We start from the raw sequence: 288,358 nt of genomic DNA, 5'->3' as shown, positions 1-288,358 counted from the left end.
CGTTTCGCTCTCAACATTTTGTGTGCTGGCGTGCAGCCAGGCTGGAGGAATCTCTGTAATCATAGGAGATGAAAATTAAAAACCCATCAGATCCCCAGCCCAACAATAAAGCCTTCCTGCAGGAGGCAGAGGGCAGTGTTTGCACACACATAGCCATTAGCAGCACGAGCGGGTCAAGTTCATCCCTGGTGTCCTCCCCAGGATTGTCTTTGGGGTGAGGGTGGTGGGGCTCTCTTTGGGGTGATGGAGTTCTATTTAGGGTGAGGGTGGTGGGGCTCTCTTTAGGGTGATGGTGGTGGGGCTGTCTTTGGGGTGAGGGTAGTGAGGTTCTCTTTAGGGTGATGGGGTTCTCTTTGGGGTGATGGTGGTGAGGTTCTTTTTAGGGTGAGGGTAGTGGGGTTCTCTTTAGGGTGATGGTGATGGGGTTCTCTTTGGGGTGATGGTGGTGGGGTTCTCTTTAGGGTGAGGGTAGTGGGGTTCTCTTTGGGATGAGGGTAGTGAGGTTCTCTTTAGGATGATGGTGATGGGGTTCTCTTTGGGGTGATGCTGGTGGAGTTCTCTTTGGGGTGATGGTGATGAGGTTCTCTTTAGGGTCAGGGTGGTGAGGTTCTCTTTAGGGCCAGAGTGGTGGGGTTCTCTTTGGGGTAATGGTGGTGGTGCACTGTGGATTCAGTGAGATAAAGGTCAGCTAGGATGTGTCTGGGGAATGTTGTGGGGGTGGCTGTAGTCTTCACCTGGTCTGAAAAACTGCCACAAGTTCCCATGGAGCCCCTTGGGACTGATGGGCACAGCTCTTCCCGTGGGACACCTGCATCAGAGAGCCCCAGTGGGATTTTTCCCCAGCTGGGGGAATTGCCCTGTGCTGAGCAGTCAGAAGCTGAGTCACAAATGTTTCAGGCTTCACAGGAGGCAACTGCTCACAGGTTCAGCCCTTTGGTGCTGTCCCTGGGGCACTCCTGGAGAGGGGAAAAACGCCACTTCGTTCTCCCACTGGTTGCATTTAGTGAGGCTGTCTTATTGTGAGCCCAATGCAGGCAGCTGATCCTGGAGAGGCAGGAGGGGGGGCAATGTGCCTGTGTACATGCCTAGGAGGATAATTTGATCTCCTCCCTGCCTCCCCCCTGCCCGCCACCTCAAAACAAACCTACAGCGTGGCAATGTGCCTCGCGGATTAGCGAGGGGAGCCCACGGCACGGCCTCGCTTCTGGGAAATGACAGCAGCTCGTGGCATGACAGGGCACTCACAGCCTCCCTTTGGCAGGAGTCTGCAAGTCTGAAATCAATACCCCGTGCTTCCTGTGCCCCCTGCTCCTGCTCGTCCCCTCCTGAGCCCGGCTTTGCCAGGGTCACGGCTCAGATCCGCCTCATCCGGATGCTCCCTGTGACAAAACGCTCCCCAAGGCTAAACGTGCTGCCAAGTGCAAGGAGAGCTTTTCCCAAGGTAAAACTTGGTTTGTGTTTACAAACAGGGCTGCTTTAGGAAAGCAATGAACGTCACACTTTCCTGCTGGTAGCCTCAGGGGAAAGATATCACAGCTCTGAAGCACTGTTCCTCAAGAGGAGTTGGTGTGTGCCTGCAGAGGCCACTGCAGTTTGTACCCATCTGAACAGGGAGTGCATAAATCTTTCCCAGGCACCTCTTTGGAGTTACCTGCAAGAGGCAGCTTCCCCTCTCCAGCACCATTTCACATTATGGCAAGGACAGCAAAGGGAGACCCTTCTGCCACTCCATACTAACCATCCTGTGATTAAATCCATCCCTGCTTTAGCTTCACTGTGCCACTGGAGCTGAGTCAAGGTTTAATTTATCCCAGATAGTTTAGGAAGTCCTCCTGAGCTTTCAGCAGAGGAGAAATGCACTCCCTGCCCGTGGTGTGCTCAAAGAGCTGATTGAACATCCCTGAGCTGAGCAGGATCTGGGAGGAGAACCCTGCAGCTGGTGGTGTGTAAAGGGATGTGTGACACAGCCACAGGCCTGAGAAATGCAAAATTATCTCTGAGACAGCCTTCCCTACCCATCAGGGTCACAGCACTGCTCTCATTGCAAGATGGGAATTACTGTTCCCCAGTTTGAGTCAAGAAGTTACTGAATGCTGAGGAGTCCATAGGCTGCTTCCAGGTGGGATGCACATGTTTGGTGCCTCAGTGCTTCAGGAACCAAACAAGATCACATGTCTCCTCTTCCAGGTTCTCTCCTCCATTCAGTGCCTCAACCTTTCTCTGTAATTTTTCCTAATTTGTTCTAAACACTTTTAACAATAAATAAACAAACAAAAAAATAAAATATTACAACACATACTTGCATATTATATACCAATATGCAAGTCTAATTAACCATATATTATAATTATTATAGATTATCATTTATATGTAATTATATATAACATACAATAAATAATAAATTTAATAATAATTCTTTCCTCCCCCAGTTTTTCCTAAACACACAGCACTCTTCCAGCACCAGTGCACAGGTTTCTGCTCTGGATCCAGTCCTAAAGCCAGATTCTTCTTGCATGGTATCATTCTCCTCACCCTCGCATGTTCCTCTGATCAGTCTTGCATTGTAAAAAGCTTATTTTCCACCTCCATCTCTCCTGAATAAAGGATGACCATCCCACCTTCATGGAGCACAGCTGGGACCAGGTCCCAAACCTCTTAAATACCCAGGTGTCTCCACAGAGGGAGAACAATGCACTCTTAGGTTTACCCCACATGAATGGGATGTGTTTTGTTAGAGATTGAAGGAGTTACAGGAAAGCAATTATTTTTATAGAGCATTTCTCTTGGGACATTTTGCAACACAGGCTGATTTTGGTCCTATCCAAAACTCATCAGCCACTCCTTGTCCCTGCACATGTCCACTGCTGCCCTAGTGCTGGATGATGGATTGCTGGAGCTCCAGCCTTCTTGTTCAAGAGGAACCTTGCCCTTGTATGGAAAATCCCACTTTGAAAAGCCAGTGTTCACAAAGGAGACAGAGGAGTCCTGCTGCTTTATTTGAATAAAGGGAGAAATTATCCATGGGGTTTTCTTTCTCAGGTTTCAGCGGGTTCAGCCTCCTTTCATCTCAAACTCCCAGCCATGTGTCCCTCTTCCTTTCCCCATTGCTGAGGCACCAGCAAGGTACAGCCTACCACACATTCTCCCCTTTAAACATGTCCTTTTCCCCCACAGTTCAGTAACTTGGGCTTGTACTGACCCTTTGTCAAACTGTCAGGGTTCTGGAACAACCCTGTGGCTTGAAGTTGGTAGAGACCAAAGATTAAGACCCATTTCAAAGCCAACACCCATCCCCTCATCCATGGAATTGTTTGTAAAGCACACTTTTCCCATCACCATCACATCCACCCCAGCCTTTGCCATCCAAATTACCTTCCTAGATTTGGTGGTTTCCACTGTGAAATCCTGTCCAAAACCTTGCCCCCTTCAAGCCTCTTTGGGTTTTTTTATAGGGAAAACTTCAAAGGCAGATGTGAGCACGGTAGCCTCCTGCACAGAAATTAACTTTTCAGTGAATCCATCTCAGGATTTCTAGTTTGCCTTCCTTCAGCGTTGTGGAAGTAAAAGGAGTCTCAGGTTTTAAGCATTTCACAATTTGAACTCATTCCCTCTAGAAAATGAACTAAACCCTTTTGCCTACAGAGTTATTTTAGCAAAACTTATATCTTTCAAAGTCCCTGGAGCAGTCAGCATGAATTCAGGGAGTGATGATGCTTAGGAGAGACTTGTGGGTCTTGGCTGCAGGGTGGGGAGGGGGTCAGTGGTACTTTCATGGGGCAAATTGTTTTCCCTTCCCTGGGGAAAACACAGGGACAGTGGGAATATGGAAGCCAGTGGGAAGTGAGGATGGTGAACAACTGCACAAGCAGGACCCAAGCAAAAAACAAGTCCCAGACTCCTCTGACAAGCCCAGGGACAAACCCACTTCCTAGTGAAGTGCTTACTTTAATTAGGTCAACATTTGTGGTCAGCCAAGCTTCCACTTCAGGTGTTCTTCAAAAACTTTTATGAGTTGGTGAAAAAAAAAAAAAAGAAAATATCTCCACTGGAGTGACTTTACCCAATGTGATATTCAGAGCTGGAGATAAGCCCAGGGGAGTGGTGGGCCCCATGGCTGAGGATGTGTGGGAGCTCACAAGAGCTGCCTGCTCTGCAATGCCTCAGCAGCACTTTGGGCACCAGCCTGGCAAGAGAGATGCTTCACTGTCACCATGATATTTTCTGAAAAATCTTCTTTGCCCAGGATTTTCTCCTGGGAAGCTGAGAAGCCTCAGAGAGGAATGAAAACAATAATTATCTGATTGCTGCTCCTCTGTTTGCTGCTTTGGAATGTGGCCTGGGCAGTGTTTACCAAGCATTCAAGGTGAATGCTTGATTGGTTCCATGTGAAATGTTTTTTCTTAATGGCCAATCATGGTCAGCGGTGTCAGATTCTCTGAGTCAGTCAGGAGTTTTTATTATTCATTCTTGTTAAACCCTCTGATGTATCCTTTCTCTTTCTTTAGTATAGCTTTAGTGTAGCATTTTTAAATATAATATAATATCATAAAATAATAAATCAGCCTTCTGAGAACATGGAGTCAAATTCTCATCTCTCGCCTCGTCCTGGGGACCTCACAAACACCACACTTCACCAATGTGTGGGTTTCAGAAAAGCTGGATCCCCTTTAGTTCAAGGAGGAGAACATCCTCAGAGCTCCCAAATCCACTCTTTTAAAATTGATTTTTCTTTTTCTTTTCCCCCCAAGAGAGGCTCCTGCCCTGCTGTCAGCAGTCCGACGTTAGCTCGGCGTGGCTCTCCTTCATGGGACACTGGGCAGGGAGGGCTCTGCAGCACTGAGATGTGACAGCCTGCTGGCAGAGCCTGGGGACAGGACCAGGCTAAACTTCCTACGTGGCAGGAGACACCTCTGCCTACGTGCTCTGGGACTCCAGGCAGGGTGCTGCCCTCAGGCACCGAGCAGCAGGAGCAGCATGTGTGGTTATGGCATGTTGCTGCTGTGGAGATTGAAGTTTACACTGCATTTATCTCCTCACAGCAAAGGCCTCTTTTAGTGCACACTCAGAGCTGGCATACGAAGGTTTGTTTCTTAGGAAAAAAAAAAAACAAACCAAAAAACCAAAAAACAACTGGTAAGAATCTGTTTGTTGCCAAAAGTCCCAAAGGGGAACCCTTGTTTGTTTAGGAGGGGTCCCTGTGTCTAAGAGCACTCTCCAGCCAGCAAGAGTGCTGCAGGAGTTATCACAAAAAAGCTTTGTGGGAAGTCAGATCTGGGAAGAACAAGAATCCCCTACTCTTGCCCAAGTTCTCAACATCTGTCTCAGTGTTCAAACCAGGCCACATCCCTTTTGAATTGCTCTGTCTCCAAAGATGGTGTTGGAGTTCCCTGGCATGCCTGACCCCTGAGCCTCCAGGGATGCTCCACGCCAACATATGCATTGCAGAGATTGGGATATTCTCAGCCAAGACAATGGATTTAATCCTTGGTGACAGCGTGTAAATAAAACAGATTTTAACATCTGGTCTTCTGTTTCTAAAACACAATGGCACTTCGTAAATAATACAGCATTGTAACTCCCAGAAGGCTCTAACAAGTCCTTTATTAGGTGTCACGTCAGTGCCCCTTTTGCAGCAACTGCCCAGGACTAGATGTGCTATAATTCAGTTACACTCTAAGTAGCTACTAATGAGGCACATTATTATAAAGAGCCAATGCCGTGCAGCTAGACCACAGTAAATCTGGAGTAATTCCAGTGAAATCAGTGCTAAAGCATGAATATGCCCTTATGACATGAAGAACAAAGGCTTGCTAAAAAAAAAAAAAAAAAAAAAAGAAGAGGAAAGTTCTGAAGAACTGTGACATTTTTGAGGAGGGGTTTGTGGAAAGCTCCTAATTCTTATTTTTTTGCCCTTCCCTCTTTTCCGCTCAGTTCTCATCTGTCACTCATGCATTGAGTATCCTGACAAGTCTGCCTGATGATTAATGCTCCTGTTTTGTGGGTTTGCATAGTGCCTCCTGAGTACTTAGCAGGTCTTAGAGAGTTCAGTTCACTAAGCTCTCAGCTTGTCTGGCAGTCCCAGTGGCTTAATAATGCAAAATCATAAACCAGTCTGCAGCTGATTCCACTTTTCCTGTCTATTCTTTTATCAGGAGCTGCTATGTGGGATCTGGAAGACAGCAGCATAATTAGATGTGTTCTGACTGGGATTTCCCTCCAGCAAGCACAATTCTGACCTCCAGCTCCATATATAAGCAGGGATTTTGGGGAGGTGGATTTTCTGGGGATAATAATGCCTTCTCTGCTGTAGGATGGAGAAGTTCATAAAGCAGCTGTCTGGGCATAGAGAGATTTCTGTCCTCTTTCCTGAGATTGCTCACTCAAATATGGTCTTAGAGCAGAGCTGAAATTGCTATATGCTCTCATAGTATATCAAATGGGATGCAACACAACTGCATGATGTAACTCAAAAATTACCTCACCCTCCTTAAAACCAGTCTTATTCATCCAGTTTCCAGCTGACAGATTTATTTTCAGCCCTGAATGGCATTACCTCCCAAAGCAGACTAAGAGGCTCGTTTCTGATCTCTGCCTAATTAGCAGGGAGTGTGTTTGCAGAGCCCAGCCCTGGAGTGTGTGTGAGGACAGGCCCCTCCGTGTGCGTGTGCTGGCTGACAGCACACCCATCACACCCATCCTGCCAGGGGGTCACAATCCAATTTGCTGCTTCCTTTCGATCCCAACAACGTCATTACCTCCTGCTAATGTGGTTAGGAGGGAGCAGGAGATGCTCTGGGATGCTGGCTGGAGGTGGTGAAGCAGCACCAGAGCACGTGTGCAGACCCTGGGCTTTTGCAGTGGGGCAGTTGCAGCTTGCAGGGCACAGGGGTGCTGACCATAAAATCAGGGATCCTCACCAGAAAATTGGAGCTGGGACACTGAAGCACGTCCCGTGATGAGATTGCTCTGAGCAGTGTTAGGCAGCAGCATGAGACCTGTGTGAAATGACTTTTCTGTAGTGATTTCTGCTGTTTAAGATAAATCAACTCTGATTCAGCAGAAAATAAACCTGTGTGAAGCTTGGGCTGGGCTTTCCTAGGACTGTCCATGAGCTCCTGATGGGCAGATGCTCCACAGACCCTCCAGAGACAGGAGAGGTAAACATCCATTGGTCTTGCAATGCTTCTTCTCTCCCATGCTGGGACACCAAACTCATAGCAAAGCTGGACAAAACAAAACTTTTTCCTTATTAAGCAACAAGATATTAAGTGGAACTGGAAGTCTGCTACCCTTCCTCCTAGTGGAGCACCCTAATCATAAAGCTACAGGATCACACTTCTCCTTTCCTGCCAGCCCAGCCCAGTTATAATGTAATTATTTCAAAGACCAACATTGCATCAACACCAGGGAACGAAGCACACATCATCCCTTCAGCATCCTCTATGATTCTGTGGCCACAGAGCCCAGGAAATTGGTTCTTATTTAATGGTTTGGGTTAGAAAGGGCCTTAAAGATCATTTGGTTCTGACCCCTTTCACCATGGGAGGTTCCCCTCCTATTGTTGGAGGCAGAACCAGATTTAGTTAGTCTTCCCTAAAATAATCAGCTTCCTTGCTGTGGACCTTCAGGAGGAGCATGAGGAACTGTTGAATTTTAGAGAGGGCAAAGCATGATTTTGCAAGCATATTTGAAGCACATCTGCAGCCCAAACTGCACCTGGTAGCTCCTAAATTTGCTGTATGATCAGCTGGAGGAATGAGCAAGGTTTAATAAACCTTTTTAAATGTTCAAAGTGAGCAGTTGTTTCTCCCAGTGCTGGGATATTTGGCTCTCCCAAGATGGGTGCATTGGGAAGCGTTATTGTCAGACCCTGAAGTAGCTGGAAATGTTAATTTAAAAAGACATTAGCAGCTCTGAGCTTGAGAGCCTCCTGAGCCCTGCCTCTGCAGAACAGGGGTTTGCACCTTGCAGCCCCAAGCAGCTGTGGAGACCACGGGGACCTCAGGGCACTTTTCTCTGCAAAGGGGGTGGGACCAGGTGAAAAACTCTGTGAGTGTGAAGGACTTGGCTCTTTTGACAGTAGGAGCAACCAAATAATGCAGATAAGCAGAAATACAAAAAGTGTTTGTGCTGTGCTCCAGCCACAGGGTGGGAATGAGAAACCAGATCTCTGCTGTCCCAGTGCCTGAGTCTGGGTGTAAAATCAGACTCCTCTCCTTTTGGTGCAAAGTGGACTCAATTTTCAGTAGTTCTACATAAGGGTTTGCTACACTTGTGTTTTAAAAGCCCCACCATGTTTTCTCATGTATCTTTGTTACATAGCTGATTTTTACTCTTTTTTTTTTTTTTACAGCTTTTTTTTTTCTCAGCTATCTCATGCAAGATCTATTTTTTACCCGTTTCCTCTGGCTTGGCACAGTGAATCACTGTTCACACAATACTGAATGAAGCCACTAATTAAATATGTGATTTTTATTAGGTTGTAGACAGGCTATACTTAAAAGATGGTGAGGTAAATGACTTGTTTGTACTATTCTTTAACTTATCTCCTGCCCCTACCCAACTGCTTTGAGTGCAAACATGTCTACACTCACAAGGTATGATGGCAAACTCCCTCTGGATTCATGCTTTGGTACACAGATCCACATTCTTAAGTAAGGAAGCCTGGAAAAGTAATTACATGGCTGCTTGTGACTCATTTGGTTACCCTGAAGTAGCTCTGAGCCTTGAAAGGGCTCCCCGTGCTCATGCTGAGCTGTTTGCTGACTTTGCAAGGAGTTCATTGAAGGGAATTCCTGCTCTGGCACTCACATGGGTCAGTCAGAAAACATTCAGGGTGGAAACGTGTCCAGGGGCACAGTCTTATGCAGGTCTGAATCACAGAATCAGAGACTGGTTTGGGTTGGAAAGGGCTTTAAAGATTTTCTGATTCCAACTCCCCTTCCACTATCCCAGGTTGCTTCAAGCCCCCTTCCAGCCTGGCCTTGGACACTTCCAGGGATGGGGCAGCCACAGCTTCCCTGATAACCTGTTCCAGTGCCTCACCACCCTCACTATAAAGAATTTCTTCCTAATTTTTCATCTAAATGTCCCCTCTTTCCATTTAAAGCTATTTCCCCTGTCCCATCACTCCATGCCCCTGTCCAAAGTCCCTCTCCAGCTCTCTCGGAGTTCCTTTAGGCTTTGGAAAAGACTCTAAGAAAGGACTCCCTGGAGCCTCCTCTTCTCCAGGATGAACAACTCCTGCTCTCTCAAGCCTTTTCTCACAGGAGAGTGCCCCAGTCCCCTGACCTCCTCCATGCCCCTCCTCTGGACCACACAGATGAGGTTCTCAGCATCACTTCTTTTGCTTTAGCAGGAGCAAGGTGGCAGATTTCTGGCAAAGCTGTGGTTAATAATAAATCACATTCCTCTGCTGGCCCTGCTCCCATCTGAGACAGCCCAGCCACCTCTCCTTTGTGCTCTGCTCTGCCAATGTCTCACCTCAGACATGGAGCTGGGCAGTAGCTTGGGGCACCCAGTGTTTTATCTACTGTAGTAAAAACTCATTTATCATGACACCTCAAGGGGTCTGTGCAGCAGGTGAAAAATGGGGGAAGTAGGCAAAGAAATACATCATTTTACAGTCAATCTTTCTGTGATGGAACAGATTAAAAGCAACTATGCAAGAAAATAGCATGCCAAATCCCAGCAAAAATTAAAAAATAGAGCCTTTAAAAGATAAGAAATATGATGTTTAGGGGGAAAAAAGAAGCTTGCCTTCTGTTTCTTAGACAAACAGTCTTTTGTAGTGAGGATGTGTGCTATTTTCTTATGGCTTTTAAATTGGTTTCTTGATTTGTTTCTTTATCTGCTCCCTGAGACTTTCCTGATTAGTTGAGATTTCTGCACTCACTAGTTGATTAAATAATGAATACATTTGTTTGATTTGCAGTTGCTTACTTAATTAAAATTTCTTTTCAGTGCCCCAATTTCCATTATGATTTCAATTTTGCATTTAATCACTCTGTTGTTCTTTGCTGCCACCTCTCTTAATAGAGGTCTACTCTCCTCTCAGCCTCATTGCAAAGCCTGTCTCAGCTGCTCATGGGCAGAGAGAAAACTCCATTGCTGCAGTTGATTTAGACAGGAACTTGAAGCCTGGAGGGAGAGGGGGGAGGTTGAATTTGCAGGAATTTCCAAAGAGTATAGATGTGGTTTAGTCTAGGAAATTAATGAAAACTATTTCTATCATTGCCTGGTCAAGGAGCATCACATTTGCCTGTGGAAAAAGATCAGATTTTACATTTTACATCCTGTAGGCCAAGGCTAAAGGAAGGTTTCTCCATCTCATAATGCAGAGTGATCACCACTGTTGGCCAGTGGTTTGTAGCAGTGGAAAAATGTGTTCTTCACCAAAAAATGTGTGGTGAGGCATGAACTCAAGGTTTTTGTGTCAATCCATTTTGAGGGTACTACATTTTCTTGCCTTATTTATTCTCCTTTCTCTTTATTCTCACTTCCCCCCTCACCTGGATCTGTTCTTTCTTCTATATTTGCCTTCTTGCAGCAGACACAAAATTTCTGCCCTGAACTTGTTTCTCAGTCTGAACCTTTTTCTATTCACTGTGGGGACCACCCATGAAGTGGTTAATGCTGTGCCATCACCAAAGTTTAATGCCAATATCACAACCTGATTATTAAGAGGGGAATCCCACTTTTGATGGTGGTGGGGGCAGCAGACATGGGCACATTCCTCTGCATCAGTTCCCAGTCAAAGGGGACCCTGAGTCAGGAATATGATATTGGTATTTCAGAAGAAAAGGCATCTGTCATCCCATGTTCAGCAAGCTCAGCATTTTTTTTTACAGCCAGGCAAGGCAGAAACACTGCATGACAAAACCTTCCCCAGGCACATGATAATGCTCTTATGATGGGGCTCCTGGAGAATAAAATATTTATTCTATATTTTGCCATCTGCACAAGTATTGCAGTAAGAGTCATCGAAATGTGTAGCTGGAAAAACTGATCAGAGGTGAAGAGGGTCCAACACAGAGGAGTTCAAGGAGAAAGGCACTGAGGACAACTGATTCTTTGGGATTCTAGGAGGAGGGAATGACCAGGGTTAATGGCTTAAATCCTTATCCACCCAGGAAATCCCTTTAACTCCACTGAAGTGAATATATGTCAGCTTAGAAATCACAAGAACATCTGGTTTATGTATTTGCAGAAGTAGGATTGGTTAAGGACTCAAGTTTTTCTGTGCTTCCACATCTGCAGCTATTAATTCAGCAAGAAATACAAACCTACCCTTTAAAGCTGCCCACAAATAACTGACTCTTCTGGAGTTAGGAATTATTTTTGCCAGCACGAAAAGCAGTAGGAACAGATCTTGTAATCTTGACAACTGTGTGTGATAAGTCTATGACAAATGTGCCTTTTCACAGAAAGTGGAAGTCAGCTATTCATAAAAAAAAAAAAAACAAAACCAAACCAACCAAACAAAAAAACCCCAGAGCTGAAAGAAACCTTGAAAATTTTTCTTTCCTGAGCATAAGACTTCTGGGAGCCAGAATCAGAGCAAAAGCCTTCTTTCTCCTAAAAGCTGTCTTGGTTTTAGAGGAACAGACCCAGAAAAAATGAGTGAAAGAAAGGATCTCATCCATCACCTGTTTGAGGAGGGACTAAAGTGTACTGAGGGAAGCAACACCATGAAGATGCTTTCAGAAGGGATGTGGTGGACCTTAAAAATAAATATGTGGCATTAAGTGCCTTAATCTAATTCAAACACTTATCCTGGACATTTCAGCAGCTGTCTTGCTCAAGGAGCAGCCACCCAAACCTTTCCTGCTCTGGTCTGTGATTTGGATCCATCCCAGTCCCCAGTGGTAATGAAAGTGGGTCACTTGTGATTAAACATCTGACACTGCTGGAAACACCCATTTATGAATTATTTATCTGCTTTTCTTATAGACAATGGAGCTTGGGAGTTAGAAGAGTCCCTGAGTTTGAAAGCACAATCCAGCTTGTCCTCTAAAGCTGGTCAGATGAATCATGTCCACAAAGTGAATGTCCCTCTGCACTGAGTGCAACAAGAGCTAAGCCTGATGACATGCAGGAGCCTGGATGGCAAGTGCCTGAAGTTGAAGGGAATTTTGCATGTTGTGTGCCCCTGTGGCTTTTCTGTTCTCTGCATTGATGGACCAGACATTGTACACCCAGGTGTTATCACTGGGAGGAAAATACACAGGTGTGCAGCAGAGAAAACAGGAGCAAGGGCTGGTCACACAGACTGGACAAGAGGTTGTCTCCTGTCTCAGTTGGCCATTCCAAGCAGTGTTTCCTTTAATATAATTTCTCTCAAGGTTGGGTATGAAAAGGTCCATTTGAAGTCTCTGATGAGACACAGGTGCCTCACAAAGGACAATTATGCCCCTCTTAAATTAGATATCTCAGGTAAGTGAGATGAATCGGACTCTGGAGGAATTTATCTCTCTCCACCAACTATTTATTAGGTTTGATTAACAATGTAGAATTTGGCATTTGCTGAGCAGTAGCAATAGCAGCAAACTTGCTCTTGCCATTTAAATCTTCAAGTTAAGTTGCATGCAGGTGCCTGGTTAAAGCTGCCTCCATAAATTTGAGAGCTAAAATATAAAGAAAGAAAATCAGCCTGATGCAGGATATTATTGTTTTTCTAAATTCCCTCACAGTTCAACAACTTTCCCATTGTAACATTTTGCAGCTCATACTGGTTTAACTTGTGGACTAACCTCCTCTAAAAAGATAAATCCCATTTTGCCAATGAAAGGCTTGTCCCACTATAAAACATGCCTGTGGAGCTGTTGAACATCTCTCGATGCCAACATCCCTGGGGAAGGCTTTTGACTTGGCATTAATCACAGTCTGAAGCACCATCAGCCTTAACATTTCAAATTCAATTAGCTCTTCCTCACGCAGTTCATAATTCAGGTGGTTTTGTTGTAAATCAACCACAACATAATAACCTGAGTCACTTTTAAGCACTCAGTGGACAAGTGTGTGTTCAGTTCTTCAATAAGTATTGATAGCAGGTTCAAGTCACAGAACAAAGATTCAATTATACCCAGGACTAGCCACGTCTCGAGTATTTCTGATCAAGGAATTCATTACAGAGCGAGCACTGGAGAAGTTCATAATTGAATCATTTAAATGAAAAGGGGATGTTGTCATCCTCTAGGCTGATGAGTGAAAATAAAACAGGGATTTTGGCATGGCAGCAGCCCTGTATCATATGGAAGGACCATTGCCCAAACCTCCCTGAAGACACAACCCATTCACACAACTGTTTGAGTCCACCTGGAATTAGGGGAAATACTGGGGAATGTGGTGATGTTGCTTAACAAATGCCTGACTGATGTAATTTGGACCCTTGATTGTACAGACTGTCTTGAAACTGTTGGGAAAATTAATCCACAGACACCAGAGGTTTATGTCCAAAAAGGAGACAGAGGAGTCCTTTTACTTTATTCAAATAAAGGGAGAAGCCATGGGGCATTCCCCTGGGATCTCTCCAATTTTTGGAGGATGCAGCCTCATTTTTATCCCAATTTCCCAGCCACACTTTCCTCTCTCTTTCCCCATTGGCTGAGGTACTTGAGAGGTTCAGACTTCCCAAAATGCCTGAGACCAGAGATTCCCCTCTAATGTATAACCCTCCCTTTTCATTTTTAATTCTTATGGAATTTAGGGTTTTACTTCCCCATTGTTTCTTTAATCTTTCAATGTCTAATTTCATTTATCAGCAAACTTAAAGTTTATATGCAAAAGCAAATGTCTTTTTCCATTCATCAGTCAGTGGAATCCTCCCCATTGTTTCTTTTATCTCCCAGTGCTGGTTTTACCTACCACAGCTTGTTTGTAAAGACAAATCCACTATTCCTCTCAAAACCATCTTGTTTCAGCCTGTTCCTTGCTGTGGAGAGCAGCTCTGGGAGGAAGCTGATGGCTTCTGGTGGTGTGAGGTGGTTTTGTGAGGGGGTGCACTGAGAAAATGAAGTATTTTCAGAGAGGCTGTGACGGAGTTCCACAGGCTGAGATGTGGAGCGATATGGAGGGAAAGCCCAAGTGCTGTGAAGGAGAGAAAAAACAGCTCCTGGCAAGAACAGACATCTAGGAAGTGCTTGAAAATTACGTGTGGCTGAGCATTAAAATCCTTTAAATGAACATTTGGGCTGGTGTTTACCCACGAAGGTTAACAATATAGGAAACAGAGACAAGCACTCTAATGAGCTCTCCTTCCCTGAGGCACGTGTTGCCTTGTTTTCAGGTAACAGCACCCTTTCCCCTCTCCAGTGCTAATGATTTTCTTCTGTGTTGCAAGGCAGATTTTCTTTTGCCATTTGCCCTCCACCAATTCACGACAGATGGTGTGATGTGCAGTTTTGGGAGCTAGTCTAGGGTGCATGAACTGATATGCATTAGGCTCACAAATTCAATTGTGTCTTACCTGTCTGACCGAGGAATCCATCTACTAGAATAAGTAAAGAGCCAGAGAAAGGCAGCAGCTTATGTTTGTTTATTGTGATTTTTTAGGGAAAAAAAAAAAAAAAAAAGAAGTAGTTTTGCCTTTCTGCCAGAACTTTAAATCACATTTCAACAGAATATGTCAGGGGCTTAAGGTCATCCTCTTATGAAAGCACAGGCAGAGGGTCTGGGATGTTTCAAGCTGAAATAGAGGTTTCTGGTCTAGATAAATTCAAGGCATGCAGCAAGATGCTCTGCTGTCATGGATTTAGGCCCAAAGCCTGCAAACTCTGAACTACTTAACTCACATGAATAGATCAGTTGAAGCCTTTGTATCCATTTCCGGGAGACAGGATAAGCATGTGCATAAATAGCAATAAATCAGGTAAAAATCAATGTTTTCCACCCTCTTAGGAGGGCTGTGCCTGCTCATTCAGTCATGATAATGATAATTCTAGTTGGTGCTCGTCCTCCCCAGCTTTACCTCTCTTGTAGGAGGCATGGGTGAGGCTCAATTTGTGTTCACTCACACATGACCCACAACTGACCTAGAGACTGATTAAAGCAGCGTTGTGGGGCTCAGTACAGCGTGGTCATTAAAAGAAGAGGATTTGCCACATGCAAAAGTTTTTTTCCCCCAGATCATACAGGTCTGTATTGACAAGAAGTTCACACTGGACAGAGCTGTGCTACAGACCTGTGCTCCTGGGGGATTATTCCTTTCCTCTTGCTGGACTGGAGGAAGACTGTGTAGGAACAGTGAGATGAGGTGGGTTCCTAAAGACCAAACTGTAACAACTTGAGCCATCACCCAGGTTTGGTACAGGGCTAAGCCAGAGCATTTTGCCAAAGCAGGGAGCCAGGTGAGGACAGTCTGACCTCTTAGGCCAGCAAATATTGCACAATTATTTGCACTGGGTTAAGAGAAATTGCATTATTGCTGTTTACACCCTCAATAATACTGCCATAAATTTATGGGGGGTCAGACCTAGAGCATCTGTTGATCAGCTCACAAATTTCCTTTCAGGACAGATTTCCTCTGTAAGCAAAAGATTTAAAAACATCTCTGGCACAGCAGCTTGGGTGAAGGAAGGCTCATAAATTGATGTATACTCAACATTAGTGACTATTTTCAATGAGATCTGGCAAGGAAAAACAGGTCAGCAGTGTTGTTATATTTATTTATCTATTTAAACTATATCTTTATATATATGTTATATTTATTTATCTATTTAAACTATAAACTTAAGTGTTTTTTTTTACCCCATTCACCTCTTCCTAGCTGTCCAAATTTGTGGTCTGTGTTAAGACTTAAGCTCTAACTCAGATACTCACATGTTGCCTCCTTCCTTCTTTGTTCACAGAATATGCTGGGTGGGAAGGGATCCATCAACATCGTGGGGTCCAACTCCTAGCCCTGCACATGACACCCCAAAAATCCCACCATGTCCCTGAGAGTGTTGTCCAAATGTTTCTTGAACTCTGTCAGGCTTGGTGCTGTGACCACTGCCCTGGGTTCCAGCTCCCAGTCATAATCAAGAAAAACATTTTCCTGATATTTAACCTAAACCTCCCCAGCTCTGCTTTGTGCCATTTCCTCGAGCCCTGTCACTGGTCACAAGACTGAGAAATTCATCTGGATCTTTGCAGTGTGTCACCTGCATCAGCTTTGGCAGATCTTGGTCAGTGTTTGACATCTGCAAGTGCTGGGTCCAAAGTGTGCATGGAAGGTTCACCTGCAGAAGGAAGTGTTAAGTGGGAATGCAATTGAAGCATAAAAGGTAAAAAGCCTTTAACTGAGCCTTTGCAATCTCAAGTTGCACTGTTTATAAGGTCTCCTTTACACTTTGACTCAGTGTGGAGGTCAGGATTACAGTCTGGGATGTTCTTTTCTGCAGTGAAAAATACAGAGAAAAAAAAAAAATAGTCACCTTGTTCCTCCTGCTACCTCTCCCGTCTACCTTGCAACAAGTTTCTCAACATGTTCTACCCAGAGACTCCTTCCCCTATGAGTGATGAGACAATGAAGGAAAAGTTCTAATAAACATTTTCTCAAGGAAAAAATGGCAAGAGTTGTTAAAATAGCATAATTTTGGATGGAATTTTCAAATTAAGCTGACTGGCTAATTTTTCTTGATAGTAAAATAAGAAAGATTTCTCTTTCTCCTAATCTCCCTCACCTCAGGGAAGCACAGGCTCCATTCCAAAGGCACCATTTTTTCCTAGTTTTCAAAATTATGATGCCAGCTTAAAAAAAAAAAAAAAAAAAGAAAAAAGAAAAAAAAAAAGTCAGCTGAATAAAAATTTCTTATGGAGAGTTTAGGCCAAAAGCCAGAGGGGAATTACCATGGTTCATCATTCAAATGGTTCTGTGCCAGACCAATCAGCATAAGGGATGTGGACCAAGTCCTGGTTTTTGAGGACATAAAACAATTTGAAGATATTGAAGTGTGACTTTGTTTAAAGCTCTCTACTGGGGCACCATTTTCCCTGGTGATTGATGGTGTTCCTGTGACTCAAACCTTTGATGATGCCAAGACCTGCCCATGTCCATCCCAGTTACCAGAAATGTAATGCAAAAGGAGGGTTAAGCCCAGAATTTCATGGAAAAGGGCTGAGTACAAAGTTTAATATATTAATCACAACAGTGTAAAGGATTGAGGTTGTGTGGAACAGAAATTTGTCTTATGAAAGGAGCACCACAGTGATGTCCAGATGATTTCTCTCTCCTTGACCTTTTGAGGGAGCCTCATGCCCTCCTCCAGAGAGCAGAGCACACATATTAATACTTTGCTGATCATCAACACTTGCATTGGGGTCATTCTGCATACAGCATTTCTGCAATTTCCTTCTCAAATCTGTGTCAAAACAAATGGAAAGATTTGGTACCCCTTGAAGGTGTCCCTTTGAATGTGACTGAGCTTGCACTTGGCCTTCCTCAGTGCTAGTGCAGGAGTCAGCATTCCCCCAAATCCCAATCCTTTTATCTTATCACAGTGAAGAGGGTGGCACTACCAAGAGTTCACCAGAGGAAATGCACTGTTGAAATAATAAATATTCTGACCTTTTCTGCCTTACTTGATCTGATATGACAGCAGAGGTCTAAGATGGACAACTTTTTCCATTTTCCCCCATCCTTCAGTATTTTGATATTCTTACTCTTTTTCTTTGGGAACGTGAAGTTTTTTACTTGCTTTCATCCACAGAGAAAACCACATTGGAATTAGGTGCTGGAATTTGGGCTAGGGAGGTAAAACTTGGCCTTTTAACAGAGGTGTCTCCACAGTGCAGGATGATGGGAACCAGGCACTGGATGGAGGTGCAGCCCTTTTCATCCCCTTTGCATGGAGTGGTGCTGGAGACACCCTGGCTCACAGGGAGAGGGGTGAGCACAAGAAAACCAGGCCAATGCCAATTCTGGGAAAGTGGATTCTCTACAACATCTACTTTTCCTTGTTGCACATCTTAACCCATTTACTGATCACATAGTCTTGTGGGAACAGGCCTGTAATTCAAGCCATATTTGTTTTAATTGCCTCTGGCTTTCCTTGCCACTTGGCACATGTACAAAATGAGGAAAGAAAAGATTTCATGGGATAAAATTCTATAAAGAATCACTCATATCCAAAACAGACCACATACTCATGGAGGGGATGTGAAAGTTGCTTTCACCATGGGTTGTTTTGTGCCATTAACTTTTTATTATGCATCCCAGGAATGGGTGGAAAATCTTTTTGCTTCACAAAGTCTCTCATTTGCTGTTTTACATCAATCTTACCTAAAGCTACTGCATCTTAGTCCTTACAAAGGAGATTAAACAGTGCATTTGCCACAAATAAAATGAATTGTGGCATCAAAACTGACCACACATTCCTGGATGTTGACTTCTCCCAGGGATGCCATGCTCCAGAGCTGATTTCCTACCATGCACCAGCATTTGGGCATCACCTACCCAGCACTGAAGACCATAATCTAACCAAACTACCCAATTTCTGAAGAGCTTTCACAGGGAAGGTCTGGAGGGTGGCAAATCACAGGCAGAGCAAGCTCCCATCCCATGCCAACTGCTCCAGCCCTGTCAGCATGGGGGGGTTTGGGGCTGGAGCCAAGCCCTTGCAGGCACACAGTCCTTTCACCACTCCAAGGCACGAGCAGATGGAGGAGCACAGCCCTTTCCCAGCCCCTTATATGGAACAGATTTCAGTAAAGGAGATTATCCAGCCCGAAGGGGTTATACAGATAATACCCACCAGGCATGGTGGAGACACGCTCTGGGAAATCCCTTATATGGCCGAGCTGGAAGGGCTCAGATCTCCCAAATATCTGGTGCATAAGGCAGCCCTGTAAGGGGTCAGACAGCAGGCAGAAAGCCCCAGTGCAGAGACAGAGCTCATCTTCCACCCACTCCCTTTAAAAGCTGATCCCTGAGCAGTGCAGCCTCTCTGCCTGCTGTAACCACCTTGGGAGGGGATTAATCTCATTTCAAGTCAGGTGTCTACCATGCAGACACCTGCAGAAATGCTGCAAACTCCCACTGAGGTCACTATAGAGACAGGAGCACTTCTAGCACTGTTTTTCTGCCCTGGTTGGAGCCACACCACGGAGATCATGAAGTGTTTTACCCCTCTCTGGCTGTACCAGTTGGTGCCCCCACCAGACCAGACCTTGTCACTTAGACAAACAAACCCATCAGTTGCATGTGAAACCTGGCTCATCTTTAGATACCTTTTTTTCCCACCCCCCACTTCAAAAATAATTACCCAGCCTTATTTTTCTGTTTGTTTTAATAAATATGTTCTTTCATCTTCAAATAGATGAAAAGCACTTCATGTAAGTACTCCAGAACAAAATGACATGTTGTTAAGGCAGTTCATGATTGTTGTTTGCATCCAGAAAACTAAGCTTCTTGAAAGATTTTTTAATAAATATGAACCATTCTTTCTAAGTCAAGAACTTTTAAATTTGTGACAAAATTCCAGCCTTGTCAGACTCAACTCAAAACAACTATTTTGCATTTGAAAGCAAAAAAAAACCCAACAAAATGACTGGTTGCTACATTTTCTGACATACATCTCCTTTTGAACTTTATGGTAGTTACTGTGCAGCTGAAGAGCAGCTCTGGATATATCCAGCTTCATAAAGCCCATGGTGCTCCACCAAAGGATGCAGGCTCAGTGTGAATTTCCCAGTGGGAAAATTCTCCTCTTCCCAGGAGAGGAATGCACCTTTCTCCATGATCCCTGCTCCTTCATGACTATAACCTCTACCTTGTTGCTCATGCACCAACATGAAATATGGCAGAAGGTGCTGTAGAAGGATATCTAAGCAACTGGTAATTTTTGGAGTGGAATCAAGATTTATATGGTCAGTTTTGCAAAAAACAGGTGTCAGAATATCAGGCTGGGCTATTGACAACCAAAGTTCCTTCTGACAGTGGAGACAGTGTCCTCTTGAGCCTCTGGAAAGATTATGCCAGTGTGAAATATTTTACATTTTTTCCCCTGTTTAATTGATAATTAAAAGTATGATGCTCTTTGTAAAATGAAAAACCTGAACTGCTCTGAATTTCTGAAATTCCCAGGCAGAATTTTTCTCCTGGAGAGTGTCCTCTAATAGAAAAGGAGCCAGTCCCTTGTGTCTCTGCTCCATAGGGGAGAGTAGGAGGGAACCTGGGTACTGACTTCTTCCTGCCTGAAATTTCTGAAAGGGAAAAAAATGCTGAAAAGTTTCAGAGCAGCTTCATAAGCAGTTTGCCTTACTTCTCTCCTAATTGCATAATTTCCTGCTCACAAAATGTGTGGTTTGCACATGCTTGCAGGGGTAGGGTCTACCCTGCTGCAGCTCGTGTTCCTTGAGCTGTTTATTTGTCCTTGCTTGCTGCTCTGCCATGGCTGCCTAGCAACTCCGTGGGATGAACCAGCTCCCTTTCATTTAGGTGTTAAATAATCTGAAGTGCAGTGGTTGTTTTCCTTGCACAAACATCAGAGGACTTAATAACAACAGCAACCAAACACAGCACTGGAGTAATGATGATGATGTCCTAATAGAATGGAACAAACTGATACCTGGTGGTTTTGAAACTCCTGTCTGAGAGGTTTCTTAAAAAGCATGTACACACAAAAATGAGCAAATTATTTTGTGAGCTTTGCACTGGTAAAAGTGGGTGGGTAAAGTATTGATCTGTTCACTGCACACAATCCAGGTGTGTTCATCTACGGCTTCATGAACTACCCAAATGAATTTAAATGTTTAAGTTTGGCAGACCTGAAGTTTCTCCTTACTGTTGTTGTCCCATTTCTATGTGGAAGGGAAGACCCAAGAATGGCAGATGTTTGTTGTTGAAAAAGAATGGCAAAAGCCAAAATGGTCCCAAAACAAAGCTCACAGAGTTTTATCAGCAAACTGCAAACTCAGCATGGAAAGTGGTAAGTTTTGCCCCTACCCTCTAATAGTAGGAGGAATAAAGTATAAGAAAAAAAGAGGGAAGAAAGAGACAGTGAAAGGAGATCAGGTAGGAGAGGAAAGGAGATTACAAGTCCTGGTTCCAGCACTGATCCAACCAACAGGGTGCACGGGGTCCTGTGAGCACTGCCCAGGTTTCATGGGGGTAGGTACCTTTTCACAGATAAGGTTTCCCTGCTCTGGGATTAGGTGTCTCACTTCTCATGCAAATGAAAATGCAAATGAAAATGTCAATGAAAATGCAAATGCAGTCCATTCCCCTGGATCCTTCTGAAAATGGGTCAGAGGGTTTTGAGGGTCTTGGATGGCCTTAATGCCCCTCTACTTGTCTTTCCCACTCCTCAGTCCCATTCCTGTGCTTGTGCAGTTCTGTGCTGGGTGGTCTCCATGGACAGCAAGTGGAAGTTGGTCCCAAGGGAAATGCTGTCCTATCTCCTCACAGGCCCCTTCTCCAGCTCCCAGAGTTTGAGATATGGCACTGCATTCTCTCCTTGTTCCCCAGGTTTCTACACTTAAACCAGAAATTCTTGCTGCAAAGTATTTGGCTTTGACTTGTTAAAATTTGATTTGAGATTGTTAATTTTAATTTGCTGTCTGAATAAAAATAGACTTTAGGTGAGAAAAAATAAAGAAAATATCCAACAGTGTTCTTGCAGGGGAGGTGTTTGTGCTGCAGAGTCCTACCTGGGATGGACAGAGTCTGTCAGGTAGAGATGAGGGGCAGGAATGAATGAAAATGGAATAGAAAGACCAAATCCACTGCAGTGCATGAGCATTTCATAGTCCTGAATAGTGCAGTAATGCTGATGGTTCAGATGGTGCAGGGAAAGAGTCAAGACTGAACTTTTCTGTAATATATTGTGATGAAGATAGGGAACTCTCATCTTGTGAGGCTCGTGGGTGGCTGCTTCTGATCACACTGAGAAGAGCAACAATTTGCTTAAAGGTCATGGCTGTGCCAGGCAGTGGGAATGCAGGCTGAGGTGGATACTATCCTGGGACCTAATCAGCTCAATTCAGCTTGAAATTAATGAAGTTGCTACAGCAACCTGAGATGGAGACTGTGTTCAGGTGGATTGTAATGGGCAAGTTATTTCAGAGGTGTGGAGAACCAGGAGTGCTGTGGGAGAAGTGACAGTTCCCAGAGTCTCAGCTCAACCCCAGTGGGCAGCTCAGCCCCACACAATTCATCCTTCATCCAGTGTTTGCTTACAGATGTAGTGCATCCAAGTGACTCCTCCTCAAGAAATGCACAACTATTAACAGAGCTGTCCACTTTTCCAATGAATTTGCAGTGGACTAACACTGATGAGGTAACAGAACTAAAAGCACATCATGGCTTTGAGTTAGAAGAAGCATGAAAAATAGTTTTTATTTAATATTCTGCTTCCCCCTCTAAGTTTTCTCCTTTGTCAACACAGAACAAAACCAATTAGTCATATATAGACCTGTTAGAAATCAACAGTAAAGTCAAGCACATCTGTATAATTTCATAATAAGGCATTTAAACAGTCCTTCCAGAGGCAGAATCTACCTCAGAGCAGCAGTGCAGATCTCAGACTCTGCTCATCATGGAAAGCAAAAAGCAAACATTTTACAGGTCAGCATCTGTGTGAGAGATGGATTTTTCCACAGTAGTTTTAGACTACTCACATAAATGTTTTTTTTCTCAAAGACCAGGTCCTCCTGAAAAACTGCTTTGGAGATGGAGGTCATTGTGCCAAACTCCTTGTTAATCCTTTTTCCTTGTAAATATGTTGGCAGAGAATGCAAGTCCATTAAGACTCAATTTAATATTTACAAATCTTTATTTATCTACAAATGCCCTTCCATCTCTTTATCCATTGTTCTGTCATTGCCTGCTTTTCTGCCCCTTGCATAACATGTCATGGTGGAATATGGTTTGGTTTGAGAGAACCTGCTGCTCTGGCTTTTTGCAGAGCCTCTACAGCAGTTTTTACTACTTTAAAAGTGTTAAAATGGTGTGTTGTCTCACTTTAGCTTCTGCTTTTCCAAAGGAAATCCATTTATATTTAACATATTTCCTGCCAAATGGAAACCCAAATTGTGCAGCCTGGACAAGCCTCCTTTGGGGATAGTCCTTGCCTTTCCTTTCCACTTGCTACTGAAACGACAGCAAAATCTGCTGGCCAGCCCCCTCTGCCTTTTATCAGAGGCAAAATTAACTTATCCCTCATGTGTTTTGGAATCCAGTCTAAATCTGGACACGGGGAGTTTTGCAGTTGATGCTGACCTTGAAACAGGACACGTGGGTGTCTCTGAGCACACCTGGGCCCGAGCAGCTGGAAGGCCTCCAGGAGCAGAAGGGTTAACTACAGCCACCCCCAGCCTGCTTTACTTCCATTTGTCCCACCCAGCAGGTCCCTGCTCCTTTTGGCTGAGAGCTCTTTCTGTTCTGGTTTGTACCCCAATAAAATCCAAATCAGAGGTTTCTGTTTTGGGGGGAATTCAGTTCAAGGGGACTTCACGTTGATTTCAGCCCTGGGCTCCTCTTGTAGGTACAGATCCTCCACTGAGCATTTTGCAGGCTGCATTTAGAAGGGTGCCCTCCTACAAGGGCACCCTGCTGTTGGGTAGGCAGGAGAGTGGTTGCCACCCAGGTGATGTTTTTTAAAATAATATTGCTTACAAGTGGTGAGACAGGCAGCCAAATCCAGCCAGGGAACAAGGGAGAGGTGGGGACCACGTCTGTGTGCAGCCATGAATTCTGCTTGGCAATGTCTGTCCTGCCTGCCTCCCACCAGAACCTTTTTTCCCCTTCCTTTTACCTCTTTTTCTGTCTTCTCTAACAGCCCATAAATTTTCTGTTAAAAAAAAAAAAAGGCTTTTTTTTTCCTGCAGTGCCTTGTCTCCTCCTCAAATTCCTGCCACATGTTGGGACTCTTACCCTTTCTGCAGTGAGAGCTGGTGATATCAGAGGCAGAGGACTGTGACCTTTAAGTGTGAAAAAGTCAGAGGAGGAGATAAGTTATAAGAAGGTTCCTGCATGAAATAATTCAGTGACAAGGTGTTTTGAGGGACAAAATAACTACTAATGTAATGCACAGGCTGTAATTCCACAGCTGAGGGGAAACCCTAAGTGATCTCCAAATAAAATGCTAAACTAAAGAAAATGGCTCTAAGACTCAAAGATTTCTTTTGCTATCTGAGCCCTGTGCTCTCCCAGTGTACACAGGGATGTAAGGGCCTGGAACAATCCTGAATTAGAAGCAGTGATGGTACTGCAATATTTGAAAGGCCTGTTCCATGGAGAAGTGAAAATACAGCCAGTGAAGGAGAGAGGATTGATGGTATACAGCAATAAAAGATTGTAAATGAGACTGAAATCATTTGTTGAGTTGTTGCATTTTGCCTAGGCTAAAAGCAGTGCATTCTATCTCTCCAAATTTCACTAACACTGAAGAAACACGTGGACCTGCACATGACCAGGTCTCCAGCGAGCCAGAAGACAAAGACAATCCTGTGGATAACTTTGGGGTTGGAATTCTATCAGCTCTTCTGGCTACATCCTCTGTCCAGACTTCAGAGCCAGATTCTTCACGCTGGCAACCTGGATCAAAGGCAGAGGGAATGTTTCAAATTTACATGGGCTTAGGTGGGAGGAAGATCAGAGCAGACTCGTGACATGGCCAGTGATAGGATGTGAGGGAATGGAATGAAGCTGTGCCAGGATGAGTTCAGTTTGGACATTAGGAAAAGGTTCCTCACTGAGAACATGCTCAGGGAAGAGGTCACAGCACCAAACCTGCCAGAATTCACAGAATGGTGCTCTTGTCATGGGGTTAATTTTAGGTGGTCCTGCAAGGAGCAGGGAGTTGGGATTAGTGATTCTCATGGATCCCTTCCAGCTTGAGGTGTTCCATGATTCTACATTTTAGAAGTCCATCAAAATGGGAACTGTAGCTGAACAAGGAGAGAAGGTAGTGCTGTCTGATCACCACCAAGGGCAATGGTGTCCTCTGGTGTCACAGACATATTTCTGACAAATCCTTTCCATAGGATTTTTCTCCTGAGAAATTGAGAGGCCTCAGAAACAAAATGTAAACAATAATTATCTGATTGCTTGGAATGGGGTCTGGAGGTTGCTTACCAACAGGTGCATCTTGGATTGGTCTCATGTGGATTGTTTTTACTTGATGACCAATCACAGTCCAGCTGTGTCAGGACTCTGCTCAGTCACAAGTTTTTTATTATCATTCTTTTCTAGCCTTCTGATGTCTCCTTTCTCTTTATTCTTTTAATATAGTTTTAGTATATAATTTTCTCTTAATATAATATATATCATAAAATAATAAATCAGCCTTCTGAAACATGGAGTCAAGGTTCTCATCTCTTCCCTTGTTGGGGTTGCCTGCAAATTCCACACTCTGGTTTTGGGGGTTATTTTAGAAGGTGCAGAGTCAGAAAGCACACCAGTAAGGATTTTGTAATGTCCTCATAATGATGAAGGATGAGCTTTGATGTAATCACAGAATCAAAAGGAGGAAGAAGCTTTTGTGTTTAGGAGGAAATAGGAAGGAAAAAATCAGTGTTGAGCTCCTGTATTTGCTCAGGTTTTGTAGCTAAACCTCTTTTCAGAAACCCTAGAGGAGAAAATATGGAAATTACATTGGCTGGTCATTTGCTGGAGGGCCCTGACATGTCTGGGTGAGAACCACCACAGAGAAGGTTTCCAGAACAGGCAGATCTCACCCTGAATGCTGTGTCTTGGGCTCAGTCCTGCTGTGTTAAAACAGAGCTGTTGTCTGCAGAGGCTAACAGCAAACTGCCCATTTTGACAAATTATTGTCACATAACAGAAGCACAAAAATACATGTGCTATGCCAAGCCAGAGCTCAGTGTCCCACTGTCACTGTGAGCAAGGGCAGGGTGGGCACACAGGAGCAGTGCCCTGTGACATCCCAGCAAACTCTCTGTGCTTGGCAATCCCTGGAGGATCTTTCCTTCATTGCTTTGCACTGTCACATTTTGAAACCACCAAAAACCCCCAGAATATCTAGAGCATCCCCTGGTCCAAGCTCCAAAGCTGCAGTGCACAGACAGTGCAGAATATCTCATTTATTTCTACCCCACATGCCATTTGCTGGTTTATTTGACACCTCCCTAGTCCTTGGATCAGAGGAGCCAGAGTCTTCTTCTCCATTCATTTTTTTCCAGGCCAGTCATGATTTTATAACCCTCTATCACATCCTCCTTCACTTTATCTGCCCTCTATTAAATCCATCTCCACACAAGAGCTGTTCCATACCTTTGATCCTGCCTGTCACCCTACTCTGCACCAACTCAGCAGCATCTTTTGGGTAAGGAGGAGATGGAAACCTGGTGAAGACTCACCCCACATTTATGGAGCAGCATGTTGGTATCCCTCCCAGCACTGCCTCAAAGTTGTTTTGCTGCTCAAGACCACCCATACAGCTGTCATTTTCTTAGAATACCTGTTTCACCTCCCAGATTTCTTTGTTATATTGGAGCTATTTCTCCAAAATAGAGGGGTTTTGCTCACCTCTGTCTGGAATTAGCTGTTTGGTGGTGGCACAAGCCAGATTCTCAGCTCAGCTGGGGAGAAGATTAGAGACTTCAAAACTTCAAGTCACACAAACAAAGCAGTGCATGTGGGGGGAAATCAATGTCTCTGTGTTTGCTCTGGATACAAAAAGCACATAAATCACTGATTAAAACCATTGCTGCTAGCAGACATCAGGGGTGTGGATGAGAAGAAAGTAAATAATTCCATGTAGACCTTTACTCCAGAGCTGTGTAGGTGGGACCTCAGCATGATGGGCCCTGGTTGCTGCCCCCCTGCCAAAAAACTTGGGACATTTATTGTTATTTTTAGCTTGTTTGATGAGGAGGACTTCCAGAAATAGTGCCTGACTCCAGAATCTTCCCAGGGTTTCTCTGGTGCAACTACTGCCTGGAACTCAAACTGTAGGGGGAAGCCCCAGTGCCAAACATGTTTCACTGCCCTGCAGACTGTGCAGGATTGAAAAAACCCAACTTCTCAGAGAAAATGCTGTCCCTTCCCACAGGACACAGGTTACCAGAAACCTCCAGGACTGTCAGCAGTTGGTAGCTGAAGCAGCTGAAGTCTTCTCTGAGCTTTTTGCAAGCTCTGTAAGAATTATAAAATTCTTGAGTTTTGTAAATAAATCTCTTCCCTATATGTTGCTTGAACTTAATTGGGTGATGAAAATATTGTAAGTTTGTGCTTCTACAGCACCTTTTGTGCAAAGATATCAGAAGTGCTTCATGAACATTCCCTAATTAAGCCATTAAACCATGCAACACCCCACTGAGTTTGGAAGGATTTATAGGGAGGTGTACAGTAAGAAGATTAAGTTTTACTCCTAGTAGTTTGGGAGGAGTTTTGGCTGAAAAATGGAAAAATAAATCCAGAAACTATTTTTCTATAGAAATGACTTAAACATCTAATATATTGGGATAGCATCAGCAAATCAGAGACAGGCAGGTTGTGGGTGGGTAGTCTTGGGACCACATCAGTGAGCACCACACTGAGAGTATTCCCTACATTTTCCCTACCCTGCACATCGAAGGAAAGTAGGCACAGCTTGATGTCAATTCCCTCAAGTTTAAAACAGCCCCTGCCCACTGGCACTGCAAAGAAGAAAAACACAGGTGCCCACACACAGGGCCTCTGGCAGCTTTCCCACATCCATCATATAAAAAATATCTGTGCTGGAGAAATATATATATATTTAAGTATTTATGTGTGCTCATAAATAGGGGTGATGCATATATTCACCCCTAAGTTGGATCTGACAGCCTGGATGGCAGCAGAAGGGAGGATGGGGCTGTCACCTCCTGACTAGCAGCTCCTGGAGGATGAGGAGTGTGCCGGCTCTGGGGAGGGGACAGATCCCACATCCCACACTTTCCCACAGGATGCCACAAGAGCAGCAGTGCTGGGTATCAGCAGCCACCACGGTGTCAGCAGACCCCACTCAACAGCTCAGGCTGAGCTTTTGGGTTCTCAGCCACTTCTGTATCACCCCGTGGCACGAAAGCTGTTGGGTATCGCCTCTGCCTGTCATCTGCTCTGAGCCAGGGTGTCGGGGCTGATGGCTGGGGGACTTTGGAAAGTTTTTCAGCTCACAGATAAACAGCAGCAAATGTTCTCAGGACAACACATTCTGGAGCCCCAATCTTATCAGGGCACTTAGGACGCAGCCTGTACACACGTTTGGGGCCAGACAGTCAGAGCTCACAAACAGCCACGAGGAGCACGTCGCAGGCTGCAGGATTTTCTTGCTGCTCCTTTCTTTGTCTTGCCATCCTGCTCTACCAGGCAATGCTCTGCAGGGCTGTCAGAAGAGTGCTGAATAAAGCTTTGCAGAGATTGATGCCAAACCTCGTAGCGCTGAGTGCTTTTACAGCAAAAAAGCTCAGCCAGTTGTCTCACGGGGGTGGTGGCAGAGAAAAGCAGCTCAGGTCATCCACTCGACTTGTGAGGGGGGAATGTGAGACAGCTTTGAGTCCTGTGCTTCCTGCACACAGCTTAAAGGGTGCATGGCGTGGCATTTGGGGAACTTTGAGTTTGTTGTCCTGCTGGTGTGCAGCCTCCATTCACTTTGCATTGCCCAGAAGAGGCTAAACCAGGCTGGCAGTGCAAGCGTGGGCTTGGGGCTTCTCTTATGGTTTGACCCAGCTTTGTCAATGCAAGCTCAAACTTGCTTGCAATGAATATTACAAACTTAGCCTCAGTCCTTGCTGTACATTCATGAGTGCTTGCGTAGTTTGTAAAAAATCATCCCACTGCTGTGGCTTGGAGAGCTCAAAAACACCAGAGACAGAAATAAACTCTTATATTTCAACAAGTCTCTTACAGCTTTTGTTTGAGTACAGTCAGGGAGCTCAAACTGAAATACAGGCATTGCAATTTGGGCTTGAGAGAATCAATATGTTTCACACCTACGTGTATGGTGTTACCTAAAACTCCTCCTCCTCCTCCTTCCTGTCTCTGCCTGGAGTCTTTGCTGCTGCTCAGTTCCTGCTGGCAGATCCCTGTGATCTTCCTCCACCAAAACAATCTCCCCTGCTGAAATCCTCCCAGCCAGGGGATGTGATGGATGTGAGCCCACGCTCCAGCTCCACGGTGAAGTCAGATGTGAACTTCAGGTGAACTCCCACATATGGTGAGAGATGCTGCCTGACTGTCAGAACCCAGGACATTCCTCTGGCTGCCCTGGATGGCTCAAGACCCTGTCAGGGGCTCAGAGGCCTTGGCACAGAGTCAAAGACCCCTGTGCCTTCTATTTTAGCCCATGGAAACAATCACCAACTTTGTGTGAGGATTTACAAGCCACAAGGGTTTGAATAGAATTATAGTGAATTTATCACAGGGTGAAAAAGTAGAATTTTGGGGATTTAGAATGGGGGGTTCAAGAGGCAAGATGGAGGAATCTGGGTGTGTCATGTCCTTCTCCTCCATCTTCTGCTGTGATGGTGGCACTTCTGGATTGGTTTAGAGTAGAGACAGACTGTCTAACATGGGTGATAGGTATTGGAAAATTATTGTAAATAAAGTACACACAGTTCTTGGTATAAAAAGCCAACAGCACCCCAAGGGCAGGGACTGTGCCACAACCCAACCTGCTGGACAGACCTCAGCAGGTCAGAGAAGGAATGCATTAGATAAGAGAAAATAAACAGCCTTGAAAAGCAGAGCTGAGGAATCTCTACTTCTTCTTTGGTCACAGGGCTGGGAAAAAAGGCTCTTTATTACCTGGGGAGCCATTTCAACAACACAAAACCCGAGACCTGACATCACATTCCTGTTTTCTACACTCTCTTCTGCAGCTTGGACACGTCAGGTCTGTTCAATTATGCCCCCTCTTCCTCTGCTGGGTCAAGACAGAGCTGTGGTCAAGATCAGACTGAGCAAGGAATATTGTTGGCCTTTGACAGCAACCAACCTTGAAAATAGAGACTAAGAATACTTGTTTGCAAGCAGAAGGGACAGGATTGTGAGGAGTAAAGGGTTCATCTTCCCATTGCTTCTTAAACCTTCTCAGCATTGTTTCCCCTAAAGGCAGATGTAATTTTTGGTGAATGTTTGTAACTTTGGTGCTGCAAACACTTTTCCCTGAGCATGCTTTGCTGCTGCTTGCAAGCAAGCTCTTCTTGGGGCACCTGTGTGATATGGTACAAGACACAGTGGCTGAATGAAAGCTGAAAAATAAATGGTCTGAAGAGTCATCAGAGCTACAATATTGCACTTTGGGCTGATTTTTGTGTTATTCTGCTTGATTTGGAGTTGGACATGATGGCACAGTCCTCCAGCAGTGCTGTGATGTTCCTGGGTATCAAAGGTGTTGGGGATGTGTGTCTGTTACCAGAAAACCAAGCATAAAACAACATTGATTTTGTCATCAGTTTAGTTTAGCTATGATTTTCTCTTTTCTTCCTTTCATCACTTATATTATGGTATTTTAAAATTTCCAGGTCCTCTTATCCTAACTGAAGCAATCTCCATTCCTACCAGTACAAGCTAAGAATGAGATTCTGATCTGTTCCTCAGTACCTAACATGAGGTTAGATATGGGTACAGAAGAACTCAGCATAACTCACTTTTCCTTACACTTGCCTCTTCACAGCACACCTGTATGAACCTATATTGTCATCTTACATAAATCAGTTTAATTCTGGTGTATTTTTAGCCCTTCTGTCTCCTACTTTTTCATACTTCCCTGTCCATCATCTACCCTCTCTCCTGCCTATTGAATGTGTGCAGAAATCCATACAAGCCAGGGAGTCCCTAGAGCCACAAGGGCTCTCTTTTGCTATGGCCAAGGACACTTCTGGGGCTCTTGTGGTCCACAGTCTCCTCTGACTGGGGGTGGGACATAATCTGAGGCTCATCTGGGCTCAGATTATGTTCACAGACAGAAAGAGAAGAATACAGGGATTTAAAACTTTTCCTTCTGTTAAAAATCTGTTTAAACAAGCAGTTGCTGAGGGAGATGGGGTTACTTGGCCTGGGGAAAAGGGGCTCAGGGGGGACCTTATTATGCCCTAAACCTCCCTGAAAGGAGTTACAGTGAGATGTTTGTGTCTCTCTTCCCTCACCCAGTTAATGAGTGACAGGATGAGAGGAAATGGGCTCAAGTTGCACCAGGGGAGGTTTAGATTAGGCATTAGGAAATTTTTTCACAGGAAGAATTGTAAAGCATTGGTACAGATTCCCCAGGGGAATGCTGGAGTCACCATCCCTGGAAGTGTTCAAAAATGTGTAGATACAGCATTTGAGGACGTGGTTTAATGGTGAACTTGATGGTTGGACTTGATGGCCTTAAAGGTAATTTCCAGCATTAACAATCCTAATGTTCTATGGTTTTAAGAGGTCACAATTTCCTTTCATCACCAGAGAGATGGATATGGTCTTGCAGTGGGTTTTTCACATCATTTTGTACTGCTTATTTTTGATTTTTATCTTATCAAAGATCTTGCACCAGGATCAGAGAGCTGAACACCCACACTGAGGCTTTTTTTGTAAGGTCACTTGACATCTTCATTCCAAGCCTCTGGTATTATCTTGTATGAGAATGCACTTAGGATAAACATCTGTCTGAGGCTTATCTGGGCTCAGATTATGTTCACAGACAGCAAGAGAAGAATAGAGGGATTTAAAACTTTTCCTTCTGTTCAAAATTTGTTTAAACTTTACATAATCTGAAAAAACAGAATGACAAACTTAGTTCAACATCCAATGAAGTTGTTTAAAAAATTTCTTCCTGGGGTATGAGGTGACCTTTTCCCAAATAACAGAATGCCAGTGGCTTCTGTCACAGGCCCTCTTGAAAATGCCAGGTAGGTGTTTTTGTGCCATCTCTCCCCACAACTCCCATAGGAGCTGGTTCTCTCAAGGCCTGACTGTGCTTGTCCTGGCAAAAGCCCTGAAGGGAGCAGATATTAAATCATTCCTGCTTTACCTGCTGGGAGCTGAGACCTGGAGGAGTAAATCTGGAATTTTGAAACAATTTAGCTGGGCAGATAAACTTTGGGCACGAAGCACACAGGTGTAGACTCTGCTGTGTTTGGACATGACCATGTGGACAGGCTGTCCTGGTGGTGGCTGTGCTGAATTGTCACTTGGAGGGCAAGGAGCAGACATTGAGTCTGTGACTGCCTGTGGTTTCTCTAAGAGCACAACAGGGTGGACAGAGCCAGGGTGAGACTCTGCTGCCAAGGGACCTCATCTGAACTATTGCTCCAGCTGTCTTTAAGTTAATGGAGAGAAATAGGTGTCTCAGGAGAGTGATCCATCTTCCCCTGCTGTGGCTGTCTATGGGGAATTGCTCCCTGAAATTGCCTGTTTCTATTGACTTCCAGTGGAGCTGAGAGCTTCTGTCTCTGAGTGAAACCTCATTTTAGGTGACAAAGTCAGAGAGAGGATCTGGCCTGGATTCTGCCAGTGCCAACCACACCCTGGAGCAACCTTTCCCATGGCTTTGCAATACCCAGGGCACATCACCCCATACCTCAAAGCAGCTGGTAAAAATTGAGTATTCTACAAAGCAACTCTATGGCTAAACCAAATTGTATTCCACAAGGGAGACTCTGAGCAGATCTACAAAAGGTTTACCTGCCTTCCAGAGGGTTTCCTCCTACCATTACTCCTTGTTGCCTAGCAAACTGGCAGAGTTAGAGATAAAACTGTCCCATATCAAATATTCTGGGTTTACATTCACATGAATCTCATTCACAAATAAACCACCAAAGGAGAAGAGTCTACATTGCAGTGACATAACCCATGAGCTGTGAGCACCCCTGAAGGCAAGCACTGAGCTCTTCAGCCTTAAAAAGAGCTGTAAAAAGAAACAAGATCCATGTGTGAATTCTCTAATTCCTTTAACATTTTCCACAACTTCATTTCATGAAGGCAGTTAAGGGCTTTCCAGCAGGCGTTGTAACAAGAGGGTAAAAAAATTCCAGATTACAAATGCTGGCACAAAGTTTAACAGTAGGATTAAATTTAAAAAAATGTCCCATACTTCATGAGCACAGCTGCACTCCCTGTTCTGCATCCAGGAACCAGCATTACATTGGCAGAACTTATTTCACCCTGTACCTGTTCAGCAGCCCTGTACATCACAAACACAACCAAAGCAAGAGCTGGCCTCACCCAGTGTGGCTTCACTTGCATAGTTGACCCTTCCCTCAGGAAATCCCAGCTGGAGAAGGGACAGCTGTGTGCAGCTGCTGCAGGGAGCACCAGCTCTTGTCTGGCTGCATCTGCCAGAGAGATGTCCCAGGGGCCACTGCAGATGAGCTGCTGGGTCAGCCTGTGCCACCCAGTGCCTGCTGAGAGCAGGCTGTCCTGGCACCAAGAGCACCTCTGGGCTGGAAAGGCTCATTCTCCCTGGCTCAGGGGTGAGAGGGGCTGTGCCCCTGGGAGCTGGGAGCACATCCCTGGGGCTGGGGAAGGGAGGATGGGAAGAGCTGGCAACCCACGCAGGAATGAACCCTGCCTTGGCAGCTGTCATCTAGCCAGGCTCCTCCACACCAAATGGCACTCAGAGATACCATGCTCCTTCTCCTCAGCAGGCAGTGAGTGTTTGTAATATTTGCTCATGCTAATTCAGATCTATATCACTGTTCCCATAATTATGGGCTCTGCAAGAGGTAATCCTCATGTCTTGTGAGGTGGTCCTAATTCCAGACACCCTATTTTATCCACAAGAATTTAAATGGTTCTCTGAAGACCGGATATGGAGAGGGCCCCCAAGAGATTTTTGCCTGTTTCTACTTTTCTGTTACCAACATGGAAAAGATATAAAGAGCAATATATAAAACAATATATATATATTGTTATATTAGTCCCAAATAGCAGCTCTCTTGAGTACACATTACTGTCCAAGTAATATTACCCTGTAGTACCTTTTTCTTGTGCTATCACCTCTGTTCTCTTAATTATTCTTAGCTGTAAAAGTAGACATGCATTGGAAATGAGCCAGCCAGAACACCCAGTCTGTGTGTCAGCCCAAATACTAGAACAAGCAGCCAGTGGTCGTGGGAGATGACATGAATGGGATGGGAAATCTTTCACCTCTTTTGATTGAAAAGATATATATATGGCAATATATATACATTGTTATAATAGTCCCAAATAGCAGCTCTTTTGAGTACACATAACTGTCCAAGTAATATTACCCTGTAGCATCTTTTTCTTGTGCTATCACCTCTGTTCTCTTAATAATTCTTAGCTGTAAAATAGATATTCATTTGCAGTGAGCCAGCTAGAACACCCTGTCTGTGTGACAGCCCAAAAACTAGAACAAGCAGCCAGTGGTCGTGAGAGATGACATGAATGGGATGGGAAATCCTTCACCTTTTTTGATTGGAGTACAAGGAAGGTTTCCAGATGGAGAAAGCCTGCCTTGCACCTTGCAGCCATGCAGTGAGATTTTTCCCAGAGTGGCTAACAGCTTCCTCATGTCTGCTGGGCAGGACACCTTCCTTAACCCCACGACCTTTCTTTCTGCCAAACACAACAAATATGGGTCAACGGCTTTTGGAGAGGGAAAAACTCCAGAGCAATCCTCTCCTGACACTGAAATAATTCTAGTGCTTGAAAAGTGAGAGCAGCTGTGGCTGCTTCCACATCCACAAGCAATGCAGCTTGCTCATTGCCAGCAATCCTTAATCCTCTTTGAACTCCTGACTTTACATATCGGATGGTTGCTCCATGGAGTAATATCTGTGTATTACTGCCCATTCACTGTAAGCATTTTACAGGGTGATACAGAGAGGAGAAATGTATTCTCAGGAGGCTCAGGCACAAAGGTTACTGGATGCAAATCATATTTGTGTCGGCCCTGGCACATGTTTGCAAAACCAGGAGCAGGGTATCGAGTGTTAAAATGGGAAAAATTCCCTCTGCATCCTGTGAAAATGCTGGCAGCCCAAGGGCAGAGAGTGCCTGCGGGTGTGGTCATGCTGTACTGGCACTGCATGCTAAAAGTAATTATTTCAGACACCAAATAAAGGGATAAACTCTTTCAGTGAGCAAAAAGAGGTCTGTCCTAGTTTGGGGAGAGGTGATAAAAACCTTTAGGTCTGTGGGAGAGCCACAGATGAAGGAGCACACTCTATTAGGGCTTGCTCTTAAATTTACTTATTTTGCTGTAACCTGTGTTTTCCCGAAAGTCCTGGCTTTGGGAATGTAGTGACAAGCTGTTTAAAGCAATTTCCTCTGGAAGGATTTTGAAAAAGCAGGTATTTTGTCTTACAGGGGAGAAAATACTGTTCATGTTGTAGCCTGAATAAGGGACCTGCAGATGCTGAAATGTCAGAAATAATAGAAAAAAAAGAAACAGAGAATTTGAACTTTCTCTCTGGGTTTGTTTTTTTTTTTCCCATTTAATACTGTTTCCTTCTCCCACCCTGCTATTGGGGAAAGGAGGGGAGAAAAAAGGGGGAATCAGTCATGATTTAGGAACATTTGTATTTGTAATTCCAGCAGCCAGGGAGAATGGGATCCCATGGAGATGGATGCTCCCCCGGACTGGAGTCACTCATGGCTGGGCAGAAGGGTATTCCTAAACATATGGATTACACACAAGTTAACAATAATTTTGATTTTCCCCAAAAAGATATTTACTGATTTGGGTTTTTTTTTCCTTTTCAAAAAGTTGGTCTGATTTGGTTTGATTTTTGGTGTTTGTTTTACTTTGTTTTTCTTGGTTTTGTTTTATAATAAAATGATTTGGTGTATAATAACAAAGTGATTTGGTTTCCTTACAAGACTGAAACTTGTTAATCACAAGCAAGCACTTCTCAGAACAGATGGCTTCACTGCAGAGTCAATTTGTCAGTGAAAGAGGATTTTGATGGACAGACAGTGCTTAAAAGAAAAGTGTTTCCTTTTCCCCAAACTCTCCCTTTTGTACAGGGGCACTGGCATGAGAGTTACATGGTCAGAAATGTTTCAGCTGTGTGAGCTGCATCCCAAGGCAAACCAGCCTTGGAGGGGACACTAGGCTTGGGTGCAAGCTGATTTTAGTCCTTTGAATAAATCTGTAGCAAAATTCATGCTCATGCTTTAGGCTGCCAGTGCTTTCAGGGGTGCTCTGCTGTAGGGTCTCCACCAGGACCCAAATCCAGCCCTTGCCAGGTCTCCATGAGCCTTTCCATGATTGTGGAACAGGGGGTTCCTTTCTGTCCTTGTAAGAGCTCGTGCATGTCTTACCACAGGACAGTGGCAGGAAAAAGCATTGATAATAACATCCATGGAGAAGGGACTCGTTTAGCAGACATAGAAACACCTGCCTGCAGGGCTCTGCAGCTTTGGCTGCAGAAGGAAGGTCATTGAGCAACAGCTTTTTGTGGAAAGACATTTACCCAGTTTATTAATATTTCACAGAATCATCACAGACTCACAGAATGGTTTGGGTTTGGAAGGGACCCCCCAAAGATCATCTATTTCCAATGCCCACCTTCCACTAGACCAGGTTGCTCCAAGCCTCATGCAAACTACCCTTGAGCACTTCCAGGAATGGGGAATGCACAGCTTCCTTCTCTTTGTTTGGGTCAGCCTGAAGAGAAACATCAGGGTTGAGTCTTCCAGCCCTATCCTGTCAAGCCTGTCCTTGGGAAAAGACTGGAAAGAAAGAAGAAAGTCTGTGTCACTGTCATATTTTCTGAAAAATCCCCTTGCCAGGATTTCTTCTCCTGGGAAGTTGTGAAGCCTCAGAGAAAAATGAAAACAATAATTATCTGATTGCTTCTCCTGTGTTTTGCTGCTTTGGAATGTGGTTTGGACATTGTTTAGCAACTGGTCATTGTTTGATTGGTTTCATGTGAATTGTTTTTACTTAATGACCAACCACGGTGTTTAGGCTCTGAGGAAACACGAGTTTTTTTTATTATTCATTCTTGTTAAACCTTCTCTCTGTATCCTTCTCTTTCTTTAGTACAGATTTAGTATAGCATTTCTTTTAATATAATATGATATCATAAAATAATAAATCAGCCTTCTGAGAATGTGGAGTCAGATTCTCAATTCCTCCTTCGTCCTGGGGACCCTCACAAACTCAACAAGTCTGTTCCTGCCCAAATCTGCTGCAGAAAGCAAAACTGAAACAAGAGTGAAGAAGGGTCAGGAGATCTGAGACCCTGTCCTGCCAGGTGAGCAATTTGTCACTGTCAAAATCTTCCCACAGCCCTGCTGCCAATGGCTCTTGAATGAGGTTCATGCACCAGTAGCACCCAAAAATCTTCTCTGGGCTGAGCCCATTCTTGGGAGGCCTGGCCATAGATCAGACCAGGGAGCAGCTCCACATCCCCATCTCACAGAGGGATTGGCTTCAACAAGCCCAGAGGGGCATGTGGGGACAGGACTGTGTCCTGCAGCCCTCCCACTGCAGCTGGGTTTGACTGGAGCAGAGATGACCCCAGGACCAAGAGGCAGAACAAGCTTTGCCCTCAGCTGCATGTGTAAAAATCCAAAAGTAGGACATTCTCCTGAGCTTCTGCCCACAAATCTGAGTCCTTTACATAAAATACTGGCAGTGCTGTGGAACAGGCAACCTGAAGGACTTGGACAAATTTTAGTGATGGATGACAAATGACAGGGATTTCACTAGCTAGGTACCAAGAATATGCCAGAAGAACACAGTCCTTGTACTGCAACACAGATTTAGAAATACTATTTTGCTCTGAACTTCTCTCCCTCACATTTTTTCCTGAATAATATGAAAATATGAGGTTTACAAAGGAATAAGGCAGATTTCCAGAATACATCAGCTCCTGTCCTCATTTTCTGTGCAGCTGTGGTGTCAGTCATGGAACATAATCTGGAGGCAGGTGTGATCACAACAGCAAGAAAAATTATAATTTCTTTTTTCAAAGTCCATTTCTGAAGCTTACAATCCATACTGAGGCAAGAAGCAAATTAAAATGTGAATTCACTATTCAGATCCAGGGATGTTCCTCCAACTCAACACAAGTTAAATATTGAGGGGGGTGCAATAAAGGGATCCAAAGCCAGAAGCAGTGGAACTGTAACTCATTAACATCATTATTCACTAACAGCTTATCTGATATCCTTGCAGAGTAGGTCACACACACAGTAGAAGGATTTCTTTGATTAATGAAACATGCAAAAAAGTGAAAAGATGCTGGAACTGCCAGGGCAAAGGTAACTTGAGGCTGCCTCATGCTGTGATACACCCCAGTGATACTCATGATTGTGAAAGAGGGGGTTCCTTTCTGTCCTTGTAAGAGCTTGTGCATGTCTTACCACAGGACAGTGGCAGGAAAAAGCATTAATAATAACATCCATGGAGAAGGGACTCACTTGGAAGACACAGAAACACAGAATCATCAATGGTTTGGGTTGGAAAGGACTTCAAAAATCATCTTATTCCAACCCCTCTGCCATAGGCTGGTTCACCTTTCCCCAGGTCAGGATGCTCAGCACCCCATCCAGCCTGGCCTTGATCACTTCCAGGGGTGGGGCAGCACAGCTGCTCTGGGCACCCTGTGCCAGTGCCCTGCTTCCCTCAAAGGTAAAAAAAGGAAAATATTCTTCCTCATATCTAACCCAAACCATGGGCTTCAGGCTAAAGGAGAAATAATGGGTTTGGGCAGTTCCTTCTATGTGGCTTCTCTGACAGGGCTGATAGTTGATTATGGCCTGTGCTGTGAGGTAGCTCTTCCCAGTCATTCCTAATGTGCTGGGCTGGAAGGGTAGGGAGAGGCTGTCAGTGGTGGTGTGCAGCAGCACAGCCCAGATCCCTGGCTGCCAGCCAGTGTGGATAATAGGCATTCACTCAGGGTGTTCCTTTGACAGACCCCAGAGAACCTTCCCAGAGCCTTTCTGGGCCTGGAGTTTGCACCTCTTGCACTGTATACAGAAGCTTCCAACCTCTCTTGCAACAGCCTGCTGCCACCTCACTCTGGAGGACAAAATTCCAGGTGTCTCACAGAGTGAAGTTCTCCTCTCCTCCAGCATCCACTCACATGACCCTTGTTTGAAGATGTGGACTCCAGCCAGAGCACAGATGAGTTTTCCTAGAACTGTGGATTTACTGCTTGAACTCTTTGTATGCCAATCCCTGTTCCTGCTGTAGTTCAGAGACATTGTGCAGAAGGACTAAAATTTGTCTTTTTGGTGAGCTTCATCTGGAAAATCTAGCAGGTAGGAGGGTATAGCACATCTTGTCTGCAGGGTTTGCTCCTGCAGAGGGGAAAATCCCTTTTGCACAGCATCCCTAGGGAGCACCAAATCACACCAAGCTCTCAGTCCTTATCTCCAAGACACCAGCAGGTACCTCCTCCCCTCAGAAGTCCAAAAGCTGATATTGTATTTGTGGGGTGCCCCGTGGCAGGAAGGAAAGATGAATCTGACTCCATGTTCTCAGAAGGCTAATCTATTGTTTTATGGTACTATAATATATTAAAGAATGTTATACTAAACTATACTAGAGAATACAGAAAAGATACTTACAGAAGGCTAAAAAGATAATAATGAAAACTCCTGACTCTTTCCAGAGTCCTGATACAGCTTGGCCCTGATTTGCCAGAGAGTGAAAACAACTCCCAGCAGAATCCAATGGAACAATCACCTGTGGGTAAACAATCTCCACACATTTCCCCATGAGCACAACACAGGAGAAGCAAATGAGATAAGGACTGTTTTCTTTTTCTTTGAGGCTTCTCAGGAGAAAAATCCAGGGCGAAGGGATTTTTTCAGAGAATGTGAATGCCACAGGCTGGATGTTGACAGCTGTGCTCTGGAGGCATTGCAGAGCTGTCTGAGATAAGCGTGATGCTCACAAGAGCATGAGGAAAGGCTGCAGCAGAGGCCAAGCCCAAGTTCATGAGGGATATAACCCAGGAGCTGATCAAACCTCAAATCTCAATGCCTCCTGCTCAGAGCAGGGCATGCTTCCTTCTGCTTGCTTACCCACAGCAGCAGGTGCCCAAACCCACATTTGGTGTCCTCAAAACACAGCTGAGAAAACCCAGTGTTGTTGTGGGGCTGCTGTGCTGATAAGGGATCATGAGTTTGCAGAGCACCCTCAGCGTGGCAGCAGCACGTGCAGCCCATCCCAGGGACACTCCCCAGCCACCAGAGTTGGCAGAATTGTTAATCCTGAGCCATGAGTGATCTGAGAAGGAAACTGGAGGAGACACAGGTTGCTGCTTGGACAGAATTGTGGGGGGAGTCTCCCATTCCGACCCTCAACATAAAACTCTAAAAGAGGAGCCACGGAGGCTCTATGTGCAGCAAACTTGGGTGGAGTGGCTACAAACACTGTACTGGCTGATCAGGCAGATCTAAGAAGGTTCCATGAAGCAAAGGACTGGTCCAGGGAGGTGGGATTGATGCCTCAGGTTTTAGCTTTTATATTTTTCAGATTCTGTGCTACTTTAGTGTGTAGTTCTGAGCTTCATATTAGGGAATGGTGAGCTCTGTGCACAGAGTAGGAAGACAAAACAATACTTTCTCCAGCTGGGGACCAAGGACAAATGATCCAAACCTCAGGCCCAAGAGCATAAACAATGTGGGCTGAAGAGAGAAAAACAAGAAAGACGTGACTGCATGGGCTAAAGCTGGAACTGGACAATGAACTGCAAGGTGCAAATAGACCAGAACTTATCAAAGTGAGAGACCCCGTGACCAGTTCTCCATTTTGGGACCATTTTGGGTTGTGCTGCCCAAGGTGGATCCATTGAAGCCTCTTAATAAATCCCTACTTTATCCTTTAGCTCCATCTAGTCTGTGTTCTAGGTCAGCCTTCACAAGGCATCTGGATGTCCAGGGAATGCCCAGACATGCCCAGACCCAAAGGTTAGCGAAGGCAGATTTGGATGTTGATCATGTTTTGCATCTTGACCACAGGTCTTGATACCTTCTGCTGCTCCCAGCCACTGCCTGCAGTTCCAAGAGCAGCTGAAATGCCAGCATCAAAATGCCCAACCTCTCCTCCAACATCCACAGCTCTGCTTCTGCATGTTGGTGACTGCACTACACACCACCAACAAGTTTTGAATTCTTCTTCAACACTTTCCTTTCATGGAGCTCTCACATGTGGAGATGTCAGGTGTCTGTTCCCATAGGTCATTCCCCTGAAACATTGCTGAAACAGCCTCATCCTGAGCCACTCCAGCATGTGCCATGTTGGGTAATGTCATGTTCCAGAGCTGAGACAGGTGAGGGCCAGGCCAGCACATAATATTCAAATTAATGGATTTGATCCTCAAAACAACCTTAATAGGCCATGGTGCAAAGCTCTGTGATGCTGTAGCCTTTGCTGCAATCCAAAATATTCCTAGGGATACTCCTGAGGTAAAGCCTAACACTTTAGGGGATGCCTGCATGGTGTGGCTCTACCACAGCTTTCACTTTCCCCAGGTGTGACATCTATTTGACAATTTATTTTCTGAAAAGCCTCAATCATTTTGAAATAACTAGGCTTTTTATTTCTCTTTTTCTTTTCTATGGATAATTAAACTTTGCTCTATTGAAAGGCTTTCAAAGAACAGCTGGCAGAAAATAAACCCTCAAACTCCAAGAAAAGAAGGAAGGGTTGCTTTTACAGAGTAATCTAAATTACCCACACTTCAAAAGCAGAGCACAAAGGAGGTATTTAAATAAGGGCCCTTTGTTCTGTAGTTGCTGTTACTGGACAGTGCTGCAAAGCCCTCTTTAAACTCAATATAAACAGCCTTTTAAATTCCAAAGAAGTTTTTAAAAGGCCATCAGATTAGGTTTTGTGAAAAATTTTTGCCAGATTACATTGAAAGTTACTCTACAAGCCAGGGGGAATGTTTCATGGGTTTGAGTCTGTTTGCTTTTATGATCTCACTCTTCATTTCTGGCTTGCAGTCAGTCACAGAGGGTTTGCTGTTCCTTCCAGGCTTCTTCTGCAAAGAAACAAATGGGAAGATCTTCCCCTCCAGCACGGTGCCTTGGGGATACCTTGCCATCCTGCTGTGTAAAAGGCAGCACTACCATTTTCAGCCTATTCCTATATATTTTTTAAAACCCTGGTTTGGTTCACATCAAGCTGGAGGAACAGGAGGAAGATTATACACAAACTTTTGTTTGTAGAAAGGATCCCCCAACCTCTGACCCTTTCAATAGGTGTGTCCCCCACGTGACTCATTGCAGCAGGTAAGGAGCAGGGAATACATGTACAGCCACACAGCCCAGCTTGATTTAATTAGAGAGGCTTTTAATTAAATTTTATCATTGAAGCTGTAGCAGGAGCATGCCTAGATAAAAAATATAATGAAGATTTCCTTGGCATCAAAGAAGAAAGGTGTGACTTCAGCTTAATTACTTAGACCAGCAGAGGTAAAACTTGGTTGTATCTGAGAATTGGCACCAAATTAAGGCTGCAAACAGAGGCATTTGCTGTACATCCTGTGACTGTCCTGCAGCCTTTACTGGCATGGTGCCTGTGCAGTTTCCTGACAGCTGAGATACAGCCCTTGTTTAGGTGGAACAATTGATTAGACCCACAATTACACTGTGATAATTGCTAAGGAAAGAGGCCTCTGCTGTAGGCAGGCAGGTAATAAATAGGATGTACTTTAGTATTAGGTTCCCTTGAAATTCTCAGACCAAGAGGCAGGTTTAGGAGATCCCTGAATCTTGCTCAAATGGAGCTGGGAAATTTGAATCTCATGGATCCTGGATGGCTGAAGTCCTTCATCTCTATTGGAGGACACTGTTGCAGGAAAGGAGATGTCGATGAATTTTCCCCTTCCTGGTTTTCCTTCCAGAAAGAGGACACTTCTCTGATTTGTGAGTCATTGACTGCTTGGAAGAAATGTCTAATTTGCCTCCTCATTGCCAGATACATCCCAAGCTCATCATCTTCTACCAGGAGGCAGAGAGAATGGCCATTAAACCCAGCAGTGAAAGAAGAAAATCACATGCACAATTTTCTGCCTGTGCCCCTCCCCTGACACTCCAGGGTTTTAATGCAATTTGGTGTATCCCAGCCAGTGGTGCTTGGCTGCTTTTAATTAAAAAAAAATTAAAGGATTTATGTTGGGATTAAATGGGATAATTATTGATTGATCTCTGCCTTCTAAATTGAAAAGCATTTGGATTAATCAGCTTTTAAATAGGAAATCACTCGGCTCTGGACAGGAAGCCAACCTCAGGCCCTGCACTCTTGCAGGGCTTTATTTTTCCCTCTTCCTTCAAACCTGCTGGGAAATATTTTCCTTTCTTTTCTTCTTGCTTCATACCCAGAAGAAAACTGCTTTCACTGAGACAGGCTCTGGGTCACAAGTGTTAAGATCACCCTGCCTTGCACTACCAACAGAGAACACCTGCCAGGCTCTGCAGCATCCTGATGGAGCTGACCAGGAGTTCTGACTCCTTCTGAGAGCCTCGTGCTGGCAGCTGGGCCAGCCACATCCCTGATAGGTCCAGTCAGGAATGAGATATTCCATGGAGGAGGGAGCAGCTTTGTACCAGCAGAGATGTGGGTGGCTCCATCTTGCAGGCCAAGCAAAGATTGCAGACACCCAAAGATCCAGCTCAGCAGTCAGGAGAGGCTGATAAATAAAACAGTGTAAAGCTGGCTCTTGCTCACTTCTGGGACTGTGTGTATCACCCCATCTGTAAAGACACTTGGAAATCAGATTAAGCTGGTGAGGAAGGTAGTAAGGCAGTGGGAACTAAAAATAATAATGGCACGCTCAAAATAAAAACATCCTCCATCCCCAGCTGCAGAAGTAGGCTGCTGACCTAAGCACTGTGAGTTCAGCTTTCTACATTCATCCTGGGGCAGAGATTATGTACCTCTGTGACACTCATCTATACTTGGAGTATTCCACCTGCATGGAAACAAAAGTCTTCTCAACTCGCATGAAAACCCAAATGGAGAATTTGGAAGAGAAAATTTGCTATTTTAGGGACTTCCAACAGGATTTTTCAGCCTCTGAATTAAAGGGTTAGGGTTAAAATTAAATACAATTTTCAGTCCCAATTAGTCCTACTTCCAAAGTTAGAACTTTAAAGCAGGTTTTAACTTCACCTTTTGTGAATGAGGAGAGCAATGTGAAAGCAATGTCCACATCACAATCTTGGTCTTTTCCCAAAATTTCCCCATTTTGTTTTAAAAATTTCTCCCTTCAAAACACTTTTTTGAGGATTCCCCACATGGAGAGAGCAGGATACCCATCCAGAGAGCCTGCATTTTTCTGGGAAGCTTTTCTGCTGAAGTACTTCAGTCAGTGGGATGCTGGTCCAGCAGTGACTCACGCAGACCTCCCCCACAGTTTCACCCACCAGAGGGAGGTGACCTGGCAGCAGACTACACCTCTCTGCAGATGGAAGGTAATTCACACTTGAAAGGTTGATTTGAGTTTTTCATCTCCTTAATAATTGGAACAAATGACTTTTCTTCCACAGACAGCCAAACTTGGAGAGAAAAACACCCACTTTTGGTCAGTCCCACTCTCCCTGAAATTCTCACCACCCTGGCCACAACCCCTGAATGATCCCTCCTGTAAATCTTCCTTAGGAAGAGCATACCCAGAGCTCAGCCTCACTCACAAGTGTGTCAAGAACTGCTGATGTGGTTATGGGAGACTTTCTTACTCCCTACAACTCCCTGAAATGAGGTGGTAGCCAGGTGGGGGTTAGTCTCTTTTTCCAGGTAAAAAGGGATAGGGCAAGAAGAAAAAGTATAATGTTGTACCAGGGGAGGTTTGAATTGGATATAGAAAAAATTTCTTCTTGAAAATGTTGTCAAGCACTGGAAAACGCTTCCCAGTGGAGTGGTGGAGTCACCATCTCTGGAGGAATTTCAAAGCTCTATAGATGTGGTCCTGAGGGATGTGGGTCAGTGATGGACTTGGCAGTGTTGGGTTAATGACTGGAGTCTGTGTTCTCACAGATCCAACACAAATGATTCTGTGGTTAGGTAATGATGATATAAAAATGGATGAAGCATTATTTGAACTGCAAAGTCACTTTTCTCATCTCAGGGTGACCAGCTGGTGCATTTTCTAGAGTGGCCTGGTCCTCAGCCTGACTTCACATGCCTTGGGTAGAGGAGTTCTAATGGACATTAGGAAAAGAATGAGTTCCACCAAATGTTGGCCAACCCAGTTGAGCCATTCAAGCTTTCCTGCATCACAGTCTGGGTTTGCTTTTGGACATGAGCACAAGGAAGAGCATTTTTTTCCTACCTGTGCATGCAAACATATATGTACAAGCTATTTTCAGTATTTTCTGCTTACTCCAGGCCTACAAGATGGTGGAAAACAAATGGAGCTTTGTCGTCCTTTTAAGGAGAGACTCAGCAAAAAAATCGAGGGACAATAAAATGAATCAATTAGAGAAGATAACAGACAGTGCTTTTATGCCTAAGATCCATTACATTCAACATATCTAAGAGCCAGTGATATAAAAACCCAAAGGGTAGACATCCTGCTTTGAATGCAAGCAGGGAAGAGTAAAATTCACTCCTGTTTCTCCCTTTTCCAAATTAAACAAGCTGAGCTAGGCTAAAGAAAGGGAATTTTTCAGAGTACAGAACCAACATCACCATCTTCTTAAGCTTAATCTTGCCAAGACCTTTTCAGCAAACTGCACTGTGCCATTGCCCATGGTCAGCTAAACCCACCTCAGGTCTGTCAGTCAAAACCAGCAGTCCTGAGCATCTGATAACACCACACTGCTGTTTTCACCTGCCTGTTGTGGGATTAATGAGAATATAGGGCCATATTTTTTCCCAAGGATCACAGCAAAACATGAAGGGGCAATGACCCAATTTGTGGCAAAATTACAATATAAAAAGAGAAAAAAATCCCCAGAAGAGTGATGCAGCCTGGAACAGGGTCCCAGGGAGCCTGTGCCATCCCTGTCCTTGCTGAAGTTTGAAACTGACTAGATAGGACTCTGACCCACCTGATTTAACATCAAATGCTTGGGGTGAACCTTGCTTGAGCAGGGCATTGGACCTCCCAAGGTCCTGAATGGCTTTATGATTTCATGGCACTTTATTGAGTTACCCAGCAGTGATCAAAGTTATAAACCACCAATTTTACTTTTGCCACAGGCAATTTTTTGGTCCATTCTTTACATGCTTTGCAAGGTTGGGACTAAGGACTGTGAATTTGATCTGATAGTCCCTGGGCAGCACAGGAGTCCTAATGTCTGTGCAGGAGCTGGGGAGAGCCTCAGCTCACTGCTGTCAGTGTTTTCCCATGCCAGGCATATTGCACTGTGCTGCCTGAAAGGTTACAAGAAGCATTAACAAAAAACCAGCTTCTCAAATATCCTTTTCAGCAGAAAAGGATATTTGGGCAGGAGAGACTAGACGAACTAAATTTCTGGGTGATGCTCATGCCTTTAGCAGGTGTTGAGGTGTTGCTCATGGTAGGACATTGCCTCATGCTTGAGGAACCTCTAAGGCAAAAACAGATTTGTCCCTCCAAGAGGCTCTAGCATTGAAAACCTCTTACCAGCTCTTTGCAAGCAGAAACTGGGGCAGGCAGCAGCTACTAACAGTTCTCCTGCCCACATCACAGTGACCTGCTTAAGCAGCTACCTCTGCATTCTAGGGCAGCCTTGGTACAGGATGACTACACAAAGGTAACCTTCACCCATCTCCTGCGAGCCTCAGCATGCAGCTCTTTCTTCTCCTACCCTATCACTTTTCTATGACCTCAAACTCCCCCAGCAGACTGTCAGAGTTTCAAATGATTTATTCCAATAGCAAAATTGGAATAATAATGGCAAAAGCCCTGCAGAGTCCTACCTCTTCTCCTCAGTAGCTTCTGCTGTCTGGGACAGCTCAGGTCACCAGAGGGTGCTGCTGGTGCCCTCCAAGAGCCAACGTGGCAGCTGGAAGCCAAAGATGCTCTTCTCCCCTGGGTCCTTTTTCCTGAGCAGTGACCTGAGTGTTTTCAGGCAGATTGGCCTTTCCTCCTGTGCACTCCCCCTTCCTGTGATGGTAGGCTGTGTAAAACCACCTTTCTTTGCAGTCTCAGGCTTGAAGCATCCTGGAGAGAGATGGGGTGTGAAATGCTGAGATTTTGGTCACACTCCTTCACAAAGTCACGTGGCAGCCCTGGGTGCAGGAGCAGGAGGTGGGTAAGGCTGAGTGGTTGACCATGGTTACACATTGAGAGGGTTTTCCACCACCCCATGGAGGAAAGGAGAGGTTGTGTGCATATCTGTGCACGTGTGCTGTGCACAGGCACACAGAGAACATTTAAAACCAGTGCATCAGCTCCACAGGACAGCAGAAAAGTCCATCTGGACCTTTTGGCTTCTCATGCCTGAAGCTGTTGTTGTGATGGATTATCCCCACAGTTTCTGAGGCATCCTTGAATTTAGTCTTGCATGTTTCTATGTTATGTTTGCTTTCAGCCAAGTTAATCTTGGCTGTCACTTGAGTACAGTTAATGATGTTCTACTCAGAGATTTGCAGTTGTGCATAATGGGGCTGGAGATCCTCCCTGGGCTCTTCACACTGCTTTCAGAGACCTTCTTTTGGGTGCACAGGAGTCACTGAGCATTTTGTAAAGGAGTGCCTGAAAATGAATGCTGCAGTCCTAAATGAGCTGCTGCATAATCCCTCTATCTGCCTCAGAGTGTCTCAGATTAATTCTATTTGCCAGTCACTTTCCCCTCTCTCTAAAAAGAGACATATTTTTAGCTTCTCAACAAATCTGACGCAGCGGAGTTTCCCTCGTGTGTGTTCTCACTGCCACTGTTTCTAAGTGTTTTTTTAAAAACTCTTCTTAATTTCTTGTAGCCCAGGACTGGGAATTTAAGATTTATAATACTTGCAAGAGACACAGCCCCCAAATTCCACCAGGATAAAAAACCACCAGTGTGAGTTTGTAGCGTCACAGAAATGCTCTTACTAAAGACAAGCTCTGCGGTGGAGCCAGTGGCTCCCTCTTGCCCGTGGCTTTAACATGCCCTGGACAGGCCAGTTGTGGTTATATAATACTGGCTCTGGAGCAGATGCTGCTGTGTTCAGGCTGGGAGATTACAGCTGGCATGCAGGACTAATGGGAGCTTTCTGACAAATGCAGCCGCCTCTGTCGGGCGGGGATTGCAGCGAGGCAGCTCCGGGTGTCCCTTCCCTGCCATCCCGTGCAGCTGGGATGGACACAGGGACTGGAGGCTGTGGCAGGACCAAATAGCCTTGAAAACAACAACAACAACAACAACAACAACAACAAAAAAAAACACCCCAGCAAATTCAGCAAATCTTGCTAAACCCACATGTGGCTGGAGGAGCACTGCGAGTTGTCAGACACGGGAGTCTCATTTGGGGAAGATGATCCCCCGGCGTGGTTGAGGTGTTCCTGTGGCTGTGTCTGACTGAGCATTTCTTCATGCCCTGCTGTGATTCACCACATGTTTGGCCTGTGGAGTGTCTCATCACCTTTTCCAGGGCTGTGACTCAGTGCTGTGGCATGTGCAGCAGGATGCCACTGCGGGGATGGGACAGCGGGCCCTTATCATTGTGCTGGGGACAGCACTGAGAGAGGCTCCCACACCTCACTATCAAAAGGCTACCTTAACAACCCCAACCTGCTCCGACTCCCATCCAGGAAATCTCATGAGCCATCTCTGGGTGAGCTTTTTTCAGGCAGGTGGACAGGAGGGAAGCAGGAGAATCTCCAGCTGCTGCCCACAACAGCGCAGCTCCCCGTCCCCACCCTCGAGAGCCTTTCTATGTCTGACTGACCAATGCCAGTCCCTGCCATCCCCAGGGGGCTGCAAACACATCCTCCACAGCGTCCTGCAGTTTGACAGACACAGCCATTGCTGTCTGCTGACTCCCAGCACATCCCTCTAAAATCCTGGGCTGCTACATCACATTAAAGTGATGGATGAGGAAGAGCTGTACCCAGCAGATTCAAACCTCTCCTTGTTAGTGCTTAAAGGTTGCTTCACATCTGGATCCCATTAACAAAAACCTATCCAGTTTGGTTGCTAAATTAAATTCATCCAGGTGTAAGACTAAATGAACAAACATTTCTACTAACACTGGTGTTTGTCTGGTTTATGTGCCACCAGTGGTAACCTTATGCTACCTTTACAGAAAAGGCTAAGCCACACTAGGGATAGGATCCAACTGGATCCCTTTCCTCATTAAGTAAAATAATCATCAGACCACCTCCTACTCATCCCCATTTGGCCATTTCCAGCTTCACACCTTCTTTTTTTTCCTGATATCTGGCAAAACCAGCCTTTTGCTATTTCTACCTGCACTTGGGACAGGCAGGGAGATGACAGGGGGAGCTGCATTCTCATGGCTTACTCCTGGGACATCCCATCTCTCTGTGTGGAGCTGTGGGAGAATTCCCAATTTACCTCATTCATTTCTTAAACCCACGCTGAGAAGGGGCATTTCTGAGAGAGGAGCTAAAAGGAGATCTGAAAGCTGTTCAAGTGCCTTAGACTTCATAGAATCATAGATACACAGAGTCCTTCAGGTTGGAAGGGACCCTAAAGACCATCTCACTCCTACTCCCCTGCCATGGGCAGAGAACCCTCCACTCTACCAGGCTGATCAAAGCCCCACCTAAACCACCTTGAACACTTCCAGAGGTAAAGTTCTCTGGGAAACATTTGCCTTATAATGTCCCTTGGGAAGGTCTACCCAGGACATTCTTTCTACATTCCAGTCTCATCTGAGTAACAACCTCTCCTCTCACAGTCCTGAACAGTGACAGGTCGGATGAAGCATCAACCAAGGGAGGATTGGATCTTGCTGGGCTGCAAACCTGTGTCACCTTCTAATTAACACTGTAATTATTCCTTTTTTTGCCCTTCCACCTCATCTATGTACACACACTCCATCCATTCACCCACATCACAAAGGGCAGAGGATACTGACAGGTTCCTCAAGGGTCTATTCTGCATTGTCACCCTTTGGTTGCATTTGGGGCTGGGTACAAGCAATACCTGAGCTCATTTTAAACCTGTTGACTTCCAGCAATCAGGTTAGAGCAGCATGGGGGTCAGCATGGGCTGAAACATGTCCCCAAGGCAGCAGATGAATCAGTGCTCAGAGGGCTCTGCCTCATGCCTGTGGTCACACTGCCATCAGTACCTGAGCTGTGCAATACCCATTTCCAAAGGCATGTCTACACAGTGCTGCAGCTCCTAGCAGGGGCGTCACCAGAATAAAATCTTGGGCTCCAGCCACTGTCCAAACCACAAAGCCTCCCTTCTCCTGGTAAACAGCAGCTGCTTTGCTTCCCAGAAGTGACCACACTTCAGCGATGGCTGTCGCAATGTAAATATTTTCTAACCCACCAGAGACACATGGGCAGGCTGTCCTTAGGGGTTTGTGTCCTTAAAGTGAGAGATGCAAGTGTGGAGCTGGATGGTCACACGGGGTTTGTTCCTTCATGCAGAGTGCAAGAGCAGGTGATCATGTATTTGCTGTTTAAGAGCAGCTGCCAGCTGAATCCCACCACAAATGGTTCAGTAGTTCTCAGGGGTCTCTGTGGTCAGGATGCCTCCAAGATGTGTTTGAGAGTCTCTTTTTCCCAGCCTGGCAACCAAAGAAGGAGTCAGGATTCTTCTGTTCTGGTTCTCAGGGTTGTTTATTTGTTGTTATCTATTACATTCTTTCCCTGGCCTGCCGAGGTCTGTCTGGCAGGTCGGGTTGAGGCACACTGCCCACCTCAGGGCGGTGTTGTGTTTTTATTCTAAAAACTACGTGTACATTATTTACCATAACTTCCCAACATCTATCACCTATGTTACACAGTGTGCTCCTACCCTAAACCAATCCAAAAGTGCCACCATCACCCAGAAGATGGAGGCTAGAAAGAAAAAAGAAGGATAGGGCACACCCAGATTCCTCCATCTTGGGACCCTGAGCCCCCATTCTAAAAACCTCAAAATTCTACTTTTTACCCTGTGACAAACTATCATTCTGCTTAAACTCTCGTGGCTTGTAATTCCTCATATAAAGTTGGTAATTTTTTCCATAGGTCAAAATCAAAGGCACAGGGGTCTTGGGCTCTGTGCCAAGGTCTCTGAGCCCCCTAGGAGAGGCTGGACCCATCCAGGGCAGCCAGAGGGACGTCCTGGATTCCTACAAGTAGTCACCTAATCAAGGATATTCGAGATACTGAACCACAGGAGGAAGAACAGTGACCTTTCAATGAGCCTGATTGTAGCAGAAGAGTGGCAGCTCCATGGTGCCATGGCATTGCTGGCACAGGGCAGTCCATGCCATGTGTGTTCAGCCCAGCTCCTGTGGGAAAGCAACAAAAGATGGGATTGCAAGTCATCATGACTCCACAGGCTGAGTCCCACAGGCCCAGCAGTACCCAGAGAGGCAATATTTCACTGTGTGGCTGAAAGGACACTGTGCAAGTTATTACAGAGATTATTGACATCACCACTGCCACCAAAATCCTCTAGGACAGTGGTCATTTTCTTGGGCTGTTCTGGGCAAAGCTAACATGACAGAGGAGCCAGAAAAATGTTACAGCAGGTCAAGCAGGCTTCAGGTAACAGCTTTTAGTTGCTGATGCACAGCAGGATACTTCTCAACCCCGTTTTCAAATATGCATGAGGCTGGACATTGTTCAGTTGCCAATAGCATATTAAGGATATATACCTTGAAGAGATATTAGGTGACCTTGGTTCTTTGCAGCATCAGCCACCTGAGACAAAGGCTGGTTTTGCTCAAGGCCAGGGTTGGGCTTGACATGGATTTTTAGGGAAGCAGGCTGGATCTGGGCAGAGCTGGGGCAGCTTTCCTGCCTCTGCAGTCACAGTGCTGTGCTGCAGCAGCTCCCAGCTCTGCTCACTGCTGCATTAACCATGGAGAGGCACTTCCAGGTGCTGCAAAAACCCCAGTGGGAAATGGGGACTCCCACCTCCAGGACATGGTACAGCTACTAGAGAGGAATTAAATTCTGCCAGCAGTGCCAGAGACATCTGGTGTGAGCTGGGTGCTCAAGGTTGACCAAAGCTTGAAATTGCAGCCTGAATCTTAATGAAACAAAAGGCAGATAAAGCAGCAGCACATTCAGAGAGAAAACTGAGGAGTCCAAATGCTTGAGCACAATATTTCAATGTAGTGTCTTCAGCCAAAACTGCCCTTAATGAATATAAACATAGTTTTGGTTCAGTCAAAATGTTTAACATAAAGTTGCCCAAACGCTCTGAATTTGGGACTTTGTTCAGCTATTGAAAGTAAACCATCTGTTGGCTGCACTACTCTCACTGAAAGTTAGGAAAAATCCTGGCCAAGAATTAACCAGTGAGGAGCTGCAGACCTCCATGCCTGGGGGAGGGAAAGGGGTGAGGAGCTGTGGTGTTTCTGGAGAGTACCTTGGCATGGCTGATACTCCCATGAGGCACCCATGGCCCTCTGAGCTTCAAACACAGCCATGGGCAACAGGACAGCCTGAGTCTTCCCCATGGCTGGAGGACATCCACTACCTCTGCTCTTCAGAAAGCATCTTGAGAGCAAAAGGGGAATCCTCCACTTGTTTTCCCCTCTCAGAGGTCTGAGCATGCAAACTTTATAGAGATTCCAAGTGTCAGCAGAAAGCTCTCTCCTGGAACTTGCCCACTGCTTCTCTGTGGCAGAAACTACATTTGCTCTACATAAAATCCTCTGCTTGCTCACAGCTGAGTGATCAGCAGCTTTTAATGTGCTGTGACAAGGACGGCTGGGTGTTGAACCTCTTGGCTCTGCTGCAAGATCACTTTTAGCCTGCAGTGCAGTTTGAGCCTTCCTGCTGAGCGTGGCAGGAGACATACCAAGATTTCTTAGATGCCTTTTTGCTCTGCACAGAGGGACAGCTGCTGTTGGGAGAGCTGCCCAGAGCACCCTTTGTGGCCCAGCAGCACTCATGGAGAGAGCAGGAGAGTGGATTTACTGCTGAGTCAGGTGCATTTGTCACACTCTGGCCTCGGGTCCTGGGGTGATGTTGCTGTCACACAGCAAAGTGAGCTGTCTCTAGCACAAGGAATATCACTGATAAACATAAAGTAAAGAGATTTAACAAGCAGGAATTAACAGCAACACCAAACTACACTCACATCTTGGTTCATTGTCTGGCCAGCAGGTTTTCTCCCCAGGAGTGGTGACAGCAGTAGCCAGCTCGTGCTTTGCATTCTCTGTGGTCATCTCCCTGCAAGCCAGCAGATTTTTGAACCCCACCACCATTAGATTTTGTGGTTACTTTGTAATGCAAGTGTAATTGAGCTCTCCTGTGGCTTTGGTTTCATTAACGTTGTGCTCATTTTTAGAGTATGAAATAGCCTGCCTTTTCCATCCTCAGAAAATGCAGAACAGGTTTTGGCCCAGCAAAATGTCCTCAAAAGCCCTGGATGGAGATGAGGAGTCCTCTCCAGGTGACTTGCTTTCAGCAATTCCTCCTGAAACCACATATTCCCATGTATGCACACACATGAATGCAGAGCTCTGCTTTTCTGGTTTTATTTTTAAAATATTATGAAATTGGTTAGATTTAGGGGGGAAAAAAAGCAGCAGACATCCTTTCCCCAAAGCCCCCAGTTTCTAGGAGCCTACCAAACTGAACTCTCAAACCAGCATCTATCACACTTTTTGGTGGCTTGAGAAGCCAGCCAGGTTTCTCACTGGGACTGAACAGACGGAGAAGCAGCCTGTCCTAGGGAACTTCCCAGGCTTCTCCCTGGCTGGAAGAGCCCTTTGTCAAAGTGATTATTCCTATGCCACTGAACAAGACACAGCCAGACACAGATTTCAGTGCTGCCACACCACCATCCAGACTACAAAGTTGCTCTGAGCACTGCAGCACTTGCTCTCTGTGTGCTTCCTGGTCGTGCTAACAGCTTGGTGCTGTCCCCAGGTCATCCCATGCCACCCATATTTCATCCCTCTGCACCCTCATACCCTTCCCAGTTTCTGATTGTCTCCCATCTCCTGTTCTACCAACATTGCTGTTTCCAGCAGCCATTTCCCCTCCAGGAAGGTTTGGAGGTTTTGGGAGGCACTGGTCTAGCAGCATGCACTGGCAGGTGAACAGGGAAAGATCCCTGGGACAGCTCTGATTTAGATCAGTCTCCCAGACATGATTTTCAGGGTTCAGACTGACTAAGGACTGCTTCAGCTAAGCAGGTTGGAAGGTGAGACTCCACTCAGAAGGACTGAGTTTAGTCCTGCCATCCTATTAAGCCTCTGGGCAAGAAAATCAACTGTGGCATTCACATTCTCTGGAAAAATCCCTTCACCCAGGATTTTTCTCCTGGGAAGCTGAGGAGCCTCAGAGAAAAGGAAAACAATTCTTATCTCATTTGCTTCTCCTGTGCTGTGCTCTGTGGAATGTGTTTGGAGATTGTTTACCCACAGGTGATTGTTCCATTGCATTCTGCTGGGAGTTGTTTTGACTCTTTGCCCAATCAGGGCCAAGCTGTGTCAGGACTCTGGAAAGAGTCAGGAGTTTTCATTAACATCTTTTAGCCTTCTGTAAGTATCCTTTCTGTATTCTTTAGTATAGTTTAGTATAGTATTCTTTAATAAAATATAGTATTATAAAGTAATAAATTAGCCTTATGAGAACATGGAGTCAGATCCATCATTCCTGCCTTCCTACTCTGGGGGTAACCCAAATACAATAATCAACCTGTGATTGATTTTGGTATTTATTCATATAAGTAACTTATATGAGCTGGAAACACAGCCCAAGATGTGGTCCATGCAGATTAACAAGCCTGACTGTCTCACTGCCCCAAAACTAGTAATGACTGCCTTAACAGAGGGCAGGCTTTTATTTGGCTCACCTAAAAGCTAAAGACAAGGTAAAAAAACCCCAAAGTCAATAGTTGGAAGTTAATGTATATCCTTACAAAGAGGAAAATTAGCAGAAAACTGGTGTTTGGAGCCAGCATAGGGCATCTCAAGCAGTTTGGAGGTGGGAGGGAATGCAGCATGTCTCATGCTGGATGTGAGGTGTGCCTTGTGCCCAGGTTTTCAGACAGAGCTGTAAGCCAGGGAATATTTTATTCACATTGAAGGGACCACCTTCTCTTTGCTTTTGTCAGTGACATGGTGCCCTTAAGGAAATCTGAGCCTTGGAGACAGACCTGTCTGACCCCATTAGCCTGGGAGGGAGATGAGTGTTTGGAGTGGAAACTCTCACCCTGGATCTTTCATAGACCAATGAGACAGAGCACCAAGGTGCAAACATGGGAGAGTCACAGCAAGCTGAGGTGAAGTAGAGATGATATCAAAGCATTAATAACAGCATCTTCACAGCATTAGGAAAACCAGCTTTGGTGATGCCAAGACAGGGGAGAAAACAGACTTACAGGGTAAAGAAGCTGTTCATGGGCCTGATGGAGAGCAGGAATTCTCCCTCCTTCAATAAAGGGATTTATTTGCTGAGTAGGTGATAACATCAAGCTGACACCCCTGGAGGGAGAGCATCCCAATTTAGGATAGCATCACAAGTATGTTGTGCCAGTCACTATGAAGGTATTTACATGCATTTAATCCACACAGTCAGCTGGTGTGAGAGTCAAAGCTCTCAAATTAGAGCTGGGTAAGGACCTTAAGCTTCAGGCTTCAGGGATTTGGACACAGCTCTGAGACTAGAACTGTGATACTTGCAAGCATCAACTGCCTACACCAAGAATGGAGAGGATTAAAAAAAGCTCAGATTGATAATTGCAAACATCATCAGATAAAAAGATTGCTACAGGGTCATGTTTCGTCTCATTCTTTACTCTGGGAAGGTTCTTTTAACTCTATTTGGAGTTTACTTCAGGACAGAATGCTGAGGATGACATGTCCTGCTTGCCTCCATGGAGGTGACAATATAATTTTACAGAAAATCCCCCCACCCCCCCACCAGTTCTGAACTAAATTCCTTTCAGAGGGAACTAAGGAGGGGAGTCCAGCATGAGCACAAAGGAGTGTGCTTTGTCCACCCTTCTCAATAAAAGAGGCAACACTGAACTGACTTGAGAGGGGTGAAGCAGCAAGCCATCCCTCCCTGTGTCTGTGCATCCTTATCAAGCAACAGCCTTACCAGCCCTGTTAGATTTGGACTGGGGCCATGGCTACCACCTTCTGGGGCCTGGGTAGTTCTCCACCTTCCCCCTGTCAGTGTCCAGGAGTGTTTCTATGCCAAACACTCCAAGAATGTGAAGGCTGACTAATCTTCAGCCTGATCTTCCCATCCTTCCCAGGGAGGCTGAGGTGAGAGGGGATCACAGCTGCTGGGTAGCAGGCTCACACTCTGGCTCCTGGAGCTGTTAAATCCTCAAGATCCTACTCAAAAGTGAGCTTTGCAGCCTTTGTGGGTGTAAGGCACCTGCTATATGCATACCATATGTGAAAGGTAAGATTTTCTTATGCAATAGGTTAGGACAAGAGTGGGGTGAAAAACTGGGGCTTTATCCTGGGTGGTCACACCTGACCTGTGCACCCCTGACCTCAAGGGGGACAAGGTATCTTTGGCTGCACTAAGGCAGTCCAATGTTAGGTTCAGAATAGGGCCAGAAGCATGATTTCAGCTGAGCATTTCCCTTTCTGGAAGGGAAGATATCCTCCCCGAAGCCTAGAAAGCCTCTGTGAGTGAGAAGTTAGGTGCTTTCTGGCCTGTGCTGTTTTCTCAATAGACAGTAGGATACTTCACTCAGCCCAGCTTTACTGCAAATGCCATTGCAAGGAGCTGATTTATTCCCAGGCAGCCACTCTTGACAAAAAAAATTTCACCATGGCTTGACTGGCAAAAATCTTTGGCCTTAAACCAGGGCATCTTAGTTGTGTTTTGGGGGTTTTTTTTGTTTGTTTATTTGGGTTTTTTGTATCCTATACTAAGATCCAGCTCTGCAGTGTGCCCTCCTGTAAGGAAAGGAGAGAAACAGCTTGGCTAAGAATTGCTCATAGGAGTAGCATCACTGGGGTTGAACATTACAGGGCTCCAGAGGGGCTTTCCTCTGACAGAGAGGAGAAAGAGGACTTGAGTCCAAGTTCCCAACACAGCCATGAGTTCAAAAAAACCAAATAACGAAATCTTATTTCCAATGGATGTATTTTCTATTTTCTATTGACTTACTGTATCACAGTGCTTTGTGATGAACTTTCTGGGAGGTGAATCCAACCACTGGAGCCCCACTGACAGGAGCACACGGAGACTGCTGCCCTCTGCACCTTCTCACTGCCTGCAGAGGAGAGTGCAGCGAAACCCTGGGGCTGCAGAGCTTGCCCAGCTCAGCCCTGCAGCATTTCTGTGGAGATAAATGATCCCTGGAGCAGCAGGCCTGCAGATAAGCAGTTATCAGTGCTGTGCACACACAGAGGTGTCTGCCGTGCCACTGCTCACAAGCTGCATCACTGCTGATGCTACCCAGGTGACTGTCACCAGCTGGGAGAGATTTATGCCAGTGTCATCAGCACGGAGCTTACCCCCTTCACCTGCCCACCACACTATTCAGCAGCTGCTCCCACTGAAGCAAATCAAGGTACTTGCATGTTTCTAGTCCCCACCTTGTCACTGTCATATTTTCTGAAAAGTCCCTCCGCCAGGATTTTCTCCTGGAAAGCTGAGCAGCCTCAGAGAAAAAGGAAAACAATTTCTTATCTCATTTGCTTCTCCTGTGTTTTGCTGCTTTGGAATGTGTTTGGAGATTGTTTGCCAACAGGTGATTGTTTCATTGGTTTCATGTGAATTGTTTTTACTTATTGGTCAATTATGGCCAAGCTGTGTCAAGGCTCTGGAGAAAGGCACGAGTTTTCCATAAGAATCTTTGTAGCCTTCTTTCTGTTTCCTTTCTGTATTCCTTAGTATTCTTTAATATAATATAGATCATAAAATCATAAATTAGCCTTCTAAGAACATGGAGTCAGATTCATCATTTCCTTCCTTTGTCTGGGAACCTTGCACAAGACCACCTTGCTTTTTCCATTTTTTTGTCCAACTTTTTCTGAGAAGCACTTCACACCTGTACAGCTGTGGAGAGAGGTACAGGGAGGATCTTACCTCTAAGGTGCATAGCTGTCCTCCCAGCTCCTCCTGGAAAACAAAAAGTAAAATACCTTCCATCCCAAGTACCTTCCCATTGGATAATGGAGGCAATCCAAACAAAGCTCAGGGCACCAGAACTAAAACCATCTGGTTTTTTGTGTTTTGTGCCGTGGAATTGCTGGTTCTTAGTGGCAAAGCAAATGCAAGTTAATTGTTCCCCCTACAATATGAGGCATTTATATGACCTGCCTGTGTGAGGCATATAAATGGCCTACCTGTGCCTCTGTGTGAAAATGTTTTATCTTTCCTTAGGACTTGACCTGTTTTATAACCTTTCTTGTTTGCCAGATTTTCACATCCACCTCAGTTGATTATTTTTGAAAAACTCATAGGAATTCATTTATCTCTGAGACTTCCATCCCTCAACCACACCAGACTGAAACAGGCCAAGGGAGAGACACAGGCAGAGGTGTATGGACCCTGTGACTATTATTGTTATAGCAGTAGCCAGGCAGGTGCTGAGAGGCACCTGCTCTCCTTTGAGGACTGGTACCTTCCCTGCCAGGGTAAGAAGCTCCCTCTCCTACTGCACAGAAGAAACAGCTCTCTTTACCCCATTTAAATTACCTTTACCCCATTTCAACTCTCTTTTCCCCATTTCATTTATCTTTACCCCACTGCAACCACAGGCTGTAGAGAAGACCCTGCACGTGTGCAGCACAGTGCTGCTGAAGCTCTTGGCACAGCTACAAAGCTCCTCCTGCAACATCCAGAGCAACCCACCTCAAACCACAGCATCCCACTTCCTCACAAGGAGGACCTTCTCTTCTACCTTCCTCAAAGGTTTTCCAGCAAATCCAGACTCCAACAGACCCAGCCAAGCCCCAGAGCACCCCTTCAGTCCCCACTCCTGTAATAAGAGAAAGGAATTTGATTGAAGCTCCCTCTGGCTCTTTCTCTGCCTTGTCTGGCCTGTGGGGTAAGGCAAGGACAGGGGGAGGTGATGTCCTCTCCTATTTAAGGTTTAGCAGGGCTGTGGCTGCAAGTGATGGCTTTTTTGATGTCTTAAAGGGAACCTGTAAGGAAGATGGGGATAAATGTTTTAGGGGAGTTCTGTTGTGACAGGACAAGGAGCAATGGTTCTAAACTAAAAGATAGGAGATTCAGACTAGTATAGGGAATAAATTTTTTACAGTGAGGGTGCTGAGGCACTGGAACAAGAGGAGCTGTGGCTGCCCTATCCTTGAAATGCTCAAGGCCAGATTGAAAGGGGCTCTGGGCAACCAGGTCTGGTGGAAGGTGTCCCTGCTCACTGCAGGGCAGTGGGATTGGATGGCTTTTAAAGTTCCTTTCAAACCCAAACTCCTCCAAGATTCAATGAGTCTATGTCACCAAGACTGCCACCAAGAGCTGAACTGTCCCATATTGCATTGAGCTCTGTCACTCCAGGTTTGTATCCTCCATAGCAATTCTTATAATGAACACAGCTTGTCCCTGAGCTAAAAATGAAATTTATTCCATTTTTGCTGGGTCTGCAAGTTTTGAAAGAGAATTAAGACAAACTTCTGCAACTGAGACTATCTATCTAGATGAAAAAAAAGTGTTAAAAACCTGGTTTCCCTATGGGAATTGCTAAACTCCCTTTAGCTTTAGAGAAACTGAGATTCCACAGAGGTTCTAAAGTTGAGCTACATCATTCAAGTCACCTTTAAACTCCTTTTAGAACTATGCATGGTTTTATCATAATTGTCCGCGTCCTTTGTTTCTTTTCCTCTTGAAGTCCCATTTTTTGGATTAACATAAAAACCAAAAAGCTTGAAAATATGACCAGATCATATAAACTTAAATTTGGGGTTATTAAAAATAAAGTAATGGTAGTAGCAATAATAATAATGAGAAGAAGAAAATGAGACAATTCTTTCAAATTAAAATCTCATTATTTAAGCCACTCTGCTGATGTTTGAACACTGCTTAGAGGTTTCTAGGACTGCTGTTATTTTCTAGGGAAAAAACACCTCTAATGCCCTGACCCGTCTGGGACAACCCAACACAAAGCAATGAAATTCCAGGGAAAAAACAACTGCAGCAGCAGTCTCAGAAACTTTGCCATGGCAAAGGCACGTGGGCCAGGAGCTGCTCAAAGCCCTGTTTGTCAGCTGGCTAAAATAGCTCAGGCGGAGGTGCTGACAAACCCATGCCTGTGCTGCAGCCCAACACCTCCAGCCCTTGCGGGGTTATCGGTGACGTTTGACTGCGAAGCATTTTTTTGCTAGCTGCCAATAGCTATTCCCCCAGGACTATTTGCTTTCACATGCTTTCCCTTTGACACGGCTGCTATTTCTTTGCAATATGTAAACACTCAGAAGGATTTCCATGTTTGTTCTTCACCCAGCCTGGACGGTGTTTCGCGGCTCGAAGGGAGAAGTGACGCGAAGGAGCGGCCGCTCCGCGGGCGCCCGGAGCTTTCTCTCCCTGTGCCCTGCTCCTGGCTGTTTTCAGTTCTAAACCCAGCTCTGCTCCAGTCTCCACACCCCTGGCACACAGCAGGAAAGTGCATTCCTGGAGCCAGAAACACAACACTGCCATCCTACATGGGCGTCCTTTAGAGCCCGGCGGAGGCTTTGCACTGCAGAGCATTTATTCTCTATTTCTCCCCTTCCTACAGCAATGTTTTCTGACTTTAAAAATGCCTCTTTCAATCTCAAGCAAATCACTAATATGTGACTTTTCCTAAGAAAACTTACTGGGTTTCCTGTGCTGCTGTTAGCTCTCTCTCTTGATGCTGACTTTTTCCCAAAGGGATCTTGATATATAATAAGAAAATTTGCACCAAAAGTAAAAAGGAACAGAAACCACTAAAGAAAAAAAAAAATCTCAAAATTAATCTAGAAATTGCAGGCCCTGACTCCAACCTCATGGATTGCACCTAGGCTTGATTTAATAGATCTGCTGCTTTGTGAAATCAACTTTATTTTACCTATTAATGTAGTTAAGCTGCAAGAGGGTAGCTACAAGAGATTTAAATTGGATATTAGGAAGAAATTATTCATTGTGAAGGCGGTGAGACACTGGAACAGGTTTGGAACAGGTTTTACAGAGAAGTTACTGCTGCCCTATCCTGGAAGAGTTCAAGACCAGGTTGCACCAGGCTTGGGGTAACCTGGTCCAGTGGAAGGTGTCCCTGCCCATGGCAGGGGGGATTTGGAACTAGGTGATCTTTTAGGCTCATTCCAACCCAAATAATTCCATGTTTAAAAAAAACAAGTATAAAAGTCCACATTTTCAGAGGAGACAGTCCTCCAAGTTCCTTGCTAGGGCTGGAAAACAAGAAACCCGACTTGCAAATGTTGGGTTTTCAAAAATTTCATCCTGAAAATTAAAAAAAATCTGAAATCCTTCAGAAACTTTCCCAAGATCTGCATGAAAATAAGGAGAGTTCTGTAACCTAAAGCAGCCCCTAGCACAGTGATGGGAATACATCTATAGAAGTTAGGAAGTTACAGTAAAAATCTAGATGAGAAAATCTTCCTAGTAGGGATCATGACACTGGATTTCCTCTACATGGGAATTTTGACCACAAATTCTAACCAGGAATTTCCTTAACTAACCCGACATGTCTCCATGGAGAATTCTAATTTCAACAAACAGCTCCTTCCAAACCAAAAATATCTTCCTGAATTTCAGACAGATTCATTCCATACAGGTTGGCTCAGAAGTCAAATTATTGCATGACATATTTTAGCAAATGCTTATTAAAAAAACCCTTTTCTCCACAAGTCAGACTGCCCCAGGTTAATTTAAAACATAATTATAAACTGATTTTTTTAAAACTAATTCAAAGATCTGACTGAATTTTTTCATTGCAGTTCAAACTAGTTTTCCTCCTCCAGCTAATTCTACTGGGCAGGATGGGTTGAAATAGCAATGTTGAGTTCAACCTCTAAATGATTCTGTTTGAAGAGAGACTTTTGAATCTGCTTTGAATTCATCTGATGTAGCCAGAAAGTCTCCACTGATTTCAAGAAGCCTTTAATTCTCTGTAGGTTTCCTTCCAATGTAAGGTGAACTGGAGGGGTTTTCATCAACAAGCCTCCTAGCAAAAGTCATTATGCATTCCCCAAACAAATATGTAGAAAAGAGTCAGAGGAATAATAACATAAATGTTGACAACATAACAAAAAAAAAAAAAAAAAGCAGAGGAAATATTTGTTATCCTTATTTATTTAATAAAGAAACATAATAAACTTGAATTTTTCCAGGTACAAACAGCTTAGTATGTCCTATGATATTGGCTGATATTTTCCTTGCTCGTTTTGTAGCTTGAGTGATTCATGTGGTAACCTTTATTGAACAAATCAACAGAAAAAAAAATGGTAGCACTCACCATGCTTATAGACAGTGTGGGCCAACTATTGAGTTTGTGTCTTAAACTAAATCACTGCACTGGGAGGTTGTATCATGGCTCGATTCAGATCAGCATCTCCAGTAACAAAGATCTACAAGTGAGGTGACTTGACATTTTTGAGGGGAGTTCTGCATACCATACAAAGATACCATTCCCTCTTCATCCCTAAAGAAACACACCACAGGACAATAGAAAACCCAATAGAAAACCGACCTTCCAGTTACAAAGGTTTTTGAAAGCAATTTACAATTCAGTTTTAGAAAGTTTCACTGTAAACATCTAGAGTTAAGACCCTCTTTCAGATTTTTTTTGCATTACTTTTTTTTTTAATAGAGGTTTTGGGTAAAAGAACCATTTGTAATTGCATCAGTACTATAGGGTCTCACAGCAATGACACTCAAATGTTCAACTCAAAGGTGAAATGACCAAAGAAAGGGCTCTTCTCTAATAAAATCAGTGACCAGCTAATTGTCTCTTTACATTCCATTCATTACTGGGCCTGACTCTTAATAAGAACAGCGGTTGAATATTTTCTAATATAAGTTGCAAATAATTAAAATATTGTTAAAGCAGCATAACCAACAACTCACTTCTGAGTGCAGGCTGGCGTTTTCCTTGGGTTTCAGACAGTACATTAAAAGAAATCACATGAGAGATGCTCCTTTTTCCTTAGCATTTTTCCCTCTTCTTTTTTTCTTATTCTAAAGCTTTGAAAGGAAAATAATTTTGCTACTTGTCAGCCAATAAATGCTTGTTCAGCAAGTAATGAATGTTCTATTTTCTAATTAAACAGTTTCATTATAGGCAGCAGCTTGTTGCTAATGATCAATAAATCCCATTGAGGAGAAACCATTTTAATCAGTAAGTCGTGTCCTCCGAGTGTCAGCCACTCTATAAACTCACAAGATACATATATATGTATAGATATACGTATGTGTGTGTGTGTATATATATATATGCATATAAATATAAAAATCGCATACTCTTTCTGGGTGATATGTACAGTCAGAATAACATTACAGCATAAATACACAGGGAATATAAAGTTTCTCTAATTTGAGAAGCCTTGAGCAATTCTGAGTTTTTGGGGGAGGTGAGGAGTGGGGAGGGGGGAAGGAATAAAGAATGTTTTTACTTCAAGGAACGACGAGTAGTCCCCTTAAGTTAGAATCTAATTACATACAAGATTTAAAGGCAACAAAATGCCCAGAGGAACAGCCCTATGTTATACACCATAGACATGGGGTTAAAAGGGCAAGAGAGCATGATTATAATAATACTTATATAGTATGGTTCATTCCCTTATAGCACTTTGCAATCAGAAAGTCTTACAACACCCCTGTGAGGTAGGTAAGTATTATTATTCCCATTTTACAGATGGGTAAACTGAGGCACAGATAGGTTAAATTATTTGCCTAAAAATCATGTAGTAAGAATCAGGAATAGACCCCAGGAATCCTGATGGCAAATCCTCTGAATTAACCGATAGACCACTCTCAAGTGAATGCCTGAGACACCTCTCAATGAATGGAGAGAAAATATTAGCCCATATTTACACAGATACATTGTCATCCTTTTGACATGTTGCATGTTGTTGTACATATTCTGACTTCTTTAGAGGACAGATAACAATGGCCATAGATAAACTTGACTGTAACGTGTTGCTTTAATTCTTGTTGCCAACCCCATGTGTTTTTTTTGACTCCTTCACAACCTGGGATGTAACTAAATGTTAATGACAATACACCTTAAATACATTCTTGATATCTTTGCTTCTCCAAGGTGAAAAAGCACAATTACTCTTCCTTTAAAGTGCAATGGCTCATTACAGAAATCTCAAGATTTTCCATGAAGTCCAACCAAACCCAAGTACAATCAGTCTGAAGGTGAAAAAGAAAGAACTTGTCTGTAATGATGGACATGTCTTTATATTCCATAAATAATTTCTCACATTTTATCGAGGCTGAAAGATAATAAATAATAACCTATGTTAGCATGTAAAAACCTCTAATACTTTTCTACAGCCACACATCCACCTTTCACCATATTGTCATTTCTTTGGCCTGAAGCTGAAGGACACATCAACTGTAAATATTACTTTGCCTACAGGAATGAGGATATAGATATTATCTAGTAGATTTTTTTTATCAGTTCCTGTATTTCTTGTCCTTCCCCAGAAATCTAACCGTACTATCTGAGAAAATGAAAGATGGACCTTGAGTAAAAAGGATTCAAACCCTCAAAATTTGTGTACAGATCCAGAGGTAATTCCCCTCCCACCTTCTTGATCACACTGTCACAGCCGTTCTGCACGGCCCAGTTGGCATTGATTTATTACTACTAGTAGTATTTGCAATTTATTTTTTTAGAGTAATACTGATGCACAGAGTTCCAAATAAGGCTGCTTAGCTCAGTGTTCCTGGGGAAAATGTAACCTATCCCACTACCTTAACAGAAACTTTGCCAGCCTAGATGGTGCTTTAGATCACTACACACAAACGTGATGCGCTACTTCTATGGCGAGTTTGATTGCGGATTTCAAAGCAGATTCTTGAAACATACTAAAAAATTAGTGCTTTTATTAACAGTTTTACAAACAGAATCCATTATTGTCTAGTTTCCTGAAGGATAGAACAAGCCATTTCTCTCATTATTATGACATCATTCACTTCTCTGTTTTTTTGTTGGTTTTTTTTTTGTGTGTGTGTTTCTGCTGATGTGCAGTTGCAAGTCCCAAGAGGGAGGGCTTAGTGTAATCAACAGTTTAAATGCTGCTAATTTGATACTTCAATTTGCAACAAATTTCCTCTTCAAGTGATGGGGATCCCGCAAGTTTCTATTACCTTGACTCAGAGTTCATCATGAAGAGTGTAAGGATCATTAATCTCCATGGAAAAAGAGACTTAGTTTTTTTTTTTTAAGTAAAAAAATATCAAATATAATAAATTTATGAAAGACCATTCACAACATATACAGTAAGTGTTACATTTTGCTACAGCAGCTGTGATTTTTTTTTTTTTTTTTAGAATGCAAGGTCATACATCGCCATAAGTAAACACACTAATATGAGTAAGACCTTAAATGAATGTATACAGCCAGGCTTTATCTGTGGATAGATATACACTGTGTTTACTGTTTTACAGTCTAGCCTATTCTTATTCACACCATTGATATAACAGCTATGACCCTGCAGAGAATCTTCCTGTGCATATATAAATATAAATATTGAGCCAAGTCAAAAAGAGCAGGGTCAAATGTTATATGACTTATTAGACTCCTGTAGTTAAGGGTAAAAAATCCACTGTTTCTCTTGCAACTAATTTTTAATAAGAAGGCTGCTTCAATCGTTGTGTAGTTACAGCATTACATTCTGTAAACAATGTTTTAAAGCATTCTAAACAAACTTTTAAACAATTGATTCTTTATCCTTGTCGGGTGAGAGGAGACAATCTATAGCCTCATCGCTTTTGCTCACGTCCGTTACCTTCAGCTGGAGGTTTTCACTCGTGCCTCTGGTGACGCTGTCGTAGGACGGAGGGAAGGAGGTGGAGGACAGAGTTTCTGATTTGTCTATGGGCCTGCCGTAGTTTTCGTTCATCATGAACGCGATGAGACCCTCCTTCTCGGGCGCATCGTCCTCCAGGATGCTGCTCTCCAAAGTTCTGTGCCGGTACAGGTAGGATGCCTGCTTCATGGAGCGCCGGAACAAATGTCTCCTGTAGGCCCTCTGGATGACGATGGCGGAGACCTCTTCTTGTTTCCGCCTGAGCGTCGTTGTTATCGGCTCGTAGGAGATCTTGGAGGGGTTGGCTGCCATGAACTTCTCTTCCATCTGTATTTTAAGGGCATCCATCTCCCCAGATTCTCCTAGCACCCTTTTTGTAAAAGCAAACAAAATATCCAAGCAATGGATCCTGTCTCCGCTGACCATGGGCAGGTCCATGGCTATGAGTTTGATTTTGTTTGGTTTCGCTATGCGCAAAGGTTCTGACAGCGCGTCTGCAAAGTCTGAAAGTGCAGAATACTCAATAAACTGAGTGGCTTCGGGGTCAAACTTCTCCCAGATTTCATAGAACATATCAAAATCATCCTCGCTTAGAGGCTCTGTACTTTCCTCAGTGGCTACACTGAAGTTCTCTAAAATAATGGCTATATACATGTTTACAACAATGAGAAATGATATAATGATATATGTGACAAAGAATAAAATCCCTACGGCAGGGCTCCCGCAGTCTCCCTTTGAGCCATTTGCATTGGGAAGGTTTGGGTCACAATATGGTGGTCCAGTGTTTAAAATGGGGTTGAGAAGACCATCCCAGCCAGCTGACGTGGTGATTTGGAAGAGACAGAGCATGCTGTTAGCAAAGGTCTGGAAGTTGAACATGTCATCAATCCCATACTCCTTCTTCACATAGGCAAAGTTAGCCATGCCAAAAATGGCATAAATGAACATGACCAGAAACAGCAAGAGGCCAATGTTGAACAGAGCAGGAAGGGACATCATTAAGGCAAAGAGCAGAGTTCGAATTCCTTTGGCTCCCCGGATGAGTCTCAGGATCCGGCCAATCCGAGCCAAACGAATGACTCTGAAGAGTGTGGGAGAGAAGAAATATTTCTGGATGATGTCAGAAAGTACGGTGCCTTGAAAAGAAAAGAGACAGACAGCAAGTTAGTACATGGGAAATAATCCCAGGCTTTCCTTTTAAAGCAATCAGTCAGGATTATTGAGAAAATAAATGGAAAGTTGCCCAGAGTGGAAGGCTCACAATGAAGGGAAAGGCATTGTTGCTTTTTCGTGCCCATTTAATCCATAAGAACTTGTGGGACTCTAAGCTAAGAATGGTAGTGCAGTTTTATTAAGGAAAGCTTTTCTGTTGGTAATGAGAAACCAAGATCAAGTCAAGACACAGATAACTGCAGCTTTTTGACCATGACCCAGCTGAGAAATCTGTTTTGAGTGCAGATGTCAGAATTTGTCTCCTATGACAATATTTTTGTCTGTAAAATAATGAGTCAGAAATACTGGTGTGCTTGGCCTGGTTTTTTTGAGCTACCACCAGAACAATGCAGGTTTTTACGGTGTATCCACTTGGTTGGCTGTTTGCTTATAAATTTTTCCAGTTTCCCTGATGGGCTGGGAAGGAACTAAGGGCTAAGGCTGTGCTAGCAAGGAAATGAGCTTGCACCCTGTACTAAACTCTTCCTGCAGGAGCAGAGCACTTGGTCCAGAATGTCTAATGCCAAGTCCCTGGCTGCACTGAGCCCTGCTGAGCTCCTGTTTCCCACAGGAAAAGTGGCATGGCCCAATGCTTCTGACACTGAAACAACCTGGCTGGTCATGGGACAGCACTGTGAGCAGCATGACAGCTCTGGTTAACTGTGTGCTATGGGCGTAGCCAGAGCTTCTGACATCAAGGTTCTGGTGACAGCTGTGTGGCAGTGGCGTTCCCGGGGTGACCCAAACCTGTGAAATCCAGGCTGTTCAATGCCCCCAAAGCACAGGTGGGTGTCTGAGCACCAGAGGTCTGCACTGGAATGTTGCAGCTTCCCCAGTCCACTACAGGGTGTTCAGAGAAGCAGGAGCATCAGCTGATGTTTTCCTAGCACAACACTTTTTCATTTACCTATTCCCTCCCTCAAAATGGAAACTTTTTTCCAGAAGAGCTGAATTTCTGAGCTCATTCTGCTCACTAGATCAGTTGATCACCTTTCAGTTGCTGATACTTCCAACTTCAGTGAAAACTCTTTTGGTAGGATTTCAGATTCATTTGACCTGCACTTCTTTAGCACCTAAATACGTCTCCAGAACAGCAAATGACACAATTAACAATAAAACTGTGTCTTTCTGTTTCATCCCTTGGATGTATCAGGGTGTGGAGCTCTAGTAACAAGGCTGAGAAAAGTCAGATTCACTGCACTGCCCAAACCTGCCCTGAAAGACTATTTCAAAATTTTCTAATAAAAAGCAAATAGCAAAGCAATAGCAATCCACGTGTGGCACTTTCATGTGGCTTTTTTATTTCTCTGTCATTGGCTCTTATGCAGAACTGGGGTTAAGTGTATGTAGCAGCCAGCTCATGTTTTATCACCATGAATCATTAAATGTAGAGTTTGATAAACCTCCTAATTTTTCTGATCAAACCAGTTTTTGTTAGGCAGTGATATGCTAGTTATAATTGCACTTTAAAATTGTGTTTAGGATTCAACTCTCTGAGTTGAAAGCATCTTTATTGCACAAAATTAATTTTGCCAATTAATTTTATGTCTGCCTTTCTAAGCCTGGAGTCTGGGTGAAAATCCTGGGTCACCTACCTACGATGGACAGAATCACAACCACAAAGTCAAAAATGTTCCAGCCATTGGTGAAGTAGTAGTGTCGCAGAGCCAGCATTTTGAAGATGCACTCCCCAGTGAAGATGGCAACAAAAAGCATGTTGATTTTGTGGAGGATGTTCACTTTTTCTTGACTTTGGTCATCTGTTTCCACCATCATGGTAACCATGTTAAGGCAGATGAGAATCATGATGGAGACATCGAAGGCTTGTTTTGAGACGACATCGAAAATAAAACCTTGGTATTTGTTCTGGGGGAAAGGAAAAGGTTTAGTTGAGAAATCTGAGCCATTTAAAAATGATGTAATTGTCTCCTGATTGATCAGAAAGTAGGGGAAAACAGACAATATATTGCATCTGATAGGAACTTCATAAACTTAAAAGTGATGATGAGTATTTTTTGGATGGAGTTTCCAAACTCATTTGCTCCTAATGCTTTTTGAAACTGCTGTAAACAAGACACTGGACTGTGGCCATGAATTTGTTCAATGCAGGCAGGTGGCCACTGGCATATGTAAATGGCACATGTAAATTGCAATGTTAGTCAATGCTGCAGAAGAGGGAATTTTGTACCACAGGTCACTGGACTTGTAAATACCATCCAAAATCAAAACACATAATTATTAAGTGCTTTTCATCTGGGAGCAATAAATCTTCCTATGCTGGAGAGTGGAATGGTGCTAATTCTAATAATCATTCAACTATTACACAAAGTTCAACTGAATTATGCTGTTCTTACCAGTGGCCTTGGGATTGGCTTTTGAGGTTTCTTAGATCCCAGCTTTTTCATTGCATTATAATATTTTTTCTGTTCTTCTGTCATGAAGATGTCCTGGCCACCTAAGTATAGGGTGAGAACAACACTATTACTTTTGATGAAGAGAGCTTGCCTCTGCCCCCTTCCAAAGGGTGAATCCTCTCCTATTTAATTTCCCTTTTAATGTAGCTTCCATCAGCTTGGACTGCTCAGAGGGACAGTGGTGTTGGTGCACAGAGGACACCAGGCCAGTCTGTGCCCCTGTGTCAAATTTTGTGCCAGAGATCCCCTCTGCCTGAGCTGCTTTGCTGCATTCTGTGGGAAATAGAGTCCCCCACCCTATATTTTCAGGATGCTCATGCTCTAGGGACCCCAGGGACTTTGTAGAAGTCCTGAAGGTGGTTTTTGCAGTTGCTCTGCCACGGCTGATCTCAAGTCTGCTGTGGCAAAGCCCCTGCTGATAAATCTGCTCCTGGCCTCGGTCCCTGCAGCAGTCACAGGATGATGTGTAGCACATGCACTACTTATCTTTTTCTTTTGTTGGTTGAAATTGTCAATGATGACACCAATGAAGAGGTTCAATGTGAAGAAAGACCCGAAGATGATGAAAATCACAAAGTAAAGGTACATGTATAAATTACATTCCCATTCAGGCTGCTCCTCGCACTGCAAAGGGGAAAAGGGAGAGTGTGAACATGACACCACCTCTGCACACATCAAAATATGGATGCAGTCCAAACAAAGCAGTCCATTGGAAATAAAAGTTATGAAACATGAGAAAAATACTGTAACTTCTGTGAGCAGTCAGCTCTCCTCTGAAGTTTACCACTGGTATCTGCAATGTCACAGTCATTTCAGCAACACTTCACAACACTGTCACAGCAATCACACTGCTCCAGAAAGTGCAACTCCAGAATAAATCCGACCAAATGTTCTCAGTCTGAACACAGAAGAGGAAAAGAATCCATTTTCTGATTATCCTAATGCCTGCATGAACTAATGGTACTTACAATAAACCAGAAGTATGATTGCAGTATAATTGAATCCTAATGAAAAACACTGCATTTTTAAGTGCATTTTTTTTTTTTTTTGTGAGGGGTGGAATGGAATAAAGTCTATTGCTGAAGAAGTGAGAAAGAGGTGACTTGAGTCTGATAACCTCAAGTCACCTCTGCCATGTTTGGTGACAGTGCTCAGATTTGCCCCATCAGCTCCTGTTATCTAAACAAGGTGCATTCCCTAAATGCCATATTTTCTTGTGGGTAACCCATGAGTTTCATTCAGCAGCAGGGAGGATACCTGTGCACATGTACCAGAATAAATCACCACCATGAGCTATGTTATGCAAAGATAGTTTTCTGCTTCTGTGGTACCATGAAGTTTTTCCACCCCTTATTCCTCCCCTTAGGCCTCAACTTTTGCCCTAAATTCAGCCTTTTAAATTCCTAGTACCAGACAGCTGCCTCAAAAATTAACAGTAAGTGTAAACTTGTTCCTCTAATACAATTAAAAGAAGGAAAGAAAACTGCAGATCTCTCAATAAAAAGATAAACAAACCACACATGGTGTAGCAAGGGAAATGCTTTTTTTGTTTGTTTGTTTGCTTTTATGGGAACCTGACACTGAAGAGGATGCAGGTAAGAACTGAGCTGTCACCAGTCACCAGCACATCCCAGTCAGAGCTGGAAGTTCACAACACCCTCTTTGTCTGCCAGGAGCTTCTCCACACTCCCCCAGTGGAGCTGCTGGCTGCAGAAAAGACACTTGCTCAAAGTGAAGGCATAGGGAGGGTTAAATATTTGTCTCACAGGGCAATTCAACTTAAACCCAGCACTTTTAAAGACATGTTATCAACAGAAGTTGTAAAATAAGGCAGTAAACAAGGAGAGGGGAAGAAATATTGAGAGCAATTTAGGTCTTTGATGGACTCAGACTAATTCTTGAGGTGCCTCTGTGTGCTGGGAGTTCTGCAGCAGGAATAGATAAATCAGTTGTGTAGGAGCAAGGGCCACATTTACTTTAATTTCAGTGTCATCATGCTCCAGTACAGCTACAAACAATGAGGGTCTGCAATGTCCCAGCCAGAGTAAGACAGGGACTGGCACCCTGCATGTATTTAATTTTGTTGTGTTTGTTGTTAAGCACCATCAGTGCTGCAAAAGGCAATGGAACAGGAAATTATTAATTTCCTTGCAGAGACTTACCTCTCTTGAATCCACTGCTGCATACATAATATCCATCCAGCCTTTAAATGTGGCCTGAAAAAAACCCCACATAAGACATAAGCATATTATACAAGTACACCCTGAAATGATATAATCTCTGTGATGAACTTTCAAAATGCAATGTTGAGCATGTACTTCACAATTAATACATTGCCTGCCTTGCAATCTAACAGGTGTCCTTGACTTTATGCTCATTTAGATATTTAAATTAATTCCAATATGGTTTTCTCCTGGATTTTCTCATTTCTGTTTTTTTTTGACTTTCTGCACTTGCAGGGATAAAAGAGAGGTTTTTAGTAGAGATTTTAAGAAGGAAAGAAAACATAACAATTAAATCTCTGGACGTTCTGACCTGAAAAATTTCAAGTAATGAAGAGATATGGCTACACATAACATTAAAGAATGTTGTCTTGCACAAGCCTTGCACCAGGTGAGATGGATCCCATCCATATCCTGCTGGAGCTTGGATTCTGCCCTCTTCTAAACCAGGGCAAATCACAACAATATTAAACCCCAGGGAGTTGCATAAATCACAGCTGACTTGAAAGAAGCAAAGGCAATCAACACCTGCTGTGAGCCTGGCCCTGGAAAATCAATCTGCTTTACTGTTCAGATTTTCTTTTTATTAAGCTTTATGAAGTCAGTAGTTTTAATATTTTTTTTTTAAATAATTGTTTAAAGAAGAAAAGATTCCACAGAAGTCAGTGTCTCTTATTGGAATGTTCAATGCAGAAGGGCAGTGACAGCACTCCTAGGAGAAACACAGGGAAGTGATTTTTACTATTCTGTAGCAATCCCATGACTCTTTGATCCCAATATTTGCCTCTTATTAGGCACAGCCTGATGCCAAGCACACCTGGCATTAGTTCTGACTCTGGCCTAAGCCCCACTGCCTTTATTTGGGCTCTCTAGAGTTGTTTCTCATTTGACTTCTGACCTCTTCAGACCAACCCTGACCTAAGTCAGAGTGAGCAGACAATGAGGCATTTTTAGATTTATTCATTTCATCAGATTTACACTGTCATACATGCAAGATCCACACCCAATACTTCTTTACATCCTACTGACACTTAAGTTGAATATTGCCCTATTGTGTAGGCATACAGTTCCAGATAACACCAGAAGGAATTTGGCCAGAGATAACCAAGAAAAACCCAGGCAGTTGGGCTGAGGTGGGCACAGTCAGTGGTTTTAGAACTCTCTATTATTATATTAAATCCTGGAGGTAATGCTGCCTTCCCAATTCCTTCTGAATGCTGCTGAGCCAAAGGAAATTGTACAAGAGATCAATGATATTTCTCATAAAGGTATACATAAAGTAGTGTTTGAAAGGTTGCACCTATTCTTATCTACTGCCTGAAAGAGATTAACCCACTCACCCAAATCAGAACCCTTTGGAAAATCTCTCCCATGGTGCTGTGTGTTAAAATCACTTTAGATGAAGTATCTAGAGGAACAATCAGCATTTTTATCAAAACAAATAATTATTTGAGCCTGTCATGCTGATACTCCTTAAATACCCCAATATTTTCCTTTTTTGCCATTCCTTTTCTAATCTGATGAAAGACCTTCTGCAGCCATTAGAGCTTTCAGCTCCAAGTGCTGCTCAGGAAGGGTGGCTGGGATGAAACATGAAATCCTTTCCCTGTGGCACAAAATGATCTGATCTTAGCCTGTACTTTTCTCCCACTTGGGAGGAAATCTTTTCTCTTGAGCAGCTATTTTACCCCTCAGTGTGTACCACAGACTCCAGCAACTCTCCTGCAAGGCACAGTGGTTTGTGGTGATAAAGGATGATGAAGTGATCTGACAAAAATAAATATTAAGAGAATGAAGTGCTGTGATTTTCTGTTTCCTCCAGTCGTCAAGAAGCAAGAGAATTAAAAATCTGTGGGACATCTGGAAAGCTTCCCTGGACACTTCACCTGCAGAGGGTAAAAGATACTGAGAATGAAAGAAATATAACACTGAGAAAAGAAATTATTTATCTGGAATTAGCAACCACTTACACTCTGGATAAGGAAGTGACAAAATCTGTGTTTGAGTGTTTGTGATATTATCCTGCCTGGAAGCTATCCAGAGAAGCACCATTTTCTCCTGAAACTGTCATGTGATGAGATTATCTACTGATAAACTCATCCTGGATGGGATTACATTGCGTTATTTCACTGCTGGTTAGAGCTGCAATGCAGCAAATTAGTGGGGAGGAGGAAAGGTGGGATGGCACTGGCTGCCCTCAAACCAAATGGTGCCTTGAAGTAAAGCCAGTCTTTAAATCTGTAAGCTCCTGGAATGTACTTCTCCTTTTTATCTTTTTTTCTTTTTCTTTTTTCTTTTTTCTTTTTCTTTTTCTTTTTCTTTTTCTTTTTCTTTTTCTTTTTCTTTTTCTTTTTCTTTTTCTTTTTCTTTTTCTTTTTCTTTTTCTTTTTCTTTTTCTTTTTCTTTTTCTTTTTCTTTTTCTTTTTCTTTCTCTTTTTACTTTTTTCTTTTTTTTTCTTTTTCTTTCTCTTTTTCCTTTTTTCTTTTTCTCCTTTTCCTTTTCCTTTTCCTTTTCCTTTTCCTTTTCCTTTTCCTTTTCCTTTTCCTTTTCCTTTTCCTTTTCCTTTTCCTTTTCCTTTAATTTTCCCATTCCTTTTTCTTCTTTTTCTTTTTCTTTTTCCCCAGGAAAGGAAATTGTTCAATAAAAATGTCTGCTTTTCATGGCTGAAACCCTGGCCTTCACATTGCTGAAATGTTTCTTTGGGCATTACTCTTGACGAGAGAAATTTCTGAAAGCTAAACCAGAGAAGTTTTTGCACATTCTGCAACCACAGTGACAGTAAAACCAGGCATTGCAGTCCACAGAGGTGCAGGAGATGGTGTAATGCAGTAACTTTAGACACACAACTCAGCCTCATGATCATTTTGTGTCTGATTTATGGGCTCAGTCAGGACTTCAAACCTGGCATGAGGGATTGCTTTAACTCTGCAGCTCCTGCTTGCTGTGCTGGTCTAAAGGTGCTTCTGTTTTCTGCCCACTCCTCATCTGGAGTCCCAAAGTGACAGAGTTAATAGCACAAATTCAAAGATAAGTAGGATATAGTCAATCTAAGTCCATTCTGTCTAAGAAGAACTTTTCCAAACAAGCCAGATGCTGCAGAAAAGACCACTTATTCCTGGGTGTTCTTCAATAGATGGCTGAAATTTCAAAATACATTGCAAAAAAATATGCAGATTGTGATCACAGGGTGGAAGTGTGGGATTACACAAGGGAAGTGCAAAACTGCTACTGGAAATTTAAGATATTTCTTTGATCAGTTCAAATACAGATTTATAGAACACAAGTGCTGTGAGACTTTAAGAAAATTTGGAATACAGAAAAACTATTCCTGAAGCACTGAGTTGTAGCAAGACCTTTTTCCTCTTAGATTAGGGTTTTAGGAGTATTAAATCACCAGGAAAGTGAATCATCCTTCTTTCAAGTCAAAAAGTTGTGATGACAAAGACCTTTCCCTCCCCATGAATGAGACATTCCTCTTGTTGCAGACTGAGCAGAGCAGTTACCTCTGTTATTTTATTAACCTGGTTTGGGATAGCCTGCTTATAAAAGGAGGAGCTTGACACTTTGCATTAATTTTCTCAGACTCATTATCCCAAAGTGGCAACTTCAGGAGAGCACAATGGATCCCAGTCAAGGTAGGAAAAGAGCAGAAGATATTTGGGGCAAATTTCATGCAGAAAACTTTCCTCTGGGTAGACTCATGTCCTAAAATTTCCAAAGTAGCAATTTTCATTGCTTTCAAATACGCTGCTGAAGAAGACAGAACATCAAGCAGATTTGTTTTACACATTTCCATTTGGATTTGCAGGCATTCCAAAGGAACTTGAGAGCCACTGAGATCTGTCTGTGGCAGCTGAAAATGCCAGCAGCCAAAAGACAAGTCGCACTTCAACGCTCACGTTTTGGATCCTGGCGGGTTGTAACCCAAATGCTGATCTCCTCCTTGCCCTGCTGTGCACAGGGATGCACAGAGGTCTCTGACTCTCCAGGGGAGCTGGGCTGTCAGCTGAGCCCCTGCATTTCCCACGGGGTTTGCCCATGAAATGTGACCCCTTACGGGGAATATTTGGCAAGGGGCGCCTGTAACCGACACTCCTGGCAAAGGAGATCCAGATGTTTGGGCCCCTCCTTTGTGTGTGTCTCCTTTTCACTTTATTGCCTGTGGTCAGCAGCAGACACAAGAGCTCCAGGAGCAGGATTAAAGCCAAAATCAATCCCCTAATGGAAACAGGCTCTTGCTCTTCCTCTGTAAAGAAGGAGCTGCCACCTGTCATAGAAATCCTACCTGATTTCCTGCTAAAACCAGTTTGTTCAGCCTGACCAGGCCTAGGATTACAACACTTCTTTTGCAACTAAAAATCTATTTCTCTCCTACCCAACACAGGATCACAGGTTTGAAAGAAACCATTTTTCCATTTTCAACTGGAAAAGAGCAGTATTAGCCCATTCTCTTCAAATGTGTGCTGAGATCCACCTTACAACCAGCTATGTTTCTTCTGCCACCACTGATCCAACAGAGGGGCCTAGAAAAAATTGTTTCAGGATATTCCTTAGGAAATGCCAACTTATTAAAAGCTAAAGATTTTCAGAAAACTGGAGCTTGATTCTTATAAAATAAATGTTGAAGGAATAGCTGCCTCTCTGGTGGAGTTTTCCCCCCCAAAAAGCAGGCAATTGTTATGTAATCAGAAGAATTAAGAAACTTCAGGTAAGGCACAATATTTTAAACCTGGAAATTCTTGCTCATCTACATTGGATGTTTAAATGAAAGACAAAGAAAACACTATTTGGAACAGAAAATCTAATTAAAGGCTTTCAAAGTGAAATAAACAATACCCTGCATGGCTGAGCTGAATATCATAATTACATGCAACAGATAAAAGCTCTCACTCTCAGCAAGTTTGTGTCATGGAAAGAATCAAAAGTGGTTGTGCCCATTCCAAAGTTTCTGCTTTCCAGAGGGTGTGAAAGAAAAACTGAAGGGACCGATCAGAAGATCTCAAACTCAAGCGTTTGTGCACCAGGAACTGCACACATAAGAACAAGGATTTCTACCAGAAATAAAAATTGCTTCATGGAGCTGTTCCATGCATCTGTGACAGAGAAAACTAGATCTGGGAAAAACAAACTCACTTCTTGGGAAGGAGAAGGGCTGGCAAATCTGATGGGGACCTGTGCCCCTTTGGAAGGGCAGGAGGGGGCTGAAGGCAGTGCCCTGCTGTGTTGCAAAGGGTGAATTCTATAGGTGACAAATGAACTGAGCTCCCAGAACACAATTTTTTATCCCAGAACTGAGGGATGCTGTCACAGGTGTTTCAAGAAATAAACCTCCCTGTCCAAAGATGTAGCAGGGAGCTTATTTAACTCTGCATGCAAAAATTGCAATGAGCAAACACTCCAAGTGCACATCCAGCCCCTGCCACCATTTGGCTCCAGATTAGGAACAATGGAAATAAGCATCATAACCACTACTTTATGTGAGGACCCTATGGAACTGAAACACAAACCAGTTTGTCTGAAATCACCCAGCAGTCCAGCAGCAGGGCCTGGACAAAGTGGAGTCCCCCGTGGTTCTTTCTGTTCAGCTGTCCTATGTCAAAACACTGTGAATCTCAGGGCATACAACCCATTTATCTATATTTTACATTTGATGGTGAAAAAGGTTGTAGAAGTGGCTTCCTCCTGGCTTTACAGCTCAAACATTGCCATCATCTTTGAACCTCAGCAGTCTCTTTTCTGCTATGCTCTTGCCACCTTCCCAGAGAGGCTGGGCTGGGGGCAGTGTCAGCAACCTGATCCCCACCCTGACCCACAGTTAGAATCAATCTGAGTCATTATTTAAGAGGTGGACACAAGGTGAGGGACCAGAATGAGAGGCACCAGTGTCCTTCTCAAAACATGGAAAGTGAGCAGAGGGACATAAATTAGGACTACACCTTCATGTAGTAACTTCAGCTGGGAAAGTGAAGGCACTGGAACTTCATTTTTTCCCCAGCAGGATATAGTGAAATCCCAGGCTGTTCTGGACGGCCAGAGCACTCTGTCTGAATGGACAGTCCTTCCTGTGTCATAGATTTTATAGTGGATTATAATATTGACAAAATGATCTTTAATTCACCTCAACAGTCCAATCACCTCCCAGAGAACTGTATTAGTGATACAGCAGCAGAAACCCAAATTAAAGCCATAAACTGCCATAATATCCCTAGGCCAAGTTAATATGCAAAATGTGATTTATTTACACTTGAGGAAAGGCATTGTCCTAATGGGTAAGGCTGAAAAACTCAGAAAAGCCCAGAGGTTAACCTGAGCTTTTGAAATGATGGTTTCAGTGAGAACCAGCAACATCTGCCCATGAGTTTCTGGTGGTCACACTTACCACTTGTAGCAGAGCCAGGTACCCAGCACCAACATTATCAAAGTTAACTTTAACTTTTGTCCAGTAAAATGTGCCTGACACGTTGTAAAGTATGCAGTCACTCATGTTGTTAATAATTTTAGAGTCCAAAGGCATATCTCCTTCTGTCTTGTTAATGCACTTCCCAAACTTCCCAGCAAAGAGGTTCACTCCCATGATGCTGAAGATGAGCCAGAAGATGAGGCAGACGAGCAGAACATTCATGATGGAGGGGATGGCTCCCACAAGGGCATTGACCACAACCTTGGGGGAAGCAGGAAAGGGAAAATTGAATTAATGTCAGCATTTGTATGGACACTTCATTAACAAGCTGTTGTGCACCCTTGAACCCTCACATGGGGGCAGGTGGATAAGCACTGACACTACCTAAGGAGCCAGACCACCTCTAAAGGCTTCAAACATGACTGTTTTTCCCTTTGGTAATCAAAGAAGGAATCTGTTGGCATCCCACCCAAAGGTTGATGCTTTTTCAAGAGGAATCTCTGAATTCAGAAGTCATCTTGACCTCTCAAATCTTTCTGGATAGTACACTTCAGTCAAACTAAAATAATAATGTGATTAATTGGAAATGGCTGGGGTGCACTACAGTGACTCAAAATAGAGAAAAAAAGATTTCTGAAATATTTGAATCCACTCAGGCCTCTGTAGCCAGTGGGTTGTGAACTATAGCTGTGATAAATTTTGCTTAATTAAATAATAACAGATTGAGACATCCAGTACTAAGCCAGCTTCCCCTATCTGATCAGTATGCATGATTAAATGAGCAAAATCATTCTAATTTAACAAAAAATTCTTTTTTTTTTTCTGTGCCATGCTGTAAAAATCCTCACATTAACCCAGGCAGGGCTGTAAACCCCTGCACAAAATCATACATTAAAACAAAAAGCAGAAGGAGCTTTTAAGGTGTGTGAATGATGGCACTGGAAATGGACACCATGCTGAAGTCAAGCAAAAACCACAAAGTTCAGACCATCTACAGACCCTCCACAGCTGCCAGGTTTGAATGCAGGGCTGTGATACCACCACATCACCCAGGCAAGGGGCACACCATTTGCTGTTTTGAGCACTGTTGGGGTTTAAGGTGGTTAAGGCATCTGTGCACATCAAACCTTACACTGAAGAATCAGAGAAGATCACTAAAGAATCAATCACAGAACATCCTGAGCTGGAAGGGTCCCAATTCCCAATCCTGCACAGGACATTCCAACAGTCACACCATGCAAGGGAAGGACTCTATCACAAAATGCAGTTTTCCCCTTCCTATGCCAACCAGGTTTCTCCATGCTCACAGCTTTTGGAGCTGCTGCCTTTGCATGGCCCAGGCAATGCTGCCTCCCAGATGGCTGCAGACACCAGCCCCACAACAAGAATTTCTCTCCATCCCTGTCTCATGCTTTGGAGATTAAAATCTGATAGGAGGCCACTCAGCTCTTCTTCTCCATCTACATTTGTGAAACTGAGACAAGGCGATATTGATCCATAAAAATTAAACTTTATTCAATTGGTGAATGTGATTATGGAAAATGTCAGCTCTTCTTTTCTCTTGTGTTAGTGTCCAATTTTCTGACAAGCTAATAACATAACAATCCCTTCTCCATCATTTTTGCATTGCTGTGGAAGAAAAATACCCAGAGGAGTGAAATGGTTTTCATGCATGTATAGCAGCAGCTTCCTCTACAGCACACAATACAAAATTATGTAGATCTTCCAAAACTCAGATTTATATTTTGTGCATTTATGAATGAAGCTGATTTTCACACAGGAAAAGCTTTTGGACCAATTGTTTTGTTTTGTTTTTCTGCATAGGCCCATTCCTGATGACTTTACTCGTTTTTGTTTTTGTTTGTTTGTTTGCTAATTTTATCTTTCAGTTTTGGATGTCAATCAATTTCTAACCTCATCATTTTTAGACCAAATTTACCGTGTTAACCAAAATGCCAAATGATTTCCAAATCAAGGGCTTGTTTGGATATAGCCTTGGCTCTTGTCAAAGAAGTTTTCATTTGCTTCTCTGCACAGCAATATTTTTCTTCAGTTTTAACTCATGCCAGCAAAACCACATGCATTTGTGTTACATGTGCTGCTGCACCCAGGTTTCAGCAGTACAAGTGATGGCCATGCCCACATCCTGCTTTTCCCTTCTGCTGAGTTATGCTCAATGGCCTGTAGATAACCAAACAAGGCACGAGGCTGGAGCAAATCCTGCAACACCTCTCTGGATGAATTATTAACATGGGGGTTCATTCTTCCCTTGCTGCTTCTGCTCCTACACCACTTTGATGCCATTTGTTCTGGTTGTAGCATTCTTGTTTTGCACTGAGACAAGTGAGAGGAAGACCAGGATACATAAAAGCAGCTTATTATCATAAATTCACATTAAAAGTTCAGCTGCACATCTTGCCATGGAAAGGGAGGAATTTCTGCTGCACTTAGGAATTGCAGCACAGATATCCATGTGTAAGGTTTCATTGTTGTTGGTTTCCATCAGCACCTTTTACAGGTGAAACCACCTTCCAGGTGACTTCTTTAGGGACAGCCTAGAAACTGAGCCATCTTCTGCCCTAAGTCAGGGTGGTGCAATCTATAACCTGTGTTTGGTCCCCAGCTCTCCTGATCTCACAGGCCACCTGCTCAACCAAAGCTGATTCAGATTTTTAATCCAGAAATAGACTTGCATGATGAGTTAATCCTCCCTTTGCTCTGGTAGAGCCCATCAGACTCCCCACAGTGATTTCAGGCCCAGACTGTAACTCCCAGTGAAGCTCAGGCACAGCTTTTGCAAAGACATCTAATTTTCAGTGTCATGATGTCAAATAATGGAGGAAAAAATGTATTATTAGATAATCTGTTCCTGGTGCCCTTTGTCCTCAGTTTTAGAAACAGTTGCTGCATTTTTGGCTGGAATTTGTTGAACTCGAGGCATCTGCTCTTAGATGTCTTCTCCTATCATTCCCATCTTCACTGGGGGGGAGTTACCACTGCACATTGCTCTGGGTAATTAAAAAAATCAGAGCTTCCTTGTAGCTATCATGTTTCTTTCAGATTTTTAATCACACTCGTAGTTCCCTGCAGAGACTTTCCCATTTTTAATTCCCCCTTTCCAGGACTTTCATGGAATTCCAGTGTTGAAGCACTGGAATTCCCTGTGTTTCCTGGATTATTTTCCTGCATATTCAGGGATTCTGACAATCACCTCACTGGCCCCAAAACCTGTGTCCTGTTGAACAGTCATCCTGATCCCTGTGTCCTTCTCAGCTGCTGTTTTCCAAGAAGCATCCCCCAGAGTGACCTACATTCCTCCTCCCAAGGTAGCCAATGTATGTGGGTTTATTAAAATGTGTGTTGTACAACAGATCTATTTTTCACTGTGATCCAGATCAGCCAGCATAATTCCCTTATCTGTAATTTCACTTACACTGATTTTGAGTGCTGTCAGCAAAGATTTTATATTTTCTCCCAGATGCTGTTAAAATACAGATTAAAGACAGGTCTCATTCTGAACAATCCCTCACCCTGAGATGCTCATCACCAAATTTACAGTGTGGTCACTGCTTACAATCACTTTTTGAGATCCATCACCCATTTTAAAATGTGTTTACTTGTCTTGGTACAAAGCTCATGTTTGCATCACAGTATTTTGTGGCATCAGATTCCTCTCTGAAATCCAAGGATTCTGTATCAGCACAGTTACAGTCATCAGCATAATTTGTAATCAAATCAAAGGCCCATATCAGTTTTACAAGAACTATTCCCATGAAATCATGCTAACTAGCATTAATTATGCTGTTTCTTTCCTGCATACATCTTGTATCAGTCTCACCATGACTTTGCCCAGTATCATTTTCACATTAAATGGTCTCTCATCATCCCCCTCATCCTTCTGAAATACTGCCTAAAATACTGTAAATACATCCTTTTAAAATAACCTCCCTTGCAGGGAAGTGCCACCTCTGAAATAATTCCCTGATGGACAACAAATGAGGAGACATGAGAGATGTCATATTTGGGACAGGCAGATCTAAGGTCCTTTATTCTGGGCTCATGAGTGCAAAGCCTCTGGGTCTACAGCCCTGTCAGGTGGACCCTGGTCTCTCTCAGGATTGAGGGGCAGGATGGCACCAGTTCACCCTTATTTTGCAGACCTCTCATGGCATGGGAGCTGCTGAGACTTGTGTCAAACTTGCAGAGTTCCCAGATTGTTTGAAGACAGGGAGAGAACTGAGGTCTGATGGCAACAGGTCCTCTTGGCCACACAAGTGCTACTCTGTGCCTTTGCTCAGGGAAAGTTGCTTCCAGAATTTAGGCATAACATAGGTGAAATAAGTCTCTTACTGCAGTAAATGAGAAGTTTTTTGCTCCTGTTCTAGCCCTGCAGAGATGTTTCAGTTATTCAAGAAAGAGGCATTATAATAGAACAAACTATTATTATTTTCTCACTGTCAGTGTTTGCTTCTCAACATTATCATTATTTAATCCATCACTGTGCTGGCAATTTTCCTGTGCATTTTGGAGCATATGAACTCCTAATAATGAAAGGTCTAACTGTCCCTAGTCTTGTTAAGTGTGGTTAGACAAACTAAAACTAAAATGATTTGCTTTTCCAATAGCACGTATTCTCAATTATACTTTATCATGGTTTACAAGCTAATTCACCAGCTCTGATAGCTCAGAATGACTGAATATATTTCAACTGCAGCCATGGTAGAGGAAAGAAAAGGGGATATTGAGTCAGGGAAGGAAATTTGCTGGGCTGATCCATGTTAAGATCTTTACCAAGCCAGCCTTTTGCTATTCTCAGAGAAAAATGAGGAGTTTTTCATGTTACTTTTTCTCTATTCTACTAATGCTTTTCTGATGTTTTTGGCTCATTTCCCCACTGCTATTCAAGTTTGAATCCAATTTAGTTAAACTGATGTGAAATCACGAGTAAACAATTGTATGCCAGCTTAGAATACACTGAGTTTTGCTTGGGCTTGTAAATCCACCAGTAAAAGCTAAGCCTTCATAAGCCAAGTCTAAACTGATTTGAGACAATCTGTGCACAAATCACCATGGTAGTTAAACTCCTGCTTTTGCTAATACTGAATGCTGAGATAGTTCCATCTATGAATGTTTAATAAAGGTCTAGAGTGAGGTCATCAAATGACAGGAGTGAGAACTTAATTATTGTCAGTAGTGCAACCTCCCTTTGAGCCTTTGCACTTTGGTTCTGTTTTATTTGGTCAATTACCTGCAAAATATTGCCTGACTGCTGGAAAGATTGTGGTGACCAAAGCAATTCAGGTTTGGGTGCCTGGATAAACAGAGCCTTTTGAATCTTTTTGCCTTAGCACTAGCACAGAGGTGGTCTGCAACAATACCTGCCTCATCTTCATCCACAAAAACAATATGATTTAGCTAATCACAAAATCTTTGGAGCAAAGTGTTATATTGCCAAATCTGGTCATCCACAGAAGGGAAAAAGAATGGATGTGGGGTTTTCCTACACTGCTGTATGGTGATATTTCCTGGCTCATCTCAGTTGTTAGGTCCTCCAGCCTTCAGTCTCTTGCTGTGAGAGCATTGCAATGCAAATAATTCATTGCTGGGAGAGCAGTGCCTGAAATACACATTTAGTCACTGATGATTCAGACCAGAATTTTGTCTACAGGAAAACTTTACCCTGGATATACAGCACTGTGAAATATGTAGCTTTTTCCTTGCCCTAGCAAAGAGATTTGGGATCATCAATATAATTTGACACAGAATTTTGTCACAGATTTGCTTTACCTTGCTGTGCAATCTGCAAGGTTGGCAGTAAGAACACAGCTGTCACCACCTGTAAGTCTTGCATGGTGTGAGGAATTAAATAAAGTGCTTATCTAAACAATAATTGATTCTTGTAAGCAGGTAGGCTTAACAAATAAGCAGGTATGCTGTGGGAATATAGCCACGGTGGCTAAGGAATGTAGAAAAGAAAGAGATGGATGCACAAGATGGAGCAACAAGCACAAACTGCATGATTTTAATGTTAATCCCAACATTCCTCATTAAAACTGCAATCTGTTCAAAGGGAAAAAAAAATCATTCATTCATTTGCTTTCCCTATCTTTAGCATTTCTAATTTTTGCTTTAATTATTAGTGAAAACATCCTTAAGAACTTTCTAATCACTCTCATTTTAATACATGTCAAAACAGGGAGCAAACTTTAGCTTGGCTGCTCCCTAGATACACCTTATAATGGAGAAGTAGTTGATAACCAGATACTTCCCCACCCAAAAAACTGCTTTTCTTAAGGTGTAGTGTGGCAAATTAGGCAGCAGGATTAGTTTATCACTACATCCACCCAAGGATAAAGATGTAATGATACAACCAAGACCCAGGAGGGATTTCTTTGTTGCTGTGATAAAGCACTGTCATTCATTTGCTTTGGCTGACAAAGCCAGGTGCAGCAGTCCCCTGTAGCACCTTGATCCACCCCGAGGTGAGCTCTGAGGGATGCTCTGTGTCCTCTTACCCTCATCCCCTCAAAGCGTGACAAGGCTCTCAGGGGTCGCAGGGCACGCAGGGTCCGGAGGGATTTGATGGGACCCATCTCAGAGTATCCAAGAGTGCTGGCAACCAGGCTGATTAAAGAGACCTGGATGGAGACACAAAGTGAAAATTCAACCTGTTAGAACGCTCCTGACATCTTCCTGAAGCCACATTTCTCTTCGCAGAGAAAAGCAAGGCACAGTTCTTCCCAAGAATATTTCTGGGTTTCACATTCTCTGAACCTCAGAGAAATGAAAAAAAATTCTTATCATTTGTTGTGCCTGTGTTTGTGCAAAAGTAGAATGCAATATGGAGATTGTTTACCCAAAGTTTCCTTGGCCTATCAAGGGCAAAGTGTGTGTGTGGAGGCTGTTGGCTGACAGTCATGAGATTCTGTGTGCAGTGTGTGTGCACAGTGGAGTGCTTGGCAGATTCAGTTTAGATGTAATGTAATATAGTGTAATATAATATAGAATAATATAGTATAATCAAGTAATTAAATTAGCTTTCTGATAAGATGGAGTCAGATGCATCATTCTCTCCCCCACCTCGGGGGAGAAAATATCTGCTATATTTTCCTTCTCTTCTGGCTTTGCCCCCTGGAAAGAAACAGCTGGTTAGTGGGACAGTGGGGAAAAAAATCTTAAATGGGAGCCATTACATTGGATCCACACAGAAGAAGGGATGATCCTTCACAAAGTGGATGAGAAAAAGATCACCATAACAGACCCACCGCTCTGTGCTGTTTTCTGTGCACTCCCTGAGGTGTGTGTATGTTCCACTACCCAAAAATGAGTCTGGTAAGTGTTACAATTGAGAGCTTTTGGGAAGAAAGCACATCTAACCCTTTCCAGCAGAGAGAAATGATTTTGGTATTTACATTCAATCACTAGTCTTCAACTAAGGGATTAGAAACAAGTCTTCTGCATTGCTGGTAGACATGATTATACCACAGACCTCAAAAGAATGATGTGCATGGCTCTTCCATTCTTCATTTACTCACTTTTACTGGTTTCTGCACAGTCTCTAAAGGAGCTGGAAATTTGACAGGTGCTCAGTGTTGAGGTTCACACCTTTCAAAGACTAGTTCTTTGAAATGAACTTCCTGAATCTGGAAGCAGCATGGAGGGGTTCCCATGCTCTTCATGTTCTCAGAGCTTTTGCAATGCCCTAGTTGGTCAGAAATGTGGGTGGTATCAGGCACAGGATGAGATTCTGAATGAACTGAGTGGCAGTGGAGATTGTGAGCATATGGAGCAATAGGGTTCTGCATGCTCAAATCAGTGTTCACAGCCTGAAATCTTACTGAGCAAAGAGTGAAAACAAACAGCTCTCCAACACTGTAGGTAGCATGCCAACTCGCATATATTAAAAAAACCCCAAGAAAACAAAAAAAAACCAACCAGAACAAATCACCACATACTATAAAACACTATCTTTTTAGGAGAAAGCTGTGTATATTACTTATCTTCCTTTTAATTTTTTTTCCTTACCATTCTCACAGCCCCAGGAATCACAGTATTGGATATCTCATACTCACCAATGGGATTGTGCAAAGCTCATCTGTGAGGAGTGGGTGCTCTTGCCATTTTTAAGATAGCAGCTAAGCCTAAAAGCAGGGACACCTCTACATCATCAAAAATAGGTGCTAGGAAACTCCAGCACCTCCTTAAACACTGACAGCTCTGGAGGGAAAACTTCCTTTTAATTTTAAGATGGGGTGTTTTTTACCCTGAAGCCCACTGCTGGCTGACCAGCCCAGCATCACCCACGAGGTCTGGGATAAATCAGGGCAAGACCTGGTCCCTAAGTCCCAAGACAGTGTCCCCTGTGGAGCAGCCTTTCCCTGAATATGCAATTATTTACATACCAGTGCTGTCTGCACAGCTAAGCACTTTGTAAAAACTCGCTCAATTTGTTAAATTATTTACCTGCTGATGGCTTTATTGTGTCATGTGGGTGACCAAGGGCAGGAGGTCTCAGAGAAACCAAGCCTGAGCTGGGGTTTCTGCCAGGATAAGTCAGCCCCCCTCCTGCAGATGACTAAGTGGCACAGAGGCTGGCTGTCACCCTGTAACTTGTCACTCTTTAACAAGGTGTGACACAGGCTCACCTCCTGTGTACAGACCCAGCAGCTGGGGCAGAGGAAGGGCTAATAAACACTTCTGCCTTTTGGTGCTGAGTGCCCTGTAAGAACATCACACTAGACAGGCAGACTGGGTTCAAGGAATGATGTCTTGGGCCTGATGGACACTGAGGAGGTAAAAATCACCAGCAAAGCCTTTGCTTCCATCTCTGGGAAAGTGGATCTGAACCTGTGACTTGAGCATGATGCCTAAGTCATTTTAGAGTAAGCAATGCCACAGGTTTGACATTCTCCTTCTGCCTGGAGGAGTGATGGGATTTCAATCCTGCTCGCCCAAAGCTCACAGCTGAAGAAGAAAATCTGGGTTTAACTTAAAAACCATCCTCAGCACACCAATGCACCCATTTTCTGCCTTCCCTGTTTCTCACCAGCCTGGTTTACATCCTGCACTCTGAAGCTGCATTAACACAGAGTTCAAATCCTCCTTTTATTCACTCTTCCCACTAATTTGATGTTGCCTAAATAATGATAGAGGGCTGGGGATTTGTCTAACTGCAGTAAGCAAATGTGCACCATAGTTATCTACTAAAGCCATTCAATTAAGTCATCTTAAAAGTCTAAAAAGTAGCTGGCATGAAGGAGAATGCATGGTAGGAGAAGCACTGTGACACATATTTCTGTCTTGGGTGGAAAGTTTAGTGCAGAAATCATTCTTAACCTCACAAAGCCTTGGAGGTTTCTGTCCAGAAAGGCTGAAGGTATGAGAAGAACAGCTCAGTGATTGTATGCTCAGAGACAGAAACCAAGATCCATACACTCACACACCACGGGAAGCTCACTAATTTGTAAAATTGATCCACAAAATGAATGTTTAAATGAAAATTAATCAAATACAGGCTACCCAACACCCTTCTTTGCTAGTTTCACCCATGATGACTGAAAGTCAGACCTTATCAAGGATTTCAAACTGCTTTAGTTGGAGCATCTTCAGGATTTCTCCCTCATCCTGGATTTGTGTCCAATAACTGTCCTTTCTGCCAAGGGAGAAGCTTTTTAGTTCAAATCCTGCATCAAATCTTTTGGATCTGAGTGGGTTCTCATTTCCTTTTGAGTGGATCTGAGTGGGTTCCCATTTTCTTTTGAGAGCCACAAATGTCACCCTGAAACACATCACAGGTGGTGTTGCCCTCCTGACACAGATTTACGCAGCATGAGATATCTCCTCAGAGGATTGGGTCATGAAGCTGTGTGATATTTGGCAATGATTTACAAGGCTGGAGTCAGAACAGAGTTTGAGATAACTTGTTTAAATGCTTGGATGTTGGTTTTGAAGGTATCCCTGTCAAATTTCATTTATAGGAGAATTACCAACGCAGGGACTTGGCCATTTGGACTTGATTAAAAGTGACCCAGAAGGTTATTCTTAGGAAAAAAATCAAGCAGTTTTCAAAATTGGTGCTGACTGCCCCACATAATCACAACAAAAGGTGAAGTCAGCTATTTCTGTTTTTTTTTTTTTTTTTTTGCTGTTGCAAGGCTATGCAGCCCAGAGCTGCTCTAAAGTTCTGCTTTGTGCTACGCTCAGAATCAAAAATGTGCTGGCACCCAGAAAACACCTCTAGGGTCAATGTAACCTCCAGATTCAGAATAGGTCAGACACACATTTCTAATCTTTTCAGTACCTGTTTGCCAATAGTTTCGTAGGTTTTTTTGTAAAAACCTACCCCTGAAGCAGCACTGCAATGTGGTGGAGACAAAGTGACTCCTAAGGATTCACTACTGCTTGGAACCATTTCCCATAAAACACCCAATTTGCTGTTGACCTTGAGCTTTCACCTCAACTGCACCTTTTTCACTGCAGGTTAGGTAAGCTGTGGAATCCCTCATCCTCCTGTGCACTTCTTCTGAGCCAAGCAGATTTATCACAGCTCTCATTTCCCTCCAGCATTTCCCCTGGAGGTCTTTCCTGACCTCCAGATCTGACTAAGAAGCTTTCACAGCTTTCCATTTAACTTAATCAGGGAAGAGTTTCCCTGTGCTGGGTCTAGACTGGTCCTAATCCCCTTGACTTGCTGCTCATTTGGTGTCCCTGAAGTCTCCAGCAGAATGCTGTCACTGGAATTTTCTGCCTAACCTGAAGTCCAGTGCACAACCTGGCCAGCACTGAGGGTCCCTGAGGGGAGAGAAGTCCTCATAAATCAGTGTGGGCAATCCTGCCTGTGAGAGTCTGTCCGAAATATCTTTCAATTTGTCTCACAACTGTCACTGAGAGACCACCCAGAACACCCCCTTTGTCCCATTGCTGGCCCTGCAGTGGAAAGTTACCTGCCAAGCCAGGGGCTCGGAGACTTGAAAGAATTGCTAAGTTACAGTTTCCACAGGTGTGTTTTCTGCATGCTACACACTGAGCCCAATGAGAAGAAGGGGACACTGTGTCCTTTTCCCAACAATAGCCTTGTCCCACCTCCTGGCCTGGCTGGACTTGTCCTGAGCTTTTGGGTGGTCCCCCACAGAAGACCCTTCTCGTTCGTCTACAACCACCGTGACAGACAAGCTGACATGACAGAAGTCTCTCCATCAGAGGAAAACCCAAGACGTCCCCATGTGAAAAGGCCTCCCTCACACTCCCCAAGGACTGGGACTGAAGCCCCCAGCCCGGGGAGGTGCACAGGGGGAGGAGTGCTGACCAAAGCAAGATGGATGTTGCAGGTGCAGGCATTGGACCACGAACACAATGGCCCTCTCCCACTGAGATATGAACTGTGTGTACCCTTTTCCAAATACCATTCTTTTTACCAGAAGATACAATAGATACAGTTTTGAAATAATCCCCTTCCCCCTCGATGAGAAGAGTATAATTAGAGTCCAGAATGGATTGCAGCTCTGAGATCTCCCCGGACATGAACCTCATCAGCTGGACACCGAAGGACCCCTGCCATTCTCACGTTTGGTAGCTATATACCCTTCCTTTTCCTCCCTTTTATTCCTTTCCCTTTTCCCCCAATTCCTCCCCAACGCATTTTTGCTATGGTTATTTCAATGAAGTGCATTGGTGTTTATTATTACCACAAAAGCCTCTTTTTGCACCCCAAGATCAACCTAAGAACCACCACGAAGCCCATCCACAGGGACAGCTCGTGACACTGCCTCCACAGACTTCAGCCTGTGGCACACAGGTCCCACTGACCTCGTGGACTAGGATGTCATTCAACTCATTTCCTACATTAACTCTTCCCTTTTGCATTCCCTGGATCATGTCAGCACAGCCAAAAGCCCAGTCTCAGTGCTGTCAGACACTTCCCAGAATTTATTCCACCCCAATTTACTGCCCAGCTCAATGGCAGTTTCCCAGCAAAGCTCAGGCTCCCAGCAAAGCCTTGTGGATCCCACCTAAACAATTCATCTTGCTATCACAGACAGGCAGAGAGGGTGGAGCTCTCTCTGATCCTGGAATTCAGGGAAGATTTTTGTCCCTGTTCCTGACTTTCTTTGCCCAGAGATAGTTTTATCTTTGTATCTATAAGAATATTGTGTCAAGAAATATAGACCTGTATTTCTATATTCTCACATATTTCTACATTCCCACATAATTTCTATATTCCCACATATTTCTACATCCCCACATGTATCTACACACAAGTTTATCTGTATAGATTTTACAATAATTTGCATGACAGATGCCTGGAGCTGGGTGGAGAGAGAGATAAATGAACCCCCACAGCTTTTATGGTTGCCATGTTCAGTCTCATGATCAAGGGAAAAATGAAATCTTTTAATTCTGGTGCACTGGGCACTGGAAGTACCAGCCCTGGGGGTTAACAAACCTGTGGCTGGTGTTTTGAAAGCCAAACTCCTGGTATCTTTGTGCCTTGGTGGCATTAGTTGGGTCTGGAGTGTCCCACTGCATGACATTCATATGTGTTTCCAGGGCAAAATCAAGAACAATCAATGAATTTATAGGGCTAGAACACAGGGAAGGATCTCTGATGAAAGGTTAGCCTCACTGATAGCTGTATAAATTATATAAATACGTACATAATGTAACTCTAATGAGAGTAATTTCTGAATGCCTTAATAATTTTCACAATCCACTTCAAAGTCTTGCCTAGGACAGAACATTTTTTCAGTAATTTCCAATTCCAATTTCTTGTCACAACTTCACTATTTTGCAGAATTTCTGTCATTCTTAAGGTAAGAAATATTACTTGTGTATGTGCCCAGGTGGTACCTGGAGTAGGGTTAAATTTCCAGTGTGCTGCTCATGCTGGTCTCACAGTCATTCACCAGTTACAGATGTGCAGCATTGTCTGACTATTTAAATTATTCACCATGAACACACAGAGATAAAATTCTACAATAATTTTATGTGCCTTCATTATCTGACAGTGACCTAAGCAATCAGAGTTGTAAACCCATGTAAACCCAGTAAAGCCACCAGAACAGAATTTTAAGGTGGCAGAAAAACAATTATGAAGTAGGGAGTGTGAAAATGCAGCACAAGGAGGGGAAAAAGCCTTTAATTAGAAGATCATAGAGGTTTTTTTTCCCAAGGATTGATTGCATTTAGAACAGCAGTGAGTTCCTCCCTACATGAACCCATTTTAATATCATATTAGCAGCCTCCACAGACTCCCATCCATGGGGGTTACAGGGAGTCAAGGGCACAGAGCTGGGGAGCAGTGCTTCACCCAGGGCTGGTGGAGGTTCCTACAGCAAGGAGAAGCTGGAATAAACTGTTTGAGCTGGAATAAAGGCTGCTCTCTCTTTTATTTGATTTTTTTCCATTCCTAAGAGCACATGGTTTCAGATAACCTGGGAGCATCCATGGGACCAGGCTGGAAGCAGACAGACCTGAGCAGCACCATCCCAAGGCAGGCACTGCCCAGCACAGACTGCATGTTTTAATTAACCCCTGATCACCACTGAGGTGAATTAATAGCAGAACCCTGAAAACTAGGAATTCTGCCTAAACAACAGCAAAAATCATCCTTGGATAATAATATAAATCCTAAAACCAACCAGAATCTCCACTAAATGCCTGCTGCTGCACATCTGAGACCCCATTGAGTCTCTGTCTCAGGGAGAAGGGGAGACCTCCTTCCTGGTATGGGCGACAGCATATGCTTTATGCAGCCAGGGATTTCATCAAATTAACCTGCTTGCTCAAATTAGAGGGGAGGGAACAGCAGGAAAAAAAAAAAATAAAAAAAGACATCTGAATGGAAGCACAGCAGCTGAGCTGAAAGCTCTGGCCACTTATTTAAATAAGCAGTTCCAGCTAATGCAGGCCCCTGGTGCTTTCAAATAGCTTTTTGTGTGCCCCAGAAACACCTGTCTCTCCCTCTCTAATTGTGCCTTTTATAAAAAATAAAAATAGAAGAAATAGTGCTTGGATTGCTGTGGGTGCCTCTTTTCAATCCAGCCTGGCACCTCCTGCCTTTTTCTGCCAAGGATAGGATCACTTAAAGACCTCTTCACTGTCCAGAATCTTTCAGAGCCAGGACTGAAGTTACAAATTTCTCCCCTGGACTGGAAAAGGAGAAAAATCCAGTCTTTAACCAAGATGCAAGCTGCAAAACCTACAGGGAAACAGGACTTTGCAAATAAATTGAAATACATGGAAATACTTCTTTTGGCTCTCTGAAATATGGTTGGGAAAAGGGAGCTTGTAGTGAGGTTGGTATTCCTTTCAGCATCCATCCTTTCTGAGCAGGCTTTTATTGTCATTTTATTTTTTTAAAATATCCCTTTGTCCTTTCATTCTGACACTGCACTTTCTGCCATACAGATGCCAAACTCTATGATTGCACCTGCCAATCCAGAAATTGCACATTATGAAAGAAAGGCATAAAGTTAAAGGGAAGTCTTAAAAATAGGACACTAGAGAGACACTAAGGTGACCTAAATTCCCATCTCTGCTCCCTGTTTCCTTGAATCACAGCCCTCATGTTCAGGTAAAGACTAAAAACTCCTTAAGGCTGCTCTGGGGTTGCTCCATGGCCTGGAGGTGAAAATGTGTCTGGAAATGAGCTATCAAAGGGCTTCCCTCACTGCAGCAGTTCATTACTGCTCCTGGAGTGCTCTCATGTATTATAACATGATGGGCTACACAAGTGCCTGGATTAATTATAAACAAAAATTATCTCCTGGAAAGCCCAGTGCTACTTCCTATTAGTCAGGTTTAATAACACATTTTTTTCATCCACTTTTTTTGTTTTGGTTTGGTTTTTTGGGGTTTTTGGGGCTTTTTGTTTCTCCAGGACTTTTCCACCTTTTAATTTTTTTCTTCTTCCATCTAGTACTCAGACTAAGGCTATAAAATTCTGTTAATATTCCATGTTCTCAGCTTGTCTCCAGGTCCTCATGTCCAAGCTTTTCAAGGCAATGTTTCCTTTTCAGAGGGCAGCCTTGTTGCAAACAGCATGTGTCACTCTTGTTGGGTTAAATGCTTTTAAATAAATCATTCCTGCATCCTAATTGCTTCCTGGCGGTTTCCTGAAGAACCTCTTTATGTCTTGCTGTTCTCTTAATCTGTCACCTCCCCTACACCTGCTCAGGCTTTTCTAACAGCTCCAGTCAATTCCCAGGGCAGATGGCTGAGAATCAAGAATTAAACCTCAGCTAATTTCCGAGGGTGAGTTGACTGTGAGGTTTCATCCAGCGAGGCAGCAAACTGACTTATTGATCTGCACTTTTCTCTCCCATCACCATTTACAAATGGATTTTCAGCTTGTCTCAATTCACCTTTTTACTGCAAACAGGCACCTTTGCCACACCTTGACATCCAGATTATTAGCACTGGGTAGGGATCACAGAATGACAGGATCTGCTGAGTTGGAAGGGATGCACAAAGATCATGGAGTGAAACTCCTGGCCCTGCAAAGAACACCCAAAAAGTCACACCTTGTGCCTGAGAGCATTGTCTAAACTCTGTCAGGCTTGGTGCCACTTCCCTAGGCAGGCTGCTAGGGATTCCTGTGAATTTTGGGGGTCACATGATGTAACTTGATCAGACAAAGCTCGGCCAAGTCCCAAGGGCTCCCTCTGCAGTGGCTGTGCAGGTGCAGATGCCTTGAAAGTCTGGTGTTTCTGTTATGATTTAGAGCAAAACAATTTCTCCATCTGCAACTGTGCTCTGCTTCTCATTCAGATGCTGTGTGGAGACAGCCTGGATTCAGGGCAGCAGGAGAGGAAATACTTTCTCCCCTAAAAAATATCTCCAAGGCCACCTCCTGTTTCATCCCAGCCTTCCTGATGTTGAAAGCTGCAGTCAGGAAGGGACTTGGTTATTATGTGAAGGCAGTGTTACCAAGCCAGGGGGGACACATTGATTCCTGGCAGAACATTTCCCTGGGGAATTTGCTTGTTTCCCTAAAGCATTTATTTTATCAGATGTTCCAAATCAATATGAAAAAATACCAAATTGTTGTGGGAAACAGGAAAATCTTAGCTTAAAAATCAGCTCAATTTAGTTGGGTTCTTGAACCTGAATTGTATTGCCTATGTCCATATTGTATTAAAAATGCCAGAATGGAGAGGGACTCTGAAGAATTGTAGGATCCCTGACTTCTGCCAGGAAGGATAATGTACAAGCAGGAGTACATATCAAAAGTAGGAATGTTAACCTTCATTGGCCTTAGCACCAACATCCCAAAGTCAGCCAGACCAGGAAGGAGGTCTGCACAAAGTCTCTACACCACCAAGTCACAGCTTTCAAGTTTCATCCCAATTCCTCTCATCTCTCCCTCACTAATAAAGAATTCCTGTCCCTCTGCAGGCTGCTTCTATCTCTTTATTTCTTCCTTTTCCCTCCTCCTCAGGAGGAGTCTCTTGAGCTCCTGACCATCCTGGATGGTGGGAAGATGTTTTTTTGGTCTGCAAGTTGGGGTTTCAGAGGTGCTGGTCATCAGGGAGGGGAACTGTGGGACAATTCCCCATCCTCCTCTGTCCCTGGAGAGTTTGTGAGACTCTGGACTGGTAAACACAGCCAAAGTGTCTCTCCCAGCTCAGCTCTTCCATGCAAGGCAGAACATCCCTGTGTATGGAATTTGGCAGCTCCCCTCCCAGTGATGGAAAGGGCCAAGCAAGTTGCATGCAAACACTCCAGGATTTTATTAATTATTTTCGTTTTAAGCATAGTCTTCTAAAAAAGGACACTGAAAAGTGCTCCATCTTTAAATAACTTTGAGAAATAAAAATGTTTGGTAAATCTAGCTCAGCAAAATCTGAGTGGAAATGGGTTTTTTACAGCACTTTTGAAAGTTGAAAATCTGCTTCAGTAATTGAAATTCTCCCGCATTTGCAGTAATTATTTATCTCCCAACCACTTTGCAAGGTGCAGGCAGATGGTGAACTAGGCTTACAGTGGACTTTTCTCCTCACCTCTGTTTTTCACCCCTTTTCCTGCAGCTGCAGCATGTTTTGTCCTGCTGTGCCTTGTCTGAAACTCAGCTTGTGCTTCCTCTTGGCAAAGCCTGGGTTCTCCCCTTTTAGCATCTATGTGGTAACCAACATGAGGTGCAAACCAAGATAAGACCAGACATTTGGATGTTTTTGCATGTGCTGTGTTGAGATAAAATGTGGGGTGGCAGAAGGAAGATTTACAGCCTCGACTGACCTGCTAACACACATTAAAACCACCTAACTCCATGTAGATTTTTTTTCTTTTCACTTATCCTCAATTAGCCAACATGTACTAAAAGAGCATTTTGTTTTTATCTTTCTTTCTTTCTTTCTTTCTTTCTTTCTTTCTTTCTTTCTTTCTTTCTTTCTTTCTTTCTTTCTTTCTTTCTTTCTTTCTTTCTTTCTTTCTTTCTCTATCTTCCTTCCTTCCTTCCTTCCTTCCTTCCTTCCTTCCTTCCTTCCTTCCTTCCTTCCTTCCTTCCTTCCTTCCTTCCTTCCTTCCTTTCTTTTTCTTTTTTATTTTTCTCTTCAAAACTGGGCTCCCTGGCTTCAGGAATCTCACTACTATTGGTTTTTTGGGAGGTTTATGGCATCACAGAGACTCAGAAGAATGTGCACTGAGACAACTTCAAAAATCCCACTGAGCATTTGCTGTGAGGAACTGGGAAGAAGCTAGTCAAAAACTGAACTCTGAAGTTATAACTCCCTGCTGTACCCATGGACTTTTGACAGCTCACAGAGAACACTAATAAGTTCTCTCTGAAGATGCTGCTCCAAGTGACAAGACATATTATCTTTAATGTGCCTTGGCTGTATTCTTGTCATTCTGCTCCTCTGTGCTTTCCTGAACAGAAACTAGACAAAATTCACATGCTCTTAGAGTAATGTCCCAAGAATACAAATTGGATTTCAGTGCTGTTTGGGAACGACTCATTACAGCAGATTGTGTAATTACTGGTACAGCAAACAGGAATCACCTTGTTAATCAACAGGGAATACAGATGGAAAAAAACAATTAAAGTAATCATAAGCTATCAATATTTACTTCACACAGCAAATTTTTAATTGTCACTTAAAGACAATCCAACACAAGGGCATAATTTAATTCAATTCAATTTTAACTAGGGAGAGAAAGACTGCTTCAAAATGTTCATCTCAGATTCAAGGATTATTAGCTGCTTCTTAACTTGTCTGACAGTGAAGTATTTGAAGCAGAAATCTTAGACCAAGTGCTTTCCAGGAATTATCTTGGAAAACATAATACCTTTATTTTTGTTTAAGTGTTCAGGGAAAGTGATGGTGCATTTAATGCCTGAACATCCATGAGTAGATCTCAAACAAGCAAACAGGAAATTTGGCAGAAAACAGGAAATTTGGAAAGCTGCTCAGTGGGGAATACAAATCTCCAGTTACCAACTGAGCAGCTCCAGGCAAACACCAGAAACATGCTGTGTTAGAACCACTCACAAAAGCTATTGAGGAGAGGGAAAAAATACATATAATTTCATTTCCATAAAAGCATCTACAAAATCCTGCCGAGTGGATTTGCTGAATAACTTTTTGAGATGCCTGGACTTCAAATCCACTGCTGAGCCGTGCTTCAGCTATTTGGCAGACAGATCTACTACCCAAAAATCTTGTGAGCCCCGCCCTGCAAGGCAGAGGAGATGGAAAAGGGGTCGAAAGAACAATCTTCACCCCGGGTGACCCAGCTGGAGAGAGACTAGTGGGGCATCAGGGCAAAAACTGAGAATTAGAGATGTTCTCCCCTCCTTGCTGCAAGGACCAACCATTGCTGGAGATGGTTGGAGAGGAAGGAGGCTGCCAGCATCCCTAACAAAGCAATTTTTTAGAGAAAATAGCTTTCTCTGCATGTGAAGACTTGAAAGACAGCATAATCTTAGAAAGAATTGGTGGAGAAATCCTCATCTCTGAAATCAGAACGGGACAATCAGGCTGGGTTTTTGTAAGCCTGGATTGAGACTAATTTGGTCAATTAAATTGAACACAAAAGCTGCAATGGAGATGATGGATTTGTGATAATGGACTTTTGTGGAGTGATGACATTAGTCCAGGTTTAAGAGGATTTCTCTGTGAATGCCACAGGCAATGAAACTTGGCTGTGACTTTTTTTCCTGAGTGTTCTTCCTAATGAGTTGGGAGTTCACACCTCTTTCCCATGAGCTTTCTGTGACAGCTTCTCTGGGCTTCCAGCCTCTCACCTCTGCCTTCAGTGCATGAGCAGCAAGTGAAGAAGCTGTTGACTGCAACACCTCCTGACTCTGAATGATGCTAAGCCCAGACTGATGTCTTTCCCAAACTGACCATGCAATGGAGTAATCCATCTGCTGTCAGCAGAGACTGGAACATAGCTCAGAATTAATTGGCTGAAGCTCAAGCTAGATAAGCTCAAGTTAATATTTATAGGTCAGAGGAAACAATTGAAAGGAACATCAAGCCTTGACACCAGCCTGCACAGCTGGTGGAGTCTCTCTGCTCCTTGTTTCAAAGGACAGGCCTGGTGGAGAGCAGTTCCCTCAAACGCTCACTTTGGGCCCCACTTTCCTCCACCCTGGCTAAGTTCAGACTCCTCACTTAATCTGCTTTGTTCAAAGAGGTTTTGATTGCATGGATGCTTGGAAAATATCTGTTCTTTGTGGAAATGCTTGCCCATGCATCCTAGGAAAGAGTATTGTGCATACATGTCATTGTTGATGGTGCTATTGATGTCTGTCCACACTTCTATCTGTCTGCACAGATATACTGCAATCTGCCTTTCCCTCATGTGAAAATAGCTGTGGATTGAGAGCTCACCACTGCAGTTCATGAGCACAGAGAGCTGATATTTGCAGTGTAGAAGGGTTACTTTTAGCAGTACACTTCTTTTTTGCAGGGTAACTTGTATGGATGCACATTGATGTTGTTTGTTCAGTATGCCCAACTTCCAGCAGACATCTAGGGCATCTCACCCAGGTGCCCTGAGCTGAAATGATTCTGCATTTTGTGGTTTAATTAACCCTTTCTCTTTCCTCCCAAAGAAATCTGCAGCAGAGTTGTTGACAGGACATTACTGTATTACAATGTATGTAAAAGCACTGTCTGCTAGCCTAGCACATTTCGAGATGCTGAGAAGCCCATTACCAGAGATCATCCTTTAGGGATTCTACATCCAGCAAAAATAGCTCAGCTTGTGGATTACTCTGTATTTTGATGTTTAGGCATCACAAAACAGAATTTTCTTTAGTAATCCACAACTGTCAGATGGAGACTCTGCTGTTCCACTGGCCCAATTCAGTGTCAAAGGTCTTTCACAAGGCAGGATATATAGAAAAAAAAATAAAATTCAGCAGCAATATGCTTATAACCCCTCTGGGTTCAAATCCTATTTAGAAATAGTGAATACATGCAAATTTTGAGCCAGTTTTATGAATTATTCAAAACAGAAAATAGATTCAGAGTTGCATTTGTACAATGAGAAAACACAGATGAGAGATGGTTTCACATGTCCAATCAAAAATCGACCATTGCAGCTTGAATTTTGAATACTGATACCAAACCACTAATGAATAATTTGCAGATCAGGAATTTTTAAGTGAATAATTTTAAACAAATAAATTTGAGAAAATCAGACAAGTGGTTCATCTGCTTCTTTTGGAGCAGCTAATTCATCCATTCACTGCCTTCTGCAGCTCAGTTGCAGCTATTTGGTTCTCAAAGCACCAAAAAGAAAATGTAAATTGAAATAAAAAGTGTGCTGGAAAAATTATAGGATATTACTGTACCAATTCAGAGTGGCAGGGTTAGCTATAGGGTAGGCGAAAAGCATCTGTTAAACCTGCTAAAAATATAGCACCAGGTTCTCATAATCTGCACTAGGAAAATATTTTTAAGAAAAGAATAGTGCAGGGGAAAGAGATTTATTCACTGAGAACCCTAAAGAGCAAGTGAAGGCCTAGAGTCAATCAACAACAAAAACAACTCAAGGGTGGAACAACTTTTTGGTTGAACTGGGAGCTTGCAAAATGAACATTTAAATGTGGGTGAAACATTTAAACATGGGTTGAGAAAATAAAACATTCTGGGTCACTAAGAAGGCTCTGGGGTTTATTTTCTGGGGACAAGGGGAGTCCCAGGGCTGGCATGCCCCCTGTTTTATGCCATAGGATGTGTGATGGGATGGTGAAGCCCCTTTCCCAGGCCATTTGTGGATGCTTCTCCAAGCTGTCATTATAAACTCCACCATTAAAAGGCAAACATGCACCTAATTTACATTTGGACTTTGTGTTCTTGTGTGGCTCCTGTTCCAAGGGGGGTTTGCACACAGAGGACAGAATTCAGCTTAGTTTGTGGTTTACTCTCTTTGGTGTTATTGAGATGTTATTCTACAGGTGTGTAACTAATTTCAAACTCCACCAGAGCTCCCAACTGCCTCAGTGAATTGATCCTGCACAGGGCTGCTCCCATCAGGAAGACCTCTGCTCATGGTTGTGCCAATATTCATCCCTCACCCAGCCCTTCTAGTCTTCAGAAGCTCACTGAAGCAGTAACTTGAACAACAAATTCCTGGAAGCCCATCCAGTACTTTAGGTGAGTCCTATTAGACCCATTTTGGAGATGGAGGAACAAGAAAAGAAAAGCTGTGTCACCTAAATCACAGTAAGAGCAGTTTTCAGAGCTGGGTTATAACTTAGGAGCAGGTAGATTCCAATTTTGTGGCTAAATAATTAAACCAGGCCTTCCTCTTCTGCTGGAGCTAATCTGAGAAAAATGAGTGCCTTCCCTTTAAAAGGTTTCTAAGCATATATGCAAAGAAGAATTTACGACCTACAATTTATGTAAAGAATTTCCTTTTCATAAATCAATTTATTAAAGCTCTGGAGAAGCTTCCAAAGGCTCTGATCCAGCAGTGCACTTAAACATGACCATAACTTCAAACAAGCAAATTGTCCCATTGAAGTGCTCTCCTGGGCTGGGGCCAAAGAAAGTGCAGTTCTTCCCTGGAGTCAAGGTTCAGATGTAAAATGGGGAAAAATAATTTCTCTGAAGTTTAATAAATTATATAATCATGGCAAAGCTCTGCCAGCCTCCCACATTAATACCTCAAGCTAATAAGAAGTGGCCTTAGGGAGATTATTGCCTCCTCATTGATACACTGAGATGAAATGTTAGACTTCATCTGGAGGATGTGGTGCTGCTGACTTTTCCCAGATTTGGCAGATCTCGCATCAATTCAAAGTGAATCTTTGAAGGAGCCAAAACTGGTACTAGGAACACTCCTGGGGCATGACCTTTCTTCTGTTCAGACTTCTAAGGATTATCCTTAAATCAGTAGAAGAAAGCGTGGTGGTATTTCAAAGATTTGGAGTATTTTGTGACGTTTTGTAGTAGTGAAGACACTTTGCCAAGAGGACTTTTCACACCTTCTCCTGGACTCCTGCACTGGTAAATATTTGGGAGCCAGAACTGAACATACTGTTACACACTGCTGGCAGCCTGGCCAGGAGCTCCGCCAAGGACAGCTCCTCTAATCTGCTGAAAACTGGTGTGCCCAGGTCACGTGCAGAGCAGGCTGAGGGGGCTGGACCTTGAGCTAGCTGGGAGTGTGGAATGTGGGAATCTTTAAATGTCATTTAAAATGGCAAAAAATGGTGCAGTTAATCCTTAAAAGTAAGCTCACCTCTCCACAGCAAAGGAAGTTCCTTTAAGCAAGTAATAAAGAGATGGACTATAGTAAAGCTATGAAATGTGAGGTAGTTAATGAATGACACGGTTACGAAAGTTTCTTTTTAGTTGTACCAAGAGGGGGAATTGTGGGAATCCTTAAAATCAGAGGGTTTTGGGAAAGCTGCTAAAGACAGGCCTCAGAAACAGCAGAACTGCAATTAGAGCTATAAAAGTTATATGAGAAGTAGAAAAGTAAGGACAAATAGAACAATGGTCTGTGTATTAACACTTGGCTAGAATAAATCCCTAAGCTGCAGAAAGGTCTATCTAGTGAGATATTAGGAAGTTTTAGGCTTAATAATGGAGCTCTGTGCATTGTGTTTTAAGGCTTACAAGCAGGTATTGTATTTGAAATAAGCAAGTACTGTTTAACCAAAGGTACCTGTGCTCATAGTGATTGGATGGAAGTACTGTCAATGTGCTTTTGCTTTGCCTGATTGGTTAAAAAACTTTTAAAGTGAGTTGCAACATTAAGTTCTTTGTCTGCTGCCTGGGATGTGAGCTGCTGGCATCTTCCCATTGTTATAACCATGCACTGGGACTGATGCTGCAGTTCCTCAGCAGTCCCATCCTGTTCATGATTTGTACATAAATCCATGGCCAGCAATAGAATGAGATGTTAAATGCTGAAGGAAAGGGAGAATTCCTGGGAATGGGAAGGGGATGGATGTGCCTCAGATTAGCAGGATGACACATCCATGTCACCACTGACAGTGTTCCTGTTTGTTTTGGGTCCTGGGGATGCTCAGTTACACATCCAAACCTCCTTTGGGCTCTGCCTAGGGTTAATGCTCAGAATTAGAAGTGACAGCTGTCATTTCACAGATGCAAAGCTGCCAAGCTTAACAGGCCTTTCCCACCCACTGCAAAATCCAACATGAGAAACCTTGTGCTTCCAAAATGGTACTCACATCTACAATGAGGAAGTCCAGCCAGCACCAGGCATTGGTGAAATACTTCTTGAAGCCATAAGCCACCCACTTCAGGAGCATCTCCAGAACAAAGATGTAAGTGAATACTTTGTCAGCATATTCCAGCATGGTTTTTATGTTTTTTCGATCTTCAAGGTAAATATCTTCAAAGGCCTGGAAGTACAAAGGATTGGTTAATAACTGCTCCTGAGCCCTGTTGGAAAGCATGGGTGTTGCATTGCAGGTCTACATTTGATAAATTATCAGGTACAGTCTGTGATTTCTGATGTATTTTAACATTACAATTTAAAAGAGTGTTCAGGCACAAACAGGACTGCCACTGACCTGAAAGATCTGTTAGCTTTCCCCTACAATGGACACAGGCTTGGCTATCTCTAGCCTCTACTGGCTGTACTGGCTGGACATCCTTTGAGTGTAGGAAAAGCTTCTGCACCCTGAATTTGGAATGTGAACCCACGAGCAGAGTGCCACCCCAAAACACCCAGATTTATCCTGCCTCATCTCCTGTTAGCCATGCCAATGCTACCCAGGCACCTCAGATGTCCCAGGGCACAGGATGTCTATATTTAGGAGGCAGAATATGACCCTTGCATCTAGCCAAATAGATCTTATTGCTAATGATGACAAATTGGGTTATTAACCTGCCTGTGTTATGGAGTACTGGAGTTCCCTGGCTTCTGTTCAGCCATCACATTTCAGGTGGCTACAGCTCTCTACCTCAAGAAATGCTCATTATTATTCACTTAGCAGAACAATAATGTTTTAAAGGTCAAGGTATCTATCTCCCCATCTCATCTGTCTCTCCAACTAATCTCATGCAGAGCATTATGAAAAGAGTTTCAGTGTCTGTATCAAATACGAGCAACTGAATAACCCGTTTAAAATATTTAAGATCTAAACCAATATGCCTCCCAAAAGAAAGAAAATAAAGATGTCTCATAATTCAGCCTTCACTTTATAACATAAATCAAATAAAAGGCAGGATCCTGGTGTCAGGTTTGCCAAAATGCAGCTTGTTTTGGGGCTTCTAAGTCAGATTATGGTCTGCTTCCCCAGCTACTTTTGCTGTTACACAAGCTGCTCCCAAGTCCCTGTAACCTGGATAACCCAAGCTGTGACATATTACTCTCATCCCATCGTGTGACCCAGAGCACTTGGCAGCAAGAAACATAATTTGAGAGGGTCTGTGCCAATCGTCTGAATTATCTGCATTTACATATTCCCAGATCTGTAGCTACTTTCTGAGAAGCTTCAAAAAGTTAGCAAACACCCAGTGCCTGGAGATACAAGAAGTGTGGTACTTGTCACTCAGGCAGTCACACTGCTCTTTTGCCTGCCAGGGAACAGTAATTAAACTGACAAGAAAGCTTTGGCATCCCGTGCCAAAGCTTGTCCATTTGTCCCCACACTTTGGGGTGACGTTTTCGCTGCAACCCTGTCTCCTATCTTGCCTTCAAAAATGATATTTCAAGGGTGTGAAAGAGCTGTTGGAGAAAGCCTGAAAACAATGCACAGATTGGAGTTTATCACTTCTCAGAGGGGCTCACTCACTTTGTCAGATGACTTGCTGTACTTTGCAATTACTGCAAAAATAACAACAAACCATTTAAAGTGATTTCCTCCTTTCCCTCCTTTGCTGTCCCTACTTTTTACTAACTTGTCCAAAAGTACATTGTGTTTTGTCTACTAAGAGCACACTGTCAGTCAGGAAGCAGCTTATTATGGGATGAAAAATGTGCTACCTGGACAGTTCTGTACTCCTGGACAAGCAATGGATATTACCCAAATGACAAAATTCTGGTGCTTTGTATTTTTTCACGGTGACAACGGATGAAACCTCTGTCATGTAAAATATCAAGAAGGGCTTTTTTTTCTGCTGTGCTTTTTGTGTTAAAAAAGATTTAAACAGGATACCTGTGGTGTTATCCAAAATTACTATTGAAAAGTAGGCTTCCAGTTTGGATGCTTATGGTTTAAAATCTTAAGAAAGGTTTTTGGATCTTCTGCAGTAAGCTAATGATATATTTTGATGGTTTAACCACATACATACATATATATTGGCTTAAAGGTATATATAGGTCCTCTCCCTTAAGAACTTAGGGTGTCCCAGAGATGCAGCCAGATGAGCTCAGTTTTTGGAAGAGAGCAACCCAGAACACCAGGAAAAAAATTTGTGTGTTGCCTCCAACATCTCCAGTCCAAATACTGAAGCACAGTGCTGATATGTGAGAAAATGCAGGATAATTTGCACTTATACAGAACTGCATTGGCTAAATTGAAAGCTGCAAAAACTAAATGAATGCATGCAATTTAAATTAAATGAGCTTTATACTGCAGTCTTCAGTTATCTAAGGCACTTTTAATTACATATGTAAGGAAGCGTATTCATCTAAAGCATATTATAGCAAGCGACATTCCCCCTCTAAAATGTATTCAAAAATTAACATTCTGATGCTCAGGCTGGTGCAAAAACTGTCAGAGTTCATTCATTTCAGCAAAACTGTGACAATTTTCAGAAGCCTACTATTTAACCAAGTTTTTCAGCTTCTTATTTTTCATAATAAAATAAAACCCCCTGGGTGACATTTCAGCCCATCTCTGGTGGACCAGGAGAACAGTCCATTTCTTTCCTTTTTTGCATCAACATTTATGTATTTCCGCCTTCACCTCTCCCTTCAGGGACTTTCTTTGAGCTACATAAACTCAGTACTTCTGTGTTTTTTCCTCTTTTTTTAGGCCACTGATAATTTGTGTTGCTCTTCTCTGGAGTTTCTTCAATTAGCCCATGTCTTTCCCAAAGTGCAGCGCCCAGAGCTGAAGCCAGTGCTCCAGCTGAGGCCTCCTTGATGCCAACTGGAGTGGAAGAACAGGATAATTTATACAGCCCAGTGAGGTGGTGGGCTTTTGTGCAAGGATGTGATGGAGTTTATTGTGTTTGTTGCCTGCTCCCTCTCCAGTTCTTTTTAGTAAATCAGCTTCCTTACAGCCATCCTTCATCACACCTTCCTATTGTGATTATTCCCAGTGAGGGGAAGCAGGCAGCTTTCTAAGATATGTTTGCCTTACTGCTTAAGGCAGATTCACCCACTTGGCTGGAGTCAATCCTGACCTCTGGAAATGCATGGATAATCTGTCCAAGCATGGCACTGCCTGCAAATTTAATAGGTGTGTGTCTGACTCCATCACAAAGGAGATGACCGGTGACCCCCAGACATAAGTCTGGAGAACTCTCGATACACATCTCTGCTTTAGGTCAGGATAAAAACCTGGGAGAAACCCCACCACTTCCAGGGACACTCCTGACATGCAAAAGAGAAATATAAATACATCCCTGTGAAGAGCCCAGGGCTGAAAATATACAGAGGATAATTCCAGAATGCAGTGGGATCTCAGGAGGAGAGGATCCCCTATCAGAGTCCTGGTCAGTGACCAACCAGTGTCCACAGACACACGTTCACCTGGGCACAAACAGGACCTGTGCAGGGAAGGTACTGAGTGTTAACCCAAGGTGCATTCAAAACAGGAATACAGGCACCCACTAGCTCCATGGGTAGCACTGATTCATTACCCTCTGTGTCTTTTATAATTTTGATTTGCTGGTTACAGAATGTGATTAAAAAAAAAAAAAAAAAAAAGAGAAGAAAAGGAAAAAACAAAGCCACCCCTGGAGCAAAATGAAAGCCTCCAGATGGGAACTCTCATGGAGAAGCAGCTATGGGATGTTGAAGCAGCAGAGCTGGCAAACTTCCTCACACAGACTTCCTCAAGGATTTTCTTTTCAAAACATGTGCAAGTCAGAATTTTATGTCACAGCAGAAGAAAATTCCCTACCATATGGTAACAGCAGGTGAAATCAGAAAAGCTGACAACCTGTTTTAGCCCCAGACTAAATGCATTGCTATGAGAATTGACCACTAAGAGTTCATAAGATCTTAGAGACAGCTTAACTGGAGAACACTGGAGACCCATGACTTATAATCAGTTAGGAAACGCTGTCACATTTACCAGGGCTCCACTGCTCAGCAGGATCATGAAGATGATGAATGTTTCAAACCAGTTGTGCTCCACGATTCTGTAGCAGGTCTTTCTCAGTCTCCACCAAATTTTGCCTGGAAATTTTGTGATGTCCACTGAACAGCATGGGAAGAATCGCACACAGACTGTAAGAAATAAAACAAAAGAATTGTTAAAAAGGACTATTTAATTCTTAAAGCTGCAATAAGAAGCTGCTAAGGAAATTTTCTTTTAGCAATAGACTGCTGCAGAATGTCTTTCCTCTCTCTTGCTTCTCACAAAACCTCTCTGCTCTGCCTTCCATTTCCCTCTCTCACTCCTCTATTAAAAAACATTCAAAATCACTTAAAATGTGTCCCAGGGAGTTCTCCCAATGATTTTTGTAATACAGAATATATTGGCCATGAGTCACCAGTGCCCTAGGTCATTCAAAAAGTGTTAACAGAGCTCAGGCAGCACTTCTGATCAGGACTAATAACTCTGGGAGGTTATTAGTGATAGCTTCCACATCCTTCTGAATGGAGGAAGGTTATTTTCTTGCTAGTACAATACCACTGGAATTACTGATTAAAAGTGGCAATCTGATGAAAGAGAAATGATGAGAGGAGGTGCTACAGTGCAGATGGGACCAATGTGCTGAAGAGATTGAGGCAGAAAAAGCAGGAGTGGATTTTGATCTCTTGGACTCTCATTAGCTTAAATAAGGCATTAGAACAATCTTGGAATTATAGTGAGGCAGTTAAATCCCCTTTGATGTCACAGAAATTTAGCTATCTGCTCCATAGCAGGATCCCCAATGATGCTTCATGGCACTTTCTGACCTCAGTGACAAATAGTGTGTGATAGCTAAGTGCTGTGCTGGTAATGGGGCCCACATAAGGATTCCTGATAGGCAAGACCATGGCCATTTTTAGTTTCCTTAGCAACACTCATTTGTTGTAGCAAAAAGATATTGTCATTGGTAACAGACAGATCCATCTCTCCCACTTCAAAAACACCATGTGCATTTCCTTGTGCTGGGCAAGAACTCAAAATGGTGTGAGAGGACCCTGGGAGCCAGGAATTGTCCTGGCCAGTCAGTCTTACATCAGATAATCTGACTCAAATGTCACATTTGCTGATGAGAATGGCCCTCAAAAACTATTTTCTTTTCGAAAAGAAAGCTTCTTACATTACATTTATTCCATGTGTTGTATAGAAAGAGACTTAACTATGCAGGTTTATTGGCCTAATCATGAGAAAAAAAGCCACAAGCCAACTTCTTGGCTGGAATGTGGCCAAAGTCACCAACATGTCTTAAAACACACAGCCAGTGGTGAGAAGTGACAAGGGAGGATGGAGGTCTTACCACAGTGATGCAGTGCAGTGTTTTTGTGAGTAGAAATAATATCTAGGGGAGGCAGCTTGGGAAGGAAAGAGGGTGAGTGCCAAGGTTACAGAGAGAGCAGATGCTGCTAATTCAAGGTGGCCCAGCTGAGGCACCTGAGCTGCCCGTGATATGGAAGGAGATCAAGTGCAGTTCCTGGGATGTTGGGATTTCCAAGCAGCTGGAAGTGGGGCTGTGCTGGCACAGGGCTCTGCCAGGAGGAAGAGAGCTACTAAGTCTGCTGTGATGCTCCTGGCATTTTCTGTGAGTTTTTATTATCCCAGATCCCTCCCATGCAGCAGCAGAACTGTAGGATCCTTCATAGAGGAACTGCCCCCAGAACTTCTCCTCTCACATTTTGGAGATTTTGGTTAGGTGTGGGCTCTTGGCTGTGCTAGATTTTGGTGTGGGACTAAAAGGACAATAAACCATTTATGCACAGGGAATCACAGCACATAACTACTTGTTCTCTAAATGCCTGCATCACACAGACCCACAGCAGACCCTCCCAGTTTACCACTGTATTCTGGAACTCAGAGGAATTCTTGGCTCAGTTGGAATACACTAAATTTTTCAAACTTTTTTAGAAAGGCATAATACTGGGAGAAGATGGAAATGTAAGAACCAGCTCTCCATCCCTTTGTAGGTCAGGTACCACTTCAGCAAAGGCAAGAATTATCCTTCTAAGCACTTCAATCCCAAACACTAAAGAATCAAGGCAAGCGATAAAAGACATCATATTAGTCACTACTTCTTGTTAAAACCAGTACAATGCTCACAGCTGGCAGTGCATGAGGGTTTGGGTGTATTTTAGGAAGAAGGTACACAGAACAGGCTTCACAAAGCAGGTTCTCTGCTGAGAGAGGCCCATCAGGAGAATCCCACCAGCACAACATGACTGAGGGCACCAGCGGCTGCACCTCAGCAGTGCTGCCAGAAAACTCTTGCACTGCTTCTCACTCCACAGCCCACATGGTCATCACCACCTTTCAGGTGTCTGCCTCCCTCTCTGGGTTTATAATTCAGGGAGACTGCCCACCTCATTGTCACCTCAGCTTTGAATCAGGAAGATCAAAGGCTTGGGCTGAAATCCCTCTCTTATCAAATGAACAGCTTAATGAGCAGGTTGTTCACTCTGTAAGTGTGGATTTTTTGTGTTAAGCAGAAATCACCCCTTGTACTGGAAGTAGCCACTGCTTGCAGTAGAATTAACTGTCCTTGCACCTATCTCCTTCCCAAAACCAATTTCAAACTGGGGGAAAAAATCAGCTTTTTTTCTTACTTACAACATTTATACAGAAACATTTTGCTCTTTTCTCATAAGTTTCTACCTAGATGGTCACTTGGCTTTTTTATCTCTTAGGCCCAGCCAGTAACAGGCATGACATGCTCTGTCATGCTCCTATAGAGTATAAATGCTCTGTAAATACTGTTGGGAAAGGTTAGAATCTCCCAGGAATTGGTTTTCCCCACTGTAAGAAAATTGGATGAATCATTCCCTGGAGGAGTTCCACCACACAGGGAGCCTACATGATTACCTGAGCCCAGGCACAGCTAAAATTAGGGATCACCTTCATATTAGACACTAATGAGCAGGGCACTGTGGGTTCCAAAGTCACTTCATTTCTGATGGGAAATACTTACAACACAGTTAAACCAGGTTATTACTGATTCAGCTGGCTTCCATCTGATAGTCTACAAGTACAGAGAGGTATTTTTAAAGACAGAAAGCCAGGTAGCACCACTAATTTTTTTTTTTTTTTAATGCTCTTTGATTGCTTTCATGCAATTTCAATCTGAAAAAAGAGTCCTAGTTACTGACAGTAATACCTTGAAAAATCCAAAATAGCTTATCAGATGAGTCAGCCTAAAATCACAGTGCTATTAAATCCCATGCTTTTGATTGGGCCCAATTCAGAAATGTTTAGACCAGATTCTGCTACAATTGCTAATGTCAAGCAGTACTTCCGTGAATAATAGTGCTGTCTGCAATTCAGATGAAATGCTGCTTTTAACTATTCACAAAGAGAAAAAGGAAAGAATAAAAAAAACTGACCCCAAACAGGTCTTTTAATGAATTAGTAGAAACCTGTTTCTATTTAAATTTTGTGATTTTCCTTTCTGGCTGTTCTTTCATGCCTTCTGGACTTTTTCTAATTCTGGTAGCCTACTGCTCTGGTCATCTTGACCTAAGCTTACTCTTGAGTTAGAAACTTCACTTAATCAAACAGAAAAAGTTTACTTGACCTTGGTCTGTAGTCTAAAGCTTTGCTCATTTTTTTTTCCCCCATTTCTGTGAAATCAAAATATCAAAATAATTTTGATGTATCTAGGGCATGACCTGGAGAGGGTCTGAGCCATCCTAACTCCAGCTGTTCCTATAATAAGGCAGGTGGTCAGCAAAGCCCAGCTTTGGTGCATTTAATGCACACAAAGGAGAACATTCATTAACACCTTATATCACAGCAAGTGTCAAGGCAGAATAACACCTCTGGCATTTCTTGTGACAGCTACTCATCTTGCCTGGTCCAACAGATTTGTGCTATCCCACTGAAATCAGTGCTGGGAGGGAACTGGTTCTGCAGAAGACTCTGACCACCTTGTGATGTTGTCAGGGTTTAGTTTTGCCACTGTAATTCGTGCTGGGCTGCATTGTTCTTGAGAGCAAACTGACTCATTTCCACTGAAGTCTTTTGGTTGGTAGATTACTGCTCATCAGAACAAGAACAGTGGAAGAAGTCCCCTCAAAGGGTTGAATTATTTACTGGTAAATCTGTGAAGCTGTTCTGAGCTGCATCTGGGGCCAAGCTGTCCAAGAACAATGTCTGTTTTCAATTGACATTTGGATATTTCAGACCATTTCTCATAAAACAGAGGCCTATTTACCAAGAAACCTTTCCAAATGCATTAATACACCATAATATTATTCACTTTTCAGTCATATTTCAGAACAAGGGAAATAGTCCCTTCAGTCATTAGGGTGTCCTATAGCACAAACTGAAGACTAAAATGTACCTTAAAAAAAAAAAAAAGGTGAAGGAATTTAATATACAAAGCATTCTGTGTAAATATCCCTTTTGTTCCATGTTCACATTTTCTAGCCTGGTGCACTCTAATCATGGAGCTCTTAGTTTTGATTGCATTACCTTGCTGCATTGGGAAAAAAAAAAATCTCTTTGTAAATGTGGGAGTTACACTGCAAAACCTTCCTCCTCAATGCCTGACAGCCAAGCCTACTGATTTTAGGCTTATGGGCAAAGAATTTACAAATCCACTGCTTGTTCACACCAATATATATACTTAAATTTTCATTAAATTATTATTTTTGCTATGGATGGATTGGGCTGCTGGTTCTCTCAATAAACCAGGAACACCAATTCATTTTTTCCATTCTGTTGTCCAGCAAATGTGGTACCTTGTGTTCAAACCACTGCAATTTTGTGAGTGCCTTTACACAAGAGTTCTCAATTATTGGGACATTCATTTTTAGAACAAAACAATATTTTTCTTAGCTTTGAACTCTGGTTACAGCATTGCTTGGTTTGACACAAAATACAGCTTCCTAAGCATGAACTCAAGCAGGTAGGTATTCATAAAATCAGTTTTATTTTTATATATAAATATATATATTTTAATATGTATATATATATATATGTGCCAAGCTGGGTTTCTAATGATCAGTCTGGCTACTTGGGTATGCACAAATAAGAGAGCAAACCCAACTGTACCCCCTTTGAAAGACCCCAACTGTCTCCCCGTGCTGAAAGGAACATGATCTCAGCAGACTCTTCTTATTTAACCCTTTCCTCACCTTCCAGCCCAACTACTAACTCACTCAGGAGGGTTAGAAGGTCCCTTGCAACCTGAAGCATTCCATGATTCTGTGACTGCACAGCTGGGTTTTATAGTGTGAAAGAGAGATTAACAATCACTGTCTCCAGCATTTGGGTACCTGAAACACATCAGGAGATCTGAGATTCTACTTGTGTGCTACAACTGGGGGCTGCCAATAGGGTGTCTCACAAAACCACAGCCAGGTGTTTTTACTGTTCCAAGGACTTAACAAGGGTACATTTCTTGTTTATCTTTTGCTACTCTTCTCAAAACACATCATCAAGGAGTGTGATGCCTTGGAGCAAAGGCAGTGGGCAGCCTGGCCTACCACTGATGTCATCTGTGCCTTGAGTGAGGGGGTGGATGAGTTTTAAATCTAGAGGTCATGTCCAACCTGTATTAATTTCATTCTGGATGCGTAATAGGGCTGTAAGAGTCTCACGATGCCTGGAAATTGTACACAACATAATGCCAGCACACTGTTCCTGGTGGAAAAACACAGAGTATCTCAGGTATGACAGCCAGAGGGAAGCAATCCTTTAAAACTTGGGTTTGTTCCATGATTTTTTCCGAGGATGCCAATGAGCACATTTTGTTGAGTTTGGCTTGGTTTTACTCAGCCTTTAAAATTCATCTAGTGGCAGTCCCTGTAACTCCGTTCAGACTTATTCCATTTAATGGTCAATTTTTTCCTTCTCTTCCCTTTATTGCTTCTAAACAGCCACTATCCGCAGTTGGGAAGGGCAGGACACAGATCCCACCACTAATCAGAGCAACTTCACTTGGGCACGAGGCATTTTCCAGCTGACATTTGGGCGTTTTAGGAGCGATAATGGCTCCTAGCACGGTCACATGGAAAGATGTGACCATGGAAAGGTTCTGGGCGTCCTTGGTGTCACGAGCTGCGACCAACCCCGCGTTGAGCGAGGTTGCTCATTCCCTCATGACCCTCTGGAGATATTCCCTCGAAACCTCTGCCAGAGGGGAATTACGCCTAAGGACTTGGTGGAATCTTTCTCCTATTAGGGTCTGGGAGAGAGGAGCGCGCTGTGGGCCGAGGGCTCTCTTTGGATGACCTTCTGTGAGACACAGAAGATAATGTCCAAAGAGGGAGAAAATTTTGCTGCAGAGAACACATACCGATGGAGGTAACAGGAGTGGAGTGTTGCAAGGCATCTGGAGGAAAAAGTACCCAAATAGCTGGCATTGGATAAATGTTCCTTTCCCATCAACTGGCAACCAGAAATGGTCTCTCCATTTCTATCAGGTTCTTCCCAGCAATACTTGCTCGCTGCCAGGGCTGTGACCCTACCCTGCCTTCACATTTCCTGACCCTAGAATGTTCCCTGTTGACCCTAATCAAAGCTATTTTGAGATGATAACACAGTAACAAGTCTCCCCAAGAAAAACGACCTATGGCTTATCTGGGTCACCCAACTCCCGGAAAACTGTGACCTCAGCAAACTTTCAGCAACTATTTCAAGAACATGCATTATCTTTGTTGCCTTTGTTATCTGAAAAAAGGGGACTGAATCTGGAACATATTTGTTCAGGACATAACCTATGCTGGATGCGTTGAGAAATGTCATAGTTTGAATTTAGATAGCTAAAGAAGTTAAGAAATTAACCCTTCCCCTCTCCCTCTTCTTTTTCACATAATCTCTTTCTTTCACAAATATTAACTTTAATACTCCCAAATGTGCCAAATATTGTTGTATCTCTTTATAGAAAATCAGTAAAGGCAGCACTGGATAAACCTGCCCAGTGCATGTCCTTTAATATTTTAATTTTTGTAGTTTAAAGTCTTGTCATCTCAGCTAATTAGACTGCTGTTTGTTGGCTTACTTGGTTTTTAACTAGACTGAAGTGACAGCTGCATGAGGTTTAATTGCAATAGTAAGTTTGGTCAAAAATATTGGAAATATTTAATAGCAGTGGATTACAGGAAAACACTTTGTTTCCCTGCATAAATGAAACCTAATGTTAATGTCGTTGCTGTAAGAGTCATTTGGCCTTTCGGTTTATGGCAATTTGACTCAAAGATTTATGAGCAAATAATCACATTGTGTTTGTGCATTTTTGCCAAATCCATGAGCAATATGACCACATTTAGCCAAAACAGTAAACTCTGAAAAATGTGCATGTATAATATGTGCTGCAGAGGAAAGGAGAGTAGATATGTTGAGGAGGATGTCACCTGCACCTGCAGGTGTCACTGGACAGGAGAGCAGGCTCTCCTTCAACTCCCTTTTAGAGCTCAAGGCTCAGCTGGCTGCATCCTGGGACAAGAGAAAAACACCTTGACTTGCACAGGCACTGGTGAGGAACTAAGAGAGATTAGGAGTAAAATCAAAAAGCAGGAGCAGGGGTGCTCAGGAGGAAGGGTGCAGGAGCCAGAACCCGAGTGGAAGTGACCCAAGGCAAGCCGGGGGTTCAGCCCACAGTGCCTTCATTTCTGCATTCTGTGCTGCCAGGATGATCAGCAGGCTTCAAAGCTGCTAAAATACTTCCAGTGATCCATCTGGAAGAGCCCTGCTTGCTACCCTGCATCCCACAGACATCACTGAGGAGGATCTGACAAACTGGGTTGGTTCCGTTGTGGTCCCGCACTGTGGAGTTTCAGGTAGCTCTGGTTATTTTAAGAAAGATCAAATCACAGAGTGCTGCTGCTCTGGGAAAGTGTTGTGTGGTGTCTGTCCTGTTTGTTTTAAAAAACTGGATGGTGGTTGTGGCCAAACACAGTTTCAGAATTTGTAAACTGCCATCTGAACAGCACTGATCACGCAGAACTGGCTTGTTTAAGCATCTATAACATAATCACTTTGCAGGGCACAACAGAGATTGCTGCTCACTAGTCCCATTAAGAAATATATTGTGAAAGAATGAAAACACCAGATCTAATTTCAAAATGTTATTGCATGGGCCTGAATAGTTACACCATGCTCTCTTCCGTCAACTGCATTAATTTTTGGCTACTGCTTTTAAGCAGAGCTGCCAAAAAAATGTTTAGATCCAAGGGACATTTGTAAGCCCTGCAGGGCTCCCTTACCTCATTCAATCATCTTTCTCACAGATATAGAGATGCACATTTTTGCTGACTTCAGGGGCATTCATATACCCAGCAAATCATCTCTGTCTGATCCCATCTGAGCTGCTCTCTTTTTGTTTATAATAATGCTTGAATTTTCAAGGGACTATTCTTACATTCAGCTAACCCTGTTTTTCCCAATCCAGATTCATAGGAAAGCAAAAAGTTTGACTAAGATAATATTTGGAATGGAACTCACTCTGAGAAGAAATAACTTAGGGTGCTATTTACTTTATATATTTATTTTAACGTAGATCTTCTGATGTAGCTGCATTTTACATCTGTGTTTTAGAGAAGGCTGGTGTTAAAATATTAATAAAATGATGGTGAATTTCAGTATTAAAAGAGATATGTAAATGTGGTCTGTTGTTATCTAAGATAATTATGCTAAATGCCCTTTACATAGCAGTTCTCTGACTAGATGAAAGTTACTGGATGTGCTAATCTTGACATCCTTTAAAGTAAATGGGAGAGAGTCCCTGAGACTCATGAACCCTCCAGACAGATTCTGTGAACTGCCTGGATATATTTAAGCAATGGAAACATTCTGATCTGGTCAGTTCTTTACCAAATTTGATCATGCACACATATTGGAAGGCAAAAAACTTCACTGGCCAAATGACAAAAATCAGCATTTGAAAAAAAAACCAAAGAAACAACTCTTTATGGCACAAATTATGATTTTAAAAGCCTAAGGCTTTAGAAGCTGTGGAGCATTTTAGAGTATGTTCTTGGCTTATCTCACCTTGGAAATTAAAAGACTAATGGTAACAAGGGATTTTGTGTGCTTGGAGCATTATAGTGCCTAAAAAATGAAGTGCATCCAGCGAAATACTATTACAAGCAACCAGAGCAACATGGTGAGAAGGTTGGGAGATGTTCAGTAAGAGAAAAGAAGGTTTCTTGCCCCATCATTGCAGTGAAACATGCAGGCTCTTACCTTCAGGGAAGCAATCTTCAGGCTCCATCAGCTCCTCAGCAAACTCGGGGATCTGCTCCAGCAGTTCTGCAGGATTTGTCAAATCCACTGTGCTGCCTTCAGAAAGACTGATTTCATCAAGCTTGTTGTAAACAGGAGCAAAGATGTGGAAAACAAATTGATCAGTTGCCCTGAAGGAAGTAGCTGAGTTGTTATTCCACTAACCAGCACCCCAGCTGAAGCCACCACAACAGAGACATTGCCATGCACTTCCCAAGGTGCCACTCCTTGGTGACAGCTCTGCCTGAGACCAGGTACCGACCCATCAACAACAACAACTCAACACACAGAACTTACTTTTTTAAACAACAGAGAAAAAAAAAAAAACACAGAAAGAGAGTGAACAACCATTGAATATTAATCACAGAATCTTAGAATGATTTGGGTTGGAAGGGACCTCCAAGGTCATCCAGTTTCAGGCTCCCTGCCATGGCTGGGACACCTTCCTCTAGTCCAGAGTGCTCTGGTTAATGTTAGGTGGGCTCTTGGAATGATGGACTTCATCTGTTTGACATCCTGAAAGCTCCTGCCTTTGGGTGGGGGACCTATCTCCTGGAATGCTGAAGGATGAATTGGATGACCTGCCTAGGGTTCCTGTCATTTGGGCCTCCTTCCTGAGGTTCCTCACCCACAGCTGGTGGGTGAAATCTGCACCTGCTCACTCAGGACCATGCTCTGCTCCTGCTGACAGCTTCTCCTCCAGCACCCAGCCACAGGAAGCTAAAGTACAAATATATTGAGAGGGCTCTTCCTCCTGTCTCATCCTGAGCCTGACTTGTTCTCAGCACATGACATGGCCCCTTGCCTTTCTGTCACACCATTCTGATCTCCAGGTGATGTAGGAGGAGGGGCACATGGCTTTTGGAAGTGTCTCAAGAGCTCTACCACTCGCCTGAAATATTTGACACCATCATCTTAGGTGCACTGTTTAAATTCAGTGTTTTTCAGATCCTCCTCTGAAAAATGGGGCAAGAATATTCCCACTCCCTGAAGCATTGGTTGTCTCATCTATTTAGAGCAGGAACTCTCAAGCAGATGTGGGTAAAAAAACTTCTGGGGAATATATTATTTTCAAAATCTGTTTTGAAGGCTGAACTCATGATTAAAAGACATAGGATACATGATTCAGTAAGTCACCCAAAGATGAAATAGAAATTTCATTTCAGGTTAAACTTTCCTTTAACAGAATCAAGACACTTTCTTTAGAAGAAAATAGGAAATGTCTCCCCTCTACTTTATTTTGCTAGCTAAAATAAAGGATTTCTATTTTGTATTAATCCAAAAATAAATTTTACTCGATTTGCCTTTAAATTTTACAAGCTAAATAGCTTGGCCACTAAAGTGAAAGACATGATATTTGCCCAGTCCTGCTCACAGTTTTCTTCTGGATGTATTAGAGCATTATCTGGTGTAAGTGGACAATACCAAAGCTGGTATCTTCTGTGGGTCATGGAAATGACAAATAGCTCCAAGCAGGAGAGGTGTGTCATCTGTGAACTGAGTTTCCACTTAAAAGTTTTTGTGCTTTATCTTGCAATACTATTGCCTTCATTTTAAAAAATGAGGGCAATAATACTTACCCATGCTTTTAAACAGCCTGTGAGATAGTTATATGAGAGATGGCACGTACAGATAAAGTATTATTTTCATAAGCATGATGGTGATGGAGTAAGAGACTAGGCACAGCTTTATATATTTATTATTAATGTGAAAATGGGTCCTCTGCTTTCCAGCATACACAGTCAATGCAAAATTTATAGCTGAATTCAGAGAAATGCTGAACCTGGGGTAACATGGGCAAGACTGAACATTCCAGCAAGCGGGGGTGGGTGGAAGCTACTTGTTTGCAATTAGCTGCAGCATCCAGAAGGTCATAGTCTTGGCTAGGGTTTTTAATGCTGCACGCAAAAGATCTGCAAACAATTGAGAAGAGACCTTTTAAAAAGAGAGAACAGAAAGAACAGAATAGGTCCAAGATGCAGATAAAGCTTCTGAAAAGCCATATTCAGAATGCAGCTGTGGTATCGAGCCCATTTCCTACAGACTCACAGCAGTCTATGATGGTGGAAAAAAATGTCATCCCAAGTTCTAGCACAGTCAGAACTTTATGATGCTGTTCATTAGGGAGTGCATTCAGTCATGTGTTCTGTTATGAAGATGTCAAAATAGAGATCACTGAAATAGTCCTAAATCATATGCAGCTGTAGGATGTGGAAAATAGGGGTTCCAATGAGAAGAGAAGCTTTGTTTGGGATAATTCTTACCAACAGCCAGAAATCAAAAAAAACTGTGAGAGCAATGTCAGCTTGATAACATTTTCAACTAGAGAGCTGGATTTAGCAGAGACAGGTTAGGAAATTCACAGAACAAAATACAGTGAAATCATCATAGACAATTTAGTTATTTATCAGGAGGAGTTTCCAGGAAATATTAGAATCCATCCGTGTCAAAGGGAGGTGGGGAACATGCAAAGCAAACAGACAGGTTTTCTTCTGAAAAACCTTCAAAGAAGAAGAGACAATGAACATGATTTCAGAAAACTGTAGATTAAGGTTTGAAGGTCGAAATAAGGACCAGAGAATGGAGAAAATGGAACCAGACATATGAGAGAGAAGGAAAAGATTAGGGATGATTCTGGGAAGGAAGCAAAGGTTGCACTTTGCCAGAAAGGTTAAAGGGATTAAGAAGGTTTTCATGAACTCAGGGAAGAGTCAGGGACACAAGAGCAATTGATGAAGGGAATGTTGCTAATCAAAATTCAGTTGTCTAAGAAAATAAACACTTAAAATCATCCAACAAGGGGATCAATAACAAGCAGGGGAGAACCTGTTAGAATTAATAGAAATGTAAGTAGAGAAATAGCCAGAAAGCCTCTATATATACACATTTACAAACCAGCAGACCCAGGCAAGGCACGCTGCAGAGCATAAAGGATCCAATACACCCAGTTAACACATCATTAGCAATCAATAGTGAATGCTCATGGAAAACTGGAAACGACCCAGGAGAGCAGCAATAAGTAAACACAACACTGAGCTGAGAGAGGAGGAAAAGGGAATAATCATGGGAATCACAGATCACTAAACACTTGCTGCAGCCTGTGATTAAAGTAAATTAAATAAAGACAGAGAGGAGAAAAGGAGAGAGCTTACTCAGAGTGAAATGTCATAGACATAAAGGCAGTGAGGTGGTTCTCCTGTATGCTAAGAGAACTCTGCACAAACAGGGTGAAAAGAGCTCAAAAGAAGGCAAAAAGGACAAATACAGAATCTCCTCCTTCTTTCTTGGAATAGGTGAGTGGAGGAAGTGTGCCAGGCAGAGGCAAGGGATCTGTCAGAGACCCCTTTGGAAGATCTTCCCCTGGTGCATAAATTCATGCTGCAGAAGGCAGTTTTTAAAGTGTTTATTGATGGAGTGACTGTTTTAAGTCCCTGGACAGGGCTTCCACTGCTTGTGCCTGTAATAGCAGCAAATTGATCTGAAAGTGTTTTTCAAAAAGCCTTTAGCAGTGAAAGGCTGAAATCTTATCAAAAGTTGATGTTTGCTCAAGGCTTAGCCCTCTTACCTCCCTTTTTTGCCTCACCTCTGAAAATCAGAGCCTTAATCTATCAAATTGACATATGATATATAAACCTTAAGAAAACAGTTGGATGTCTGTTACAGAAAAGCCTACTTCTAAAATAAATTGTAATTGGCTCAGGTTCACCCATTGCTGTGTGGAGAAAAGCCATTCTAAGGACCCAAATATAGCACAAACTTTCTCTTCAGAGGAGGAAATCTGCAGGGATTAGGGTCAGCATTATCTTCACTAAAGATACAGAAGAGGTCCTGACCAATATAATCCTCATGTTAGCTGATAACATTAAATTGGAGAGAGTATTGAAATCGAGGAAGCAGAAGGGAAAAGAGAAGGGAAACATGGAGAGAATATAGCAAAATGGGACATGATTTTAAAAAGTACAAATGGGCAAGTTACAGGAAAATTTCAATGGATATTTTGGAAACCTGGAGTAATATTAAAAAAAAAAATTGATGTGATTTTGCAGTGAGATATAATGATGTAGGAAACCATATGAAAGCATCATGTCTAGATAATGAGATATTATTTCTTCTTTTACAGTTCTGCAGAAATTGTATTTGGAATATTGCACTTCCTCCATGGCAAAAGAACTGGGAAAAAGATCATTTGAGGGAGTTGCAAAGAAAGAGGTAAAAAAAGTCAGATAAATAGCTCAGAGATATTAATTTACAAGAAATAATGAAGTGAAAGAACAATGGTTCATGACTTCAGGGGGTAAACCCCAGACAATAGGAAGCAAGCAACAATCTATTAAAGTAAGAGATATTAATTCATACAAAGAGACTGATGGATAAAACTGGTAAAAGACTGTAATGAAATGGCACTTTGAAAGGGGAAAAAAATGGTGAGAAAAGGCTGGTATTTAAGAAAATATACCCAGACGTGAGATATTTCTTTTTAGCAAGTGAATTATTCCTTTTGGTAAATGAAGAAATCTAAGTTTAAAGCCAGAAATCCATTTAAAGCCAGATTCCACAAAGTCATGTAAATATTTTATGGGTCAGCATTTTGGCAGAGAAAGCAACCAGTTTGTACTCCCAAGTCTTCTCCACCCATGACACCAATGATTTTATTTCTACAGTGCCTTTCTGATGATTGATATAGAATGAATTTTTAATCATATAATGGACCCTTTACTGACACCAACAGAGTTTTACTCGGAACACATCCAGTGTTTCCTGTTACTGGCAACCACTGGAAGCCCTGCCTCTTGGCCATACCAAATCTGTCACTCCCTTGCTGTTGTTGGCTTTATTTGGCCACTTGCAACTTCTTGGGACATTCATCAAAAAATATGACGAGCGTGTCCTGGCGTGCTGGCACCAAGATTGCTTCTGCACAGGGGGACCGTGGGTATGTCATGTCCACACGAGACCTTCCAAAATAGCATCCTTTGGGCTCTGCTCTTTCGCCTCGGCATTCATAGCCCCGCGTGAACTTCCGTTCGATTTCGAGTCATCCCTGGATTATTGCCATGCTCCTCCACCTCTTTCTAAGCAGCTGCAAATAGAATCAATTATGCTCTGCTATAGAGAGGTGGCATTTGTGTCTCAGGACCCTTTGAAAGCTGAGGGAGGAAATGAGGATTATTTCTTTATCACGATGTTGCTGAATATATCGAGGCTAGAATGTTCCTGACTTATCGTGACATTTTGTTATAGCACTAAAAAAGGACACAGTTTTCTGGCCTCCCTGTTAGGATCACAGGGTCCATTTGTCTTTAAAAGATATTTGAACATGAAGGATACCTAATCCCCTGAGAGAAAAATGTCTGATGTGGTCTTCTAATTCCTCCTAGTTATAATGCTTCTTTACATTGTTTGTATTTCTTTGCTAAATATACATACTTCTTTTTTTTTCCCTGAGACCAGGATATCAAATATTTGAGTCTCCTTCCTCTAAATTCAAGATGTTTTCTTTCTGAATATGAATATGCCAAGATGTACTCTGGCAAGGATTGCCCTTTAAAGAAATGCTTCAAGGCTGGAGGATTTCTGGTTCCTGTGAGTGGAATTTATCTCACCTAAGTGTGCAACCTAAGTGCTCCCTTTATAGTTAATGGAGAGAAATGGGCACTTTTATGAGATCTGACCTAATGTAAATGCTGATTTCAGCTGGAGACACATTTACCTGCCTACACTGTCTAAACAGAAGCCTCAGATGAGAAGTCCAGATGCAGATTGTCTACATTTAGTTCAGTAAATTCCACCCATATGACAACGTGAATCAGCAGGCTTGGAGAAGGGGAGCCCTGGCTCTGGGATGGGTCAGTTTCCTGCTGTCCTGTCAAGATTTCTTCATGGGATTGCTCCTGCTGGGCACAAACTTTCTAGCAGTTTCACAGTAGAACTGGGAAAGGCGTGCTGTGTGTGAGTGCTGTGCCATCCTTTCCCTTTCATCAATTTTCATCCCACACAACAATCCCTGGTTCCAAGCAGCTGTGGAGTTCTCCAAACTCCCAGGACATTCCAAACCTCCATTTCCTGATTTCAAAGAGAGGAATCCATCACTCTCTAATAATAAAGGCAATGTTATGTCAATAAAATACTAAATCTGAAGGGGAAGAACACTTAACAAGTCAGCAAGGAGAATACAGGCAATTACACAGCCTGGAGTCACTCCGTGTACAGTACAAACACATTATTTTTGATATTTATGGTTATAAGGACAACATCATCCTACAACTTGAAAATAAATGTCAATGTGTACACATGAAGAAACAATTAATGAGCTGCACTTTGGCCAAATCAACTAAATAATACCAAGGCTTGCTCTTTAGTTAGTACCTTCACATCAGCTACTTAAATTGTTGCACCTTTCTTGAGTGTGTGTTAACAGGAAAAGAAATGTTAATCTGTGACAGAGAGCAGATACCCTCCACTGAACTCAACATTCAGGTCTGCCAAGTCAGCAGATGCCATTCCTAGAGCTGCTTTTCAGTGGGAAATCACACACATATTTTCTCCTAAAATGAGATAGTAACATTATAGATTATTTTGTGTTTGGTTTTTTTTTCCCCCCAAAAGCCTCTTACAATTCCATCTTAATTTATAATGCACATTTTCCAAGCTTTCCAATTATATTTATAATGACAAAATCCTCTCTCTTCTTCATGAAGACTGTAACACCTATTACACACTATTGCTTTCCTACCCCTTGACAAACACGTATTTTTACAAGCCATAAACCCCACACAAACCAGTGGCATGCACTGCGGAGCTGGTGCAATGAATTTCATGCAGTATCAGGTAGGAAAGTTGTTTGTGTTACCTCTTTTTGCCCTACTGGAGGTGGTGGCTCAGCCTTCAACTGCTTATCCACGTGCAACTCACTTAACTCTTCATAAATCTCAGAGTTCTGACTCCGGACGCCTGGGCTTTGGCATCGCTGCCCCCTCAGCTGCAGCTGCTTTTCCTGCTGGAAATAATCCTAGATGGGTTTATTTTCTTTCTCTTTGATAGCATGCTTATTTCTTAAGGAGAACTCTCCAGCTAGAAGAGAAAACAGCCTGGAGTATTCTCGTCAGGGGTTGACATCTTAAAGAAAATGGCAAGAAATGAGTTAACACAAGCCTATGTTGCAAGCTTTGAGCTTTAGCATCTTGGATATGCCAAGATATATGGCTGTAGAAAATGGACACACAAATAGATCAACTTTTTTTCTGATCTTTTGTTGCTGAGGTGGGATGAAATTCCCTTGCCATATCCATACTGAGCCTGGTTTTGAGACACAAACTTCCTCCAGTGACCTGAGGTGCAGAGAGAGGTGGCTGTCAAATAACCAAGAAGTGTACTCTGAAAATTCACAATCAGGTGGTGACACTCAATGTTTTGAGTAAAAGCTAGAGAAAGGCACAAGGGCAAAACCCAGTATTGTTCTACGAGTAGGCTTGAAACAGTGTGAAAAATCCCCACACCCAGAGAAGAAAAGACACATACTGCAGGGGAAGCAAATGCAAAGTTCACTGAAAAAGATAAAAGATATCTGAAAATAGATATGGAAAAGCTGCAGGTAAACACGCAAATGTATGAGGCTTCTATTCAGCAAAACACTTAAGGCCACTTTGCACCCACTGAAGCACAGGGGGCTCAACCGCAGGCTGAAAGGAGAGCACACTCTGAAGCACTTCCCTGAAGGGGATGGACTCTGGGAGCACAGCAATAATTTCTTCTCTCAGTAAACACATTTGACTAGACCTTGTGCTCGCTCTGTGCGTGGTGCCATTAAATCCAGCCGCTTCTTCCCGGGCTGGTGATTATTGCTGCTGAGCTCTCCAGAAGTTCTCCCAGGACTAATGGCAGAGGAAAGGATGTTTGCAGGGCTGGTCCCTCCCTCTGGAGGCCCAGGTGCTCTGTTTGTGTGGCTTTATTGATCCACCTAAGGCAGGGATTTCACTGAAAACTCCACAGCTCATCACAGCACTACCACCGTTCGTGCCATTACTAACGCAGCTACTAAAATATTAATAAAACTCCAGCAGGATTCAAAGGGCTGTGCTAAATTGCTTACAGAGGGACTTCCACGCTGCGAAAAAAATTACAAGCATAACCAGATTTCAATAGTAATTATTTAAACCTATTTATCTTTCACTTGTCCAGCTTATTTTCTACTCTTTCCCTTGCCTTGACTGACATTCAGTGTTATTCAGGTATTAAGCAAATTTCCCTTCCCCAGGGAGCCCCAGACTACCTGCCTGAGTTTTAAAGCCACATCACTGCAGGAAGTCCCTCAAGAGGTACCCGAAGCAGAAAAACACTTTATTCCAAATGTAAAGACCAAATGACACAAAGGAAGCAGTTGGTTAAGCAAATTGCTCTCTGTATAAATACTTTTGGACTGTCAGGTTTGTACCAGTATTTTCAAATGTCGTTGTGTGTTTCTGGGAAATTAATTTAAAATCAAATTACTTGTTTCCTGCTTCGGAGGGCACGTGGTCTAAAATATATTCTAACTTTATAAATCAAATTATGCATGTCCAAACCTATACCCTCTGAATAGGAAGGTACTACATACAATTTCTAGTCACACATTAGCGCTGATCTTCTTAGGCCAATAACCACAGAGTTACAGGTATGTCTCTGACAAAAAGTAACACTTTTAAAGGCTTTTCAGCAGTCTTTATCTTTGGAAATAGTTTATTATTCAGGAGAGAAGCCAATGTGGAAGGCACAGTACACACAACTAAGGCACTCAGCCATAAAATATCTTTTTTTTTTTTTTTTTTTAATGCAATGTGCATACAACTTAGTACCAAGTAATCTTAATGGCATGATATTGGTTATAGCACTGGAACAACAGAAACAATTGTTTCATGTTGTTGTTGCAACACAATCTGAGGCGACGTCTCAAGTTCATTTATGCAGAAAGGCTGTGCACTCAGATTCACTAAAAACCGTGCACTGTAAGAGTACAGACCTTGTAACTCAACTGGTCCAATGAATATTCTAATTGGTAAGCAAATTATTGTGTTAAGCTAGAGTCAAATGCCAAACTTACACCAATTCTCTATTTACCAATTCTCTATTTACCAATTCTTTATTTAGTCCCTCTGTGTGTTACAAGGACTTAGCAACACTTTCATAGAGACTCAACTCCAGGAAATGTGGTCCTGGCTTCTTCCCAGAAATCCCACTTGCACCAAGTATCCAATGAGTTAATGTTAATTAAAACTGATTAACATATCCTGGCAAAATATTCAATGGGGGCATCACACACATGTGCTCACACAACGATTTGGTTCATCAACGTGGGTTTTCAGGCTTGTCCTCTAAATTTATAAGCTGGGAGGAAATGAGTAAGAGAAATAGACTGTTCCAAGGAATCTGGTTGTGCAGGCTGGTCCCAGAAGGAGTGTTAAGGAATCAGTTGGGTTTTCACAAGCAACCAATGACAGCCCTGGTAAACAATTCTCTTGAGATGTGACAGTCTCACTTCCAGCACACAGCACCTGACAATCAGCAGAGACCTGTCTGGGGAAAGGTGCCTTTGGTTTATGTTGTTTAACTTCAGGTTCTTTGCTTTTGTCCTTATTCCAGATGATTTATTCTTCTGGTGGCAATGGCAGCAGGTCTATCTCCTGTACAGCTTCCCACCGTGGGTGGTTTACATAATTTATGTTTAATTTTTGTATCAAGTGCCACGTTGCCAAGGCAATACACATTATGTTAATATTTATCAATTCAGTCGCTTTCTTCATTTGTAAAGTAAAAACATTGAGTGGTACTAAAACTTTGTGCATGCAAAGGGAGGGTTGGGAGCCCAGGACTGACCTCAGCATGAACCAAAAGTTTGCTCACCTCTGCTCTGACATGGGCCTTAAAAAGAGGTGATGTGCCAACACCATGCCAATGATTAGCACATGGAGGAGGGTGGACAGTGCTGTCCCCTCTCACGCTGCAAGCCAGTTGCAGCACCAGGAAAACAGCTACCAGATTGGAAACAGGACATAATCTGGGTGACATCTCAAGAGTGCTGGTGCCCAGACCCACAGAGCTGTTTGCTGACACAAATAAATGCAAAGGCTCCACACTGGGTTGTGTCTCTGAAAAGCACAGATTGGCTAATTGTTCCAGGCTCAAAGGGGGATTAGTGCAAATGCCACTCCTCTGGAAAGAGGACTTGCTGCTGGCAAAACAAGGCAAATACCTGTCATCAGAGTGGATTCACTTTATTCCTTTCCCATGGAAATATCATTTTTTCCATTCTGTGCAAACAAATTTAGAAAGAGGATCCCAGGACTTGCCTTTCGGGTGGTGATCAGTTCAAATGGGTTCTCCTGATGCTTCTCTCACTCCCTAGATCACGACCCTATCTTGTGACATTTGTTCCCTGATTCTCTGGCCGTGGCTGTTGCGAGAAAGATGTGCAAATCCTTTGATAGCAGGAAGCTTCCTGTCCCAAGCAGGTGGGGAGGAAAGAAATGGGAATTGGCTCTGGGGCCCTCCTCCCTTGCCATTGTCACAGCAGAGCCAGCGAGCAAAGATGATGTGGATGGATGAAGTTAATTATTTTACTATTTTACGAAAAGGTTTTCCCTTTCTCTGGTGAGACAGTGCAAATGCAAGCTGCCTTTTACTCAATCACAATGCAATGGGAAGCTTTGATGCCATGTATGTTCTCTACTCCCCACCATACTCATGAATCCAGCTGCCTCTTTGAAGCCCACTTATGAGACACTAACAGGAATTCAGTGGTGTCTGAGTTCTGCAGTCACATTCCAGGAATGGGCTGGTCAGGACATTTCCAGGTACAGACTCAGGAGTGGAGGCTTGTCCTGGTGCCCCACCTACAAGCCTGCACACACTGGGTCATGCCAGGGGGATCCTCCTTTACCTTGGGATGGTGCCCATGAGAGGAGCAGCAGGATTCTGACAACAGAAGAGCCTCTGCTTTAGCCATTCATTAATGAATGACACTAAGACATTGAGCCTCCTCAAGAAATCCAGCTCCTTTAACAGATGACAACACATTTTAACCTGCAAAGTTTCTTATTACCAAATTTTGGAAAGCATAAGGGGAGTCTGCAGAACTTTTCATGTGTAGTAAACCCTGTTCAGCAGTGTGACAGGGATTGGTACAACAGGGTTGTTTACTCTGTAAAGTGGTTGTTGATGTTTGTGTTTCTCCTTGCAGACAACTATGGATTTCACAAAATTGCCGTGCCTGGTAGCAATTGGCACCCTTCCTCAGCAACAGTTTGCATCTAGTAACTGGCACCCTCCCTCTGCAAAGGAGCCAACAAGTAAATGATGGTGAAAACTGAACTGTTTATATACTACCTCCACATAAGTGGGGAAGCAAGCAGATTGCAGAGCTGCTGAAAGACGGTGAGCTTGCATTACTGCCTTGGTGGCACTTGTTCTGTGTGTAAAGTAAACAGGAGACTGCAGTCTGCAGAGCTATCAGGCTGACAACTCTCAGATATGCTGAATTCAGTCTTTCTGAAAAGCCTTGAAAAATCTGAGCTGAAATGGGAGAGAAATAAATATCCACAAATGGGAGAAACAAATTGTCGTTTTGTATTACCAGAACAGATAATTTATGATCCCAGTTCTTCTCTTTCACAAATAAATGTAAATCCTTGTAGCACCAACAAAATTGGTGCATTTATCTTTCTGCATGAAGAAAGATCACCAAATACATCAGGAATATTCTCTTACTTCCATAATATCAGAAAGGGAAGATTAGTATCACTTATTCTGCTAGGAATAAAAGGCTGGAGAGCAGCTGTCAATTTTAAATGTGCACATTTAAGAATCTCTCTAACCTGCTTTGAAGATTTGCTTCTGTAATGCAGAGTTGCTACTACTCAGTTTAATGGGAAATCACAGGAAAACCTGGAGCAATACCACACCACAGCACGAGGATTATAGCTGAGACAAAAAAGGACTTGTGCTACACTGTGTTCATTTCTAAGTGCATTTTATCAGCAGACTACAACATTTGCAATACCAATGTAAAGTGTGTCAAGTCCTACTTTAAGGCTGACACACACATGTATCATTTAAGACCTGCAAATTTCTCATAGAGGGGATAAAGCCAAGAAAGTCTAAACCTGATTATTAGAGACTGGTGATGTCCCTTCTCCATCCTATGCCACTTGGTCCATCATTTCACTTCAGCAGGAACAGCCAGACACCACAGCTTAGTACACTGATTTTGTTCCATTTTGCAGCATTTATCCACCCCTCCCTGTCATTTCTCTTGTCATTCATCTATGCAAAAGTCAGAAACAAAATGGTGCAAAGGGAGTAGTAAAACATCAGAATTAGAAGGTGCTGCTCACATTTGCTCTGTGAATTCATATGCAATTTTTTTCACTTTCTTGATGACTCAGCCTTTATAGGAACCGCACTTCTAAAAATCCAAATCACTAACACATGCATAGGAGCCATGTGGGCAAAAGAGATTAAACACAATAGTCTCTGAGTTCAGAAAGAGCAGAGTTTGTTGCCCAGCCCCTGGGCACATGATGCCCCCAACCTGGACGTCTGTAGGTCCCAGGAGATTTTTGTGTGTGCTGTCACCTGTCAGAGCTAAGGGCATGGAAGTCAGAAGTTACACCTATGTAAGTAAAACACAGATTTTATCCTCCTGTTTGACCTAAGAAACACAATTTTTCTCCAAAAAAGTCACAAGTATTTGTAAGAAAACTCCAGTACCTGCTCTAGAAAAATAACACACCTGTGAGTGCTTAGCTGGATAAAATTATCTGGCCATTACAATTCAGGATGTGCAAGGCTAGGGCTGGCCAGAAACCACAGCTGCTCAGCAGAAGATGTTAACATCAAAAACTCCCCTGGAACCAGCCTGACCTGGTATTTTCTTCTATTTTGAATAAAGGTGAACTAAAACTTTGCCAGACAAACCTCATCACAGCCACTAACTGCTGGTCTCTGTATGAGTGGTGGATGTTTTGCAAAATGTCATCCCTCAGAAGCAGCAGTTCAGCAGTGTTCCTACTTGGATTAATCCAGAATGTTTTAAGCCTCTGATCTCTGGCTGCAGAGGAGCAAGGCACATTTTTTCTAATGTCTTCTGTCTTCCTGGCCTTAGATCTTTTACCACACTGAGCAACACACTGCCCATAATAAAACAGAAATTCATTATTCCAAGGGTCGACTCTTAAAACTTGTCTGAGAGGAAGAACTTGGCAAAAAGATGGACTGCCAAAGTTAATTTATACTGTTATCAATTCAATAGGCTTAAATAGGCAGTGAAAGCGTTTCATAAGTGTTCATTGTTCAGAGTTCAAGCTAATACCTTCTGCTAAATTGCATTTTGAAGTTTAATCACAATCTACTTTATGTTTCTTTCGGTAATTGGGATTTCTCCACAGTATAATATGAAAAACTCAAACTAATGGGCTTCTCTGATGGAAGTTTAAATTTTGGAAATTTGCCTTGCAGTGCAGTCAGTGCGAGTGCCTGAAATAACCCAGAACCTTTCACCCAATTAAGATGTTAATATTTTGATCATTAAGAAAGTTTCATATTATTATAGGCAACAGCAACAAAACAATCATCATTTGAAGTGTTATTTTGGAGTGTAATTAATGGGAGCAGTTTTACCCCTCCAACACACGCACACCCTGCCTCACATGGCACGGGAGCTGTTGGGGAGCTGGCTGCTGCTCTTTTTGTCCAAAATGCTAAATGTCAGCATTTTCTTTATCAAAGGGAGGAACAGTGAGAAATGCTCATTTCTGGTCAGCCTTTTGCTCTGGGGAGGGACATGGATCCTGGGAAATGGCATCCAGCAAGCTGTGACTGACTGACGTGCAGTCCCAGGGCTGGGCACTTGTCCAAACGCATGTTGTCAACTCTGCTGCTCCTGATATCAGCTTTCAATGCCAGCCTGGCTTCTCTCCCCCTCCTTTCTTTCTCTCCTCCATCAGCTCCCTGTGTTTCCTGCACCTTAGGCATTGTGCTGGGACAAATATGTTTGCCTGGCACTGAGAACTGAATAAGCACCCTAAAACCTCTGTTTGTGGTGTGAGTGCTCCACTCACGTCAGCAGAGATCTGACACGGGAGTTCTGCCCCACTCTACTGCCACAAAATAAACACAAGCACCTTTCTACATGTAGAAGCCCAGATGAGGACATAGGTGCTTTAAATCTGCTGCTGGGATTTACAGTCCTGTTTTCTTTTTTTAATGCCCTTGCTGCTATTCTTCTGAAGACAATAAATCCAGAAATGTTCTCTTTTATTGCCAAAAATAATTAGCCAATAATTGAGTTCTACACAGTTTTCAAGAAACACGAAGCAAAAGATATGGCTTAGAAAGTGATAAATCCAGGCAAACTATGTACAGAATAACAATGAAACCCCCCCTGTTATCTTACTTAATGATCAGAAAAATATTGGCCCAAATAAAGGTGACAAGAAGGGTGCTGTAAGATTTATTGTGTGCAGCATGCAAGTACACACTGGGCTCACTCTCCTCCCAGTGAGAACTGGGGAGTCATCAGCAGGATTTAATGGTATTTTATCTAGTTTTACTCAGAGAGAACGTGTCCCACAGACTGGAACTGCAAACAGACAGAATATAAATACTATTTCAAAAGGACTTTAGGGCTCCTGACAGCAAAGTATATTTCCTGCAGTAAAAGGCTGAAATTAATGTAGCCTGTCAAATAAACACATGGCTTCATGGTATCTCTGATTTATAGGTGTTAGAATTATTAGGAGCATAAGATATTGTCACAAACAATTCTACAACAAAATCTTTGTGCACTGGCATTTTTATAGCAATTTTCAATAATTTCAGCTATACTTACATCAACCTGGAATAATTCCATTGACTTTTGCAGAATCCCTTCAGGTTTAGATGCAGCTTTGTAATGAACAGGAATTGTACAATAAAATTTCCACTGTGTATATAGGAAACAGATGTGGGTCCACATGCAGATGGTGAACTTTCTGTTACCTGAGAAGTTTCTTTTTTTTTTTTTCCCATCTTACAAATGATGCATCATAGCTAAAATAAACTTACAGTCTCCCTGCAGAAATTAGCTGTAGTTCTTGACTCAGTGCTATGAGAAAGCAAAACCATCATACTTTATTGGTCCTTTCTGACTTCAAAATTATGAATCTCTTACTGGTAGAAACTTGGAAGAAAAGCCATCAGAAACAGTTTCACCTTGTCAAATGAAATGAGTTCGTAATTCTGAAATATATAAGGGGAAGAAGAGACTAAAAGCTCAGGGTTTTGATCCAGTTCAGGGCAATATAGAGACTGCACCAATGGAATAGAGACCGAGGGACAGCCAGCTCTATCTTTGGTGTGTACAGAGGTAGTTACTCATCTAAACCTGTCCTCCCTGGGAAATGTGTTTGGTGAAGTCCACACAAAGCTATACAAGGGAGGAGAACTGCCCATTGAGAAAAAAACCCAATATGATTGAGAGAGCAAAGTGAGCTCTGGAGCAAAGAATACCCATCCAGTGTGCAAAATCCAGGTACTGACCAGCCCTTGGGTCCTTGCAGACCCAGATCCAAACATCCTGAAAATGACAGTAGAGCTGCTGCTGTGCCCAGAGAGGTCTAGGAAAACCCCACTGAGAAGTGGAGCTGGAAAGCCTGAGAGGCAGTGAAAAACACAGTCCTGCAGGCAATATTCCCTGCCAGGTCAGGAAAAGGTGAGCCCCAGGAGACACAGCAGCAAGTCTCTGCAGTTTCAGGATTCCTGGAGCCAGGAATTCTGCGGCAGGAGAATGGGGCAGTCCTCCTTGGGATGGTACAAAGTGGCTTTGGGGGAACTGGGAGCACAGCCAGACCAGCCAGGGCTCGTGGAGCATGCGTGCCTGGAGCCCAGGCTGGGCTGGGCAGCGCTGGGGCCAGCAGCAGGCAGGCAGCACTTTGTGTGTGACCCAATTAGCCACTGCCTTGGAACAAATCAATAATGGCATCTTCTGGAGACAAGCAGGCCAGTGCTGCTGGCTCGGCACTGAAGGCACAAAGGTGTGATCTCTGTGGAAAATTGGCATCCAGGCGGGGTCTCTCACTGCAGAGGGGCTGAGTGTGGGATGTGGCCAGGAGCCACGAGCCACAAGCCACTGCAGCCTGGAGTTTTTGTGGCATCCACATTTTCTTCAAAATCCCTTCACCCAGGATTTTTCTCTCTCGCGGGTCTCTGTGGTCAGGATGACTCCGAGATGTGTTAGAGTCTCTTTTCCCAGCCTGGCAACTGAAGAAGGAGTCAGGATTCTTCTGTTCTGGTTCTCAAGGTTGTTTATTTGCTGTTATCTATTACATTCCTTCCCTGGCCTGCCAAGGTCCATTCAGCAGGTCAATCAGTGGCACACTGCCCACCTCATGGCAGTGTTATCTTTTTATACTAAAAACTACCTGTACATTATTTACAATAATTTGCCAATACCTATCACCTATGTTAGACAGTTTGTTTTTATCCTAGACCAATCCAAAAGTGCCACCATTACCCAGAAGATGGAGGCTGGGAAGAAGGAGAAAGAGGGACAAGGCATGCCCAAATTCCTCCACCTTGGGACCCTGAGCCCCCATTCTAAAATCTCAAAATTCTACTTTTCTATCTTGTAACAAACTATCATTCTACTTAAACTTTAATGGCTTGTAAATCCTCATATAAGGTTGGTAATTTTTTCCATGGGTTAAAATCAAAGGCACAGGGGTCTTGGGCTCTGTGCCAAGGTCTCTGAGCCTCCTGGCAGGGGTGGAGCCATTCAGGGCAGCCAGAGGGATGTCCTGGGTTCTGACATTTCTCCTGGGATGCTGAGAAGCCTCAGAGAAAGAGGAAAACAAATTCTTATCTCATTTGCTTCTCCTGTGTTGTGCTCACATGTGGAGTGTGTTTGGAGATTGTTCACCCACAGGGGATTGTTCCATTGGATTCTGCTGTGAGTTGTTTTCACTCTTTGGCCAATCAGTGCCAAAATGTGTCAGGACTCTGGAGAAAGAGTCACAAGTTTTCATTATTATCTTTTTAATATTCATTTAGTATCTTTTCTGTATTCTTTAGTGTAGTTTAGTTTAGTATTCTAAAATATAATATAGTATCATAAAATAATAAATTAGCCTTCTGAGAACATGGAATCAGATTCATCATTTCTTCCTTTGTCTGGGGACCCAGCAAATACAATAGGTTTTTTCCTCAGTGGCATGCTGGGTGGCCATAAACAAAAAGTTTGAGTAAGGCAACAGATGTAGTAACTCATTTTAAGGAAGGGCAGAAAGATATAACAACCCTGCTGGACTGACTCAAATGAAAAGGAAAGAGTAGAGCCATTCCTTCAGGGGTACTACTAAAATTTCCTGGCTGTAGGGACTCATGGATGAACAGAAAGATCCTGACAGTGAGCCCAAAAACCTGAACCTCTCTGAGACTGTGGTGATAGGTACAAGACAGAGTTAACTGTAAGTGCAGGATGTTGTATTTTGGGGGCTGATTTAGGACACCCAGCATTACTCATCTGGAAACTCCTTTAGGTCCATTTATCTCAGGATTCCTCTGAACCAAAAAGTGATGTCACTGTGAAAAAGGCACACACTGTTCTGGGCTACAGCTGTGGGCTACTTGAAAGGGAAGCACAACTAAAGCAGAAGTTTTTGAAGATAAAAGCTTTGCACTTAGATATCTAATGTAAATGGTACAAACCCCTCTGATGTCTGAAACCTTCAATGTAGCTAAAGTGCAGGTAAGTTGTTGTAGAATCCATTGCATTAGTTGGACTGGACTGTATCCACTTAATTATCTCATCACCTTGCTGTCCCCATAATCTATTTCTTTCTTCTTCAGGGCACTGAAAGGTGGTGCCACATATGAAAAATGGTCATAAAGTAATTACAAGACACTCTGTGGAAGCTCAAGATGGTAACCTCCACATTTTAATCATCTAGGAAGCCAAAATGAGAACCCAAAAGAACCTCAAGAAGATGCAGCCAGTACATTAGTGTGGTTGCTGCTGAGCTCTTGGGAGCTGTTTTCCTGCTGGCAAAACCCGTATTTTTCATGTCAAGTACAGGGAAAAAATTGAAAGAGAGTTATTCTTTTTTCTCATTATGAGGCTAAAAATCATTAAATCCTTAAGAAATCGTGTGGGCTGAGAGGGAGAGATTTCCCCAGCACTATGAACAGGTCAAGGAGGAGGGGTTAGATAAAGACACAAACAAAAATGCTGCAGTGACCAGCAGCCACACACATGTCACACAGCAATGACAAATTAATTTAGCTCAAGGCAGCTCTTTCTCAGCCTCACTCCCCATTTCCTGTGCCTGTGCTGATTTTCATTGTTCTCCTTTTGGATCCTTTCACTATGGGATGTGTGGGCTACAGGTACAGGTACCCTGGCTCTCTGAGCTGGCAGAGCATCTCACTTGCATCTCAGTAATCAAAGGAGATTTGGGAGCCATCAGATGGGCTCACTCCTTCAAAGCCCTCTCAATGACAGTGCCACAAATTGGCAGCTTTCAGGAGGATGGCTGCTGCCAGTGCAAGCTTTGATAATAGAAATGGCAGCTGAAATTTAAACTTAGACATTTCCATTACTCAGAGGAAAATGAACAGTCACAGAAGGTTTTCTCATCATCTGAAATTTCAAGCTGCTGTGTGCAATGCTCTGGGGCCCATTTCTCATAGCCACAATGGCTTATTTTAGAGTAGTTCTGTGACTTTCTGGGAAGAACCTGGGAAGTACCCTTTCTGGTACAGGAGCTGTAAGCTGAGATGATCCTCACCCTAAAACACCCCACTGAGATCAATAACTTTGTGGTTCTGCCTGAGACCAGCATCCCTTTAGCCTCTCTCTTTTAGACTGGACAAGTCAGACTGATGGAAGCACAGGATATCTGGGTGGGATCTTCAACTGACAGAGAATGTGTAAAGGGTGTGTAAGAGTTGTGTAGTTTTTCCAGCTGGGCACTGCAGAGGCATTCATCCACATTATCCCTTTTTATGCATCTCCTGTCACCTCCTCTTCCATGCTCCTGCACCAAAATCCACTTGCAGGAGGAGGAAAATGCATTCTGGCAGTGCTGCCAAAGGGCTGCTCAGTTCCAGGTCAGCCAACAACTTTAAAGGAAAGCAGGGTACATTGTCTTCTCCTCAGAAGTAAATGTACATACACATTCCCTTTGTACATACTAAAATATTGAAATATGTAAAAATATGGATTGTAATTAGGGGAAAGTTGGAATAGATTTGAATGTTTAGCATACCCTTGGTATTTCTTGTTTGGTTTCTGCATGATGCCCTCTGCACAAAATGATACTTCACCCTAATTGTGCCCTCTCAGTGCAATCATGTAAATTTTGCTCTTGTTCATGTTGTTCTTCCTTTGGGAGCTTTAATCTGGTTATCTTGGACATCCTGGAGGGGAGGAGGTAAGGACACACATGGAGCTGGGGCTTGCAGGATTAAAACTTCTGGCTGTGAGTGAGAAATTTATTCCCCACAGTCCCACAGGGATGTCCTTGGTAAAAGGGTCAGCCCACTGTAAGGACCAACAACTCAATATCCAGGGAATTGGGATTTCATATCAGCCTTCAGATACAATAATTTCCCCTGCAGTAACTCACATGTTGATCAAGAGAATTTTTCTCTGAGTCCAGAGATCATACATCTTTGGAATGGGCATCAGTAAAAATGACAGATCTTTCAATTTGTTGGCATCTGCTTTCCCATGGCTCTGCTCCTTTTAGGGATATTTACAGCTGTGCAAATTTATTAGGGTTTTGCAGAAAAGCAAATGCAAAGCTCATCACACAATTATAATTTCTGCTGTTAAGCTTCTTCCTATTTTTGTTTATTTATTATGCCAATGTATTTTGAGTTTTTGAGTTGGAACAGCCTTGTACACACACATTTTCCCCTCTAGGAATTTGTTAAAATTGCTTTCTGGATATATGAACTCTCTGCTTATTTGGACCTTTTCTGCAGTAGACCCCACAGACCTGCAGATAAAAACTGCAAGCCATTGATCAAGGCTCTGCACAGGGGAACAGCAGTGACCTGCAGCAGCTGTTTGTCCAAGCCTGGAAAGCACTAGTGACAAAGCTAATTAATTCATTTCTCAACTCCATGCCTTCTGCTTAATGCACATGCCAGCAGTGAACCACATTATTTCACTGCAATCCAAATATCTCGTGGTAATGTGACAATGTTCCTCTAATGTTTGTTGAGAATTTCATTAAAAGATACAGTGGGAAAGCAGAATCTTGGTTTGCTTCTCCTACTGGGTGTTGTTTCCCCCTATTTTCACTCTGAATCCCCAATGTTTCTATTACATGTGAGGACGTTCCAATATTAATGAAACTATGAGGAGTTTTCTTAATATTTCCAAATCAACTTTTATCCATAATATTTTTTCAGTGAAATGCCTCTTTTTCTACATCAGCTCTTTCTCTCATGACCCTAACAGATCTTGCTAAAGCTCTAATTCCACATTTACATTATAAAATGATGATAACCTGTTTCTTCTACTAATTTACACATATAGTGCAGCTGAAGAGAAATCTGCATTTCTACAATTTAAAGCACATTAAGAACTGAAAATTCCAAGCCCTCCATGCCTTAGGCTGGGATTTTTCTTGCAATTGTGAATGTTATTATTTGTCTTGAGAGAGGAATGATACAGAGGTGCAACACCCACCCCTGAGCATGCACAGGCACACACTTCCAGAGTTCAAAATTTCAACAAGTTCTTGCTTTCAGTGTGAAGGAAAAAAAATCTGAGAGTGTTTGAGATTGTTACCATCTGTCAGGCATAGCAGAAATGTGTGGGCACCTTTAAAGACCAAAAAGAAAAAAACATCACCAAACCCAGAATTAGATAATTAAACATATTTATACACTATTATTCACATACACACTAGGCAGTATTTAGAGCTCACCTGATACTAAGGAACAACCCTGGTTTAAGCTGGGATAAAGTTGCTTTTCTTCCCAGAAGCTGGTACAGGGCTATGTTTTGGATTGAGAATGAGAATAAATGCTCAGTATATAAACTGGGGGGAAAGCTGGCCAGGGGCCCCTGCTTGGGAACTGCCTGGGCATTGATCAACAAGTGGTGAGCAAATGCCTTGAGCATCACTTCTTTTGCATATTCTAGTTCCACTATAAGTACTATATCTTTATTGTCTTTCATATTAAACACTCTTCATCTCAATTAATTAAATTTACTTCTTTTTTTTTCCAATTCTCATCTTCATCTGCTGCATTCATATCTCACTTTTCAAATGTTCTCTGCTTGTTGGTTCAAATACAGCCAGGGAATAGAGAAGGACTTCAAAGAGAAAAACTAGATATTATTCATACTACCACACTGATCCACAGATCATTTCAACAAAATAGTCCCTAAACAGACACAAAAAACCCACCCTAAAAGTGTTTACCAAAAATTGCAGACTTGTCTTTTTGTTACCTAGGTTTCTATTTGGACAGTGGAGCTTGTGATTTAGTTTTCTGACCTCTTGCTGTTCCATTCCTCAGTGAGATGATCACTGTGAAAGACTTTTTGGTGATGCACTGACACTGAAGAAATTTCCACAACACAGCAGCAGAAATTAACCTTAAGCAGCTGATTTGTGCCCAGCTCCTGACACAGAGTCCTTCCTTGGAGCTTTTTTATGACAGTCCTTCCTTCTCTAGCAACTCTTTTGTTTTCAGACTTTCCTCCCCTCAACCATGAGATGGAGGATCCCTCCTGACTGCTGGATCTGAAGCAGGAGCTTTGATCCAGTGCCTGCTGAACTCCATTGGTTTCAGCCAGTGTCAGAAGGTGCTGGATCAAGGCTGGAGGTTCTGGAAAACATGAACTAGATATGGTGTGTGGAGCCAAGAGATAAAGCTGGTAGAAAAGGGGGAGGGGGAGAAGGAGACAAAGAAAAGCATTCCCCTGAAGATGTTTCTTCATTTCATACAACACTTCAAACTGCACAGGATTTTTCAGCCTTTACTACTGAGTGCTCTGGAAAAAAAAGGGAAATCTGTCATGTCACACCAAAGAGCAGGCAAGTAACTTTCTCTTGTCAGAATACAAATGATAACACATCTTCTCTCTTTCTCTGGTGCCTTGTCATATCATCCTCTGTCTTATTGTATTTTAAAGAGAACTACCTGGCCCTCAATTCTTGTTGCACAAATCAAACCAAGACAGTGCCCATTTTGAGGAAAAATCCTCCACTAACCTAAGATTTGCTCTGTAGCATTCCCATGATTCAGCTGAAAGGCAAAATAACCAGTCTGCTGTGTAAGAAAGGATTTAATTGCTCTGGTTAGAAGAATTAATCTAGACAAGCGCAAAGAATACAAAGGAAATTTCTCTTGTTGGAAACTGAATTTTGCTCTTGGATATGCATCTGTAACTTCTTCTGAAGTTAGCAGCACATCAAAGGCAGGATTAGGCCATAGGACATTTGCATCACTAGCCATGGATCCAGACCAAGGGTGGGAACAGAGGGCATTTAATAAGATGAAACTAACAAATATTTGAATTGCCTACCTGCTCCATTTCCGTAAAGGTGCTCTGCTCCTCATCCTCCTCCTCGATATCCGACTCACCCACAGCAATAGGAACACAAATGGACAGGTCAGGATTGGTCATAAAATCATCATCTGTAATTGCTGGGTGTTTCTCTCCATTTTTATTGACCCCATCCTCAGCACGATTCTCCTTGTGGCTCTCCACGTCTTTGCCGAGCTCGGCGGTGGCGTGGCTGTTCACGCAGTTGTTGAGGGCTCCTGAGTTCTGGGCAGCGAGTTTCATCATGGCCTTCTTCTCAGCTGTGGTCTTGGGGTGCCTGAGGACGTGGCAGCAGAAGTTCCAGGCAGCTTTTTTGGCGTACTGCAGGCCCCTGTTGATGCGGGCGAAGGCGAGCTGCAGGTTGTTCATCTCGCCGTCCTCGTCCGGGGCCGAGAGGTTGTCGGCGCTGAAGGAGCTCAGCAGCAAGGCAAGGAACAGGTTGAGCACCTGGAAAAAGTAAAGTTAAAAGGCAATTGGTGAATTTTAATGTGGAGGGCATGTGTGTGTGTGTGTGGAAGAGGTTTTACAGTGACTTCTGTGAGCCAGAGAAGTTTGGTAAGAGGATCCGTGTTTACCCCTGCAAGAATTTTCTACCAAGGTCGTTGACATAGAAACCAAGAAAGAAAGGAGGATAAATAAGAGAAACCTGGAACTGCCTGTTCCAATGAGCACTTTGTCTTTCGTGACCAATGAGTAAAGTGTAAACCTGTGAGTTTTGTCAGAACGTATAAAAAGCATGCATGCTATAATAAAAACAGGTTTGAAGCCTTCTGAAAATGGAGTGTGTTCCTCTGTATTGTGACCATCTCAACTGCGTCATCTTTGGTCCTGGAAACAGGAAAGTCTGAGTTTCATCTCATCTGTGGCACTGTAGCCCCATCATGGAAATCCTTCTAATTACAGGTGGTTTCAGCAGGAAAAGGAATCTGCAGGCATTTTCAAACACATCGACCTCAGGTGCAAAAGTTTAGCATGGACAATAACACACACTGACATGTCCTTCCTCCCTCTCCACCCCCAACACCCCAAACATGGAAAATAAAATGTAAAGCTCAGAAATAGAATACAAAAAAAAAACCCAAAAGTTCTGCAAAGACCTCACTGCAGCCTTTCAGTGCTTAAACAGGGTCTATAGGAAAAATGGGGACAAACTTTCTTGTAGGATTTTTGTAATAGGACAAGGGGAAATGGCTTAAACTAAAAGAGGGCAGTCTCAGACTAGATTTAGGGAAGAAATTTTTGAAGATGAGGATGGTGAAGTACAGGTTGCTATCACTGGAAGCAGTCAAAGTCAGGTTGGATGGGGCTCTGAACAACCTGATCTAGTTAAAAACATCCCTGATCACTGCACTAGGTGCCCTTTGATGTTCCCTTCCAACCCAAACTCTTCTGATTCTATGACAATGATGTACATAGGCAAGGACTTCAACCACACTGTTCATTTGGAAACTTTTCTAAACATTTGTATGCATTTTCACAGACAGTCTTGTTTTAAATATCCTCTGGGCTATGGAGGAAATCTGTTGTGATTGTGAATAAACACCTCTGAGGTCATATAACTTCAAAAACTTCTCCCTTCAGGCTAAAACAAGCCATCACAACCAGATTACTGTGGCCAAATCTCAGCAAGACTCACTCCCAAAGCAGGCTTGGTCCTGAAAATGCTGTTACTAGCCAGGAAAAAAAAAACAAACAACTATTTGAAGATTTTCACAGGTCTATGAAAGGATCCAAACTGAACTTGAGATTGTGTGTTACCTTCCTCTTGTTCTTGCCATTTCAGAACTCTCTACTTTTGCTGGCAGAGTGTGGCAAGATTAGACACAGCTAGGCATTTAAGTGATATATTTGATGGTTTAAACCTCTTTTTACACCTCTGCCCCAAATAAATACCATTATATCCAATAAATAAAACCAGCTTCTTGTCAAGGGCCATCCCCAGTAATATTTCTCAGAGGCTGGTCACCAGTTTCTGTGCATTGAACACTACATCTGCTCATGGTCTGAGAAGAAATAAATTACAGCTTTTGTACTGGATTTATCAGGGCAAAAAGTTCACACTGGAGGTGGATGCTTGGGATGACAGGAACAGGGCAAAGGTGACTCAAACCAATATCTGCTAAAATATATTTACCCCAAAACAAACCAATCCCAAATTGCCTGGTATCAACTCAACTGCTGCCTGTACCAAGTGGGTGGGTGACAGCTCTGGGTACTGGCAAGGAGAGGTCAGTGCTGCAGCACTCCTGCCATTTACAGCAATAAAATGGACTTTGTGCAGGTATTTTCTCTGTGATCTCTTAATGCTACCAGAAATTCCTCTAAGCCCCCTAACTTCTCTCTTTCTGATAGCACTTTAAGTTGATAACACCTGCTAGACCAACATAAACAGCATAAAAAGTACTTCTATTTAATGGGCCTTACCAAAGAACCACAATCTTTTTGCTATCATCCCCTTACCCTGTTCCCTCTTATTTCAAATATTCAGAATATATGGGATAGAATTCTGAAAACCTGATCCTAATCACTCTGATGGCACTGTGTTTGAAGTGCCCTGTCAGTGCTGTTTTGTAAAGCACCCTTTGCAATCACTGTGACTGAAAACAAAAGCAGTTGGTGGCACAAGCAAATGCCCCCATCCATTATGAACCACTGAATAAACCAATTGCTGCCCCAGAACAGCCCTGCTTTTAAGTAAAGTGAGATTAGAGCTGATTATTTCTTAGCTGGTCCACCACACTGAGAGCTTGTGTGGGTCTCCTCATCCCTGTGGTGGCTTGGTGGGAATCAATTTTTCCTTTCCCACCCCACCCACAGGTATTGCAGGTGATGCTGTGTGAAGCCAGAGAAGTGGATGTGCAGTCAAGCAGGTGGGGGCCCATCAGGGAAGGAGGCACTGATAGATCCCCTTTGGCCATTTTCAACCCAGTTGGACAGCAGGATGAGATCTCAGAGATAACCACACTGCTACAAGTGTCCTGGAAACAATCACGGGTGTATGTAAGAGGGAGCAGCTGGAGGAAGGGAGGGGATAAAGGAATCCAGAATAAAAAAATCTTCTGGATTCAATTCAATTACCTTAACAGAGGTGTCTGCTGATGCTGGAGGGTAGCTGAGATATCTGCACCAGACCTACAGGAAGTCTGTGACCTCCAGCTGCCATCTAACCAGGGCAGCCCAGGTGTTGCAGGAAGAGACAGACTGGCCAAATTTAGGGCACTGAATTCCTCATCAAGGATGGCAGCTGCCTCCAGCCTCAAACACCAAACCCTGAGGGTCTAATGGTGCATCTAAGCCTCATTTCAATCAGAAGTTCATCTTGTGGACAACAGAGACTGACCAAAAACAGGTGACCATGCCAGTGCTACGTGCATCTGCCAATATGGCTAGTGCCATCTGACCCTTCCATGCCCAAGTCACCCTCAGGCAATTGCCCAGAATGACAAAAAAATATCCAACAGCTGTCCTGGGAAATCTGTGTCCAGCTGGAGGCCAGGATGGATACCTTGCAGTATCCCCAGAGGTCCTTAGGCAAAACTGAGCCAAGCCCCAGACCTCTGCAGAGTAGTGGTAGCCCAGACATCTCCACACATGAAAATCTCCTTGTATGCACAGGAATTTCCTTATCTGAAGCTGAATTTCATCCTGTACTTCATTAACTCTGCTGTTCACCAAAGGTTTGAAACACCATGTCTCACTTTTCTGTATTCATTTCAGACATCAAGCTACATATATACCTTAGATATGTTTGTGTAAGTACACCTGCAGGTGCATGTAGCATCCTCAGTATTGTTATTTACCATGGATTATTAAAGCAATCTTATTTTCTTCCCAGAAATGCAGCTGACATTTTGCACAAAGAACCATTTGCACTTCATGCTTTTAGCCAAAAATAAATCTCAAATATCATTCCCTGCTTCCTTCATGAGCAGGTGACCTCAGAGTTGCATTGCTGGGCATTCAAACAGAATGAACTGCTGAATAAGCACTTTATGTTTACTTATTCCCACATTTTACTGTACATTGCATTTTCTAGAAAAAAATATATGCCTAACCCATGACACACCACATTTCCTGTAAAAGGTTACTAATAATACTCAGTACTCCTGGCTGCTAACACAGTGCTTTCAGTTTAAGTAAAAGCAAACTAAAGATTACCTCAGTTTCCAAAGGCAATGGCAGATTTGTATGACCACATGGATCCCCTTGCAAAGAAATCTGCTTTCCAGTGACACTGAGCAGCCAGGCTGCGAAAGCAGGTGGCTTTTTTGGTCTTTGAGGTTGGGAATCAAATGACAGATGCACTCAAAGAACCCCAAATTCTTTTAGTATAATTATGTTAAGCTTTTAGCCTAATGACAATCCAGCATGCTTTCGTTGACCTTCTCACTTTTAATGCCTTTTCCAAAGCTCGTGACTCTGGCTGTGCCAGTATGAGGCACAAATTATCAGATTAATCCAGCTCCATGTCAGGTGCCTCCCTGCCTGAGGTGCTTAAGCTGCAGTTTTGCCAGGATGTCTGCAGACAATGGAGACAGTCTGGCATCCCAAGGGATGTTGAGGAGCTCAGCAGTGCCCACCAAAGACTAAGCAAGCTTGGATTTTGTACTCAGAGTTGGATTAAAGGCAGATGCAGAGCAAATGAGCCACACAGAATCACAGAGTATCTCAAGCTGGAAGGACCCACAGAATCATCAGGTCCAGCTCCCTGCAGGCCTATCTAAAACTAAATCATTTGAGTAACAGCACTGTCCATTGTCACACCCAGCAGCCCATCTTGGTGACAATCACACTCCAGGACAGAGGTGACCAGCCTTTACAACCAGACAGCCTTCCCCAGGGCACAGGGGAGCTCAGGGTGCTCCAGCCCCACCCCGAGCAGCAGCACAGGGTAACAAGCCAGGCCCTGTGCAGAGTGCTGCATCAGTTCTGTGCTGGCAGAAAGTGAAAAGCACAGGGGCCTGGAGCTGTGAGGCTGATTCCAAGCTCCCCATCCATGGGGGGCAAACAGGCTGCTGGAAGCACCATCCTCCCCAAAAAGCTCCAGGCAGGGAGACACATATGCTGCTGTGGTAGGCTGCAGTCTGAGGATCTCAGCTCCATCATCTCCTGTTGTGTCAACACAGGGCAAAATCAGACAATTCCTATTCAGATGACACCTTCTCATCAAATCCAGTTTGAAGATCTATCTGCAAGTGCTGCTGATGAAGTTAGAACACTTTTGGAACAAAAGCATGAGGCTGCTCCTTACTTTCCCTTCCACCTTTTTGTTTGCCTTGATTTAGCAAAAATGGGGCAATATAAATCTTTATGTATTTAACCTTCCATCTGTCATTCAGTCAGAGAGTGTGCAGGGCTCCTGAGCTCCTGTGAATTGACTCAGCACTGCATTCACTGCCCTGGACCCTCACTGGTGTCACCCAGGAGGAGGGGAAGGGATTTTACACCTTGCTTCCCTGGGGAAGAGAAATCTCCTAGGAGCCAGCCAAGCAGGTTTTGCTGCAACAACAGGGTCCAGAGTGGAAAATATCCCTATCAGTGAAATCTGCCATGCAAAAAGGAAGCCATAATTCCAAATTGTAACCCTGTGGCAGCTCATTGTCACTTCTGCCACTCAGCTGCACAGGAAAGGCCAGACAGTGCATGTGAAGTACCTGCTAGGATCACCAGCTATTCATTTAATACTTTTTTCAGCTACTCCTTTAATACTTTTTTACTGTGGATAAAACAGAGCCCATACACCTGCAGTGCCTGGTAGATACAGACCAGCAAGAAGCTCTTTAGGCACTCTCTGACCAGTGAAAATATCTGATTTTCTTCCTTCCTGTTCATGGATGGCAGTGGACATCTGCACTGTTCTTTGGCTAGCACAGATGGGAGAGATGCAGTTTGTTCTTTGGAGACCTTCTAGCAAGCCTAACAAAATAGGTGCCAATTATTATATTTTGTTTACTGCAGCAGAATCCACTAAGCTGCAAAGAAAAACTGCTCAGAAAGGGGATTTCATTGCACTAAGTGTTAGATCTAAGTTAGAGATCTGCAGTAATAGGTCAGTAATGTAGTCAGTCTCCCTGAAGGATTATTCCCTTCCTTGGAAGTGTATTTTCCAATCCTTTGTATGTTTCCATCCCAGGGCAAAGCCTACTAAGAGAGAGTATTCCTGCAAAAAGCAATTTACATGGCCACTTATTTTCTGTACTCCCTTCCTATTCCTTCAACTATTTGTGCTTGGATAAGAAGCTTATATCCTCCCAGCCCAGTTTCCTTTATCCTGCAGTCAATCTCATAATCCCATTCTTCTGATATCTTAGTTTCCTGCTGTCAAAATGATCATGATACCACAAGATTGGCAAGAGGTCCCTGTGGCCTGGGGCAAGTGAGGGAGAGCACAGGTTGGACACCATCAATCTCCTTCATTTTTCTTGCCCAGGACCAGCTAGGAAAGCACGTGGAAATGGGGATATGAATTTCTTGCCTTGCAACCACACAAGTTCCCGAGTGGAAAGTGTCTGGACCCACAAGCAGGACAGCAGCTGCAGGTGGGAGGGTTGTGGGGCACTGTAGTGCCACTGTAATGCCAATTCTTCCAACAGGAATTTTTTCTCATCAACTCTGTATTAGTCTCTTAGGTGAAATAACTGGTTTGTCTGTTTAAATATAAGAAAATGAATTTTAATAAGAACTACACAGCCAATACAGTCTATTTCCCAAGTAAAACCTCTGAACTACTTCATGATGGCAATGAGAGGGGATGTTCTTAGGAAAGAACAAATGTAAGTAATATGGTAAGAATAATTATTTCTTATGCAAAAAAGTGGCCATAATTTCAGAGATTTCATGTGAATGATTTCTTTTTACTCAGAAAAAGGAGAGAACAATGCTTAATTTTACCACTGGCCCATGAAGAACAAGTAGGGAGGCTGATACAGCTTCAGCCATCTTCAGGAATGGGGTGAGTTGAGGGTGTTCCCCCTACCCTGAATATTTTTGTGGTATTTACAATAAAGCTGTGGGTTTTACAACAATTCTTCTCTCCAGGGACTGAACTTTATGTTTCCCCACAGTTTTGGTGTGTCTGGTGCAGCTGTTTGTCTCTGAGCAGTGCAGGGCAAGGAAGTGATGCTGGAGGGCAGCTGTGCTCACCTGTGTTTGATGGGGTGGGGAATGATCACCCAATTTCTCACTTCAGAGTTTAAAGGGGTATCTGTAATTAATGGGGCAGATTCCTCAGTCCTGCTCTCTTCACTTTGCACAGGAGGGACCAACCTTTGCCTCTCCTCATCCCCAGGTCCTGGAAACATCAATCTGAGGCAACCTGTGACACTTCTTACCACAACTTGGTGGTTGCCTCATGTTTCCAAGACTTTTTAATTTGTTATTCACCTACGTGCATATTCACCACTGTGCAGAGAAATTGTACCACTCCAAATCTGGTCAAGAACTATTGAATTTGGATTTCTTTTGTAGCTGATGACTTTCAGCATTATCTTTTCTCTAAGTATGCTCCTTAGAAGTATTAGAAGATGAGTCTTTGGAAACCAAGTGTTTTCTTGAAATTTCTGAAATTCCAAGTCTCCAAATGTTATATGTGAAGAGGAAGAGAGAGTGAGTGGAGTCAGATAATTCTTCCCACTTCTGGAGCCACAGCATAAAAATAAACATGTTCCTGCAGGTTTTCCATCAGATATCAAAACAACATTAATTCACCAGAGTAGCAAGGGCTCCACAGAGCTGCTGTGGACTTCCCAAAGCACTGTCTAGACAGACAAAACGTGCTGTGGGACAAGTCCAGTTGAAAACTTCTCCCAGCAAAACCAGCTGTGTTTGTGATGTTAAAGGCTCAAGGTACTCCAAAACCATCAGGGAAACTATGGAAAGTTTATTGTTTGCAAACCAAGAGACAATTACCCTTCTGCTAAGTCAACAAAAGTGCTTGGCTGTCCTGCTGAGGGGGATGTCAGGACAACCAGAGAGCAAGACAGACTGCACAGGCTGGGGAGTCTTTGCTATTGCTGCTCCCTGCAAGGAGTGATGATCAGTGAGAAACACTTGCATTACCCTGGAATAATTTCACTGGCTGCATGCAAATAGCTGCTGCTGTACCAATTATACAACTAAAAAACCCCTCTAATTTTGGATGCTTAAGCTCTGCAGTTTCTACCTGAAGACCAAACCTAACCCTAGGGGGCTCATGTGGAGGACACTGCCCAGCCCAGGCAGAGTGGGATCCCTGGAGTCATCCTTTTACAACTCAGATCCTACACCATCATAGAGAGGGGGACACTCAGTTGGGACCAAGGACTGTGCTCAGTTTTGTCCTGAGACATCTCAAGGCCACCATGTCCCTTGGGCAGTCAGGACTGGAGATCAAGAGAAAGAGGGAATTCTCATTCACACGTGGCAGAAAACACCTGGGGAAAGGTAAGCCACAGAGAACCAAAAGGATAAAAAACCCCACATGGAAACAAAGTAAAATTGAAAGAAAACCAGTGATAATGGGCACATTAATGGCTCCCTGTGGCCAATATATTACAACAAAGAAAAATCACTATGAGGGTAGGCCCAGACACTCAAAAATTAAATCAGAGAGTCAAGAAATTAATATTATCTTCCCCCCCCTTTTTTTTTTAATTTCAGGGAGAACATAGTTTCCTTTAAAGATCTTACTTTCTAATCAATTTCTCAGGTTTAATATTATAATTTGGGTTCCCTCACAAAATCACACTTTCCTATTAAAAAATAGGAAATGTGAAAAGGATATTGAAATGTGAAAAGGATACCTCTGCAGTGAATTTGGGAGGTGTAAGGAGGTTCTGATTTTGTGCATTTTCCAAGTGCAGATTCCTGGAAGGGCAGAACAAAGTGACAGAGCTGCCTGCCAACCAGGAGGCCTTCTTTCAGAAAAGCTCCAAAATAGATTTCTACCAGTAATTTTGCACAGTGTGGAATCTCCTGCCTTCACAGCACATGGCTGGGCTTGTGGCTTTCACAGACTTCTGTTGGACAAGCCCCATGACTCAGAAGTGGGACAAACCCCCACATTTCATTAAAGAAATAGGAGGATTTAGCAGCAGAGGGGCCAGTTACATCTCCAAAATGAAAGCCATGCAAGGCAGGAGGTGCTGACACACACACACCTCCCTGCTGTCCTAAAAAGTGACCCATTTCATCTGCCAGCACCTGCTCCTGGGTCCCAGAGTGTCCTCAATGGTCAGCCCATCCCTTTGGGTCTCTGCCTCAGCTGTGGCTAATCCTGCACATTTTTTAATGCTTCTGAAATTCCCATGGAGATATCATGTTACAGTTCCAGCAGCTACAAGAGGTCTGGAGAGGGACTTGGGACAAGGACATGGAGTGATAGGACAAGGGATAATGGCTTTAAACTGAAAAAGGAGAGATTTAGATTAGATATAAGGAAGAAATTTTACACTGTGAGGGTGATGAGACACTGGAAGAGGTTTCCCAGAGAAGTTGTGACTGTTCCATCCCTGGAAGTGTCCAAGGCCAGGTTGGAAGGAGCTTGGAGCAACCTGGGATAGTGAAGGTGTCTCTGCTCACAGCAGGGGGGTTGGAATGAGATGATCTTTAAGGTTCCTTCCAACATAAACCACTCTTTGATTCTAGAACAATGAAGGCCAGAACTGACCAAAATGGAAGAAAATACATTTTAGGTAGACGATAGTGAAAGAAATGGAAAATTTGGTTCATATTCAGTTAGAACTAATTTAAACACGATTCTGGCTAAGAATGACCCAAAAAACCCAGGAAAAAAAAATTAACAAATGAATCTGGAGTCAAGGAAATAGAATAAAAAGGACTTAAATAGTAGCAAAGAAACAAAAATTATAAGATAGAGATGAAAAATCAATAGGTTTGGTTCTCCTTTCACTTGAATTGTTTGCAATAATATAAAATTGATGGAATAGATCTATATCTTTTGGAGATTCTCTTCAGTGAGTGTGGGTCAGTCAGTTTATTGAATTTAGAGACGTTTAACACAGTAAGGCACAGATGAGTGGAATTTCAGAAAGATGAAGAAATGTGGAATGGTAGCAGGAGACCAAAGGCAGGACCCTTTTGCAGGAATTTCTTACTGTTCAATAAGACCCCAAAAGGCAGGAAATTGGCATCTGATCCTGCATACTACATTTATTTTCCAAATGCATTATTCAGCATTTTTCCTTGGGAAGCCACAGACTGTGTTGCCACACATGTGCTGGGTGGAGAAATCCAGATATGAATGTGTACTGTACATGAAAAGAGAAATTCCAATATCTCTTAAATATCATACACCTGTTAAGAAGATTAAGTCTGTCATGACTCACTGGTTGTTTCACATATTCTTTTTAACAAGATATTTCTAGAGGCAACTGTAAGAATGAACAGCTCACTGCTTATTTTTGGTGAAGGAAAAAAAATATTTGTAACAGTGTTTTTTTTTTTTAAAAAAAAGTATAAGATGTTTAGTAGCAGCGAATAATGTATTAATTTTGTACCACCTGGTCTATTTTAGCATTAAAACCTTGCCTTTCCCTCAGCACATGTTAGGAATAATTCTGTTGTCATTACCCTCTCAATGACATCCAGACAACTTGCACTGTGACATTAATAAAAAGAGACACATTTAGTTGTACCTACCTTTGCACACTCTTGCCCAATTAAATTTGACTCAGTGCCTTTTAGATTTTAATACCTACCCAGTTATTAGCAAGAACTTAACCACTGACAAACCCCTACTTGCACTACTAATCAAGGACACATGTAGTACAAAAAGTGGGCAGGTTTACCCTACTGATGCCTACTACACCAACAGGGTTGCAGTTTTCCAAACAATAACTTAGCTCCCCTTTGACCCCCTGGAATAAAACCAAATCTCAGCAAGCAATCCACTAGAATCTTCACAAGTAAAATATCTATGAGAACATAAAACATACATATGGTGTATCTTATTAAAAATATTCCAACTTGCAAGTAGTTCATAGAATGGAGTCAGTGCTTAAACAATATTTTTAGAGAAATATCTTTGATTTGGAAACACAATTAGAACAAAAGGTATGAGGATGGTTTCCAAGGGGTTGGGACAATTGAATTAATGTATTACCATTCTTTTTCCTTCATATTTTCAAGATACCTCACACCCATAAATGTTAATGGAAGATAGTTTTGTGTTCCCTTATATACATGCCTACAGAAGAGCACTAGCATTGTTAACAGATTTTATTTCTCTCTGATATATCCTAGTGACTCATTTATAGATCAAGTAGCAATATTTATAATTCTACTGATGAAAATCTGCACCAAATGCCAAAATCTGTCACAGTCCACTAATGAATCTGCTTTGGATTATTGCTTTGGGAATTCCTTATGTCACCAATAAATTAAAAAAAAAAAAAAAAGAAAAAAAGCTTTAGTCCACTTTTTGTTTTCAGCCTCCTTTGAGCTTCATCAGAAGCAAAAGCTCACTCCTCTTCTGTATGCCAACTCCTACTGGGATTTGAGTTAGCTGTGTTTTCAAATATCTACCTTACTGTGGATGAATATTGCAGGGAAAAATTGGCAGATTTTAGTATATATTCAACACAAACACCATGTAGTACCTTGAAAACACACTTGTCCCCTAACACAAGATGCAAGCTCAGATTCAGTCACCAAGTGCCAAGACTCAACTCTTCAGAAGAAACAAGCCTGTAGCAGATACAGACTCTCATAAATCTGAAGTGACAGAAAGAGGCAGATTACTTTTTAGAAGAAGGTTTTGAAAGTAGTCACTCCTCCTATTTATTTTCAGGTGCATTTCCCTCACATATCTGTGGGGAAGCAGCCCTAAACCTCCCAGATTTGAAGAGACTCCACTCAATATACCATAGAATGGTATTTTGGAAACCCAGCAGTCTTTGATGGCTCATCATAAATACAGTGAGATTAATTTCCCCAGACTTTTTAGCACCAGCATCTGGTGTTACACATGGGGGTGGGATATATCCACCCAATAAAATAAATTATAATTATTTATGTGGGTACTGATAAATCACACAGCTGTTAAAGCCTGGAGTGTCTGGCAAAACTTTGTATTTCAAGTAACCCACAAGAGGAAGGAGGCTTTCCATCTCTACTAGGAGCCATCACAGGCAACTGGGCTGATTGATGGTTGGTGTCAGGATTTATTTTTCTGAAGCATCAGATGATGCCATCTGTTTCTGGTGGACATTTCTTTAACCCTGAGGATGTTTAATACTTAAGCAGACATAGCCAGATGCTTGCCCAAAAGCACTGACTACCTGAGTGCTCTGCTTCCCAGGCACTTCTCAACAAAGGCTGGATAATGGGGAATACAAATAGCTAAAATTGCTTTGGGACACACAGAGTGTTCAGGTAGCTGGCATGGAAATGATGAAAGGAGAAGCTGGGAGATGTGCTGGGGTTTCGCTGCCTCCCTCGGAGGTTTGAGCTCTGCAGCATCACACCAAATATTCCCGCTGCCAGATGAGGAGGAGCAGGAAGGACAGCAGTGACATGCTGACAGTTGTTCTGACACCACTTTCTTGGTATCCCCAGTTGAGCTTATTGATGGATTCTGGGCTGCTCTCCTGCAGAGCCACATGTGACTCGGGAGAGGAAACTCGCCTCCCTTACATAAGTGCCCGAGCTGATGAGACAGACTCAAATGACACTTCTACCTCTCACTAATGATCCCTTGGGCTCCCTGGCTTCTTCTGGACCCTCAAACTCTCCAGCCCTTGTTGCCAGTATTTCCCAGCTCTCATTATGGCTCCTGCAGCTTTCTGATCAATCCTCCTCCTCCCTGGTGCCCCACGTGCCCTTCGCTCGCTGCGTTGCAGATTTTGTCTGTCCTGACGATGACTGCTCCTGACGTGCCTATTCCTGCCTGTTTATCTGCTGGCCCTCTCAGCTGATGTAACCAAAACACAAATGCATATTTCCAGAATGTTGGGAGCTGCTGAAAGAGCAGATAAGGTGAACAGCAGCATCCAGGACATGAGCAATGGGGTGCAGAGAGAGGAGAGGGAAGGGAGCGTTCATGTGAGACTTGGGACAACCTGGACTCTCTTCAAATCTCCTGTGGCTTCCCTGCTCCTGGCAAAAAGCTGCTTTTCCACAGGTTTCACACAGTTGCATCTTATCCTCTCTTCCTTTCATTGTGCAAGAAGTGGAACCATTGGACCCCAAGGAGAGTATGTGCTTAGAGGCAGAAGTACAACATGTAAAGCTTGAGGACACTGCACACCTCTATTGTGATTTGAAAATTAAAAACCTAAACCCTAAATGTTGTAATTTGGGCTGTCATACCTTCTTTTCAAACCTGCTTTAATTTCCAGCAAGCAGATCTAACCTAGTTAGATTTGCAATTAGAAGGCACACAATATTTTAAAATTCCATTTCATTTATATTAATAATTAGATGCAATACAAATACTACATTTTCCTTCAAGGAGATTAACCTTTATTCACACAGTGGATATCTTCAGTGTCCCCCATGAGTAAGTCATGTTTGTCATTAAATGCAAAAATAATTACTTGATTCAGGGCAGCAAGTCTTGCTGGAACCCTTGAGTTAAACATTTCTCTAGGGATAGACAGTAAAACCCACAAAAATGGGGCTTTGGTGTTCTATATTTGTATATAATTTGAAAAGAAAATAAGGAAGTAGCTAGAAAAATGCTCTTATATGTCATCAGAGTTCCATTTGCATTCATTTATTGACAAAGGTTGTTTGGATTAAAGAGGCCTGGTACTTTTTGGGGCAAAACAACCCTTCATGAGCCTTTAAAAAGTTTTATAGTCTTGAAATTCCCTTGTTTAATGCTTCCTGTCTTTTAAAAGCGCTGGGGTTTTGACGTATCTTCCTTCAGTGACAGCCCTATCATGTTAAGCAGAAACACAAATCTCCATCAGAAGACCACCTTTGACCATCCTAATATGCTTTGGTTGTCTGAGCTCTTGAAATGTAAAATTGTAATCCACTTTTACCCAGGCCTGTAAGATGCTATTTTGCTATTACTTCTGGTTTTACCACAAGGGATAATGATAGTTCTCTGTACCCATTTCATTTAAACAAAGAGAAAATCTGACATTACCATAAGCCTCTTTCAAGCCCAGACGTGATCTGCTGAGAAATTTGCAGTGATGGAGAAGCATCAGCATTGAGTGAGACAGGACTTTACAGACACTCCTACGCTAATAAATTAAACGTGTTCAGGGATATTTTCTGGCACTGAGGGCAAATGCAAAAGAACATCTCAATCTGTGTTATTAAACTTCTTCATACTCTGCCCTGACCACAATATTCCAGCTGGGATAGACCTGTGCAGCTCCCATACAGCTGATGGATTCCCACGGGGTGGGCTACCAGTTCTCTTTCACAGGTGGACACATAGACTCACTCTAATGTTCCTCAATTAGAGATTGTGGTGCTCAATTAGTGCCACTCAGTAATTAATTATAGAAAAGGGTTTATACAGAAGCAAAGCCCCCGTGTTGAAGACCATGCAATCCAAATATCAGCTCTGTATCACACATTTACACACTACACATTACAGCTGCCTCTTTTTCGGCTTTTTTATCTGTTTACTTCACTCTAAACATTGAACTAAAGGCAACTTTAGCAAACAAAGCAAAAAAAAAGTTTTAGATAGACACATGGGACCCATTGACACCTTATATTGCTTAGGGTCTCTTACTTAGGAAAGTGATTCAGAGCAGGGAATTGCTGTGAATGTCTTCTCATAGATTAGGCTTCACCATAAAGCTGTAGTCATTTCTCTTTCCCCCACAAACCATCCTCCCAATCCCAAATCTCTCCCTTGCACATCTGTCAGGCCAGGATCTGTGCTAAATGACCCTTCATCTTTCTTGCCTTTCTCCTCCTTCGAGGCCATTATTCCCATCCAGGTTGCATTGGTGGTGGACAATGTTCTCATGGTCAGAAGGGAGACTCTTGTAAAAGAACAGGATGAAGTGGAAGCACCAAGAAGTTCTGCATTTCTCCCATTCATAGAATCATCTCCTGCTTTGGACAGGAAGGAACCTTAAAAATCACCTATTTTCAACCCCTCTGCTATGGGCACAGAACCTTCCAGTAGACCAGGCTGCTCAAAACCCTGTAACTTGATTTTTTTCTTTCTTGCCCAGCTGCAGAACTGTGTGTCTGTCAGAACAGCTCTGGTAACACATTTTACCAACAGACTTTGTCTGTTCAAGAGGGAAATGGGGGTGAATGACTCCTAATGAGGTTGGTGCCTGACCAGTCTGAAAATCCACTGATTTTAACCTGATGGAGGTGCAGTGGGACTTTCCCAGAACACCTCTTCAAGGATCCTTTCCTACGTGGAATTGTAGAAAAGGCACGTAGGTAGGCACAAACCTCTACCACCCAAGAATGTGACATTTCCATATTTATGCCTGTCTCATGGGCCAAATTATAACAGAAAAAACATCCATAAATGCTTCCTGAGATGTGGAAGCTGAATAGAAAGACAGGTTTCAGGCACATTTGACCACATTTGAGAGAAAAGTTTCCACTGAGTTTAACCAACGTGGTCACTTCAAATCTCATCCAAACCCTGCTGAGCAGCTCTGCTGCCAGGCACTGAAATTACCACAGGAAAAAACAGGACCAGAAGGTCCTCTTGGGTCAACATATCAAGGGATATGTTGACCCAAGGGATTTCTACAGCTGTTTGCCTCCTAGGATGGCAGGAATAGAAATAGGTGGTTTTAGGAGTATTTAGCCTATTATATTTAGATTTTTTGGGTGGTAAGATATTTCATGACTTCATAGACTCCATTAACCAGATCTGACTATAAAGGCACCCCCATGTAATTATTTCAGATGTAGATGTTCACAGTGACTGATACATATGCTCTCAAACATTTTCTGTTGGTAAGCTACTGGATCATAACATAAATATTTAAACAGGGCTGAGTGCATGACCTTACACTTTGTATTTCATAATTCCATGCATCATGCATTAATTCAATAATGGTTATGCAATCCTGCCTACAGGATAGTGTGATACCCTGGATTGGTTGTGCTTTCTACCTTAGTGTTCTCAGAAAATGTCATCAATATTTTCCTGAGTGAATGGACAGCAGGGAAAAAAAAAAAAAAAAAAGGCTAGGACTGATCCTAAAGGAGGAATTCCATTCTTACATTCTGCTTTTAAGGAAAATTCTTAAGGTATCAGTTTCCTGGTTACAGACCTTACATGTTTACATGTTTATGACTCCAGTATTGCAAGATCCACCTTGGAATGCAGCAGTGATTTGCCAGCTTGTGGTGGGTTGGGGAACAGGGGGTGTGCCATGGATGTACTGGGATGTGTGAATGGGACAGAGGTGAGGGAACAGCAGCCCAGAACTCAGCCCTGAGGGCCACTTAATGCACTGCAGCTCTGTGGATTTAACACTGAGATGCTTTTTGGCTCATGCAGCCCAGCTGGAGCAGGAGCAGAGACAGCAAGTGCATTTCATGCTGTCCTTCCCTTGGTGGCACTTCAGGAGAGGCTGGCAGGATCCATCCTACATCCTGGTGGCCACCAGAGGGTAAAAGTGTGGCTTGACCAGGGTGTGTCACACACACCCAGTGAGGCTGGGAGGTTGTCCTGCCCGTGATGGAAGTGTCACTTTTATTCATGCACATTGTTAGCACCCTGTCACAGACAAATTTTCTGAAAAATCCTTTTGCTAGGATTTTTCTCCTGAGAAGCTGAGAGGCCTCGGAAACGAAATGGAAACAATAATTATCTGATTGCTTGGAATGTGATCTGGAGGTTGCTTACCAACAGGTGCATCTTTGATTGGTTCCATGTGGATTGTTTCTACTTGATGACCAATCCCAGTCCAGCTGTGTCAGGACTCTGGTCAGTCACAAGATTTTATTATGCATTCCTTTGCTAGCCTTCTGATGAAATCCTTTCTCTTTTCTTTAGTGCAGTTCTAAGATATCATTCTCTTTTGATATAATATATATAATAAAATAATAAATCAGCCTTCTGAAACATGGAGTCAAGATTCTCATCTCTTCCCTCATCCTGGGAAGCCACAAACACCACCACAGCACACAGCACACACAGCTGTCCCCTGAGAAGTGGCTGCTGTCCCATCAACTCTGGCCAGAGCAGGGGGATCAGGACCTGCCTCCTGACCCTAATCATCTCCTACATCATCTCAATAATTCCTCTCTTGGTGATTTTCCTTGTTCACCTCAGTAACATAAATATACATTAAAAAAACGTTAAGCCCTTTTGAAAACTTAGCAAAAAACCATAATTATTCACTCAGCTATTTCAGAATCTCTCTCTTCCAAATGAGGAAAAAATTCTTATGATCTGTCTGGATTGGCATTACCTTGTAAAGCAGCCTCAATGACTCTAAAATGCCACCTGGCAGTAGCAGCACAGCTTTATTGTGCAAAAGGCAGTTACACTGCACATAGTTTTCCAACTATATTGTAAAGTTTAGCTCCTTGAAGATGATTCACTCACCAGCTGACCAGCCTTCAATATAGTTTCGTGTGGCATTGCACACAAATTGTCCCAGACATTTTCAGGATATATGAATACAACCCAAAGAATAAGGATATACTAAAATTCCTTTCAACAACTGGACTGCTCTATAACATGATGTTGCCCAGGGCACTTCATAAGTTTCCTGACTCTTCTTCACCATTCCTTTGAATTTTCATGTTAGTGAGGCTGGATAAGACCTGAAAGCCAAATCACTGAACACACCACACAATTGCAGTGCTTGTAACAATTTCAACACCAGTTTGCAGACTTTACAGGAGTTCAGATGCAAGTTTGCTCCATAATCCTCAGCCTTGCAGTTGGGAAAGTGACCACAGACATCACCATAAGGCAGATGTGACAGATAAAAGTGTTTAATTTAGATGCATGCACAGATATGCTACACCAAGGTTTTCTCCAAGCCTCTAGATACCATGGGAGAATTTAGAGTCCAAATGAGATACAGCCTCAGGCTAATATTCCTTATCAGAACAGACTCCTGAAATTCAGAGGAGGAACAAGGATCTCAGCAAGCTAAAAGAGAGACTTTGCTGGCACAGATGTCAATGGAGTTACAATTTAAAGTTTTTGCACATCAGTATTTTTATCTGAAAGGGCTCATGGTGCTTTTAAGCTACCAGAACATTTGATGATGGTCTGATGATGTTATGAGAGTGAGTTGGTGAGTTCAATCCACTCATACTGAAGAAAGCAACACTTTTTCTGATGCCAGAGGTATAAGATGACCTCCTCTCTACCTACTAATCAACATCATGAAATCTCCATGTAGGCACTGGATCAGTCTTATGATTCACAATCTGCTGTTCTTTCACCTATAAATAATTTCCTTCTTTTTTTTTTCTATGAGAGACCAAACACAAGAATTATTCCTCTTTATCAGTCTTTGCCACATCCTTACAGAACTGTTGGCTGGAAAGTGTAAAGCTAACAATTTTCTCTTTCAGCTGACCAATAACTTCAGCTTCTCCATGCAGACAGGGTTTTTCAATACCTGGTTTTACATCTGGGACAGTCTGTTTTTTTTTTTTTTTTTTTGAGCACTGAAGGTTAAATATACGTAGATAATGTTAATGCAGTCTCTGCTGAGACAGATTTCACACTTAGCAGAATTTGTGTACACTAATAAGTGTTAATATCTAAGGGTATCAGATGTTGCTAATTCACATCTTTTAATAATCCATGAATATTTCAAATGTTAACATTTTACCCAGAATTTAGCACATATTATTTCCAGCTTTCATCATCATACACAGAACACATTGCTTAATGGCAGGGGGAAATTAACTTTCTAGATCTCAGGCTAAACTCTCCTTAAAGATATAATAAATCATGTTTTTCCCTAAATAAAGAAAGTAATATTCTGTCCCTGCTCTTCTAATCAAATTTAATTCCAAAAGAAATTTATAGAAATGGTAAGTCATAGAAAAAACCATAAATAATTTCTCACTTTCTGAGTAATTACAGTTTCATCTTTTGACTTTTATTTTAAAAAACCCTCAAAAATATACTTTGCTCTTGCAATCAACATTTTCATGTGAAAATTACTGTTAAAATTTAAGTTAATGTAAACAAAGCAACACACTTTCCTTTTCTACAGGCTCTTTCAAAAACTTTTCTACCCCAGCAGCTGAGAACCAAAATATTGGGTACTTAAAAGCAAAGCAACGACTAAAAGCTGTTGGTAGCAAAAAACTAACGTTTTTTTTTTTTGTTTTACAGCATCATCTACTATTAAATAACTCACTACATAAACAGTAAGGCCATTAGAGCCACAATGTCAAAGATGCTCTGTAAGCTGAACAGGCAAAACATTTCCACAATGACTGAAAGCCAGCAAAGCTCTCCTTAAGATGTCAACAGGGAAATATAATTCAGTCTAAATAGGTTCAGAGCTTATGTAAGCCATGCTTATGGGATACTCTATTAAAAAACCAGCAAGTGAGCCAGTGACATTACTGTAAACAAAACCTGCAGCTTCCTAAAACATGCAGGCTAAAGATGTTCAAAACTCCTCTCAAAGACACTGTGCTGTGGTATGGTTTGTGTGCTCTGGGCCAGAAGTGAAGGCAAATATAAATATGCCCCAAAACAGGGAGAGCTGAGGTGATACTCACACCTGTACAGAAAAGAGATCAGGAAAGCCTTCAGCCCTATGAACAGCATAAAATATAAAATCACTGTGATCAACTACCTTTCTTCTAGTAAAACATCTGCTCTTCTGAAAAACCCAGCAAGTCCTCATTCCCCACAAGCCAACTAGTAATGCAGCTTTGGGATAGGAGCAAACCTGTCTTGGTGACAACCCAGTTCATTGAATTAAAATTGTGGAGTAACGTGAGATTTGCTGTTTCTGGATTAAAAAACGGTACATTTGCACATGCCCACTAGGAAAGGAAGGAAAGAAAAAGAAAAAACATCTTGAGAACTCACCACCAGGTTTCCTATCACCATGACCAACAAGAAGACGAGAAGGCACAGTGGCTGCCCAGCTACTTCCATGCAGTCCCACATGGTCTCGATCCACTCTCCACACAAAATGCGGAAGATGATGAGGAACGAGTGGAAGAAGTCGTTCATGTGCCACCGTGGCAGGTTGCCAGTGGTGCTTATCTTCTTCACATTGTCCAAGTAGCTCTTCCCAAAAAGCTGCATTCCTACCACGGCAAAGATGAAGACGATGATGGCCAGCACGAGAGTGAGGTTACCGAGGGCACCCACTGAGTTACCAATGATTTTAATGAGCGTGTTTAAGGTGGGCCAGGACTTTGCCAACTTGAAGACTCTCAGCTGTGAACAGAACATAAACAACAGTGTCAGCTCACAGAAGCGTCAGCCATTTCAGCCAATGAATTATTCAAGTGAGTAAAACGTGAAAGATGTTAAATGCTGCAGTGCGTGTGGTACAAGGTGATTTTAGCCATACTTCCTGTTAACCTCATTACTTCTATTAATAAAACATCAGTTGGGCTTCTCAGATGAGAATTAAGTTTTCCTGAGCTATGCTGTGCCTGGTTAGATAGACATGGTTTTAATGGCACATTCCCCCACTGGGGGGGAAAGGATGGAAATATGACATTTATTTCTCAGTATTTTCTTTTGTGTTGTTTTTCCTCCTCAAAAAAAACATCCCGGTAGGCATCTGGAGGGAGGGATTTCAGGTTTGGTCCCACAATGAGAGAAGGAATTCCTCTGTGCTTCAGAGCAAGTCTCAGTCAGATGTTATTAGCTGTTAGCTCCCAGGGTGAAAATCACCTCTGTGCCGAGGATCACGCAGTCTGGGCACAGCCCACGGCCCACTTAAGACCTATTTTAAGGATGTAAATGGTGCCTAGCCCTTGTGCTGTGTTTTCAGCTGAAGGTCTAAATTAAGCCCTATTGAAGCAGGATTGCTCCAAAAACTTCAGGGAGACACTTAGGACAGTGATGGAAAATTAATGCTTTTGAGCAATGCAGAGAATTTTGAGGGGGAAAAAAATTAATTTTCTTCTGGTAAATGTACCCACAAGGGATTATTTTCCTGATCTTAAAAATTTTGAAGCCATATCATGGCCAGAATAATTAGCACGGACATCCTGGTACATGAAGTGCAACACAAATGTCAAGCTGGCAAGGAAAGTACTTTTCTGTTCCAGAATGTTGCCAGTCTCTCATTAATAGAACACCACTGTCCCCTGCTTAACAAAGGAGCTGACAGCTAAGGAGTTCCCGTGAAAGACAGATGCTGTGTTATGCTGATCAGTTCTAGAAAAAAAAAAAAAATCTCTCTCTGCATAATTCAGACATTTTCTTTTGACAACATCTAAAAGAACAGTGGCATGTTTATAACATAATTTAGGAATAACAGCTCCTGAAACAACAAGTTATCAGCTCTTGCATTTCTTGGGCTATCAATTTTCTCCTGTCTGTGCTAACAGGTGCACAGGTATAAGATGGCAGATCTTTATTACAGATTGGAATTCAAATATTTTAAGTGTGCTACAAGTACCTGGCACAGCTAGAAGGAATCAAATTATGTTCTCATTTACCCTGATGTAAATCTGGAACCATTCCATTTATCCCACAGTAATTAGTGTCACATACTGCTTACCAGCTTGCAGCAATTATAGGCAGATGCATTTTTAAGAAAATATGTTGCATTCATGTCAGAGTTTATATGTAATTTAAAAAAGATGGTTAAGAAGAGAATAAGACCATTACCAGTCGAAAGGAGCGTAAAACAGACAGGTTTCCCATGCTGGACAAACCCAGTTCCATCAGGCTTAGAATAACAATTATGCTGTCAAAAATATTCCAGCCCTGTTGGAAATAGTAGTAGGGGTCAAGGGCAATAACTTTGAAGATCATTTCTGCTGTAAAAATCCCAGTGAAGACCTGCAGGAAGGAAATATGAAGTCAAACTAACCTTTTAAGCACAGCTCCTTGCTTGTGGAGTTTCCACTCTCACAGGTGAACCCAGCAGAAAGTCACACACATTCAAACAAATACTGGTTTCTTTTGGGGCTGACTCCTTATCTCTATTACAATTTTGTCTAGTCTTTTCACAATAATACCTGATACTGCTGTAAACTTATAATGACATCTGTCTTGAGGATCTGGATCAGAACATACATTTCTATCTCCTTCCATCATCTGAATAATCATAGTGGCAAAAAAAAAAAAAGGGAAAAAAAAAGGTATAAAAGTGTATTTTATAAAGGTTAAACCTATATATTTCAGTGGAGAAAGCTAAGTGAATGGAGAGTGTTAAGGGCTATTTGGGTTGCAGTGTATCTGGTGTATTATCCCTTTTTATTTTGTTCTTATTATCAATAGAAGGGCAATGCACGCCTCCAGTTATTCTGGGGTTATTGCTGGCAGCAAAGACGATTAGAAACTAATTTGAGTCTTGGTGGGTTTGTTTTTTTTATTCTTACAAATAGTTATAGCAATTTTCTTCTCACTGCATCTTGGGAACACATTGGTTATTTATGACCCAGTTCAAATGTCATATGTTGGAGCTTCTAATTGGAACATTTTTCTTTAAAACAACATATAAATATTACCTAGGAGGCAGAGGGAGCAGGGAAAGGAAGGCTGCTGACAGCAAATTCACTTTTAATAGATTCCTGTAAAGCATCCCAGAGAATCAGACTTTGTACTTTTGCATGTCCTGCTTAAGTAAGGTTTTAAATGCATAGTTCAATGCTGCAATCAACTTAAAATGACAAAATGTGGGCACCAAGTTTGTCATACACTGTTTTATTTTAATGTCACATCCTAGTACAAACTGCCCAGAGCTTTGTGTTTCTGGAGAATTCTGCAATTTCTGAAATAGATACATTTGCAGAAATGGATATCTGTAAAATTAAAATACATGGTTTTCCGTGAAACAATCAACAGTAATGCACTTTGTTGGTCAAAACAGAGGGGGAAATCCAGAAGTCATGTATCACTAATATAAAGTCAAGGAGAAATGTTTTCCTTCCAAGAAGTTGAATATTTGCAACATTAGCCCAGCAAAACTGTTCAACTCTGAGCAACAGAGATGAGACACCCACTAAGACCTGAAAGGGAAGGAGTAAAATCATACAATCATGATACTAAAGAATAAAAATAAAATATCATAGCCTGAATTTGAGCAAGGCTTGGCTTTGCTCTGTAATACTTCAGGAATTAATTGTTCCAAGTGGCCATTTTACACAATTCCTTATGGAAAATACTTTCTGTTTCCCCTCAGGAAAAGGATCTCCTGGATTGCACAATACCTTGGGACGGAGCAACTTCCCATCACCACCTCATACCAAGAACACAACAAACAACCTGTCTCACATTTCTAATTAGCAAAGAACTTGTGAGTCACAGGGGTTAGAGATACCAAAGATTCCCACCATAATGCTCAAATTTTTCCTGGGACAGAGAGCGAGACGAAACTGGATGTCTGTGAAATTCTATCCAGGGGACTGCCTTAAAAAAGCTACAAGACCACGCTGCACACATTATGCAACCCTCTTGCTGAGAAAATGACTCAGGAGGATCACTTTCTTTGCCTGAATCATTTTAATCAATAGCCTTCTGAGAAGGAAATGTCACAGCAAGGCAGCAAAATGTCTGAGCCTTCCTGAAGGCATCAGGAGCCATGTGTGTATGTACCAGCCACAATTCCACACAGCACCTGCTCCACTGCACCTGCACAAGGGGCTGGGTGTTTCTTGTGATAAAAGCTGGAAAGAAAACAAGTAGCTTAACATCCCACTGGTGCTAAATATGACACTGCTGATGTGGAGCACTTTGTCTTAAAAAAAAAACCCAAACCCTTTTATCTGTCGTTTCAGCCATTTAGGCTTTAATGTTGCATAATGGTACCTCAGCTTCTAAAGGAAAACAGAAATTGAGGGAGTTCTTGCTCTCTCCACTCATTTTTAAAGTGGTGGCACTGCGTGGGCAGATGAACTCTGTACACGTGCTCGGCTGGCCTTCTGATCACATTTGAAAATGTTCATTCCTGTAAGGGATGAGCTAAAGGGGCCTGAAAGGAGCAGATGCTGAATGAAGGAGATGGAAAATCACAGCGGGAGAGAACCAATGGCTGGCAGATCCAGAGAAAGAAAATCCATATTCCATTTTTTTCTTTCATTTCTCTCAGAAACATTTGCTCAGAGTAAAAAAAAAAAAAAGAAAAAAAAAAGCCAAAGACCTGCCCTGTTTAATATTTCCCCTGTTTAATGCTAGCATAATCACTCAAAGAGGGTTAGATGTAACGGGAAGACAGCCAGCCAGCCAGTGTGGGGGCAGAGGGGGGGCTGCCAGTCTGCAGCTCAGGGGATGCAGTCACCTGGCAGCCTGCCCTGGAGCTGGGACTCCCTTTCCTTTCACAGGGAATTGCAAAAAATGTCAATTTTCATTACAAATGACTTTGCAAAATCTTCCACGAAATGGAGTTACCTTTCTCTGACCTGCTCTGCTCACAATTAATCCAGTTATGCAGAGGTTTAGTAAAGCTGGTGAGGGTGAGCTGAGACAGGCTGGGATCACAGACCCAGCCTGGGATCTCAGGAGAAGGGGAGCCCCGAGCCATCAGCCTGCTACAAAAAATGCAGGCAGGCTGTTTTGCTTACTTTACACTTTAGCACAAGGAAGAGAAATAGCTCTAGGCAGTACTAAGAAACACACAGTGAGATTTTTCTTCTCTTTTTTTGGCAAAATTTTGCAAAATTTACTTTGTAAAATTTCTCTCCCTGGAAAAAAAAAGAAAAAAAAAAAAAAGAAAAGAAAAAAAAGTGTCTCTCTGTAAAATATCCCCATCAAAAATTCCTGTCTCTACTGATTGTCTAATTTCCTGATGGCACCTGGCACAGCCTGCTCAGCCCTGGCAGCTCTACAGGAGCTGTGTTGGCAGGAGGGGAGCCAAGGGCTAAAGTTTCACTGCCTGTGGTCTGCAAAGGGGGAAGATGATCTGCCAAAAGCAGAGTGAGGAGCAGACACCTTGACTATCCCAAGTGCCAGAGAGGGAAGTGGAGGCTTTGCCACCTGCTTTGATGGACGCAAAGGAATTTTTTCAAGTCATCTTAGAAGGCCACAAATTGTTGAGCAACAAGAAGGAATGTTGGCTGCAAAGTGAAGCTGGTGCAGTCCTGTAAGATGATTTCCAAGCTATCCTTATTTACTGCTTTCTGCAGAGGGCAAGAGCATGGCTTTGGAGCAAGAGAGACCCAAACAGATTTTTGCTTAGCACAACAGCAGAGGGAGATTTGCCAAGGCATATCAGATGAAAAGCTGGAGACAGGTCCCACAGCCTAGGGGAGTAACCTCAAACTCAACCCATGGAAGCCCAGAGCTGGAAATAACAAGGACCAGGGTAAAGAAAAAAAATTTGTATGCTATATTCCATATCCTAGGACTGATACAAAATGCCTGATACAAATTTCAACTACCTACCAAATGGGCCAGAATGAGAAACTTCTCACTCAAGGCAGGTCTCACACCTGCAGTGTCTCTGTGTGCTCCCACTGTGGTCAATGGCTACTACAGTCACAGCCCTACAGGCCACTCTTCACCTTTTCCAAAAGCAAATGTCACTACAACGTCACATTCATGGGGCTTGAAACTGTCCATTACTTTCCATTGACTTTAAAAAGAGACAAAGACAACTGGCACAGACTCCCACACTGTAAATACCTAAAATTAGGTGACATTAATCCAGCTTTGAGATACTGCAGCCTCTGTTTTTACAGAAATAAAGGACTTTTCTAACCTGTGCTGTGAAGCCCTCAAATGCAAACTTGTCAGCATCCACCTTCCAGATTCTCCAGATCACTTTTGTTCCTATAGGATATCTCTGCTGCTGCCACTACATTTTAGGGGCAATCCCACCATGCCATAGCTAGGTGGCCTGTGCCTTTTCTAATTTAGACTCTTCTACAATTAAAAGGATTCTAAACGTTAAGTTTTCAAGCAGTAACACATGGCAACTTTTAAACATAACTCAGAGAAAGATGATTAAAGAGAAAGATTATTCCATTTTGAGTGGCACCCTGGGTCACAAATTGTGTCACATTGCCCTTGGAAAGGCTTTTCTGCTGTCCCTGCAGCTTGACTGTGGACTGTCCCTCTGCTTTTCTTTGGACAAGTGTGGTCTCTGCTTGCTTTGCACCTCTATACCCACCTGCTCTGGCTGGCACATTAAGCTTCCCCTCAAAGCACTGGCTGTGCTTTGCTCCCCGTCCCCTCTGCCCCAGGGTTTTCACAGGACCCAGCACATGTAGAAGATCACTACAGGCACCTTCCAGCATAGATATCAACCCATGATCAAACACAACTCCATTTCCCTCCAGCATCTTGCCTTGCTTTTTTTTTTGTAAGTTTCTGTTTTAACATAAAAGCCACTATTAGTCACCAAGAATTGCTGCCTTATGGGTGCTTTACCAGAAAACCTGAATAAAGCTCATTAACCTTTCTCTTATCTCATTTCCTTAAACAGATATCTCTCAGGAACAGCCCAAAACCATGGCTTTAATGGTTACTAATACCATCAGAATACGTTAGCTTGATAAAAATAGACACTTGCTCCTCATTCAGTTCTCTTCAGAAAGAGGAGGCTGAGAGGACTTGCTTGGCAAAGGCAAAGCAATGCTGGCAATTACCAAAATGGGACATTCCCAAGCCATGGCCAAAACTTTAAAAAGCAGGAATTTCACCCCTCAGGTGGCACTTCAAGTTCAGGCTGACTTACCAAATTGCCTATGTACAGCATGTGCTCAAACTCCTTGGTCATCTTGTAATGCTCCAGGGCCATGAAGAGCGTGTTCAGCACAATGCACAGGGTGATGGTGAGGTCAGTAAACGGGTCCATGACCACAAACTTGACAAATTTCTTGATTAAAAGCCAAAGTGGGCAGCAATCCCAAATGAGGAATTTAACAGCAAAGTGGTTCCAGCAGGGAGGGCATTTCTGGTGCGATTCCTCAAGCTCTAAGTCACAAGCAGCAAAGTCACAGTCAATTCACACTGAGTTATACGACAAGAGAACACTTAAAATTACTCATTACACAGAGGAAGGCCCACAAATTACCCCAAACTTTTTTCAAAGATAAAAATATTCCTGTCGTAACAAGCTGGCAAATTACACACTTTGGGGTTTTAGCCAGTTGACCTGCACTTAGCAGACAGTGACCTGTTCTGAAAGTAAAAACCTTTTAAAAGTGTCACAGGCAAAAAAGTGAGAATCACACTAAATATGTGAAGTCTAGTATTATATATAGGCTTGGATTCTTACTCTATTTTCCATTTTGCCAATTTCAAATGGATAAGAATACACTATCTTCATTTAACTTAGGTTGGAATATCTAATTTTCATTCCCTGCTCACATTTTCAAAGTATCTTAAGTAATACCTTTTAAAGCAGATAAGAGATGAAAGTGCTTGAATCCAATATTTAAAGCTGATTTAAGTACTTGAGGACCAGAGTATCACTGGTTGTCAACAGAGTTTCTGTCCTTGATGTGCAATCCAAAAAAGCATTAAATATCTGATTTTTCTCAAAGGCCCACAGACAAAATCAGGGAGCACATAAGCCAGTTTCAAAATGCGACTAAAAATGTGCTTTTTAAAGGTGCTTTTAAAATATTGCCTGTAATACCACTTTTACATGCTCATTTTACCTATGCACCAAAGAATTGAAATAGCTTCGTAAGTATAATTTGTGTTAATGGTGAAAAAAAGAAAAGTCAAAAAAGACAGGTAATGGCTAAAAGACAATGATCAGCAGAATTGCTTAATGCCTTCCTTTTCTGATTCCTTTATGGGCATGGAATGCTGCATTATGGCTTTAGTCTATATAATTAGAAGCTGCACTGATAACAGGAAAACTTCAGCCAAGGCTGTTATTTCAATCAGTTCATAAACAGTCTTCTCTCCCAAGGCAGGAAGCATTTGGGACAAGGGGAAATGGCCCCAAGCTGTGCCAGGGGAGCTTCAGATTGGATATTGAGGAAAAAAATCTCATCACTGAAAGAGTGGTTAAGCACAGATGGAGTCTCCATCCCTGGAAGTGTTCAAAAACTGAGTGGACGTGGCACTTTGCAATATGGTTTGGTGGCATGGGGGAATTCAGTCAAAGGTTGGACTTGCTGATCTTGGAGAACTTTTCCTCAGATTCTCTGATTCTTTACCCACTTTTCTTCAAAGAACAACAGAACTGTGCTATTAGGTGTCTTCCATCAAGCTTTCAAAATGCCATATGGTGTCCTACCTGCACGGGTTTTGCCCACACATCCACACTGCTCAGAGATCTTTGGGAAATCAAATTGCTCCCAAGAAATGACTCTTTCCAGACTCCAAAGAGAGAGTTTACAGGTAAACCCTAAAATAATTTGAGAACCATGGATTTCAATGCAAATTTTTTTTTTTTTTTTGAAACTTGCCTCTGAAAGCAATAAAGAGTTTAAGGCAGTCAATTCCTTAAGGATCCAATTTTCCAGGTAAATCTAGAACATATGGATCTATATCCTCATTCTTCACAACATGAACCCCTTTAAGTTCAGGTTGCTGCTAAAAGGTTTGGTTTGGTTGGTTTCACCCCCTTCAGCCTCAGCCACGTGTTATCTCTCTGTCTTTTTGCCAGCTTTGGTGCTCCTGGACCTTCTGGGTGAGCTGGTTCTGCTTGTTGATCCAGCTGAAAACCAATCACACAAAGTGCAGGAACACAGGGAAGGAGAAGGGTAGGACTGTTGTCTTTTGGCAGTGATGTGGCCTTAAAATGGTTTAAATCAATTAATAATCCACATCCTTTCCCAGTAAATATGATATTTGGAAAGCACAAAATATTTAATTTTTTTCTAATCTCTGCAAAAGAAAAAGTAAAATTAGCCTCTGTTCTTTCTGCTACTGTTAAAAAATGATCAGAAAAATATAGCCAGCATTGTGATGGCTTTCCTCTTATTTTTCAATTTAAACAGAAATAAGGACTTTCTTGTCTGCAAGGCTTTGTAATGTCTGGAAAAAACAGACAGTTGTTGACTGCCCAAGAGCTAAGAGCAGAAACCAAATAAGTAAAGGGGAAGGGATTTCTGAGCTGGCTGTTTCAAAGTTTGGCACAAATTTTATAGCCTCGAATATGGTTTAATCCTGTGATATATTTTATTCTGATCTGATGTTCCTTGTCAACAAGTATTCAATTTCAATGACTAAGCAAAATCTGGGAGTTAGGAAACATTTGATAAGTATTTTTTCTACATAGAATCATAGAATCATTTAGGTTGGAAAAGACAGCTAAGATCACTGACTCCAGCTGTCATCCCTTGACTGCCAAGTTCACCACTAAACCACATTCCTGAGTGCCATGTCCTCTGAGTTATCCTAGCCTGGATGGTGTCTATTTCTGTGGTATAAAGGAATAGAAAAATGCCATTAAATAAACAAGAACTCCAGAAGTCCAGACCTTTTAGGCATCCTTAACACATTACAAGAGAGCAAATCAGTCACAAAGCTAATTGCTAAAAAACTCCACAGAAAACAAATAAAACCTTTGCAGAGTACATTAAACACTGGAATACACCAAAGCAATTATTTCCCTATTAAGAACACAGCTCTTTATTCATTCAAACAGAAATATTTCTTCTGGCCACAATACTGCTGAATATAACCGTGGGGAGGGTAAAAAACTGAGGAAGAGGAAGGGCTTTGTGGTTTCACACTGGGCAGTGTCCAGGTCCTGTCTGTAAGGTGAGTCCCTATCCATCAGTCATACAGAGAATTAGGCTGCAGGAGAACCCACAATTTCCCTTGCTACTGTGCTCTTGACTGACATTTTTCTGTGCTCTTCTTAGGTGCTACCTCCTCCTTAATTTCTGTTTGCAGTGTAGGAGACACAAGAAATTGTAGGAAGCCCTTTCATGCTACAAGGCAAAAGAATGGGGATGTGGGGGTCTTACTCTGAGTTGTCTTGCTGTCAATAAATTTGCAGGAGGAAAATGCAAAGTTCCTGCCTATGGAAACCCAGTGGAGGAAAATCCTCTTGCACCTCATGAGAAGAGCAGTGGAAGAATTGGTTGAAAAATATTTGTGTGCTTAAAGCATCCCTTGAGCATCCTCAGATTTCATGGTGGGACTCAAACACACACCACACTGCAATGTCCCTGTTGTGAGAGACTTAGAGACTTTGAGACTTTCCTCCCCCACAATTTGGAGGTTCTGCACATGCCAGGCTTTCCATCATCCCCAGAGAGATGAGACACCAGCACATGCACAGTCAGTCATCCAAAACCAGGCTGACACTCTGCTACCCTGCACTCCAGTGAGCCCTGTGCACACCTAACACCACAACAGCACAAAATCTTTTATATGGCATTTTCTCTGGATTTTCACAAGTCCATGGGTAAGACAAGGACTGTGCTGCCTCTCTTATAGGGGTTGCAATAACTACCCTTAGTGCCTTCTTTCAAAATGATATCAGGGCATTTTTTGTCACTTTTTTCCTGCCTTTTAACACAGATGTGGTTTTGAGCTGGGAAACTGAGGATGTCTCTTACCTTCCAGGGCACTGGTGATGATGCTGACAGCACTCACTGCCCTCTGCCTCTGAAAGGGCTCATCTGAGTGGTCCACGGAGGGCCGGTGGGGCATCAAAAGCTGTTTCTTGCTTGCCTCATCTGAGGGGGAGGTCTGTTCAAAGGAACACACTGCATCAGCACAGTAAAACCAAGGCAGATACTGGGTAGACATTTCAAAACTGCCTAAGCATTAATTTTGTCATCTGAAGAGTCTAAAGCTCACTGACTTCTGAGTTAAAGGCACGCTGGTGGGGCACAGCTTTTGAAAGTGGCACTTTGAGCAATTTTGAAAAATTTGTTCTGCCCTTTACCTTCATGTAAACTGTGGGTGAAAATAAAGGAAGGCTTACAATGCCAGAGGAATAGCAGTGCTGCTTTCCCATGCTCTTTGCCTGTGAAAGAAGGCCTGCTTAATTACATTAATTAATCCATTATTTCTGAAATGTGTTAAGTATTTAATTATACAGCTAGAAAAGGAAAAGGGCGTGGGTAACAGCTCCATTGCAGACCTCTGATATCATACCAAGCAAACTGACTCCCCAACACATGTTTTCCCTTGTTCTGAAACACTGCCAAATCTCAGGAACATATTGTCATTGTGGTGATCTTTGGTGTTATGGATTCTGAAGCTCCATAATTAGGGGAGAGACTTAGCTTCTTTTTCTCAGGAAAAAAATAAATAACCTAACCCTTGTTCTCATGTTTCTCAAGGAAAAGAATAAAAAAAAAAAGAAATCAAATACTAGAAAAACAGAACTTCCAAACTGTCTTTGTTTAATGTCTCATTTTAAATTAGTTTTATGCTTTTTGTAGGCTTGGGTTTCTGAAGCCAGACAGAAATACAGTATAGCTGAAGACACACACTGCATGAAACACTTTATATTGTCAGCTCACAGGAGCAAGATGTTAAGGCTTTTATTATTACAAGCTCCCACTTCATATAGAGAACAAATCCCACTTCGTTTACTCCTCCAGATCCCACACAGGTGGAAGGAAAAGTGGTTGAGGTGCAAGAATCTGGGAAAGCCAGGTTTAACATCATTCTCTGCCACAGACTTCCTGGTTGAGACCCTCAGCTTCCCAAAATAAATGTTTAACAGCCCCTGCCCTGGTCCTGAAGCATGCAGGCTGTGAGATCTGAGACCCTGTGTAACAAGACAGGTGTAGATGGATGGATCCTGATGGCTCTTGTGTTATAGCTCAAGGAAACAGGAAATGAAAATAAATCCCTACAAAGATGAGAACCTCTGGTTTATTCAGATATCAGAGTAGCTGCTTTTGTTTCTCCATAGACAAATGAGCTACAGGAGTTAGATTCAGTCTTCTGGATCTTCTCATCACTTGGGTCTGAAATAGCCCTGACTGCCCTGATCAGCACCTGGAATGCCAACTGAGATGTGCCAAAAGCAGCAGCTCCACAGCTCTGCTGCTCATGCCCAGGGGCCCAGGATTCATTCTTTTCACCATTTCTCTACCAAAAATGCTCTTCAGAAAGGCAATTCCACGAGAAAAGCAAGAAACAAAGGTGCTGAAGCTCTATGAGCTGTCTTTCTGGACTGTGACCTCTTCAGGGCAGGGGATATCCCCAGAAAAGGGCAAAAATGTTTGGCCACTTGTTGACAATGAAAATGATAACCAGGATGCTGGTCCCAGGTCACTTCAAGTACTGCAGTTAAAAACACCAATGTCTGCAAGGCCAGAGAAGAGTAAGGACTTTGCAAGCAAGAACTTAAAACATTAGCTGGGCCAGAAAAGCAGTGATGCTCCAAAATGGCCTTTATTTCCTCCCTAAAATGTCCTTTTAAAGAAAAACTCAACAGAATCTGCTCATTGCCCATTGAGTTACTGACTAAGTCATCTCAGAGGGAAAGTTATAAACAGAAACCCTTCAAAGACAGTCATGCACAACTAAAAAACACTCTCTCCTTGGCCTAAGAGCCAGGGAATACCAGGAATGGTGTTTCAGATGCATTAGTTTGCTGATTTCCTTCGCCTCAAAAACATCCAATAAAAACCAATGAAACAACAAATGTTTTATTAATGAAGAAAGCATCTACAAAATTGCATAATCATTCACAGCAGTTTGGAATACATAACAAATACATGGGACCAAAAAGAAATAGCTAGACAGGCTGAAGAAAAACAGGAGGGAGACAATTTTTAAAGTAGAATAAATTTAAACAAAAAAGAAAGGAAAAGCAAAGAAAAAGAGAAAAAAACCCGAAGCACAAGTTTGCCTCTGTAAAATGAACCATAAGAAAACCTCAAATTTCAAATCTCTGTGGATTATTTCATTCTTTTTAAGCTCTAACATCTCCCCATCCTATCTGACCTAAAGCATAGGATGTACCAGTAACAAGTCATCAGACAACCTCATTCCCAAGAGAGTCCTTGATCTGAAAGCCACCTTTTACTCACGAGTGCAAAGTGGTAGAAACCCAAAAGAAAAACATTCACAGGTTAATTATTCCCATTTTTTAAAAATGTATTTAACTGAACCAAGCCCCTGCTCCCTGCCAGCCCCCTGGCTCCAGGCACACAGCAGAGGCTCATCCCCAGAGCCAGGACACAGTGTGTGGCAGGCAGTGCCACTGGGCAAAGATTTGCCAACAGAGCAGTAAATCCAGCACGTAGCCACTCTGTCACTTACTAGGAAGAATTTTTCCAGGAAAGAAAGTTTCCATCCAGGTGAATTGCTTAAAATTACTAAAGCTGCTTAAGGAAGGTCATAAGCTTTTACCCAATGTAAAGAATAGTTATGTGTGGGTTTGGGTTTATATTATTATTATTTATTTTAGAGCAGAGATGGCTGATAGTCACACAAGGAACTGGCAGCTTTTGCACTGTGAGACAGAAACAATTCCAGGAACTGGACAAGCAGGCAGCATAAAGGCTATTATCATCTCTGAGAGAACACATACAGGCACAGTTTCTCATTGTACTTATATTTCTATAGAAATTAAGCATAAAATAACAGCAGTCCCCACAGTGATGCAAGGAGTGTCCCTAGGATCCAGATGAGAAATCACAATAGAGTTAAACATAGGCACCTCCAGCAGGAAAAGATTATTTCTCTTGCCCCCTGACTGACTGGAAAAGTTCCTCCTTTGGATTAGCTAAATTCCATAGAGACAAATATACTATCCAGTAATTTCCATGTAAATGAGGATGTATAAAAGAAGTATTTTCTTCTCACTGCCTACAGTTTTGAACTATGTCAAAATGATTATGTGAAGATGGGCTTAAACATAGCAGCGTTTTTAAAGACCATTTTTGGGAACCAGGACAGGTTTAATTTTTCTCGTACACTTCAACATTTTTCAAGCAAAAAAAAAAAAAAAAAAAAGTGGGCAGGCCACACCATAAGCAATGGAGCCAGTAAGGCACCATCACAAATATTTAATGAAATTGGAGGTGGCCATAATAGAGCACAGCATTAAAAAGAAACCACCTCATTTTGGGGATATTTGACTATTTAAAGAGATGCTTAAACTAAACTAAAGCAGTAAAAAATATTTGTACCAAACCAGAGGGATTTACACTTAGGATGTACAAAATAAAAGTTTGAAATGAGCAGAAACAGAGCTGTGGTGACAACTCTGTGTGACAGCATCAGAGGGAGCTTTTATCCACATAATTTATTGGAGGATTTTTGGATGACTTATTCTGTTGATCTTTATTTCTGAACGTGGAAACTGCTAACACTTTCCCTTTTCACCAGTTCTGTGCCAAAACAAAAAGTAAAAGAGAGAAATTTTACCTCAGGGTGGTTTTAGGATCAACATGAAAACCTCAAACCAATGTGGTCAGCAAAACCCTTTTATGCTTAGCTGAAACAAAAAGCAAGGTCTTTTTTGTTTGTTTTTCTTTTTAAAATAATATCATCTAAAGATAAATTCCTAAATTTTTATTTCAGTCCCTTGATAAACAGCTTGGCCCCTCTCCAGGTGGTTTTCCCTCCTGCCAATCTAGCAATGCTCAGCATTTCAAGTTTCCTAGAAAAGAAAGCCTAAGTGTGACCAAGAGGAAATTCAGGAAAGGCTCTGTGTGCAAGAGTGTGTCCCCAGGTTACTCCAGCCCCACTGTCCATCCCAAACCCATGTCACAGGCTGCCCTGCCCTGCTCCTGGACTGATGGAAAGCTCTGGTGAGGAGGTGCCCCAGGGAGAGCAAAGCAGTGGGGATCACCACCTAACAGCCAGTGCCCACTTGGAAACCACCACTCTTTCAGTCCTGCATCCATTTCTCTTCCACTTCCCACCTCTGGAACAATTGTAAAGTCAGGTTAAATTAAAAATCTTGCGATTTCCTTGGACTGTTACAGGAAAGGCTCCAGTTGGATTTAGGAGGCAAGAAGGGATGGTGTTTTGTGTGTTCCTTAACAATCTAGAAGTTCTTGAAAGCCACAGGTGAGATCATACTCAGCCTCATCAGATTCCATGGATAAACTGAGCTCCAGGTAAGAGGTCATTAACTAAATCAAATTCTGCCCAAGCATATCAACACCCTGTGAAGGGAGGTGTTATTCTAACCTCCTAATTAAGAAACACCAAGACACAGCAGAGCAATGCAAAGACACCAATAAATACTGCAGGAAGGCGCAGAACCTTTAGGTTGTTGTGCCCTGAAGTTACTTACATAATATACAGATTTTCTCTAAATAAGGCAAAAGCCAAAACGTCACCCAGCAATCAGCAGGAGCGTAAAAATGTATCATTTTTCAAAACTCTCAGTTTCAGGTCAAGACACAAACAATTAGGACTTCTAGCATAATCACCAGGTCCTGCTTATGTCTTATTTACACAGGACAGCCCTGAGTGAGTCCCCTGCATTTCCAGAAGAGTGATCAGGACTTGCCATGGGTTTCCTGGGACAAGCTCCCTGCATCCCTCACACTTGACCACCTGTTGCTCTTCCCCTCCAGGTGACGACTGCCAGACCCAGACCTGATTTTGTGAAGGGTTTTTACAGGCCATCCTTTCATATTGCACTACTTTGCTCTTCCTACGACCTCTGCAGGCCCTCTGTCTGGAACCCTCATGGCACTGAACCCTCTGTGCAGCTCCCCACAAGCTCCCCAGGCTCTTTCTAACTAAAAACAACTCCTTGTGGGAACTCTCTTATGGCATGGGGACATCCAAAGTGTGTAGAGATGCCCAGGCTCCTTGTAGAGGGTAGGATGTCCTCCTCTTGCTCAAGTACTGAAGCCCCTGGTGACTTTCAGGACTACTCTGATGCAGATGAGCTCATGGGCAGGTGGCTGCTCAGCATGGACCATGCTGACCATGGTCAGCAAACCTGATGGCCATCAAGACTGCCCCCAGCTGATGAGACTGATGGGCTCTAGCACCATCCATTGAGATAACCTAAAGTCCTCCCTTTTTCCTCAGCTGGATTTAGAAATTAGGGAGAGGATGTGGACAGTGCAAACACACTTTGTTTCTCATGGAAACCCACTCATCCATCTGTGCCAAGCAGCCAAGGCTTCTGAAGAGCATTTGAAACTGGATTTTTTATCTTACATGCTTTTCTGCAGCCAAGTGCCAGGATGTCACTCCTCTGAGTCACCAGCCTGAACAGTGGGATAAACTGCTGCAGCCACTTCTCTCCTGGGAGAGGGCAGCTGAACTGCACAGATGTTTTCATGTCAGCTCAGCTGCCACCTGCAGCCATTCCCGTGGGGAAATGGCTCCTGGCTGGGACAGGAGGTAGCAGTTGCAATGACACAAAGGCATGGAAGTTGTTCATTGTGGTCCCAACCCAACCATTTTGTCTTCAGAACCAATACTGCTGAAGCTGATCAGGCTAAAATGCTCAAAAGTGGTTAGTGACTGTTTGTGCTTTCCTGGAGAAACCTGAGGGGGACCCACTTTGGGATAATTTGTGACAGCTATGGGCTAAGCCATTATTTGTGACTGAAGGCCTACAAGTTAAAAATGCAAAGCCAGAGATGGTCAGATCTTGTTTGATGTTTGCTCTGTCTTTTAAATCAGTGCTCCTCCAGGCTTTCTCCAAATCAGAATTCAGAGAACTTCCCATTCAGTAGCAGCCTGATGGGTGGTGTTGTGTTCATTTGATACTGCTCAGCATCACAGAGTGATCTAAAAAAGTACATCCCCAAAAATCTAGTGCTGCAAATTGTGATTTTTTCCAGCTCCATCTACTCAGGTGTTCCATTTGCAGGAGCAAACCCACAGTTGCACCTCAGGAAGCTGCAAGTGAGGGCTTAAGCCATGTTACAGTGATGCATTTTCATGGACTGGCCCTTCATTTCTTGCTCATGAAAGATACAACAGATAGCCCAAGTGGGTCCTTTTCCACCATGGGCTCACACTTGCTCAAAATAAATAACAGCAGAAGGGTCAGTGAGGTTAATGAGGCAACTGCAACATCTTTCTTCTACCTTCCCCAAACATATGAAGAGATTGCAAAAAGAAGACAGAGCTGCTAAGAAAGAAAAAATTCACCGACAAATTTTAACAAGAAAAAGGGGAAAATCATCAAATGCAAAGCCAAGAAACATGATGATTTATCTCCAAGCACGCTGAGGGGTCAGATTTGCTACTTCCTTGTGCCTGAGCCACAGCTGAGGCTGCACATTTGTGCCCAGTGCTTGTGACTCCTGCAGTGAATACATCTGTACAGCAATGGGCCCCTCGCCAATTAGCCCTTAACTCCAGCTCACATTTTCTGGATAGATCAGATACCAAACCTGTTTTGCAAAAGACACAACATCCTTCACATTGCATCACTGGATGAGCATCTGTTACTGCAGAGCCTGGGTGTTGTTTCCTAGATGGGCAGGGAACTGCCAAGTGAGTTCCCCACCCCGGCCATTCCATTTCCAGCATCCATTTATTCAAAAGGCAGGAGGCTGACAAATGAAAATAAATGCCAGCAGAGCTCAGAGCCTCCCTGTCACCTCAGGACCCCATCCTGTAAAATACTGATATTTTCTGTGAAGGGTTGAGGGCTCTTGTACTTTGCTAAGCTTTTTCTGACAGCTGGGACACCCTCAGCAGCCTGCAGAGCTGCTTTCCTTACAGAGAAAAAGGGGACATCCTCTACTCATCTACTGAGGCCTTACAACTTTGGTTCAAAATTGTTTTTAAACAGATGCACAAATTTTGTTCCCCAGCCCCTTTAATGCACACTTTTTTTTTTCTTTTTCTTTTTTTTTTCCCACAAAGCTAAATCCAGTAAAACTTCCCTATCTACAGCATTTGCTGTTTACAGAATTGTCTCAGGACTGGTCATCCTTGTCCACAGAGAGTAAAAGTGGGATTACCAAAGTCCTAAATGAAGGAAGATGTGAACATCTGAAAAAGCAGCAACAGTCTCAAAACTGTCAACAAAACAGATAATTCTCACACCAACCAGTTTCCCACATGCAGCTTGGCCCCTTCTCTCATGGGTGGTGTGAGAGTCTATTTGCAGAACTACAGGGAATGCCCAGATAGGTGTGGAAAAAAATTCAGTCCAAACCCTGAAAGGAATAAAGCTGCTTGGCTCCAGAGAAAAAAACTGCTTCTCAATTTACTGATAATCTGACACCACAGCTGGGATCCATCACACTCACCTTTCTCTTTAGGAGATACCTTGGCTAATACATGTTATAATCACATTTGCCTTTTTTTTCCCCCACCAACATAACCTGGTTTTGGCACCTTGTTACTCTGAGTGGGCTTTATCTCACCTAATGTAAGACTTGTGGCTAAAGTGAACAGAAAAAAAGGCACTTCCAAGGAGAGAGATTATTCTGGTCTGTTTTTGATCCCTACAATGAAATGAATCCTGCCCACACTGACTGTAGTAGTGACTTCCATAATTTAAAGACTGTTAAAAGTGATGAGCTTCAATGCAGATTATCTACATAAGAAAAGATCAATTCCCACTATCTCAAACTAGCAACCTGTCCAGGCTGCTCTGCCTGTGTAGCAGCTGTTTCCAAAAACACCATCTCATGGTGTTGCTCTGCAACAAAGATGCTGGCAATCTGCAAAAGGGCTGAAATCTGTTGATCATCTGCTCATATTTCCTGGGTGTTATTTGAACTGGATGCTGAACCCTTCTGGGAACTACCTTTGGACTGAAGGAACAGCCCTCCTCAAGCAGCCCAAGAGAAGACCAGAGGTCAGATGCAAACAGAGACCAACCAGCAAGAGAAAACACAATCTCAAGATGGCAAGATTCATGGAGTCATTTAAAAATCATAACTTTCTATCCACCAGACAATGTCAGGTATTCAAAAGTCAAAAGAAATCAAGTTTAAAACTGTCCCTTCAAGAAAAGAAAATCTCTGTCAAACTCAAGATTTAGGTATTTGCCTCCTGACAGCTCTGAAGAGGAAATCTCACCAGAAGGCACAAACCTTTCTGATGAGGCACTAGGCACACATTTCTCTGTGAATTAACTCATTGTCTTCCCACCCTGCCTGGAATGGTGAGTCTGGGTTTCTCACCACAGACTCCATGTCGTGTAAATAAATTACAGCAATCTCCAACAACATTTAGAAGGAAACGAGAGCGCGAATCACATACAAAAGTTATAAAGTACTCACCAGGTCACCTGTCCCAGGCTTTTCCATAATAACTGGGGGGAGCAGTAACCCTGCAGGAGAAGTAGGGTCTGGGTGGAGTGCCCCGGTGCCTCCTCCTATCAGGGAAACCACACCATTGCAATCCACTGAGCTGTTCCTTTTGCCCGTCTGGGTGTAGTTGGGAGTAGTAGGGTGAGAACTATGGCTCACTTGACTTTGCACGCTTGGACGCCTCCCAGATCTTGGAATTAAGAGAGAGCCCCGGTGGCTTTCATTTTCCCCAGCGATGCTGATCTCATCATCGGCAAAATCTGTCTCGGAGCAAGTGTCTCTGCCACGGAGTCGGAAACTGAAAACGCTTCCGTGGCTCGTTCTGCGCTTCACCAAGTTTGCACTGGGACCATAACTAATGCCAAGGAGAGTCTGGAAACCCCCAGAGAGGAAAAAGGGGAAAGAGAAACAACATTTTGCAACATGTTTTTCAGGAGCGAGGAAGTTCTGGGGGAGAGCAGTAAGTTCCATTTTAAACCAAGCGCTTCAGAGAAAGAGAGATTTAATTATTGGTATTCAGGCTCCGCAAAGTTAAGAGGTTGGACAGTCATTCCTAGCCTTTAGGTATTTGTCTAACACTTGGCAATTAAAGATGTGCTGAAACAGGAAGGGTCAAGGTGGCATTCAGCTCACAGTGTGATACTTCCTTTGCTTCTACTCCCCCCCATGGGACAAGTGCCAGAGGACCTGGGAAGGCAGCACAAGGAGTGGAAGACAGGAGCAGGGAGAGGGGATCCAGCTCCAATCTACTGCATTATCACACTTCTTCATAACAGCTAGGGAAGGAACGGTGCAGTGGGAGAAGAATAGATAAAGAAATAGGGCAGGAAATGAACTGCAGGGAAAATGAGAAGAAGAGGGAAGAAGAAGAAGCAGAATACGACGGAAGAAGGTGATAAAAGAAAAAGAAAAAAAAAAAAAACCAAAAAACAAACCAAGAGCAAGAAGAGGGATATGGTTTATTAGTTTGTAAAATTATTATCTCAATGCACATGGCTGCTTAAGGGCTAGGTAACCTCAGTACACAGCAGTCTCCCTCACTTAAATATCAGCCTTGACGATCCACTCTGACGTCAGTTAGTGAGACTGCAACTCTGCCAGAGCATCAGCAAGATGTAGCCAAGGACTAAACACACCTAAAATCCGGCAGAGCAAAAAGGATCTTCAGAAAATGTGTAAGGAATTCAAGTCTATCCCTTTCTCTTCTCTCTAAAGAGGAAATTACTGGAGTAAGAGCATTTAGGCAGAATATATTTTTGAATTTATGCCTGAACAGAATTTCCAGCTTCTTCAGAACTTTCCCATGAGCCAAGTACCTATGAAGAGAGGTCAGATTGCCACAGCACCCACAAACCAGATAAATCGAATGAAGCCTGATTTCATTCTGTGCTGTAGCTTACACCACTGAGTTATGTAATGATGCTATTTAGTGACACTGGTACCTGGAGGAGTACAAAACCCAGGCTCTTTCTAACTAAAACCAACCTTTTTGGATTGCTACCAAATTTCAGCTGGTCAGAAATCCATGCCTGGGTTTCCATGGCACAGTCATTGAGACTGATTTCTGATGGCAACACACTTCCAGCTGCTAAGATAGCATCTGAATGATGACTCAGCCTTATTCCCTCCAACCATGCCAGACACAGCCTTGCAGAGAAGATTTACTATAAGTTTTGAAATGTGTCTCCCATGCTTCTCATGCATATGACATCCAGGGGCGAAAAGTGAAAACAAGGAATGCTAATCTGAGAAATAAACTGAAAATGCACAGCTCCAATCCACAGTGCTTCTGGCACGTGGTGTCCTGAAACCCATCCAGAATGAAGCTAAAGAGAAATTCTGGGTTTAGAAAAGGTGCAATTTGTTACGCAACCCTCTTGACCAATGAGACAGCAACACAAACAATCAGATTAAAAAATGCATGTCATCTACAGAAATCCAGCTCTGGGTAAATTTTGTGAGCTGGGGAGTCATTAATTGGTCACATTTACTTACACCACTTACATGTTTTTTATGAGCTTTTTATGGCTGCCAAGTATCCCTAAATTCAATGACAACAAAATAGAAAAGGACTTAGCCCATTACATGGCTCTTCAAAACAACAAAACAAACTGATTTAAACTTTGCCCTCAGTTAAACAAAGACAAATTATCTGGAGCTATTTATGATCCCTTGATACATACAGCATGGGCAGATTCACATTCATGCATGTCAGGAACATTTACATAAAACTTTATTTAATAACTCTGTCACTCTGTTTTTCTTCCCTGCAATAGAAAGTAGAAACAAGTGCCACAAAGTTTTGACTTGGAGGCAACTAGCAAAAGAATATAAAAATGTTAATAATGTCTTTGTATAATATTTAAAAAGCCCTCAGAGACAAGTTTCCTCCTTTTCTCCTCCTCTCTTTTATTTTTAAGCCTTGCAGGTTTCCACTAAGATTTTTTTATCTCTGGTAGGGATAGGATAGATATAATCAGATGAATGAAAGAAAATAAACCAGATTGAGGGTTATCTTGAGGCAAAAAAAAAAAAAAAAGGAAACAAATTTAAAAAAACAGGTTTATAAAAATGTTTAATGGGATTCATTTAAAAAAAATAAAGTGGTAATATGTTTCCTTCCACTGTTCTAGCACAGACTGTATGCTGTATCTGCCATGTTAATATCAGTTAAGATATTAAATACCTGTTTCTTCTAAAAGTTTCAGTTGAAATTGCCTTGCTCAGAACCTGGCCTGTCAAGGAAAGTACAGTGTGGAACAAGTGATGTTTCAGACCATGGCTTACCATCCTCCTTTGACCATCATCATAGTCACACTTGGGATTCCTTTGGTCTTCCCCATACTCATCTGCCCCCAAAGATTTCTTTTTCTTTCTCCTGTTTCTTCTTTCTTTTGCACTTTTAGGTGACATTTCCAATGAGCTGAGTGACATTGAATCAATTCCTTTAGCTGCTAGTGCCTAAATCAGAAGATTGTAGAAGGTATAAATATTGTTATTTCAGCATTTCAGTGAAAACTACTACAGCTCAGAAATTATTTTTCATTTTAAATTTTAAGGGTGTATAGGAGAGACATTAAAAATTTCTGGAGATAAGTAATCATAAAACTTAGGAATGGCTGCATAAAAGGATGGTTTTTATGTGGAGCTCCCACACAAGACTGCTTGACATATCATGAAGGAGCAGCCTGTGTGCACACACCGTGCACACATCTCTGGGCTAACACTTCTGGTGCCAGGCAAAGAAAAATCTCAAGCTGGGGAACCTCAGATTAAAGCCCCCCTGGACCTCAGCCCCTTGAAGGGCTGGACAGGAGGGCAGCCCAGCTGGCTGCAGGGATTTTCTCTCCCCTGCACAGAGGGATGCCAGGAGCAGCAGGCAGCTCAGCTGGCACCTTTCTGTAAACACTTATCCCAATCACAGCACAGGCAGCTGCGACCAGAGATGCAAAGAAAGAGCCATGGGCTTAACTGGAGATAAGGTGGCCTTTGCTGTGCCAGGTGCTTCCATGCTGTGCTGGCTATCTGCTAGGATCTCTGCAGGAGCAGGCTGATAACACACCAGCTGCTGGGAGCCCTGTAGAAGCCCAGTTCCAAAGCCTGAGCCCCAAAACCACAGCCCTGGGAGCAAACGAGCAGCCAGGAGGAAGGACTGATAGGAGATGGGGGAACTGGGGCCCTGTCCCCAGCACAGGCAGGAGGAATGAGGGGACTCTGGCCACAAGGGTTGGGAGGTGCTGGAGAACCAGTGGTGGCCACATCAGTGGCCTGGAGACCAACCCAGTGCAGAGCACCCAGCTGAAACACCTGAAGAGACTGAATTGTTAAAAAAAGCCTCTCCTGGTTCCCCAGAACAGGAGAAACAGATGAATCCTCAGTGCTATTGTCTGTAAGCCACTAGAATCAAACAGGCAATCATCTCTCCACTGCAAAATACTCCCTTCCTCCCACAGGCATCAGTCCAAGGAAAGTGAAGGCACTTAACAGCCGTGTAAAGAATCAATCATGTATTTCAAGGAGTAGCGGTAGCTCTATCAAGCTGAGAGCACAACAAAACTTAATTCCTGTGGGAAATATCTTTCATAAGCAAGCTGCTTAGAGCAGAGAGGAGGAGGGCTCAGACACTGGTCTAGGTTGTTTTGGTTGGTTTGTTGGGGTTTTTTTTTTTGAGTCAATTGATTTAATTGCTATGCTGAAGTGCTTTCTCTTCATAAAGATTTGGCAAGTCTTTTGGTGTTAAGCTCAGATTTAGGAATGTGTTAGACCAATTGTATAAATTGACTGATAGTCCCCAAGCAGGTCTAACAATTAAATTTCTGCTCCCTTTATACTGCACATTTTAAAAGCTGGCCTGAACAGTTTTGGTTTTCCTTTTTGATTGCTGTCATATTTTGTAGATCTAGAAAATATTGCAGGTTGTGCTACTAAGCATGCTGCACTCATACTGCAAAATAACCCAATTTTTAGTTTCTTATAATTTTCTTACTTATTGCTTGAATTGTTTCTGTGCTCAATACCTCTCTCAGATGCTGAAAAAGGATTTAGACTGAATAGTTCCTCATGGCATGGAGGATCACAGAATCACAGTACAGCTTGTGTTGGAAGGGAGCTTGAAGTCCATACAACCCCCCTGCCATGGGCAGGGACACCTTACCAGCTTACTCAGTCAAGCCTGGGCTTGAGGATGGCCCCATGTCCAGCCTATCTACCTGTTCTGTTTGGGTTCCTGTGGCTGCAGCATGTCCTGCTCCTGCAGGCAGGCCATAACCCACTGCAACAACTCCAGGGGCAGAAAGGTGTGGGGCCAGGCATACCTGGAAGGACATGTGATGGCTGAAGGATGAGAGGACAGCTTAGTTCCAATGAGCCCTGATATGAGGATTATGCAAAAGAGAGCTCTTGAGGCAAGAACTTAGTGGTACAGTGAGAAAGTCAAAACCAAAATCTTGATGGAGGTTTGGAGAATCAGATTGAAACTGAGTAGCTCTGACTGGGGGGAGATATCTCAGCAGGACATCTGAAAGTTCCATGGTGCAGCCACCCAATTCCTTTTCCTGAGCCTCTCCTTCCAAATATCTACTTTGAGATGCCAGGAGTTGATTTGCAGAATTACTGGACTTCATTAGTGAACACCATGGACCCAAATCACTCCACTCCTGAACTTCCTTCCCATAAAACTAGGATAATACTCCAGGAATATTGCAAATACAAAGGAATATTTTTGAAGCATGTGGAGTCTGAGCAGTGGCAAGAGGCCCTGAAAAACCTTGGAGGATATTAGTCACTTCCTCTTCCAAGCAGGCTTTGACTGCCTGAGCTGGGAAGTCTGCTCGAGCTGCCCTAAGGCAACAGAACAAATGATGAGAAAGCAAAGAGCTGCTCTCGAGTCATGTACTCTCCACCCTTTCCACTGAACAGGGCACAGGCAAGATGAGAAATGGTTGGCTGAAGAAAAGACTCTATTATAAAGCATATAAACAAATGGGAAAAATTCAGATTTTCAGGGGCAACTTTTTTTTTTGACACATTATGCTTTCTGGGCTTAATGTTCCTTTTCTTTGTGTACACACAGGCTTAATTGAAATCAAAGCCTTCAAAATGAAATTCTTAAATATCTTTAATTATAGCTGGGGCTACCAAAGTTGACTGTTATTAGGAAGAGCTCAGCTGGAGTCAATACACATGAAAATTTGTACAAAATAGGTACGAGCTGGAGCTCAGCTTGTTCCCTTAGGTTATGGCAGAGTTACTCTGTTCAAAGTGGCTGTATATGGACTAAATTGCATTTACCTATTACTTAAACTATCAAAGAGGATCTTTAAAAGGACTTAAATGATTCATAAGCCACTACTAGCACTTTGTCAAGAGTGAATTGCATTTTCTATTTTCTTTCCAAGGATTTAAATGGGCTTTGGATTAGGCCCTGAAGCCATATGTACCCAAAAGAAAATTATGTATATTAGTTTATATTGTGTTTCAAGGATTTATTTCTCTGAACTACAGTGCTACGTGTTATTTCAGACTAATTTTCTTATTGTCTTCTTGTTCACAGCACCTAAAATGTTCTCTTCTGCTGTTTAATAAAAGCTTTCTACCCCACACAAACCACATGCAAATTAAACACTGTTATTAAGGCTATAAGGCTACATCCACCACTTGGCCTCCCTGGTTTGTTTGAATTTATGACATAACATTAAATCCATACCCTTTGCATAATTTGCAGATCTTAACCTCAAGGTCTGCCTGTTTACTTTTCCAGGAATGAAGCTGTATGTGCTTCAAAGAGGTTAATCTACACCTTTACCTTCGTTTTCAAACAATTGGATATTTACAGCAGGTGGAGCAAGACAGTGAGGCAAACAAGGTGTGCTAAAGGGGTGGTGGAAGGAGGTTCAGCTGGGGCTCTGGCTGAGCTACCCACACAGCTGGATTGTGCTCAAATGCACAATCATTACCATCATTAAAACATCTCACATGCCAAACTATATTAATTTTCTCTGCTGGCATATGTGGCATGGTTAAACCAGTACACATCTGGATACGTAAACCCCAAATGGCCCCACTCCTAACAGGGAGAACTATAATTTTTCTTTCACACACAAAAAAAAAAAAAAAAAAAAATTCCAATAACTTTGTTCAGTACAATAAGCATTAAAGTTCTTTCAAGCAAACTCTTACTTTGGTTATCACACAAATGTAAAATTAAGAGGATGTAAATTCTAAGGTAACATTTGTTCAAGTCACCCAAGGCTAATCATGTCACAGAGTTCACTGACCTCCTGCTCTTTCTTCAACATCTCCATGGCTTCCCGAAACTTTCTTTCCTTCTCCTCTGTTTCAGCAATAGTGGCTTGGTTCTGCTCCTCATAAGCCATGGCCACAACAGCCAGAATCAGGTTGACCAGGTAAAATGAGCCCAGAAAGATGACCAGCATGAAAAAAAGCATGTAGATCTTCCCAGCAGATCTGAGAGTCTGTACGTGCAAAAGTAAAATTAACACTGCTTTACTGTGTTTTTAAAAAGAAAAAAAAAAATAAAGAAAAGAAGGGGTTTCTTTTAAAATTAATTTATAATATAATTGAGTTCAGTCTTTGCAAAATAGTTCAAACAGAAAGCCTTTGATGAGAAATGACAACCACATACAGGGAAATAATCTCCTCACCAATAAATTTTTATACCTTAATCAAAAATTGTGTGTCTTGCAGTGAATTAATTTCTAAGAGAATAATGCTTTCAGTGCTTTCCTCCTGTATCAAATATCTCTGCTGGTTTTCTTTCAGAATAGATATAATAGAGTCAGTTGCAGTGAAAAATTCCCCCACAGTTCAATCTGGTTTTGTCTAGTGTGTAGAAACCATCCAAGTGAGATTTGTGTTGGATTTCTTCAGATGTCTACAACCCAGGACCTTCTTCAGAGAGAAAAATACACGTTTAGGGTGCAACTTAACCAAATATCGAGACATCTGCATGAGGACAAGAAAAACCAAACCTTGGGCTCTGTTGAATGTATCCCCTGGTTCTTCACCAGATTTATTGGCATAACTGGAATTTAGGGGGACAGCTTATGTGTAACAGATATGTCCCATGCTCAGAGAGTTGATACTACTGACAGAAAACACTGTGTGATAGTATAAGGTCAAATAATGAAGTGGAGTGATGTTCATCCTAATTTGCCATGACAGTTTCTGTCTTCCAGAGTTGTACACGTAGCTCTTTGCCAAGCAAGTGAATACAGCTGTTTAAAGAATCTCCAGTTTCATTGTTTTACATTTTCCTGAAGTGAAATTGCATAACTGGCTGTATGTGAAGCTGAAATCCCCCAAATCTTCAGCAATGTTTACCCCAGTACCTTCAGAGTGGTTCTGCCAAAGTTATCCCCTGATTTCCATAGGATCACCTTCCAGTTTTGGCAGGTTTGAGATGCAGCAGCAAATCGTCAGTGGCTTCATGGACAGAGAATGTAATTCAGGATCAAACTGGCAGATGTAGTTCTTTGGGGTTTGCACACATTTCTGGAAATGCATGCTGAAATGGGCACTTACTCAGAGACCACCTTGCATGTGACTGTGAGTTGAGTTTGGATCTGTTTGTGCCTCTGTCTGTCAGGTGTCCATGATGAAGAGCTTGCAGCAGAGAGAACTGAGATACATCACGCTGTTTTGCCATTTTCTGAATTTGTGTTCATCACTACGCCTTGCAAAACCAGATATGACAAGAACACAGGTGGTTCTCTGGCCTTTTCTTGGGCTGGACTCAAAATATTAACTTGTGTTACACCATCCACCAAAAAATCACCAAGTGGTGCTGTGGTGATCTTCCTTAAATGGTGAACTTCATTTAGACTCAGGTGAATGAGGGTCTTTCTCTCAGTACCACTTTTTCTCAATTTCCTCAAACACTCAGCCTAATGTCTTCAGATATCATCCCTCTTAAGAAAATTAATTCATTATTAGAACTGATTGTTCTTCTCCAGAACATCTGACTATCCTTCTCTAGAACATACACAAAGCAGAGTTTACCTAATAGCCAGCAATTCTTTCTTGTCTTTAACTGCTGTATACGCCACTGTAATAAGATGATGTCTTTATTTTTATTTTATCAGTAATACAATGGCCTCATACCTGTTGGTAAAGACGTTCCCAGTAATCTTGAGTCATAAGACGGAACAAGGAGAGAAAGGCCCAGCCAAAAGTATCAAAGCTTGTGTAACCATGGTCAGGATTTTCCCCAGCCTTCAGACATATGTATCCCTCAGGGCACGTGCTGCAAAACATCAAATACAATCTGTGAGGTGCATCTTAGATGGCTCTAACATGGAGAAACTGATTTCCAGGGAAACACATCCAATGCCCTTGGTTAAGAGCACAGGTCATCCATGCTAAGCTCCTTCACTGTGTAAAACCATAGGAAATAGGTGATGCTCCTTCACAATATCCAAGGTCCTGGCAAACTTATTTTTTCTTTGAAAGGATAAACATGAAAATAAAAACCATAGCATGAACTGCAAGGGCAAATAATCACCTAGCATTTTACAAATTTTGAATAGATTGGAATCAGGTGCTTATATATGATTTCTCTGGGCACTTATTCCTAATTAATGATCAAAGACCTGGTGTCTCCTGTTACAGTAGCAGGTAACACTGGGATGGTGAACCTGCCCTTTTGGTTACACAGTCTGACACTGGCTGGGCACCACCAGCCTGTGCTATTGGAGCACCTTCCTGATTGCTTCCTCTGCCTGACCTCACTCACCCCCCAAAAGGATTAAATGTTTAATCTAAGAAACCCAGCCCTTTGTTCCACTCACCGCCACAGTCTGGGGTCATGACATTTTTTCTATTTCTGCCAGGAAATGCTTTCCTTGTGTGTCTTGTGGATTACTGTATTAAATGGCATGCAGATAGCATGAATCTCACTGGCTCTCATTAACCTTTGAGGCTCTTTACAAGTAATTTTCTAGCCCCATATGCCGGGAGAGATAAAAAGTGCTCTCAGTGGTACTGTGTAAGCACTGAACTGCATCATCAAGTGAAACACAAGGTGGGAGATTTCCTGGGTTGTTCCAGCCTCTCTCTCAGAACAGATTAGTCCAAAATCCCCACAGCTCTTGCACATCAGAAACCACTTTTCAAAAAGTAAGGTATGACCCATTAGAAACTGAAGATATAGAAATATGCAAAGGCTTTCTTCTGCATGTATCCTAGGGAGAGAGTATGAGACCAAGTGCCCTGGAGCCTCATGGTATTTGGGAATTTTTTAGGTGAGAACCATCTAATATCTGGAGAAGCAGACCTCAGCAGAATGTGCAGTTACACCCTGTTCTCCTAATCCTTCAGACAGAGATGAACCTGGTACCATTCCCTGCAAATTCCAACTGCCACAACTGGGGATGGCTGGAACATGAGGGATTTTGGACGCATCACCAGTCATGTAGATTGGATAGCTTTAAGCTCCATTTTCTCCCAGAAAAATACCTTAGAGTTTCTCAATCACTGCTACTTTCTTACCAAAGCAGAATATTGCCAGAAATTGAAATGCAAAGCAGAAATACAAATAAAGAAAATTAATCTTTAAGATTCCAGAAGAAATAAAAATTGATCCCCGAGAAAGCAGAGTGTGTGTCAATGTGAAAGCCAGTGTTCTTTTTCACTAAAAACTATAATTTTTATACACATATAAAATAAATTTTACAGCACAGGATAACAACCTCTATTGCATGTCAAAATGAGAATATGTTTTTATACAAATCTATGTTGTCTGCCACCACCATTAGACATTCAACAGCACTTTTAGAATCTTAATTTAATATCAGTAGTGAATCACACATTTTAAAGTAAGTCTGCTTTGAATGCTGATAAAAGGAGTGCTGAAGCATTGCAAAATGTGTGCAGATCCTTGTTTACAGTAGTTTTCAGAAAAAGAAATAAAAAATGAACAGCTGATGTTTAGTGAATTAAATGTTACACACAAGTGGGGGTATAATAAGTGATTCTGTCACCTTAGGTAGAGCCAAGTTAGTTTATACCAGTTGAGAATTCAGATAATAACAATTATATCTCACAAAGAAAGAAAAATAGTCACTCCTAATTTTTTCCCTGCCAGTCTAGAAATGCCTCCTTCTAGATCCTTCCTACTTTTGACTACTTTTTTTTCCTAGTAAGAGCCACATTCCAATAAAAAACACAGTAACACCACTGAGTTAAAAGATAATAAAATGCAGAAATCTCATATTTTTTCTCCTTAAAATATGCAGATGAACAATGAATGTCCCTTGTATACCCCTGTCCTAGAATTTTCACTAAACCTCCTCTCTCCCAAAGGCAGCATCTGCTGTCACTCTGCTGCAGGGATGTGAGATTTCTGCCTCTGATCTGCTGCAGCAAAGAGCCTTCATTGCCCGTGATGTGCCACTCAGCTGCTCAGGAGCTCTGAGAAATGGATTCTCCAGGCTCCTGAGAAGGAAATTCCCTTTGCTGGCTCCAAGATATCCTGTCTACACAAGACATGAACATTTCTGTAAGGCTGATTATTTCTGCCATGGAAAATGAATTCACTCACACACTGGGCGTGGTTGGAAACTTTGGGATCATGGCCAAAGGTGCAGAATCCTTTCCTTAATCTCTCCCTAAAGAGAAATCCTGAGTGGCTCCATTGATCTGGTCTCATTGTCTTATTTTAACTTTATTACTAATGGCTAAACAACCCAATGAAGCTGAGAGAAACTTTGCTGGTGGTTACTTTAATGGTGGACTTCAGCCTAGGCAGGGCAGTCATTTGGAAATCAGGCTTCTTCTGGAACAAGTTACCTAAAATCTTAGGCAAAATGGAAATTTTGCCATTAATATAAATTATTGAGAAAGGTGAGATTTTCCTCTGAATCTCAATTAGTAGGGAGAATTTCCTCTTAATCTCTTCACCCTTTTGAACAAGAGCCTGGGAGAAAGGAGTTATTAGGAGCATTGGGATGAATTTTCATAGGAATTTCTGAGCATGTATTAGAGGATAAAAAGTCACTCAGGTTCACTGCCAATGTTGCTTTCTAGGGAAGCTTTTGATGAAGAATAATTTTCAAGCAAGTGCTCAAAGCACTTTGTTTGAGAATCTGTAGGGCATAGAGATGCAACCCCTCTGACTGTGAAAGAGAGCAGTAGTACCTCAGAGGAATATTTTCTGTTTAGAAAACAATTAGTATTATACACATATAATGCAATTTTAAAATTTTTAGTTCTGTCCTTATGGGTATTTTTTCACTGTCTGACCCCACAGTGAATGGTTTTACCCCAGCTGGCAGCCAGACCCCAGAGAGCTGCTCACTCAGCCCAGCCCCAGTGGGATGGGGGACAAAATTGGATGAGTAACAGTGAGAAATCTCATGTGCTGAGATAAAGACAGCTTTATAGGGCAGAAAAGGAAGAAAATAATAACAATATGAATAATTACAATAATAAAAGAATTGAGCTACACAAGGGATGCTCAGGGCAACTGCTCAGCCTTTGCTGACCACTGCCCAGCCAGTTTCCAAGCAGTGTCCTTACAACAGTGTCCCCCAGCCAGCTTTCCCCCACTGGTCTGGAATATCCCTCTGGCCAGCTGGGCTCAGCTGTGTCCCCTCCCAGCTCCTTGTGCCCCCCCAGCCTCCTCACTGGCAGAGCATGAGGAGCTGAGAAGTCTTTCACTTAGTAGAAGCACTTCTTAGCAACAACTGAAAACATCAGTGTGTTACCAACATCACTCTCATCCTTAATCCAAAACACAGCGCTGTAGCAGCCATGAGGAAGAAAATTAACTCCATCCCAGCTGAAACCTAGAAAACACACTTCTCTAATATTTTTTTCAGCTTGAAGAGCATTCAAATGAGGTGCTGCAGCATGAAAAGCATGAACCCCAGCCCAAAAATGCTGGTAATGTAAGCTTACACCCTTATTATGGCAACCAGACCCTTGAGACAGAATTTCCTACTTGTCAACTCCTTATTCCTACTCACCCTCTTTCGTGGCCAACAGAGAGATAACCCACAGGGTATGGGAATGTGTTAAAAACACTGAGAGGAAAACAAAATGCTGCTTCCCAGAAAAACACTACAGAAATTTAGGTGTAAGGCTCTCACATGAGAATATTATTCTGTAACTGACACCATTTCCTCTGAGGATTTTTTTAAGGAGCCTCAAGATTTTACTGAACTTCCTCCACGTATGACATTAAGCTTAGCCTCTCCGAATTTTTTTAGCAAACTCTTCAGCTTCTTTTACCTCAGGGAAGCATTTGAGAGGTTTGTACTCTCCTCTGATGCACAGGGATGGGCAACAAAAACAAGCTACATAAATATACCATCCTCCACAGGAGTGTCACAGGATGCTGTTCAATTGATCACAATAAAATTAGTGTCATTGATTCAGAAAAGTTAAAAGCAGCAGCCTACCTACCTATCCATCAGGCTGTAATCACCACTGCAAGCTGGCATTGGTACAGGAAATTAAAGGACATAAGAAACAGCTTTGGTTTAAATAACACAGGCTGGGAATGCCAGAGAGCTGTAGCTGAGGGGCATAATTACAAAATGCTCTGTCTCAAGAGTTTAATCTAGGCAAGCCAAGCAACCTGCTGATCCAGGCTGCAGTGGCCAATAGGGCTGGGCAATAAAGGAAGATTTGTAAAACATCCGTGCACTGGATTGTAACATCCAGAGCCTGAAAATACAGGGAAGGTTTTCCTTGTGCTACCAGGAGCCAACATCAGTGACAGCTGTGAGGTGGGGGCTGCACTTTCCTTGGGTTCAGGTTGCAAAGGGACACTCTGGCTTGCTCAGTACAGAAGCAGTGAAGCACATATCACAGGCACAGCAAAAATTAAAAAAAACCAAACCCCTATTTTGGTAAGAGTCCCTTAAGTGTTCCTGCTTAGGTCATACCCTAAGCCTAAGAATGCAGAAATCAAGCTGAAAAGTTTGTAGCTGATGTCTTTGACACGTGGATAATTCCTGGGGAATGGGAATTGCCCTGGTGGTTGAAAATGGAATCCCCAAGGTGGGGATTGGCAGCCTTTGAAGGACAGACAATGCCTATGGCCTCCATGGCTGGTTGATGTGCACAACAGAGTCTTCCTCAACCTCCCTCATCCTGCTAAAGTCCACAGACCACAAAAGAGAGGCTTAGATTTCCTTTAGACCACAGACCTGAGTATTTTTCCCTGCACTTTCCATATTTTCTCCTTTCCCTGGACTCTGAGGGAGGAGACAGCAGCCAAAATAGAAGATCATACTGTGGCTTAGAGATCCTTAGACTAATATTTGCTCTTACCCAAAAAAATGAAACTACCCATTCTAAAACAGGAAAATATTTTAAAAAATGAATGTTGGAAGGGTAACTGGGCATGTAGGAGAAAGGGGCCAAAAGCCAGCAGCACTTCAGCCAAAGCCATTGATATCAGTGGGTGCTTGATGTGCTTGATAGTCACAGGTTTTTCCTTCCCCTGCTCTTTCTTGTTTTGTAATATTAAAGACTAATCATGGTTAGAGTGTCTGATTTACAATTCCCCACTACTCATCATCTAAAAGCCAAAATCTGGCTTGCAGTGCTGTGCTTTGTCTTGGATAGGTCCGACCAGGAGCTCCCAGCAGCTCTCACTCCGAGCATCCAAATGGACAGAGAGAATTTGAAGGACATTTATAAAAGCAAGGGAAGGGGTGCCAATTGTCTGAAATGACAGAAGTGCAAGCAAATTAAACCATATGCTGCAGGGAAATGGAGGAAAAACAAAAGTGATGATGACAAAGAAGAGAAGAAATACTCAGATTAAAGAGCAACATCAACCAAGATTTGAAACTGGAGGAGAAAAGAGAAGGAGGTGCCCATGAGCAGGCTTGCTCACAGGCTCAGAGCACCCACTGACCTGTGCATGCTGCTGACTGGAGCCCAGGAAAGGTTCAGCCTCCCCCACTGGCTGCTGGCTGAGGCAGATGGAGAAGCCGTGGGTTCAGCCCGAGCGCTCCGCGCGCACGCGAGCGCACAGGGGAGCGACTCCTTCTCCTGCAGCCTGCCTCCCTCAGGCTCCACACTGCTGCCAGGCAAGCAAGATCTTATTTCTTCTGACTCAATCCAGTGGCCAGACACCAGAGCTTCTGTCTGACCCACCAAACAAAATGTAGGGCAATAATTTATCATCATAAACATAATAGTGGATTACTGCCTAATGAAGGCTGTAGCCTCTAGTAAGTCTGTTCCTCTCATGTGGCTGATGAGCTTATTACAGCTTTGACTAAGAGGTAATATTACCCCTCCTTAAGAATTGAGTGGATTTGGATTTAATCCCTACTGCTGCTGTTTGACCAGAGACATGATCTTCCAAATACACAACTGATCCCTAGGAATTGGGACTGGTTTTATTGTTCCTAAACCTGTATCATTCCTCAAGTCATGCCCATAGCACTGTAGCACCTTTGAGGTGTCACACTTGCTTTCTGTTTGTTGAAGTTTTCTCACCATGAGCAGCCCATTCTCACTCTCCTGTCACTGTACCCAGCTCAGAGTAAATGGAAAAGCTTATGTGATTTACATCAGGATCTAGGTAAATACATTTAAGGTAACCTGCATAGCCTGAAGGTTAGAAACAAATTCACTATTATTGCTTGATAATCTGAGATGTAATTACCTTTTTAGCTCTAGCTGTTTAAGCAACACAGTTATTGCCAAAATATCCTTGCTTTGGTGACATTTGAAGGGGACATTTGGAAATTGTGTTCCCTCCTTCACTCAAGCAGCCTTTACAGCCTGTCCCACCTGTGAGCCCAGCTGTACCTCACCAGGCTGCACTTGGTGAGGGCAATGCACACACCAATCCCATTAGGCACAAGCCAAATTTCCCAGTATCCCATTTCCTGGAATGGAACCATTCCTGCAGCAAGTTAAACACTGGCAGACTATGACCTGCCTGACAAAGCTGGGTAGTCCTGACAGGACTTGCAACCAGATCTTTCTGAACTGAAGATTTTCTCTCTTCTCCAAAAGTTACTTGTTTCTTTTGTACTCCTTGTAAGCACAAAACAAACTCTTGCAGCGCATCAAGGGGGGAAATGCAGTCAGATAAAAAAAATGAAAAGCAACAAAAAAGTTCTGTCTGATTAAATGAAGAAAATTCAAATTTCAGATATTGCTGTTGCTCCTCAAGAGTGTCTATGTGGAACACCTCTGCCCCACTCATCCACAGACTGCACCTCTGAAATGCCAAACCTCCAAGTCAAAAGAGCTCTTCTCACCCTATTTGTCCAGCATCCAGCACAATATGGCCTGAATCTAGGGCCTTCTTATACAAAACAATTAATAACAACAACAATAACAACAGCAATAATAATAATAATAATAATAACAACAACAACAACACAGATGTAAGTAGAGGCAACTTAGAGCTGCAATGGTCCTAACTGCCAGCAGCAGAATAACAGACTCAGCTGTGTGCACCTTGCCCTGGTGCAGCTCCCCAGTTTCTGGTGCAGCTGGGGCTGTGTTGCTGGATGCTGTTTGACATATTCTGGATCTTTGACATTTTTCCAGGCTCTCCCCTGCCAAGTTCTGGGTGAGAGCTGCAGTAGCACTGGTGGAAGCAGCCGATAGCAGCTCTCCTCCTCAGCACGGAGCATGTTTCTTCTCTACCCTTCAGGGCTGTGATAAGCCTTTACAAGGGGCTTTAAATCACTGCCTGGAGGATGCATAAAGGCAAAGGAATGTTACTACAGCTCAGAGAGATCAAAGTGCTGCATCGCTGTACGTGTAACGAGCGCGCTGACAGGAGGGTGACGGGGAGAAACTGCCACAAAAACTCTGCTTTTGGTGCTCATGGAGACCAGGAAAACAGGCATCTGCTGCAATTTTACATGGGGGTATTAATTACCTTAGTAAAATGCCACAACACAGAGGAAAACAAATGTTTGTTTTGGTTTTTTTTTTCTGATAATGCCTTAGAAAGAGTTTGGACTGACACAAAGACTTTGAGGAGCTCTAGAACACATGGTCATTCCTTCATCCCTTATATGCAATGAGCTCAGTGACAGAATTCACCAAACCACAGAGAATCTTGCCCCACAGTGTACATTATTTTAATGCATCCTGTTAAGAAAAATCAAGGTCATAGTAAGAATAAAGGTAGCTAAAGTTTCTATAGCAACAATTACTAGGATGCAGTTGCCAAAGGTGCTTTCTTGTTGTTCCTGAAGTAGATTTACTGGCTGCTTTTTCCTTCCTGTTCACTAGTCTTTTTTGGTAATATCAGTACAGACATGATGCAAATGTGCTTTCATTGTCAGGATGATTTTGTAGACTATTCCTGCCCAAGAGCTGAATACACAGGACATATCATGTGTAAGGGAAAAAAAAAAAATTAAGCAGTCTGATCCAAAGGGGGCATAACTGACTTAAAACATGTACACTTTTCTGAAAAGCTAGCTCCTTGTTGGAATTGCAAATGAAAAAGTGAAAAGAAAGAATTTAACTTTCCCTTTTCTATCTGTTTGTTTACTTTGTACATTGACAGCATCTTGTCTCTTTCTCCTAATGGACAAATTTCCTTGCTGTTTCTATTGCTCAACCAAACCTTCAGGCAGGAGGGGAAATAAAAACAGCAGCCAAAGCACAGCAGACAAACATCCCTGTGAAATTACAGCAGGATGAAACTGAAAATGCTTCAGAGCTGACATGTATCTTCCTTTCCCACAGACAGATAATTCCACACTGCTGCAGCCCCCATAAAGTTCTTTACTCTGTGGAGAGCAGGGGCCTCTGCAGTGCTGTCACCTCACCAGAGTGAGTGGGTAAATGCCACCAAGAAGGGACAAGCTGGAATTGCATGGGAGGGTTGGTGTGGCCTGACAGGGATGTGTTCCACACTGGGAATCTGCTCTGGTGGTGATGTGCTCCAGCAGGATGCCTCCTTGGATCTGGAGGTTGGACCAGGAGGGCAGACATAAAGGATGAGTGTATATACATAAAGATTTTTATAGGAAGTATGTGGTGGTGCCTACTGTTACCTGCTGCTCTGCAGCCTTCACAAGTCATGCTCCACTTGATGCCAGGACTTGATTTCACTGAGGAAAGAGCAGTTCCCACCTTCTGCTCCCACCTAAGATCTCCCAATTATTTGACCATTGCACTGGATCTTTACTGCACCTTCCTTGAAGCTGAAACAAGGTGTTCAACATTGGATAAGATATTGACTGGGGATTAAATTGAAAAGCAAATTTAAAGAATTAGTAATACTTTTTAAAAATCAGACTATCTGAGCTTTCTCCATTTATTTAAAACAAATAAAACAGAAGATGCTGAAATTGCAAAGAGAAATAATTTGTGCATATCCCAGTGCAGCAACATCCAAAAGAACTGCTAAATTTAACCTCCAAATGCTTCTAAACCATCAACAACTGCAAATTGACTTTTTTTTTGGTTTTTTTTTGTGGTTAAGAGAGCCTTACTTTTAGCATTGCTCCCAGTCTGACCAATCTGTCACCCAGAGCAAAGCATTTTTCTATCAGTGTAGTTTTCTGAATATGCTTGTTGTGAAACACCAAGCAGGTGTCATTTTGAGCCAAAGAATATCTTTGATCACAATCATTTGATTTTCTCTCTTCTCCAAAAGTTACTTCTTGTTTCTATTGTACTCTGTTCCTTGTAAGCACAAAACAAATTCTTGCAGTACATCAAGGGGGGAAATGGAGTCAGATAAACAAAATGAAAAGCAAAAAAAAAAAAATATTCTGTTTGATTAAAGGAAGAAAAGTCAGATTTCAGGTTTCAAGAAGGTTTCTGAGGCATCACATGGGAAACCCCACAGACAGATTAGCCCTTGTGCACCTAAGAAATTTGCCATCTCCCTGAAATTCCTACCATATCTCTGCAGAATGGTTTTTAAAGTAGATTCTTGAGGTTGCTTGAGGATATCCAGAAATGCAAATAAATGGGGTTTTTTCCTGCCTTCCTGCCAGGTCAAGTACTAGAGACATGTTTGCTGCAGCTGAGTGACATACATCTATTCAAATCCCTTCTGAACTGCAATCAATATTACCTAGATCCATTACCTCCTGCTTTATTGGCAGCTTGGGTGCTTGTTCAGAAAACAGTCCCTCCTAGTAATGTAATAAAGCCCCCACCTTGGAGATAATTAGATTGCCTGTGATATAGAATCCACTGATGATCATTTCCCTGCTGATTTGGGCTTGCTACTCCAGCTCAGGTTGCATTCTCCATCACTACATGCTCTTACATTAGACCACTTGAATCTCATCACCTAACAATTGCCAGAGCAGATTTATTTGGATTTTTTTTTTTAACTCTTCCATAATAACAGCAACCAGACAAACCTCAGAGTGTCATTAACATGCTTTTAAAAATGCACTGAAATGGCTTCTTCAATTACCTCAAGATTTAATATCCTGGCCACAACACAGAAATCCCTCACTCTAACAACAAATCCTTCCAGGAGAGAACACATGGCACCACCCTTCCCTGAATTTCCTTTGGGTCCTCAGTGTGTCCCACAGGCTGATGAATTCCAACTATGAGCAAAAGCACATTCCACAAATGCTGTGAACACTCAGACATGGCCTTGCCAGCTCTCTTTCCTTACCACACCTTCCTGATGCCTTGATGGGTTCCCAACCCAAGAGTCCTTGCTTGTCATGAATTTCATTACTAATTAATGGGGGAACCACAACCTCAGGCATCTGCTTCTGAAATCCCCCCCCACCTTGCTCCTGTGGTGCAGGAGGTCCCAAGCATGCAGGTTTTGGTTTACTCTTGACCATTTTTGCTCTTGCTTCAATCATTGAAGGGTGAGAGAAAACAAATCCACTTAGATACGCCGGCCTGTAAATGATGCTCTACCTGTCCCAACAGGTGGGAATACATGACTTTGCACATCCCCTGGGGCCTGAGGATCATCTTTCTAATTATCTTCATGCCTTTAAACAACAGCAGTGGATGACTGGCAGCAACTCTGTGCAATGTGTAGCAGATGAGACAACACTTGGTAATTCTGAGCTGAAAAACCCTAGTGTAAGTAGGAATATTTATCACCCATTTTTAGGCATTTAAACCTTACCCAGTGGTATTAAATACTTAACTAGAACAGCAAAAGGCTGAAGAAGAAAGAAACGAGGCATAAAGGGAAAGTTGGTTTCCCTTGATGTCACAAATATTGACAGTTTTGATGTATTTATCAAAACAAGAACAAGAACACTCAGTTTGAAGGTGTCATTTTTGTCCTCTTATACTCAAGAACTGCAAGTTCTCCCCTGGCTGTTTCAGGCTGTAACTCTCTTGTGGGCACAGTGCCTCCACCAGAGGTTTTCTCCAACCATGGCTTTTTGCTGACACATTGCAATTTATTAACTTTCATAGGAAGGAAAGAAGGTGAGTTTGCTCATTTGCCTTGCTGCAAACTAACCCTTAAATCCACACAGGCTGCCAATATATAAACACTCCATGGATATTGGATTGGTGTTTAACTTCCCACCAGCTGAACAATTCCAAAGTAGTAGCAATCAACTCTTTCAGCACTGCCCATGAGCAGCAGCTTTCCACCACCACAGCTCAGGTCATCAGCAAGAACAATGAATATCCCATGACACAAAAAATATTGTTGCTGTGCAGAGCACTTGTTGTTCCCAATATTGGTTTGCAAAGGCTGAGGTTCACCAGCACAATGGAGATTGCCAGATCCTGGGATTCCTGGGAAACATCCCAATACTCTTGGAGTTCTGCCTGAGCCTGGATAAACACAATGTATTACAATCAACAAAGGCCCTAATTAATGGATGCTGACATTGTACCTCCCGAGGAACAAACAAAGGGGAAAGCATGGCCCTCTGCCCAAGGATCTTGGAGTCTAACTCAGGCTGGCAATACAGATCAGACACACCAGGCCTGCAGAGAGAAGGCTGACACTGAGCTTTCCCTTTGTCTCATGTCAATACAGATACAGGCAGTGGCAGCAGAAAGCAAAACATCTCTCCCCAGGACCTGAGGGCTTTTCTTGCCTTTTTGTCCACAAGCAAATTCAGATTCTATCTCCCTTCATCTCCCTGCACACACGTGCCTTTTTTTTTTCTCATTTATTTCCTCCTAAATAAACCCCCTCCCTTATTTTTTTTTTTTTTCATTCTTCCACAATTGGTTCTACCAGCACAGAACATCTTCCTCCAGAAGCAGATCATCACAACTCCTCCCTCTCTTGCCCTAGGACACCCATCTCCCTGGTTAAAATGCTCTCACATACTTGGCTCAAAAGCTCCTCTGTCCCACTACTCCAAGGTATTTTCCACCTCTTCCTACAACTCCTAACAGCCTGCAATCTTTGCATGGCTCAGAATTTCCTCTGACCACAGAAGATTCCTTCTCCTTCCATCCTGTCTGAACTCTTCCACTTCCATCAAGATCATGAGAAGCTGTCAAATAAAATCACAGCTCTGACAGTGCACTTGGACTCTGGGGATGGGATGAAGGAGGAACCCTGGGCATCTATAGAGGGCAGGGATATGAATAAAGTCCTTTATGCAGAGGATATTAGCACACCCCTGGATCTCTTCACTGTTTAAACAATGAGGAAATGAAATACATGTAGTCTACAAGCAAATCAAGTGCAAATGTAGATCACAATTTAACCCTGAGTACCTTCCCACTTCCAAAACATGCTATTTTTGGGACATTTGTTGATTTGTTTATCTTCCTTTGCCAAAAGCCAGGAATTCATCATCAGTTTCAATCCCTCTAGGTGTTCCATTTCATTTCCATTAAAATACTCTCCATTCAGCCAAAATTTTACTTAGTTTTCACTATTTTTTACTGAGGAATTCAAATGTATTGAGAAAGAACTGTAATAAGGCCCCTAAAGATTTTAAACTTGAGTAAGTGACACATTGAAACTTCTCCTCCCTGCAGTTGAGAAAATTGTATTATTATGCACAATATTGTCATTATCCACTCCACTATTATGCCTAGACCTAAGAAAGTTGAAATAGTTACTTCATGCTGGTGAAAAGTGGACAGAACTAGAGGAAAATGTAGTAATAATAATAATAATAATAATAATAATAATAATAATAATGAAGGCAACAAAACCAGACCAGAATTGAAAATATTTTTAAAGGACTTACCCAGCATCAGTGCTGTTGCCACACAGTAACACATCTTCTGTACCATTTTTTATGAAATAGTTCACTGCAACAGAAATAGAGAAATGGCTTTTTAATAAACACATTCTGGGAATGATAACATTCAAAAATATCATCCACCAACCAGCATATTCAATTGGGACAGCAACTGAGAGATGAATGACATGCTTTTCCTTGGTTTTGCTACTTTTAACTTCTATGAATTGAAAAAATAAATATATTTCTTTGAATTTCTGCAAGCACTTGCTGCTTGTATTCCAAATCTGACCTGTTGAATAAGGTGATGATGGGCTGTGGGCAATGATTTTAGGAAATGCTATTGAGCCACGTCTCTCTGTTCAAACCAAGAACATTGTTACTAAATTCTGTAAATGAAACCAAACCATATGCTAGCCTGTAACTTTTAGTCTCTACACTGATGAGACACATATTAATTGAAGCTTGTGGCAGAAATTACTGACTCATAGGTTAAAAACGCAACCAGCTATAACTCAGAATGTAACAATATTAACAAAGCAGCCCACTCCCTCAGTCTGGTGGATTCTGCTCAGCACAGGAAACACACAGTATACAGCAAAAGAAACAAAAATGTACCCTGTTAAAGATCAAACAAACAAGGAAGTATTCACAAAGACAAATATTTATCACTGTAGTCATCTGTAATGGCAATGGAGAGAGACAGAAACTTCTCAAGGGAGCTTCAGAAGAGCAAGCTAAATTTAAGTGCTCTGGATCCTTCCCAGGTTGACTCTCAATAAGGCTTAAGGAAATTAGCATCTCCAGGCTAATGAGAGACTTTGCATACACACTTCTTCTTCTCTCCCCAGCCAACCAAGTCTGACATGCAGAGTAACAGAACAGGAGGCCAATTTCTTCTCAAAAGGATAAGCAAAGTCAGTGTTCCGGAGGGAACGTGAAGAACAGGTGTTCCAAGGAGCATTTCTAAAACCTGGCTGGTGGCAGGGAAGAACAGAGAAAAGCATTGCTCTAGAAATATAAAAAATGCAAAACAGAGGTGCACAGCTCACTGAGGAGGGGTAAATAATCTGGTGTGCTTTGCTGCAGCAGAGAGGACATGATCCCTCTTGGCCAAGAGATGATGGTGGCAGCCTTGCCTGGTAAAGCTTAGTGAGCAGAGGGGCCTCTGCAGATGCTGCTCACAAGAGGTTCCCCATTCCAGGCTAACCCTCTGCTGTGAAATGTTTTAAAAATCAAGAGTGACAGCTTATCCAGGCAGGCTATTCAGAGAATGCTCAGTGGCTCAAGCACTGAACAGATGTGCTGTGGCTTTCTCAGTAAGCTGTGAGCTGTGGAAAAGCCCTGCTCTGCTGCATGCCAAGAGGGAATTACAGCCCAGGAGCTTGTGGTTACAGGGGCACGTGATGGTGTTCACAAGTTATCAGAGCACAGATCCTGCTCAGACTGGATGCTTTTCCACTTGGTCTGGTCACGTGGGCTTTCTACAGAAACACCTTGTGTGGCAGCAACACTCGGGACTGGGTATGGTTGAGGACTGGTGATCAACCACCACAAAACAGGGAAAGATGTCACATCTGCACCACCTTTCACCCTCCAGTTCAGCTGGGCAAGGACTTGTGCTTTTCTCAGGACAGGTGGCATCTTATTTGGGACACACAGAGTCAGTGACACAAACACACCAGACCATTTTCTCTCTGAGCTGGATGGTCATCAAGGTCCTATCCAACACAAACCATTCTATGTTTCCACGTTTGATTGAAATCCTGGAGCACAGTGTTGGTTGAAAAGCAAAACAAAACCTCCTGGTCAGCCAAATCAGAAGATAAGAACAGTCTGAGCACAGGATTAAGGAGGACAAGGATTCTCTGTGTGCAAACAAGAAATCTGAAACCTCGAAAACACAAAATGCTGTTGTATTTTCTGCGATACATTTCTGCTGTTGACTTAAGCATTTACATTTCTAAACCAAGCAGCAAGGCAGTGCCAAAGAGCCCCATGGGATGCAGGCACTGGTGAGTAGGTGCTGCTGGGAGGGCACACCTTCACCATGGGGTCTGTGCAGGGAGTGCCACAGCCCCTGTGCCAAACCTCGGGCTGAGGAAGAGGCGAGCTCCCGATTCCCCACTGATAAATGAAAGGGGGATTAGAGCTCTACACCCAAGGAGACCAATTGCTGTATTATCAAAAATGTGCACAACAATCAATCTTTGCTTCAAAGCCCGTTGGTTTGGGTTTCAATCAAGCCTGCTGGGCAATCAGAGGGCTGCAAGAAGCAAACAGGCATCACTCTTGCTTTAAAGAATGAACACCCTTGGTACCACATTAACCCATGGCCTCAGCTTCCCTTCAGTTAACTCTAACCTGGGCAGAGAAGTAGGAACTCCTTTTTCATGCAGAGCAGGATTTTCTCTCTGAAAACTGCTCAAACTGAGCAACGCCACATGAAAACACAATGATTTTTCATTGCCTTGAAGATGGCAATTAATTTTTTGTTTGTTTTTCACTGAAAAATATCAGCTTGTGTGTGGGGAAAAAAATAGGAAAACAAATATGGAAAATAAAACTGAAGACCTCTATTTTAGGTGCTTTCTTTTTGGTTTTTTTCTTAATTTTTGAAGTGAAATTAAGCCAAAACCATTATATTTGAAACACCTCTGTGTGTGTACATAAACTTTATGCAATGTACCATTCTTTCCAAAGGTAATGGTAATTTCTTTTTTTTTTTACCAGCTTTACTAAACTGTTGGTGTCACAGTCATGGGGTACATGCTGCTTTTTAGTAATTTTTCTACAGGAATTTCCAGAGTAAGGTACCTACCTGGTTATATTGAAGGAAGTAAAAATGATCTGAATAACAAGGTCCTCTTCAAGCCCTTATTCTGCCTCCTACACTTCTCAAAGCAAATAACAATGGCCATAATTTTAAAGTCACTATTTGCAAGTGGGTAAACCCCACTTTTCCATGACTATTCGTGCAATATCTTCCTCCCAAAGTTAGTTCCTCATCATTTTGTCTGTTTCATTCTACAGTTTTTCTGATTTCTCAGTATCTTCCATGTTTCTGCATTGCTTCCTCCCAGACCAGGTGGTTCTAACAGAAAAACATTCTCAGTGTCTCCACTTGTCAAATTAACAGGAGGGAAAAAAAAAAAAAAAGAAAAAGAAAACTTCCTCAAAAAAAAAATTCTAATTAAATATATGCTCCAGCTTGTGCTTTCCACACCTTTATCACACAACTGAGCAGAAAGCCAGCAGGGTACACAGACTGCAGGGTAGAATGCAGGGTAGAAACCTTCCTCATTTCTGTGTGAAGGAAAGGAAATTCTTCTCATTCAGAAAAATGAAAAAGGTTTGGAGTCAGCTTAGAAAATATATGTTCTGCTTCTAGTTCCCGAAACGTTATTTTGACTCATCTTACAACAAATTAATTCCAATTAAAAATAAAACCACCACAACAACCCTATATATTATCACACTTGCATAAAGAGCAACATTCAAATATCATTAGTCACTGCCCAGAGAAGAGTCCTCTGGCTGACTTTCTAACAAAAACTTCGGAGAGGTGTTTGTTATCTCAGACTATTTATTGCAGCCACACGGGCACTCGCTGGTTGGAGACTTTCTCCCAGCGCTGGGGCTGGAACAGAGCACTGCCAGCAACCCCAACATGCCCATTCCAAATTTAAAATGCAGTTCAGAAAGCTCCATCTCCTTACAGCTGTGATATGTGGCATGGAGAGGAAATAGACAACACCCCCTCCTCGCCCTTTCGCCCACCGGCGCAAACGCGCTCTGCCTCCCGGTAATTCGCGATAATTAAAACGAATCCTGGCTGCACTTGCTGTGTGCACACTGTGTCACACACGGCGAAGCCTCTAATAAATGAAATTGAGTTTGAAGATGAAAAACATGCCTCACAAAAGCCATGGAACAGGCTGTATTAAGGGTGTTATTAGGGGAGAATGCTTGGGGAAAAAATGGAACTGCCGGTTAGTCCTTCCCGGCTGAAAGGGGTTGTAAATAATTATAATAATCAGTTGCTCTCCTGTTGCTCAGCCCCTGACAGGAGATCTGGCTCTCCTTTGCTGTCCCCCGGCATTTGGTGCTGCTGACCCTTCTGCTGAGTTTCAGAGGCTCTTGGGTGCTCTCTTCTCTTTGCTTCCCATCCTTTTTTCCTGGGAAATCTCTTCTAACCCAGCTCTCTGATGCCTCCATACTCTGTAACCAGATGGAAGGACATTTCCTTTGTGAAGGAAGTTTCCTTTTTGAAACTTTAGTTCAGAAAGGAATAGGAGGAGTCACAGCCAAGATGGTTGAGTGGGTAGAGGGAGCAAAGATCAACGAGACAACTTTATGTACAGCATTGGCAACTGCATGACTTTGTGGTAAACACAGCCTGGAATTTTGGGCATGAGTTGTCCTGCAGGAGCTGTGGAGGGACTGAGAGGAGGTTGTAGAAAATCATACAATCAGATGGTGCAAGAGTCTCTCTGGTAGGCTCCTGTTAGTGCTTCCCCCCATTCTCCAGACAAGTCAGAGAAACAATTTCCCTGCCAGGCTCAGCAGTCGCCACAGCACAGAAAATGTCTCCAATTTTGACAGTACAGCTTTTTCCCCCTTTGTGAAAAAGCCACTAAAAATATCAATCAAGCCCTCTTGAGCTAGATGGCTCCCGTGCACTAGGAAGAGGCTCTGAAATGCTCAGAGATCCACAGTACCTGGTTTGTGCTGCTCACATGGTCTGAGGGAACAAAAGCACATCAGGAGAGGAGGAAAAGCACATCAGGAGCTTATGGAGGTGTGCACTAGAGGAGAGCAGAGAATTTAGATGCTCTCAAATTGGCTTGGGGATCTTGCCAAGCCCAGGAACATCCCCAGGAAGACAAGACAGGAGACAATGACTAGCAATAAACACACATGCTGGCTTTTAAACATCTTCAGATAATCTCCTTCTATGCCTCTGTGCCTCACCAGTCACTCAGACCCCCATTCTTAGGGCTGTAGGGTGCATAGTAACTAAAAGCATACTTAGTACCACTTGTTTAGACATATGCTCCACATGAATAGGCAGCAAAGTGCTGAAGTGTGCTCTCTGGAAGTTTTGTAGAGGTTTTGTGGAATTACTTTCATATGTTTCACACAAAAGAATTAAAATCAAAAGCTGCTACAAAGGTCAAATGCATTTGTGATTACAGGCAGATGATGGAAAAATAGAAAAAAAACCCCAACTTCTGCACTTATTGTGATAAAGAAAACAAATAAATTGGATCAAAAAATGGCTGGGAGACAGAAAACATAGGCTAAGATGAAAAGTCAGTGTGCAGGATCTCTGTGGGCTTACAGAGGGCTGCACCTGCACTTCTTTGTTACATTCATAAGAACAAGGGAAAGAGAAGGTGAGCAGAGAGGTAACAACATCTCCTGTACACAGTATTTTCCAGGTAAATAAAGTCTGAGGCATGGACTGAAAGAGGAGCACTAGAGACACCTACTCCACCAAGAAAAAAGCAGTGGAGAAATGCAAAATGGAACATTAAGTTGTCAGAAAGTGAAGTAAAGCATAGGACGAGAAAATCTCACCTATTCATAACCTTGTCAGCCCTTAAATTTCCTGTAAAAGTTCAGATAAGAGAGATGGGTTCTTTTTTTGGTAGGGTTTCTTAGTCAACATTTTTATGTAATATGAAGCTGTGATCAGAGGAAAGTGTAATATTGATATACAGGAGGGCAAGGATGGAGCAATATGGACAAGGGGATCAAGTACAGCCTCAGCCAATTTGCAGATGACACCAAGCTGGGTGGGAATTTTGATCTCCTGGAGGACAGGAAAGGCTTCTCACTCTCTACAGCTCCCTGACAGGAGGGTGCAACCAGGTCAGGGTCAGTCTTCTCCCAGGGAACAAGTGATGACAGGACTGGGAGAAATGTCCTCAGGTTGAACATGAGGAGGTTTGGATTGGATATTATGAAATATTTCCTCATGGGAAGGGTTATTAGGCATTGGAATAGGCTGCCCAGGGAGGTGGTGGAGTCACCACCCCTGCAGGTGTTTAAAGGATGTGTGGATGTGACACTTGGGGACAGGGTTTATTGGTGGACTTGGCAGTGCTGGGGTAATGGTTGGTCTTGATGATCTTAAGAAAGACCAGTTTCAATGCTTTCAGTAGGATACCTGCCAGGCTGGAAAGTATTCAGAAGTAATGAGAATGACGGGGAAAATTTAGGAAGAGCAGCAATTGAAAAAAATGGGCATCTTTTATCCTAGGAAAAAAGGTGACTATCACAGTAAAAAAATAGCATGTATTGTGGAAAAAGAGAACAGGGAGCTTTGTGTGCTCCTAGTGACAAGAACATGATAACAATGTTTTTTGCCTTAAGAAAATGGAAAGGGGAAAAGAAAAGAAGAATTTTCAAAAGTAATGATAAAGGAAATATTTTTCACTATATTTCCCATTTGAACTGCTGAAGTTGCTGCTGCAGGCTGCCCCTGTGGACAAAACATTCAAAGAAAGATTTGTTGCCTGTGTAGATAAGGATATCCTGAGTTACAACAGTTATTGTTAGTAGAAAATGAGAAAAATATCTATACTTTGAGCTCTACTAATCATTTGCTGGAGCAAATGGGATTGTTCAGTGGCACAGAGAGATGCTGCTCTAGGTATGCCAAGGCCAGACTGAGCCTGGGAATTCCCATATTTTATCTCTACCACACTCAGGGGAGTTCAGCATTGATGGAAATTATCAGGAGAAAATATATTTTTACTTATTCCATAAAACCAGTGCAATAAGAACAAGCAGCAATGCAAGTTATTCTCTGCTCAGGGTGCACCTGGGCTGTGTGCTCAGAGGTAAAAGCAGAAGATGCCTCTTGCCTTTGTAATGCACTTTATTGCTGAACCTGGAGCACGGAGCAGTCCATGGACAGACCTTAATGAGCACATAGAAAGTCCTTTTAAATGCACATCACTGTTCAAGCCAGGTGGTGTTTTAACTCTGTAGTTTATGAACAATTTGAAGGTGCAGGAAAACTGAAAGTGTTTAGTTTGAATTTTCCATGGCAGATCTTTCCTCAAGTAGATCTCTCCTTTCTACTAGCAGTAATGAGAACAAAAGGTGGAACTGAGATAGAAATCCTCCTGTTTCACAAAATATTTCAAATATTTACAATATAAGAACATCATCTTTCACCACAAGGCTGAAAACAATTATCTTATTGGATGGTCAGGAAAAGACTGTATTGGATTCAGCATTATCAATTCCTATGTTTTTTCTGATCCTTGCACTTCTTTTGGAGTTTTCTTTTTGTATTTAGCTTAAAAAATTAAAGTGCACAGGTACAGCACCCATGTTAATAACACTTCAGAGCCTTAAGTTTTGAGCATTGATGAAGCTATTTATCAAAAGACCCACAGTACTTGAACAAAGCCACAATATTTACAGTTAGAGTCATGTCAATAGATTCCATGCTGACAAGCACCATCTGAAAGCCCAGAGAGGTTCCTTGTTTTAATCACTGGTTCATTCACAATCATAGATAAAAAACACTTATTCCAGTCCCAACTTGATTTATTGCTTCTCTCTTTCCTCCCACCCCCACAATTATTCATCAAACACTCACTGTCTTCTATTACCACCTCAGACAACACCTCAGACACTTCAGCTCTCCCCAAACTGGCCATATTTATTATCTGACTTGGACAAAATTCTTTTCTCTACAGTTCCCATACAGATTCAGAGTATCTGTTCATAGAGCTCCATTTCAGTGGTTCTGGAAACAAATGATTCCATCAGGCAGAGATAACAATTGGGCACAGAGCTTAGAAAATATTCCCACAGTCTCATCTACATGCAGATGTACATTTCTATATATTCACACTTCTATGCCTCAGCATCTCTTCCACACAAGCCTTTGATCCCTTCTCAAGTGCCCAATACCATGATTTGGATGGATATCCCCAAAACTTCACATACTCTGCACATCTTTCTAAATATAGAACCTGAAGCAACCCTAAGTCTCCTGGGTCTAACTGGAGGTGACAAAAAATATTGTATTAATCTTGATCTGGATTTTTCCTTTTAGAAGATGTTTTGTTTTTTCCCCCAGATCACTGTTAACCACACAATTTGACTCCAGCAGAGAAAAATCACTGCCATGAAATGAATGCCAGAAACTACTCTAGAAGAAAAAAGGAACCCTGAAATGCCTGTTTTAAGCCATAAAAATAGTAGCTGATTCCTCCCATTTAAAGGCTCATAAAGCTTGAACATTCATTTATTTTACTTGTTAATTTTTCTTAATGTCAATTGCTTGGACAAGACTATCTAACGGAAATTACAGGGTTGCTCTTTTTTACCTCAAAAGATTCTGATTTTTAGGGGAAAACATATAGAGGACAATTTGAAAACAGGACCCTTTCAGAGTGTCTTAAACGAGGTAATTAGTCTAAAGGAAAAAAAAAAGTCCTGGGGTTTAAGACTATCATTCCATAAATGATTTTATATAATTTAATTATAGTTTTAAGGTTCTTCTCTAAAGCTTTTTTTCTTATGCTTTCAGCCTTTACATTAAACCCTGCTCAACAAAAGGACTCAGATTTCTACTTACTGACTAGTCAATAATCCATTTTCATAATGGAATCCATAAATGACATTAAAGATTCTAAAATCACCAGCTACATGGACCAACTACACCCAGTCCATTGGTACTTTGCTAAGCCAGTGACACATCTGACATCCTATAGCTTTTAATCCTTTCTAACTCACACATTCATGAAGCTTCACTTCATCAAAAACATCTTTAATTTAAACATCACAACCCAAGATAGGTTTTCCAGACTGTTATTTGGAGCTGCTTTCCTAGAAATCTTTACAAGTATTGAAATTAGGCTTATAATTTTTTGGTCAGCTGGTACTCCTAAACTATTAACTCTCCTAATGATAACCAACAGCACAATGACTTTGACATTGATATATTGATCTCATAATTTTCATAATGCTGTGGATGCAAACTATCATTATTTTCAAACCTTTTTTTCCCCTTTATTTCTTTTTTATATGTACAATCACTGCTGCATCTAAAACTCTAGTCTTCCAGGTTTGTTATTTTTAATATCTAAAAATAATCCTCCTTGGACTTATTGATCACAATCTCTTACCAAATCTAGAACTGCAGGTAGGAAAATAATTACCTATCAGTAGTCACCATTTTCCCAGATGAATGATTGTAATTTTACCAGTGGCACTTGACATGAAGAATTTTTTAGCCTGATTTTATCTGATGCTCAGCTGTCTCTCATCCCATTCATTCAAAGAGCAGTTGCACAGAGGGAACTGGGAGACCTGATGAGCTACTTCTCCCTTAATCCTCATTTTCCCCCCTCTCTAGGTTTGCGGTTGTAAGCATTATTCATTGGAGACAAAGTCAGTATGGAATAATTTTTCTGATAAGCCTTCCTCTTAGAAGTTCCTGTTTAAATTTTGAGCCATTTAAATGGGTAGAAAGAATATAAAAGTTTTCTTGTTCATCCCAAAGAGAGGTGCCCAGCAAAAGACAGATTTTAGACTTGAATCTCCACTGTAATTTGAGGAAAGACTAAAAATTTGTCTCATCTTACCATGACTGCTGTGCCCAGAAATTAGGCTGAGACACCAGAAGCACCCATGGTAACTCAGCAGAAGTTTCTTCCACCAGAGCTAAGCTTTTAATGACAATGCCTGGACACTTCCCTTCTTGATAGTCTAATCAGGAATATTTGCTCACACTTTTATATCCTAGGACTTTGTTTTCTAGTGTTTACTGAACCTAAATAAGAGCCAGTTTGAATTTTCCCACTGGATCTCCATGCTTAAAATTTTGCCTCTTTCTTCCCAAGTTAACTCCAGATGCAGAAGCCACTGAAATCATGGCAAGAACAAACAAAATGTTGAGTGGACAGGCAGGAATTCCTTATGGGATTTAGTGTGTGATCATCTCATGGCAGATGGAGGGGAAAACTCAAATTCTCAAAAACATTAGCAACCTTGCAATGCAGGATTGACAAGATTTATAGAAAAAAGACTTTTCTTGAACACACTGGTAGAACAGGAAAGTACCCATGGGTCTTGAGTATGGAGTTAAGGGAAGGAGTTCCAGAAATCTGGGGTTGTGGTGGTTATTTCCTCAGGGATAAACCAAAAATCAAGAGCTACCACTTAACTGTGGTTAAGCCAGTGATGAGACAAAGTTATAAACTGACTTTTTTCCCCATATATAAAACCAAAATGAGAGAATCTAGAAGACAGATGAGAAAAAAAATTTCCTGCCTGGAGGTTGAAAGCAGATAAGGAAAGATTACAGAACTTTGTCCAGATATGAAGTAAGTTTTGAATAAAAAAGCAGACCTGGAGCTATCCTGGGCCATCCCAGAGACACAACCAAAATGTACCCTGTAGCAAGTGCCCACAGCACACAATTATCTCAAACTAAAAAGGGCTTTGAAAGACTGAAAACCAAGTTTTTATCTTCCTTCATACCTCATGACTAAATCTCAATTATTTCCTCAGCAGCACCAAACAATTTTTCCCTCTACTACTCTTTTAAGGGGTTTTACTGATTTCTGTTTTTTCATTCATGCAAAAAAGGGTTATAAGGCACAGGAGGAGGCTGATGCCATTTCAGAGGTTCCCTGATGCCCTTTAAAATATTAACATGCTCTTAAAGAATCTAAAGCAAATTGTTGCTCTTCAAGAAGAGCAGAACTGTCACATCACCCCATTTTAATTCTCTATTTTGGTGTCCTGATGAACAGAATTAAGAATTTCTCCAATTTAATTTTCAGTGGTTTGGACTCCTTTATATCTTTACATCCCCCTTTTTCAATAAAGTATTTTTATGGATGTCTGACAGTACTTCAGGTTTCTGTTTTCTGGGTTTTTTAGATCAGTATCCCTGCTCCAAACTAAATGACTCAGCCACATTGGTTTTGAAATCTCCAAAGAGCTCTTGTAATTTTCTGTGCTCCCTTTGAGTGAACTCTCCTATCTCAACACGCTGGCCAATTTTCTTCTCTAGTTCTTCTTCAGAACAAACACTGACATGATTCTGTTCCTTAATATATTCCTCTTTTTATCTAATTTGGTCTGCCTACACTTTAATCTAACTGTATGTATTGCTTAATTCCCTGCAGTACTTGAAATTCGGAATGTTATTAAATTGTGGTCAGTGCCTCTCCCTTAAACGGTCACTTCATTTCACCATAATACTTATGCAAAATGAAATACAAAGCACTATCCCATCTAGTCACAAAATGAGCCAGTCCTTCCATTTCTGAATCACTTTAGTGCAATAAGGGATGTTAAATGAAAATCCTACTTAATATTGTTCTCTCTTGCCTAATAGCTAAGCCTCCTTCTGGACCATTTTGAGGAAGGCTTTGTTGTTCTTATTCAGAGGTCACTATTTTTTCTTATAAATTCTTCTTGGTCTTCAGGGGCCTGCTGCATTGCCTCAACACTTTCACAATTTTAGTAATTTCTGTCTATCCAAAGTAAGTGGCAACTGTTTGTCATAATGCACCATGTCTTTATTTTCAGATATTATGGAAATACTAATTAATATTATTATTATTATTACTTCCTAGTAATACAACGTGGTCAAAATTTAATTCACTTTAATCCATTATCTCACCAAGTTGGTTATCTTTGTAATAGGCAAATCTCCTCTAGTGATAGCAAGTATATTTTCATGACCCTATTAACTATTGCAGGATTTCCTATATGGATTTCTGGGAGTGTCTGCCCTCCTCCCCATATCAGGACTACATAAATAAACTTGCTCATGGTATGCTGGAGCAGCTGAACAATTCCTCACATTTAAAGCAATGCTGCAGCTGGCCCTGACATTATCTGTATTTTAACAGACTTTCCTGTATCACATTTACCCTATTTCCATTTCCAGAGACCCAGACTATCTTCATGGCCCCATTTCTTCCTTTCTCCTTTCTTGCAGGGCTATGCTTCCAGCCATCACTGTTTTGTCCCTCAATGCCTCTGTGAGAGAGGGAAAGCAGCTCCTCACACAGGTCTCAGTCCTCTCTGGGTAGAGGAGCCCTGAAGTGCCTTAATCCAGCACAGGTGCACAAATACCTTTACTAGTTCCTCACTGGAAGCAGGGATGGGATAACACTTCAGCAGGTTCCACACCACCCAGCAGAATTCCAAGAGCTCTTTCCCCTTTCAGCTGATAAGGGGCTCTGATACAGGGGCATGAAGAGGACACATACACTGGTGGTCAGGGCCAGTTCCAAAAACAACCTTGACTCAGGCAGAACTTTGTGACCTGTCCTTCCTTAACGCTGCATCCAACACACCATGCCCTAAAGACACCTATGGTGAGCTTGCTGCTCCTTGAAGGAAACTGTTGGGGTACTGTCGCTGATTCCCCGACTTCTGGGACTCTGGCTGGGCCCTCCAAGGGGGCTCCCCTGTTGGGGGAGACCCTCCTGGAGTGGCCTTGTGTCAGGAAAGAGAGATGCACTGGGGTTTTTTTGGTTTTCACGTTTTTGTTTATTGTTACCCTTTTTAGAGTTTTGCACGCTGTCCACACCAGGCTCAGCACACTGGAAAAGCACTGCAAGAATGGCCAACAATCTCTTGTTCCAAGGTCTTTCAAAGCTAAACTATCCAATGAAGAACTGACACCTGGATTATTTCCCTTTTAACCCAATAACTGATCCCAAAGGGCCCACTTTGTGGACTTTTCTGCCCAATTACAAAATGCCACCCAAACCCAAGAAGAAGGAAGAAGAAGCACGAGGAAGAAGCCCAGGATGACACCCTGTGCCCTCCATCTTGCTTCCATCCACAACATCCTAAAAATCCCAAACCCTCAATTTCTCACCCAGTGACACACCTACACTGCTCTCTATAATCTATTTCACACTTTTGTGGATTCCAGTCTATCTTGAAGTCTGGGAAACTTTCTCCATGAATGAGGGTCAAAGTCAGTGCTCCCCTGGGGGTCAGGGCACTCCAGGGCAGACAGAGAAACATTCCTGGTGCCCTGGGTTTCCACAGGAAACCTTCTTAACACCACTGCTTCCAGGGTTCTCAGATCACAGTTAGAGGAACTGATCAGAAAGGCCAGAAGTCACCAGTGGGGAATGGAGGGACTGCCCTTGGACAAATCCCTGGCTCAACAGAGCCCTGGGTCAAGCCAGGCAACTCCCACGAGTCAGATTTGGGGTTTTTATAGTGCAGGTGGCTGGAGATGTAGGACTGCAGGGTCCACAGAGTCAGAGCAGAACAACCCCATCACAGAATGGCACTGCCTCTCAACCAAAACTCCAGTTCATGGGTTGATTACATGGTTCATTTTTCTCCTTAAAATAAATAAAATACAAAAGATCGTGGGTTTGTACAGGATGGCCCGACCCAAATAAGTTAGGCTCAAACAGCAAAAGATTTCCTTAAAAAAACTTTCTGGGGATTTTTCAGCGTAATAAAGATTGAATTTCTTTGCTTTACCTTTTGAATTTTTTTTAGGCCATTAACTCAAATGTTGAAGTTTTTCTAGAAAATGCAAGAGCTATGCATTGTCTTCAGAGAAACAACATGCAAACCAGACCCACACACAGAGAGCTGAAATTTTCATGTGATTGCTCAATTCCAGAAAAGACAACTTTAATAATATACGACCCCTTAAAACTGTGAAAATCATCAGTGAGGCATCTAGGACTTCATAGGAAAGCAGCAGAAGTATTTTGAGCGTGGACTGTGAAGGCACCATAGAGATTCAGAGAAAGGAACCTAGGTCTTTCAAAACCACATTGGCATCATGATGAGCCAGTAGTCACATCTTGCTGATTCAGGTACAGATCTTCATCAATACAATTTAATTTTTAAAAAAACACTAAACAAACAAACAAAAAAAAACCCCAAAAAATCCCAACATAAAAGACCAACCCAGAACAAACAAATAAAAATCCCCAAATCTCAAATGATCAGAAACCAGTTACAAGGCAAAGAGGAGCTCACCTGGATCACTAAGAAATTCCTCTGAGTTGTTCCACGTCCTACCATCCAAGTAGAGGGAGCCATTGGTGAAGTTAAACATGGTGTAATTCCTGACACATTTGTGTCTCAGGTTGCCCATGAAGAGCTGGAGGCCTATGAGGGCAAAGACACTCAAGCAGAAAACGGTCAGGATCATCACATCTGCAAGTTTCTTAACAGACTGGATAAGTGCCCCTACAATGGTCTTCAGTCCTAGGGAGATAAAAGCCAAGAGTTTATAGACTGAGAGACTGAAATGTGTCTGCAGACAGCTGCTTTTCATGATGAAAAACTCCATGGAAAGGGAAATCTGAAGGGCTTTGAGTATGTGTTTGCAACTGGACATCAGAAACGAGAGACAAGGGATCACTATGAAAGTGTAGTTTGGCCTGCTTTTGGACAAAAGTCCTGGAACTGCACCAACACTGGTTTAAAAATGGAGGGGAAGAAGTGGATGGAGGGACAGTGAGATGTGAAACTGTCCATGGATAAAGAAAATATGGAATGTTTTATATTTTCATGGAGCTGCAGTGAAGGTGGTAAAGCCTAAATCCCATTGAATATTGAGAACATGAATTGCTTTTAAATGTTTCAGGTGATTCTGATAACTTTATCCCTCACATAAACAGATGAAGAGGTATGGAAATGCTGTTTATTCCCTGATTATTTTGCATATTTTAGTGCCAAATCCAACATGCTGTCCTCATATGAATAATTCCTCTGCCTTCAATTCATTTGCTTAAGACAACAAGAATTTGGGATTAGGAAAAAAACCAAATACAGGCAATCAAATAAATGCAGTGGAAATTATTTGAGTAAAACAACCTGAGGCTCCAACACTACCTGGGCATAGCTAATCATTTTATAGTATGCTGCCAAAGTAGATAAATAATCCCATTGCATAACACCAAAGGCTTGGGTCACACAAATTAGCTTCTCTTTTAATATTTCACCCTTTAACACTAGCTTCACTTTATTCTTCCATAAATATTCAGATAAAAATCATTATACAGTTTTCTCAAGTGATAGTTATTGCTTTTGAAGTGTTCCTGGAGATAAGCACTGTTTGAGCTGATTGAATATTACATGACTACAACAGAAAACCCCATTCCTATTTTAAAAAAGACCCTTCTCTTGTAAACTGGTGTGCTGCAGCTGGACACTAATATCAGCTGCACATTGGTGGCAATTTTATCATTTCTTTCCTATTTATATTTAATTAATACTGGCAAGCAGTAATAAATGCTTCTGATAATCTGTGTCACCAGTGTGGCAGCAATAAGAGAAATTGATTTAAATAGTAAAAAAAGAAAATGCAAAGAGGAAACAGGAGGAATTCTCCTGGGCAATATTCAGAAGCACATTGATTTGCTCACTGAATATGAACACACACATTAAATCTCAATTCCGAGTTCCTTGGAATTCCACCCCAAGAGTTTGGCAGCCACAAAGGCTGAGCTAGTGCTGCATAATTGGAAATAATGTGAAAATATACTTCAGGACTCTTAGGAAAGCAAAATTAGCTTTTGGCTTTGCTTAAAAACCTCTGGTTAGAGTGAGGGGAAACCAGGGTTTCTCAGACGAGGATGAGCTGCTGGAATGGCCAACAGGTGCAGCAGTCCCTGCATCCAGCTGCCTAAAATACTCCACTCCTGCATGGGATATTGCTAATCTGTGAATTAACATCTGTAAAATGGCCCATTTAACTGAAAATGGCACTGATCCACCAGGTGTGGGGAGCTCACAGAATTCCTAGAATGACCAGGTTGGAAGAGGCCTCCAACATCATCGAGTCCAACCCAGCCCCAGCAGCTCAACTCAACCCTGGCACCCAGTGCCACATCCAGGCTTTGTTAAACACACCCAGGGATGGGGACTCCACCACCTCCCCAGACAGCCATTCCAGAACTTTATCACCCTTTCTGTGAAAAACCTTTTCCTAATATCCAAGCTAAACTTCCCTTGGTGCAGCTTGAGGCTGTGTGCTCTGGTTGTGTCAGTTGCTGCTCTCCCCACTAAATTCTTTGTTTGCCTCTCCAAAATTAGTTAGTGGCATGGTAAAGAGGGTTAGACAGCTCCCTGCTCTGCTCAAAAATAAAACATAAATTGTTGCAGGGCAAACCTTAGGCAAAACCTGGATTTTCGTGCTACCTCTCCTCCTCACCAGAAAAAGGTTTTACAAACGAGGTCAATTCTACTCAGATACTTAGAAAAAGGCTGACTTTGAATTTTTGAACCAATCTGTAGGCTTGGCTGCCTGTTTTCATGTCAAAATAAAATGAAACCTCTTCTGCTAATCTAGCCTTGAGTAAATTTTTTACCTGAACAGGAAGGAATTTTAGATGTAGCCCAATTCTGAAAGGACTTCTGGGGTGTCAGCATTATAAGACCTTTAAGACAGCCAGGTCTTACACAAGTAGTGAGACAAGGAAAAAAATTGCAAATAAACTAGAATTCTAAATTTTTTAAATCTAATATTCTGAAATATTTTCAGTGATTCTTATCACTGAAAATAGGTTGTCCTTTGAATGCACAGATGTTGCTTCACTGAAGTTGGTTAAACTTGGCAAATCCAAATGCAAACTGAGTCTTACGGAAAAAAATACTACAAACTCTTTTACTGCCATACTCCCTGTGAAATCCCTGCAGAACATTTATTTGTTTGTAATACAAATACAAACTTGGAGTCTGTATTTGAACCATCTAAGTGCACTAATTAATCTTACTCATATGGGCAAGGACAATGGGAGTCCTAATATGAATTGGGATAATATTAGACAAAAAACCTTACAAAATTCTAGTCACCAATAAAGACACTCTGTTTTCAAAATCAGGCCTAAGTATTGCCAATTTCAAGGTCATTTCATGAAACATGCTTTTCCCAGATTACTTACTGGAGTTGTAAATAGAATAGCAATTCTATAGTCTTTGTTTTACAAGTTCATTCCTTGCAGGTATCAAAAAATTTCTTTATGAGAAGGTTTTTTACTTTACTTCCTTTTTAATTTTTTTGTTTGTTTTCATAGCTTACAAGAATCTGAACAATTTAAGAAGATGATTCTTTAGTAATACAATTTCTGTAATTAAAGACCATTTAAAAATAACTTGCACTTTGCCTCCTGGACCTTTGTTTAAACTTTCCAGAAAAACACCAGAGTGCTGTACTTACAGCTGAACTGTTTTTTCTCACCCTTTAAAACCAAAATTTTCTCAGAAAATTAAGTAGCATCCACCAAGGTGGTTGACACAACTAAGTACCAAGGCTAAGGAAAATATTTAATTCATTGCTCATTTAAACTATCTGTGCCCCTAAAAGAGAAGGGCTGAGGGGAATTAAGGACACTCAGGACTTCTTGCAGGTGCTCTGCATCTCTCTGAATCAATTCCATGTTTTGTAAAAGCAATGCTAGATGTATTCAAATTTAGAGCACGGTTAAATCTTCTGGAGAAATAATCCTTCTTTGAAATAGTGCCAATGAGAGCACTGCAACATAGCTTAATAGAAGGTATTATTTATGGGGCATTAAAGGCATTTACTTAATTCTTGCAAGTCAAACATCAAACCAGGCAGCATGCAGGAAAAAACCTGAGGACCCGATCCAAAGCTGAGTAATATCTACAGCTGTTAATAACAATGGGTCTATAGATTACTCCCTGTGGAGTAAATCAATAGCAGGCTTTTTCTGAATCACTGACTTCTTTCCACACCTCTGGGCCAAATCCTGCTTGCATGACATGAAAAAAACCACGAGATGAAAAATCAGTGGAATGAGGGCTGTGCAGGCAGCCTGACATCTGCAGAGAGCAAGAAGAATTTGGCCCAAAATGTTCCTGTTAAGGCAGGTAGAAATTATCACATTCAGAGGTTAATCAAATAATCATTTTCCAAATGCAAATCAGAAACCATAGAAAATGCAAGCAACACCAAACAATGAGAAATGGCAAGATCCCAAAACACCATCCATTCCCTATGTGAGATGTGAGGAAGTATTAGCATAATTCAGTATGACATCCATACCAGATGTTGGCAATCACCTACAGAACATCAGACACGTTCATGCACAGTCTGGAAACAAGCGGGAAGGAGAGGAAAAATTAAAAAACACCAAAAAAGGGAAAAAAAAGGGAAAAAAAAGAATGTGACTTGCAGCAGGATTGTCCTCACCAAGCCCATTCCTTTCCCTGAGGATACACCTGTGTCCTGTAAATGTCTGCATGAATCACAGGTGTGTAGGGAGAGAAGGGCTCACCTTTGATGAGTGTATTTTGTCATTACTTACTGAGACATGGGGCAGCAAAGAGTTTAACAACGTGTTGGCAAACTTGAATTGGTGTCAGCATTCCTGCAGGCTAACTTAGCGTGGAAAAGTGACTGACAGGCCAGTCTCCAAGGAAAACACAAATATGCCATATGTTTCTCACCTCTGGGATAGTTACTTCGTGAGTTAAGTGATTTACCCACCAAAAGGGTGACATTTATCTCCCTGCAGCAGGATTTCAGTGCAGTGAACGAGGGTCAGTCTCCTCCACGCAGTCTTAATTCTTGTTCTCCGAGCTCTGTTCTGGCTATCACAGAGGCACTGGATAACATTTACAGCACTATTTATAGCCTTTAGTCTCACACTAACTTAAATGGGAGCTGGATCAGGCCCCAAAGTGCCTTGGCCCAATTTTCTATGAGGTCACCTTTCCCCGGTACCCTGTCGTTTTGTGTGAGATGTCCGTGGTGCACACGCCTGCTCCAGAAAGAGCAGGGGAGCTCCTCTGGATACAGCTGCACACAGGCAGTTTTCAAAATCCTGGGGATGATGATGAGCATGATGATGATGATGAAGATGGCCTGCTTTTCGTGGTCTTTTGATGGAGAGGGTGTACCTCGGGGTTTATATTATCTCAATTAGTACTTATCAAAAACAGCAGTGATTTCCATGAGGATAAAATATGATTCAAGACCCTCTGTTGTTGTTCCTATTGAGCCTGTTGGGATTTGGATGGTCTGGTAATGGGATGCTAATGGGAGACAAATGAATGGCTTCATTGGGTTGTTCTGCTGCTGACCATGGTTCCTATCTGGCTAGAAAAACAAATGAATCCAGTTGCCATGGGAACACGCAAGACGCCAATTAGTAAATCAAATCATTGAGAGTTAAAGGTTTTGAAATGCTCCCATAGAGAAAAAGTTACCTATTTCCAAGCACCTGAACCTGTACAAAGCTTGTTTTCCTCTCATGGAAATATCATGGGCAACTGGAAAACAGGAAGAAATGGGTGTGCTCAGTGCAGAAAAGGGAAAATTGAGGGATGCCATGGAGGTCTTTTGGCATGTTAAGGGCTGCCACAGGAGATAAGGCACTGACCTGATGTCTTACACAGCTCCAGGGAAAAAAAGAGAGACCTGATGAAGCAAGAGAGGGAGAGGCTGCATCCAGAGACAGGACCTGCATGTCCATGCACATTTGGAGCAGGAGATATTGGCTCTCTGGCACTCAAACTGAGCCCCAGCTCCCCAGTGAGAGGGAAGCTGGCTGGTAGATACCAACATTTCTGTTGTTGGGTCTGGATCTGAACCATCCACCAGGGACAAATCTTCTAATAACAAAAACAATGAGTCACTGGAACAGTTCCTGGACTTCTCAGGGAGACCCTGGGACCTCCACCTTTGAAGGGCTTCTCAAAGAAGTCAGGCAATAAATATCATGCCATGCTTGAGCTGTGCTAAATGCAGCCTTAGGCCAGGGGAATGGACTCTGAATTTAGGAGATCTTTTTCAGCCCTTGGAGCCTGTGTCCCTCTAAAGATCCCTGTGCCTGCTTGAGCACTTAGAGCCAGACATTAAAGGTAGGTGAGATTTTTAAAAGCACTAATTGTCAGCTTTACTGACTCCCTCTGGAGTCAATAGAGAAAGTCATTGATTCCAAGTGAAGCAGAATGCCTTTGAAAAGCAGCCTCTAAGTGCTTTGCTGGACAGAAGCCTCCCACCACCGAGGACTTGGCCCGTGGCTTTCTGTAAACAATTTCACTGAGCACGGCCAGTCCGAGCATGGTTGTGCAAATAGAAGTACCTGATGGAAAAGTGATCAATTTTATTGAGGGAAAGCTCAGATATTTCCAAAGCAGAATACAACTTGGTGTTTTTTCACCTGAGATGTGAAAGAGGAAGCAAAAATAACAACCACCTTCTCCTGTCTATGGCAATTAACCCCAAAATCTCATGAAAGATGTTAATGCTCATCATCTTTTCATTTTTAAGCCTGCTGGGGGAAAATATTTCACCTCAGCATAAGCCTATGTTATCATTAAAAACTCAGACTGATCTCCAGAGAAACCACAGCATCATGTCCAATATATCTTTTAAAATATATATGCCTAACTGTAAGATGAACTGACTCCTCTGAAATTAATCTGCTAATATTAAAAAAAAAAAAATCTTGTCTGTTTTTTACTGGCAGCTATGGCAATTTGTAGCTCTCCACATTTGTAATTTAATGCTCAGGGCACAGGTAATCTTGATGATAAAATCAAAGGCCAGATAGTCTATTAGCATGTTACATGCAGTTATGTCACCAAATAATTCAGGAACTTGTACATAAAAATGCAGTTATCAAAAAAACTAATCAAATATTCAATCAGAAAGAAAAAAGAGAATGTGAGTTATTATGCATTACTTTAATAAATAACAGTCCTCTTTTTTTTTTTTCCCTATTAACTAACAAATGGAACAACTCAGTGTTTAATATCACTGAAGGGTTTTGGTGTATTTGAATCTGGGTATTTTGAATCTCAGCACTCAATTTTTTCCCCACTAAGTCATATCTTATCATTTGCTGTAAAACAAGCTTCAGCTCCTCCTCTGATATAGGATAGCAGAAAATTGTTATGCATATAACTCAGAAAAATGGGCCTGCTCTGCTCTGAAGAGGCTCAAGCCTGAGACAAGATGTAAGGTGAAAGGTGTCCCCTGGAGATGGATGTCCCTCCAAGTTAAGTCTTCAAATTGCTATCAGAGGAATCTAGGAAACAAACTCTGCCTTTCTCTCTGAGTAGCCACTGTCATCTCACAGGATCTGTAAAGCTATGCTCAGCTCTGTTTCCAAAGAAAAATAAAAATCCTTTCTCAATGGAAATCCTGCTAGAGAAAACTTAAAAATCCCCACAAATCTCTGCTAATAGATTGTTCTTTAAAACTTAAAGACAAAAATTAAGACAAGTACCAGTTTCAAGGACCTAATGAATCTCTTTAAAACCTGTATTTGGACACACACTTCCAATGAAAAGTACCTTGCTTTCCCAGTAATTTCCCTGATTTCCATTATGGTGGTATTGGAACGAGGAACCAAACTCTAGACCCAGATATATATTTTTTCTCAACACTTCCATTCCTGAATTCTCATTTTTAGCTCCATGTGGTGATGAGTTTTAATACATATCCCTGCAAGTTTACAACACATAATTTGTTTAGATTGATACTATAGTGTATAATAGAGTGGGTGGAAAAGCCTTTCTAACCTTAATAATCTGTGAGTGAGAATCTGAGCAGTTCTCTCAATGTTTTGAGTATTTTTAACATGTAATTGCCAACATCTGTTCAGGATTATCACAGATAGGATCTACCATGCATGGTTTTTGCTATCTTCTCTACCTTGTCATGCAGGTTGGAGATGTTAAACACTGAGGCTGAATGAGACCTGTCCATAGATAATGCTCAGCAAGAAAGTTTTGTTGCATGGTTAGTCCTCAGTGGACTCAACTCTGCATAAATTACTTAATAATATTTTTGTTTTAATAGTAAGAGGTTATACGAAGAGCTTCTTCCACTACCAGATGTGTAGTAAAACTGATTTTTCTTCTTTTTTTTTTTTTTTTTGAGGGGGTAAAGAGGGGACAAATCATATCCTTGAAAATATGAGTAAACATGAGTCAAGGAAATGCTGAACCTACCAAAATAAACACTGAAATGTTTTCCAATCTCTTCAAGGCCCAAAATTTCAGCAGTGTTTCTATCACATGCAAATGGATAAACAGCATGACAAATTAGGCTATCTGTGCCTGCAGTCTTGAAACCTCAGCTCATAGCACAGATTTAGATTCCTCTATCGATGTGCTCTGAAACATGAATATGCATTTTGAGGTCATTAACCTTCCATTTTTAAAAATCAATATCCGAAGGTTTTAAAAGATTTTCATTGCCATCTTCATAGGGTTCACAGATGAGCACTTTATGTATGTGATTCATGAGCCACTGTTCTTACTGCAGCACTTGTGAGCTCTGCAATTTTGGAGGCACTCTCATTCCTTCTGCCCACAAAAACCATTTTGGAAAAAACATGTAAGAAAAAGTGTATTCTATTGACAGGTCACATTCCCTACATTCCTCCATTTCCTGATCAGTATCTATGGTTAAGTCTTTGGTAATTACAGTGTTTACTACTGGAAATGGCATGTAGGCTTTAACTGCAGCCCGAGTGTTTAACCTGATTTTCACCTGAAATGACTGAGATTGTTTTCAGCGCCCGCAGCACTCTGAACGTTCGTAAGGCTGAGACATTGCCCAGGTCCACAAATTCAGTTATGTATCTGTAACAAGGGAAAGTCACACACAGACAATGACAAAACACCAGCCAAAAAAACAACAATCAAAGGGACAAAGAGAGACAGAGAAAGAATCACTTGTAGCTGAGAGCCAAAACGTAAGGATCAGGGCGTCTTACCTGGGATTACTGAAATAGTTTTTAAAGCTCTCAATACCCTGAAAGTCCGAAGAGGTGAAACACTGCCTACATTCACAAATTCTCCTACATACCTGTAGAATTAAGTCACAGTTATTTGGAATTATACAATAGAGTATGAGACTTGTCTGAATGTAGAAAGCATTCATACACAGTGGGAGTGAACACAGCCAAATGAGAGGTGCATCCACTTTTCAGGCTGCTCTTTGATGCCATTTGCCCCAGGTTTTTATTAGTGCACATCATTTCAAATGCTAGTTGAACTATTAAACTTTTTTATTAGGCATCCATCCTTTAAAACTACTGGGTGAACTCTGTTATTGTGCTGTTCAGCCATAAATACTTTAAAGATTTAACCATCATGTAGTTGAACAACAAAAAAAATTCTTTACATTATTGGAAATATTAAGAGTTATTTTGCTGTTTCAAATACTCAAGCAATTTTCACATAATAGCTTCTGAAAACTACAAATAGGACAACATAGCAAAATAGTTCAAACATTTTGACTGGGTTATTTAGCTTAAGATCCTGTAGTTCTGTGGTAAAGCAAATTTTGGCTTCAACAGATACTTTAAATTGTATTTTGTTTTATATTTCAATTTCATGCCCTTTGGCTGTGGGAATATATATATATTTATTTCTAGTCTAAATGAATATAACTGCCATCCTACTAAAAATTCTTTATTATTAAAATACCAGTCCCAGCTGTTCCCTGCCATGCCTCTCTTGGTCATCCTGGAGACTCATCACATCCGAGCTAAATGCTCCCAGGAGGGAGCATTCCAGTCATGGAATGAGTTTCATTTAATCAGTGTTGTACAAAATTATTTCCTCCCAGTCAGTATGCAGAAAAACCATAGTCACCACTGTATCTTCAGCACAAAAAGAGATCTTGGACCCTTGAATTTTGCCTCTAAAATTCTACCAAATTTCATTCAACTGCCCGACTTCTTTGGGGCCTTTGTTTCTAAATGTCACAGAAAAAACTCACCTGGTTATTTTAAAAAGCCTGCTTAGGTGGCCTTTGTCCAAAGGCCCCTGGGGAGGACAAAGCATCCTCTCCATATCTACTAATCCAGATTATAGCCTGGAAGAACAACCTTGCTTCTCCTCATAATCTCACAGGGGAATCTGGACAACGATTTACCTGTTTCCTCCCCAGCTTTACCTTGTGCTTCTCTCCCAAATTCTTCTTCAGCATGAAAGGTGGAGGAAAAAATAATTTGGGGAGAAGCACTAGGATGGGAATATGGTTTCACTGACCAGAGATTTGTAAAAACACATTATAAATATGTGAACAAGCATATGAAGCAGATAATACTGCTGCTTGTAATAGTCAATTAGGATTGATTTTGGTCATTTTTTCAATTAAAATGCTGCTGGCCATCTCTTCTGTACCAGGGAATGAGAAGTAACTGGAATTCCTATGCTGAATTTTCCCATTAGCCAGGGAATTACTTATTGTCTTTAAGATTTTGACAGGGTACTTCCCAACCCAGAGCTACAGCTGCCTCTTCTTCATCTGTCCTGGGAAAAGGAACTCACTAGTCTGAGAGAGAGGAATCTAAACAAGGGCATTTTCATAGTTTCCTTTGAACCCATCCCTGATCCCAGAGAGGGTCACAAGCCATGGCTGTGTCTGCTGGCTCAGGACAGGAGAAAAGCCCTGGAGACCTGCAGCATATCTTATTCTCCAGTGTGCTATTTAAAACAACCCTTTGTGGCCCAGTCTGTGCTGGTTTTGCCCAAAAGAGAAGACAAGAAGCTATTTTGCAACAACTCTAAAGCAAGTGATGGTCTTCCCACTGCAGCACCCATCAGTGAAATAATTGTATTTTCTGATAGCTCAAAACCCTCGGTCCATCTGACTCTCATGGCCCCTTATCAGGCTCCTCCATTTTGAATTCCCAGCCCATCCTTGTTAGCAGATATAGAAATACCTCTGGCAGCACACAGGCTACAAGCAAAGACAACACCAGAGTTACCTGTGTGATCCATCTTACTTTAAATTACTTGCAAATTGGATTTGTATGAAGGCTAAATCGTATCAGAATAGATTCCATTATCCAAGTCTCTGTACTATCTGCTGCTTGCATACTTGGGAAGGAGGTTTCATTGTACATATGAAGATCATATTGCAGCCACTTTTAACTCCCTCACTGCTGCCCATGGGCTCAAGAAAACACTTTTCTATTTCTTTTTTTATTCCAGAATTCCATTTATTTTTCCATTCTTAAAGGCTTAGTATAATATGCCTTAAAGTAAGAAACAACAGGAATGGATTGTGGTTCTGAAGAGATAGTTTGGTATTAAGAAAATAGTTTGATATTAAGAAGTTTGATAGTTCACAGTTGTAGGTCCCCCTGTTTTAGGGATGGTCTAACCAAGATGTGAAATATCATTTGGAAAGAAAATCAAAAGGTAGTTAAGACAGAAAGCAAAGAATCCCAAGCCTCTCATAAGAGAAGGATTTAAGGATTTTTCATGATCCTTGGGCTGGAGCACTGAGTGGCCATTCAAGTCCAGATTTAGAAAATAAAAAGGAGGGGTAAACCCACAACTTGTGGGCTCCAAATCCTGGTTCCTACCAACAGAGTGAATAATTCTCCTGTGGGTTACTGTCCACCTCAACGTCTGTGCAAGCCTTCTCATCTTTCCTGCTCCCTACGTCCTAAACATCCAGAGATGATGTAGAGAAATTTAAGGGGTATTCAGACCGTGTCCCCCACTGACTGTTCAGACCTGAATTTCAGTCTGAGATGTCCCCAGACCTGGGGGAGAGGCCTCAGCCTCTGCCCAAGCTGACAAGATGAGGAGGAATAGACTCATGATCAAAGCTGGAAGCTGTGGTTCCTCTTGTCCTTTTCTCAGCTCCTTTCTACCCTACTGTCACAAACCTCCTTCCTTCTAGAAAAGTGAGAACCCATGCACAGAACTTCTCCACATTGTGCTGAATTCTGAGACCTACAAATAAACTCACATCCTAACTCACAAACAGATGGATGATTTAACCCTGCTTTTACCACCTGCCTGATGGACAGGAGACAGGAGAGCAGGATGGTGACTCTGTGGTGTTGTCCTGCCACTAAATGTTGCAGGAGAATTGCACTTAGCAATGCTTGAGGAAAAGTTTAGCTGTGAAAAATACCCAGTGTGTGCTGACCTCCAAAAGATTCTCCCCATCTGCACTGATTTGTTTTTTTAAAGGCTTATCATAGTGGCCAGATGTCAGTTCAGCCAAATCCATAGGAATGCAGCAACAGATACCAGGACCTGGCCTAGGGCTGGCTTAGATCCAAAGCCTACTGAAATAACTGGGAGTGCTCCTGAGGAAGTTCACTTAGGTTTTACACGCTTTCATGCTGTTCTGCTGCTAAGAACCACAGAATTATAAAATATTTTAAGCTATGGGAAGGGACTTATAAGGATCAAGAGTGCAATTCCCTGCTCCTCACAGGACTACCTAAAACTAAACCATATGACCAAGAGCATCATCCAGAGTCTCCATGAATACTAGTCTTGATCCTTGTGCCCTGACAGAGTTGGGCTTTCAACTTCAGTGGCCCTCACTGGTGTTTTAGCTAGCTTTGGTTGAATATTCTTTCCTGATTTTGGTTCCATTCAAATTTCACAGCCCCTGGAGTTCAGCTCAGATGTTAGTGTTAACACACTTGAGTCCCACTTAATACTGTGAATTATGGGGGTTAAAGATGGCAGCAAGAACTAACCTAAACCCAGAACTGAACACAGGTATCATTAAGCAGAAAAAAGCCAGGGAGATCAGATCAGATCCTTCTGTGTTTAGGAAGTGGAGCCTTTCAGGCATCTCTACCAGCTTTCAGTTCAAGATGGCACTCCTTCTTTGCACAATTTTCTTTTGTGACTATGAAGAAATCTGGATTTCTGTCTTAGCTGGAGTACTGACAGGGTCAGACCTCTGCCTTTGGCTAGAGCTTGGGCTGACCCTGAGTCCCCTGTGAGTGCTGGCTGACTGCTTCTCTACCCCTGTGTATTTTTAGCTGTCTGGATGTTGCAAATCCATCACCTTCTTCACAGCACCAGAACCCCACATGTCCTCAATGAACTCTAACAATCTAGGCAGAAGCATACAGCTGAAGGGGAATATAAGGGTGGGGGCCAAATTTCTATTTCCAAGACATATAACAAGTTTCAGAGGACTAAAGATTAATTCTCTATAGTAAAATAGTAATTACTTTCCAGGTGAAAAGTGTTTGTGAATAGAGGGACGTGAAAACAGCTCTGATGATGTGATGGATAGATAGAGTATAAATAGGGATTTAAATACGTGGGTATTCAGTCACACTTACAACACTTTCTATTCAGGGGTCTGGAGCTTCCCAAAACTACATTAGATAGGCAGATATTATTACAGATATTTTACAAACAGCTCTCTCTGTGGAGCACAGAGAGAGTAAATAATTTCTCCAAAATTGTGTAGTGAATTCAGAGAACAGAACTGAGAATTCCTCTGACTTCTTCCTCTGAAACCACTCAGGATAAAAATCCTCCTTCCTAATACACTTCAGCCTTTTCTCATTTTCAGTAAAATTTGAGTGAAGAAAAAAACAACCATCCAGACAACCATTTAAAAAGTTCTATTGCATATAACTCTCTTGAAAAATATAAAGGAGTGCTACTTACGCCATAACAATAACACTGAAATCCAGCCAGTTCCATGGATCCCGAAGGAAGGTGAATTCTGTCATGCAAAATCCTCTTGCCAGTATTTTTATCAATGACTCAAAAGTGTAAATGCCAGTGAAAGTGTACCTGGGGAACAGAGTGGCCAAAGAAGAAAGAGAATTAGCAAGTAGCAGACAGCTGAAACTGCAGGGGCACAGCTCTGGGGTTGCTCATATGAGTCACAGCTGCAGCACTGGGCAGTGCATGAACAGCCTTATGTGTGGACCAAGGAACAGGTAAGGAACAGAAAAATGCCGTGGACACTCTCAGAATGAAGACAATTTCCAGCACAAGGTGTCCCTTGATGAATCCTCACTCATTAAGTCAAGCATTGACACCACACTGCTAAGCTGGGCTGTGGGACTTTTGAACCTCTGCCATCTCCAGGGGACCAAGAGTGGATTAGGGAATCATGGAATGGCTTGGGTGGGAAGGGAGCTTAAAAATCACCTCCTTCCAACCCCCTTGCTATGAGCAGGAAACCTTTCACTAGACCAGGCTGATCAGAGACCCATCCAACCTGGTCTTGGGCACTCCCAGGGATGAGAAGTCCACAACCTCTCTGGGCAGCATTATGCCACACTCCTTGTTTTTCCAGTTGGAAGGAGGGTGGTTGTTCCATTCATACCTCTCATCTCTTCCTGCCCAAGACATTTTGGAGATTAAAAAAAAAATGCCACCACTTGTTTTTATCAGCTAGAAAGGGTAATTCTCCTTCAACTTCCCTTGTGTTTCACTATCACTGGCAAACCGCACCAGCCTTGAGAATTAAACAACAAAACTCCCTGAAAAAGAATTGGAAAACTCCCACCTGACTACTGTATGTAGTAATTTTTACCTGCCTGACAGTAAAGGAGACACAAGGCTAGTTTTTTTTTCCCCTGGTAAATTAAGTTATTACCAACAGCCTCTTGACTGTGATGATCTGGGCTAGAACATAGATCTTACCTTTCATAATAAAGATGACACTTGTAATAAAATTTAGCCAAATCTCTGCAGAGGACAGTAATGCCTCTGACTTATAGCTCTCAGATCTGTACTCACCCAGGGCTCTACCTGCCACCAGAGACAGAGTTCAGGGCATACACCAACTCTTTTTTAATGTTGCTGCCTGAGACACCTAGCCCAATGGACTGAGTATTCTAGGCCATATCTTAACAAAAGAAATAAATGTTTAGTGTCTACCATGGGCATTCCCTACCCCTTTTCTCCTAATGAAGATGCAGATGATACCAAAGCCTATTAAAAAACCTCAAACACCTAAAATCCACTAAAACATAAATCTCCTAAGTCATGATGTGAAGGGCTGTCACTGGAAATACTGGCTTGTGTTTTCTCTTCAGTGCCTAACATCAATTGGTGCCATCACACATTAAAAAAAAAATTGTTACAGTTCAGATTCCTGTTTGGTGGAGAAAAGGTTTGAGTGATTGAAGGGGGCAGTATAAGGAAGAACACTGTGCATAAAAGATATTTAACTGCATTACACTGAACTGCAACTTGTCAAATACACAGATATCATTCCCTCCTGCCATTGTGTCACACTGTATTGCTACTCACATGTTATAAAATCTCAGTGTGTTTCATCTTAAAATGGGGATTAGCCTGACAGTTTGGGTGCAGCAGTGGGCATTAAATGTGTCTCACAGCTCCTCTTTGACCATAAACCTGAGCTTTATCTTGTACCTAATTTTTTCACAGCTCCTATTTAGCTTTGCTCTGGTATTTCGAATATAGGTCACCCATGTGACAGTCTCTTTAAGCATGTGTATTTAGAAATACACACAGAAAACACATGCAAAGAACTAAAAAAAAAAATACTTAACAGTACATAAGCTCATTAAAATGATAAAGCACTTGTATTTATTCAGCATGTCAGATGGGTTTAATTGATTGTATAATCATCATCTAATTCTAAATGGATAGAGCAAAGTCCTCCAGCAACTGAACAGTTTCTTTAAAAACAAAAGTCAGGATTTTTAAAAAAATTTTTAGTGGTGGAAAGTTGAATTGATTCCTTTTTTTTTTTCAAAATGGTAAGAAAAATGCTTTAAAGGAAGATCTAGGACAAATATTTGCACAAGGTTATTCTTCTATCCCCTGCGAGTCTCTGAAACAGCAGAACAAAATGGATTAAACGTTTCTTCTCCAAATCCAATATTAATCAATTTGAATTACAGTCCATTGGGTTATTTTGCTCCTCCAAAGTACCTGACTTTGATTTCATTCCATGCACTTGAGGAGGAAAAGCTGAGAGATATGAGGGGCCACGGGAGAAGAGGAAACATGGAAGGATTCACTCCATGCTGCATGAGTCCATCTGCATTTCTGCTCTATGTTTTCTGCATGCTCTGCTTGATGCACTGATACAATCATCCACATTCTCCTGCTTGCAGAAGACACAATAATAATATTGTGGTATTTATTGTATGGTATTTCCCTCCAGAATGTTTGGATTTCCAGCTGTACACCAACTGGCCAAATTTTGATGAGATCATCACGTGGATGAGATGTCTGTGATTCAGCAGAAAACATCGTGGCAATGATTATGAAAGTTTTTAATAGGAGAAGGACAACATCAAGAGAAAGGACAGACATACTTGAGGGTACCACACTATACATGAAACATCCTGGGATTAGGATGTTATTGTGATGGGATGAAATATTTGGTTCAGTGCTGCCTATAATTAGTAATTTATGGCCTAGAAGATGTGTCCTGCATGATTTTATGGAACCTAAATAAGGGCAATTTACTGTCTTTTCTTAAAGCCCTGAGTAGACCAACCACCAGGCAATGAAGCAGCAGATGGCATTTATCATATGTCAGTCAAAAATAAAAAGTGTGTTCTGATTGGTTCAATGAGCCAAAATAATTGTTTAATGCACTGTAGGTTGATTAGCTTGTGCATCTGGTATCTGTTTCTAAAAGGAATATTTTTAAGCAACTTAAAGAAATGAAATGGGTTTTAATTTCACTGAAGTCCCTTAAACTCTTTTAAAATTAATTTAAAAACCCACAACAACAAAAAATAACCCTCTTCAAGTAGCAGATTTGCTCTTTTTCCTGAAGGCTTATCAAGCTAAAAAGACAGGAATTCTCATAGAGGTGTTCCCAGATAATTTGATGCTCATAAATATTCCTGCCAATGATTACAGGGGAACACTTCTCATGCTGTGGTCAGTCCAAAAGACACTTTTGCTTCCATTAAGTTTCAAATCAAGGATAGAACTAAGTCAGTTCAGGAACTGTTCTCTGAAAAAATTCAACTTAAGCTCCATCAGCCTATTCTGATGTGTCCAACCATCAGATCTGTTTCATGGGAACTGTGGAAGGCTGACCAGTTTCAAACAAGGTTGTCCTTAATACATTATTTCATCCAGATGCAGCATAAAAGGTGCCTTTGGCAATAGGCATGAGATTCATGGGCTAAAAATGTTTAGTTTGCTTACTAAGGGAGTTTTCACAGGCTGAAACAGCTACCTGGAAAAACATTTTGTGAGGGCAGACACCACAGTCAGTACTGCTGGAAAGAAATTAGACAATAGCAAACAAGATGCAAATAAGATCACAACAAAAGGAGGAGGAAGGCAGAGGTGAGGATGGGACAGCTGTAAAGGATACTTACTCAACATATTTATTCCATGACGGAGTCTCTGATTGTGCCATGAACACACAATTAGTTAAAATAGTGCACATAATAAACATACTGAACAATGTAAAGAGGCAAATTAAGGAAAACAATGCATTTGATACAAGACTTCATAATTTTTTTATCTGTTCACACAAGGTGTGACAGCTCAATCACAATTTGCAAGTTGCTTCAAGAACTATAAGAAATTGTTTTGCTAGTGCATTGGGAGACAAATAATTATATAAACATAGAAAAATGGGGAAACCTTCCCTGCTTTTTTTTTTCTTTTCCCATATCTTTTAAATATACTTTTTACAGCAAACAAATGTACTGACTCTGCAGTCCTTTGAAAGCACAATACTCCAAATTTACAGCTGTGTTGGTCAGATGACAATGTGCATAGGTGCACAACTTTGTATGAAAAGAAGGATTAGTCTCATTTAAGTATCCACAGAAAAACCTGTGTCTGCAAATTCCCACTTCATTTTTTATCCTGAAACATTTCTCAGGCAGTAGGGGAAAGTTACAAATCTGGTCTTTCTAATCTCTTTAATGGGCTTGAGGTCTCGCTTTCAGTATAAAGTTTCACCAAAAGCAAGTATGAGTTTCAGAACACTAATTTTAAGGTTTGGTCTGCAAACCTGCTGGGCAAATAGGCAGCCTTGGTCTGCAGGGCTCTCTGCCTCTGCTGAGGGACCAGATTCCCCACTTGGAGGCTAAAACAAACCTCCAAGTGCACAGTTCATACACTTTGCTGCTAAGCTGAAATCATAAACATGAAAAGCATCCTAAATCAAATTCCTGAAATTGAATCCATAATTCACTGGATGGCTCTCCGAAAAGCACATGCTGCTTTCTGTAAAAAAAATTACAAAATATGATGGGATTCTCCTGCATCAATAACTGGTCCCATGCAACCAGGAAAATCTAACTACAGAAGATTAGGCAAAGGAAAACACCCTGCAACCCAGTCAACAGGCAGGGAACCTTCCCAGGGAATATAAGGAAAAGTCAAAAAGAAATTTCTTTTGCCTTTTTTTTTAAAAGATTAAAAAAAAAAAAGAAAAGTTTGGTTTGGTTTGGGTTTTTTTCATCTCTGTAGTTGATTCTGTTTGTGCTATTTTTTCTTTGAGAATAGTGATTGAAGGATTTCATTTCAAACCGACATCCTGAAATGTTTGCATTAAATTTATCCTCTTGCAGAGCCAAAATCTCTGCTGAATACAGAGTGGAACGTTTTCCAATGGGCCACATAAGCAACTGCAAGGTTAAATTGGTTGTAACCAACCTGAGGATTCCCCAGGGCCACCACTGAAGGCAGTAATTGAACTCACAGGGACTGCTCATCTCACAAACATCTTCCACTTCTGGGCCAACACCTCCTACTGAAGGACTGGGAAGGATGTCTGATACCCACTCACATTTGCTCACATCAGCTTCAGATATATTTCTGAAAGTTTTGTCATTCTTGTTAACATGATTATTAAGTTCCAGCTAGCCTAGAAAACACTGGATTACTTTTTCAACTACAGTGAAATGCTGTGGATGAAGCACAGGAAACCAGAGTGCTATCTTCAGATCATGTCAAACAAATAGCAGATTTCAATTCCAAGAAAATAAACTCCTCTATTGGTATTTAGGGTCACTGGTTTGATCTCTTTATGCCTGTTTCCTTGTGACACAAACTGAATCTAACAGCTTTCCCAAACGCTCACTTGCAGGCAGGTGTCATCATCTTATTCAAGCACCAAAGAGAACAAACCAGAGAACACAGGTTGAAAAGGTAAGGGTCAGCTCTGGGACAAGAAACACACTACAAATTCAATCTGGGTTTCATCATCAAGCTGAAAACTACAAAGAACATGAAAAAATGAAACATTTCAGCTGGTTATGCACCAAAATTAGTGGTCTGTGTTAAATTAGAAAGAGAAAACAGAAATCCCCACACAATGAAAATTAGCATTCCTACCTGAAATCGAATGCAATTGTTTGCATTAGACAAAGTCCATGATTATGATCTACTCAGAAAGGACAAAGCAAAGAAGATAAAACTGAGATAAGCTGTATTAGCAGCATTGTCCATTCCCTATCTTAGAACCGCTATTAAATCAAATTTTCCAAAGCCTACAAACTAAATATACTAAGCTACTCATCAGGATCCTTTCTGCAATAAATTAAACCTATTATTTCCAATTTGAGGTTACAGAATAGCCTTTGCACAAACCGATTCTAAAAGTTATAAATTTTATCTCCTAGCACAAAGATATCGAGTCAAACGCAGCACTTCTATTCTAGACTTCATTATGATGGATAATTGTTAATTAGCAGACTGAATACTAGAGGCTCTTTAGGTGATCATTGCCAAATTACATATAATATGTGCAAGCAAAGGTTAGTCCCAATGAATAAAATGTATAATTGGTGCTTCACAAGATCTCATTTTGCCTTATGGAAAGTGTGCAAAATAAGATGGGAGGAAAGCTGCAAGCAGAAAATATGGGCAAAGATTGGAAATTCTGTAAGAAGATTATTTTTCTTTTTCTGATGCACCAGAATCCATAATTTTAGCACCAAGGAAGGTCATTTTTACCAAACCTCCAGCCCGGATCAGTGGTAAAGAGAGAAAAACTAGCTATAAAACCTAGAAAAGCTAGAAATTAGAATTGCTACAGATTTTATACAGGCTAGTGAATCACTTGGAGAAACTAAGGACACGGCAGAATGGTCCTTGGCTTGCAGGCAAGAACTAAGAGTAGTCTTTTAAACATCAAGGAAATGTTGCCAGTGATTTAATCTCATTAAAAGGTGGAGATAGTTAATAAAGATGTTAATAACAGCTAATAATGATGCAGAAGACAGCAAGTGTTCATCCCATTGGGGATACAATCATGCACTCCCCATGTTCTCTGGGACAGGAATGGAGCAGGGCCACCTTCTGGGCTGCCATGTGGGCCCTGGACCATCCATAAGGCCTTACAGAATCTGAATAAGAGGAGAAATACCTAGAAGGAGTTTAAAGATACATTCTTAGTTGTAATAAACATTCCTAGGAGGCTGTGGGAGTTTTTCCCCTTGGAAGGGTGTATTTTTGAAAGACTGTACTTCTCAGTCTTGGCTGGATAAGCAGTGAACACGTAACATCTATCCTGCCAGACATCTCAGAGGAAGAACTCCACATACAGCTACTTAACCAGGAAATGTGACCCCCACAGCTTCTTTATGGGGTGATTTTACTCTGTCCTCTCTATTCTGTTCTACTGCTGGCCTTCATGGTGCACTCAATGGCTGGAAATTGAAATATGGCATCCACTAAAGGAGCTGCTACAGATATTTACGTGACAGGGCACCATTTGCTAATGCTCCTTTTAGGCTTTTGCCCTGGGGAAAATAAAGATTGCTTGATTACAGTCACGCAAGAGGATAGATCTGGGTCCCAGGTCCATGTCTGGGATATTATCTGCTTCAGTACCTGCGGGTTCGGGCTCCTTTCTGCCTGGGATATTGACTGCCTGCTCAGCCACTTGGCCTTTGTATTTCAGGTTGATACAAAAGGTCTTCATTGACAGAAAACAAATCAGTGCCTAATGCAGGATATTTGTTGTCTCACTGGGACTGGAGTTTTTGTCTCCTGCCTGTGCCTGCCAAAGACTGAGCTGTTGGATCACTTGACATTATCAACACAAGGTGATAATTTCTGTCTTTCTGGAGCTATACTCATGTTTGCATTGATACCTGCCACTCCCAAAATCTTACACCCCTTATCTGACCATATTTCTTTCCTGACAGACATTTTAAATGCTCTCCTCTGTGGTCTTTATCCTTGGAAGAAATGTGGTAAGGATTTCTTGATTATTTATCTTCTGTTCAACTGCTACCAAGGGCATGTAGCTCCTGTGCTACACATTCCTGTGACCTCTTGGGTTCACCAATGTAGAAAAAAAGGGAGGAGAAGACAGAATAAACCTCCAAAGCTGGGGGCAATACTCTCAATTTCTTTCTAAGCAGCTCAATTTTCAGATTCTTACTTTAGCCATATCTGGGCAAATGCGTTGACCTTGATTAATTTCAGCAAGGCTGTGCTGAGGTAACTGTGCCTAAAAAACTTGGTTGGGCTCTGGGTATGCAGCAGCATGTGCTGCATTGTATGCACACACAATCTGATCCACCAGCTCATCTCTCTGCAGAATTCTACAGTGTATTCTTAGTAACCATAATAATATCTTGGCTGATATAAAGACATATTCATTTTTGCATAGAATTATTACAATCAGAAGCCTCACCTGTTTTTCCTTTTGATAGAATATCTATAGAACCACCTTTTTGTTTTCCTCCTCTCTGTATGGAATGGGAATCTAATTTATATTTCCCAATTTGTTTTCCCTGAAATTTGATAATTAACCCATGTTTCTAAGATGCTACCTACTTAGTATTAATTTATTCTCTGTGGTGGACATAAGCATTGCAGATGAGGGACTTCCATCACTAAAACATCACAAAATGATCAGAGCAGCATGTGAAGTCTTTGAATTATCACTGCCTGATCTCCCATGTGCACCCCAGAGAAAGCACCAAGTCATGAAAAAAGGTGTGTTTTTAGTAATGTTCACACAAAGCTGAACATTTGGGTCAGTTTGGCCTTCCAGAGAGATGTGACTATATCAGAATAAAATGTTTCTGGGGTTGTGTGAAAAAAACAAGCCAAAAACAACCACTGCAGCCTGTCTTGCATGACTTCAGAACCAGAGCTACAGGAAATCAGGCATTGTCCTTCCATTGGAAGGTCCAGCAGGACAGCCAGTTCCTTTTTTCTTTGTTGACTAATATATCCAAATAAACAAACTAGAAAAGAATCAACAAAACATTTTTTAAATATTCTGTTTCATGAGAGAAAAAAATCAGATCTGAAGCACTTCAAAATTAAATTGTGTCTGCAGACAGTGTCACAGAGTTTCACTTCTGGGAGGGATTGCTGAAGCTCTTGGTAGCAAAGCTCTCCATCAGTGCAGATTTCCCCTGGTTGCCTTCCTTTCTGGGGTATTACACCCACTTTCCCTTCAGTAAAGATGATCAGTCCCTTCCCATCTTTTAATTCTGAGTAAATTCACCAGACTCTCCCGTGCAGTTCATATTATCTGATGCCAGCAGTATGATACAGTCATTTTTATAGCTCACACAACAATATAAAATGAAACAAACCGAAAATCCAAGTGCATTTCTGCTTGTGCAGGCAAATTCAGCCAGAAGATTTAAAACAGCTTAATGAAATAAAATGGTTTCTGACTTCCATCCATCTGTGTTTAAAACCCATATAAAATACATGAGGAGGAAAATCAACAGAAAGGATATGAATGTACCAAAATTTTAATTGCTGCTCTTCTGATTGGATGGAAAGGACTAAGTATGTACAAGGCAGGAGTGGCACTAAATCGAAAGATTGTCTTCCCTTTGTTCAGTACTATAAATGTCTGGAAAACAAAACAGAAAATGAGAACATTCAGGATTTGCATTTATGCTCAGCTTTTCCAGCCCACATCCCACTGGGAAATTCCTGCCAGCATACCATTCTTTTCCCCCCTCCCAAGACCCCCAAAATCCTTCTAACTTGGTGAAAAGTTTTGTCCAAGGCCTTCCCTACAGAACTGACTGTCCTATTGTAATATCTCAAGTAATTTTTCTTTCTTCAACCCTTAGTGGGTCCTAGGCCATCACCTCCACCATGGGGCTGGGAAGAGAGCAGAATCACCTTTAAAAATAAAAAATTACCTGGAGACTAAAATGTGGTGGAAAAAAATATGCTATGCTCTTCTTCCCAGGTGCTGCAGATCTCACTGTGTTGTTGATTCAACTTCTCTACTTGGAACACTTTAATGCTCTCAATTTTGTCTCACCAAGCAAAAAGTTGTAGGAAGCACGGTTCCACACTAGGATCTGACCTTGGCACTGAAGCCCTCTCATTGTGCTCAGATGAATATGGCCAGAGAAAAACAATTCTCTGAGTTATCTTAAACCAAAAACAAAAGTGAATTGATGCTGACCCAATTTGCAGAGCTCTGAAGATGGCTCACCAGGCATAGAGGAACTAATATTCACTCAGAGACAGAATTGAGACAGCCAATATATAAAATCTAAGCAATTCACACTCCTTGAGTCTAAAAACTTCATGGCACTAAAATTGCAAATCTATATCCTGTTGCTTATGCCCAGGGATAGCAGGCAAATTAAAAGGTAAATTAATTCTGGCCCTTCCAGGTAAGTAATCTGTTTGTCTTTACCCATTTAACTTTTATTCTGTTGCTCTAGCACCTACATCTACACTGTTTTAATAGAAGCACCATTCTGGTCATATTAATTCATTGTTTACAGGAAATAGCATAGCCCAAAATCAGGAACAGCAGTACCTGAAAAAACTGGAAGCTGCCTAAAAATACAAAGGGCTTCCAAGCTTTATTTTGTCCTCTGTTTTGTGAAATGCTTGGAAAGGGGAATGAACTGTAGTAAGCAACCAGCCCAGCTCTGCTGTCAACAGCCTTTTGACAGAAGCTGTTTGCACTGCTGTGGCTTTGGTCCAGCCTGCACGTGATCCCTCATCAGGTGATGCTCACTTTGGGACAAAGTTCACCATTCTGCAAAGTACCAGCACTGCACATGCTGCTCACACCTCACTCCTGCTCTATTTTGGTCATCTGAAATGGAGTTTTGCTCTTCCTCAGCAGGAGCAGAGCTGCTGCTCTCCAGGAATGGTTGTGAAGGTGCCTCCTGCTCTTGTGCAGAGTGCTCACACAAGGCTCAAGTCACCCAGAAGCCCTTAACATTAAGGGGCTTAAGTGATAAACAACAGACCTGTGAAGTCACAGCTCAAGCAGAAGGCAAGATAGGGCAGATAAAAACCTCTGGCTTAAATTAACTCAGCTACTGCTCTGCTCGTTTCAGATATTGCATATTCATTCTCAGGGTTATCTGAAAACACACAAGTTTAAATTATGCTTTTTATCCCTCTTTGCCCTCCTGCTTAGATGTTTTCTGGGAGCCCTGCTCATGCCAACATTCTGGTCCTTAATCTGGGAAAGAATAATTTTTTTCACTTTTTGTAGAAAGATAACAAGCAGAGCACTCAAAGCAGAGGTCATGCTTTAGCAAAGGCAGAGGAGCAGGCTGGTGCTCACCTTACGATCACTGTAGAAAGGGTCGATGTCCTCCAAGGGCTCTCCAATGAGCTCTGGAGAAACAGTCCCATAGATATCAGGCAGCTTCTTGCAAGCTTGCAAGTCAAACTGAGGCTGAGGCTTCTCTTCCTCGCCCAGCTGCTCTCTGTATTCCTGCTTGGCATTCCTGGCAAGCTTCTCTGCAATTCGCTTCTCGATGGCAGCCAAGGACTCGGGCGTGAACCGGTGGAAGCTGTTAGTACCCGGTGGTAACAAGAAGTCAGCCATCTTTTCATCCTGCTTTGTCTTTACTGGTCTTTACTCCTAGTAGTGGAAACAGCTGAAATTAAAAAAGTTGTCAGACGTTAGCGGCGCGAGGAAAGCGAGAGGAACAAAGCCAGCAGAATGGAAAAAATCCCCACCAAACTCAACCCCCAAGGAACTCGTTATGTATTATCAGGAAGCTCTTCATCTGTTTTTATGTGGTTAATAGAACATCAAGGAAAACAAAAATGACTGAAATTGTAATTTCAATAAGAAATCACACATGATCAAATCTAAACAGACTTTATAGATAGACTGTGAAATATTCTTCAGTTCTTCAGTCATTTGGGATCCTAAATCCAAAGAAGTAACTTAGATTCACACAAGCTAAAGTTTCATTGAAAGCCACAGAGATTCAGATTCCTAACTCATTTTTGAAAATGCAGCTCTGGGAGTGGATGAACAATGTTCCTAAGATGACTGCAAGGCAGATCTAAATCAGCCGATGTCTGGCCACATGATGCAAAATCTAAAAATGCCCCAGCTGTTCTATTCCAAATTTAAAGAGTGAAGGGTCAAGTTTAGATTTTTAAATCCCATAAAAAATTCTTCATAATCTCTCTCTTAGGCTTCTGCAACATAACTTTAATTTTCCTTTGGGATAGAAAATACCATCTTCAAGATATTTTCTCAGGACTTTTGAGCATTTTCTTTTCCTCCACACCCTGATATCTGAAGGATGATGGAAGCTCAAATGTGCCTGGAAAAGCTCTGGGACCTTCATGAAAAAACACAAAGCTTCCAAGATGCTGAACAGCCACTGCTGCCAGCTTGTCATATCTGAAAACCAGGCTCCTTTAATCCAAGACCAATTTGAATATCCAGGAGTTGGACTCGATGATCCTTGTGCTTTCCAGCACAGGATATTCTTCTATTCTAAGATTCTAACCCAAACCTGTAAAGTCTGATCATCTTGTCCTGATGGTACCTCCATGTTAACACTTCCAGTCTCTGCCTGAATGAAAACAAGTATGAATTTTCCCATCTCTTCAACTTACATGAATAAAACCAAGCGTGAAAAGCACAGCCGAACAAAAAGCCTTCTTGTATCTGCACTAAACAACACGGATAGCTGTGAAAATTAATGTAAAACTACTGCTTGAAAAAGGATGAAGCTTATCCCTGTTCTAGCAGCCTGCACAAATCCATCCAAGTTCACTGAAGCCGCATTTTGCAATTTAAAGTCACTTTGGAGGGTTTTCACTTTTAGTGCATGTTTTTCCAGAGAGAGAAGCACTAACTCCCCAACAATTAAAACTCATTTCACAGAAGAAACACAGACCTTGTATTTTTGCCACCACCAGGCCATTCATACTCCATCAGAACACACTCTGGTGACAAACAAAGTAGTAGTTTTTGAGGTGGGCTACCCTCTTTCATTCAGCAACGTGCGCAGGATCCCACTCTTTGTTCAGGCACAACATTTGTTTTCTGCTTTCAGATGGAATTTGTCTGTTTACAATGGATAGTTCCAGATAGTTTGCGTCTATTAGGCTCTGTGATGACAGCACTTTTGTTAGCAAACAAGACTCTAACTGGACTCTGCATGACAAATAGCATATTTATTGACTCAATTTCCCTGAGTAAAGGACGCTTTCAAATAACTACTGTCTCTCCTATTCTGACTTCATTTTAAAATGAATTCATTAAATTGTCATTGATCACAGTCTATCACACAGGAATGATTTACTGAAGCTTGTACATTATGATCTGAGTTCCAGCTGGTTTGAACAAGCAGGGCTAAAATGAAATATCTTTCCTGGAGTCTGGGGTATTCTGACATTCTTCTTTTGTTAGATTTATTCTCCTTTTTCCTTTCCCCTCTCCCCTCCATGTCATTTGTTTTATCCCCTTCCTCCTTAAAAACAGGAAATTAGAAGCTTTCCCACAAATTGCATTTCCTACACCCAACACTTTGTGACTCAGCAAACAGAATTTCACTTTCTATAAGTGACATCAATACAGGTGGCTGAGAATTTTCTGAGATTTTTTTTGTCCTTTCCATTTTTGTTTCTCCAGAATGAAACCTTGCTCAGTGCTGAAGAGGGACAACAAAAGCCAGTGGCTGCCCAGGACTGCTGGAAGGGCGGAGAGGAGGTCTCTCAACTGGAGATGAGCACGTTGTGGGCTTTAGCTGAGGTCTAGATGATCATGAGCTCTGTCAAGGCAGTGAATGGGGAATGACTGTTTGCTTTTTCTAATAATATGAGACTGGAAAAACTTCTAATGAAATCACAGAGCACTGGCTAAAGGTCCATAAATTATTTAAACCTGGATGCAAGCAAGAAAAGCTACTTATGCTGGTCCTATTTTAACATTCTTCCCAGTCTAAAGAAACCTAAATGTGTGCTTTGTCCATATAGTCTTAGACTCAAAGACTTCCAATAGAAGTCATTCTAGCAACAGAACTACTCAATTTTTGTCCTCAAAAGAGAAACAAACAGATTGGGGATGGTGAGGGAGATAAAAAAGCTCAAAAAAACATAATAGGCATCAGAAGTTTTAATTATTTTTTCTAAAAGGAATTATTTTTGCTTAAAGCTCTCTCTCATTAGAAAACTGAATCAAATTCAAACTGGTCAAAACCAGATCTTTTCAATTTTATCTACAATTTCCAGAAAGGTAGCTGCCTAGAAAGAACTGGAAAATCCTAGACAAACTTCATTAGCATTTTTGATAGTCGTCTATTTAATTTTTCTTTTTCAAAAAGTACATTTCAGCACCCTTACAATTGAAAATTTGTGACATGTCTTTTCTTCATATTGTATACAAGCTAAAGTTCTACATTTTTATATATATATATATATATATGTATTTAGCAATTCTTTTTCAATTTCACATGCTTTCAGGAAATGGACAAGATAATTTCATGGGTCCTTTCTATGTCTAATTTCTTTTAATCTGTGAATTGCAAACATTTCTGCAAATAGCCAGGGTTAGCCCAGATGTTTCTTAAAAGGGTAAGAAAGCACCACAGGTTAAAAAGGGAAATCATCAATGACTGAATCAAAGGGCTGGAATGCCATTTCTTAAGAGATAATAGCTGTTTTGACTCACGTGTTTACAATATGAGCCTGGATTTTTCCATTCCTCACAGGCATATTTTTGAAGTACAAGGCTTCAAACACATTGTTTCTGCGATATCACCAGGCACAGAATGAAAATTTCCCTCTTGCTTGGTCAGTTAGCATTGGTTGTTGCTGATAAAATGCACTGGTTATGTAAACAAAATGTGCATATGAAAATAAAGCCCCAAGAAGAATTCTTTCTTTGGTGTGGCAAGAACTGAGAGCAAATAAATTAGGTATTGCCAGCACCTGTATTTATTCAGAAAGATAGATGCTCTTTTCCATTGCAGTTTTAACTTTAGTGTCATGGGCTTCAGCCACTCAATTTCAAAACAACTTTCAGGTTCTCAGAACATCTCCTGCATGCCCTGCCAGTCCCTCTGTCGGATCAAGGACTCATGAGCTTACATTTCAGGCCCTTGGCTATGGTAATAAAGGAACCAAACTGTAGGATGAAGGTTGTGAAAGTGTCTTTTACAGGCTACAGGCATCAGACATGCTCATTTTGAGTAGGATTGTCCTCATTTCTGATTTCCAAGCTGCCACTCAGGAAGCTACTGCAGACCATGGGCTGGGGAGAGGGATGTTTGCTCTGCAGTTCTGCTAGTCCAAACTCTCACAAAATACTAATCCCAGAGCCCTAAATTCTCCTTTTGCTAAAGAAATGTTTGTGATTAAATGATGAAGTTGCATTGCTGACTGCTGAGGTAACAAGAACAGTCACATGGATGGGTTTTCTTTCTGTCTGAGACTCCATGGAGCACAGTCATCTTTTCCCCCCACACACTCCTTTTCCATGTAATCTCTTTGGCATTTTTCTTTGACCTGCAGAGCACAGCAAAACATAAGAGTAGTAGGCTAGGGAAATAAAGAACAGAGCAATGACACATCTAATTTAATGTCACTGGTCTAGATTAATAAATTCATATGCATAAATTTACTCATAAACACAAACACCTAATCAGATTTAAAAAGACTACAAGTTGATGTGGGATCACATGGAAGTTTTATTCCAGCCAATGGCCTCATGGAGAACTGTTTTAATTCAGATCAAATAAAGAAGTTTTGCAAAAAGATCACGAAGCTAAAGGAGTCTAGGTGACTGAGACACAATTCATAATTTTACTGACAACAAACAAACAAACAACCTTTTGAGGCTTAATCCACTTGTATTTATACTACAGTTCACATTCCACAGTGAGGAGGTGTCATGGGAAATTCTCTTTTAACTGAAAAATTTTAGTTGCTGTTAGCACACACTTTGAGGGCCTGTGTGCTCACATCAAGGCAGTCCTCAAAAATTTACATAGCACACTCATTACTTCTGCTTAAGCTGATATTTGGTTTGTTTCCATTTCCTCCAACAGGCATATTTTTTTCAAGACCACAAACAATGCTCGTTTTTGCAGTAGATGTTCTTAACACACATAACCAGCCACATCTCCAGCTGCCATAAATCAGCACAGCTCTGCCCAGGGAAGTCACACCTGGGGAATTCATCTCTTAGGACCCAGAATATTTGGCTAGAAATGTTTCTTTTAAAAAGAGCACCTTCACACCAGAGCATGAACACCAGCTAGTGTGTAATTGAGGTATTAAACTAATGGCCTAGAAGGTAACCAAGCTGGCAGGGAGCTGGAAAACCCTGAGCTTTTTGCACCCTGTGAAGGCAATCTGCAAATGCTTGTTCAACCAGAAACATCTTGTTGGGTGAGCTCCAAGGTGGAGGTGCAAAAAGGGCTGCTGGAGAACCCAGCACCTGGTGGGGACCATGGCTGGTCTGCAGGGGGAAACTACTATGGTATTCCACAAAAATCTGACAGAAATGGCTGAAAGGTTCAGCTCCTGGAGCTCTCCTAGGCAAAGCACAGTGTTGAAACCTGCCCAAGCTGGCACAGGAGAGATGTGAGCCAGGGTTCCTCTTGCTGCCCATGTCACAAGGCCAACCTGCAGGTTGGTGTGACATTGCATAACACATTTCCCAAAACAAGCCCTCTTGCTCACCATGGATGCTGACCAGGGCCAGAAATAAATATGTAAGAGAACTCATTGCATTCAAATTGCTGGGAAAAACCAAACCAAAGCAGCACAAAATGCCCAAAACAAAACTTCAGAGTCACAGGCCCACAGGGCCTTTTGTCACAACCAGCTCTGCCTATGCAGTATCTTCTTTTAAATCCAGTTTAATGGGTTTTGCTGGCTGCTCACTCACCAGAATCATGGCATTCTGACATTGCCAATGACTTACTGAAAAAATAAAGTCTGCAGAAAGCCAACATGTGCTAAAGGAAATGAATTCAGAATATTTCATCCTGATATTGAAAGGGTATTTGGGGATGATAAATTTTTTGCCAAGAATTAAATGCTGGCACTAAGTCTTCTCTTATGATAAAATAAATATTTTTAGTGAACTAAAAATATTCTGCTTTTTTTGCAGGTGTCTTTATTTCAAATTACACTGCAACCAAATGACATAAATAAGCAAGAGGGAAACAGCACATTATAGTTACCAATGCAGATCTCTATATTTTGCTGAGAATTATAAATCTTTGCACCCAATAGGTTTTCATGTCTATTTTAATTAACTAGAAATTGGCCTCAGAGTTATTTTACTATAAACTACACAGCCTTCAGATCCAGGGAAAGATTTCTCCTTTGCTACTCTGAACCAACAGAGCTTGGAAAGAGCTACCAAGAAAGAGGGATGTTTTCAGCTCAGGATTCAGTCACTAGCTTTTGAAATCTGCAGGGAAACTCCATGTTGTGCCAAACATATTACACAGTGCTCACACCACTAGGTGCTTTGAATGCTCACATGAATAAAATATATCAAATCTGGTCCATTTTCTTCACAGAGTGTTTTGTAAAGACATAAAGATGGATAAAGGAAGCTGTAAAACAGCTATTAAAATATATTATGGGATGGCTATGCCAGAGAAAGAAGGCAGATTTAGGCTAGACAGCAAAATCTTGGCTGCATGCTTCTAGGGAAGAAGGAGCCACGTCTGGAGAGCTGTGTGATGTATTACCACAGTTATAGGTAAGGCTTTCCTGATCCCCTCCCATCTAAGCTATGGAGACACATTTCATCAGCAGAAAACAAACAGACTCATAAAAGCCAATCATCAGAACTGACATGTTTACATTAAGAGAGATGGATGAAACTCTGTAAGCAAAGCCAGGGCCTCTTTCACAATGGTAGCACTGAATTAAGAGACAAACATGACATAACAACTAAACTTCATTTTTAATAGTGAATAGAGCCATTTGGGTTTTCCTTCTTTCAAGGGACACCAACAAAAAGAGGCTGAGGTGAAGGGTAAAGAAAAAATTGGATGTGAAAGGCTGGGGGAGACAGACCCAAACCATACAAAATTAAGCTGTTGGAGGATGGCAGGTCCCCCTCCTGCCATATCTGGCTGATATGAGGTGAAACAGCAGGTTCTGCCAGTCTGCAACAGCACTTTGCTCCAAAATCACTTCCTTCACTAAACTCCACCCCATCCATACACCTCCAGCATACCCAGCTTCCCATCCTTCCCTACCTCTATCCTTTTCCTATGCCTTAGCCAAGAAAATTCTCTCCTCCTACCTGCTTTATTCCAGGCAAATATAACCTTTTCACAAACCTGTCCTTGCCCACAGCAATAACTCTCAAGTGACATTCACACCAGTTCTGTGAGATTTTGTCACTACTACTTTATTCTCCTCTTTGTTCCATGCAAAGCATCTCTGTCTATGATGGTGGGTGACCCTGGACAAAAATTCAGGGTCTCTGTCTGTGGTTTTTGGATAATTTTTGGTGTTAATGGAGCCCCAGCTACTGGCAAACATTTTCACTGCTTTGGCAACAAAATGCAAGAGAGAAAAAAATAAAAAGGCACAGATTTAGAAGCACACTGGCAAAATGATCTTTTCAGGTAATGGTGATGGAGACTCAGGAAGGATAACGGAACCTATCAGGGAGTTGATGCTTGCTAGAATTTATTGAAGATTTGATTCATTATTCAGTGCACTGTAAATTTGGCAATACTATTTGGATAAAGCTGGTGGCTCTTCTACTCTGATGGAAGAGATTTCGACCCCCTTCCCCCCCCGAGAGACAGAGAGGGATTACTGCTGTCCAGAGGGGAGGGATATTCTGCCTGTTTGCGATTGAAAACCGCCTGGGTTTGTTTGCCAAGTTTAGGAATCAGAGTTAAGAGCTTACATGGGTTCTGGGGGTGCAATCCTCAGCTCATGTCAGTCAAGGGGAATATTTTGTGTGACTGCAATAGGCAGTGGGTCAGACCCCTGGTGTTGGAGAGACTGAGTTGTCTTCTGCTGTTCCTTTCAAAGAAGTTTACTTCAGCCACTCGGCGTAGCTCCATGGAAAAGATGCAATGGATGCTGGTGCTGACTGACAGTGATTTGATTTGAATTACATAATGTTCTAAACCATTATGTAAATTAGTCTGACAGAAACATGGAGGCAGAGCAGCCAGGGATTTTTCGTTGGTTTTTTAAAAAATATCTAGTAGCCTTTTAATGTTATCACCAAGATTGCCGCCTTCCAGCTACTACATTTTGCTGGTAAGTTAGCTGAATTAAACTTTATTTCTCCTGACACTAACCAAAACCCAAAGTGCATCTGAGCAAATGATGAGGAGCATTTAAAGAGTGGTAAATGTGGATGATTTTAGAGGTATATGAGTGAGTCACACTACCAGGAGTGGTTTTGGCTATGTCCCACTGATGCCAATGAGACTCACGCTTCCGAGAACCCTGTGGCAATCCCAAGCATCCCTCCCATTCTCCCCTGTACAATCTCCTCATCTTTTCACATGGGAGGATTTTTCAGAGTAAATAACTCATTGCACAAACAATTCTATTCCAAAAGTCATGACATTTTCTGTTAATTAGCAATAATATAATCATCCAAACAAAACTGCTGGGGACATTGCATTTACTAACAGGCTACATCCAAACATGCATTTATGTGTCACCGGTGCATGCTCGAGTGGTTGGTAATTCTCAACTGGGCCTGAGGCACAATGCACAGGAAGGATACAATAGAGGCCCAGTATTGCAAACCCTGCTGTGGTTCCTTGCTTAATTTAGCTTATGGGATCAAACAGTCAGTGAAAATAGAAAATAATACATCAAGTGGCCAGTGAAAGGGAAATATCTAATGACGGTATCAATGCTCAGTGTTTTCTAAATGGAAAATGCACTAGCTCCGTATTTTGGGAACTGCATGCACTTCCTGTAAGAAAAAACCAAAACAACCCAAAGAACATTATTCCTAAAAATAACTTTTTCATTACTCAGTTGGCCCAGAAAGCCAACCATGTCTTGGGCTGCATCATAAGAAGTGTGACCAGCAAGTGGAAGAAGGTGCTCAGCTCTGGTGGGACCCCACCTGAAATGCTGCAGCCACATCTGGGACCCCCAACACAGGAAAAACTTGGACCTGTTGGAGCAGGTCCAAAGGAGGGCCACAAAGATGATCAGAGAACTGAAGCACTTCTCTTATGAAGGCAGGCTGCAATAGCTGGCTAAGAGAATAGAAGGCTCCAGGGAGAACTGCCAGAACTTCCCAGCGCCTAAAGCTGCTCCAAGAGAACTGGAGAGTGGCTTTAGACAAGTACATGTACAGGTAGAACAAGGAGGATTGGATTTAAAGTGAAAACGAGTAGGTTTAGATTTGATATTAGCAAGAAATTCTTCCCTGTGAGGGTGGGGAGGCCCTGGCACAAGTTGCTCAGAGAAGCTGTGGACACTCCATCCCTGGAAGTGTCCAAGGCCAGGCTGGACAGGATTTGAACAACCTGGTTTAGTGGGAGATGTCACGGACCACCGCAAGGGGCTTGGAAAAAAGTCATCCTTAAGGTCCCTTCCAAATCAAGCCATTCTGTGATATGATTGGGTGATTACTAATAGCAGTGATAAACAGCAATTCCACTGAGAGATCATCCAATATTTTGACTTAACCTCTTCCTATATACACATAAATACTGGGGTTAAGAGCCCCCGGATGGCATTATGTCTATGAGTTATAACATCACCTACCCTGACAGGGTCCTAAAATGATGCAAAATGTACTGCTGGAACATTCAGATTTTCTTTTTGCTTTTTCAAGACGGTTTCAACTAAAAATACAAATTTGACAAGGCAATGGAGGATTTTGATCAGATCTGGTAATTTTTAATCTGCCAAATACCATTCTAATAATTCAAGTACTGCCTGCTCCTCTCTAGATCCATCTTTATCCACCCTAATGTATAGTTCCTAAGCTTAGACAGGGCAAATAATGTATTCTAGATATTTTTGACTAAAAAATATATATACTGGACATGCAACTCTTGTGAAATAGCCTCATATTCTCAGAATAGAATGAATCAACTGAAATGTGGCTTCTCTGATGGATTGGAATAGATTAGCCAAACCAAAGAAGTGCAGGATGTTACACATTCAGGGAGAAATAGGCACTGCTAGGGCATGAGTCATCTCTGCTGTTTTCAATGTCTACTTCAGAGAGATAAACTATGCTTTAGACCCTAGCAAAGCCTCTGATGATTCAATTTGTTTATTGTGACGCCAAAATTCTGGTGTTGATATGTGTCTGTAGGTACCTGTGAACTCTGTGTCTACATCTGCCTGTTTGCTTCTCTCTGACAGAGCAGGGGCATCTGGACTGAGAGATGTTTCCCCACCCCCCAAAATTCAGACCAAAATTCAGATTGTGGAATATAATGCAAGGTGTGTGAGGTGTGGTAGTTTTTCCTCTGCCTTGACTCTTTTCAAAAATAGAGACCAGCCACCTCCAACCACATGATGGCAAAGGAATGGACCAAGGGGCTATTCCATTCCAGTGCATGGCAAACCCCAACACTTCTACAACAACTTTCCAGTGCACACAATTACTTTAGAACACAATATAGATCTTCAATTTTAACAAATGGGATACATTTAATTAGTCAATGACAACCACGTTGTTCCCAGAAGGGGGGTCACACAGGTTATCCTGATACTCTCAGTCTCACCACAGACTCACAAATCTAGAAAACATTTAATGCCTCACATTTTGTTTCTACAAATTAAAGGGGTGTTTGAGGTCTGGACCATGCAGTTACACGGGCAGAAGTGGTTTTGAGGTAATATTTTTAAAAGTAGAGTGAAATGTGGGCTAGTGGCACCCATGACTCCTGGGGGACCACGACAAAACAATCCAAAGCAGAGCTGAAAGTGCACATCTGTCCTAGCTCACAGCCACTTTCCTATTCCAGTCTTGGGCCTGTCTTGCAGATTGTAAAAAAGCATATCATGATTTTAAAGGCAGAACAAGTGGGAGGGCACCATTCTTCTCTTCCCATATATACGTTTAGCCTGGCTCCAAAATACTCTTCCCTGTCTCTACTTCCTTCCAAAATTATTCCCAAAACTTCTAACTCCAGAAGAGCTGTCTTAGACCCCAGCTCTCTCTAGCCTATCTCTACTGTCAGACAAAGAGAGAAATGAAGTGGAGGAAAGAAAAAAAGCAAATTTGGATGGCATTTCACAGAATCCCCTTGTCCCTGTCTCCAGGATAAATTTCCCACCCTCCAAGGGCCTATTAACTATCTTTTGTGTATTAGATTGCTTAATAGCCATCTATGGTGGGTTAATCCAGTCTGAGGAGGATGAAGTTAGAAAGCAGCTTGGTGGGCACCTGGCAGCCAGACAAGGTTAATCCACACCATCCATTATGGAAACTGTGCCTCTCCCTTTTCTCCAAGTCACTGAGCTGCAAAGAAGTTGAAGGATGTCCTGGAAGACACGGTCACAGCAGAGCAGATTGGAGCTTTGCACTGCAGCCTTGGACTTCAGCATGACTTAGAATCACAGAATCATTTAGGCTGGAAAAGACCCCTAAGGTCCTTGAGTCTGACTTCTGTCTCACCTTTTTGTCCCCTGAAGGGATGCTGCTGGCAAAGGGAGCTGTGCAAAACACCACCACAAAACTCCCAGGAGAGCCTGCAAGCCATCCCTGAGGCCCAAGCAAGAAGAACATCAAGCCTGAATGATCAGACCATTAAAAGCATTACTGATCCTCTCAATTCTTACAATTTATAATTTTCCCAGATGAATCAAAATTAAATTGAATACTCACATTAACAAAGTAATGGGAAATCCCAGTCCACATGCTTCACATTTAGCCTCACAGTGGCTAAAAAATAGAGTTCTGCTGATTTATCTTAACTCCTTTCTCCTTATATACCCAAAGCACATCTCAGTGCCTGGCCTACTTGTATCTGTTATTTAGGTATTGCCTGGATAGGACAGACAGCACTGCCTCAATGCACACAATGCACACAGAATGATCCCAGATCTGATGGTTTCAGTGTGCTCTGCTTCTGGTGGCTCAGATGGAGGGCAGAGACACAGGCCCTGCTCTTCCAGACTTTCTGACATGACTGGAGCACCAACCAGCTCAAATCTCACATTTAATCTCACACAATCTGGGTTCATCTTCAAAAACTGGCTCCAAACCCAGGGCTAGGGCTGCTCACCCCACCAACCCTGCTTGTTCTCACACCCCCATCTTCATTTGGAGGTCCTGGCTTAAACTGGCTTTGCTACAAACAAAATAGAAAAGTTTCACCGTGCATGTCTGAAAATAGAATTGCAATCATCTATGCTTCCGTTACTTTAAAACTAAATTTATCAAGAGATTATTCTTCCATGAGGTTTAGCACATAAGATGTCTTATGTTTTAAAGTTCAGTCATTTCACAGTTATTTATGAGCAGAAAATCTTATGGATTAATTTTAGAAAGAAGCACAATGAGTCTGGGGGTCAGAACTCCTTTTGGTGTAAATGGTCCCAATAACTCTGCAGTCCATCAAGACAGTTTTCAGCTATTTTTGTAATATTGTTTGTTGTGTTCACAGATAATGTGCAGCTGAGCACCAATAAGGTGAAATATAAAAGGTTATAGTTTAGTGTCAGAAAAATCTTCCAAGTAACAAGTAAGAGCCTGATGACTGAATAAGGAGAGAGAGAGAAAAGCCATATAATCCTCTGGGGGGTTTTATTTGTTTAGTTTCTGCATTAGACAGTTCTTTGAGTGCAATTGATTTTGTAGTTTCCTCTGTAGTTTCCAATTAATCATCCTCCCTCTTTGTGAGGATGTTTTACACAAAAACAGGAGACAGGAAAACATTTCAAAATAGGGAAATGTGCTTATAAAACCACAGCACTGGTATGGATCTGCAGAAGTGCAGGTTCTGTATGAAACCACCCTTTGGAGGGGAAGGGGGAGCAGCATTGCTTGTCGTGTGGAACAGCTGACTGCAAATTTCCTATTGAAACTCTATTTCTATGGAAAAATGCTTTTCCAATAGAGAAGCATTTAAGTAAAGAGCATCTACTTTGAGTTACAAATTTCTTTCTGCAACAAAGAAGCCTCCAAACTGAAAAGGGAACAGATTTATCAGAGAAAATCACCATTTTTCACAGGAGGGGAAAAAAAACCACTTTCTCTCCAAGAATGATGGGAAACAGGCCAGAAATCACCCTAATCACATCCCATTGCTGGTTCACCCACTGGCTTGACGTTCCTGTGTTTGTGTTTTTAAAATATATGAAAAAATTGGGAATTTTACATGGTCTTCTTAATCCAAATACAAAAACTAATTTTTAAATTACTTGCTTTTGACCAAACACATTATATCTCTTTAAATCACAACGTAAAAAAAAAGAAAAAAAAGGACAGTACCTATTCAAAGCCAGGAAACATGCTTTTCTTCTAGAAGTCATCATTACAGCCTCATCTAAACACGAAACTTTTGATTGAGGACAAGGATCTTTTGGAGCTTTGAATGAGCAACAACAGGATTATTACAAAAATAAATAAAAGATGAGCAAGCTGCCACTTAAGCTATGGATTTCCCACTGCAACAGCTTCAAAACTTTCTTGAAACACAACAAATTAATAAAAAAAAAAGGGGAGGCAGACGATATGGCTCTGTCTAACTGATAGCATGAAAACATCAAGCACTTTGATTCAGATGAATAAATAATGACGGCGTGTTATCCAGGAAACAGCGCAATGCCAAGTCTGTTTGATCTCAGACCAACTGTTGGGTAAAAGTATTTTGAAATGCTCTCCTGGGCACATGGGCCAGCTGCATCTCAGCTCTGGGACTTTGATTATTTCAATGGGGGTCTTATTAAGAAAAGGAATTTTATCCTAGAAGAAATTTTATACCATGTCACCTTCCTGAGGGGAAACTCCGGCGTTACTCTGCTTATTCAGGAGGCTGGGGCTGTAGGAGTGGGGATTCCAAGCATCCTCTCTGATTGCTCTCCTGCATCCTAAATTGAGATGGAAGCAATGGAAAAAGAAGAAATGAGGGAGGCTTGTGAATCTTGTCTCTTGCATTTCAGGGCTGTCCCAGAAAAGCCTGGAAATCATCCTCCCTGCAGGTTCCAAAGGCCACTCCAAGGGCTGTGAAGCCCCAGGAGCATCTCCTCTCCCTCACCACTGCACAGCAAGGAGCACTGCCCTCATTTCATGGCTGGGAGCACATGCCAGCCTGACTTAGGTGAACAGGGGTGCTGAACAATCAGTGCATAGGGGGTGGAGAACAGGACTGCATAGGGACATCCTTCCTTCAGAACTTCTGGAGCCTTCTCCTAAAGTATCCATGTGGCTGAGATAGCATGTGGTACAAGGAAATGTTGTGGATGAACCAGCTAGAAACTCTGCCCTGACTCTAGCTGCCCTATAATTTACTCTGTTTCAAACTGTGATTCCAAGCCTCTGTGCAACCCCTAAATGCCTGAGAGATTATTTAATTGCAGTCCACTTCAGACAGCAGAAAGTGCTGCCTTCTCCCAGGTCAGTCTGACACAACTCACCTCCTCTCTAAGGCAGAGTCCATGATCTCTCAGATTAGCCCCAAAATTCCATACCCAGCTCTTTCACAGGAAAAGTTATCTCCCAGTCCTTTTCAAAACATCTAAAAACTCTCTAAGTTTACAAACATGCACTGACCAGGCAGGTGCTCCTGCACTTGTTCATCTTTTTTCAGTCACTCCCTCCATGAAAACCCCACTGGACACATGGTTCCTTCCCAAATAAACAGAGCTTGGGGACCCTGAGAGCTCAGCTGAGGGAAAAAAATCCCAAGCACTGAAGCAGGAAGTGTAAAGACATCTGAAAAATGCTCCAAAGCTTCAGCTTCCAATAAACATATGAACTATAGCAACTGCCAAGAATTATGACTGCATGACATTACAACCAGCTCCTTGCTCTTATTAAAAAGTGAGCCTGGGCATCCGATGGGCAGATGGGCAGCACCACACAATCTGCTCTGATCCACCATCTGAGCTTTAATGGATGCTCAAAGGTTGCCACAAAGCAAAAGTTTTCATCTTCAGGAAACACGTGAGCTCTACAAACAGCTGGATGCTAGGATTTGGTGGTGTGTGTAGACTGAAGTGAGGAAGTTTGGACTTTCAGACTTTTTTTGTATGGTCTGGAATGTGATGTCTTTCAGTCTTCCTGCTACAGGGAATATAATGGGTCCTGACTGCTAGTTTTAAATAGAGGAAGGTAATTTGCACATTTTTTGTAAGTGAAATTTAATAGTCTTGGAAAATGTTAAACTGATGAATTTCTTTTTTTTTCCTGATGAGTATGAGAAGTGACAAAGTGAGATCCTTGGAAGCACAGTAATATCACCAGCATACTCCATGTAAATCTTGCGAGATCACCTCTAGCAAGATGATTTTGATTATTTACATCTACAGTCCCTGATTTTACAAAATTCCAGCTTTCTCAGTTGGCACTGGGTGCAGGATTGTTGAGATCTTTGCACGACCACACCAACAGCTCTTGCTCTCAGTGCTCATAGATAATAACAAAGAGTTGATGTTTTGGAGACTGTGAGCGTTAAACTGATGTTAGTCAAGCAAAAACTCTTTGCACTATTAGCTGCCTGAGCCACAAGAACAATATCCTGTGTCTTTTCAACACTATTTCTGAGCTATATATCTTCAAATTCCCAAAGCTGTATCTGATCTAAGGTGGGATAGATGGGCAGAAGGATGTGGACAGGAAGGAAGAGAAACACCATGAGTCCTGCTGTGCTATGGGGTCTAAAATAAAGATGCAGCACCAGCATCCAATTTGCATTTCCCAAATTTCCCCTCTGGAAATGTACTTCAATCATGTTGGCTCTTACCCTGAGGAGTGCTGCTATGAGTCTTTGTTGGGACTGCTCAGATTTTCCCCCCAGCTTTTATAGACGTTCCTTGCTGTGCTTCTTAGCAGAAAGAAAGAAGCATAATTTATTAGGAGGGATGGTATTTTGATCTGTGACCATCAATAAGTCTGTGGCCTTCAGATCAAACACCATTATCAAGACATCCATTGAACTGGAAACAGCATTAGAGGGGAGACAGCTAACTCAGCATTAATCAAGATTTTTTTTTTTTCTTGCAGTATCTGAATATTTCTGATAGCACCAAACCTCTGGCAATTCCAGGCAAAGCTGATTTATTAAGGGGGGCACACAAGCAAGTGAGTTGTGACACTGCACTACAAGCATTACACACCAGACTGACAAAATAATCATTTCTAGGGTCCAATATTTTCTTGACAATATCCAGAAAACTGTGAAAAAATCATCTAGTGACAGAAGTGTCTTGCACCACCAGCATCAGAATTTAGACAAGGTACAGTATACATTTAGAGACCAGCCCAGTGTGCTGAGCAAACCCAGCAGCAGTCTGTAAAATTTTCTAGTATAACCAGCACCCTTGCTTCTCTGCCTGACCACAAGCTGGTTAACCCCAGCTAAATATTCATTTTAACCAGCACCTGCAGCCTTCTAAACCTGGAGCTCAGACTGCAGCTGTGCTGGTCAGCTGTAAGAACAGCATCCTCATCACTGCTCTGCACAAAGAAATTGCAGGTCTGGCTCTTTCTGCTTTCTTAATATTTATGCATCTGGCCTGGCAGCATCTATCATCAGGATAGCCTTAGCTGGTGCCCCAGAGGGATGAAATAATGGCAATTTCAAAATGAGCCACAAGATGAACAGGAATGAGGAGGGTGGGAGGGAGCTGCTATCAGGAGTCTGTCAGGGTTAGGTTATGTCAGGCAGTACCTCTTGCAGCACAGGAAGAAAAATAAACCACCACAAATTAGCAGCAAAGGAAAACAACGGGTGTGAGCTTGTTCCAGCAGGGGGTTGGGGTGGGAGAAGCACTTGGCAGAACAATGAACAGGGTAAACATTGCTAAGGGATGAGGGCCTGGGTAGAGGCATAAAGTGCTTTGTAGAGAACCTTGCAATCTTCAGGCGTGGGGAGTGAGCCACTCCTGGAGCACAGACCATGCACCCACATCACCCATAACCAGACCAGCACTGGCAGGGGCAGAAAGTCTCTCTCCTCAGCCTCTGGAGAGCAAGTCACCAAAAGGCAGCAGCTCTGCAATCCCCAGGAGCAGAGGGAATGCCAGACTTCAGCTGGGAAGCTGCTCTTTGTCACAGAGCTGCTTTTCCTGGCTGCAGGGGGACGGGGGTTCCCCCCATCTGCACACCTGATGGAGCAGGGTAAGGGCAGCTTGGTGACAGAAAATGGCCCTTTTTAACACAGAGCTTTGTTTCACACACCACTAAAATTCCCTCCTCCCAAACTCCTCCAAGGAGGAACTTGGCTGAAGTTCTGCTGCATCGTCAGAGGCTTTAGATTAACACAGACAACAAAGTAAATTACTAATCCCGAGGACTAGGCAGGGTATCATGCATTCCTTCACCATGTTAAGTGCCCAGCTGAGGGGGAAGGGCAAGAAAGGATTTCCAACTCTGTACAAATATTTTGAGCCTCTAAATTGAAGCCCAGCCCCAAAAATTCCTGTTGCTATTTTTTATTCTTTGACAGTAGAATCAGATGAAATTATTTTGCACTGGAGAACCACACTGTGGTTTGACAAAAGGCAGAAAAGTGTGAGGTTATTTACCTCTTCCACCAGCAAGGTGAGAGCATCCCATCTTTCCAAAGCTTTTTCCCTACAACCCATCATCCCCTGCCTCCCCATATATAAAGAGCAGCTGCAGCCTGAGCTGGGGTGGGACACACTCAGAAGGTCTGAAAGCCCAAACAGCACCAGGTGAAACCTTTTCCTTGGCAGGTGTGGACTTAATGTGGTGTCCATCACCTCAAGCAACACCTTCACCCACCACCTCATCCAGATTCCTCCAAATAAGAGTACAAAGCACTGATTCTGAGCCATCAAACCTCCTGTCCTTGAGAATGCTCAGAAAATACTAGAACCCCAGCCCTGCTGGTGCAGGGGGACAGGACAGTCTCTCCAGGCTATCAGCTGGAGGGCATTCCCCATCCTGCTCTTCAAAGCCACCTTGTGGGCCCCAGGAATGCTTTGAAGGACATCCCAGGGCAATAGGGATGTCACAGGAGCAGGAAGGGAGGGAGGAACTTTACAGCCCAGCTGCCTGACTGGACTTGTGTATGGGGGTGGCAGGTTCACTGACAACTACTCCTTTTATTTCTGGATTTCTGTGTCTGTTTGAAGAGCTGTACCAGCTCTGCTATATAACCAGGAACACAGAAAATTAGGCTAGAAATGCCAAGATAACCACAACTCCAAATCCAAACTTCATACATTTCCTTCACATTTCAAGATCCATCTCCAGGACCATACCTATCTTTAGCTTGAAATAAATCCCAAGTCTTAATACCTGCACAGGCTTTAACTCTTTTTCTTCTTGCAGCTGATGCTAAATATTTTCCCAGCCCTCTTCTCTCGTATTAAAGGCTCCATCAAATCCAACCCCTTCCCAGCACTCCTCTGGGATCATGGGATCACAATCACCTGAGAGTTTGCTCTGAGATGTGCACAGGGATCAAAGGGTCATCAGCTTTGCTGTGCATGCAGAGTGGCATCCTCCTCCCCACAGCCCAAGCACCTTGTGGGCTTCCCCACCTCCCAAGGTCTGCAACCACTGGCAGATTCTAGGCTGCAAAATTTGTCCATTGTGAAATGTGCCAGTCAAGGGTGTATCTGAGGCTGAGATGGGCACAGCCTATTTTACCCACTCAACTAAAATATTTCCACATTCACGCCTTGACTGAGAAGAAGCAGCAGTCCTCATCACCTGCTCAAAGATAAAAAATTACTTGGCTTGTCTCACAGCCCCTCAACAAACAGGGACAAATCCATGGGGCTTGTCTCCTGGAAGCTCAATCCTGTTTTGGGGTTGGGGGGGTTCAGATGTGGTTAACTCCAAGCCACTTCTCACACCCACCAGATTTCAGCTGCTGAGACAGGGGACTCGGTGGGAAGGTTCACATCAGTGGACTGGTGACATTCAGTATTGCAGGTGTAATGTAAATAAACAGTCAGAGGAAAGGAGAGCACCATTTCTTTATGCTGCACCAATCCTCTGTAAATACTCAGAGCTTTTAGTATTAACTACCCCAGACAGTGAAAAAAAACAGGATGAAGAGAGGACATCACAGGAGTCCTTGCACTAGTTGTTTGTTTTTTTTTTTTTTTTCTCTTTTTAGCCTAGTTTCCTGAGGAAAAAAGGCTTATCTGGTCATGCTGTCTGTCTTTTAATCCCCTCTAATAACTTTTGAATCCATTGGCCAATTTCAACCACACTTGAGACACATGTAGGTATTTCAGACATACTAAACTCGTGGTATAGAAATGGAGAGCTAAGTAATATAAATCAGTGGGAGTTTGTGCCTCCTCTGTAGTGTATCTCCAACCCCTTACCCATTCTGAGAGCTGCAAATCAGCATGTCCATAGTTTAGGGATGCAATGGAATCTTCAAAAGCCATTGCACACATTGCCATTTTGCCCCACAAGTGGTCAGGAAGAAACCATGGGCATGGAAGGGTGAGTTGAAGGTAAATGAACCAGACCCATAGGAAATCACGTTGAATTAGTTTTGCCACTCTCAAAGCAATGGAGTCTTTATTTTTCCTGTCTAAAGATAATACCTCAGAAAAGCAGAATCAGTGTGTCAGTGCAGGTATTAACATTGTGGCTTCCTCTCTCATCCTTTTCTGCATTGAAAGAATAAAGTTTAAACTTAGCTCCTGAAGAAAGAGGAGGAAACCAACACTGATAAGATGAATCAATCTCTTAAAGCAGGGACACATAGAATAAGGAGACCATGAAAGCCACTCAGCTCTGCTTTTGGTTCAGGGACAATAACTTCCTGCAAAGCTTCTGTCCAGGGCAGCAAAGCAGCACTGAAGCACTCCTACAGGAGCCTGATGGTCGGGCTGAAATCCTGCTCTCCTGAGAGCAGCATATGGTGCACGAGAGCTGCAGAAGCAGCCTCTGAACTTACACACACTTTGTTTTATTTCCCTGCCTACACACTGAGGATCTGCAGCTAGAAACAGGACCCTGGTGTCTCACCAGGAGGTTTTGTGCATGCAGGCACGATATGATGAGAGCAAGTTTTAAGCCAGGAGCAGAAATATGCTCCCAACCTCTTGTGCCCTTGCCACAATTGGATGCAGGCAAGCACGGGACTAACAGAACTTTTTCCCACATGGCAAGCTCAACGTGTTTCAAAGCTTACACACACACACAAAAAAATAAAAAATCTAGCTCAGCTGCTCTATATCATGAGAAATGGCTGATGTGCCCAGCACACTGGCAGACTGCCTGGCTACCAGCTGTGGTCTGACTCCTAACCCTGCTAAAAACAGAGGTCTGCCAGTGGACACAGTGCCACAGAAGCTGCAGAAAACAATGCCTGTCTTTGGATGAGCCTGAGAAACCATGATCAGGGCCAAGGAGACAAACACAGAGCTGGGAGTGAGGGTGAGACTTTAGGCAGCTGAGCTCTCTCCACTGGGGATAGCAATGACCTGGCATCCTGGAAGTAGCAGGAAAACTCAACCCTGGGTTCTGCCTGGAGGGCAAGAAGTTCAAAGGACTCTAAACTGGCCTGTGGCCAGACTGAGAGGAGTGTTTAACTGGGTGCCTGTAAGATGCATTTCAAACATTCCCCTAAAAATGCCATTTCCATGTAAGTCCTACCAAGGCAGGCTTGCTCCACTCCTCTCCCAGTTAAGGAATGCAGCAATTATGCCCACAATGGGAGATCATCTCCCTGCTCCACAGCCAAGCTGCTTTCCCATCAGTCAGCTCTGACTCTGGAGGCAGCTCTCACCTCAAAATCAGCACCTGAGAGGCAAACTCAAGCTGCTGGCTTTGAAAATCGGAAGGACAAGGCTCCAGGTGTCAGGAAGGCCAAATCACACTTGGAATTGCTTTTTTGGGTTGGTGAGTGCAGATGTGAAAGGTCAGTCTCCATGATCTCTAGGAACCTTGTGCTCTATTTCTCTCTCCTTCCCCCATGAGCACTTCCCATGCAGCCTGCACACACAACAAACAAAAACTCCATAATTATTAACCAGCTTGTGATTTTCAATGCCACATATGCTCACCCATCTCTAGGATTCAGGATTTACTGTCTGCATTTCCTGCAAGTCTTGTCTTGAAGGCAGCCCCGGGGCTGCTGTCAGGAGGCAAGTTAATACAAATATTTTCCCCACAGGAGAGTTCATCTATTTGCTCTTCCCTCATTACTGTCAATCCTGTGAACAGATCTGTTCAGGTCAAGATGCTGAGAAGAATCTGGATTGCAAAGTCCAGTATGGATGGTTATGTAGTTGTACCATGAAAGCCAATGACTCTACTTTGCAATCCTTTTCCAGAAGGTGCAGCTTGCTTGTCTGTCCTGGAACTGACAGAAACCTTGAGGAAAGTCAGATGATTTTGCCTCCAATAAGATAAAACAGGCTAAAGTCCAGCACAGAGCTACCTCCATGTGATTTAAACAAAAGTTTTGTGGGCTTTTTTCTTTGTCATCTTGTCTGGCATGTGTCCTGTGGGTCAGTTGTGACCTGGAGGATTATTTCTGCCTGTAGTGGAGTTTCTTCCAGGTATACAGAAGATATGAAATGGAGATCACACCAAGTTCATTCAGGTCTCTGGCACTGCATTATTGCAACACACTCAACGGAGCTGGAACTTTCAAGACTTTTGTCAAGAATGTAGTGAGGCAATCTGCCTTCTGAACAAATCACACCACTTGAGCACATTACACATGAAATACACATCTCACTGCTGATTCACTCCTGTGCATCATTCAGCAGGAAAGTCCTTAGCAACAAACTCCAAGAAAGATTTTAGCCTCAGCTATACCAGTACTGATGCTGCTCTCTGTGATATGAGCTGTGCCCATAAGACAGACCTTGCCTCTGGAATTCACACATGCTGTGAAAAATATCTCCCCTCCATCTTGGCTGAATTCAGAGCAGGATAATTAATGTCTTTCCATTCATTTAAAGCTGAATGCAGATTTCTCCTTAGCTCAACTTTTGAGCAGCCATTTGGGATCTGGAGGCAGCTGCTCCTGTGTCCTCCCCTGCCAAAGAATAAAAACTGGTCCTCTCTTAGCCACAGCAAAACAAACCTCAGCTGTAGGGTGATAGGTGCCTCTTAAGCCCTCCTCACAAAACAGCAGATAACACTTGAGGCTTGACTTTGCACTTGGGCTTGATCAACACCCAGTTCAGAGGAGGTGGGAAACACAGTGTGACACCGATGGCATTTCACATCTTCACCTTTTCCTCTCCTGTCCAAGCAGCAGCAGCAGCAGCACCTGCCCAGGCAGGAGCTGGTGCCTGACCTGTGTGCCAAGAGAAGCTGCAGCTCCCTGCACTCTCTGGTTCACTGCTAATGCAACAAACAGCCTTGGGTGTGCAGTATTGGTTGTGACAAGCTGGAAGAGTTCCATGCGTCAGATGCTGAAGTTGTTCTTGCTACCAGCAGGTACAATTGTCTTTTCTGCTGAACTAGCAGCACACTTTCTTCTCCATTTGCTCTTCACTTTTCTCCCTCTTTGACTACTTTTTAAATATTTTACAGATGCACTCTGGTGGCTAAGCTCTCTGACACATTTTCAGTAGTTTTGCTGAGCGTGCATTTTCAGAGCCTATGTGGGGGTAGGATCACGGTTAGAACCACTCATGCCAACATGCTTTAAATGCTCCCATGTTCCTGCAGCACAGTATTGACATGCACAGCAAACTCCATGCAGAGAAAATACTGGGCAGACCCCAGGAAAGGTACATTCTGAGGGCTGGAGAGCAGCACAGACCTTGGAAGACAAAAGCTTTTTTGTATTTCATCACCTAAGCAGCACATTTTAGCCATCCTGCCTCAGCAAAGCACATGGTGAGAGCACAGATGCTCCAAGTTCACACAGCACCAATGCAGAGGCACCTCCTGGCAATGTCTGGGGTCACACAAGGCCACACAGTTGTGCTCTTTCTCTATACCTGATTAACCGTGTAAGGAATGCTCACACTGCTCCTGACCATGAAAACACTGCATCCAGTGCTGTCCCTTGGGGTGGGAGGTGCTTCTGCTTGGAAGGAAGCAAAAGCAAGGTGATGGGAAATGTTCACCTAAGCAGAATTCAAGGCAGCAGTGGAAAGGATTTGGGAAAAAGAAGTGAATGGTGATGAAGAGACAAGTTCTGGATAGATACAGGTGGAAAGGTCCTTCATTGGGTCCCTGGGACTGGAAAGGGTTTTCTGAAGCTCTCTGTGGAGGTTTGAAGAAATGGACAAAAAATTTATTTACTAGTGTATGGTGTAGGGGCAACCCTCTGGCTGTGTCATTCCTAAAACACTTTGGGCATGCAACTTGCCCTCAGTTTAACCTCTGTAAAGTAAGAAAAACTGTGTTCCATGTGGTGAAAGGATGCTAAAATGATTTCTGTCGAATTAAGTACCTTTTGGAGAGGGTTTTTTCTTTTTTTTTTTTTTTTTTGTTTTGCTTAGTTGGTTTGGGCTTTCTCTTTGCAGCTATCTCATTTTCTCTTCTTTGAAATCCAGTGCCTCATTTTTCCAGCCCAGTTGGCAGTGTCATCAGAAACCCAAGTACCTCACTCAGACAACTCAAGAGTACCCAAGGCAAACGCAACTCTCAAGGTGATCTCCCATTCTCAGGAAGACACCGGCTCTCCTCCCTGGATTGATACTCCCCTCCTCCAAAATTATTATTCCCTTTGCCTCAGCTGGTGCAGCCCTTCTTTTGAAGGTAATCTCAGGCCAGCCAAGCTTCCTCAAGGCTGGTTGAACTGGGAGCAACTGCAGAGCTTCCCAGCCCAAGCGGATCAGTCTCCAAGGACTGTCTGACCTTCACTCCAGCCCTGTGATCACTCTGTTGTGATTTCACCCATTCCTTTCTCCTGGAGAAACAAGTGAAGTCTCACAGACAATAAAACCCAGGAGCAGTGTCTGGACAATCAACGCCCTGCTCCTAAAAATAACACTTAAAAATCATGGCAAAGTAACACAAGGTGTGACCCTTTCCTTTAGCCTAAATCTAAAGACATGTGGTGTTGGTCACAGCACCCAGCAGTAAAATCACATTGTCATCCAAAGATTTCACCTCTGTGATACATTTTTTTTTTGTCAATTCCAATATAAAATTACTGCTTTGGTAACAAAGGAGAGACATTCAGATTTTCAAAATACAGACTAGGTCCCTGTGAGTTATTCAGGCATAGAAGTCACTGCTCATCAAAATAGGGTTTTCACAGTCTGTATTTAAGCATTTCAGAAAGAAACTGGCCTTGCAGCCAAGATGTTATTGCCTGGATCAGCATTACATACATGGAGGGGGAAAAAATGTAGAAAGCTGTACCAAATGTAAAATGCTGATAGCTGTCAAGAAACCTTGTAAAGCACAACAAACAGCACACAATCACTTCAGCAATTTGAGGCTGTAGAGTGGGAAGGAAGGCCAAAACTAGGAGCACCAAACACACACAAAACATAATTTCTGTTGCTAAATACACCACTGAGGGAAATGCTTATAGGGCTAAAGGGACAATGTTAAGACTCATTATTTTGGCTGCAAGATTCCCAGGCTCATCAGTGCAGAGAAAGGTGAATCCCAAAAGCCATTCTTCCATTCCATTTCTAACTTGGAATCTTTTGGGTTTCTCATTAGGAGCAGTGGGGAATGACTCACAGCTCACCACATCCCCACATCCCAGTGCTTGGACTGACATGCTCTATGTGCACAGAGCAAATCCACAACAGAGCATTCAGAATCCCACGGCCTGTGTGGTGATGGGGACAACAGGGGTGTCCCTGCCTCCATCCCCCAGTACTCCACAGGATCCAAACTAGAGCACAAGGCAGAGCATGCTGCTGGCTCAGTTTCCCAGTCCTCCCAGTCCTCATCAGTGTGATAAACCAGCTCTCCCAGTGCAAGGGATGGTGTCATGCTGAGCACACCTAGGTCATGCAGTGCACAGCCCCATTAGAGATCCCTGGACCAGCTCCAAATGAGTAAAAGCATCCACAGCAGCACATAACGACAGTAGGTCAGGTCCTAAAAGCAATAAAACCACATTAGCAGCATGTAAAACTATACTAAGTAGCCTCTCTGGTTTTGCCCTGAAAAAAAAATAGCCTCCTCCAGTAGCTCTTTGCTGCAACTATTTACAGGAGCACCCAGGATTCTTTTTTAGGTGCAAGCAAAGGCTCTCAGGCTTTGGGCGGCCCCCTGGGCACAGTGGGATGGGAAGGATGATATGGACCCTCAACAGCTCATGAAATCAGCCACAGAGAGATACTGCTGCTCTTGTGTGGAGTTTCCTCATGCTTGGGTTGTGACTGCCTGCAAAGGTACATGGGGCAAGAGGATTTGGGCTGCTGGCAGAAGTGATGCTTCCCTGGGGTTAAGGGCACTCCTGTGTCTGAGAGCCCAGGAACCTGAGTGCTGCTGAACTGAAGAAGCAGACACTTGAATGCAAGAGCAAGACTTAGAAAATCTCCAAACTATAAATACTCAACTTCCCCAGAAAAGTCGGTGAATCACAGCTTCCCCACCAAGCCACATTTATGACTATTATTAATGATTATCACTGCTGTGATAAATAATCACATAACAAAGGTAGATGGTCTCTGCAACAAGATTGTTACAAAGAGCCTAAATTATTTTGCACACAATCCATATTTCTTCCAAGGGACACAATCCTACAGCTGATACTGGGATGAAAGGGAACCCAGCAGAGATTGCACTTTTATTACATATTTATCCATCAAGCAACTGATTAAAGTTTTCATTCCAAGTACAGCTATGCTCTAGGCTTAAGAAAAATCTTCTCATTTGAAAGTCATTTCCCTCCCTTGCATCTGGGACAATCAGCACCACAAAATAGAAAAATATTAATAAATAAATATGCATCAGCCCAGAGTCCATGTTCAGTCACAGCCAAAACTTGTGTGTCTTGCTAACGGGCCCCAGCATCAGAAGGTCTGAAAGACTGAATTCTGATACTTCCAGCAAATTAAAGAAAATCTCACTGCTCTGCAGGGATTCAACTGTGTTTTGGGAAGTTATCCTTCCTCCTCACAGACCTTGGTGTTCAGCTCAGTGATCCAGGGCTGTAGCTCACCTCCCAGCCTGGGTTTTCCCACAGAGCAGAGGACTTCTCCCAAAGTCCTGAGTGTTTCAGCCCAGCAAGAGTGTGCTCAGGACAGTGTCCCAATGGTGTTGTTTGGTTGCATTCTCCAGCTAAGGATGAAGTCAAAGAGGAGCACTTCACTGCTCAGCTGCAGAAGGACTGTGGCCGTAGGATGACGATTCTGGTTTTGACTCTGTGTCATTTTTCTAAGCCCCTGTTATGTGTGAGCTGCCAGCAGAAACACAGAAGACAGTGGCATGATATCACAACCATATTTTGTGGGGGAAAAAGAGGGTATTTGTAGTTGCCATTATATGTCATATTGTGGGAACTTGTACCAGACTGTCATGTATCAATATCTGGAAGCTTATAACCCCCTTAGTCTGTCCCTTAATAAAAGGAATGCTGTGAGCTTTGGTGATGTGAAGCAGATCTGTTTTTCTGAGGCTTTCTGCAGAGAAAGCTTTTCACCCTTAATGAGATACAGGAGAATTTCCCCTTTCCTGTTTCCCCAGTTCTCTCCAAATATCAGCTTCATCCTTCCAATCCAGTGCTGGCCATGTTGTGCAGAGCCTGTGCAGTCACTTTTCTTGGACCCTGAAAGAGCTCAAAAAAGTTTTTACCTCCTATCCTATGATAACCAAAATGCTGCATACACTCCAGAGTGGAAAATGCATTCTTAAAAAAAGAAAAAAGAAAGGAAGTCAAGAATAACATGATAACAGGTAACACAGATGCTTGTGTTAGAATAGAAAGAATCAGTGATGAAACTGCAGCTAGAGAAATTGCTGGCCTTTTTAAGGGCAAAAAGGAACTTTTCAAACCCATAAGGAACAAAACGTATCCTTTAAGTACCATCAGACACAACAGCACAGAAAGGGCAGAAATGTTCAATACCTATTTCTGTTCTGTACTGGGGAAAAATCCATGCAATGGAGCAATAATATGCTGAGAATGGCATTTCACATTTAAGAGAGAAAAAGATGTACAAAAGGAGTCCAAAACACCCTGGTTTCTTTAGCTAGACTTTCTAAATCAACAAGTTATGATAATTGAACGCAAGAGTTCCTACAGATTTGGCCACCGTGTACTCTGAATGTCACTGCTGCTTTCCAGAGTACTGGGACACTGTGATGAAGCACCAGAAGAAAACCACAATTGTGGCAGTGTTTTATGTGGATAAACAGAAAGATGTGAGGGACTGAAAACATTTCTGCTTTCTGGGGGAAAGAGCAGAAGAGCTGATGCAGGGTTTGGTTAATCAGGGCTCACGGGACAGTGAGAGAAACAGATGGGAACATTACCCCATTTTGGTTCTGATGTCCAAAGCACAAGGGTTGTGCTGATAAATTAGAAAGGTTTAGGGAAGTATCATTAAAGACAATTATGGGCTGGAAATCAGGCTCATAGTAAACGCTGCAAAGGGCTTGATCACACCAAAGGAAATGGAAAGGGATTAATTAATCACAGCACCAGCACCCTTGGACAAACACAGCTAAAACATTACTACTCCTCTCCTTATTACAGAGTACTCTGTCAGAATAATATAGGAGAAATCCAGTGGTCAAGAACTGGAACAAAAGAAATATTAATTAGGCATAATGTGCACACTTTAAAGAAAATCATTTAACCATGCTTTACCAGAGACTAATAACCTACCAAAGACTGAAGGATGAAAAATTCATCCTGCTCAATTCCTCTTTTCTTGACAGTACATGCTGTAGCTGAAAAAATACTAATTATGAGAAGCCCTCTGCTATTCTAGAGACAGAGTAGATGATCACAGTTTTATTTCATGGCTTTATAATCTCTAAACTATGGAGTTGAGCCTAAATTTTCCAGTTTTTTCTTTCTTATCCCACTACAAAAGGAACAGAAAGGCACAAGCCAAAATCATGTACTAGGGCTTCAAAACCCCACACAACATGGTGTGCACAGAGCTCTGTTGTAAACTGTGATGGGAGGGAGGAAGAAGCCATTCAGATAAAAATGAGCAGATGCAACAGCACAAAATAAACATTACTGCAAAAACCTAGACAGGCTCGGGGTCCCTTGGTACAGGAAGATGTCTCAAAGCCCTGCTCCCTTTCTGCCGGCGGGCTGCATTACAGACAGGCGAGCGTCATCCCGCCACACCACCTAATTGGCACCCGGCCTTCCAGGGAGTGGGAGATAGGCAGCCTAAAAATAGGCTGTCCTCTGTTTTGGCTCTCCCCTCCCGCCATCCCCCCTCAAAGGTACAAAGCTGGCAGTCCAGGGAAAACCATCCAGAAAAGCGTCAGCCTCGGCAGAGCGAGCCGGGAGGTGCTTCTGGAGAGGGAGGGTGAGGATGGGGAGCTGTCAGGGTGATGCCAAGCACAGCACAGGGGGGCTGGTCCCTGCCTGCCCTCCTGCTTCTGGGAAAGAGTGATTTCCAGCACCTCTAGCACTGGGGATACAACCCAAGCCCCTGGTCCCACTGGAGGTGTGGGGACAGTCACACAGACTGTCCCTGCCCTCCAGGATGGTGTCCCCAGCTGACTCACTGCAGGAGCAAAGCAGCTGAGCTTGACTCTTGTGAAAGTTCCCACAGCAGTTCCTTCATCGTTTCCTGCTCAGAAACTCTCTTCAGCCACCACTTTACCCTGTGAAGGCCTTTTCTTCAACAACCCATGCAACTTTTGTCTCAAGAAACCACATTTGCAGGCAGCAAAGCCTCACAGGACAGTTTTTAATAGGAATTTCATTGACATTGGAGATCCTCACAGGACTTTGATGAACCCTTGACCTTTAGTCTGACATTTACGTGCCTAAAACTCTGTATGAAGCCCAAATTAAGAGATCTTACACTCTGTTATTGATGTATTCTCTCATATGCAGCTTTACAAAGCTCCAGAACATCAGTAACATTTCAGAAAGCATTGGTTCTGCTTTTAACTGGATATGACAAGTCAAAATCAATTAGCCATTGATCTCAATACTGGTTTGGTTTTTTTGAAATCTATTTTTAGCCTGCCATTCAGTAACCAAAGTGAAGAAATGCAATCAATGAAGCGAACTTGCTTTGTAGGAAAGCTTTTTCCTGGATTATAAGACATTTTGGGAAGTTTCTCAAGCTCCTAAAGACAACAGAGTAAATAACATTGCTTATTGAATTCTGCAGAGTGCTCTAACAGCAAGACTGATGGGTAGCCTAATACATAGTGTAGTTGCTATAAGCAATGATCTCCCATGCTAATCACAACTTTCACATTCATTAAAGTTGTAGGAGCCTCCTGGAAGAAATCATGTACCAGGGAACAACTCAAATATTTGCAATGCTAACTGTGACTATAAAACTAGGTTTCAAACTGGCATTGTGAAGAAAATATTCAACATATTTGACATCCCTCAGACCCAAATGTGTGAGATGTTGCTTTTTGAGTCCTGCCACATGGTCCTGCAAACCAGCATGCATGTCCAGCTGGCACAATTTAAAATGAGCATGAAATGATCATGCACTGCAATCAGAGTGGGACTCTGGACCACTGAAGTGAGAGGAGAAAATTCCCTTGCATTCCTCCAGATTGTTGCTCAGGTTGTTTCCTGCCTGAGCAGGACTTTGGGTTACTGTAGGGAAGGGGTAACACAACAGGTGCACAGAAGTTAAGGCAGGGTTGATCCCTGGCCACCCCCAGGGACCATCACACCATAAAAACAGAGCAGCTGGCACCAGCCCCACCTTGGAAAACAAACCTCTCAAGCCCAGGGCTGGTTGTTGGCAGCTGTGTGGCTGTGCAGTGCTGCTCAGCACAAAGCTGCTCTGGGCCCAGGGATGAGAAGCTGAAAATCAAGGTGTCCAAAGGGAGTGGATGGGATGAGGGACCTCCCTGAAAGGAGGGCATGTGTTTTGGGGCAAGAGGGTTGCTGGAACTGATGGGGACAACACTGATAATCCCTCCAAAATATGTTTTAAACCACCTTCCTCCTGATCCTGGCAAACAAACAGCCCTCAGAAATAACCTCTCTAACAGAACTAAAGCTTCTTTCTTAGACCACTGACTGCAAACCAAATCAAGGCACCAGCTTGCCACTCAAATACGCCATTTTCAGTGCTGTGATGCCAATTCCTGTGCTTTCCCTGCCTCCTTGTGACCTTTGAAATTCTAAAATAAAGCTGCAAAAGTTCCCTCTTGCTCCTTTCCTCCTAGAGGCAGCTGGGCTGGCAAGGACACTGTAGAGAACTGGGCACAGCTCATTATGTGCTTCTGCACTGGCTCTGCCTGTGACATCCTCATGATGGTTCCAAGCCCCTGCTCTGGATCTGCTTGTAACATCCTCATGATGGTTCCAAGCCTCTACACTGCCTCTGCCTGTGACATCCTCATGATGGTTCCAAGCCCCTGCACTGCCTCTGCCTGTGACATCCTCATGATGGTTCCAAGCCCCTGCACTGCCTCTGCCTGTGACATCCTCATGATGGTTTCAAGCCCCTGCTCTGGATCTGCCTGTGACATCCTCATGATGGTTCCAAGCCTCGACACTGGATGGGCCTGAGACATCCTCATGATGGTTCCCAGCTTTGCACCACCATCCTTTATCCTTTGGGTTCAGAACCCCTGTTTCTGCCCATCAAGAAAAAAGGCAGCCAGCACACATCTGTGCCACTCCCCAGGCAAGATCCTGAAGACTTTATCCAATTGTCAGCTCTGAAAGCACACCCTGGACACCAACACCCTACACAAGGCACAGGGAAAGAAGCACTTTGATCTGCAGAGGGTGGGTTTGATTTAGCAGGGAAGGCAAAAGCTGCTGCAGAGCGAGGCGAGGAGGAGGGGCCCGAAGGTGGCTCTCAGCCACCTCCATGCTCCTTTGATCCCAGGGCCATGCTGGCTGCAGGCCAGTCCCTGCTGTGGGCTGTGTTAATCTGTGCTGGCCACGGGTGCCTCCCGGGAGGCTCGGTGGCAGCTGGAGATTACCGGGGTCAGGGACACCCTCCATTTTCCCTTCCTCACAGCGATGGGCAGGGCAAGGGCTGGGGGAGAAACAGCCACAGCCTCACTGCATGGGTGCACACAAGGCAGGGGATCCTCAGAGAGATCCCTGCTGCCTCTCATCCTGGTTTGCACCGGTTTCTTGCAATAGCTGGGCACACATGTCCCATCTGAAACCACAACACACAGGCCAGTTCCCACCAAAATGGAACTGATGGAGCAGGAAATTGCATTTTCAATATCCTTGCTTTATTCCTGATTTTTAAAAATAAATATGTAATTTTATATTATACTTTTTATAATATAAAGTTAAATAAAAGTGTATTTTACATATAGCTATTAATCCCTATCTGATGCACATAAGTGGGCAGAAGTGCCAATACAGTGAAACATCCCCCCTGCACAGAGGAAGACTCAGCTGCAAAGTCATGGGGCAGGATTAAAGAAGAAGGGGACATCATCTTTGTCCCTCTGTCCCCTCCTCCAGTCTTCCAACAGGACCAGGCTCTCTCACAGCTCAAGGCACTCTTGGTACCCAGCCCCTGATACCCACACCTCCTCAGACACAAAGACCTACCCACAACATCCTGAAGCCAATGAAGGTCTTCAGCAGGCTTGGATCCAACACTGAACCCACATGATGGAGCCTTTTCAGATTATTTCAAAATGCACTGAGACCCCAGGGCTTTGCCTGCAAGCTCCCTTTTAAACAATGCAATTACAACCTGCACCTGGCATTACCTGATCTCACGGACTGGGTGGTGGAGGTGAAGAGTCACTGGCCTAACAATGGGACACTGAACATAAAATAGAATATAATATGGAATAGCACAATAAAAATTTTGTAATGTACGTGGCTCAGTCACCACACAGGTCCTTTTCTGACACGTGATGCTCTTTTGAGCCTCTCTACTCTCAGCACAGCAACATCCTTTAACAGCACTTGAAAAAGCCAAGCCTCCCTTAGTCCTGAACCTCTGAATCAAGTTGTCCAGTGGGTTCAAAAGCTACAGAATAAGACAGATGCACACTTGTAAACCAATGGACAAGGCAAGCAACAAAAGATGAGTTTCAATGGCTTTTGCAACTAATAACTAGCTATTAATTATAAGAATTTTCTGTGCAACAAAGGCATTATACTATTATTTCTTATACTTAACAAATTCAAGTACTAAATACATTACAAAATACAAATACAAAATGCATTACATCTGGCATAATAGTTAATTAAAAACCACCTAGGAGACAGCTTCAGAAAATTCCAGAGAGGGAATGATGTTTTGAAATGTAATGTCAGATCTGAAGAAGTCAAAAAGAGCTTTACCTTTGGCTTCATCAGGCTCTGGATCAGGCCCTTAAAATAGTTCTGGAAATGCTCCAGAAGACTTATTTCAGCTACATTTAAGCTCTGTGCTTTGCAGCTATTCAGTAATTTTCTCTGTTAGTGTTAAACTGTCCAGGGGACTTTTCTGCTCGTAAACAAATCCTCCATCTCCCTTCTGTCGCTTTTACATCGACACTGCATCACTGACTTCAATAAACAGTCTCCTGATTCACCCTGTTATGAGACACTGAGCAGAATTAGGCACCAGAGATGTGTCTAAAAGCCTTGGTTTCAGTTCTGAACATCACTTAGACTAATTAATAAAAGAAAACCACAGCCCAGAATATTTCAATGTTTTTGGATCACAGCCTCATACGCAGCCACTTGCCTTTTTCCCAGGAGTCTACAACCATCATTTTGGGGTGTCTTTTTAGTATTATTATTATTTTGAGGGGGTTTTATGCCATTCTCCATACCTGTGTAAAAAAAGGCAATGTGTGACCCAGTGAGTGTTCCCAGGTTCTTTCTGGCCTGTCCTTAGAAGCAGCTAAAAAGTTTTACTGGGTCCTGACTATTGAGCACACAACACTCAGAGCAAAACCCGCCAGCCCAGCACTGCTCAGGTTTCACAAGACAGGGAAAAACCCAAGAAACTTTTAACCAAGAGAACAATTTTTCCCAGATGTAACAGCTCATGAGGAGCAGAACTGTGTTTCACAACTGCCAGAAAAAGCAAGTTGTTCACACCAGGACATCTGTACACCTTGCAGGTGCTTGCTCAGGCACCATGCAGACGCAAGAAAACTTTTGGATGTTGTCAAGTTGAGCAAATTCATAGAAAAGCAAACTCAGTATAACTGAAGCAAATTTTCCACCAAGGGCAAGGGAACTCAAGCACCCAGGGATTTTCCTAGGAAAGTTTCTACCCCAATTTCATCCTCCTGTGAAGGATCCAGAGACTCAGGTCAAAACTGCCTGAATCCAGCAGGAACAGGAACATGATGGACCTACAGGAAATTTGTTCTAGAAGCACTTATGTACTTCTTTAGCTTAAGTACTACTACAGAGGTGTCATAAAATGATGGGGGGAGGGGATGAAGCACAGAAAGGATTTGTTTATTCTTTATCTTCCCTTATAATTATGATAATTCCTTTTTCTTAATTATTCCTTGTAGCTATGACGTATGGTTTCATAACAACTACTTACTTTTCTCCCTTTATCTAACAGCTGTCTGCTGAGAAAGATGGAAAAATAAACCAAACATGTTAAAACCAAGAGAAACTATTCATATGCCATGTATAATTGCAGGCTATATTTAAGTCTTTGTACATTATCTTTCAAATTATATTTAGTTTCAACAGGAGGGGGAAAAATCCCCCTTACTTTCTAAAATTAGCCACAGAATTTGTATATTGTTTTCAAATCCAACTGCTCTTCCTCAGAAACTTTTGCCAGGGAATAAATAATATCTGTAGACAGGGAATCTGCCTAGATCAGATGTATTTTGACATTGGCCCACTGACGGTCACCCAGAGCGAAAAACGGGGGAAGTCCTCGGGGAAAGGGCTGTGTAAATCTGGATTAGCTCTGCTGAAGTCGAACAAATCGATCTGGATTTACGCCGGCAGAGCCGAGGAGAGGACTCATCCCTCCGTTTGATGGACGAGGGGAGGGGAAGAGCTGCGAAAGCCTCGGCAAACCCGGGGAACTTGGGGCGATCTCCCAAGGGACCCAGAGCTCACCACGGAGCGGCTGAATGGGAACTAGACGCGCGCACCGAGCCGGACCAGACCTCCCGACGTGAGCCGCTGTTGAAAAGAGATAAAGAGGGGGGGAAAGAATAAATTTTAAAAGTTGTTGAGATACTTGCAGTGCTTTGCAGACCCTCTCGCTGCAGACACGGCTGGCCTTTGCCCCTCCGGCAGCCCGGGAGCTGCGGGGCACGGCGCGGTGCCGGAGCCTGGGGACCCAGCTGGGGAGCGCCGGAGGCGATGCGCGGTGGCGGAGGCGGGGGACAGGGCTGGGGACCGGGCTGGGGACGCACCGGAGGCGATGTGCCGTGTCGAAGGCTGGGGACCGGGCTAGGCAATGCACCCGAGGCGATGTGCTCGGCCCCGGGGAGGGAGAGAGGGCGGCCGCGTCACGCCGCGCTGGCTGGACTAATATGGGGAGCAGCGACAGCCAGAAATGCGTCCGGAAGGAAAGGACAAGCCCTGTAACACGAGAGCGAAACGGGGCACAGGCACACACCCGAGGGGCTTTGGGAGGGTCTGGGGCTTCCAAGGGGATGGCACTGCCGGCTGCATCCGGGGTGGAAGGCACAGGAACAAGTTTGGTGCAGGGGGGTCCCTTCCCCGCAGCACTCAGCTCTATTAAACGCGGCATAATTACCCTGTTATAATCAGGCAGGTATTTTAAAGAGGCTTTAGTGTGATTTTATAATTGTGCATTATGTAACGTGCTAGCAGCGTGTCAGGCCTCAGACAACACTAAGTGCCTGTCTACAGGTCAGGCTGTAACACTTTAATGATGCTCCTTTCTCCTCTCCCCAAAAGCCTCCCGCTAATATTGCTCTCCCTAAACCTCTGCCCACTTCTGGTGGCTGCATGACAGGTGAAAACAAAAACTTCTTGACAGAGTTGCTTCTCTTTATGAGCTTTACACCACGGGGAGGGGGCTTTTTTTTTTTTTTTTCCTTATCATCACTTTCTTTAAAGTTTGTTTCCCAGGGCAGTGTCTGACCTTGCAGCAGGGACGATCCTCGGAGGGCTGGAATGGGCTGGCAGTGGGGCACAAAATCTGAGCTGGCTCCTACGGGGGGGGAATTTTTTATCTGGAAATAACCAGAAGTGATCCCTCTGTGCTGTTCTGTTTTCGTTTCCCAAGACCAAGACTCTGTTAAACCTCAAGCAAAGCTTGTTAGACCCAACCTGCTGCAATACAGCCAGGAGTACTAGTGGCGCATTCAGTCTCTAACAAAACTGTCCATTTTAGGGGGTAAAAGTTACCATTTCATTATGATAAGGAAAAGAAACATAGAAAGATCACTTTAGAACAAATACAATCTTTAAGAAGGGATTTTGGCTCAAAAAGTTAGTCTCCAATCTATCTTCAGCTATTTGGTTCTTAAAAAAAATTGCCCATGAACAAGTTTTTCTATAACTTTGTATGACACAGATTATTTTGTTTACTCTAAAGACTTAAAATCAGCAGGTAAAAAAACCTTCAGGCACAACTCCTACCTCCCAAGACCCCTTGAAAACCCTAAAACCTGGCTTAGTGTTCACAGTCAGCCTTCAAGTGCCATGAATATGGAAAAAGACTCATTCCTTCCAACACACCTTAATTGTGCATTCAGTCACCAAACTTTTATACACTTGCAAATAAAATCAGTCAAACTTTTTTAGATATTCAATACTAGAGTTGGATTAAAAACTAACAAAGTGCAAGTTGCAGATATCTTTCAAACAGTAACTTGGATGCAGAGAAGTTTCGGTGCCTTAGGAATCCAGAAAGCTTTACAAAGAATCTACAACCTGTTGGGAGGGCTCTCAGCATTGCAGTAAAAAGCAAAAGTTTAGCAAACTGGGAAAACTCAATTCAAGATGAGAGATGAAATAAATAATCCAATGGAGTATGGACTTATTTTTTTTTCCACAACACAAAAGTAAACTTCTAATTTATAATTAAATAAAAAAAGGGTAAAGAGAAAACTTGGAGCTTTGCAGAATTTTTAATTTTTTCTGCATGTTTTGGTACAACAGTATTATTTGATGTGTCAAATCTCTACATTCAAAAAGCTCTTGCAATATGATGATAAAAATGAAACTCAGACCATTCTTGTTATGCAGAACAGTGATTAACAAAGGCTTTGTTCAATACAAAGAGCAGTGAGGCATGTTTTTGCCATGAAAGATAAGGGATCTTTTGACAAAATTTTGCACTTTAATGACTCAGGTGACCTCCTGGTGGGAGGCCAAGCTACACCTCCTCAAAGGTGGGAGTGTGAGAAGAGAGAAAATTTTTTGTGGTTTTTTTGCCATCTTCCATGGGAATTTGCCTCTGTGAACTCAGACTGATTAGAAACCAGAAAAGAAGGGGTACAAACAGTGGTCATGACAGCTGGTACTGCATGAATTTAACAAAATCACTCTGTCCTGAGCCAGCTGAGGGACTGAGACAGGGGATAGCTGTAATAAATGTGTTCTTATTCTTCTCCCAGGCTGAAATCTGGGATCTCACTCACTGCAAATGGACAGCCTGGAGCTAGTACCACCAGCTCCAGAATTATTGGGAAATAAATAAGGAAACACAATTCTAAGGGAAAGAAGATACATTTATAAAGGTGAGCAAATCACCTGCAGCTGCATTGAAAGGAAGACACTGTGTATGTAACAGAGCAGAAGGATCCTACACAACAAAGTTTCTGAACTACCTGGGTCTCTTCAGTGACACAAAAACTGCCAGAAGGAGAGAGGAGTTAGGGACATTCCACTTCTGGAAAAGTTTTCTTTTCCTCATTATTAGTAACTCTAATTACTTTGAAAGAAGAGCAATGAGATAAATCCTGTAGAGCCAGAAATGTGACCTGATTTCCTTCCTGATTTAGAAACTGTCACTTTGCAAGAGAAACCCAAAGAGACGGAGCCAGGTCAAAGTGGGCTCCTCAGTTTGGTCTGCAGAGTAAATAATAAACCAAGATCAATAGAAACATTACCAGGGTTTCCTTTTGGTAGTTGTTCATAAGGACGATCCTTTTTAAAGGATAAATAAACACATGTTTATCTGAACTGATTGCAATCATGCATGACACCATGGAAGAGAAATTCACTACAAGCAAACAGAAATATACCCAACAGACTTCATGTGTTTTCCTCCAGGTTAGATGGTGAAAGGAGGGAAAAGCAATGACAGAACTCCAGCTATAAATTGCATTATACCATGATTAAGGCCCTACCTCAAGACAATGTGTAAACACAAAGCAGAAATTCAAATGGATATTTAAGAGTGATACTGCTTCTGAGTTACCAAAGTTCTAATTGAGAGAACTGAGAAATTAGTTGTTGTCACCTTTTAACAATCAGGGCTATAATTTTCCAGAGTAAATCATCAGAGACAACTTATGAGGCAGCAATTTTCAGGAAGAACTGAGCACCCACCCTCTGAAAACAACAAGTCCCTTCTATATTTTTCAAGTTGGGCTTTCAAAAACTAAGGCACTAAAGGTGATAACAGATGCCAACAAGTTCCTTCTGAAAAGCAGGACTAGGATTTCCAAATGACCACCAACATGGTTTAATATGCAACCCAAAATGTTCTTTACTCCCATACACCTTCAAGACACTAAACAGAAAAAGATAATGAGAAGTTAAACTAAGCCCTATCTAACATCTTAAATAAGATATTTAAAGAAATTAAAAGTAGCTATAGTCCATTAATCTCCCAGTCAGGATGACATTTCTTATCAGTAAAGTTTTAAAAATAATTTTGACAACGTGTTTAGATCAAGAACACAGCAACTACTCAACCTTTTCCTGTTACATGTAAAGGTCCTAGGAGGCAGCAGCTGATGCCACAGGTGTTAGTCCATCACAGCGAGAACCGAGGCCACTTTCTGGTTCAAGCCAGGAATAAAATGCTCTCAACTCTGTTGCAGTTTTAAAGTCTGTACCCATGAGCTGTCATTCAGAGTCACAAAGTCTCGTGGTCTACATACCCCCTTCATGGTCAAGGTATTTAGGCTACATACCCAATGATGCAACTGAATACCTTTGTGACCTCTGACGAATGATTGAGGGCATGAAACAGGATCTGTTCTGCCACACTGTACAGAGCCCTGGTATGCTTTAAATCTGCAGGGCTCCTTGCAGCACAAACCACTTCTGTGTGAGAACTCTGGCTTTAGAAGCTGACCCTTCATGCTTGTAAAACCCTCAGAGCCTCAGACAGAAGAGCAAAGCTGCTCTATGGATGATTCAGAGTGAGCAGCAAGAGCTGAGAAAAACCACGTTACAACATCCAACTCCAGTCATAGGCAAGTTCAGTAAAATATTAATCTGTGATTATTTCTGGCAATACTGTGATCTGCCCCCTACCAAAGTTACATAAACTCCACTACTCAAGGCTGAGAGCTTTTGGCACATTAATCTAAAAATAACACAACTTCCATTGCTTGCATGTTGAAACATTTGCCCCAAAAAGACACAACATTTTTTATTAAGGACCCTCTGTCTCTGAAGCTCTCTGTCAAACACATTTGCCACTTGAAAAGGCTACACCACATTAAAAAAATATTAAAAAAAAACAGTGGACATCACTCCAAATCCAGCTGTACCATTCCCATCCCATTCTGACGCTGGGTTCCCCTCAACTTTTTTGGAACCGTGTCTCATCAAGGCAATGCACCCAAACCAGCAGAAGTAACACATCCAAAACCACCACTTTCTTGGTCCATTCAAATAAGAGGGTTTCACTCCTCACTGCCTCACAGCTCTGACCTTTCCAATTCTCTGCCACCACAAGCTTATGGGATCTGCCGGATCCATCTGCGTCTCCACCTGGTCTGCTTCCCCACGCCAAAAGCAGGGATCAAATATACGTGTCTGAAAACACATCCCTGCTTTTTCTTCATGCCACCCGGGGGGGAACCCCCTCGCCGGTTTAAGACAACAGGAAGCCTCCAAGACCACTTCTGCCAAGCCCCGAAATCCTGGGAAATTGCAGCAAAATGAACTTCAGCACCTTGGACAGGACACACAGACGGAAAATCTCCGAAATCGGCTCATTGGCCCCGAAAATGCTGTGCCTGGACATGACCCTCTAGGACACATCTGCGGGCCTGTTTATTTTTAGTATTGACAAATCCTCTTTGAATCACCGTGTTTATTCCACCATCCACCCTGTGTTTTGGGAAGAGCTACTCGCCAGCCTGGCAGTGGGAGAAATCGGGGCCACCAACTCCGGATCCAAGGCTCGTCTGCAGGAGCAGCCACTGCCCCGGCTGTGACTGGAAAAGCTGGGCTCAAGCGCTCACAAGGCTCAGCTCACCCTCTGCATGGCAAAACGAGACCTGTTGCCATAGATGTGCCTGGCTCGTGTGCTTATTCACTTTTTAGAAGCTCATCTCCACCTCCTCACCCAAATCTCCAAGAAAAATAAAACTGAAAGGTCTGATTTATTCCCATTGCAGCCACACTTCGGTTGCATAAGTTTTGCTTTAATTTAGCTTTTGTTCTCTCACGGTGCTCCCAGTATGTCACTGTTCCCCTCAGGGCTGCCTTGATAAAATCATGATCACCTTGCTGGAGTGCAGCAGAGCTCTCCCCGATTTGCTTTTATTTACATGAGCCAAGTCAAGTTTTTAATTTGTGCCAGGTAAAACTCCAAATTTTTTAAGCCAAGGTGTTCTACAAACAGGTTTGAGGTGCTTGGTGCCATTAAGAAACACACTTTAAAATATGTCAGTTCTTACAACAAGTAATACCAGTAACACCCTTGCCATACAGAAGAACGATACATTTTCCCTGCCACCGCAGAAATGACCATTCCAGCTCATTTCTTCCCTTCAACACCTGCCACTAGACTTCCACTCCAGCACATCTGACACCAGATAACATCAAGTGAACAATTGCAGTGTATTTTCTGCGTTCCTTGTTCTTCCCGGCACTTCTGGGTGCGGAAGCAAGATGGAAACTAAACCGAATTTCTGCCAGAATTACCTTTAAACAGCAATATGCACCTATAGCTATACGACTCTATATCCTCTGCTTCCACAGCCCAAGCTTTGCTGCGCCAACTTCCCTCTGCTCCAGCCCCCGGTCCCTCTCCGTGCCCTGCTCGGACGGGACGGTCGCGGTGCCGGTGCCGCTCCTCCCGCCTCCAGGGAAACTTTAGGGAAGGGAAAACCCCGGCACTGCTCATTCCTCCTCCGCGACACGCTCGGAACCGGGCATTCTTCCCGCTTCTTTCTTTTTTATTATCGTTTTCTTACCAAGCAAACCAACAAACGAACAGAATAAAAAGAGAGAAACTTACATTGGTTTATTTAATTTTTCCTGCTAAACCAAGAGTCCCAGAGCCACTTCATTGTATCCACAGAGTTTTAGTCCGCGAGCGGTCCCGTCCCGCGGGGAGGAAGGGCCCGGCTGCCGTGCGCGGAACGCGCTGCCCGCCCGCCGCCGAGCGCGCATGGCTCGGAGCCGCCGCGCCGTCTGTGCGGCTGCCGCGGGAGCGGAACGGAGCCAGCGCAGCCCCGGCCGGGCGGGCGGGCGGCGGGGGGGAGTGGGGAGGGATGGAGGGAGGGATAGAGGGAAGGAAGGAGGGAGGGATGGAGGGACGGAGGCGCCGCCCGCCCCGCCGAGCGCGGCCGGGGCGGGCCCGCAGCGCCCCCTGCCGCCGGTGGGGGCAGGGCGCGAGGGGAAATGGCGGGGCGGCAGCGGGAGCAGGCCGGGCAGCGCAGCAAGGCGGAGGGACAGGCAGGGGTAAGCGGCGGGGAAGGAGAAATTATGACAAAATGAGGAGGAAGGAAGGATAAGGGCTGAGAAGAAGGGGATGAAAAATGGCCCCGTGAAAGGGGATGATGGACTACTAGTGCCATAGGCTTGTTTAGTTTGGCAGCGGGAAGCGCGGTGAGGGAGTGATATTGTCATAGACTCGTTTCGTTTGGAAAATACCTCCAAGAGCATCGAGTCCAACTCTTAAACCAGCATGGCCAAGTCCGCTACTAAATCCTGTCCCCAAGTGTCACATCTGGTGCCATGGTCTAGGGAACGAGGTGGGATGAACATAACTGGGGAGAGGAAAGGTGGGGTGGGGAAGGACAGGGGGAAGCTGGGGTGCCATAGGGACCTTGGGGAGAGAGAGGGTTTAATCAGGGCTGGGGGGATGGAGGAGAGGCACTGGCAGCAGAACACAGCGAGGGGTCCCTCAGCACACACAGGCAGGAGTGAACAGCGCCAAAGCTGGACCCTGATCACACCCAACCAAACCCCAAGCCTCCCAAAACCTAATAAATGTGCACATCAGGTGGGAGTGAGCACCTGCAGCTGCCTGACCCAGAGCCCCTCGCCCCAAGGAACAGCTCCCCAGATCACGGTTACAGCACAGCAGTTCTGGTGAGTGAGAGCAGCAGCTTTCACCCAAGATAAGCTGCCCAGCAGTGACTGGGAAGATCATGGATGGATGTAGGTGAAGAGAGGAGTGGTAAGGATTTTCCAGCCACATGAAGTATTCAGGGTAGTTAAAGTGAAAGAAACTTTAAAAAATTGAAAAAACCTCAAATTACTGAGGTAAAACTGGACAAACAGGAGGCTGGCATTGCTTTGCTGCCTCAGTGATGTGTTGGGAAGTGTCTGCTGCCACTCTGGAGAGAGTGTGGAGCTGTAACAAATACTCAGGTGACAGCAGCTCAGGGTGGGGAAAGGTGCTGGAAAAAGAACAGATAATTGAGGGGAAAAAACTGAGGGGCTGCAGTGGCTCTGGGAAGGCCGTTCTTCACTCAAGAAGAGCAAGAGCAGGTATCTGCTCAAGGGAATTATTGACCGAGGGATTCAAAATGTGCAGAGATTCTGGAAATGCAGGAATTGAAGGAGTATCATAGGGAAGAACTGGGTGAGGAAGAAGAGAGAAGGAGCTGAGAAGAGGGAGTGGAGGTGAGAGACTTCAAAAAGCTTACAAACAAAGGGAGGTGGGGGGGAATGAAGACCAGAAAAGGCGGAAAAGGAAGGACCTGGGGAACAGAGCCTGTGAAAGCTTAGAGCAGCACAGCAAGATTTGTGATGCAGAAGACAAAGGAAGATAAATCCTCAAATGTTAACCTCTCAACATGAGGCTGAAGGGTGGATGCTCAAAGGGAAGCAGGTTCTCATGAGGACACAAAGAGATTATGGGGCGGGCACACCTTCAACCCCATAAAGGCAAGTGGTGAGTCCTTGGCATCTCAGCCACTGTGCCAACACATCTCTGCAGGACACCTCTAAATTGCAAGAGCAACAACATCTTTTCAGTGATATTTAGTGGATTTCCAACATCGTATTTAAATTCAACCAAAAATAGAATTCACACCAGAGTGAGAAAGCTGTGCAAGGTTGGCTGCTGGGGTCACCCTGCTCAGCCCAGCAGCAGAGCTCTGCTGGAAATCCTCCACACTGGGATGGTCACAGTGTGGTCCCACCCTAACAGTGCTCTCTGCCCCCAGAAACACTCCCAGTTCTTGGGCAGCAGAACCAGCATCCCTGGTGGGGGATATTCAGACCTTCAGAAACTCCAATCACAGAGCCATGACATCAAAAAGTGGCATTTCTTGCCCCAAACAGCTAGAAAATATTATCATGAGGTAGTTAGGTTTATACAGAGAGAAGACACATGAACCTACTGCTGCTTCCTAAGAAAGAGGAGTAAATTTAATGCTTAGACTCAATGATCTTGGAGGTCTTTTCCAGCCTCAGTGATTCTGTGATTCACAGACTGCAGCACAGTGCTCTGTGCTGATGACACAACAGGTGTTGGTGTGTGTTTTGGGGCTGAATAGCAATTTTGAGAGAATTTTAATTTTATATAATAATATAAATATATGCATATTTTATTATATTTTATGCATAACATTTTTATTTTATATTAAATATATTTTATATAAAATATTTTTACTATTATATATGAAAATATTTTTTATATTCTCTTCCATCCCATTCTTACTCCACTCACAATTTATGAATGTAAATCCTCTGTCCTCCCTTCTTCCTTCAGAGCTGCAGTAGCAGTGATCTCAAGGTGAAGAGGGAGCAACATCTCAGTGTCACAGATTTAGTAGCACAGCCAGGGAAAGGAGGGAAAAGCCACAAAATTTCACCTAATGTCCCATTTACTGGTCCTGAAAAATTTCTTGTCTTTCTTTTTCAGTCCATAAGAGAATTCTCTAAATTTTTAACTCTACTGCTTTTTCTTTACAGAGGGAGAAAACACTGTTAAAACCTCATTGAAGCACCAGGATGACCCATCTGTTTCATGTGTCTTTACAAATACAGAAATTACTCATAATACTAGAAAATCCTCAATCCTGTGATAATGAAATCAGCTCAGTCTGAACTCAGCTTATAGAAAAAAGCAGCAATATTTACAAAGGGAATAAATCAGATTAATAAAAGGTAGGAAGAAGTACACGAGAAGGAAAGCCACCTTTAAAGTTTCTTCTATGCCAGGAAGACTGATATGGTTCCATCCATTTTCTAGCCCCCCCAAAAAAGAAAGCTTTCCCCCACTTTTCAAGCGTTTATGTGCTCTTTGGATTCCTCTTTTTAAATTGCCTCCCTTCAAAAGAGACAGAAATGTAACCCATGAGCCCACAATGAAAGCAGCATCTCCAAATCCCACAGCAAGTGGGGAACACCCTTGGCACAGGAGACCTCCTAGTGAAAACACTAATTATGAAGTAGCCATGCTAATTGGAGCCCCATAGACAAGCTGATCAGAGAGAAAAAAAATTATTGAACCTGTGCTGCCTTGCCAAAATCTTCCTCTCTGCAAGAAGCAGCCAGGTAATGCTGGCTTACTGAATGTCTAAAAAAGTTCCAGGCAAGTCAGCTGAAACCTAAAAAATGTGCATGTCAGGTGGGAGTAAGTACCAGCAGCAAAAAAAAAAAAAAAAAAAATACTATGGGAGATCAGTTGGTGTCATCTTTCTCATCACTTCTCCCCCCAAAAAATACCTTTTTCCCCACAAAGTGAGCACTGCATTCTTAAAGGGGTTATAGAAAGCAGTGCTAATTGCAAAAATCCTTTTGTTCTCCCAAAGATGCTCATAGAGCCTTTCTTTTAGCCCATTGACATTTGTCACTGCCTTTTTAAGGAAAGAAAGGGTTTGAAAAATATGCAGTTCATGAAAGCCTGAGCTTGGGAAAAAGTTTTAGTTTAAACTGTAATCTGTATTTCTTTTTCCTTAAACAAGAAAAAAAAAAAGGTTAAAAGTGCTTTTTTTTTGAAAAATTCAATTTGGAAATAAAAAAAGAGAAGTGTTTTCCTTCACAATTTGAAAGGTTTCTCCATGCCCTCCCACCTTGCTAGCACTCAGTGAAGTGCTTTTGCTTTCCACAGACCTCAACTTTTTATAAACCCTTTTACTACCTGGGATAAGTACTGTAAGAAGCTCCTTTAGCCCGAGGTGCCATGAGGCTGTAGTGCATAAAATTCAGTTTAGCCAACACTTCCCTCTACTGGGAAAGAAAAATACTGTCATTTGTTTTAATTCCCTTTGAAATAAAGGGAGAGGATATCAAGGGGGTTTCCTGCCCAAAGATGGGAGATATGGGGGCGTGTGGGAAGAAAAAAAGGGAATTACCGATGCATTGTTTTTTTATTACCCAAACAAAAGAGGTTTGGAGACCCCATATTGATTTCCCTTCAAGGAGGACACCCACAAATTCCCTTCACTGATGGTTTCCCAGCCCGACTGAGAGGGAATAAATAAATCAGCAGGGCTGGGTCAGCCCCACACCATGTTAGGGAATAAACCCACTATGCCAAACACCCTTTGTGGATCCCACACTGAGTCATAGCAGGGATGATGTTAAAACTTCATTGTGTAACACACTCTGGGATCTGGGTTTATTCCTCCCTCTAATGAGAGCCCTGATTCCTCCTCATCCCCCCCACTTCACTCACAATAAGCAAAGAGACCCTGACACAAACCCAGCTGCGTGTCAGGATACATCTGTATCAGTCTTCAGCTTCTGCCTTTTAATTAAGTGTATCATCCTCATGGAGCAGCTCTCATCAAGCATCCACGGGGAAATCCTGTAACGCCTGGATAAATTGCTACATTTGTTCAATCAGACTCAAAGATATAACCCTACAGTGAGCTTTTCTAATTTAATGGGGGGGAAAAAAAAATTTACAGGCTGGCAGTGCCTCTGTCAACGACTGTGTCCAAGTGTAAAGAAAGCATTCAATGCTCTGATAGACATAACAGCTCACATCATTAAAGTAAAATTAATTTTCCTCTCCCTGAAATGGCTCACCTCTCAAATCCCTCCAAAATTAGGCCACTTTATGTCTAACCAGAAGACAGCTGCATTTTAATTTATAGGGGAAAGAAGGTTAAATTGGGCTGGGCTGAATTATGACCCATTACCATGCTTTTGCCACCTGTGGCCAGCACAAATATTTGGTTATTAGGCAGTTCAGAAAGCAGAGGAATGCAGCTTCACTGAGAGGGGAAAAGCATTTACGTGGGATTTCCTGATTAGCTTGAGTTTCCAGAAGAGCTTTCTGTGCTTTTTGGAGGAAGCAAAGATATCCAAGCACCCCCTTGTCCTACATCAGATAAAGCCTCCTAAAAGGGGATAGTCACACTCTGAGCCTTTGCAAAATGTAAAGTCAAAATTTATTCCTTCCTTTTTGTGCCAAAAGCATGACTTCAAGACACAACAATCTTTTTACACCTTCCACCTCTCTAAGAGAACATCAGAACTAAAAACATCTCTGACAGAGTCAGAGTAAGCTGGCTGATTGATTGGTTTCAAACACCTGCAACATGTAGTTAGAAACAAGCCTTGAGAAGCATCTTGAGGCACAGCTAACAAGAAAATCCCCACAAGAACCGCAGGGAAATTCAAAGTGATAATTTTCTGGTTTTAATACCCTGAACCCTCTTTTTTCACTGCAGTCCATCATGCCCTCCCTGCTCCATTTTAACACTAATTAAAGGCAAGCTTCCTTCCACTACATTTACTTAATATTTTACATGAGTCATGAACCATTTCCTTTTTATTCTTTAATTTGAATCTCCTTATTAATTTCAATGCCCATTAGTTTGTATTCAGGCTCCACCATTTCAGCTTCTGGGAAGTGCTTTGGGTACAAAGACCTAAGCAAGAATGACCACAGTGTTCTTCAGCACAGAAACAGTCCTGGGGACTTCCTTGGGACTGCTCTAGGCTGTTAATGCTCACATAGGTCAGATCTTGGGCAAATTGTGGTCACAAGTGGTTAAATGACTCAGAATTTCTGAAGTAAACCTGACCAATCTGATGGAAATTAAACTGTGCTCTTCTCCTGTTCCTTTTCTTGTAGAGTTTCCTGTAAGGGCACTGAAGGACAAAGATGTAGAAACCTTTCTCTGGTGCTTCTCATTGATCCTTTCATCTTTAAATTAAGTTTTAAATCCAGGGTTTTTAGTCTACTCAGCTCTGACTATCCATTTTATTTGGTTATTTTATTTGCAAAAGTGCCCACAGAGCATAAAGATATGACAATATTTTCCTCTGAAAAGAGGACAGCATGAGGATAGCCAGGGAAATGACCACACTGGGTTAATAGTTGGACTACATGATCTTAGAGGGCTTTTCCAACATCAGTGGTTCTGTGATTCTATGACTGGATTATTGTTATTCTTTTTTCAGCGTCTTCAGCTGATCAGCCTGAGGAGCTCCAGGTGGACACAAAGCCTGCCCTCGAGCTCTTTAGCTCTGAAACTCAGCTTCACACAACAAAGAATCATTTAGGTAGGAAAAGACCTCCATGATCATCAAGCCCAGCAGGTATTAACTGCCAGGTAGTACTGCCAGGTCCACCACTAAACCCTGTCCCTACATGACATATCCACATATTTTTCAAACCCTTCCAAATGATGGTGACTTCGGCACTTCTCTGGGCAATGTGTCCCAACCTCTGAATGCCCCTTTTGTGAAGGAATTTCTTCAAATATCCAATCTAAACCTACCCTGATGCAAGTTGAGGCCATTTGCTCTTATGCTTGTTATCAGGGAGAGGAGAGGGAGCAAGCAAGTAATCATCACACAGCCACTTGTTCACTCCCCTACCAGTGGCATCAGGGAGAGAATTGGAAGAACAGAAGTGAGAAAGTTCATGGGTTGAGATAAAGACAGTTTAAGGGAAAAAACAAGAGCCACACACACAAGCAAAGCAAAACAAGGAATTAATTCTATACTCCCCATGGGGAGGCAGGTGTTCAGAGATCCCCAGGAAAGCAGGGCTCCATCAGACATCATTCACTTGGGAAGACAAACACCATCCCATTCACTATCCCCCTCCTCCCCCACCCCATTATTCTTTATTCCCCCCCCTACTTTATACACTGACCATGATGTCATATGGTCTGGAACCCCTTTGTCAGTTAGGGTCAACTGTCCTGGCTGTGTCACCTCCCAATTTTCCCACTCCCCTCACCAGCAAGGCACTGTGAGAAGCAGAAAAGGCCTTGGGTCTGTGCAAGCCTTGCTCAGCAATAACAAAAACACCTCCATATTACAAAACCAGTTTTCAGCACAAATCCAAATAGTCCCATACTAGTTGCCATTAGGAAAATTTACCCCAGGCAAACACAGCACATTCCACTCCTTGTTCCATATCATTGACATCATAGATGATAAAATATCCAACACGACTCAATTAAGCATGACTTCCCTTCCCATCCTTTAAAGCAATAAACAGATGAGGTATTAAATGACCAGAGCCCAAGAAAAGAGATCGTGAACTTCCAACCCTTCACACAAAGGGCATGAAACCTGAATGCATGTGAGAAGGGTGTGTAGGGAGCCAAGCACAGCCCCCATCATCTTACTGGAGCCCTCTGCTGTGAAGAGGCCTCAGTCCCAGCAGTAAAAGCTTCTGGTGGTGGGAAAGTGGGCCAGAGAGTCTCATCAGTGGTCAGAGTTGTTTTCTTACCAAGGTCTGCAGCAAAAGGATCTTTGTGTTCATTTAGTCCATGACTTTGGGCTCCATCAGTCACAGTGGCCACTTGGGACTGGAGGAATGGTGTGTTGTGCTGAGTTACTGGGCACCAAACCCATCTCAGGCCAGGTCACTCTGCTCTTTCACTGCTTGTTTTCACGCTTTTCCTCCACTGGTCCATGTGGCTCCTGGTACAGTGATTCCTGTAATGTGCATAGTCCTCCATGGCTGCAGGGAACTGCTCCTCACCATCATCTTCACCACAGGTTTCAGGGGCATCTCTGCTTCCCCTCCTCCAGAGTGGTGTTCCTCCCCACAAACTTCTCCAACACAGATCGTTCCCACAGGTTTCGGTTCTTCACAGGTGTGATGATCTCCACAGGATCACAGCCTCCTCCAGGCATTAACCTGCTCCAGCACGGGCTCATCCACAGTTCACAGCCCCTTTGGCTGGAGTTCACACTTGGAGTCCCAGCCTGTTCAACTCAGCAGCAGTGATGCCCTGGCCATCTGCCTCCCCAGGCAGGGCTGTTATCACCAGGGCTCTTATCAATATGTGCCCAGGCACAGAAGAGAACCTTGACCAGCAATTGTAAAAAGGAGCCACTAATGAGGCTCTAATACACAGCCAGACAAGTGAGCCCCATGGCAAGCACAGGAGCCTGCCAATTAATAGCTAAATGGCAATAGCAGCTATTAAATCAATCTAGCACATTTCAATCAAATCTCTCATTGTCTCTAACCCTTCAAGCTGTACATTGAGCATGACAAAAAGTCTGTTGTCATTTAATCCCAGGCAGTCACTCCCCCACCAGGAGGATCAGGGAGAGAATCAGAAGAGAAAAAGTGAGAAAACTCATGGGTGGAGATAAAGATAATTTAAAAGACAAAGCAAAAGCTACACACACAAACAAAGCAAAACAATGAATTCATTCAATGCTTCCACAGGCAGGCAGGCATTCAGCCATCTTCAGGAGAGCAGGGCCCAATCACACATAGTGGTAACTTGGGAAGACAAATGCCATCACCCCAAACATCCCCCCATTTTATTTAGTGAGCATAATATCTTGTGGTGTAGAATATCTCCTTGGTCAGTGGGGGCCAGATGTCCCAGCTGTGTCTCGTCCCAACTTGTCATGCACCCCAGGCCCCTCAGCAGTGTGGCAGTACAAGAAGCAGGGAAGGCCTTGGTGCTGTGCAGGTGCTGCTCAGCAATGTCCAAAACATCTCTTGATTGCCAACACTGTGTTCAGCACATCTAAAACTAAATCTAAAACTTAGTCCCATACTAGCTACTGTGAAGAAAATTAACTCTCCTCAAGCAAAAATCAGCACAATTCACCAGCTACATCTTCTGTCTGAGAGGTGAAGAGTCACATATTAACCATCACATCTTTGGGCTTTCTGCTTCTCTCCTTGGTCTGTTTGCCAGCAGCCTGCAAACCCCTCGCCCTCTCCTGCTTACTCACAACTCCTATTTTTATATTTCCATCCCACCCCACCACCAATTTCTTCCTCATCTCTATCTATGCAGAAAGTAGTTTTAGACTAGGCTAATGAAGCACACAGGCCCAGTTACCTTCTGAGAAAAATTACATTGAAGTCACAAGGTTCTCCAAACATCCAGAAAGTCAACCTGTTAAAAATGAAGGAGTCTCTCAAATATTTGTTTTACCTCTTTAGAGAAGATTTTATACAAGCCTGTAACTACTCAAGGCCATCAGCTCTTCATATTTCATCTTTAATGCCATATCCTTCCTCTGACAAACAGAGCCCTTAAGAACCAGATGCCCTTGACTGGAAATGTCCCATCAAAGCACATCAATGCCACACGGAGCCACCACAATTTGCTTTTCCAAGCTGATCCCTCTGAGTGCAGGGTCAGACCCTGACCAGGTGTTGAACATGCTCCTCAGCATCAAGCAAAGTCCGTTTTTTTCCTCCTCTGCAATATTTGAGTGCTCTCTGAGAGAGATGGTTTATTTTATTTACTCTTTCATCTGTTTTCAAGCATTGATTTGGGAGTGGCTGCAAATGGGATAGGACTGGGGCGTCTGCCAGATTTCTGGGGGAATTGCTCTACTCAGCACAAACACAGCCATCCACAGAAAACAACACAAAATCCTAACATTTGACTCTGGTCTCCAAAAGAACTGGGAGACTGCAACAGTCCCCTCTTTTCAGGGCATTGTGAAGTCCAACAGCAAGAGTGGAACCCAGAAAAGGACTTCCCACCACCTTTTAATTCTCACATACTGCTTTTCCTAACTGATTTTCACTCTTTAGCCCTTTCTGCAATGATGTTCATATAGCAAAAACACAAAGGACAAACAGAAGCTAAATTCCACATTGTTTAAGTAAAAGAAAAGTTGAAGAGCAAACATAGGTAAGGCACAGGCAGGAACTTCTGAGTGCCCCATTTTCTTTTACATATAAGGTAACTATTTAACTCCTTTTCTAGTAAAAATGGAAACAGGTAAATCAATCCTGTCAGTCCCCCCCAAAAACATACCACAACTCCAAATGTGTCCTCTCACATCTCAAACAGAATACTAGAGACAAAGAAAAGTACAACAACAAAACCTATCCCATAAAACAGACAGGCAAACAAATACAGTCATTCCTTTAGAAAAAAATAAGACTCAAGGATAAACTCTTCAAATCCACAGACATAGAAAGCCTGGCTTTCAACAATCATAGCAAAAACTTCTCTAAAAAGAGAGAAATATACCTATAGCTGCACTGCTATCTTGTTAGATATGAATGCCACTACTGGTTTAAAGCACAGGTACCAACAAACTCTAGTCCTTACTCCAACAAGAATCAACCAAACAAAACACACCAACCTTTTCTCCCCCAAAAAATAAAAAGCAAACCAAACAACCAGCCCAAAAACCAAAGCATCAAAAAAACCCACAAAAACACACCCAAAAAACCCACCAACCCCCAAAAACAAACAAAAATCCAATAACACTCCCCCCCCCCCCACAAAAAAAACCCAACCAAACAAAAACCCCCAAACAAAAAATAAAATAAAACAAAACACCACTCAAATGCCCCCAACCTACCCCCGCCTCTCCTGCCTTATAAATAGTTTGTTTCCTGATGGTTTATCCCTTTCAGCTGTTGCCTGATGGATAAACATGTTAACCCTTTCTTGGCACATCCAATTAAGCTCCCAGCTGCTGGTTCCTGTTCTTCAGCCTCACCCAAGGAGGTGAATATTGTCTGCATACCATCCTGGCTATAACAACCCTGCCAAACTCAGCTGTGTTATTGGTTTGTCAGATTAGGAAGATGTTGGCAAGAGCCAAAAAGTTGCTTGATTGTTGAGTAAAATGCCTGTGTGAGAGGTTTTAAGAGCTCCTTCCATTCACATGAAAATAATAAATACAGAGGTGATAGTGAGTAACATTTTCATTGAAGGTACTAAATAAAATTTTATTGTAGCATTAAAGGTGTATCCAGAACCAGTGACTAAAGTCATGATAATTTAAATGAAGAGGTAAGCTTTAACTGCGAGGCTGATTAACTGAGAAACAAATTACCAGGTGGAAAACATTCTCCTTGATGTCCTCAGGTCAGGAGCTGGAACCCAGCAGAAAAAATGACTTTCAGTAAAGCCAAACCCACATTTAAGATATTTGTCAGCACGGACCTGCCTTTCCAGTTCCTTTCAGTGAAAACATGGAAAATACCTTCCCACTTTGTGGTGTTACTCTCCCAAAACATATATATATATATATTTAAAGTCTCAGTAATGGACCATGTCAATCAACTTGATGGGATAAGCAAACACATATTGGAGTATTGGATCTTGCTGTCGTGGGGAAACTTG

At 42.6% G+C, this 288,358-nt stretch overlaps 1 protein-coding gene across 8 annotated transcripts; it reads right to left on the bottom strand.

The window, feature by feature from the left end:
• Window positions 1-62,127: 62,127 nt before the first annotated feature.
• LOC132323610 (sodium channel protein type 5 subunit alpha-like) lies at window positions 62,128-277,064 on the bottom strand. Of its 8 annotated transcripts, none has more exons than XM_059839042.1 (28): window positions 276,871-277,064; window positions 236,669-236,987; window positions 234,853-234,970; window positions 229,500-229,590; window positions 225,832-225,960; window positions 221,151-221,242; window positions 212,425-212,655; window positions 198,415-198,478; window positions 185,402-185,543; window positions 183,556-183,753; window positions 179,567-179,740; window positions 176,750-177,151; window positions 168,170-168,302; window positions 164,374-164,612; window positions 159,363-159,536; window positions 157,596-157,952; window positions 137,600-138,067; window positions 121,892-122,038; window positions 115,003-115,123; window positions 105,766-105,920; window positions 101,740-101,913; window positions 84,599-84,721; window positions 78,063-78,344; window positions 71,623-71,676; window positions 69,943-70,084; window positions 69,401-69,501; window positions 68,642-68,912; window positions 62,128-66,970 (listed from the first exon to the last, which is right to left on the bottom strand). In XM_059839042.1, the coding sequence occupies exons 2-28, from the start codon at window positions 236,933-236,935 to the stop codon at window positions 65,736-65,738; spliced, it is 6,084 nt and encodes a 2,027-aa protein (XP_059695025.1). In that variant the 5' UTR covers window positions 236,936-236,987; window positions 276,871-277,064; the 3' UTR covers window positions 62,128-65,735. The 8 variants fall into 8 exon arrangements, with proteins under 8 accessions (XP_059695025.1, XP_059695017.1, XP_059695042.1 ...); XM_059839034.1 differs by lacking the exon at window positions 221,151-221,242 and adding an exon at window positions 220,925-221,016; XM_059839059.1 differs by lacking the exon at window positions 221,151-221,242 and adding an exon at window positions 220,925-221,016 and having other exon boundaries at window positions 121,892-122,035.
• Window positions 277,065-288,358: the final 11,294 nt, after the last annotated feature.

Source organism: Haemorhous mexicanus, chromosome 1 (assembly GCF_027477595.1).
Source record: "Haemorhous mexicanus isolate bHaeMex1 chromosome 1, bHaeMex1.pri, whole genome shotgun sequence".
In the NCBI taxonomy this organism is placed as follows: domain Eukaryota; kingdom Metazoa; phylum Chordata; class Aves; order Passeriformes; family Fringillidae; genus Haemorhous; species Haemorhous mexicanus.
The sequence above is the reverse complement of the archived record's forward strand: the minus strand, read 5'-3'. Positions and strand labels throughout refer to the sequence as shown.

Excerpts from the sequence above, each read along its gene's own strand:
- LOC132323610 (XM_059839042.1), bottom strand. The coding sequence starts at position 236,935 with ATGGCTGACTTCTTGTTACCACCGGGTACTAACAGCTTCCACCGGTTC. Across the intron at positions 164,613-168,169 it reads CATCACCAGTGCCCTGGAAG|AGCTTGAGGAATCGCACCAG; the intron begins GTAAGAGACATC and ends CTTGTGACTTAG. Across the intron at positions 68,913-69,400 it reads AGCCAATCCCAAGGCCACTG|AACAAATACCAAGGTTTTAT; the intron begins GTAAGAACAGCA and ends CCTTTCCCCCAG.